The sequence below is a fragment of the Neoarius graeffei genome, chromosome 5 (assembly GCF_027579695.1).
Source record: "Neoarius graeffei isolate fNeoGra1 chromosome 5, fNeoGra1.pri, whole genome shotgun sequence".
Lineage (NCBI taxonomy): Eukaryota > Metazoa > Chordata > Actinopteri > Siluriformes > Ariidae > Neoarius > Neoarius graeffei.
The window spans coordinates 15,719,850-16,000,332 of NC_083573.1; the positions used below are offsets into that span (position 1 = coordinate 15,719,850).

The 280,483-nt window shown below is 44.0% G+C and overlaps 2 protein-coding genes across 6 annotated transcripts; both read left to right on the forward strand.

Moving 5' to 3' along the window:
* The first annotated feature begins 101,310 nt into the window (after window positions 1–101,310).
* On the forward strand, window positions 101,311–241,621 carry znf1035 (zinc finger protein 1035). 5 transcript variants are annotated; one of them, XM_060921277.1, is made up of 5 exons: window positions 101,311–101,388; window positions 105,096–105,169; window positions 193,213–193,292; window positions 232,682–232,746; window positions 232,841–241,621. In XM_060921277.1, exon 5 carries the CDS (start codon window positions 232,940–232,942, stop codon window positions 240,764–240,766), a length of 7,827 nt encoding a protein of 2,608 aa, XP_060777260.1. In that variant the 5' UTR covers window positions 101,311–101,388; window positions 105,096–105,169; window positions 193,213–193,292; window positions 232,682–232,746; window positions 232,841–232,939; the 3' UTR covers window positions 240,767–241,621. The 5 variants fall into 5 exon arrangements, with proteins under 5 accessions (XP_060777260.1, XP_060777259.1, XP_060777256.1 ...); XM_060921276.1 differs by lacking the exon at window positions 101,311–101,388 and adding an exon at window positions 101,508–101,588; XM_060921273.1 differs by lacking the exons at window positions 101,311–101,388; window positions 105,096–105,169 and adding an exon at window positions 191,966–192,319.
* Window positions 105,094–190,752, forward strand: si:dkeyp-84f3.5 (uncharacterized protein LOC334144 homolog). Its single transcript, XM_060921279.1, has 2 exons — window positions 105,094–105,169; window positions 187,073–190,752. The coding sequence occupies exon 2, from the start codon at window positions 187,443–187,445 to the stop codon at window positions 189,252–189,254; it is 1,812 nt and encodes a 603-aa protein (XP_060777262.1). The 5' UTR covers window positions 105,094–105,169; window positions 187,073–187,442; the 3' UTR covers window positions 189,255–190,752.
* Window positions 241,622–280,483: the final 38,862 nt, after the last annotated feature.

The following is a 280,483-nucleotide window of genomic DNA, read 5'->3' on the forward strand; positions in this document are numbered from 1 at the left end:
ATTGTGCAAAAAGGAAGACATATGTTAACTATGTCCAGAAGCACCGTTGGCTTCTCTGGGCTCAGAGGCATCTGCTCTGGACCATCACACAGTGGAAACATGGATTGTGGTCAGACTGTAGGAGGAAGCCAGGAAGAGAAAACGGGAGAGTGACTGAGAAGGAGACAAATCTTGAGAAGGAAGTAAATCTTGAACTGGATTTTACTTGTTGGAGATAGATAAGACCAATAAAAGGCTGCAAGATAGACATCATGCTGGGCTTCTGATAGGTTTTGATTGGCCAGTACTTTAGAAAGTTAAATTGACCAAGTATAATCTCAGAATGTAGTCCTCTGCTGCCTAGGAGATTCTGCCTCACGGCAGTTCAAATGCCAGTTCAAACTGCAAAAAGGAAGCTTTATGTTAACTGTGTCGAGAAGTGCCATCAACTTCTCTGGGCTTGGAGGCATCTGGGATGGACCATCACACAGTGGAAACGTGTATTGTGGTCTGATGAATCATTCCATATTCCAGGTCTTTTTTTGTAAGAAATGGACGCTGTGTGCTCAAGATCAAAGACAAAAAGGACCACCCAGACTATGATCAGCAACAAGTCCAAAAGCCGGGTCTATCATGATATGTGGTTCTGTCAATGCCCTTGGCAAAGGTACTTTACACTTCTGTGATGGCAGCATTAATGTAGAAAAGTACATTGAGATTTTGGAGCAACATATGCTGCCTTCAAGGTAACATCTTTTCCAGGGATAGTTCAACAAGATAATGCAAAACTACATTCTGCACACATTACAAAAGCATGGTTGTGGAAGAAGTGGGTACCTGTCCCCTTTGTCCACAAAAGAAAATGTGTGGTGAATTTTAAAAAGAAAAATGTGACAGTGACAACCTTGTACCATTGCACACCTTAAGACCTGTTTGCAGGAAGAACTGGACAAAATAACACATGAAACACTTCATCAGGTCATGTCTTCAGACCCTAAACAACTTCAGATCCTAAACAAGTGTTGTGAGAAAGAATGGCAACATTACAAAGTGGTAAATGCTTTACCATCCCGACTTTTTTTAATGTATTGCAAGAATAAATATTGAAATAAGTATTTATTTTGGAAAAGCAATACAATTCATGAGGTAAAACATCAAATAATGTACTGTTGTGTTGTTTTGAGTGCAATACAGCTTAAATATTATTTACAAATCATTGTTTTCAGTTTTAATTTCAATTTCTACATACCGTCCCTACTTTCTCTGATTTGGGGTTATATTTAGAACATAGCATCTGTCTGGAAAATTTTCCAAGTTCTTAAGTCAATTATCTGGGCAGCCCATTCACTTTAATTAATAATTTAACAATATGATTTCCACCCTCATTATTCAGCAGCTTAGGAACTAGCACTTGTTGCATTACATCCATTTTTACGCAAGGATCTTGAAGTACAGCAGAAAAGCATGAATCTTAGGTGGGGTAAAAAAGTTTAAAAAAAAAAAAAAAAACATTGCACCTACTCATGAGAGATACAGCAAGTGACTGGACAGGCCAGGAAAAATATTTTTCATTCTCCAACAGTTACTTGGGTGCACAAGTTAATATTACCACAAAATATTAAAATGATGTCATGAAACTGTACTGTGTGCACAGGATGTAATCTATTTGATCAGGCTTTTAATTTGGTATTTTGATTTGTTGAATTAATAAAACAATGCCCAAATCTTTATTTCAATGGAATTTCCAATAAAGAAAACTTAAAATCTTAAATGTTACATTGTATTTGTTAATTAATTATTTATTAATATTCATAATTCTCTCATTTTTGTCACATAAAATTGTTGGCTAACAGCCATGATAATTATGAACATTTAATATCGCTTTAAAATCATGTCAGGTCAGCTCATGTTAGCTAGATGATTAGGATCAGCACTGCATTGAAGTGACTAAAGTGTAGCTAAGGCTAATGCATCCACCCTGCCATGATTTATTCACAGTAATTGCTGTCAGAAAAGATGTGCCATTTGGTATGGTTAAAATGAACAGAATGTTTGTGTGATTTTCATAAAAGAATATTCTTCTTTTAGCATTTTTTAATCAACAGCAAAAAAAAAGTGTATGAGGTAGCAATTGATAATCACTGATAATATTATTTCATAACAGTGCATGTCCAAGCAGTTGTGGCCATCTTTTGTTCAGTTAGTGACACCAGAAGTAAGACAGTATACTATAGAATATAGTACCCAAGAACTGGGATCAGCTGGGATTAGCAATAACTTCATAAAAGCTCACAGTAAATGGTTGAAAATGTAGATGGTGGTTATGTTATATTATGTTAGTTTTGTAAATTTTAACTTTTTAGCAGAATATTAATACAATCCTGAGAACAAAAAAGTTGGGATGCTGTATAAAACATCAAATAAAAACAAAATGCAATGATTTGCAAATTCTTTTTGACCTACAGTGGTGCTTGAAAATTTGTGAACCCTTTAGAATTTTCTATATTTCTGCATAAATATGACCTAAAATGTCATCAGATTTTCACACAAGTCCTAAAAGTAGATAAAGAGAACCCAGTTAAACAAATGAAACAAAAATATGAGACTTGGTAATTTATTTATTGAGGAAAATGATCCAATATTACATATCTGTGAGTGGCAAAAGTATGTGAACCTCTAGGATTAGCAGTTAATTTGAAGGTGAAATTAGAGTCAGGTGTTTTCAGTCAGTGGGACGACAATCAGGTGTGAGTGGGCACCCTGTTTTATTTAAAGAACAGGGATCTATTGAAGTCTGATCTTCACAACAGGTTTGTGGAAGTGTATCATGGCACAAACAAAGGAGATTTCTGAGGACCTCAGAAAAAGTGTTGTTGATGCTCATCAGGCTGGAAAAGGTTACAAAACCATCTCTAAAGAGTTTGGACTCCACCAATCCACAGTCAGACAGACTGTGTACAAATGGAGGAAATTCATGACCATTGTTACCCTCCCCTGGAGTGGTTGACCATCAAAGATCACTCCAAGAGCAAGGTGTGTAATAGTCAGCGAGGTCACAAAGGATCCCAGGGTAACTTCTAAGCAACTGAAGACATCTCTCACATTGGCTAATGTTAATGTTCATGAGTCCACCATCAGGAGAACACTGAACAACAATGGTGTGCATGGCAGGGTTGCAAGGAGAAAGCCACTGCTCTCCAAAAAGAACATTGCTGCTTGTCTGTAGTTTGCTAAAGATCATGTGGACAAGCCAGAAGGCTATAGGAACAATGTTTTGTGAATGGATGAGACCAAAATAGAACATTTTGGTTTAAATGAGAAGCGTTATGTTTGGAGAAAAGAAAATACTGCATTCCAGCATAAGAACCTTATCCCATCTGTGAAACATGGTGGTGGTACTGGTAATATCATGGTTTGGGCCTGTTTTGCTGCATCTGGGCCAGGACGGCTTGCCATCATTGATGGAACAATGAATTCTGAATTATACCAGCGAATTCTAAAGGAAAATGTCAGGATATCTGTCCATGATATCACAGTCTGGTCCAGTCCATCCATGCCTGAGTTTGTGGGAATTCCATGCCGGCTCCAGGCCAGATCTGGACCAGGAATTCAGTCCTGCCCCATCCAAGAAGAAGAAGTTGCCGTGCCCTCTGCCCCGGTGTTTGTGCGCTGCTGCAGGGGAACATAGGCATTGACCAGGAAAAAGATCCTACGTTCTGTCAAGATGTTTAAAGGGCAAGCCAACAAACACCGCTTGGCAGCTCCCATCTATCGGGTGGGGTGGGGTAATGCTCTCCACTCGCCACCTGCCCCTCAAGACAGTCTCCTGCAAATTGGATCCCAGGTTCATAGGACTTTTCCCCATCTCCAAGGTAATTAATCCCTGCTCTGTAAGACTGTCTCTGCCCGTAACCATGTGCCGTATTCACCCAACTTTCCATGTCTCCCAAGTCAAACCCCTTGTCTCCAGTTCCCTGTCCCACCCTCCTCCTCCTCCTCCCAGGTTTATAGATGGTAGTAAGGTCTTCACTGTCAGGAGATTGCTGAAGGTACGATGCCGAAGCAGAGGACTCCAGTACCTGGTTGATTGGGAGGGGTATGGTCCTGAGGAGAGGAGCTGGGTTCCTGCCAGGTTCATCATGGATCCCACCCTCATCACAGACTTCCACCAACAACACCCCAAGGCACTTCCTAAGGCACCTGGAGGCACCCGTTGAAGGGGGGGGGACTGTCACAGTCCAGTCCAGTCCATCCATGCCTGAGTTTGTTGGACTTCCACGCCGGCTCCAGGCCAGATCTGGGACAGGAATTCAGTCCTGCCTTGCTGAAGGCCATTTTCCTGAAGCGGCACTCCCAAACCTGCTACCACTCCTCTCCCATCAGCCAGGGCCTTTTTAAAAACTGTTTGGAGCTACTCCAGTTACCAGACTGTCTCTTGTAGACTTTCCTCACCTTGCTACAGCCCTTTGGCATTGTGTCTTCTTGATTCCCCCTACCTGAATTGTTCCTTGTTTTTTGTGTATGTTAGGGTTTTGCTGGGATTCAAACCCAGGTCACTGGTGTGATAATCCAGCAAACCCCCACTAAGCCACCAGGGGGGTGACTCAAGTGCAGAGGCGTAAGGTGAAAGTAGAGTATCAAAAAACAGTTTATTTACACTATATACAATCCAATGGAAAAAACAAAAAGAAAATCCAGAAGCTCAGAAGATAAACCAAAATAAAAATATCCAAAGGTTAAATGTCCAAAAACAAAAGGAAAGGCAAAATGCTGAAAGCTCAGAAGATCAAAAAGGTACAAAGTCCAAAGAAAGCAAAAAATATCAAAAACACAAGGACACAGGCAAGATACGGGAGACAGAGGAAACTAGCACAAGACAGCATAGCATAAAGACTCCGTGACAAGGGAACAAACAGAAGGGTATTTATACACAAAACAATTAAGGAACAGGGCGGGGCAGGAAACAGGCAATCAAGCCAAACACAAAACACAGTGGCGGCCTCTAGAGGCCAAAACAAACATGACAAGATAAACATAACAGTGGCCTCTAGAGGCCAAAACAGTCCCAGTCCTAACAGGACCCCCCCCTCTAGGAGCATCTCCTGACGTTCCCAGGGCGATCCGGATGGGCCGAATGGAAGTCCCGACAAAGTCCTTTATCTAAAATGTCCCGGGCGGGGACCCAACAGCGTTCCTCAGGGCCATAGCCCTCCCAGTCTACCAGATATTGAAGCCCGCCACGGACCCGGAGGGAGTCAATCAGGCGATGCACAGTGAACACAGTCTGACCCTGGAAGATGCGGGGGGGTGGGGGATTCCTAGGGGCAGGGGCATACGTGGATGTCAGTACGGGCCGCAACAGGGAAACATGGAATGTGGGGTTGATCCTCAGAGTGCGGGGCAACTGGAGCCGGTAGGCGACAGGGTTCACCCTGCGCACCACCTTGAAGGGGCCAATGTAGCGAGGAGCAAGCTTGCGGTTCTCCACCCACAGCGGAAGGTCCTTGGTGGACAGCCAAACCCGCTGCCCAGGGCGGAAAGCATGGGCAGGTCTTCTATGGCGGTTGGCCTGAGTCTGGTTGGTTCTGGAGATCTGGATGAGGGTCTTCCTGACCTTGCTCCAGGTCTTGCGACACCGTCTCACATATTGGTTGACCGAAGGCACGCCCGCGTCCTCCTCCTGGTCCGGGAACAGAGGTGGCTGGAACCCGAATTGGCACTGGAACGGCGACAGCTTGGTAGCCGATGACTGCAGGGTGTTGTGGGCGTACTCTGCCCATGGCAGCCAGGTGCTCCATGAAGTCGGGTTATCCATAGCCAGGCCTCGCAGGGTGGTTTCCAGGTCCTGGTTGAGCCTCTCCGTCTGGCCATTGGACTGTGGGTGGAACCCAGAGGAGAGGCTGGCAGTGGCTCTGATGAGCTTGCAAAACCCGTGCCACACTCGGGAAGAGAACTGGGGCCCCCGGTCTGAGACGATATCCTGAGGGAGACCAAAGACTCGGAAGACATGATTAAACATTAGTTTAGCAGTTTCAAGGGCAGAAGGGAGCTTGCACAGTGGTATAAAGCAGCAGGCCTTGGAGAATCTGTCCACTATGACCAAAATGACAGTGTTACCTTGTGACTCCGGGAGACCCGTGATGAAGTCGACTGCCACGTGGGACCAGGGACGCCGGGGAATGGTCAGAGGATGCAGGAGGCCCTGGGGATGCTGTCGTGGGTTCTTGCTTCTGGTGCACACCTTGCAGGACAGGACAAATGACCTCACTTCCTTCTCCATGCTTGGCCACCAGAAGTGTCTTCTCAGGAAGTCCAGGGTCCTTCGAGCTCCCGGGTGGGTGGTGAGAGGGGACGAGTGACCCCACTGGAGAACCTTGGCCCGGGCTTGATGTGGGACGTACAAGAGGCCCGGTGGCCCCGTCCCAGGACCGGAGTCCTGGCGTTGGGCTCGTCAGACGGTCTCCTCAATACCCCAGCGGACAGGGGCCGCAATCCGGGACACAGGGATAATAGGCCCAACTTCGCTCTCCCTGTTGGTGGGAGCGAACAGCCTGGACAGCGCGTCAGGTTTGGTGTTTTTGGAGCCGGGGCGGTATGATAGGGTAAAGTCGAACCGACTGAAAAACAAGGCCCACCTAGCTTGTCGTGGATTGAGTCTCTTTGCTTGCTGGAGGTACTCCAGGTTCTTGTGGTCCGTCCAGACCAAAAATGGATGTTGCGCTCCCTCCAGCCAGTGCCTCCACTCCTCAAGGGCCAGTTTAACTGCTAGCAGTTCTCGATCCCCCACGTCATACCGGGACTCCGCAGAACCCAGGTGGTGGGAGAAGTATGCGCAGGGGTGCAACCTTCCTTCCGAGCGTTGAGAGAGGACCGCGCCGACGCCGCTGTCCGAGGCGTCCACCTCGACGATGAAGGGTTGCGAAGGGTCCGGGAGGACCAGAATGGGTGCCATGCAGAAGCAGTGCTTGAGGTCTTTGAACGCCTTTTCCACCTGAGGAGACCAGACATACAATCCACCTGTCCCTTTGGTGAGGTCCAATATGGGCGCTGCTACAGAACTGACGTTCCTGATAAACTTGCGGTAGAAGTTAGCAAATCCTAAGAACCGCTGAACCTCTTTGACGGACTTGGGGATGGGCCAGTCCCGGACGGCCAGGGTCTTGGCTGGATCCATCTGGAGTTGGCCCGTCCGTACAATAAAACCCAGAAAGGAGACCTCAGGAACATGAAATTCGCATTTCTGGGCCTTAGCGAACAGATTGTTCTGTAGCAGCCTCTGGAGAACCTGGCGGACATGGTGGCGGTGCTCCTGCACGGTCTTGGAAAAGATTAGGATGTCGTCGAGGTAGACAAAAACGTACTGGGTAATCATGTCCCTCAAGATGTCGTTGATTAGGGCCTGAAAAACAGCTGGTGCATTGGTGAGTCCGAAGGGCATCACCTGGTACTCGTAGTGCCCAGATGGGGTGTTAAAAGCAGTCTTCCACTCGTCTCCCTGTCGGATACGGATGAGGTGGTATGCATTCCGTAAGTCCAATTTGGTGAAGACAGTGGCGCCTTGGAGCAGATCGAACGCTGTGGACATCAGTGGAAGGGGATAGCGGTTGCATACAGTGATCTTGTTCAGACCCCTGTAATCAATACACGGCCGGAGCCCCCCATCCTTCTTGCCAACAAAGAAGAAGCCGGCACCAGCGGGTGAGGTGGATGGTCGAATGAACCCAGAAGCCAAGGCATCCTTGATGTACTCCTCCTTGGCCTTGCGTTCTGGCTGAGAGAGGGAAAACAGTCTGCCATGAGGAGGGGTAGTCCCAGGGAGCAAGTCGATGGCACAGTCGTAGGCACGGTGCGGAGGAAGCACGGCGGCCCTGCTCTTGCTGAAAACTTCCTTGAGATCCCAATACTCTGTGGGAACTTGAGATAACTCGGTGAGATCAGGAGGCTCGGCAGGAGACACGGAGAGCTAGAGAGCAGACAAGAGGCATGGCACACAGGGCCCCATTCCACAACCTGGCTTGTTACCCAGTCTATGCAAGGGTTGTGGCGGGTAAGCCATGGAAGGCCTAGAATCACTGGGAACTCTGGTGAAGGAATCAGGTGCAGGGATATTTCTTCCTTGTGACCTTGAGACTGGAGGAAGACTGGAGAAGTTACTTGGGTGACTCTTCCGTCACCTAAGGCTTGGCCATCCAGGGCAGACACAGACAGTGGGACTTCAAGAGGTGCAGTCGGGACATTGATACTTTGGGCGACGTGAACATCCATAAAGTTTCCAGCCACCCCGGAGTCTAACAAGGCCTGACAAGAGTGGACGGACTCACCCCAGGAGATGGAGACCGGGATGTAGACTCCTTGGCCAGGGAGTTCAGAAGAGAGGGTAGGCCCTTCACAACCCTCCCTCGGCTGGATGGGGTGGTCCTTTTCCCGAGAGCTCGGGACATGATGCTTGGAAATGGCCAGGCTTGCCACAGTAGATGCAGCACTTGTCCTTCCTTCTGCGCTCCCTCTCAGCTGTGGAGAGATGAGTACGGCCAACTCGCATGGGCTCTGGACAGTCACTGGAGGAGGTAGACGGGCTCCAGGTCGAGGCAGTGAGGCCGGGGAAGCTCAGGACTCGGCGGCGCTCTCTAATCCTGTTGTCAAGACGAGTAGAATGTGAGATCAGAGTTTCGAGGTCACTTGGGCATCCGATAGAGGCCAGGCTGTCTTTGATAGGGTCAGACAAACCATGGTGAAAGGCTGAAACCAGGGCTGCTTCGTTCCATCCGCTGACAGCTGCGAGCGTCCGGAACGCGATGGCGTAGTCCGCGACGCTTCCTTCTTCCCGGATGGACATGCGCTTCCTGGCTGCATCTTTACTGGTGTCTGCCTGATCAAAGACATGAAGCATCTCCTCCATAAACAACTTGAAATCAGAGCACTCGGGTCCCTGTCTCTGCCCAAGCTCGTGCCTTACCAGCTAACAAGGTTATCACAAAGGCAATCTTGCGGCGATCCGTAGTGTAGGTGGTAGGCTGAAGCTCAAAGGTGAGTTGGCACTGGGTAAGGAACTCCCGGCACTCACCGTGCTTGCCGTCATACCTCTGTGGTGCAGGAAGGCTGGGTTCGTGAGGTGAAGGAGACAGCATGGCGGGAGGCACTGGAGCAGGTGCAGATGGTGGAGCAGGAGCTGGATCAGGATGAGGAGATGCAGGCAGAGGAGTCAGCTGTGCCAGGGTTTTCCCAATTTGCTGGAGCAGTACCTTGTGGCGAGCAAGGGCCTCACGTTGGCTCATAAGTGTTCATCCATGAGTGTCCATGGTAGCTCCGAAGTGTGTTAAAGAAGCCATAATTCCCTGAAGGTTAGCCGGGTAGACCGTTGAAGATGCCTCTGCTGAGTCAGTCATGACGGAGTCTTTCTGTTAGGGTTTTGCTGGGATTCGAACCTGGGTCGCTGGTGTGATAATCCAGCAAACCCCCACTAGGCCACCAGGGGGATGACTCAAGTGCAGAGGCATGAGGCGAAAGTAGAGTATCAAAAAACAGTTTATTTACACTATATACAATCCAATGGAAAAAACAAAAAGAAAATCCAAAAGCTCAGAAGATAAACCAAAATAAAAATATACAAAGGTTAAATGTCCAAAAACAAAAGGAAAGGCAAAATGCTGAAAGCTCAGAAGATCAAAAAGGTACAAAGTCCAAAGAAAGCAAAAAATATCAAAAACACAAGGACACAGGCAAGATACGGGAGACAGAGGAAACTAGCACAAGACAGCATAACATAAAGACTCCGTGACAAGGGAACAAACAGAGGGGTATTTATACACAAAATAATTAAGGAACAGGGCGGGGCAGGAAACAGGCAATTAAGCCAAACACAAAACACAGTGGCGGCCTCTAGAGGCCAAAACAAACATGACAACATAAACATAACAACGGCCTCTAGAGGCCAAAACAGTCCCAGTCCTAACAGTCTAGTTTTTGCCCCTGTTTTTCCTGCCTGTTCTTTTGGATTGTGTTTTTGCTTCCTCTGCCTGGATTTGCCTTGTCCCTGTGTTCTTCAGTTTTTGTGAAGATTTTTCTGTCCTGTTTTTGTCCCTGATCGTGCCTACCTGCTCCTCTGTGTTTTTGACCTCCTGGCCCGTTCTTTGACCACTGATTTTTTTTCCTGAGCCCTACTGTACCTCTGCCCTCTCTTTCATTAAAGAAGTTTTTCTCTGTACACTGCCTGTTTTGAGTCTGCTCTTGGGTCCTCACTTCACCTCAACTTGCCATTTCTGACACGTGAACTGAATCTCAAGAGAAGGTGGGTCATGCAGCAAGACAACAACCCTAAGCACACAAGTCATTATACCAAAGAATGGTTAAAGAAGAATAAAGTTAATGTTTTGGAATGGCCAAATCAAAGTCCTGACCTTAATCCAGTTGAAATGTTGTGGACAGACCTGAAGCAAGCAGTTCATGTGAGGAAACCCACCAACATCCCAGAGTTGAAGCTGTTCTGTACAGAGGAATGGGCTAAAATTCCTCCAAGCCGGTGTGCAGGACTGATCAACAGTTACCGGAAATGTTTAATTGCAGTTATTGCTGCACAAGGGGGTCACACCAGATACTGAAAGCAAAGGTTCACATACTTTTGCCACTCACAGATCTGTAATATTGGATCATTTTCCTCAATAAATAAATGACCAAGTCTCATTTTTTTGTCTCATTTGTTTAACTGGGTTCTCTTTATCTACTTTGAGGACTTGTGTCTGATGATGTTTTAGGTCATATTTATGCAGAAATATAGAAAATTCTAAAGGGTTCACAAACTTTCAAGCGCCAGTGTATATTCACTCAAATACAATACAAAAGACAAAATATTTAAAGTTCAAACTGATAAACTTTATTGTTTTTTGTAAATTTACACTTATTCTGAATATGTTGCCTGCAACACATTCCAAAAAAGTTGGGACAGGGGCATGTTTGTCATTGAGTTGCATCAGCTTTTCTTTTAACTATACTCAGTCAGCATTTGGCAACTGAGGACATTAACTGTTGAAGTTTTGAACATGAAATTCTTTCCCTTCTTCCTTGATATATGACTTCAGTCGCTCAAATGTCCTGGGTCTCTGTTGTATTGTGCGCTTCATAAGCCACCACACATTTTCAATGGGAGGCCAGTTTGACAGTTTAGCACCCGCACTCTTTTACTACAAAGCCACGCTGTTGTAACACATGCAGAATGTGGCTTGGCATTGTCTTGCTGGAATAAGCAGGGACATTCCTGAAAAAGACATCATCTGGATGGCAGCATATGTTGCTCCAAAGCCTGTATGTACTGTACCTTTCAGCATTAATGGTGCCTTTACAGATGTGTAAGTTACCCATACCATGGGCACTAACACACCCTCATACTATCACAGTTGCTGGCTTTTGAACTTTGTGCTGGTAACAATCTGGATGGTTTCCCTCTATAGCCCAGAGGACACAACAGCCATGATTTTCAAAAACAATTCGAAATGTGGACTTGTTAGACCACAGCATGCTTTTCCACTTTGTGTCAGTCCATTTCAAATGAGCTCAGGCCCAGAGAATTTGGTGGCATTTCTGGATGTTGTTCATATGGCTTTTGCTTTTGCATTTCTGGATGTTGTTGATATATGGCTTTTGCATTGTAGATGCAGCGACCGACAACAGTTTTCTGAAGTGTTCCCAAGGCCATGTAGTAATTTCTTTTATACAATCATGTCGGTTTTTAATGTAGTGCTGCCTGAGGGATCAAAGGTCACAGGCGTTCAATGTTGGTTTTCGGTCTTGCCCCTTATGTGCTGAGATTCCTCTGGATTCTCTGAATGTTTTGATTATGTTATGGATTGTCCATGGGGAAATCCCTAAACTCCTTGCAATTGTACATTGAGAAAACTTGCTCTTAAACTGTTGGACTATTTTCCTACACAGTTCTTCACGAAGTGGTGAACCTCACCCTATCCTTGCTTGTGAACAACTGAGGCTCTGGGTTTTTTTCTGTTTCCGGTTGAGAGTACACCGTGCACATTCTGGCTGCCGCTTCTCACCGGAGCTTTTTTTAAATTTTATTTTATTTTCCTGTTTGTTTTTCTTTTTTGTGTTTGTGTGGTTTGATGTTTATTTTTTGTTTTTGTTTGAGTGTTTTGTCTGCCAGTTGTGGTATAGCTCCAGACCCAGTTTTGGGTGTCGGTTCCCTCCAGGCTTTGGTTTGCTATGGGTGATGCCAGTGCTCCTTGCTATGGACTGCAGTGAGCTTGTTGCTCATTTTGACATCAGGGATGTCCAGCGCTCTGTGCGGTAGTGCTTTTGTGCTTGGCACGATGTTCTGGGCGGTGTTGCTCGGTGGCATCATGGTGGCTGTGCAGGCAGTTTGCATACATGTCAACCTATACGGAATGTCCGTATTTTATACGGATTTGATTCAATAAACGTAGTATACGGGCGTATAAATAAAGTTATATGGATTCTTTAAAAAAAACTTCAATATTTATTTAGAGCTATAATCAATTCCCATGATGATAAACATACTGTACACCACAGACAGCCAGTAAAGAGTCTTATGAAATCGCGCGTTATCTTGTGGTAGCGAGACTTCGTTCCACTTTTGATCATGCGCACACCGCATTGCGAGAATCCCGCCAACCGTGAAGTCATAGACATATAAACATAGATGCCGCCTTCTGTGTAGAATCATACGTCATCCTCGCCACCATATTGGATGGGGCAAAGTGGAGATTCTTCAGCCGTCTCTGGTATACAGTAGCCGAGAATAAAGATGCCTCATTCATGTGCTGCGTTTAACTGTACCAACAGGTTTACCGTCCAAACGAGATCACATGGGATTACCTTTCACAGGTGAGACTGGAAAAATACTTTGTATTCATTCTGAAGGTTTATTGTTATTAATATTGAATAAAAAGTAACTGGGATATATCATTGCTAATTATCATTCAAATTTTAGGTAAATTATTTTAATTTGCATCTTATACGGATTTTATAAGGGAAATACGGATTTTGGAGGTTGGTTATACAGGTTTGATTGACCAAAGGTTGACATGTATGAGTTTGGCGCTCTGCATGGCAGTGCTTCTGTGCTCACTTTGGCCCAGTGTTCCGGGCAGTGTTGCCCGGTGGCGGCGTGGAGGCTTTGCAGGCAGTGTGGGACTTGTTCTCGTGTGATTTTTGATGGGACTGTGGCTGCTACACCACTGGAATGACATCCTGACTTTTATTTGGTGGACTTTCCCCCCCTTTCCTTTTGTAAAGCGACCTTGGGTATGAGAAAGGCACTACATAAATGCAACTTATTATTATTATTATTATTATTATTATTATTATTAATTACCAATTAATCTGTTTACTTTTAGAATGTTCCAAATAGGTGGTTTTTGAGCATTCCACAAATTTCCCTGTCTTTTGTTGCCCCGTCCCAACATTTTTTTGAATGTGTTGCAGGCATCAAATTCAGAATGAATATATATTTACAAAAAACAATAATGTTTATCAGTTTGAATCATCTTTGTATTGTATTCAATTTAATATAAGCCAAAAAGGAGTTCCAAATCATTGCATTATTTTTATTTACATTTTCTACAGCATCCCACCTTTTTTGGAGTTGGGATGAGTTATAAATTATTATTTGGAATACAGTTTTTTAAAATTTCATTAATTTGGTGTTTAATACATGATAATAGCATGTTCCTGTAGACTACTTAATGTAATGAAAGTAAATATTTTCACATCATGTTAATGTGTTGGACATAGTTAGTATGTATAGAATCACACAAGCCTGCTACTTTTAAAAGCTTTTTTATTTATAAAAATACTAAATTTACTTTGGGGTGGCATGGTAGTGTAGTGGTTAGCACTGTTGCCTCACAGCAAGAAGGTTCTGGGTTCGCGCCCAGTGGCTAATGTGGGCCTTTCTGTGTGGAGTTTGCATGTTTTCCCCATGTCTGCGTGAGTTTCCTCTGCATGCTCCGGTTTCCCCCACAGTCCAAAGACATGCAGGTTAGGCTAATTGGTGGCTCTAAATTGACCATAGGTATAAGTGTGAATGGTTGTTTGTCATTATGCATCAGCCCTGCAATGACCTGGCAACTCGTCCAGGGTGTACCCCGCCTCTCGCCCATAGTCAGCTGGGACAGGCTCCAGCTTGCCTGCGACCCTGCACAGGATAAGCGGTTATGGATAATGGATGGAATAAATTTACTTTGAAATGTAATTTAAAATTTAGTTACTACTTATTACAGACTAACTACTTGAGAAGAGCAAATAAAGTCAAGATATTGGAGCAGAGTTGATCTACGAGAAGAAGACAATATAAAGAAGATCTGGCCTGCATTTTGACCAAGGGCACTGAAAAAAATATTGGAGCTGAGCCAGAGCTGGCCCAAAATCAGAATCCAGATGTGGACACCACTGGCCCAAATAATAATAATAATAATAATAATAATAATAATCTGAATTCTTGTATTAGTCTTACCAAAATCAGACAATCTACAGCTAAGCATGTTATTTCAAAACTAAGAGTTTTACTGAATGTTATTTCTAATAACATTGTGTGTCTCTATGTCGAACAAAACTTAATCTTTTGCCTTCATAAAACTAAAACTATCCCACTCCTATTACTGCTTACTGGGTCCAGTGGGACCCCAATTCCAATGCACATCTCTAACCTGAAATCTATATCTTGAAATCAATACAACAATTTTATTTTACTGCATATAAGCTCTCTGGACAAAACAATTGTGTCATTTCTTTCCTGTGATGAAATGGTCTTAGTGACAAGCTACAAAATTGACAGTGTGTGTAGGTGAACTTTGTATGCCTTTTAAGTTCTGGTTATTAGAGCACACTCAGCACAATTCCCATGTTAGAGCTGTGCTTTACCTGACATAAAGCAATACAACATGAAGAGCAAGCAACATGTGTCCACAAATGAAAAACTTTGTTCAGGCCAGCACGATGCAGTGATGTGCTCCATAGTGGCACAAGCGTTCAACCTATCACTTTATCCACAATCTCTGGAAAAGCAGACTTGGTGCCATGATCTCAGCTGAACTGTGCAACATGGAGTCAAAGAAGCTTTTCTCTGCAATCCTCCACTGATGCAGTGGTTGACCTAAACTGAAGTCACTTCAAGGATCAAGAGAAATCAAACAAAATCAAATAAAGCTTTTCTACACACCTTCTTCAGTGTTGGCCTGGTGGTTTAGCTAGAATTAGTACATTGAATAGATCCATTCTTTTCCCCATGTCACATCAATTCAAACAGCTGCTTACACTCTTTGAGTATCCATCCATCCATTATCCATAACCGCTTATCCTGTGCAGGGTCACAGGCAAGCTGGAGCCTCTCCCAGATCACTATGGGTGAGAGGCAGGGTACACCCTGGACAAGTTGCCAAATCATTGTAGGGCTGACACATACAGTGGTGCTTGAAAGTTTGTGAACCCTTTAGAATTTTCTATATTTCTGCATAAATATGACCTAAAACATCATCAGATTTTCACACAAGTCCTAAAAGTAGATAAAAAGAACCCAGTTAAACAAAGAGACCAGTGTCTGGTGTGACCCCCTTGTGCAGCAATAACTGCAACAAAACGTTTCCGGTAACTTTTGATCAGTTTTGCACACCGGCTTGGAGGAATTTTAGCCCATTCCTCTGTACAGAACAGCTTCAACTCTGGGATGTTGGTGGGTTTCCTCACATGAACTGCTCGCTTCAGGTCCTTCCACAACATTTCAACTGGATTAAGGTCAGGACTTTGACTTGGCCATTCCAAAACATTAACTTTATTCTTCTTTAACCATTCTTTGGTAGAACGACTTGTGTGCTTAGGGTTGTTGTCTTGTTGCATGACCCACCTTCTCTTGAGATTCAGTTCATGAACATATGTCCTGAATTCATTGGTATAATTCAGAATTCATTGTTCCATCAATGATGGCAAGCCATCCTGGCGCAGATGCAGCAAAACAGGCTCCAAATCATGATACTACCGCCACCATTTTTCACAGATGGGATAAGGTTCTTATTCTGGAATGCAGTATGTAGCAGACCCTTGGCTTCAATGAATAAGGTGGAGAGATTCAAATGGGTGCTTAAATTTTATTGTCTACCATAGCACCCGTTTGAATCTCTCCGCCTCATTCATTGAAGCCAAGGGTCCGCTACAGTGAAAACTTGTTCCATTATACCAAGGGAACTAATCATTTGTAATGTCGAAGGTGCCATCTGGAGAACCATCTGCCTCTCGAAAAACCACAAATAATCCAAACAAAAGAGACACTCAGCAGCACAGACGCCACGCCAACCCAGAAGCGACAAAGGGCAAGGTGACGGAGATGCACACAGGTGATGATACGCACAGGTGGCACTTACAGGGTTCAATAGTCTCCTCCCTTTTATACCTTGCTACCCTCAACAAAAGACTGGCTACTAGATGGTAGTCCAAGGTCATTTACTGGCTCAACAGACAGAATACAGAGCAAGGCTGAGGTAACAGCCTAAAACAATTTACTGTCATTCACACTCCCACCAATCATGTTATGATAAACTTATTACCACAAGAATCATATATGATTTTTAAATAATCTCATCTCATCTCATTATCTGTAGCCGCTTTATCCTGTTCTACAGGGTCGCAGGCAAGCTGGAGCCTATCCCAGCTGACTACAGGCGAGGTACACCCTGGACAAGTCGCCAGGTCATCACAGGGCTGGCACATAGACACAGACAACCATTCACACTCACATTCACACCTGTGGTCAATTTAGAGTCACCAGTTAACCTAACCTGCATGTCTTTGGACTGTGGGGGAAACCGGAGCACCCGGAGGAAACCCACGCGGACATGGGGAGAACATGCAAACTCCGCACAGAAAGGCCCTCACCGGCCACGGGGCTCGAACCCGGACCTTCTTGCTGTGAGACGGCAGCACTAACCACTACACCACCATGCCACCCTACAGGTTGGCATAATAATAGCAAACACCAAGTCACTCATTCTCTAAAAGGAGCACCAATTTCTGGATAGGTCTTTCAACAATTGACCATTTCCCTGATGATTTTCGATCTCCCACTTGCACTTTGACCTTACGAACTAAGTCATCACTTCCTTGAATGAGTTCAACCACCCATCCCAACTGCCACTGGTTTCTGGGAAGAAAGTCATCCTTGATGATGACATCATCATTAACTTTAAGGTTGCACCAAGGCACATACCACTTCTGCAGTGTAGAAATATTCAAGAGGTATTCCTTCATCCAGTGACTCCAAAACTGTTCAATCAAATATTGCACTCATCGCCACTGTTTTGTTGCATATATGTCTTCCTTTACAAATTTCCCAGGAGGAGGGAGAGCAACTTTGGACTTCATCAGAATGAGATGGTTGGGCGTCAAGGGCTCTAGTGAAGCGGGATCATTGATTCCATCTGTATTTAGCGGGTGGCTGTTAATGATGGCCATAACTTCATTGAACAAAGTTTGCAGTGAAACATCATCAAGTCTACCAGGACAAAGAGAAAGAGTGACATTCAACACATTTCTCACAGTCCGAATTTGGCGTTCCCAAACACCACCGGCATGACTCGCTGCGGGGGCGTTAAAGATGAACTTACATTGTTTATCAGCCAGGTAAACCTCAAGTTGAGTGATGTCACACTGCTTGAGTGCCTCTCTGAGCTCATTCCTAGCTCCCACAAAATTTGTGCCATGATCACAATGGAGTTGAGGTACCGCTCCTCTGAGACTAATGAAACACCTTAAAGCATTGATAAATGTGTCTGTTGACAGACCCTCCAACATTTCAATGTGAACAGCTAGAGAAGAGAGGCAAGTTAGGATCAATCCATACCTCTTATACTCCTTACGTACTCTCTTGATGATGAACGGGCCAAACACATCCATACTACAGTATGTGAATAGTGCTGACACCTCGACTCGTTCCCTTGGTAGCTCAGCCATACATTGCTCCTCTACTGGGCGTCGGAGTTTCCTACACCTCACACAGTTGTGTATCAGCTTGGCAACAGATTTACTCCCACCAATCAGCCAAAACCCATTGGCGCTAAGCTCCATTTGAGCTTGACTTCGACCTTGATGACAAATTCTGTCATGGTAATGGGACAGAATGAGTTTAGTAATGTGAGAGTTTTTTGGAATGATGACTGGGTGTTTTAGTTCTCGACTGAGAGATGATTGTTTTAGCTTCCCACCAATCCGAAGTAGGCCCTAATCCACAATAGGATCAAGGCAAAAAAGAGGACTGGAACTAGGGAGACTACCTCCTCTTTCAAGTATTTTCATCTCTTGGGGAAATGCTTACTGCTGAGCAAGCTTAATGACCACCTCAGCTGCTCTCTCTCGTTCTTCGACAGTCACATGACTACCTTTATGTCCTCACTTGGATGCCAGCCTCATAATTCTCACAACAACCTTGAGGAGCCTTACCCAAGATGAAAATCGACTCAAACTGCTGAGCATGTTGTTGGAGTCACTAGTGGTGGTGGTGGCTACATTCACTTGAACTGCTCTAACTTCAGGGTCACCAACCAGCAGTTCAGTAGAGAAGTTAGGTCTAGGTTTCACTTCTTGCTTCCACAGGAATTTGGGTCCTGACATCCAGCTTGTTGAGGAGATGTCAGAGACATGAAGGCCTCTAGAGGCATGGTCAGCTGGGTTATCTAATGTCTCAACATAATACCACTGACCAGGATCTGTTTTTTCCTTTATCACGTGAAGGCGATTTGCGACAAACACGTGAAACCTTCTTGAGTCATTACGGATGTATGCCAACACAACTTGAGAGTTCGTCCAAAAGAATTCCTCATCAATTTTCATTTCCAGTTCAGTTTTCAACATGGCACTTGCTCTGGCAGAGACTACAGCAACAGAAAGTTCCAATCTTGGAATGCTCATGATTTTTGTAGGCGCTACTCTTGCCTTGGCCATCACAAGGCTACAGTAGATTTCATTTCTGTCATTGATATACCTTACATAGGAACATGCACCATAACCAACATTACTGGCATCCAAGAAGTGGTGCAGTTCCGTCCTCATGATGTTACCAAAGTTGTGTGGGTGATAGCATCTGGGTATCGTGACTTTTCTCAGTTTCTGGAGACCATTTTTCCACTCCTCCCACCGTAAGTATACATCCTCAGGAAAGGGCTCATCCCATCCCTTACCCATGTGACACAATTCCTGTAAAATACACTTTCCACACAAAACAAAAGGGGAGACAAAGCCCAGTGGGTCATACAAGGAGGCGATAACTGAGAGAATACCACAGTGAGTAGCAGGTTGGTCCTTGAAGTTGACATTGAAACTGAAGGTGTCATCTTCTATTGACCACTGAATGCCGAGTACACACCCTACTGATGTCACATCTAGACCAAGATCATGGGATTTAGCAGTTGTCGCCCTCTCTGAGGGATCAACACAGCTGAGAACTTCTTGCCTGTTTGAGTTAAACTTATGCAAATGCAAACCTCCCCTTTTGCACAACCTTTGAGCTTCAACAATCATGCCCTTGGCATCTTTGATTGAAGGAACACTGGTCAGACCATCATCTACATAAAAGTTCTTCTCAGCAAAAGCTGAGGCTGAAAAATGAGCAGATTTATGTTGCTGTGCTAAATACTTAAGGCCAAAGTTGGCACAACCAGGAGATGAGGCAGCACCAAAAAGGTGAACGGCCATCTGATATTCTTGGGGTTCTGCTTTCAAATCTCCATGCTCCCACCAGAGAAACCTCAGATAGTTCCACACTCTGGGTGGAACAAAAAACTGATGAAACATCCTTTCAATATCACATACCACAGCAAGATCTTCTTTTCAGAAGTGACAAAGGAATCCCACCATTGAGTTAATTAAGTCCGGACCAGTCAGGAGAGTGTCATTGAGGGAGACTCCACGAAACTTTGCTGAGCAATCAAAAACCACCCTCAACTTGTCTGTTTTTTGCGGGTGATATACACTGTGATGAGGCATGTACCACACAGTCTCTCCCTCAGCCATTGGGGGGGGGGCTGGCTCCACATCACCTCTGCTGATAATTTCTTCCATAAAGGCCTTATAATGATCATAATACTGCTTATTGGTCTTCAATTTCCTCCTTAAATGTTGCAGGCGAACAATGGCCAGCCTTTTGTTATTTGATAGTGAGGGCAGAGTGCTACTCTTAAAGGGGAGGGGGAGCTCATAATGTCCATCTTCTCTCTGCTTTATATTATCGCTAAGATGTTGGATGAAGTGAACATCGTCTTGTGACACATACTTGTCTTTGTATCCCTTCTCATTAAAATCTGACTCAAGAATTTTAAGATCATCAGCGACTGATGGCATTAGCATTTCCTTCACTGCAACTCTATGTACATAGCTCTGACTTCCCAGTCTGTCGAGATGGGGATTAGATGATCCTGTTATACTCCACCCAAGCTCGGTTCTCTGTGCAAAAGGTTCATTTCCATCACCTCTGATGACCTCCAGAGGTGCTAATGCTAATGGACAATCATATCCGATCAACAATCCCACTTCGCAGTCTTGCAGTGGTGAAAGTTTGTCAGCCAGGTGTCTCACGTGTGGCCACTGCAGCGTTGTCTTGTCAGTTGGAATATGAGATCTGTCCAATGGGATAAAATCCTAAAGTAAGCCTTATATAGCTGAACATGGGTTTCAGAGTGGATTCCTCTAATTTGCAAACCGTGTACAATCTTACTTGCTACGATAGTATTAACAGCTGTCATTGTGCTTAGCTTCAATTGAACAGATGACACGTTCACATTAAGTTCTTTGAGTAAATCTTCCAAAATAAAAGTTGAATCACTCTGGGTATCAAGTAAAGCATAGGTGAGAAGCTCTCTGTATGGCTCTTTCACTGATGACAAAAATACAGGTACAGTATTAGAGGTGGAGGAAGAACTTTGAGTCACGGCGTGGGACAATGCATTGTGGACTTCCTGACTTCTGCCATCTTCTGTGGGAGTAAGATTTTGCTCCAAGGCTGCCATGGATACATTCCCCTTCTCTTCATGCAGGCAGGTTGGATGGCGCCGGCCGCATGTACTACATGTATGTCACCTTTTGCAATCCTTTATGACATGTCCCTTCCACAGGCAGCCAAAACAAAGTTGGTTTTCTTGAATGAATGCCCTTTTGTCTTCAATAGGTCTTTTTGCAAAGGTAGGGCACTTAGCTATGCCATGCATTTCGTCCTCACAGACTGGGCAAGGTGGTTTTGACTTGAAATAGGTTGTTCTATGCATAACAGCAGAGGAGTTATTAGCCTGAGTGCTAGTATTCAAAGTATTTGCTCTTTTAGGTAATCTGTCATCCATGGCTTTGGAGTTCATCAGAAATGGGGAGGCGATGGGATTGCATGCTATCTGGGCTTCCTTTTGCATGAAATCTGTAAAATGTAAAAAGCTTGGATAGTCACCAGATGCATCCAACTCATCAACAACAATCCTGCTCCATTGACGCATGGTCCAGTCTGGTAATTTCTTAAGTACTTTATGATTACGGCACGGTGGTGTAGTGGTTAGCACGGTTGCCTCACAGCAAGAAGGTTCCGGGTTTGAACCCAGCGACCGGCGAGGGCCTTTCTGTGTGGAATTTGCATGTTCTCCCCGTGTCTGCGTGGGTTTCCTCTGGGTGCTCCGGTTTCCCCCACAATCCAAAGACATGCAGTTAGGTGATGTGGGGCGGCCTTGGGCTGAGGTGCCCTTGAGCAAGGTACTGAACCCCTGACTGCTCCCCGGGCGCTCTGGGCTGCCCACTGCTCTGGGTGTGTGCGCGTGTGTTCACTGCTTCAGATGGGTTAAATGCAGAGGATGAATTTCACTGTGCTTGAAGTGTGCATGTGATGAATAAAATAAAGGTTTCTTCGAATAAAATAAAGGTTTCTTCAATGATTTTCTTCACAGTCATTTAAAATGGCTAATCCTTTAACATGGGGCATAGCTTCAGCACAGCCTTTTAAGAAGTCTGTGAATTCTCTAAGGGCTGGACGATCACTTCCACTGATTTTGGGCCATTTCATAAGTTTGTCACGAAAGGCCTTCTGAACGATGAAGGGATTTCCATGTCTTTCCTGCAACAATGTCAAAGCGCTGTAATAGGCATCTTCAGAATTCCTGTAAAAGAATCCATCCACAGCCTTGCATGCTTCTCTTGCAAGATAGTGTTTAAGATAAAGCATCTTTTCACAAACTGGGAGGGGCTTCTGATCAGTAAGGGCTATGAAGGAGATCTTCCAATCAATACATTTTAAAGGGTCACCAGAGAATGTTATCGGTTCAGGGGGAGACAGCCTGCTTACACTTAAAGAGCTTGCAATGGCTTGGGCTAGATTGACTGTGTCTTGACTTATTATTTCAGGAGGTGTCTGAGGTTGGAATGGCACAGCCCGTGGATTTAGTGAATAGCTGGACTCCACCCTTTGGTGCACAGAGAGGATCTCAGCAGACTCACTCTCTTCTCCATGATTCTGCACACTGCCTTCAAGATTTTTATAGGCTCTCACATGGGCTGCTGCTACTTCCACCTTGTTTTCAGCTTCTAGCTGTTTTAACCTCAACTTCTCTTTTTCTCATTTTAAGTGCATTTCAGCCTCCTACTGTTTTATTTCTGCCAACATTTTTGCTTCACTCTGTTTCCATTCATTTTCCATAATTTTACTTGTTGAACTTGAATTTTTTGCATTACCTTTGCCTTTTCCAGTTCTGCAAGTTCTGCTTCGGCCTCGGCTCATTTGCTAGAGACCACGGAGAGAGCGGAGTGGATTGAAGATGTCTCTGTTTTCTGCTTTGTCTTTGCCTTTCCCAGTTTTAGTGAAGGCTCTGCTTTAGCCTCAACTCATTTGGATTGAGGAGAGGAATGGACTGAGGACGCCTCTGAGATTACACACTACGTTTACATGCACATAGAGAGAATCGAATTTCTGCCGTTGCTCGACTGAAATCGAAGTTCAAAATGCCATGTATACACCTTAATTCGGCTGAAATTGAACCGAACTTGATTTCTCGGAATCGAGCTACACGACCTAGTTTATGTGATTTCTGCCAAGCTACTTTGTGCATGTATACCCTATCGAGCTAGTTGTCGAGCTACTTCCGGAAGTGACGAGTGACGAGACCACAAGCGGGAAACACAACAGCCTCGGTCGGCATGACAACAGTAGTAGCGAGCAGCAGAAGAGGTCAGGAGGAACAAACGGAGAAGAGAAAATGGCATTGTAGAGCTCTCTGAAGTGTGGGTGGAGCACAGAGGACGGCAAGACAAAGCTTCTGGTACTAATAGGTTTTTTATTGTCAGACTTTTCAGTTTAACAGCCTACTTTTATTCTTGAGAGAAAACACACACACACGCGCGCGCGCTGTGTTCTAGTCCCGGGATGAGCTCTCCCCTCTACTCTCCCTCTGCCTCCTTAAATAGGGCGCGGTTACTGGGAAGTCACACAAACACAGGTTAATTACCGTCAGGTGTAGTTATTCTGCCACTCACCTTCCCTGGCTCCGCCCTCCTGTCACAGACCGGCGCTTGACCACGCCCCCACTGCTACAGGCAAGCAGAAACGTGCACTTCTGGAGCAATGAGGAGAAAGAGTTCATGCTCATTCAGCTTAAGGAGTTGAATATATTAAAATTCATGGACGGGAGAAAAACGCGCAATGGAGAACACGGAACTGATAACTTTGTTTACACTCTTGAATAGCTCTTCTTCATGACGACAACCGGAAGTGTACCAACACGATGGGGCGTGTTGCGCCACCTGTGGCTCGGGTGCACAATGCACCTCACACAATAGCCCGATTTCAGTTGTGTGCATGTAGGATTGGATTTCTCTGGCACCCTGCTGGGACCTTCAGCTCGATTACCGACAGCAGCTCGATTTGGATGTGCATGTAAACGTAGTCACAGTCTCCGTGTTGGTGTATTTTTGTTTAGTGTCTCCCTCACCCTCTCTTTCTCCAATTCATCATTAAATGCCTCTTCAATAGTTTCTTTTCTTTTACACACGAGGCCACAGATATCAGCTGTGAGGGAGATACAGGCATCCATTTTCTTAGTAATTTCTGGGGTGAAAATGCAATTGTGTCTAATAGGCTCATAGAGTTCACACACTGTATCATGTTTGGTTTTTATATTTTGTTGGATATTGTCAAGATCATCCAGTGCACAAAATGCCTTCAGTTTCATTCTGAAGTCCCTTGTTGTTTGTTTCCAAGAGTTATATGCCTTCCTAAAACTTTTCTCATGTTGTTTAGCCTTCTCTTCCCACAGCTCCCAACCCTTGTCTGTTAAAGTTCTTTCACGGGAGCAGGACCTGGATGATTGACCTTTGATGTTATCCATCCCTTGTGATTTAAATGTCATTTTGAATGCTCGTTTTACTAAAGTATGTGTTCAAAATTCTAGGCCATGGTTCTTTTAGTTCACAAAGTAATCCCTTCACACATTCACAAAATTCTTAACAAAAATGTATCATAAACTGTGACCAAAATGAACACACAATTGCTATAAGCATAAAGACTTATATTGCACTTTACCCTTTCAACCTTTTCATTTAAAAAGACATTGTAAATGTATCATTCAAGGATGGAAAATATGTAGGCTACTATAACCTTTACTGGACATTTAACTCTTAAACCTTTAATAAGTAATTGTAAATTTATTTCTTGACATTCAGCTTAAAGGCAACATGCAGTGTGTTGCTCCCTTTTTTTCCTTCCTCCTGTTTCTTTATTGTTTTCAGTCTAATATCTCTCACTGCATTTTGGCTGTACCTTTAAAGGTTGGGCACTGTTCCTTTACTGATCTTATCCATGTGCCAAGGTTGTAGGCTGCATTGGCTGCTGACGTCAGATGAAAAAGGAGAATGGCTCAGACGTGATGGTCGAGTTTTCACTGTAGCAGACCCTTGGCTTCAATGAATGAGGCGGAGAGATTCAAACGGGTGCTTAAATTTTATTGTCTGCCATAGCACCGTGAAAACTCGACCATCACGTCAAGTTTTCCTTTCTCCAAACATAACGCTTCTCATTTAAACCAAAAAGTTCTATTTTGGTCTCATCCGTCCACAAAACGTTTTTCCAATAGCCTTCTGGCTTGTCCACATGATCTTTAGTAAACTGCAGATGAGCAGCAATGTTCTTTTTGGAGAGCAGTGGCTTTCTCCTTGCAACCCTGCCATGCACACCATTGTTGTTCAGTGCTGTCCTGATGGTGGACTCATGAACATTAATCAATGTGAGAGAGGCCTTCAGTTGCTTAGAAGTTATCCTGTGGTCCTTTGTGACCTCGCTGACTATTACACGCCTTGCTCTTGGAGTGATCTTTGTTGGTTGACCACTCCTGGGGAGGGTAACAATGGTCTTGAATTTATTTCATTTGTATGCAATCTGTCTGACTGTGGATTGGTGGAGTCCAAACTCTTTAGAGATGGTTTTGTAACCTTTTCCAGCCTGATGAGCATCAACAACGCTTTTTCTGAGGTCCTCAGAAATCTCCTTTGTTCGTGCCATGATACACTTCCACAAATGTGTTGTGAAGATCAGACTTTGACAGATCCCTGTTCTTTAAATAAAACAGGGTGCCCACTCACACCTGATTGTCATCCCATTGATTGAAAACACCTGACTCTAATTTCACCTTCAAATTAACTGCTAGTCCTAGAGGTCCACATACTTTTGCCACTCACAGATACACTACCATTCAAAAGTTTGGGGTCACTTTGAAATGTCCTTATTTTTGAAAGAAAAGCACTGTTCTTTTCAATGAAGATCACTTTAAACTAATCAGAAATACACTCTATACATTGCTAATGTGGTAAATGACTATTCTAGCTAAATTCTACTAAATGTCTGGTTTTTGGTGCAATATCTACATAGGTGTATAGAAGCCCATTTCCAGCAACTATCACTCCAGTGTTCTAATGGTACAATGTGTTTGCTCATTGCCTCAGAAGGCTAATGGATGATTAGAAAACCCTTGTACAATCATGTTAGCACAGCTGAAAACAGTTTAGCTCTTTAGAGAAGCTATAAAACTGACCTTCCTTTGAGCAGATTGAGTTTCTGGAGCATCACATTTGTGGGGTCGATTAAATGCTCAAAACGGTCAGAAAAATGTCTTGACTATATTTTCTATTCATTTTACAACTTATGGTGGTAAATAAAAGTGTGACTTTTCATGGAAAACACAAAATTGTCTGGGTGACCCCAAACTTTTGGATGGTAGTGTATGTAATATTGGATCATTTTCCTCAATAAATAAATGACCAAGTATAATATTTTTGTCTCCTGTTTAACTGGGTTCTCTTTATCTACTTTTAGGACTTGTGTGAAAATCTGATGATGTTTTAGGTCATATTTATGCAGAAATATAGAAAATTCTAAAGGGTTCACAAATTTACAAGCACCACTGTAGAGATAAACAACTATTCACACTCACTTTAGAGCCACCAAGTAACCTAACCTGCATGTCTTTGGACTGTGGGGGAAACCGGAGCACCCCCCTGCAGACACAGGGAGAACATGCAAACTCCACACAGAAAGGCCCCCATTAGCCACTGGACTTGAACCCAGAACCTTCTTGCGGTGAGGCAACAGTGCTAACAACTACACCACCATGCCAGCCCTCTTTAGGTACAGTATGTCTACCATTCAAAATCATTCCACTCATCAATTGTCTATCAGCTATTTTCACATTTTATATACTTTCCTTTGCCATATATTTTGATGCATGTACACTCACCAGTCACTTTAATTAGGGCCCGAGCCCTATAGGGCGAAGGCCCTATTGTTCTTGTAAGAGTTCACTATTATTATTCTTCCGTCTTCTTCTTCTTCTTCTTCTTTATTTTTCTCCGCTGTTGGGCCATTTTCGGGGCACTTGCCATGGGCGAAAACGCACGAAATTTGGCGCCAGTTCCGAGAATTGCCACCGCTACTCAGAACCAAAAGCCCAAACTTGGCCGGGGCTCAGGGCCTCTATAGCGCCCCCTAAGTCGTTGTGATTTTGGTCTCCCGCATTAAGGTGCCTGGTTGCCATGTAGTTTGTAGTAGTGGCATGCCATTTGGTACGCATATGTATCTCACTAAGCCGGACAAAAATGTAATGCCAATGCATTAGCCACGCCCAACAGGAAGTGAGGTAATTTCACTTTTGTGCGAAATGCATGGCCACAAAGACGGCGCAACTCCTCCTAGACCGTTCATAGGAATGTCACCAAAATTGATACACATCATCTACAGACATGGCTGACAAAAGTTACTAAATACGTTTCACGTAGCATAAACCCTTCAGAAGTTATACGTCAATCAATTTTCGATGCAAAATTTTACATGCTTAAAAATTCATAACAAATCTTCTAGTTGCTCAAAACTGCTCATACTTCACACGAACATCAGTCATTGGGCTTCTGACATGTTACCCAATTTCTGTGATATTTTGCCACTGGGGGCGCTATTTTTGGGCAAAAAATCCAATCTTTCCTCAAATTTGGTCAAACTTCACGGCCACCCTCTTACTACCTCCCATGTCATGTATACTCCATTTTGGGAATTTTCGTCCATGGGGGGCGCTGTTTTTGGCCGACGCAATTGCTCCAAAACGGGTTTTTGGTAAATTATTCCATAATGCTTTCCCTTCACACCACTACCTTGTGATAGTACGTTGCTGTTGTGGACACTTATTTTTCCAACTCATAATCGCTCATGTACAGCATAGCGCCACCTACTGACATGGGAAAAACCAAAACATTTTTTCTTCAAAAATCAATATCTCATCTTCTATTTACTCAATCTTGATCAAACTTGAGACGCACACTCTTAACAGGTCACCTGACATATCTCCCAAAATTTGTAAACTTTTGCCACTGGGGGCGCTGTTTTCAGGCAACATTTTATATCTCGGTTTCTGATTGGTCAAACTTGATCAAACTTGACACAACAACTCTTCATAGGTCCCTTGACATGTTTACCAAATTTGGTGAACTTTCACCACTGGGGGCGCTCATTGCGCTGTATCAGTTGCAGGAGAGGTGTTTATAATCATGAGGCACCAGGTGTATGTTGTTTTGGTTGCCTTAAACACACATGACTTGTGGGGAATGGGTAGGCAGTCGGGAGCAAGTGTTGTAGCGTTACATACAGACTAATAGATGTCTAACATAAGACAATCCTATGTAGCTATAGCTTGGTGACTGATGAGGTAAATACATTAATTTGGTTGGGAAACCATGGCATAAAATTTTCTGTCCATGACAACATCTCAGTGCACCGTGTACTCTGTGTCCGATTCTGTGCTTTGTCGCCATTGTGGGAGTAATGTCTCTTGCCGAAGAAGCTGTGGAAGGTATTTCGTGGGGACGCATGCCCCCGCCCCCCTTGGCCGCTGGCGCGAGGGCCCGTCGAGGCCGCTTGCGGCTTTAATTGGAACTTGTTCTTGGCTAGCAGGAATGGAATCCAATGTGGTCTTCTGCTGTTGCATGCTGAGATGCTTTACTGCTCACCACAGTTGTAAAGAGTTGCTATGAGTTACAATATCCTTCCTGGCAGCTCAAACCAATCTGGCCATTTTCCTCTGACCTTTCTTATCAACAAGGCATTTCCACCCACAGAACGGTCGCGCAATGTTTTTTTGTTTTTCACACCGTTCTGTGTCAACTTTAGAGACTGTTGTATGTGAAAACCCCAGGAGATCAGCAGTTTCCGAAATACTCAAACCAGTCCATTTGGCACCAACACCCATGCCACAGTGAAAGTTGCAAAGATCACAATTTTTCCCATTCTGATGTTTGAAGTGAACATTAACTGAAGCTCTTGATTTGTATCTGCATGATTTTGTGCACTGTGCTGCTGTCAAGGGATTGGGTGATTAGATAACTGCATAAAACAGTGGGTATCTGGGTGTTCCTAACAAAGTGGCCAGAGAGTGTATATTGATGCATACTTTTCTTAGTATTATTACATTTTATATGTTTTAATTGTGTGTCTTTTTGTCACAAAAGGATTCTATAAACTATCAATGAGTTCACCTAATTTGATTTAAATCAAATATCCTTCAGAAAATAGCCTTTTTTAAAATTATTTCTTATCTTGGTGATGCAGCCATCATCAATCATATGTCATTCTCGTCTGTATTGTCTGTAATATGTATTGTCTCGTCTCGTCTCGTCTTCTTCCGCTTTATCCGGGGCCAGGTCGCGGAGGCAGCAGTCTGAGCATGGAAGCCCAAACTTCCCTGTCCCCAGACACCTCGGCCAGCTCCTCGGGAAGAACACCAAGGTGTTCCCAGGCCAGCCGAGAGACATAGTCCCTCCAGCATTTCCTGGGTCTTCCCCGGGGCCTCCTCCCAGGGGGACATGCCTGGAACACCTCCCCAGGGAGGCGTCCAGGAGGCATCTGAAAAAGATGCCCGAGCCACCTCAGCCGTTTCCTCTCGATGTGGAGGAGCAGTGGCTGTACTCCGAGCTCCTCCCGAGTGACTGTGCTTCTCACCCTATCTCTAAGGGAGCACCCAGCCACCCTGTGAAGGAAACTCATTTCAGCCGCTTGTATCCGCGATCTTGTTCTTTCAGTCATTACCCAAAGCTCATGACCATAGGTGAGAGTCGGAACGTAGATCGACCGGTAAATTGAGAGCTTCGCCTTTTGGCTCAGCTACTTCTTCACCACGACGGACCGGTAAAGCGACCGCATCACTGCGGAGGCTGCACCAATCTGCCTGTCGATTTCACGCTCCATCCTTCCCTCGCTCGTGAACAAGATCCCGAGATACTTAAACTCCTCCACTTGAGGCAGGACTTCTCCACCAACCTGGAGAGGGCAAGCCACCCTTTTCCGGTCGAGAACCATGGCCTCAGACTTGGAGGTGCTGATTCTCATCCCAGCCGCTTCACACTCGACTGCAAACTGCCCCAGTGCATGCTGAAGGTCCTGGTTTGAAGAAGCCAACAGGACAACATCATCCGCAAAAAGCAGAGATGAAATCCTGTGGTTTCCAAACAGGATTCCTTCCGGCCCCTGGCTGCGCCTAGAAATTCTGTCCATAAAAATTATGAACAGAACCGGTGACAAAGGGCAGCCCTGCCAGAGTCCAACATGCACTGGGAACAGGTCTGACTTACTGCCGGCAATGTGAACCAGACTCCTGCTCCATTCGTACAGGGACCGGACAGCCCTTAGCAAAGAGCCCCCAACCCCATACTCCCAAAGCACCCCCCACAGAATACCATGAGGGACATGGTCGAATGTCTTCTCCAGATCCACAAAGCACATGTGGACTGGTTGGGCAAACTCCCATGAACCCTCGAGCACCCTATGAAGGGTATAGAGCTGGTCCAGTGTTCTGCGACCAGGACAAAAACCACATTGTTCCTCCTGGATCTGAGGTTCGACTATTGGTCAAATTCTCCTCTCCAGTACCCTGGAATAAACCTTCCCTGAGAGGCTGAGAAGTGTGATTCCCCTATAATTGAAGCACTCTCTGGTCCCCTTTCTTAAAAAGAGGGACCACCACCCCAGTCTGCCACTCCAGAGGCACTGTCCCCGACCACCACGTGATGTTGCAGAGGTGTGTCAACCAAGACAGCCCCACAACATCCAGAGACTTGAGATACTCAGGGTGGATCTCATCCACCCCCGGTGCCTTGCCACCGAGGAGCTTGCAAACCACCTCCGTGACTTCGGCTTGGGTAATGGACGAGTCCACCTCTGAGTCATCAGCCTCAGTCTCCTCAATGGAAGACATGATGGTGGGATTGAGGAGATCCTCAAAGTATTCCTTCCACCGCCCGACAATGTCCCCAGTCGAGGTCAACAGCTCCCCACCCGCACTGCAAACAGTGTTGACAGAGTACTGCTTCCCCCTCCTGAGGCACCAGATGGTTTGCCAGAATTTCTTCAAGGCCGACCGATAGTCCTCCTCCATGGCCTCCCCGAACTCCTCCCAGTTCTGAGTTTTTGCCTCCACAACTGCCCGAGCTGCGGCACGCCTGGCCTGCCGATACCCATCAGCTGCGTCAGGAGTCCCGGAGGTCAACATGGCCCGATAGGACTCCTTCTTCAGCTTGACGGCATCCCTTACTTCTGGTGTCCACCACCGGGTTCGGGGATTGCCGCCACGACAGGCACCGGAGACCTTGCGGCCACAGCTCTGAACAGCTGCATCCACAATGGAGGTAGAGAACATGGTCCACTCAGACTCAATGTCCCCCACCTCCCTCGGAAGCTGGGAAAAGCTCTCCTGGAGGTGGGAGTTAAGGACCCCCCCGACAGAGTGCTCGGCCAGACGTTCCCAGCAGACCCTCACCATACGTTTGGGTCTGCCAGGTCTGTCTGGCTTCCTCCTCCGCCAGCGGATCCAACTCACCACCAGGTGGTGATCAGTTGACAGCTCAGCCCCTCTCTTCACCCGAGTGTCCAAGACATAGGGCCGGAGATCAGATGAAATGATAACAAAGTCTATCATCAACCTCTGACCTAAGGTGTCCTGGTGCCATGTGCACTTATGGACACCCCTATGCTCGAACATGGTGTTCGTTATGGACAAACCATGACTAGTGCAGAAGTCCAATAACAAAACACCACTCGGGTTCAGATCAGGGAGGCCGTTCCTCCCAACCACGCCCCTCCAGGTGTCACTGTCATCGCCCACGTGAGCATTGAAGTCTCCCAATAGCACAATGGAGTCCCCAGTCTGAGCACCTCTCAGTACCTCTCCCAGGGACTCCAAGAAGGCCGGATACTCTATACTGCTATTCGGCCCATAGGCACAAACAACAGCAAGAGCCTTCTCCCCAATCCGAAGGCGCAGAGAGGCGACCCTCTCATTCACTGGGGTAAACTCCAACACATGGCGGCTGAGCTGGGGAGCTATAAGCAAGCCCACACCAGCCCGCCGCCGCTCACCATGGGCGACTCCAGAGAAGTGGAGAGTCCAGCCCCTTTCAAGGAGCTGAGTTCCAGAGCCCAAGTTGTGTGTGGAGGTGAGCCCGACTATCTCTAGCCGATACCTCTCAACCTCCCGCACAAGCTCAGGCTCTTTCCCCCCCAGCAAAGTGACATTCCATGTCCCAACAGCTAGCCACTGTGTCCGGGGATCAGATCGTCGAGGCCCCTGCCTTCAACTGCCGCCCAATCCACACTGCACCAGCCCCCTATGGCTACCTCTGTGGGTGGTGAACCCACAGGAGGTCAGGCCCAAGTCACCTCTTCGGGCTGAGCCCGGCCGGGCCCCATGGGCAAAGGCCCGGCCACCAAGCTCTCGCATATGAGCCCCAACTCCGGGCCTGGCTACAGGGTGGGGCCCCGGCTGCGCCATACCGGGCGACGTCACGGTCCTCGATTGATTCTCCATAAGGGTTTTGGTGAACTGCTCTTGGTCTGGCCTGTCACCTAGGACCTGTATGCCTTGGGAGACCCTGACAGGGGTGTAATGCCCCCGACAACATAGCTCCTAGGATCATTCAAGCACACAAACCCCTCCACCACAATAAGGTGGCAGTTCTAGGAGGGGGGTGTATTGTAATAATTTCTAATATTTAATGTTACAGCAGACAAACTTTTTTAAGAACTGTCCCAGGGGGAAAAAAATTGTGTCAGCAGTCCTGAACTGAAAAACTGATCATCCCAAATGCTCTATTTCTTTTGTTTACATGGTGTTAAATATATTTGGGCTAATTTTTTGCACTGCTATAAAAACAGCAATCAGCTGCTTGTGGATTATCCTGAATATATATATATATATATATATATATATATATATATATATATATATATATATATATATATATCTCCTGAATATATTGTATGTTTCAGCTTTTATTTAACTGATCACTATCAGTATGTTGATGTAAATGGTGATTTTTCTAGACATACTGAGGTAAAGTTTGGTGTTCCACAAGGTTCTGTCTTAGGCCCACTGCTTTTTTCTTTATATATGTTACCTCTGGGTGATATTATTTATAAGTATGGTATTAGTTTCCACTGTTATGCTGATGACATGCAGTTGTATGTTTCTGCAAAACCAGATGAGAGACACCAGCTTAATAGAATTGAAGAACGTGTAAAGGACATTAGACACTGAATGCTTATTAACTTCCTTCTGCTTAACTCAGACAAGACTGAAGTACTTGTACTAGGACCACATGCAGCGAGAAGTAAGTTTTCTGATTACACAGTAACTCTGGATGGCCTTTCTGTTTCTTCATGTGCAGCAGTAAAAGACCTTGGGGTGATTATTGACCCCAGTCTTTCATTTGAAACTCATATTGATAAAATTACCCAGATAGCTTTCTTTCATCTCAGAAATATTGCTAAGATAAGAAATTTAATGTCCCTACATGACGCAGAAAAACTAGTTCATGCTTTTGTTACCTCCAGGTTGGATTATTGTAATGCCTTACTGTCTGGATGTTCCAGTTGGAGCACAAACAGTTAGTTCAAAATGCAGCAGCAAGAGTCCTTACTAGAAAATGTGACCATATTACCCCTGTCTTATCCACACTGCATTGGCTCCCAATCAAATTTCATATTGTTTATAAAATACTACTACTGAACTTTAAGGGACTGAATGGTCTCACACCACAGTACCTGAGCAAACTTCTGGTCCTTTATGATCAGCCACGCCTACTTAGACCAAAAGATGCAGGCTATCTGCTGGTATCTCATATAATGAAGGCTACATCAGGGGGCAGAGCCTTTTCTTACAAAGCCCCACAGTTATGGAACAGCCTTCCAAGTAGCGTTCGGGAATCAGATACAGTCTCAGCGTTTAAGTCTAGGCTGAAAACATATCTGTTTAGTCAAACCTTTTGTTAATGGTATTTATGAGGGTAAGGAGTAGATCTGGAGGGTCCTCAGACATAGAGTGTTTTGTTAAACTGGGATATATGGATGCTGTCAGTCCCCCACAAGCTTGCTCACTCGAGTTTGTTGACGGTGTAGTGGCTGCTGCTTTATGTCCCGGGGCACCCTCATGCCTGCGTTTACCTTCTGGCTCTCCCCTTTTACTTATGCTGTCATAGTTAGCGTTGTTGGAGTCCCTGCTTGCACTCAGTGCAAAATGTATACTGTTCTTACTCATCAGGTGACATTGGGCATACCTAACAACCTGTGTTTTCTCCCCCCCCCCCATGAGTTACATGTCAATCCTGAGATCGAGATGCTGACCTCCTCTGCTCCTTGGACCTGCCTGATCCATCCTGATGCCCTACGTCTTGTTGGAGTCTCATCACATCGCTCCTGTGGAGGACAGCCCCATATAGACAGTTGAAAGTTGCACTTGGAAGACGCTCTGGACACTTACAGTAATGCTTTTCTGGCTGAGGACTACAGTTGACTTACTAACTTTAGGACTGCAGTTGTCATGAATAGTTTTGCACTCAAGTTTCCATCAATGAAGAGTTATAGCATTAACGAAACTGACTTCATGTTAAAACTGTTAATGTCATAATCACGTTGTCTGTTATCACCCAAATGAGGATGGGTTCCCTTTTGAGTCTGTTTCCTCTTGAGGTTTCTTCCTCATGTCATCTGAGGGAGTTTTTCCTTGCCACTGTTGCCACAGGCTTGCTCATTGGGGATAGATTAGGGGTAAAAATGAGCTCATATTTAAAGTCATTTAAATTCTGTAAAGCTGCTTTGCGACAATGTCTATTGTTAAAAGTGCTATAAAAATAAACTCGACTTGACTTGAATACATACACCCCCTGCAAAAGTATTGGAAGAACAAGGCCAATTCTAATATTTTTGTTATACACTGAAAGCATTTAGGTTTGAGATCAGGGTATAACCTGAGAGGGGAAATGAATTTTAAGAGAGTAAATGTTAGAACAACTATGAAAAGTATGTGCATAACAGTCTGTGGGGTGAAATTGTGGAATGGTCTGGATAATGAACTCAAAAATAGCACCAACATAAAACTGTTTAAAAAATTATATAAAAACATGTTAATAAAAATATATGAGAATGAGGACAGGCAGACTATATAGGTGATGATGAAATTGAGAGTAAGTCTGTGACTGGTCATCTTGTATTTAGTGTATAGTTATAGGTATGTGTATATGTATGTACTGTATATATGTATTGTATGTGTGTCTATATGCATAACATAAGTATCTGTATATATGATTTGATTTGGTCGATATTATACCATGTCGGTATGTTTTGGTATGTTGGTATGTTTTCTTTTTTGTTTATTGCTTTTGTTTTCTTTTGTATATATAGTTTATTGTGGTGGAAAGTGACATTTGATTAGCAGTGGTGTAGAGGGTTAGGATTGGATAAGTTATTACTTCTTCCTAATCCTTTCTGAACATTGTTATGTTATTGCCTTGTGGCTATGCTATTCTGTTTGTTTATGATGATGTTTTGATTATTGTATTTTTTATTTAAATTTTTATTTTTATATATTTCTTCTTTATTGTTCAGAATAAAGTAATCAATCAATCAATCAGATCAAAAAATTAATCTGGCATGATGGCTCAGAATTTCAGCTTTCATTGCCTGATATTTGCATCTAGATATGTTTAACAACTTAGAACATGTGACCCTTTGTTTGAATTCACCCATTTTTCAAATGGTCAAAGAATATTGGAAAATGTGCCCGACAGGTGTTTTTTGTGTCCCAGGTGTGCCCTGTTAGATTCATTGTTTATACAATTAAAAGCTCTGAATGTCTACTCTTGGTTTGAACCTTGGGTTATGCTGGTGAAGACTGCATTTGTTGTTAAAATGGATAAAGCAACATGAAGACCAGAGAGAGAGAGAGAGTACTGTATTTCATATAATTATGACTAAATAAGCACAAGCATTGAACATGAGTGAGTATTACACAGACAGCAGTAAGTATACCATGACATCTGAAAAAGTATTTTCCAAACACCCAACACAATTACAATCTGTGGCAGTGGGGCGTGGTCAAGCGTCGGTCTGTGAAGGGAAGGCGGAGTTAGGGAAGGTAAGTGGCAGAATCACTACACCTGATGGGAATTAACCTGTGTTTGTGTGTCTTCCCCAGTGACCGTGCCCTATAAAGGAGAGGGAGAGCAGAGGAAGGGAGCTCTCCCCCAACCTGGACGCTTGTGTGCATGTGTGCGTGTATGTGAGAGTGAATATAAAAGCTGAAAAGCTAAATAATAGAGTTTTTGAGAACTGAGTTCTGGCCTGCCATGCTTCTGTGCTCCACCCACCTAGAACTCTTGCGACAGTGGTGCCGAAACCCGGGACTCAGAGTACGGAAGAGAACAGCCCCATGGAGTCCTCCCCCTTCAGGGACCTGGTCCATGCCCTCGCCACGGCTCAACAGAGCCAGCACCAGGCGTTGGTCGCCCTCCCGAAGGAGCAAGAACAATGGTTCGAAGCCCTGGTGCTGGCGCAGCAGGAAGATCGCCAGGCGTTCCAGCACCTGCTCGCGTTGGCGGGGTCCGCCATCATCACCAGCATGGACCCTCCCCACCTCACCCTAACAAAGATGGGTCCGCAGGACGACCCCGAAGCCTTCCTCACTCTTTTTGAGCAAGCAGCAGAGGCATGGGGTTGGCCGGTGGAGCAATGAGCGGCGCGCCTTGTAGCAGCCCTCAGAAGAAAAAGCAGATGAAGTCTCGAAACGGGTGCATTCACATTTATTTCGTCGTTCCTTCAGCACCGTGAAACTAAAATTTAATAACAAAATGTACATCTTTCACAAACAAGAAGACTAATCCAGTAATAAAGATAAAAGAGTCCGTGTACAAGCACAATTCCTACACCTTACACCTTCACAATTCACATCACCATAATTACACGTTTACCAATAAGCACAGCCTACATACATTACAAAACATTCATAGTCACATGTCCTCAATAACGACACTCACGGTTCACACATTTCACTAATTATCTTGACAACAACAAAAAAAAACAGACATTGCATACCTCGCTCCACTTTCCAAGGGTGCAAACTAGCAGTCCATTCGGCAATCCATTAACACTCCGTGTTGCCACTTGTAAACACTTCAACTCAGAATTCCAACTTTGTCGAGACATAAAAAAAAAGCTTCTAAAACTTAGACAAAGGTGGATTCACACCGTGTGTGTGCTGCGCTGTGTGCTGTATGTTCAAAGTCAGACCGAAAACGCCAATATACTTTTATAAAATAATAAGTTCAATTTATATAGCGCCTTTCAAGAAACCCAAGGACGCTTTACAATTATAGACAAAGAAAAAAAATAATAACAATAAAAAATAATAAATAAATAAATAAATAAATAAATAATAAAAGTAAAAAGTCCACCAAGTAGGTGTCAAGATGTAATTCCAGTGGTGTAGCAGCCACAGTCCCACCAAAAGGCGCATGAAAATGAGTCCCACATCTCCAGCACCACCGCCGTGACGCCGTCAGCCACATCGCTCGAACACCACGCCATGGATCCATAAAGCGAGCACAGAAGCTCCGCCACGCAGAGCGCTGGTGTGTCCCAAACCGCCTGCACAGCCGCCACGACGCCACCGAGCAACATCGCTCGGAACATCACGCCAAGCGTTAAAGCACAGAGCGCTGGACAACCACGAATGTTAAATGAGCAGCGAGCTCACTGCAGTCCACAGCTGGGAGCGCAGGCATCGCCCACAGCGAACCAAGGCCTAGAGGGAACCAACGCCCAAACTGGGTCCGGAGCTACACCACAACCGGCGGACAAAACACTCAAACAAACACAAACTACACAAACACAGAAAATAAATAAATAAAATGAAAATTGAAAAAGAAAGAAAATAAAAAAAAAATAAAAAAAAAAAGCTCTGATGTCTACCATATTGGAGCTGTTGTCTGCGCATGCACATCATCACCAAGGGATTTCAAAATAAAAGTCGCAGAACATAAGCAGTCACTTACACTCCCACCAAATCATGTTATAATGAATGAAGTGCAAACGAATATGAATCACCCATGATTTCTAGGCATAGAGCACATCTTAAATTCTTACATACAAGAAAAACAAAATAAAATAAAATAAAAATGTATAATGCATGTGATGTGGGTGGAAACTGTTTACTAAGCTTCAAGTAGTAAGACTAATTTTTGGATAGGCCGTTCAACAACTGAGGTTTTGAACTGAGGTCATTTATCCTTAGATTCCTACGGGGTGCATGCCACTTCTGTCTCAAGGAAACATTCTGGAGATATTCTCTCCTCCACCTACTCCAGAACTGCTCAACAAGGTATTGTACCTTGCACCACCTTTTTGCAGCATACAAGTCCTCCCTCACAAACTTTCCAGGTGGTGGCGAGGCAATTTTGGACTTCAGCAAGACAAGGTGATTTGGAGTCAAGGGCTCCAATGAATGGGGGTCGTTAAGTCCCTCAAAACTTAAAGGTCGACTGTTTACAATAGCCATTGCTTCATAGAACAGTGTTCTGAGAGATGAGTCATCTAATCTCCCTGAGCATTGAGCAACAGTAACATTTAACACATTCTGGATTGTACGGATTTGGCGCTCCCAAATGCCCCCTGCATGACTAGCAGAAGGAGCATTGAATATGAATTCGCATTGCTTATCTGCCAGAAAAACTTCCAGTGCCTTTATATCACATTGCTTAAGGGCTTCTTTAAGCTCATTTTTAGCGCCAACAAAATTTGTGCCTTGGTCACAGTGTAGCTGACTGACAGCTCCTCTCAGACTGACAAAACATCTTAGGGCATTGATAAGACAGTCTGTAGACATGTCATCCAACATTTCAATGTGGACTGCACGTGAATACAAACATGTAAGAATGAGCCCATATTGCTTGTACTCTTTTCGACCCCTTTTAACTATAAATGGGCCAAAGCAGTCCATCCCACAAAATGTGAAGGGAGCTGAAACTTGGCAGCGTTCTTTGGGGAGATCGGCCATCTTTTGTTCCTCTACAGGTCGTCTAAGCTTTCGACATTTTACACATTTGTGAACAAAGTTGGCTACAGTCTTACTCCCACCTTGAACCCAAAAGCCATTATTTCGCAGCTCCATCAATGTTTGATTACGCCCCTGGTGGCAGATCTGGGCATGATAATAAGCCATTATCAACTCTGTAATATGGCTGCCCTTTGGAAGAATGATGTGGTGCTTTAGCCCTTGACTCAGTGCTGCCTCTTTCAGTCTCCCACCAACACGAAGTAGACCTGCTTCTAGAAAGGGGTCCAGGCAAAACAGAGAACTTGAACTTGGAAGACTCGTGCCATTGCAGCTCGTTTGGAGGACCTTCATCTCTGATGCGAAGGCTTGTTGTTGGGCCATTTCAATCATGATCTCTGCAGCTCTCTTCCGTTCTTCATCAGACACACAGTCAGCATATGATGGAGTTTCTTTGGATCCCATTCTCTTAATCCTTGCAATCACCTTGATGAGCTTTGTCCAGGAGGAAAACCGATCCAAACGTCTTAAGATATCACTTGTTTTACTAACTTGAGTAGCAAATACCTGGACTGCTCTGACCTCTGGATCTCCGAAAAGCAATTCAATTGAGGCCTTAGGGGGTAGCATCACATCCTTTCCCCACAGGAATTTGGGTCCACATAGCCAGTTAGATGACATGATTTCCTCTGTGCTGACACCCCTTGAGGCAAGGTCGGACAGATTTTGTGTTGTATCAACATAGTGCCATTGATTTGGATCTGTGCTACTCCTTATCAGTTGCATGCGGTTGGCCACAAATACATGAAACTGCCGTGCTTCATTAGAGATATACGCCAACACCACCTGAGAGTCAGTCCAAAAGGATTCTTCATCAATTTTCATTTGCAATTCAGTTCTTAACATGATATTCATTCTAGCAGCAGTAACAGCCGCTGACAACTCCAATCTTGGAATACTTAAAATTTTCACTGGGGCGACTCTTGCCTTTGCCATTACAAGGCTACAATGGATCTCTCCCTTGTTGTCCGTGTATCTTAGGTAGGAACACGCCCCATATCCTGTACTGCTAGCATCCGCAAAGTGGTGCAGCTCAATCCTGACAATTTTCCCAAGGTTGTGCGAGGCATTACATCGGGGTATAGTGATATCCTTCAACTTTCTTAGTCCATTCTTCCACTCCTCCCACCGTGATTGCAAACTTACAGGAATGGGATCATCCCACCCAATGCCTCGGTGACATAACTCCTGCAGGATGCATTTTCCTTTCATGGTAAATGGAGCTACAAACCCAAGTGGGTCGTACAGAGAAGCGACAGTTGACAGGATACCACGGCGAGTTGGAGGGTAGTCTTTGACCTCCATACTGAAAGTGAATGTGTCTGTTTCCATGGACCACTGAATCCCAAGTATATGTCCTTCTGATACAATACCTGGATTAAGACTGAGAGGATCAGTAGTTTCTGCTCTTTCTGATGCAGCTACACAGGTAAGTACTTGTCTTCAGTTTGAATTGAACTTATGCAAACACAAACCTGCACTCCTACAAAGTTGCTGTGCTCCGACAATCAATTCTTTAGCCTCTTCCTCTGTTGGGACACTAATCAACCCGTCATCCACATAGAAATTGTTCTCTATAAAGGCTGATGCTAGAGGATATTCCATCTTATGTTGTTGTGCCAGATACCGGAGTCCATAATTAGCACACCCAGGCGAGGAGGTGGCACCAAAAAGGTGGACTGTCATTCTATATTCCTGAGGTTCTGCATTCAATTGACTTCCCTCCCACCAAAGGAACTTCAAGTAATTACGGCATTCAGGCACAACAGAGAATTGATGAAACATTTTCTCAATGTCGCAAATCACAGCAATAGCCTCTTTTCTAAATCGTAAAAGTACTCCCACCAAAGAGTTGGTCAAATCAGAGCCTGTTAGCAGTGTGTCATTCAAGGATATTCCATTAAATTTAGCAGAGCAATCAAACACAACTCTAAGTTTATCTGGCTTTTTGGGGTGGTATACCCCGTGATGTGGGATATACCACACAGTTTCTTTCTCGGAAGCTGCCGGGGCCAATTCTGCATCACCTCTATCCATTATGTCTTTCATAAAGGCTGTGTACTGATCGTAATACTGCTTGTTTGCCTTCAACCTTTTCTTCAGGTGTTGTAGCCTAATGGTAGTCAGCTTCTTATTATTTGGAAGAATTGGTGCTTCAGTGCCCTTAAAGGGAAGTGGCATCTCATAATGCCCATTGTCCTTCTGCTTAATATTGGCACTCAAGAACTGGATAAACTGAACATCCTCCTGGGACACATTTATCTTCGTAGGTCTTTTCATTAAAGTCAAACTCCAACACCTTTATTACTTCTGGGGCAGAGGGCACTGGGATTTCCCTTACTGAAATTCGATGAACAAAGCTTTGGTTTCCTTGCCTGTCTAAATGGGGATTCACTGACCCAATGATACTCCAACCTAATGCAGTTCTTTGAGCAAAGGGTTCATTTTCACTGCCTGCAATGACCTCAAGGGGGGCTAATGCTGACGGGCAGTCATAACCAATTAGTAGTCCCACTTCACAATCTTGCAAAGTTGACATTTTGCCCTTTAGATGTTTCAAATGTGACCACTGGAGTGCAGTGCTATTAGTGGGAATGTGTGACTTATCAACTGGAATGAAATCCTGAGTATAGGCTTGCTTCACGTTCACATACAATTCAGAATTCAGCCCTCTAACCTGTAGACTACTAACAGCCTTACTTGCTATTACTATATTGGCGGCAGTCATGATGCTCAACTTAAGTTGTACTGGAAGTCCGGGCACACCGAGTTCAGAAGCTAAATCATCTAATATGAAAATAGAGTCACTTTGTGTATCAAGTAATGCATAAGTGAGAACTTCCTTCCCTGGTACTGCTATTGAAGACACAAGAACAGGGACAATGCTAGATGTAGCTAAAGCATGTCGTGTCAAAGCATGTGAATTAACTATATGCATTTCCTCAGTTGTACGTTCCCCCATGGCCCCAGGGTCAGCTGGCGTGATTTCATTTGGAGTTACTATTCCTTCTATGTGCAGACATGTTGGATGACGTCGACCACACGTGTTGCAAGTATGACGCCTTTTACAGTCTTTAGTAATGTGTCCTTTCCTTAAGCAGCCAAAACAAAGGTGATGTTCATAAATGAATGCTCTTTTAGCATCTATAGATTTTACAGCAAAGGTTGGACATCTAACAACACCATGAGCTGCATCTTGGCAACATAAGCAAGGTGGCCATGCTTTTGACTGTTCTGTCTCTATAGAAGAGTCCTTTGCTTCAGTGACTGTGCTTAAGGTTTTAACTCACTGTGAAATCCTCTCATCCATTGTTTTGATATTCAGCAGAAGTGGTGAAGCAATGGGGTTACATGCTATTCGTGCTTCCTTTGCCATAAACTCAGCAAAATGCACAAAGCTTGGATAATTTCCACTTTCATCTAATTTTTCTATGACAATACGACTCCACCTGCGCACTAACCAATCAGGGAGCTTTTTAAGAAGTTTGTGGTTCTCCTCACAGTCATCAAGAATGCTTAGTCCCTTTACATGTGGAATGGCCTCGGCACATCCTCTAAGAAAATCAGCAAACTCTCTAAGAGCAATTGGGTCATTGGCAGCAATCTTTGGCCACTTTACAAGCTTGTCTCTGAAGGCCTTTTGGATATTGAATGGACTCCCATATCTGTCTTGAAGCACTGCTCAAGCACCCTGATAGGCATCCTCTGCGTTTCGGTAGAAGAATCCTTCCACAGCCTTGCGTGCTTCTTCTGCAAGATAACTCTTTAAATAAAGCATTTTTCGGCAACAGGAAGTGGCATCGATTAAGGCATTAAAAGACAATTGCCAATCTATGAATTTCAAGGGATCACCGGTGAATGTCGTAGGTTCTGGAACAGGTAGACGACTTAGAGTAAATGAACTAGCAATTTCTCGTGCTAAATTGACTGATGGATTTGTCAAGGTTTCTTGTAATGCATAATGTGACTGAAAGAGTGTGGCTTGGGCATTTAATGGAAGTTTTGAAGTGTTTTGGTGGTCCTCTGGGGTTTGAAGTTGTTCACTGCCACGAATGAGGCCTTCACTGTCATTGTAGGCTTTAACACTTGCTGCTGCTACCTTTACATCACTGTCAGCTTGTAACTGTTGAAGCTTTATTTTTTCCTTTTGCATTTTTAATTTCATTTCAGCCTCCTTTGCTTTCCATTCCTGCTCCATTTCATCAAGCTTCGATTGTTGAGCATGCAGCTCTTGCATAGCCTTTGCCTGTTCCACCAAAAACGCCAATATACTTTTATAAAATGTCTACCATATTGGAGCTGTTGTCTGCACATGCGCATCATCACCAAGGGATTTCAAAATAAAAGTTGCAGAACATAAGCGGTCACTTACACACCTCCTCCCCCTGCTAACAGGCAAGGTGCAGCTGGCCGCGCTACAGCTCCCCGCCGACAGCCGGCTGGTCGACGCCGACCTCCACAGGGCCGTCCTCCAACGTGTGGGGCGCACACCAGAACAGCAGTGGCAGCGCTTCCACACACTGCGCTTGGAGAAGGTCGGGCGGCCGTTCGCATTTGGCCAGCAGCTCTGGGACACCTACCGGCGGTGGCTGGGGGCCAACAACCATGACACCAAGGGAATCATTGACCTGGTGGTGCTGGAACAATTCATCGCCCGACTTCTGGGAGGAACCGTGGAGTGGATCCAGTGCCATCGCCCGGCGTCACTGGATCGGGCCATCGAGCTGGCGGAGGACCATATGGAGGCTGTTCTGATGGCAGGACAGCATGTCTCCTCTTCTCCCCTATCTTCTCTCTTTCCCTCTCCACCTGTTCCTCGTCCTCGCCCTGTTCCCCCACCATGGAGGCAGGGGCCGGTTCCACCCCAACTGGCCCACCGCACCTGTGGTGCCCTACTGTTTCCTATTTCTGTGTCTGTGTCTTCCCCCCCTCAGGTGAGTGAACTCCGGAACACCGGTACAGAGGGAGAGCCTGGGCTGGTATGCTGGCGCTGCAGGGAGCTGGGGCACCTCCAGCATCAGTGCTTGGCAATGGAGGTGGGTGCGGTGGTCCGGATCCCCGACGCGTCAGAGACTGCCCTCTATTGGGCTGGAGCATATCGCATACCAGTGAGTATCCAAGGGGATACATATCAGGCTTTGGTGGACTCCGGCTATAATCAGACCTCAATCCACCAAAGCCTGGTGCAAGATGAGGCATTGGGGAGAGCACAATTGATGAAGATATTGTGCGTGCACGGGGATGTTCACAACTACCCTTTAGTGTCGGTCCACATTCTATTTAGAGGGGAGAAATTTAGAGTACAGGCAGCGGGTAATCCTCGCCTTACCCACTCGATAATTTTGGGGACTGGTTGGCCGGGATTTGGGGAATTAATGACTCATTTAGTGAAGAGTGGGGCCTGCCATAGTTTAGCGGGGGGGAGATCCCAGTGTGGCATTGGCGGGGGCAGCTGTCACAGAGCCGTCTACATCATCACCGCGTCAGTGTGAGGAGCAGCAGGCTCCTCCTCCCTCTCTCGGGGAATCCCTCGCGGATTTCCCATCAGAGCAGTCGCGAGATGAGACAAGACTCTGCTGCATGCGTTTGACCAAGTAAGAGTAATCGATGGTCAAACGCTCCAGCCAAACGCCACCCATCCTTCCCCTATTTCTCCATTATGAAGGATAGGTTATACCGAGTGATGCAGGACACTCAGACTAAAGAACCGATAACTCAGCTTTTGAGCCCAAAGAGCGGCCAGGAATTTGTATTCCAGGCAGCTCACTTTAATCCCATGGCTGGACACTTGGGGCAGGATAAGACACTAGCCCGAATAATGGCCCAGTTCTATTGGCCAGGGATTCACGGCGATGTCCGCAGGTGGTGTACGACTTCCTGCAAATGCCAGTTAGTAAATCCAGTGGCCATTCCAAAAGTGTCTTTGTGCCCTCTGCCATTTATCGAGACCCCGTTTGAAAGAATTGGGATGGATCTCGTTAGGCCATTAGATCGGTCAACATGAGGATATCACTTTATTTTAGTTCTGGTGGACTATGCAATGTGATATCCGGAAGCAGTGCCTCTTCGCAATAACTCAGCACGCAGTATTGCGGAAGCACTCTTCCGCATCATCTCCTGAGTCGGAATACCCAAAGAGATTCTGACTGATCAAGGCACTGCGTTTATGTCACACACACTGCGCGAACTGTATGGGTTACTGGGAATTAAGCCTATCCGCACCAGCGTTTATCACCCACAAACGGATGGCTTAGTCAAACGGTTCAATTGCACCCTCAAAAACATAATTAAAAAATTTGTCAGCGAGGACACACGCAACTGGGATAAATGGCTCGAGCACCTGTTATTCGCAGTGCGAGAGGTCCCACAAGCCTCCACGGGGTTCTCCCCATTCGAATTATTATATGGGTGTAAGCCGCATGGCATTCTAGAAGTGCTGCGTGAAGGACCTTCAACAAGTAAAAATGAAATTCAGTACGTTATTGACCTGCGCGCCAAACTCCACACCCCCATGCACTTAACCCAGGAGAATTTGCAGCAGGCCCAAGAATGTCAAGTCCGTCTGTACGACGGGGGCATGCACTTTAGGGAGTTCACACCGGGAGATAAAGTACTCGTGTTGTTGCCCACGTCGAGCTCCAAATTAATTGCCAGGTGGCAAGGACCCTTTGAGGTCACACGGCAAGTCGGGGACATCGACTATGAGGTGAGGCAAATGGACAGGGGTGGGGCATTACAGATTTACCACCTCAATCTATTAAAACTTTGGAGCGAGGAGGTCCCTGTGGCATTGGTGTCAGTGGTTCCAGAGAAGGTGGAGCTGGGGCCAGAGGTTCAAAAAGGAAAATTGACATCGCCCACAGCTCCGGTCCCCTGTGGAGCCCACCCCTCCGCAACCCAACTCGCGGAGGTCGCCCAGTTGCAGACAGAATTTTCTGACGTGTTCTCGCCCCTGCCCGGCCGCACCCACCTCATAGAACACCACATTGAGATGCCCCCGGGGGTAGTAGTGCGCAGCCGCCCTTACAGACTGCCCGAACACAAAAAAAGGTGGTTCGGGAAGAACTCGAGGCCATGCTTGAAATGGGCATCGTTGAGGAGTCCACAGTGACTGGAGCAGCCCAGTGGTCTTGGTGCCCAAGGCCGATGGGTCGGTCCGGTTCTGTGTGGACTATAGAAAAGTCAACACAGTGTCTAATTTCGATGCATACCCAATGCCTCGTATTGACAAATTGCTCGATCGACTTGGCACGGCTCATTTTTATTTGACACTGGATTTGACAAAGGGATATTGGCAGATCCCCTTGACTCCACTATCCCAAGAGAAAACTGCCTTTTCCACACCGTTTGGCTTACATCAGTTCATCACACCTCCTTTTGGGCTTTTTGAGGTGCCCAGCGGCTCATGTATAGGGTCCTCCGCCCCCACGCAACCTATGCGGCCGCATACCTGGATGATATTATAATCTATAGTAATGACTGGCCGCAGCATTTGCAACATCTAAGGGCTGTCCTTAGGTCGCTGAGGCAAGCGGGTCTCACAGCCAACCCGAAGAAGTGTGCGATTGGGCGGGTGGAAGTACGGTATCTGGGCTTCCACTTGGGCAATGGGCAGGTGTGTCCCCAAATTAATAAGACAGCAGCGATTGCGGCCTGCCCGAGGCCCAAGACCAAAAAGGGGTGAGAGAGTTCCTGGGGTTGGCTGGCTACTATCGTAGGTTTATACCTAATTATTCGGACGTCACCAGCCCACTGACTGATCTCACTAAAAAGGGGGCACCAGATCCTGTCCAGTGGACGGAGCAATGGCAGCGGGCTTTCTCTGAGGTAAACGCTGCACTGTGTGGGGGGCCACTATTACACTCCCCTGACTTCGCTCTCCCCTTTGTTTTGCAGACAGACATGTCGGACAGGGGGCTGGGGGCTGTTCTGTCCCAGAAGGTGGAGGGGGAGGACCGTCCAGTGCTTTACATCAGCCGGAAGCTGTCGGTGCGCGAGGGCCACTACAGCACAATAGAAAAGGAGTGCTTTGCCATCAAGTGGGTGGTCCTCCCCCTCCGCTACTACCTGCTGGGGCGCCCTTTCACCCTCTGTTCAGACCACGCTCCCCTGCAGTGGCTCCACCACATGAAGGATGCCAATGCGTGGCTCACCCATTGGTATCTGGTCCATAGGCCGGGGGCGCAGATGGTCCTGGCAGACTTCCTCTCCCATCAAGGGGGGGGGGGGAGTGGCAGTGGGGGCATGGTCAAGCATCGGTCTGTGAAGGGAGGGCACAGTTAGGGAAGGTAAGTGGCAGAATCACTACACCTGATGGGAATTAACCTGTGTTTGTGTGTCTTCCCCAGTGACCGTGCCCTATGAAGGAGAGGGAGAGCAGAGGAAGGGAGCTCTCCCCCAAACTCGACGCTTGTGTGCCTGCATGCATGTGTGTGAGAGCGAATATAAAAGCTGAAAAGCTAAATTAAAGAGTTTTTGAGAACTCAGTTCTGGCCTGCCGTGCTTCTGTGTTCCACCCACCTAGAACTCTTGCTACACACTCATAGGATGGAGTAGAGAGAGATAAAGACAAATCAATCAAAGCTGCAAATTGCTTCAAGATGCTGACTGCAAAGTTGAATTCTGGGCAAAATATTCTATGTCTATAGATGTTGAAGTTTCGTGGTGTTGCGATGCTGCACACACACTGTATACCTTATGTGTCACTGTTTTGCCAAGATAAAATGTGTCCCATTTTTTACGATTCCATAGATTGCCAAAGCAAGTGAGCAGCAATATCACATGACCACTATGGGGCGTGTTTGATCTACTTTTAACCAAAACAAGTCGATGTGGGCAAACATGGCAGACTCTGCTCTCCCACCAATTAAAAGCCAGTGGAAAAGGAAAGGAAATCCTGCCTAGTGAGTGTAACTGCAAAATAGAGCAAGATTAGATGAAATCATTTTTCTAGACGGATGAGTAAATCATTCTAGCTAGCGCATAGCTATCTTAGCCTTAGAATGCATGGGCTTGACTTCATGGTAGTAAGTATGGAATTATAGGGGCCTTTTATGTGAAGTCATTGTAACTGCGGGTTTGTTTATCCAGCCAAGCTTTGTGTTGGACAACAACTGACACAAGTGTACGCGAGTGATTGTAAGCCCAATTCAGTTCATCTACAGATAAACTTGTCAAAGTTACATCTAAAAGAAATAATACCAGAGACCTGTAGTGCTTTTGGATGTAATAACAGATGTGGAGATAAGCCTAGTTTAACTTTTCACCGTTTCCCAGCGAACCCAGAAAGACGAGAAAAATGGTGAGCTGCAGTTAAATAGGATGCCAACAAAACATTCCCATGTGTGTGGAGAACATTTTATATCAGATTAGTACTGTATGAAAGCTCTGTGCAACGTTAAAATGTATATCTGGATGTGGGCTTTGGGCACGATATATTTTATTAGCTCTAATGCTTGGCTGGACTAGTGGCATGTTTTTTAAGTACTGATAATGTAGACTAGGCTAAGCACCTTTAAATATGCTAGAACTAGACCCTAGATTTATTATTACTATTAGAAGTCCACATTCATAATAAGGCATTTTTCTTTATTGGAAATTTTTCACAACATTCCGGCATGCATGAAACCTGCCTCAAAATATTGGTAAGCATCTGTACTTTTGTAAGACTTTAGCATTTCTCCAGTGTAATTAGAAGTCTCAAATACTAGATAATTCAGGATGTCATATAGTGTCCCCAAGCCAGTAGCTGGTTTGCCATACACTTTTCAACTGGAATAAATACGTTTGTGGGTAAATTAAGAAGAATCAGCCTTTATTTTTGTCACATGTACACTCAAGCACAGTAAAATTCCTCCTCTGAATTTAACCCAACTGAAGCAGTGAGCACGCACATGCGCATGCAGACGTGCATGCACACGCGCACGCACACAGAGAGAGAGAGAGAGAGAGAGAGAGAGAGTGCACGAGTGCGCAGTGGGCAGAATAAATAATAAATAAATACATTTGTGGGTAGATTATATGGATCTGTGATACCTGCATGTTTCAGCTTTTGGATTAAACATGATCTGTTGGTATACTCTAAATTTTTAATCAGCACAATGTTTTCCACACATTGCCATCTTGGTGTGATGCAGTTCCATAGTAATACTAATTAGTTAAAGCTCTTTGCATTAAAAAAAAAGAAAAAAAACGAAGCTCCTTGCATTTGGCTATTTCCATAGGGCCATACTGTTTACCTGAAGGAGGTAGGAAAATGGTCCCAAAATGGAGAAAAACAACCCTCAGCACATCAAAATGATAGCATCTCGTCCGCATGATATTGTTCTTATGAGACAGGAAAATGCCATGCACAACAAAAAAATAGAAAATTTCAGATGACTTTTCAGTCAGCACTTTTAAATTATTTCAAGTTTATGTACACAACATGTCAGAGACAATTGTACACTGAATTGTACATGAAATTTGTGGTGGGCAATTTTTCACACAATGGACATAGTATACTGCAGCATGGAGCTGTTTTTATAGTTTTAATGTATGAGTGATATGGCTATTCTTACACATTACCACTCTACATACAGTTGCACTCAAAATTATTCAAACAGTTATAAAAGTATTCAAAATTATTTGCACAGGAATCGGCTAAGATTCTAATAGAGAAATGTGAGCAATTACTTGAGCCTCAAAATACTGACTTTTATGGGTTGAAAAAGTCTCATCTCATCTCATTATCTGTAGCCGCTTTATCCTGTTCTACAGGGTCGCAGGCAAGCTGGAGCCTATCCCAGCTGACTACGGGCGAAAGGCGGGGTACACCCTGGACAAGTCGCCAGGTCATCACAGGGCTGACACATAGACACAGACAACCATTCACACTCACATTCACACCTACGGTCAATTTAGGCCAAGTTTACATTAGACCGTATCTGTCTCGTTTTCTTCGCGGATGCACTGTCCGTTTACATTAAACCGCCTGGAAACGCCGGGAAACGGGAATCCGCCAGGGTCCACTTATTCAATCCAGATCGTGTCAGCTCCGGTGCTGTGTAAACATTGAGAATACGCGGATACGCGGATACGCTGTGCTGAGCTCTAGCTGGCGTCGTCATTGGACAACGTCACTGTGACATCCACCTTCCTGATTCGCTGGCATTGGTCATGTGACGCGACTGCTGAAAAACGGTGCGGACTTCCGCCTTGTATCACCTTTCATTAAAGAGTATAAAAGTATGAAAATACTGCAAATACTGATGCAAATACTGCCCATTGTGTAGTTATGATTGTCTTTAGGCTTGCCATCCTTCCACTTGCAAGTGGTAAGTGATATGCGCTGGGATCACACACACAGCGGCTCAGTCCTGAATCACTGCTTGTGCACTACACTCGCGCGCTCTGTGAGCTGCGCAGGGCCGGAGTGCACACCCTCCAGAGGGCACTCGCTGTTCAGGGCGGAATGATTTGGAGCACAGGATGCCTGCGGAGCCGAGCGTATCCGTGTATTGGTGTTGCTGTGTACATGCAAATCGTGTATTGGTGTTGCTGTGTGCACACTAATCATTAATCTGATGATCTGCTGATATGGTCTAATGTAAACCCCACCTTAGAGTCACCAGTTAACCTAACCTGCATGTCTTTGGACTGTAGGGGAAACCGGAGCAAACCCACGCGGACAACATGCAAACTCCACACAGAAAGGCCCTCGCCGGCCACGGGGCTCGAACCCAGGACCTTCTTACTGTGAGGCGACAGCGCTAACCACTACACCACCCCGGAACTCAACATTATGTTCTCAAAGCTATCCCTTTAAACAGGAACTGCATTCCAAAAGCTAATGTTTGTGTTTTATAAATTTATTACACTTTATGGCCTATTTTGAGGTATGCTTTGAATCATTGTACTGTTATAGAAACCATAATTTTCAGTTTTATGGCAGCTTCAGTTTTATGAGTGACTTCATGATATTGCCTCCTGAATTTGGTTATATTTAGTGAACTCCATTCTTCCCTTTAAGCATACAGTGTTTCCTGTGCTGAGAAAAAATCTCAAAACAGAATCGGTCCACCCACATGCTTAACAGATGTCATAGGATTCTTTTCATTAAATGCTGCCCCCCCCCCTTAAAAAAACACCCCTTAAAGAATATAGGCTTACAGGACATCTTCCATACACAATATCTGAGGAAGGCTCACAAAATCACAGACCGCAATTGGACAGCATAAGAACTGTTAACCAGATGCCACAGCATTAAATTCAGAACCAGCAGGCTAAAGACCAGTTTTAACAACCTCAAATAAGAAAACGTTATGATTGTATAGAAAATGCAAATAAAAAAAGAAAGCAGTGATTTCTAAATTTACTTTGACTTGTAGTTCATTGCAGACAGTCTGAACCCAAGATATTTCATGCCTTGTCTGGTGAACTTCATTTCATTTATTAATATACATCCATTCCTGCATTTTAAGCTCGCAACACATTCCAAAAACGAGTTGGAACAGGGCAATTTAGGGCTAGTAATGAGGTAAAACAATTACTGATGTGATTTGAAACAGATGATGTCAACAGGTGACTGTAATCATGATTTGTTAGTTACAAAAGCAGTACCCAGGAAAGGCCTAGTTTTTGAGGAGCAAAGATGGGCCAAAGAGCTCCAGTTTCCTTAACAAATCCATGAGAAAATTACTGAAATGTTTAAAAACAATGTTCCTCAAAGAAAGCTAGGAAGGGATTGGGATATTTTACCTTTTGCTGTGCAGATCATCATCAAATTATTCAAGAAATCTGGAGGAATTTTGGTGCAAAAAGGGCAAGGGTGCAAGCCTAAGCTGAACACCCATGATCTCTGATCCCTCAGACTGCACTGCATTGAGAACTGTCATTCATCTATAGCTGATATAACCACATCGGCTCAGGCTTACTTTGACATACCTTTGTCAAGCATTACAATACAGTTACATCCATAAATACCAGTTCGAACTGCAAAAAGGAAGCCTTATGTTAACTGTGTCCAGAAGTGCCATCGACTTCTCTGGGCTCAGAGGCATCTGGGATGGACCATCACACAGTGGAAATGTGTATTGTGGTCAGACAAAATCACTCCATATTCCAGGTCTTTTTGGTAAGAAATGGATGTCATGTGTTCAGGATCAAAGACAAAAAAGAGCATCCAGACTGTTACCAGCAACAAGTTTAAATGCCAGGGTCTGTCATGGTATGGGGTTGTGTCGGTGCCCTTGGTAAATGTACCTTTCACTTCTGTGATGGCAACATTAATGCAGTAAAGTACAATAAGATTTTGGAGCAACATATGCTGCCTTCAAAATGCCATTTTCCATGGATATTTCAAGAAGACAATGCAAAACTACATTCTGCACACATTACAAAGGCATGGCTATGGAAGAAGAGGGTACTGGTCCCCTCTGTCCTCAATAGAGAATGTGTGGTGATCTTTGAAATGAAAAATATGATAATGATGACCCTGTACCATTACACACCTTAAGACTTATTTGCAGGAAGAATAAGACAAAATATGAGGAGTGACTGATAAGTTTTGAGCCTCACCCAGAAAACAGTGAGATAGGCAAATTAAATTTAGTCTCCGTAATCTGCCAAATAATGTTATTGTGCTTCCCAGGTTTCTTGATCCTAATACTTTCTGTTTCCTTCCTGCGGTCTTTCAAAGTAAACACACTTGACAGGTATCGTGAAAATGTAGAAACTCAAGTATCGGTCCGTGATCAAGTATCTTCAGTTGAAAGGCATGACTCCATCTGAGATCCATGAGGATATGGTGAACACAGTAGGGGAAGATGCTCCTTTATATGCCATGGTCAAATGTTGGGTCAGAGAATTAAAAGCATGACAGGGAGAGCCTCAAAGATGATCCAAGGTCAGGGAGGCCATCAGCCATGACCACACCAGAGAACCTTGACCTTGTCCTTGGGATGGTAACGGAGGATTGGTGACTGTCATATCTTCAAATAGCAGACAGTTTGGGCATGTCCCAGGAGCAAGCCAACAACGTTCTGAGGAACGAGCTTGGCTTGTCAAAGGTATGCGTTTGCTGGGTGCCATGTCTCCTGACACAGGAACAGAAGTGTATATGGTGTACCCTGTACACCAACAATTTGGAACTCTTTGAAGCTGATCTGGAAAATTTCTTGACTCAATTCATTACCATGGACAAGTCCTGGGTTCATCACCACCAGCCTGAGACCAAACAAGCAGTCGAAGCAGTGAAAGCACCCCTCCTCTCCCACCCCAAAGACAGCCAAGGTCACGGTCTTGGCCGGAAAGGTCATGGCATCCATTTTCTGGGATGTATGAGATGTGTTGCTGGTGGATTATATCCATAAGGGTCACACTGTCACTGGACAATACTGCGCCAACCTGCTGACACACCTGCATGAGAACATTGAGAAGAAAAGGCCAGGAATGCTGACCAGAGGGGTCTTGTTCCATCAGGACAATGCTCTGGCCCACACCTCAGTGGTGGAGATGGCAAAAATATGTGAATGTGGCTTCCAACTCGTCCCTCACCTGCCATACTCACCAGATCTCACACCCTATAACTTCCACCTGTTCCCAAACCTGAAAAAGGATCTAGCAGGACAATACTATGCCACCGAGGAGGAAGTCAAGAAGGCCATGGACGCCTACCATGGGGCCCAAAATAAGGACTTCTACTTCAGCAGGATTCAGGCACTCCACTACCAGTGGAGGAAGTGTGTTGACTTGAAGGGAAATTATGTTGAAAAATAAAGCATTAAAAGATTTCTATTGGCCATCATTTCATGGAGGCTCATAACTTATCAGTCACTTCTCATAACACCTGAAATGCTTTATCACTTGGTGTCTTCAGTCCCTAAACATTGTTCAAGTGTTATGAGAAGGAATGGCAACATTATAAAATGGTACATGTTTTACCATCCCAACTTTTTTGAAATGTGTTGTAGGAATCAAAATTGAAATGTGTTTATTTTGGAAAAAAACAATAACATTCATAAGGTAAAACATCAAATAATATGCTGTTGTATTGTTCTAAGTGCAGTGAATACAGGTCAAAGATTACTGAAAAAATATTGTTTTCATTTTTAATTTCAATATACCGTCCCAACTTTTTCTGATTTGGGGTTGTACATTTCACTGGTTTATAGAATTACAAATTAGGGTACATAAAGAAGGAAGATTTTCACAAAGAATATAATAAAGTAGAATAAAATACTTAAAATCTTAACATGCACGGTGGTGTAGTGGTTAGCGCTGTCATCTCACAGCAAGAAGGTCCGGGTTCGAGCCCCGGGGCCGGCGAGGGCCTTTTTGTGTGGAGTTTGCATGTTCTCCCCATGTCCGCATGGGTTTCCTCCGGGTGCTCCAGTTTCCCCCACAGTCCAAAGACATGCAGGTTAGGTTAACTGGTGACTCTAAATTGACCGTAGGTGTGAATGTGAGTGTGAATGGTTGTCTGTGTCTATGTGTCAGCCCTGTGATGACCTGGCGACTTGTCCAGGGTGTACCCCGCCTTTCACCCGTAGTCAGCTGGGATAGGCTCCAGCTTGCCTGCGACCCTGTAGAAGGATAAAGCGGCTAGAGATAATGAGATGAGATGAGATTTTCACAAAGAATATAATAAAGTAGAATAAAATACTTAAAATCTTAACATGCACGGTGGTGTAGTGGTTAGCGCTGTCATCTCACAGCAAGAAGGTCCGGGTTCGAGCCCTGTGGCTGGCGAGGGCCTTTTTGTGCGGAGTTTGCATGTTCTCCCTGTGTCCGCATGGGTTTCCTCCGGGTGCTCCAGTTTCCCCCACAGTCCAAAGACATGCAGGTTAGGTTAACTGGTGACTCTAAATTGACCGTAGGTGTGAATGTGAGTGTGAATGGTTGTCTGTGTCTATGTGTCAGCCCTGTGATGACCTGGCGACTTGTCCAGGGTGTACCCCACCTTTTGCCCGTAGTCAGCTGGGATAGGCTCCAGCTTGCCTACGACCCTGTAGGACAGGATAAAGTGGCTACAGATAATGAGATGACATAATGAGATGAGATCTTAACATTGCTGTTCTCTTTCATTCTTGCTCACCCAACCTGGAATACCTGATGAGCAGATGGCGCCTTTTTTACCTACCTCAAGGGTTCTCCTCGGTCATTGTTACAGCTCAGCAGACATCAGAACAAATAACTGGATGCTGCCTTCATCATAGCCGGGGACTTTAACAAGGCCAACCCTCAAGAGGTGATGCCAAACTGCTACCAACATTTCATGTGCCACTTGATATGGGGAAAAACACTGGCCCACTGCTACATTCGATTCAGGAAGGGTTGCTCCAAGGCCAATTTTCTATCTGTGTTTGGCAAACCCAACCATGCTGCCATCTTCTTCCTGCCAAAATATAAACAAAGAATGTTGCAAGAAACCCCAGTATCATGAGCAATCAGATGCTAGACTGGTCAGTCAGAAGCTGCACTCCAGGATGTGCTGAGTGATGCTGACTGGAACAAATTTAGACTATGGTGTTCAATAAAATCATGCTAAACAGAGCTATAACAATAGAGTTGAGTATCCCATCAGAAAAGCTCAAGCATTCATTGCCTGAGACCATTGATAGAAATGTGTGTTTGGTATGCTGAAAACTGGTACAGGCTGTTCTGATTGCTACTTGTTTTGGTTAGTTAAATCCTTGAGATTCAGCTTCACTCGCACATTCTGCTCTCTGCTTAATGAAGGTTATTTTGACCAGTAATATCTTTCTTCTTTCATAAGATTATGATCCTGATGAGTGATGTAATGGTACATAATGTCTCTCTTCTTTCATAAAGTAGTCTTAGTGATGTAATGCTTCATCATCCATTTACATTACCCTGTCATACATAGATAACTTAGCTTCATCAATTACATCATCATTATCCAATCACATAGTGACACCACACTCTTGAATGTAAATATATGCTCATGTTTGTCCTACAATAAACTGAGAATCATCTCTGAACAGCTGTGTCTGTGTCAGTGACTGTTTGCTCCCGCATCAATCTGTGAAGCAAAATCTTTTGGGTGACAGAGGTCCACATTCCTAGAGCATACTTTGTTAATTCAACCTCCTTCAGTACAGACAGATCAAAACCTATCAACCATAGTGTGAGGAGGACCCTGAGGTGAATGATTGGTAGGAAGGCAGCATGCCCAGATGGTATCCTTGAAAAGGTTCTCAAAAATCAAGCATAGCGTAGTTCTGGCAGGCCACAAAGTCAAGCACAGCCCTCAATCCCAGCTACATTAGCTGACTGCAGCTGATCTCAAGCCAGCCCACATCAGCTGTCAGCTCAGCTGATTCCTTTCTATGCATTCTATTGGCAAATCTGTCATAGAGCACCTTATTTAAGCTGCTTTAACCTGTCTACCTTTGCTGCTTCCTCTGCAAGTCAGTTTGCAAGAGAGCACCATTTCCATTTGCTGGAGTGCTCATTGGCAAATAGGAGTCTTCTGCTCCCAGGATTAATGAATGGCCTGTGCCCAGGCTCCTGGAAATCTTGTTAATAAATAGTATCACAGCTCCAGTCGGAGCTTCCCTCAAGGAACTGTTTGTGTTGTTGTGGAGGGCATCTGCATCAAGCCCCCAGCTGCAGATCTTTTCAGCTCCTCTGCTGCTAGGTATGCCGCCGAAAATGAAAACACTGCTGCACCTCCATGCAGTCCCAGCTCTGGCTGCTCCGCTGCTTAAGAGCATTAGTCTAAACCCAGCAGCCGCACCTGCAGACTCAAATAACTTCTTGTCAGCCTTGTCCAGTGTCACTTGTCACCATGAATTCCAGAATCCAAGCCCAAGCCCTGAGATATTGTGAAGAGGCACTGCTTCCCGGTATTGCGTTGCATAGTCCACCAGAACTAAAATAAAGCAATACCCTCGTGTTGACCGATCTAATGACCCGACGAGATCCATCCCAATTCTTTTGAATGGGGTCTCGATTAATGGTAGAGGGTGCAAAGGCGCTTTTGGAATGGCCGCTGGATTTACTAACTGGCATTCGCGGCACGCCGTACACCACCTACGGACATCGCCGCGAATCCCTGGCCAGTAGCACCGGGACATTAGTCAAGCTAGTGTCTTATCCTGCCCTAAGTGTCCAGCCATGGGATTAAAGTGAGCTGCCTGGAATACCAATTCCAGGCGGCTCTTTGGGATCAAAAGTTGAGTAATCAGCTCCTTAGTCTGAGTGTCCTGCGTCACTCGATATAACCTATCCTTCCTAATAGAGAAATAGGGGAAGGACAGGGTGGTGTTTGGCTGGAGCGTTTGACCATCGATTACTCTCACTTGGTCAAACGCATGCCGTAGAGTCTCGTCTCGCGACTGCTCTAACAGGAAGTCCGCAAGGGATTCCCCAAGAGAGGGAGGAGGAGCCAGCGGCTCCTCACTCTGATGCAGAGATGACATAGACTGCTCTGTGACAGCTGCTCCCGCCAATGCCACACCGGAACCTCCCCCTGCTGAACTACGGCAGGACCCACTCTTCACTATATGAGTCATTAATTCCCGAAATCCCGGCCAATCAGTCCCCAAAATTATCGATTGGGTAAGGCGAGGATTAACCGCCGCCTTTACACTAGATTTCTCCCCTCGAAATAGAATGTGGACCGACACTAAAGGGTAGTTGTGAACATCCCCCTGCACACACAACACCTTCACCAATTGTGCTCCCCCCAATGCCTCGTCTTGCACCAGGCTTTGGTGGATTGAGGTCTGATTATAGCCAGAGTCCACCAAAGCCTGATACGTATCCCCTTGGACACTCACCGGTATGCGATACGCTCCGGCCCGATCGAGGGTGGTTCCTGGTGCATCGGGGATCCAGACCACCGCGCCCACCTCCATTGCCAAGCACTGATGCTGGAGGTGCCCCAGCTCCCCACAGCACCAGCAAACCGGCCCGGGCTCTCTCTCTGCACCGGTGCTCTGGGGCTCACTCACCTGAAGGAGGGGAGAGACAGACATGGAAGCAGGAAACGATAGGGCACCGCGGGTGTGGCAGGCCGGCTGGGGTGGAGCCGGCCCCTACCTCTGCGGTGGGGGAACGGGGTGAGGACTAGGAACAGAAGGGGATGGGAGAGAGAGAGGAGAGGAAGAAACATGCTGTCCTGCCATTGGAACAGCCGCCAAATGGTCCTCTGCCAGCTCGATGGCCTGATCCAGCGATGCCGGGCGATGGCACTGGACCCACTCCGCGGTCCCCTCGGGCAGCCGGGCGATGAACTGCTCCAGTACCATCAGATCAACGATTCCCTCGGCATTGTGGTTGTCAGCCCTCAGCCACTCTTGGCAGGCATCCCGGAGTTGCTGGCCAAATGCGAACGGCCGGCCAACCTCCTCTAGGCATAGAGTGCGGACGCGCTGTCATTGTTGTTCAGGGATGCGCCCCACACGCTGGAGGATGGCCCAGTGCAGGGCTGCGTAGACCAGCCGGCTGTCGGCTGGGAGCTGTAGCGCGGCCAGCTGCACCTCGCCTGTTAACAGGGGAAGGAGGCGTGCCACGCGCTGTTCCACCGGCCAGCCCCAGGCCTCTGCTGCTTGCTCAAAGAGCGCTAGGAAGGCCTCAGGGTCGTCATGCGGGCCCATCTTCGTTAGGGTGAGGTGGGGAGGGCCCGCAGCAGTGGAGGTGGTGGGCCCTGCCGACGCGAGGAGGTGCCGGAACACCTGATGATCTTCCTGTTGCGCCAGCACCAGGGCCTCGAACCTTTGCTCTTGCTCCTTTCAGAGGGCAATCAGCGCCTGGTGCTGGCTCTGTTGGGCCATGGCGAGAGTGTGGATCAGGTCCGCGAAGGGGGAGGACTCCATGGGGCTGTTCTCCTCTGTGCTCCAATTCCCGGGTTTTGGCACCACTGTAGTATGCAAGCGGGTGGGTGGAGCACAGAAGTATGGCAGGCCAGAACTGAGTTCCAAAAAGACTCTGTATTTTCCACTTTTCAGTGTAACGTTATTCTCCCAGCCACACACACACACACACACACACACACACACACACACACACAAGTCACCTGGTTGGGGAGAGAGCCCCCTTCCTCTGCTCTCTCTCTCTCCTTATATAGGGCATGGTCACTGGGGAATACACACAAACACAGATTAACAGACATCAGGTGCAGTGATTCTGCCACTTATCTTCCCTGACTCCACCCTCCAGTCACAGACCGACGCTTGACCACGCCCCCGCTGCCACACCCTACTATCTGAATCATCCAACTTTTTTATTAGTATTGATGGTGTGCTTGCTAAGTCTGCTCCTGCTGTCAGAAATCTTGGCGTCCTATTTGAGCCATCACTCAATTTTGATTTTCATATTGTCACTCATCAAACTTGCATTCTTTTACCTCCATAACATTGCTCATCTTTGTACCCTTCTGACTAGTAATAATGAACAAACTCTGGTTCATGCTTTCATTATGTCTCAGACTACATTTGCATCTTTGAAATAATGATTTCTCTCCTTAGTAATGTACAACTCATCCATAGAGAAAATATCGGCTTCATTTTCTCAAATTGTGATTTCAACGTTAAATCCGGGTTTATGCGCAGTTGCAAACAAAGGGTTAATTGGCAGTGTTGTACCCATTCTGAACAATTCAAACTGGTATTTTTGAATAAAAGACATCTAAAACTATATAATGATATAAGTTTTCCCTTATTTTCCTGACAATTAATCATTTATAATTTAAATATTCAACGAACAACCTGAAAAAAACTCAAAAATATTTGGATTCTAAAGGGGTTAATACACCCATAAATTGATGAAAATCAAATTAAACGCCCAGAAAGGTTGCATTAGCATATCATGGACCTAAATGATGCAGTATATTGATGCCCACACATCAATATGTGCATTCATTGCAGAGGAAATGCCTCTGGTATAGCGATACAGAATTTTGCAGATGGTCCAGCAAATAAGGACCATATGTTGTTACAATATTAATTTTGTACAACCATGTTTTTTATGAAGTAGACACCCATACCCTTCAAATAAAACAGATCCCGCTTTGTTCTACCACCTGGAGGGGTATGCCCTTTATTTTCAGCTCCTCGCCACTGGTCTATCTGTCCTGCCGTCCTCTGTGCTCCACCCACCCATACTGAACTGTTACAGTGCGTTTAGGTACAGACTGCAGATCTGAACACCAGTTCTGGTCTCCTTCTGTGGGTAAATGGAACAGTATCTCATTCTTTTATAATGAAAACCAGGAACCTGCATTAGCAATTAAATTGTTCATAGACACAGCCCCTTCCATTGGTGGTGGTGGCGGGGGGGTTCAATAATCAGTGGTTTGCTGATGCATGGCCAAAAAATTGTCATCCTTGTCAGCTGACACTTCTTCCACTGTTCTACTAGAATCTACCCAATCATGTAGCTCATCTTCTGTGGGGTAAACACTGGTCAAGAAGCAAATCCTGTTTTTGTGACAAGGAGACAGCAGCTGTAAACATCATTAACAAGGGCATTCCTCAGTTCCATTATTAATAGATTTGTGATGTGCCTCACAGGTCCTCTGCATTGGATAATTTCATTGTTTGAACAGCCCATATTCCAGGCTTGGAAAACCTTGGTCGATTCTTGTCCCTCTTTGAATTTCAGGATTTCACCAACTGTGCCCGGACGCACGGTCATTGTGTCTGACCTGCCCTGTTAATTCAAACTGTGTTAAATTAAACAATAAATGTTATTGCATAGTTGCTCAGGCTCTCTGCATAAATTTACTAACCATATTACCCCAACTAGCAATCTGTGAAGCTTCAACTCATCTCACTGTATTTCATTTTGGTTTAACTTCCTTCCTACTAGCTGGCTCTTCCATGAAAGCATGGAAGGCCAGGGAGGTCTGCCTGGCATGGTGGTTTTGGGTTTTTTTTGCTGTGGCTCTTGCTGCTTTAGCCTTTCCATGTAGGCACATGGTAGGGCAGGGAGGTGTGCTCTCCCTGCCCCAAGGCACATACAGTATGCACATGGAAGGGCAGGGAGGTCCCAGAATAGACCCACCCGCCAAATACAACTTGTTGCAAATATTGCAATGTAAAATCCAGCCTTGAATTCTCCCAAGCACAAATTGAATCGCTTCAATGCAAAAATAATTAACTAAAAGGAGCTGTTAAAACCCTCACCACTCAAGTAACGAACCTTGAAAACGAAAACAAAGTAATGAAAGAGACAATTTTGGACATCCAGTGTCATAGTATGCGTGAAAATCTAATCATCTCCAGGACACTAGAGCAAATTCCAGACGATCCAGGATCTGGTGTTAAACAGTTCATGCAATCAACTTTAAAGTTACCATTAGATGATGTCAACAGAATCACATTCCACCGAGTCCACTGCCTCGGCACAACATCCACCAACAATGATAAACCAAGACCAATCATCATGAAATTTGAGCATTACAAGCAGAAAGAATTTATCAAGAGCCAAGGAAAGCTGTTGAAAGGAACTAAGGACAGGATGAATGATCAGTTTCCAAAAGAAATCCAGGAAAGAAGGAAAAAGCTTTTCCCGATAATGAAGCAGTTCCGAGAGCAAGGAAAAGAGCTATACTGATGGTGGACAAGCTCTATGTCGACGGAAATCTCTACCACGACTGAAACATCACCACCTGGCACTAGCCTGAAACAATGCTATAACTTTACATGCTAATATGACATATCTGTAAATAAGCACTCTGCATTACCCTTAATAATTAATGCTACTTCTATTTAGTACTTTACAAACACTATCTCCTTTCTCTCTACATCATTCTATCTCTCACTTTCCGACTTTGCCTATCCTGATTGTGTTTATGGTTTGTCTGTGTCTATTGTTTGTTCATGTATACATGTTAGAGTTAGCATGGGGAGTTTGTGTAAACAGGAGACCTAATAACTATGAGGGGAAACAACCAAATTATAAAAGTAGACCTGCCTTCTAGCGGCACCCTTGTGCATACCTCTATCTCTCATTCTTCCTCTTGGTCAGCTCCAAATATGCCATTCAAGGGCCCATCACATCCCCACTATAAACTCTTACAATTACATTGACCACATATGATCAGCACTGACAAACACTTTAGCATACCTGCCAACCTTGGAAAAAAATTTTGAGTAGCAACTTATCGCGGAGGTGCAGCGCAGCAAGGCGTGAGGTCAGGCACATTTGCTGATCAGTATTGATTGTAATGAGTGAGCATGTGAACAATGTATTACTAAGCACAGAGTTCCCACTCACCACCATATCTAGTTATTCAACATACAAGTAGACTATGAAGAAAACAAGAACTCTTTTAATGAAAAGGCATGAATATATTTCCAATGCTTTCACCAAGACATTTGGCACAAGGCAACTGTGCCCGAAAAAATGTCCTTTATACAGACCTTAAACTTAAAGATAAGGGATAAATGTACTGCCTTTGGCATATTGTGTCTTAAATACATTGGGAATTATAAACAACAAAGAATCCCAAATAGCATGCTATGTCCCTTTTGATATTTAGCATTATATTGTATAGATAACAGAAAAACCAAAGGGCTATAGCCTATGTCTTTTAAAACAGACGCCGGCAGTCTGCAAAATACACACACACACACACACACACACACACACACACTAAATCCTTTTTTCATAAATTTAGTTTTGACTGTAAAAGAGATTCTGTTGCTCCTCGCTACACTTTGAACTAGGCTAAACATCAAACTAGACTACACTAAACATCAAAAGTGAATATTCCAGAGTACCTATATAAATATATTTTTTCAATATTAATATTTAGTAAATGCAAACTGATAACCACACTAACAGAAAAATTTACTGAAAATAAATTATAGGCTACTCTGGCCTATCCAATAACATAGCCTTTATAATATTCATATTCACTGACCTGGCCTAATTTGGAAAAAATAATGGCCTATGTATATAAATGCAAGCATTTCTATGTTAGCAATATTATTACCTGTATTTCCTTGATGGCTAATGTCAAAATCATAATTGCACACTGTGCAAAACGCATGATTAGGCAGTTTAGAGGGGCGGAGACATGGCCATTGATCTTGATACTTCGTTAGGAACTTCTGAGGGGCATAGACTCGCTTCTTTTTAGATTTGCTTCCCTCTCTCTCTCTCTGTCAGTATCCTCATCTGACGTCATGTGTATTATTAACTGCAAGGCACGCACATACACAAACACACATCATCATCCACCACACGCTCTTATGTGAAAACACTCCATGCGCTGCTCATTGAATCTCACATGCACGAGTAGCCTAGTTCAGAAGATTTTAACGGGTCTATCGGTTGACTGGATGGAAACGTCAGTAGGCTACTATATTTTCATTTTAGGCTATGCAATATTTTTTGGATTGAGAAGCCTGGGTCAAATATCAAAACAAGCTGGAACAAATATTTCCTTCAGATAAGGCGGAACACTGTGCTTTGAACTATGACGTTAGGGCAGTTGTCCTTGCTTTATTCACAATACCCTTGCCCTGCCCATTTACCTTCAAAACGGTGTTTAACACCGTCCTCCCTTGAAAAACCAGTCACAGTATGAAGATCAACCGAGAGGGATGAAAATCAATTTCGTTACTTTCGTTTTGACGGCTCCTCGGCTCTCCGCTTAGCCTCATAGCTTAGGCCTATTTGAAGAGTTTAAAACTAGCGCTGTGATTGGTCGAAGTCTTCTTTTCTCTAAAGGTTGCTGGTCAATGCGGTTACAACCATAGACGAGTTGCCTAGTGCGCAAATGTACAGACAGTTGAACCGGAATATTAAAGATCTTTGAACTCAAAGCCATCAATGGCTTTTTGCATATTTTGAAGTGTTAAATCATAGCAGCGTAGTTTGATGTCTAAATGCGTATCTGCTATGCAAAATGTGTAAAGGTTGGCAGGTCTGCTTTAGTATAACAAAGGTAAATTTGTTCCTAATATATATATCAATAGAGGGCGGCACGGTGGTGTAGTGGTTAGCGTTGTCGCCTCACAGCAAGAAGGTTCGGGTTCGAGCCCCATGGCCGGCGAGGGCCTTTCTGTGCGGAGTTTGTATGTTCTCCCCGTGTCTGCGTGGGTTTCCTCCAGGTGCTCCGGTTTCCCCCAAAGTCCAAAGACATGCAGGTTAGGTTAACTGGTGACTCTAAATTGACCATAGGTGTGAATGTGAGTGTGAATGGTTGTCTATGTCTATGTGTCAGCCCTGTGATGACCTGGCAACTTGTCCAGGGTGTACCCCGCTGTGGCAGCGGGGGCGTGGCCAAGCAGCAGTCTGTGAATGGAGGGCGGGGTCGGAAAAGGTAAGTGGCTAGGTCATTACACCTGATGTCAATTTGTGTGTGTGTGTGTGTGTGTGTGTGTGTGTGTGTGTGTGTGTGTGTGTGTTTGTTGCAGGGATGGAGTATGAAGGGAGGGGGAGAGGAGAGAAGAGGCTCTCCCCGACCACAACACTTGTGTGAGTGAGTGAGTGAGTGAGTGAGTGAGTGAGTGAGTGCGTGAGAAAGAAAGAAAGAAAGAAAGAAAGAAAGAAAGAAAGAAAGAAAGAAAGAAAGAAAGAAAGCTGAAAAGCCGAATAAAGTGCGTGTGTGTAAACACAAACTCTCACCTGCCGTGCTTCTGTGCTCCACCCACACCGGGGTTTAGTACAGTGGTGCTGAAACCCAGGACGCACAGAAGGGAACTGCCCCATGGAGTCCTCCCCATTCAAAGAGCTCATCCTTGCCCTCTCTACCGCCCAGCAGAACCAGCATCAAGAGCTGATCACCCTCCGGAAGGAGCAGCAGCAGCGCTTCAAAGTCTTGATGCTGGCCCAGCAGGAAGATTGCCAGGTGTTCCGGCACCGGCTCACGTCAGCAGGGCCACCGGCCGCCGCTGCCGCCACCCTCACGAAGATGGGACCGCAGGACGATCCGGAAGCGTTCCTCGCTCTCTTTGAGCAAACAGCCGAGGCGTGGGGGTGGCCGCTGGAGCAGCGCGTGGCGCGCCTCCTCCAGCTCCTAACTGGCGAGGCGCAGCTCACAGTGCAGCAGCTCCATGCTGACAGCCGGCTGGTCTTTGCAGACCTGAGGAAAGCCATCCTGCAGCGGCTCGGCTGCTCCCCGGAGCAACACCATCAGCGCTTCCCGACGCTGACACTGGAGGAGGTCGGCCGGCCGTTTGCATTCGGCCAGCAACTCAGGGACGCCTGCTGGTGGTGGCTGAGGGCGGAAGACCGCAACGCCGAGGAGATCATCGATCTGGTGGCACTGGAGCAGTTTATCTCTCAACTTCCAGAAGGAACAGCGGAATGGGTCCAGTGTCACCGCCCGGCGTTGCTGGAACGAGCCATCGAGCTGGTGGAGGACCATCTGGAGGCGGCTCTGATGGCAGGCAGACGAGGCACCTCCCCTCGCTTCTCTTCCGCCTCTCTCTCTCCCTCTCTCTCCTGTCTCTTGTCCCCCTCCCCACCCTGTTCCCCTGCCACGACGGCGGCGGCTGGCTCCTCCCCAGCCGGCCCGTCGCACCCGTGGTGTCCTCCTATCTCCCTCTTCTGTGTCTGTGTTGTCTCCCCCTCAGGTGAGTGACACCCATAACACCAGTGCAGAGGGAAAGCCTGGGCCGGTGTGCTGGCGCGGCGGGGAATCGGAGCCTCTCCCGAGTCAGAGTCCCACAAGGGAGGTGGGGGCTGTCATCCGGATCCCCGACGCGCTGGAAACCGCCCCTGATCGGGCTGGAACATATCGCGTACCGGTGAGTATTCAAGGGGATACATATCACGCTTTGGTGGATTCCGGTTGCAATCAGACCTCAATTCACCAATGCCTGGTGCAAGGTGAGGCATTGGGGGGAGCACAAGCGGTGAAAGTGTTGTGTGTGCACTGGGATGTTCACCATTACCCTCTAGTGTCTGTCCATATTCTATTCCGGGGCCAAATGCATAAAATGAAGGCAGTGGTTAATCCTCGTCTTACCCACTCGTTGATCTTGGGTACTGATTGGCTGGGATTTAAAGAATTAATGGAGTATTTAACATGCAGTGGGTCCTGCCCTAGTAGGACACGGGAAAATCCTGGTGTGGCATTGGCTGGAGAAGCTGTCACAGAGCCATCTGCGTCAACACAGCATCAGAGTGAGGAGCACTCCGCTCCTCCTCCCTCTCTCGGGGATTCTCTTGGGGATTTCCCGTTAGAGCAGTCACGAGACGAGACTCTGCGGCATGCGTTTGACCAAGTGAGAGTAATCGATGGTCAAACTCTTCAGCCAAGTGCGGTGCCAACCTTCCCCTATTTTGCCATTATTAAAGATAGATTGTACCAAGTGACGCAGGACACTCAAACCAAGGAACAAGTAACCCAGTTGTTAATCCCAAAGAGCCGTAGGGAACTCGTATTCAATGTGGTTCACTTTAATCCCAAGGCTGGACACCTGGGGCAAGACAAAACACTAGTCCGAATAATGGCCCAGTTCTATTGGCCTGGGATTCACGGGGATGTCCGTCGGTGGTGTGCGGAGTGCCGTGAATGCCAATTAGTAAATCCGGCGGCCATTCCAAAAGCGCCGTTGCGCCCTCTTCCTCTAATCGAGACCCCATTTGAGCGAATTGGGATGGATCTCGTCAGGCCATTAGATCAGTCAGCACGGGGATATCGCTTTATTTTAGTTCTGGTGGACTATGCAATGTGATATCCGGAGGCAGTGCCTCTCCGCAATATCTCAGCATGCAGTATTGCGGAAGCACTCTTCCGCATTATCTCCCGGGTCGGGATTCCGAAAGAAATCCTGACAGACCAAGGCACCTCGTTTATGTCACGCACACTGCGCGAGCTGTATGGGTTACTGGGGATTAAGTCCATCCACACCAGTGTATATCCCCCACAAACGGATGGATTAGTAGAGCGATTCAACCAGACACTCAAAAACATAATCCGGAAATTCGTTCGTGAAGATGCGCGTAATTGGGATAAGTGGCTCAAACCCCTGTTGTTCGCAGTACGAGAGGTCCTGCAAGCCTCCACAGGGTTTTCTCCCTTCGAATTATTATATGGGCGTAAGCCACGTGGCATTCTGGATGTGCTGCGGGAAAATTGGGAGGAGGGACCTTCACCGAGTAAAAATGAAATCCAGTACGTTCTTGACCTGCATGCAAAACTCCACACCCTCATGCAATTAACACAGGAGAATTTACGGCAGGCACAAGAACGTCAAAGCCAGCTGTACGACAGGGGCACGCGCCTTAGAGAATTCACGCCGGGAGAAAAAGTACTCGTATTATTGCCCACGTCGAGTTCTAAATTAGTCGCCAAGTGGCAAGGGCCCTTCGAGGTCACACGGCGAGTCAGGGACGTCGACTATGAGGTAAAGCAAATGGATAGGGGCGGGGCACTGCAAGTATACCACCTCAACCTTTTAAAACGCTGGAATGAGGGGGTCCCCGTGGCATTGGCGTTGGTCGTCCCAGAGAAGGCGGAGCTGGGGCCAGAGGTAAAAAAGATAACATCGCAGACCACTCCGGTCCCTTGTGGAGACCACCTCTTGCCGACCCAACTCACAGAGGTAACCAAGTTGCAGAAGGAATTTTCCGACGTGTTCTCGCCCCTTCCAGGTCGTACCCACCTCATAGAACACCATATTGAAATGCCCCCGAGGGTGGTAGTGTGTAGCTGCCCTTACCACTTGCCCGAACACAAGAAAAAGGTGGTTCGGGATGAACTCTAGGCCATGCTCGAAATGGGCATAATCGAGGAGTCCCACAGTGACTGGAGCAGCCCAGTGGTCCTGGTTCCCAAGACTGATGGGTCGGTCCAGTTCTGTGTGGACTATAGAAAGGTCAACGCGGTGTCTAAATTTGACACGTACCCAATGCCTCGCATTGATGAGTTGCTAGATCGGTTAGGCGCTGCTCACTTTTATTCGACACTGGATCTAACCAAGGGATATTGGCAGATCCCCTTGACTCCTCTATCCCAAGAGAAAATGGCCTTTTCCACACCGTTTGGTTTACACCAATTCGTCACACTCCCCTTTGGGTTGTTTGGGGCACCCGCTACATTCCAGCGGCTTATGGACAGGGTCCTCCGCCCTCATGCTGCCTACGAGGCCGCCTATCTAGACGACATAATAATCTACAGTCATGATTGGCCGTGGCACTTGGAACACCTGAGGGCTGTTCTAAAGTCGCTGAGGTGAGCGGGCCTCACAGCTAACCCGAAAAAGTGTGCGATTGGGCGGGTGGAAGTACGGTATCTGGGGTTCCACTTGGGTCATGGGCAGGTGCGTCCCCAAATTAACAAGCCTGCAGTGATTGCGGCCTGCCCGAGGCCCAAGACCAAAAAGGAGGTGAGGCGGTTCTTGGGGTTGGCTGGCTATTATCGTAGGTTTATACCTAACTATTCAGATGTCACCAGCCCGCTAACCGACCTCAATAAAAAGAGGGCTCCAGATCCAGTCTAGTGGACAGAGCAATGCCAACAGGCCATCTCAGAGGTAAAAGCTGCACTGTGTGGGGGGCCACTTTTACACTCCCCTGACTTCTCTCTCCCCTTTATTTTGCAGACAGATGCATCGGACAGGGGGCTGGGGGCCGTTTTGTCCCAGGAGGCGGAGGGTGAGGAGCGCCCGGTGCTGTACATCAGCCGGAAGCTGTCGATGCGCGAGAGCAAGTACAGCACAATTGAAAAGGAGTGTCTCGCCATCAAGTGGGCGGTCCTCGCCCTCCGATACTACCTGCTGGGGTGCCCTTTCACTCTCTGTTCGGACCACACGCCCCTCCAGTTGCTCCACCACATGAAGGATGCCAATGCGCGGATCACCCGTTGGTATCTCGCGCTCCAGCCATTTAATTTTGAGGTGATCCACAAGCCAGGGGCGCAGATGGTGATGGCAGACTTCCTGTCCCATCGGGGGGGGAGTCCGCTTCAGGCCGGATGGCTCCCCGGCCTGAGTCGGGCGGTGGGGGTATGTGGCAGTGGGGGCGTGGCCAAGCAGCAGTCTGTGAATGGAGGGTGGGGTCAGGGAAGGTAAGTGGCTAGGTCATTACACCTGATGTCAATTTGTGTGTGTGTGTGTGTGTGTGTGTGTGTGTGTGTGTGTGTGTGTGTGTGTGTGTGTGTGTGTTTGTTGCAGGGATGGAGTATAAAGGGAGGGGGAGAGGAGAGAAGAGGCTCTCCCTGACCACAACACTTGTGTGAGTGAGTGAGTGCATAAGAAAGAAAGAAAGAAAGAAAGAAAGAAAGAAAGAAAGAAAGAAAGAAAGAAAGAAAGCTGAAAAGCCGAATAAAGTGCGTGTGTGTAACACAAACTCTTGCCTGCCGTGCTTCTGTGCTCCACCCACACCGGGGTTTAGTACACCTGCCTTTCGCCCGCAGTCAGCTGGGATAGGCTCCAGCTTGCCTGCAACCCTGTAGAACAGGATAAAGCGGCTAGAGATAATGAGATGAGATGAGACAGCTGGCCTAGCAACTGGATATACTGTACAGTATAGTCTAAGTTTCTTCATGATCTTAGATTTCCAACTGCAAATAAAAATAAACCTAAAAACCGATAATATATTTGTCAGTTATATTTCCTACAATTACTTCACAATTGCAACATTGTGAGCAATGCTGTATATATTGGTTATATATTTGGGGTAGTTTACCATAGCATGATATCAGGCAAAAACATTATTTCACGATGAAAATAACATTTTTGTCTATTTTGATAGTTTTTCAGACTTTTGACCTAGACCTGAAAATATTAGAAAAACATGCGATTTGACAGTATGAATAGAAAGACCATACGTAAATATTATATAGTGAATAATACATTTCATTTATGTAGAGGTAATAGTTTAGGCTAAAAGTAGAGATGCTATCGTAAACTACTCCAAATATATACCCATTCTACCTGAATCAACTGTCAGATTTGACCTTTGACCTACTTTCCGGGGTCAGGTAGGCCATTTGCAGTTTTTAATGCACTACTTTTGTCAGCTGTTTACATGCACAGATACTTTGGGGAGTAAACACAATCTTCAGTGCATATTGTAATGGAAATAAATTGCAAACATGCAGTTTCTATAAAATGATACATAACAAGAAAGTTCTCTTTAAAACAAGAATTGTATCATATTTAGTTGTCAATATGTAAGAAGAGAAGTTGTCATCAGGCTTTTAAAAAGTGTAACTGATAAATAGTGCAGTGAAAGTGTAGATTGGATGTGGTGTAAATGTATTGCAAGAAGAGTAACATTACAGAACTGTGTGTCTGTGTAGGGGTAACTGTTTGTGGAGCGATTTGCGGGGTGAATATTGCTTGACACAAGGTGATTCAAATCCTTAGACAGCTTTAGGTGCTTCGTGAATGTCACAAGGTGAATGGTGCTTGGCACAAGGCGATTGTCAGCGTGAGGCAAATGGCACAAGGCTGTTGTCAGTTTATGTTTGAAAGAGATGAAGACTTGACAATTTCAGATTTCTAGTTCTCTTATGTTTTAAGATCGAGGGTCCCAAACTACAGGCCCAAGTGTGCTATGTGGCCCTCTCAGAGTTTTTAACTAGCCCCTGAAATCATGCCAAAAATGCATTGTGATTGAAAAAGAAAACTATCTGGTTCACAAAATAACAGCCTATAGGCTGAGGCTATCTGAAATTTAGTCAGCCATTTATTTGTCCTCTGCTAGCCACCATAGACAGTGTCAAAGCTTATTGTACCTGTGATCTTTTCTTAACAATTACCACCTAAGAGTACATTCTTAAGATAACCAGATTAGTAATCCAGTAATTCCAGCATAAAAATGGCAAAGATGTTAAGAAAAAAAATGGACAAAAATTATTTCTTCATTCAATGAAAAGAAAAGGCAATTTGTCTGATCTGCTGAGAGGCTGTCAGTTTAAGGATACAAAGTCTGCCATAATTATGAATCCAAACATAAATAAAAATACAATTGCATGAAGGGACAGATGCAAGCAGACAAAATATTGAAACTAAATACAGGACTGGAAACAGAAGAATTCATTTTTGTGACAAGCTCAACTGGGGCTACTTGGCCTTGTCCAAAAGAAGATGGGTTACTTGCACAAACACTTCCACATTACAACCAAGACAGTACTTTTGCTTTCAGCTGGTCCATTATAATGGCACTACAGTGGGGCAAAAAAGTATTTAGTCAGCCACCAATTGTGCAAGTTCTCCCACTTAAAAAGATGAGTGAGGCCTGTAATTTTCATCATAGGTACACTTCAACTATGAGAGACAGAATGGGGGAAAGAATCCAGGAAATCACATTGTAGGATTTTTAATGAATTAATTAGTAAATTCCTCGGTAAAATAAGTATTTGGTCACCTACAAACAAGCAAGATTTCTGGCTCTCACAGACCTGTAACAACTTCTTTAAGAGGCTCCTCTGTCCTCCACTCGTTACCTGTATTAATGGCACCTGTTTGAACTCATTATCAGTATAAAAGACACCTGTCCACAACCTCAAACAGTCACACTCCAAACTCCACTATGACCAAGACCAAAGAGCTGTCAAAGGACACCAGAAACAAAATTGTAGACCTGCACCAGGCTGGGAAGACTGAATCTGCAATAGGTAAGCAGCTTGGTGTGAAGAAATCAACTGTGGGAGCAATTGTTAGAAAATGGAAGACATGCAAGACCACTGATAATCTCCCTCGATCTGGGGCTCCATGCAAGATCTCACCCCGTGGGGTCAAAATGATCACAAGAACGGTGAGCAAAAATCCCAGAACCACATGGGGGGACCTAGTGAATGACCTGCAGAGAGCTGGGACCAAAGTAACAAAGGCTACCATCAGTAACACACTACGCCGCCAGGGACTCAAATCCTGCAGTGTCAGACGTGTCCCCCTGCTTAAGCCAGTACATGTCCAGGCCCATCTGAAGTTTGCTAGAGAGCATTTGGATGATCCAGAAGAGGATTGGGAGAATATCATATGGTCAGATGAAACCAAAATAGAACTTTTTGGTAAAAACTCAACTCATCATGTTTGGAGGAGAAAGAATGCTGAGTTGCATCCAAAGAACACCATAACTACTGTGAAGCATGGGGGTGGAAACATCATGCTTTGGGGCTGTTTTTCTGCAAAGGGACCAGGACGACTGATCCGTGTAAAGGAAAGAATGAATGGGGCCATGTATCATGAGATTTTGAGTGAAAACCTCCTTCCATCAGCAAGGGCATTGAAGATGAAACGTGGCTGGGTCTTTCAGAATGACAATGATCCCAAACACACCGCTCAGGCAACAAAGGAGTGGCTTCGTAAGAAGCATTTCAAGGTCCTGGAGTGGCCTAGCCAGTCTCCAGAGCTCAACCCCATAGAAAATCTTTGGAGGGAGTTGAAAGTCTGTGTTGCCCAGTGACAGCCCCAAAACATCACTGCTCTAGAGGAGATCTGCATGGAGGAATGGGCCAAAATACCAGCAACAGTGTGTGAAAACCTTGTGAAGACTTACAGAAAATGTTTGACCTCTGTCATTGCCAACAAAGGGTATATAACAAAGTATTGAGATGAACTTTTGTTATTGACCAAATACTTATTTTCCACCATAATTTGCAAATAAATTCTTTAAAAATCAGACAATGTGATTTTCTGGATTTTTTTTCTCATTTTGTCTCTCATAGTTGAGGTATACCTATGATGTAAATTATAGGCCTCTCTCATCTTTTTAAGTGGGAGAACTTGCACAATTGGTGACTGACTAAATATTTTTTTTTTGCCCCACTGTATTTTACACCCAGTGACTGCAGGAACACCTTTAAAATTAAAGTCAATGACATTCACCATATATGAAAAAAGCCTTTGGTTCTACGTTATTTTTAAAACCCCTAGCATTAAGAGACCATAACATGTAACATAAACACATACCCTGACAACTGACAAAATGCAAATAAGATTAACCACTCTATGAAATTTCAAGGCTATAGTTGGCCTATCTTAGCAGAAGAGCATCAAACCAGAAAGTGATTGAGGGCAGGTAGGCTTTTCATATTCTCTACATACAGTGTGCTTCACATATGATGTTAGGTTGCTATGTTGATAGGTTCATTGACTGCCGGGGTGTCCAGTAGCCAGAGAAGCATGGGCCTAGGTGATGAGTTGACCTTGGAATCGGGGAGACACACGAGTCCAGGAGGCCAGTTCTTAGGTGGACTTGGAGGTTGGGAATGTGCTATTTCCTTGTCTATCTCCCATGTGATGGCAAATACAAAGCAGTCAGGTGACAGGATTGGTGTGGGTTCTGATGTGTGGTTGGATGTGTTTCTGGGACCAGGGCAGTAGGAAATTGTGAATCTAAATCTGGTGAGGAGTGCCCACTTGGCTTGGTGGGGGTTAAGGCATTTGGCTGCCTTCAGATATTCAATGTTCTGATGATCTGTGAGGATGGTAAATGGATGTGTCGTGCCCTCCACTTTTCAAGAGCTAGCTTGATTGCTAGAAGTTCCTGATTGCCAATGTCATAATTCTGCTCAGCTGGGGTAAGTTTCTTTGAGAAAAAAGCCACGGGATGTAGCTTAGGCTTGTCTCTGAAGTATTGAGAGAGCACCCCTCTGACTCCTGTCTCAGAGGCATCTACCTCCACGATGAATGGCTTAGTTGGGTCTGGATGCCTGAGAATGGGTGCTGACCTAAAGGTTACTGTAAGCTACTCAAACACTTCTTTAGCAGTGGGGTTCCACTGGAGATGCCACAGACCCTTTTTCAGCAGGGCAGTGAGAGGTGCAGCGATCATGCTGAAACCATGGATGAAGCGACAACAGAAATTGTTGAACCCCAGGAAGCATTGCAGCTTTTTTACAGTGGTAGGTGCTGGCCAGGAGATGAGTGCAGAGACCTTGCTGTGGTCCATGCTTACTCCCTCTGTGCCGATGATGTAGCCCAGGAACGAGATCTGGGTGAATATGAAACTCACATTTTTCTGCTTTTACATCGAGGGGATTCTCAGGCAGCTGGACCTTACATGTTCATGGTGAGAACCTTTGCCGGGGGAGTAAATCAGAATATAATCTAAGTATGCAATAACATAGCATCCCAGCATCTCTCTGAGAATGTTATTAATTAGACATTGGAAGACACTGGGAGCACAAGAAAGTCCATAAGGCATTACCAAATATTCAAAGTGCCTGGATGTCGTGCTAAAGGTGGTCTTCCACTCATCACCCTCCTGAATTCTGACCAGGTTATAGGCGCTTCAAAGGTCCAACTTGGTAAAGATTCTGGCTGACCTTAATTGTTCCAAGGCCAACAGCACTAGGGGGAGCGGCTAAGGGTATTTGACTGTAATCTGGTTAAGGTCTTGGCAATCAGTGCATGGGTGAAGCCCCCCCCCCCACTTTCTTTTCCATGAAGAAGAAGCTGGCTGAGGCTGGGGACATAGATGGTCTAATGTATCCCTGTTGTATTGTCTCCTGTACATGCGCCTCCATGGCAGCTTGTTCAGTGATGGACAGAGGACATATGCAGCTACGAGGTGGGGTCATACCTGGGAGAAGGTCTATGGCACAGTCATAGGTTCAATGAGGAGGTAGGCCTGCTTCACTGCAGTAGAAACATAGCCCCTCATGACACTGCTGGTCCCTCTCAGAGTGTTGTAAGCGAGCATGGGAGCCCTCCAAAGGAGTCAGGGATGGTGGAGTTGTTGGAAGGGCTAGTGATGGTTGCAACGAGGGTCAGTTATGAAGCAAGTGATCGAGGAGGATGGCCAGGTCAATGAGGGAGTTAACAGTGAGTTGCTTGTCGCGGCATGCCAGTTCAGTGAGAACCTTGGGGTGCAGTCCCTGGTAAAAGGTGGCCTTTAGGGCTGGCTCATTCCAACCACTTCCTGCTGCCAGCGTGCGAAATTCCAGAGTTTATTCAGCCACTTTCCTATCACTGTTATGGGTGACAAGATGTGGTGAGTAGGATCCAAAAGCAGAAACACAAACCAGAAAATCCAATGAATAAAAAAAGAATTAAAGTCCAAGAGAATAAATGAACAAAAATAGCAAAAATGGTCCAGACAAAAAAAACTGTAAACAAAAAACGTAGCACAAAAACATGAAAAAAATGGCAAGCTGAGAGTGCAAAAACTGTGGCAAAGAATAGGCAAAAACAGAGAGCAAAAATCCAGGAAGCAAAATGGCACAGAGACGATGTAAGAAACAGACAAGACATTCTGGCAAAGTCCCCTTCTGAGAACGGCCTATTTATACATAGCAGAGCAGACCAGGAAGTGAATGCCGGCAAGATGGAAGTCCCATCCTGGATCCGGATTGCGCTGAGCTGGGCGATAATAAATCTCCGGAGTGGAAGTCCGGGGTGGATCATGACAATCTCCCTGCCTGATGGTGAGTAGTATCTCCACGACTTCAACACCCCCAGGCTGATGATCAAAGACTTGCTTAAACAGTTCGATAAATTGGTTGTAGGAAGAGGTGTGTTCACCTCCACTCTCCCAAACAGCATTAGCCCACTTCATGGCCTTGCCTGTGAGGAGATTGAGGAATTGAGTGATCATCTGCTCCTCTGTAGCTCCTGTGAGGGTTGTGAAATATAATGAACATTGAAGAAGAAACCCCTGACAAACTGAAACTTCTCTGGAGTACTTCTTGGGTCAAGGAACCATCATGGCACCACTGGCGGAGGATGGGGGCATATCAGGATGGCCTGCAAGACAACAGCTGTTAACTACAACATTTGGGTGTTAAGTTTGCTTAACATTTGCTGGTGATCTCTTAACAATCGCCCCTGAGCATTGAGTGCAGTTTGCTTTGCTTCCTCTGCTGCATCCATTGCAGGTGAAGTATCCTGTCAGGGTGCAGGCACTCATGGATGCAAATGCATTGCAAACTGGTAACCAAATCCAAAATGGCAATCTGAAGACGTAGTCAGGGATGGGCAGGGATCGGTCAATCAACAAACGTGGTGTCAGAGATAAGGCAAGAACTCAATGTCAAAATAAGTAAAGCAGTCAAAGTCACATAAAGTCAGAAGTGGAATGCAAGGCTTGGTATGATCAGGTACACAGACACTGAACAATACTTCGCAGTGAGTGAGTGTGTTTGCTGGGCTTACCTAGAGAGGTGATTGCTGGGGAAATGGAAAACAGGTGCACTTCCTAGAATTTGGGAGTTGAGGGGCACTGTGGTGCTTGGGAACTGTAGTCCGGAGCGGCCGTGTTTGTAGGGTGCTCCAAACTCAGGTTTTCAGTGCTATTACTGACAGGAGCCAAACTTTATAATCAATTGGGCAAATATAAATTCCAAATGTATCACAAGGAGGAAAAAAATGATAGCGGTCTTCAAGAATCAAGTATATTCAAATAATATTATCCCCACATTAAGGTTGAAGTGTTTGTTTCCAAATCCAAAAACTGTGCAACTTCACTGTTCTGTATGCTAAATATATAAAAACATGTCACATAATTTGACTTGATGGTGTTATTACATTCTTTAGTATTCCAGACAGAATAATCAAAAATTCATGATACCTTTTGAGGTTCCATTCAATATTGCTGGGATGGAATACGGCAAGGTCACGCTTTTGCAGTAGGAGCAAACTGTAAGTCTCGTGAGTTTGTATGCCATGCAACATTGTGCTGTCAAGATTGGGATCAGTGTTACTGCTCACTCCTACTGCATGCACATGAGCTTGCTGCAGTCCGTTGGTTCACAACAGGAACAGTCCCAGAACTTTTTGATTGCGCCTCATACTTTAACATTTCACCTGAATAAATAGGTCAAGAAAACAGATTTGTTTAGATTGATATCAACCAATGTTTCTACAGACAGAAGCATGGATGCACCATGGGTTCACCGGTGTCTCCTATAGTGGCCAATCTGTACACAGAGGAAGTGGAAAACAAAGCCTTAAACCACTTTTTCAGGACTTGCTCCCATCCATTGGTTCAGGTATGTGGATGACACCTGGGTAAAAATCAAAACCCATGAAGTGGAAGCCTTCACAGAACACATCAATGCAGTGGATATCAACATCAAGTTCGCTCAGAAGGACATCAGTGGAAACAACCTAGCCTTTTTGGACTGCAGCATGCACATTGAACAAAACAGAAGCCTTAGCATCAAGGTCTACCGGAACCCCCCCCCCACACACACACACACACACACACAGAGACCAGTACCTACTGTTTGACTATCACCACCCACTAGAACATAAATTGGGGGTGATTAGGACCTTACATCACAGGGCTCAGAACATTCCTTCAATGGTAGAGGGAAAAGAGAAGGAGCAAAAACACATCAAGGAAGCACTTCAGAAGTGTGGGTATCCCAACTGGGCTTTAGTCAAGACCAGGAAAAGAAACAGACAGGGAAGAAAACAGCAACAAACACAGGAACATTGCCATTCCCTACATTTCTGGACTATCTGAGAAACTCAGGAGGATCTTCTACAAACACAACATCCCTGTACACTTCCAACCCAGTGACACTCTGAGGCAGAAATTGGTCAACCCTAAGGACAGAATACCCAGACACAAACAGGACAATGTAGTATATGCAATTCAATGCAGTGAGGAATGCACAGACCTGTACATTGGGGGAAACGAAACAACCGCTTCACAAGAGCATGGCTCAACACAGGAGAGCCAGTTCCTCAGGCCACGACTCTGCAGTCAATAAGATAAGATAAGATAAGATAAGATAAGATAAGATAAGATAAGATAAGATAAGATAAGATAAGATAAGATAAGATAAGATAAGATAAGATAAGATAAGATAAGATAAGATAAGATAAGATAGCCTTTTATTATCCCACAAGGGGAAATTTACATTGTTACAGCAGCAAAAGAGCAGCAAAATATAGAAAGAAAAAAGATAAGGCAGTGAAGAAGTTGTGCAAAAAGTACTAAGTATACAAAAAAGATACATATAAAAAGTAATAAACTACAAATTTAAAGATAAAATGAACAAATTTGAATAAATTAACAGGTTTGCAGATATACAGTTAATGTAAGTGTATTACACAGGTGGTAAAAAAACATGTTTGGGCGCTGCGTGAGATGGCTGCCTCTCCAGTAGCTCTGTAGTTTTTAGCTCTTTAAACCTCTTTTTTCCACCTTTTTTTACATTTTTGCTCTTCTTACGAAGACATAGTGTGTTTTACTTATATAACATGGATATATTTAACTTTAACATGCAACCAGGAGCCAGTTTTCTCACTTATTCGAGAGAGGAGCTGCTGGCCCTGAAAACAATGGGACGAGCCGGGATATGACACCCCATCCCAGCCGAGTTGAGGAGGAAACCCAGGGGCTGCAAAGCTGGAGCTAAGCTAAAGGCGAGGCTAGCGGACAACCGGCGGTGCTACAAACCATCCATTCCCTCCGTTATCATGAGGAATGTGAACTCGCTGCTGAATAAAGTCGACGAGCTTTCCACTCTGAACAACCAGCGGATTGACTGGGAGAGCAGCTTATTTATCTTTATGGAGACGTGGCTAACACACCTTGTACCGGATGCTAACATGGACCTGCGGGGATTCACTGCTGTGAGAGCCGACAGAGACACTAACACATGCGGGAAAAGCAAAGGTGGGGGACTCATCATTTATGTTAACAACCACTGGTGTAACCCGGGACATATCTCCATAAAGACAGTTTTATGTTGCCTGGACTTGGAGCTGCTAGTTGTTAGCCTGTGACCATATTATCTGCTGAGGGAGTTCAGTCACTTGATCACCATCTGTGTTTGCATCCCTCCGAAGGCAGATGCAGCCACTGCATGTGAGAGGATTCACTCTGTCACAGCAAGGCTGCAGACACAGCACCCTGAGGCATTTATGATCATCTCTGGGGACTTTAATCATGCTACTTTGGACTCTACTTTGGCTGCTTTTTACCAGGCTGTGGACTGTCCAACCAGGAACAACAGGATAATTGACTTGCTGTATGCTAATGTGAGGGACGCATACAGAATCACACCCCCTCCCCCCACTAGGGAAGTCTGACCACAACTTGGTTCTTCTACAGCCAAAGTACACCCCCCTGGTTCAAAGGCAGCCTGCAACAACTAGCTCCATCAGGAGGTGGTCCCCTGAAATGGAAGATGCCCTCAGAGACTGCTATGACATCACTGACTGGGATGTGCTGCTTAGCCCACACTGTGAGGACATAGAGGGGCTGACACACTGTCTGACAGATTACCTCAACTTCTGTGCAGACATGGTCTCCCCCACTAAGACTGTACAGTGTTACCCTAATAACAAGCCATGGGTAACACATGAAGTCAAAGCTGTCCTCAACAGGAAGAAGGCCGCCTTCAGGAGCAGGGATAGGGAGGTGATGAAAGCAGCACAGCAGGAGGTGAAACACTGTATGAGGGAAGCTAAGGACAGCTACAGGAGAAAGGTGGAGCAGAAGCTGAAGGAGAACAGCATGAGGGAGGTCTGGGAAGGTGTGAAAACCATCACAGGCCACAATACAAAGACCAGAGTCATTGAGGGGACAGTGGAGAGGGCGAACGAGTTGAATGACTTCTTCAATCAGTTCAACCAGCCCACATCCCCCCTACCCTCTCCCTCACTGCAGCCATCTCTCCTTCTTCCCTCAACACACCTCCCCCCAGTCATCACAGCAGCCCTCCTCCCCCACATCAACACAGACTCCTCTATGCATTACTGTAGACCAGGTCAGAGGTCAACTGAGGAAGCTTCACCCCAGGAAAGCAGCAGGCCCGGACAAGGTGTGTCCACGACGACTGAAGACCTGAGCTGCTGAACTGGGTGAACCACTCCAATGCATCTTCAACCTCAGCCTGCAGCTGGGGAGAGTGACAACCCTCTGGAAGACATCATGTATCGTTCCAGTTCCCAAAAAGAATCGGCCCAGCGAGCTGAACAACGTCCGACCGGTGACACTCAATTCACATCTGATGAAGACATTGGAGCAGCTCTTCCTCAGCCTCCTCAGACCCCAGGTACAACATGCCCAGGACTGTCTGCAGTTTGCGTACCGGGCAGGTGTTGGTGTGGAAGACGCCATCCTCAACCTGCTACACCGAGCCCACTCGCATCTGGAAAAGGGAAATGGCACAGTGAGGATCCTCTTCTTGGACTTCTCAAGTGCCTTCAACACCATCCAGCCCCTATTGCTTCAGGACAAACTGAACAGGATGCGAGTAGACCCCTGCCTGGTCACCTGGATCTCCAGCTACCTCACTGACAGGCCACAGTACGTCAAGCTGAAGGACATCACGTCTGACACTGTAATTAGCAGCACTGGAGCACCCCAGGGCACGGTGCTGGCCCCTCTTCTCTTTACCCTGTACACCACAGACTTCTGCTACAACTCGGAGCTGTGTCACATTCAGAAGTTTACTGATGACATAGCCATCATTGGGTGTATCAGTGACGACAGAGAGGAGGAGTATAGGAGCCTGGTGAGGGACTTTGCTGTGTGGTGCAACAGGAACCATCTGCAGCTCAACACCTCGAAGACCAAAGAGCTGGTCATTGACTTTGGGAGGTCCAGACCAAGGTCACGACCAGTTCTGATCGAGGGAGTTGAGGTGGAGGCTGTAAATTCCTACAAGTACCTCGAGCTGTGGCTGGACAGCAAGCTGGACTGGACTTGCAACACCAATCACTTATACAGGAAGGCACAGAGCAGGCTATACTTCCTGAGGAGGCTGCGGTCCTTTAACATCTGCAGGAAACTCCTGTGGATGTTCTATCAGTCTGTGGTTGCCAGTGTCCTGTTTTACACCGTGGTGTGCTGGGGGGGGCAGCACATCCAAGAAGGACACATCCAGGCTGGACAAACTGATCAGGCAGGCCGGCTCTGTGGTCGGCATGAAGTTGGACACTCTGGTGACGGTGGCAGAGAAGAGGTCTATGGACAAACTGTTGAACATCATGGACGATGTCAGTCACCCTCTGCACACCGTCATCAGCAACCAGAGGAGCCTGTTCAGTGACAGAATGCTCCTTCCCAAGTGCAGGATGAACAGACTCAAAAACTCTTTTGTCCCTCATGCCATCAGACTGTACAACTCCTCTCTGGGGGGGAGGAGGGGTAACAGGAGGACAGAGGATGGGAAGGAGCAGTAGCCTAGCCTAACAATAAGCAATACCGGACAATGTGCAATATAATGTGCAATATTAAGTACAATACCTTTCCTGCTCCCCCCCAAACACACACACTTACCCTAACCCCACTTGCCTCTCTTCCCCATATCTTATTCTTTTATATTTGTATATGTAAATACTTAATTTATTTTAATTTAACTAGAAGTTTTCTCTATTTCTTTTCTCTGTTTATGTGTAATGATGCTGCTGGAATCTTAATTTCCCTGAGGCAACCCTCCCAAAGGGATCAATAAAGTTTTATCTAATCTAAATCTATTGAATGTGTAAGTATTGCACAGGTAGTATTACCAGCGGGCGGCACGGTGGTGTAGTGGTTAGCGCTGTCGCCTCACAGCAAGAAGGTCCTGGGTTCGAGCCCCGGGGCCGGCGAGGGCCTTTCTGTGTGGAGTTTGCATGTTCTCCCCGTGTCCACGTGGGTTTCCTCCGGGTGCTCCGGTTTCCCCCACAGTCCAAAGACATGCAGGTTAGGTTAACTGGTGACTCTAAATTGACCGTAGGTGTGAATGTGAGTGTGAATGGTTGTCTGTGTCTATGTGTCAGCCCTGTGATGACCTGGCGACTTGTCCAGGGTGTACCCCGCCTTTCGCCCGTAGTCAGCTGGGATAGGCTCCAGCTTGCCTGCAACCCTGTAGAAGGATAAAGCGGCTAGAGATAATGAGATGAGATGAGTATTACCAGTATTACACAGGTCAAAAATCAAAGTCCTTCCCACATCATGTGGCACTGTTAGGATTTTGCTGGGATTCGAACCTGGTTCGGTAATCCAGCAAACCCCCACTAGGCCACCAGGGGGATGACTCAAGTGCAGAAGCATGAGGCGGAAGTAGAAAAGTATCAAAAAGTTTATTTACAATATGTACAATCCAAGGGGAAAAAAAACTAAAAGAATAATCCAAAGCTCAGAAGATAAACAGAAATAAAATATCCCAAGGTTCAAAGTCCAAAATCCAAATGAGAAAAGAAGAGGCAAAAACTCAAACGCACAGAAGATCCAAAGGTCAAAACAAAATCCACAAAGTCCAAAAGAAAGAAGCAAAAACCAAGAATACAAAGACACAGGCAAGGTACATGGGACAGAGGGAACTAGCACTAACAGCATAGCATAGGAAAAAGACTCCGTGACAAGGGAACAAACAGAGGGGTATTTATACACAAAACAATTAAGGAACAAGGCGGGGCAGGAAACAGGCAATCAAGACAAACACAAAAACACAGTGGCGGCCTCTAGAGGCCAAAACAAACATGACAAGATGGAAATAACAGCGGCTTCTAGAGGCCAAAACAACCCCATTCCCCCACCGCGGAGGCGGGGGCCGGCTCCACCCCAGCCGGCCCGCCGCACCCGCGGTGTCCTACTGTCTCCTACTTCCATGTCTGTGTCTTCCCCCCCTCAGGTGAGTGATATCCGGAACACCGGTGCAGAGACAGAGCCCGGGCCGATGTGCTGGCGCTGCGGGGAGCCGGGGCACCTCCAGCATCAGTGCTCGGCGATGGAGGTGGGCACGGTGGTCCGGATCCCTGACGCGCCAGGAACCGCCCTCAATCGGGCTGGAGCGTATCGCATACCGGTGAGTATCCAAGGGGATACGTATCAGGCTTTGGTGGATTCCGGCTGTAATCAGACCTCAATCCACCAAAGCCTGGTGCAAAACGAGGCATTGGGGGGAGCACAAGTGGTGAAGGTGTTGTGTGTGCACGGGGATGTTCACAACTATCCTTTAGTGTCAGTCCACATTCTGTTTCAAGGGGAGAAATTTAGAGTTCAGGTGGCGGTTAATCCTCACCTTACCCACTCTATAATTTTGGGGACTGATTGGCCGGGATTTCGGGATTTAATGACACACTTAGTGAAGAGTGGGTCCTGCCGTAGTTCAGCGGGGGGAGGTCCCGAGGGGCATTGGCGGGAGCAGCTGTCACAGAGCCATGTACGTCATCCCCGCGTCAGAGTGAGGAGCAGCAGGCTCCTCCTCCCTCTCTCGGGGAATCCCTCGCGGATTTCCCGTTAGAGCAGTCGCGAGACGAATCTCTGCGGCATGCGTTTGACCAAGTGAGAGTAATCGATGGTCAAACGCTCCAGCCAAATGCCACCCCGCCCTTCTCCTATTTCTCCATTATTAAGGATAGATTATACCGAGTGACGCAGGACACTCAAACTAAGGAACAAATAACCCAACTTTTGATCCCAAAGAGCCGCCGGGAATTGGTATTCCAGGCAGCTCACTTTAATCCCATGGCTGGACACTTAGGGCAGGATAAAACACTAGCCCGAATAATGGCCCGGTTCTATTGGCCAGGGATTCGTGGCGATGTCCGTAGGTGGTGTACGGCGTGCCGCGAATGCCAGTTAGTAAATCCAGCGGCCATTCCAAAAGCACCTTTGCCCCCTCTACCATTACTCGAGACCCCGTTCGAAAGAATTGGGATGGATCTCGTCGGGCCATTAGATCGGTCAGCACAAGGGTACCGCTTTATATTAGTTCTGGTGGACTATGCAACGTGATACCTGGAAGCAGTGCCTCTTCGCAATATCTCAGCACGCAGTATTGCGAAGGCGCTGTTCCGTGTTATCTCCCGAGTTGGAATCCCGAAAGAGATTCTGACTGACCAAGGCACCGCGTTTATGTCACGTACACTAAAGGAACTGTATAGGTTGTTGGGTATTAAGCCGATCCGCACCAGCGTTTATCACCCACAAACGGAAGGTTTAGTTGAACGGTTCAATCACACCCTCAAAAATATAATTAAAAAATTCATAAGTGAGGACGCATGTAATTGGGATAAGTGGCTCGAACCCTTGTTGTTTTCAGTGCGAGAGGTCCCACAAGCCTCCATGGGGTTCTCCCCATTTTAATTGTTATATGGACATAAGCCGCGTGGCATTCTAGATGTGTTGCGGGAAAATTGGGAGGAGGGACCTTCACAAAGTAAAAATGAAATCCAGTACGTTATTGACCTGTGTGCAAAACTCCACACACTCGCCCACCTAACCCAGGAGAATTTGTAGCAGGCCCAAGAACGACAAACCCGCCTGTACAACAAGGGTACGCGCCTCAGGGAGTTTGCACCGGGAGATAAAGTACTCGTACTGTTGCCCACATCAAGCTCTAAATTAATTGGCAGGTGGCAAGGACCCTTTGAGGTCACACGGCGAGTCGGGGACGTCGACTATGAGGTGAGGCGAACGGACAGGGGTGGGGCATTACAGGTATACCACCTCAATCTGTTAAAACGATGGAGCGAGGAGGTCCCCGTGGCGCTGGTGTCAGTGGTTCCTGAGAAGGCGGAGCTGGGGCCGGAGGTTCAAAAGGGAAAATTGGCATCACCCACCGCTCCGGTCCCCTGTGGAGCCCACCTCTCACCGACCCAGCTCGCAGAGGTCGCCCGGTTGCAAACAGAATTTTCTGACGTGTTCTCGCCCCTGCCTGGCCGCACCCACTTCATAGAACACCACATTGAGATGCCCCCAGGGGTGGTAGTGCGCAGCCGCCCTTACAGATTGCCCGAACACAAGAAAAAGGTGGTTCGGGAAGAACTCGAGACCATGCTCAAAATGTGCATTGTCGAGGAGTCCCACAGCGACTGGAGCAGCCTGGTGGTCTTGGTACCCAAGGCCAATGGGTCGGTCCGGTTCTGTGTGGACTATAGAAAAGTCAATGCGGTGTCTAAATTCGACGCATACCCAATGCCTCGTATTGATGAGTTGCTCAATCGACTAGACATGGCTAGCTTTTACTCGACACTGGATTTGACAAAGGGTTATTGGCAGATCCCCTTGACTCCATTATCCTGAGAAAAAATGGCCTTTTCCACACCATTCGGCTTACACCAGTTTGTCACACTTCCTTTTGGGCTGTTTGGGGCGCCCACTACGTTTCTGCGGCTGATGGATAGGGTCCTCCACCCCCACGCCACCTATGCTGCCGTACACCTTGATGACATCATTATTTATAGCAATGACTGGCCGCGGCACCTACAACACCTGAGGGCCATCCTTAGGTCGCTGAGGCGGGCGGGTCTCACAGCCAACCCGAAGAAGTGTGCGATTGGGCGGGTGGAAGTACGGTATCTGGGCTCCCACTTGGGCAATGGGCAGGTGCATCCCCAAATTAACAAGACTGCAGCGATTGCGGCCTGCCCAAGGCCCAAGACCAAAAAGGGGGTGAGACAGTTCCTGGAGCTGGCTGGCTATTATTGTAGGTTTATACCTAATTATTCGGACATCACCAGCCCGCTGACTGATCTCACTAAAAAAGGGGCACCAGATCCGATCCAGTCGACGGAGCAATGCCAGCGGGCTTTTTCTGAGGTAAAGGCTGCACTCTGTGGGGGGCCACTGTTACACTCCCTTGGCTTTTCTCTCCCTTTTATATTGCAGACGGATGCGTTGGACAGAGGGCTGGGGGCTGTTTTGTCCCAGGAGGTGGAGGGGGAGGATCGCCCAGTGCTGTACATAAGTCGTAAGCTGTCAGTGCATGAGGGGCGCTACAGCACCATAGAGAAGGAGTGCCTGGCCATCAAGTGGGCGGTCCTCGCCCTCCGTTACTACCTGCTGGGATGCCCTTTCACCCTCTGTTCGGACCACACGCCCCTCCAGTGGCTCCACCGCATGAAGGATGCCAACACGCGGATCACCCGTTGATATCTGGCACTCCAACCCTTTAACTTCAAGGTGGTCCACAGGCCAGGGGCGCAGATGGTCATGGCGGACTTCCTCTCCCGTCAAGGGGGGGGGGAGTCGGCTGCAGGCCGGACGGCTGCCCGGCCTGAGTCGGGCGGTGGGGGTATGTGACAGTGGGGGCGTGGTCAAGCGTCGGTCTGTGACCGGAGGGCGGAGTCAGGGAAGGTAAGTGGCAGAATCACTACACCTGAGGTGAATTAACCTGTTTGTGTGTCTTCCCAGGTGCCGCGCCCTATTAAAGGAAGAGAGCGAGAGCAGAGCGGGCTCTCTCCTGACCAGAACACGTGTGTGTGTGGCGTGTGTGTGTATATATATATATATATATATATATATATATATATATATATATATATATATATGAGTAACGTGTAGAAGCTGAAAAGCTGATAATAAAAGCATTGTTGAGAACTCAGTACTGGCCTGCCGTGCTTCTGTGCTCCACCCACATAGAACACTTGCTACACTCACATACAAGGTTCACCTGCCTTATGTTATCTGGCAGGGCAATAGAACAATATCTCCTACACATGATCATGTGTACTGCTTTTGGTATGTTTTTGCGTGGAAGGTGTAAAAATTGAAGTGTACCTTTTTTATGTGTCAATTATGTGGTGGTGATTACATCTGCGTGATTAACTGTGGTAAGTAGTTAGTAATGATGAAACAAAATGGCAGCCCACTCCCTTCACTCACATGACCCTGGGTGATAATAAGTTGATACCAATGGACATAGCAAGCCCAAAGTTTGTCAACTATGTGACGTCAACTATGTGACATCTAATTTAAGATAGATTTAGCATTGCCAGTGCGACAATTCCACCAACAATGTCTACTGATGAAGCCAAATTCTAGACAACAAGCCATTTGATTTTGACTTTAAAGGAGGGGGTGCACAAAAAGTAACAAGCCTAGTTTAGTGATCATTAGCGTAAATATTTTGACTACATTTAGTCCCAAATTAAGATAAAAAGTTAGTATTTTCTGTCATTTATACAAAATACTTAAGGATTACAGCCACCAGGATTGTATTACAGGAATAGATAGTAGCTGGTCTATCTGTCACATAGTTGACATCTCACAAAATGATGTATGTGATTAGTGTTGTATACTGAAAAATATAAAAGCATTTGAGCAGGGCTCTGCTGTGTACCTTTCACTTGGGATGTGGTACTATAATTTGGCAGTATTTATACTAAAACCCCATGTACTTCATTTTTGGCAAATTGCCCACCCCAAATTTCTCAATATTCAAAGAAATGCTCATTTATGTTTTACACAGTGTCCCAACTTTTTTAGAATTGGGATTGTACCTGAACAATTTCTTACTCTGTACACTCTTGTGAACATAATTATTGTATAGTTCAATAGCAATTAAGAGCATATTTCCTTAGTTTGAGATAATATAAAACTACCATGGATCGATATCAATTAGTTCTTATGTTTGATAATATTCAATCATAACTGTATAGTAATGATGTAAAGTGAAAGTGCTGGTTTATTGCTAAGCACCAGGCACCCAGCAGAGTCACACCATAATAAATGTTGTGTTATTGTTTCTGGCGCATGGCATGTGGTGTCAAAGAAAGGAATAAGTATGTATTTGTAACTGCAATGCGTATCTCATTATTGGTCTCACTGTCACAAGAAAATGCAGCAATTATTGATGTGAAATACACTACACTACACTACACTACACAATTCGATGGTTCATATGCTGTACGGTAATATAATATGGACACAAGTGTTTTACAGGGAAATATGCCATTCATATTTTTTATACTGTGCAAAAGTCTTAGGCACCCTATTTTTTTCATACAAACTTTGTTATAGATTTCTATTTTATGGTTTCTACATTATCAAGTCAGTGCAAGAACATTTTAGTGTTCCAAACATTCGTTTTCCAGCACAAAATTAAACGTTACAGAAAATGTTTGTATCTGAGCAGCATATTACATAAGAGACCACTTTTAAGATTAAAAAAAATGAAGGCAACTGGGTTTTGCTACAAAATTAAGAAGCAAATGTGACAGTCAACGTGTCCAGAAAAACTGTGGCTGAATCTGCAAGATGCTCAGTAAAACCTACAGCTCATTTCCTGTTAAAACTGCACTAATTGCACTGGAGACTACTATTTTTTTTTTAAGCAAAGGGTTTTCTTACACCAAATATTGAATTTTTTTCATTTATTATGGCTTACTGCTGTTTATAGTATTTTTTAAATGTTTAAATCTTTCATTTCATTATTTTTAAGCCATTTCTGGTCGACAGCATTTCTTTACGTGTGCCTAAGACTTTTGCACAGTACTGTGCATCTAGGACATGGAGAACCAAAACCGTTACATAAATCTCTATGTATCACTCGTGAGGAAATCAAATTGTTTTGATAAATTTGGGTACTTTTTGCTTGTGAATGTGTCTATATAATAAAAAGAACATTTCACGCTGGTACGAAGATATGAAGTTTATCTTCTCATGTTGAAAATATTTTCACTTGTTCGCTCACTCATGAACATGTTCACCACTCGAAGATAAACTTCATGTATTTGCGCAACCATGTAATATCCTCTATATATGATTATTCTATTCAGGTTGATTTTGTGCCCTTGCAAATATTTTGTTCATACACTCATCAAGAGCTCCACTTTTAAGCAGTGCATAAATGCATACAAGAGTGTCTCAAACAATTAGAATATCCTGAACAAGTTCAATGTTTTCCATCAGTTATTTAAAGCGAGATGGCTTTTCAATTTCATAAAACTGGTGAAATTTAGTTCCCTCTGAAATTTGGTCATTGCGATATGTTTATTTCTGCAATATCTAAAAAAAAACCAGGCTATTCCATGGCTGGGAAGTTACTTAATTAATAGTAATGTGCATGAAATTGCTTGCTTCACACAGTCAAGCAGACAGAGGAAATCCAGTGTGCGCATGGACAGGTTTACCTTCTTTTTCTTTTGGGTTTTACAGCAGCTGGCGTCCAGTGTTGCATTACTGCCATCTACAAATTTGTCTTGACTGTGCACTGGCTGTTACATCATTCTGTCACTAAATGAACAGCTGATTACACCGAGGTGTTTGCGGACTACCGATATTTATTAGTTTGGTGCTGTGTTTCCTTTCTTTCACAACATAACGTCTTTTCTTCTCACTTTCCGTTACTGTAGTTGGTCTTTCACATTTCATTTGCACACTCACATCCTCCATTTTTCATGGTGGGAAACCCCACCACGTGATGCAGGCAGTAGTATCTTGAATTTGGTCATGGTGAAGCAAGAAAAAATAGCAGAGAATTTAGGGCCACAAAGCCCTAAATTCATTAACTGTTCTATTAAAAAAAAAACTAATTAAATTGGAAGTCTGCGATTTGAATTCAGTAGCTTTCAGTCCACTAAACAAAAATAATTGGGTGTCAGGAAAATTCTTTTTATGACCTAAACTTGAAAAATCTGAAAGGCAGTCTACCTTTAAGAAAGTGAAAATTTAATATATTTTCTACTCATTACATGTAAACTTAAATCTTTCAAGCATTTTTCTATTTTAACTTTGATAATTATGACCTACAGAGCAAAAATAAATCTCTAAATATTTACTTCATTTTGAGTAAAACAGTATAAATACCATGTATCTCTTTGTCTAGTTCAGTACACACAATCACGGGGAAGAATCCTGACTTGTCCATTGTCCAGAAGACGATCATTGACACCCTCCACAAGGAGGGTAAGCCACAGAAGGTCATTGCTGAACAGGCTGGCTGGGAAAGGTACACAAGCAACAGAAATGTCTGCAGACATGAGACGATTGTGAAGAAAAGTTGATTCAGGAACTTGGGATTCTCAGTTCACAAGAATTGAACTGAGGCTTGTGTCAGTGCATCAAGAGCCACCACGCACAGACGTCTTCAGGAAAGGAGCTACAACTATCACATTCCTAATATCAAGCTGCTCCTGAACCAAAGACAACATCAGAAGCATTTTACCTGGGCAAATGAGAGAAAGAACTGGATTGTTAGATGTTTCCAGTATCCTTTTATTTTGTATTGTACTTTCACTTTCGCTTTCCTTTCTCTGCATTTTTATATTTTTCGGAAGAATGCCAAGACCAGAAGCTTTCTTTTTTCTCCTCCTGTGTAAAGACCACAAGCGGAGGCCATCTACATCGGATCTGCTTTAATATCAACAGATCCTCGATTAAGAGGTATGTGAATCTTTTCATCATGGCACACCTTCAGCTTATTCAGTGTGCTGAGTGCAGGATGTTTAGTCATTCTTCCTCCGTCGCTAATGATAGCTTTATTTGTGATAAGTGCAGATTAGTTAGCTCTCTGATGGAGAAGATTGCAGCTTTAGAGGTGCGTATTCATACTCTAGAGAATGAGAACAGTGTAGTTTCTGCAGGCGAAAGTCTGGATGCCCTAGGTGGAATGAGTAATCCCCCAACTCTGGCATTAGAGCCCTCACAACAGGGCAAATGGGTGATGACTCAGAGGCATAAGTGTAGAGCCAAAGCTACCGCTGAGGCTTGCCCACGGGAACACCACTCCTCTCCGCTTCACGTGTCGAACAGGTTTGCTCTCCTTAGTGATGCACCCACTGAGAAACCTGAAAGAGCTCTGGTTATAGGGGACTCTATCATACAGCACATGAAATTAGCTAGGCCTTTAGGGGGCACCAGCAGCTTTAGTCAGGTGTATACTTGGAGCCAGGGCGCTGGACATAGTGGGTAATCTTAGGGTCCTAGGCAAGCACAGGTTCTCAAAGATAGTTATCCATGTAGGAGCTAATGATATATGCCTTTGTCAGTCTGAAATTACTAAGAGTAACTTTGTAGAGGTGTTTAAATTAGTGAAGGCGATGTTCGATGCTGTAGTATGCTCTGACCCCATCCCAATGCAGTGTGGTGATATAGCTTACAGCAGGTTATAGTCGCTGAACTGCTGGTTGTCCAGGTGGTGCTCTGAAAACAGTGTGGGCTTTATAGATAATTGGGCTAATTTTGAGGGCACTGCTGGCCTGTTAGAGTGGGATGGTATCCATCCCACTCGGTGCTGCTCTCATTTCTTGGAGCATAGCTCATAGTCTCAGAACAGGTCTAGTTAACTTCTGACAATCCAGAGCCAAGGCCAGGGAGCAGACGAACAGGCTAAACCAACTGTCTGCTAGTGGCACAGAGTCATCACTCAGGGTCCACTACATCGAGACTGTCTCTGTTCCCCGAGCTAAACAAAAAAGTAGAAATACTCAGAGTTTGTTTCAGTAACTTAATCAATATAAAATTAGATCATACTGACTGTACAGCCACTGCCAGCACCTTTAATCGAAAGGTAGGGCTCTTAAATATTAGATCTCTTATATCTAAAGCGCTAATTATTAATGAACTTATGACTGATCAGGAGTTTAATTTACTGTGTTTAACTGAAACATGGATTAAGCCAAATGAATATATAGCATTAAATTAAGCTAGTCCTCCTGGATACAGTTACATACACCAGTCTCGTCTAACTGGCAGAGGAGGAGGTGTCACGGTTATTTATAAAGATTATCTAGGTGCAACACAAAAACCTGGTTATAAATTTAATACATTTGAAGTTCTTCATACGAATAAAATGTATGTAGCTTTGCAAAATAAGTCTACCCAGTTAATTCCGCTACTTATTATTTATAGGCCCCCAGGGCCATATTCTGAGTTTCTTTCTGAATTTGCAGATTTTATCTCAGACCTGGTTATTTCCTTAGACAAAGCTTTAGTTGTCGGAGATTTTAATATTCACTTCGATAATCCAGAAGACCCTTTGAAAACAGCATTTGGGTCCATTTTAGATTCGGTAGGGGATAATCAGAGTGTCGTAGGACCGACTCATAATGGTGGTCACACTCTCGATCTAATACTAACACTCGGGTTAAACATACAAAATATAGTCACACTTCCACAGTCTGAAGTTATCTCAGATCATTATCTCATCTCATTCAAAATATGTCTGAGTAATAATATATGCACCTCACCATGCTACTGTATTAAACATACAGTACATTCACGTCAACTACTGCACAAAGTTTTATAAATGATCTCTCAGAGTTATCAACTTTGATTGGGTCACTGTCTGCCCCCCCAGAACTTGATCAGACAACTGAATGCTTAGAGTCAACATTCCGCCATACTTTAGATAATGTAGCTCCTCTTAAAAGGAAAATGATCAGAGAGAAAAAATTAGCACCCTGGTATAACGATGACACACACTTTAAAACAGACCACTTGAAAATTAGACCATAAATGGCATCAAACAAAATTGGTAGCATTCAAATTAGTTTTGAAGGAGAGCTTCCTGAAGTATAGAAAAGCTCTTAGTGCTGCTCGAGCAACATATCTCTCTTCCCTAATAGAAGATAACAAAAATAATCTTAGATTCCTATTTAATGCTGTAGCAAAATTAACCAGAAAAAAGACCACTATAGACACATGCACACCTGCAGTATGTAGTAGCAATGACTTCATGAATTTTTTCAATGACAAAATTGAAAATATCTGACAAAAAATTCAAACTACTAATTTAAGGTCAGACAACTTAAGTGACAATTTAAGTAACCCTGTAGTTAATAAATATAATATAACTGTATCAGATCAGCAATTAAAATGTTTTACTCCCCTTAGAGAAATCGAACTACTTTCATTAATCTCCGCATCAAAATCCTCAACTTGTGTACTAGATCCCTTACCTACACGTCTATTCAAACAGATAATAACTGAAGTAACTGAACCACTTCTAAAAATAATAAATTATTCTCTTAGGATTGGCTATGTACCCAAATCCTTTAAACTAGCAGTTATCAAACCCCTGATTAAAAAACCTGGCCTTGATCCCTGTCAGCTGTCCAATTACCAGCCAATATCAAACCTCCCCTTTATTTCCAAGATCCTAGAAAAAGCTGTGGCACAGCAGTTATGCTCATATTTATATAGGAATAACATCCATGAAATGTATGTCAGGATTTAGACCTCATCATAGCACAGAGGCAGCACTGGTGAAAGTAGTAAATGACCTACTATTGGTGTCTGATCAGGGCTGTGTTTTGCTGCTTGTGTTGCTTGACCTTAGTGCAGCATTTGATACCATTGATCATTCCATTCTTTTGGATAGACTAGAAAATGTTGTGGGAGTTAAGGGATTGGCCCTCTCCTGGCTCAGCTCTTATTTAACTGATTGCTATCAGTATGTTGATGTAAATGGTGATTTTTCTAGACATACTGAAGTAAAGTTTGGTGTTCCACAAGGTTCTGTCTTAGGCCTACTGCTTTTTTCTTTATATATGTTACCTCTGGGTAATATTATTCATAAGCATGGTATTAGTTTCCACTGTTATGCTGATGACACACAGTTGTATATTTCTGCAAAACCTGATGAGAGACACCAGCTTAATAGAATTGAAGAATGTGTAAAGGACATTAGACACTGAATGCTTATTAACGTCCTTCTGCTTAACTCTGACAAGACAGAAGTACTTGCACTAAGACCACACACAGTGAGAAATAAGTTTTCTGATTAAACAGTAACTCTGGATGGCCTTTCTGTTTCTTCATGTGCACCAGTAAAAGACCTTAGGGTAATTATTGACCCCAGTCTTTCATTTGAAACTCATATCGATAATATTACCTGGATAGCTTTCTTTCATCTCAGAAACATTACTAAGATAAGAAATTTAATGTCATTATATGACGCAGAAAAACTAGTTCATGCTTTTGTTACCTCCAAGTTAGATTATTATAATGTGTTACTGTCTGGATGTTCCAATAAGTGCATAAACAAGCTCCAGTTAGTTCAAAATGTAGCTGCAAGAGTCCTTACTAGAACTAGAAAATATGACCACATCACCCCTGTCATATCAACACTGCATTGGCTTCCAATCAAATTTCGTATGGTTTATAAAATACTACTATTGACCTTTAAAGCACTCACTGGTCTCGTGCCACAGTACCTGAGTGAACTTCTGGTCCTTTATGACCAGCCACACCTACTTAGATCAAAAGATGCAGGCTATCTGCTGGTACCTTGTATAGTGAAGGCTACATCAGGGGGCAGAGCCTTTACTTACAAAGCCCCACAGTTATAGAACAGCCTTCCAAGTAGCATTTGCGAATCAGATACAGTCTCAGCATTTACGTTGAGGCTGAAAACATATCTGTTTAGTCAAGCCTTTTGTTAATTCTATTAGGTAAAGGAGTAGATCTGGAGGGTCCTCAGACATAGTGCTTTGGTAAACTGGGATGTATGGATGCTGTCAGTCCCCCACTCGCTTGCTCACTCGAGTTTGTTGACGGTGTAGTGGCTGCTGCTTTATGTCCCGGGGCACCCTCATGCCTGTGTTTACCTTCTGGCTCTCCCCTTTTCATTATGCTGTCATAGTTAGTTTTGCCAGAGTCCCTGCTTGCACTCAGTGCAAAATGTATACTATTCCTACTTATCAGGTGACATTGGGCATACCTAACAACCACTGACGTGCGGTCAGGGGCGGCAGGTGAGGCAGGGCCTCACCGGTCATCATCCAGCCATCATGAGATGTAATGAATGTAAATAATGATAACAATAAAGATTTGTCCAATCATCTGTGCAATATATGCCATTTCTGTTTGATTCAAATAATTTCAATCATTTTTGCGATCAAAATCGCCGTATTTGCCTATTTCCTATTCAATTGCAGCGAATATGCAGCGACGTGAGGCAGCACCAAACCGTGCCTCATGTCAGATTGCGCAATCCCTTGTTAATTGGGTTGAGCGCGTGCCTTTTGCTTACTCTGTGTATGCTACCAACGTAATGCTGTATTAAAATGTTTTTTATACATTGTAGACGTGTATAATATGTCCTCACTTTCCTTATAATATGTAATGTTTTCTACATATGTTTATCACTTATTTAGTGTTAACAATTTGACATAAAGCCGCACTGAAAAGACATGAGGTGAGGCAGGCAGTAGCTCTGCTGCAGCGCAGAGGGCGCACGTGAGCTCAGTTATTCTTGTTTGGTGGTTGCTTGTTTGGTGGTCACGTAAAGTTTAATTTGGACTGTTGTTGGCTTGTTCCGATTGACTGCAACAATGGAGGATGTAATAGCTCAACTGAAAGGTTTCTCAAAGTTGGACTTTCAAGGAAAACGGGACGTGATAAAGAATGGACAGCCGACGCCGGAGCTAAAGGAATTACTTCAAAGGACTGGGCAGAAGATAACCCGATCGTTTCAAAGTGAGTGGTACAACCGAAAAGATTGGCTGTGTGGCTGTGCTACAAGAAACCGCCTTTTCTGTTATCCCTGTCTCTTGTTCTCAACCAGTGACAATGTCTGGACTAACATGGGATTTTGTGACTTAAAAAACCTACCAAGAAGCCTCCTGAAACATGAATGCTCAGCTACTCACATTCAAAGCCAAATTGCTTTAAAAACTTTTGGGACTTCTCGAATAGATGTGGCTTTAAATGAACAGCACCGGCTAAACATTAGCATGCACAATGCTAAGGTGAAGGAAAACCGAGAGATCTTAAAATATCTCATTCATGCAACCTGCTTCTTAGCCAAACAGTAAAGGTAAGACCAGTGTTCGAATCCTGTGTGTGTGTGTGTGTGTGTGTGTGTGTGTGAGAGAGAGCATCCGCCATGATGCTGTGCCTTGCGATGGATGTATGTGGCACCGGCCGTGGTGCTGTGTGGCCTGTTCTGTCTGTAGCACCGTGGTCCATGTGTTTGTTCTGTGTATGGTACCCGCTGTCTGGTCCGCCGTGGTGTTTTTTGGAGGTAGGCTACTGAACCGCCATTCATTTTTCATTCTTCCTTGGCCAAATATGTACCTTCAAATGTACCTTATGTAAAGAATGCTGCTGTGAGATATGAAACTAATCGGCATTTGGCAAATATTTTGGTGCATATTTGAAAATCTGATTTTGAAAAAGTCAGTGTCTCACTAGCCACAAACCTCACCGCACGTCACTGCTAACAACCTGTTTTCTCTCTCTTTCTTCCCCACCCCCCTCTCTCTGTCTGCCCCTCTGAGCTACATGGCAATCCTGAGATCGAGATGCTGACAGCTTCTGCTCCTCAGACCTGCCTGATCCATCCTGATGCCCTATGTCTGGTTGGAGTCTCATCACATCGCTCCTGTGGAGGACGGCCCCATACGGACAGTTGAAAGTCACACTTGGAAGATGCTCTGGACACTTACAGTAATGCTTTTTTGGCTGAGGACTACAGTTGACTTGCTAACTTTAGGACTGCAGTTGTCATGAACAGTTTTGCACTCAAGTTTCCATCAATGAAGAGTTTATAACTTCAACAAAACAGACTTCATGTTAAAACTGTTAAAAATGTTATAATCACATTGTCTGTTATCAGTCAAATGAGGATGGGTTCCCTTTTGAGTCTGTTTCCTCTCGAGGTTTCTTCCTCATGTCATCTGAGGGAGTTTTTCCTTGCCACCGTTGCCACAGGCTTGCTCATTGGGGATAGATTACAAATAAAATTAGCTCATGTTTAAAGTCATTAAAATTCTGTAAAGCTGCTTTACAATATCCATTGTTAAACGTGCTATTAAAAAATAAACTTGACTTAACTTGACTGTTACTGAGTGGTCCAAGGTCTGCTTTTCAGATAAAAGTAAGCATTTCATCTCATCTCATTATCTCTAGCCGCTTTATCCTTCTACAGGGTCGCAGGCAAGCTGGAGCCTATCCCAGCTGACTACGGGCGAAAGGCGGGGTACACCCTGGACAAGTCGCCAGGTCATCACAGGGCTGACACATAGACACAGACAACCATTCACACTCACATTCACACCTACGGTCAATTTAGAGTCACCAGTTAACCTAACCTGCATGTCTTTGGACTGTGGGGGAAACCGGAGCACCCAGAGGAAACCCACGCGGACACGGGGAGAACATGCAAACTCCACATAGAAAGGCCCTCGCCGGCCCCGGGGCTCGAACCCAGGACCTTCTTGCTGTGAGGCGACAGCGCTAACCACTACACCACCGTGCCGCCCAGTAAGCATTTCATTTCATTTGTAAATCAAGTTCCTAGAGTTTGGAAGAAGAGTGGAGAGTAGGGTGACCAGATTTCCCTAGTCTGAAACCGGGACACTTTTGCGCGCGACCATGCTCGTGCACGCACACCTTTTTTTTTACGTAAATATGACACTCAGAGAGGTGCTCTTATCATTTTGTTGAAGCTCACATTTATCAACATCTCACATGAAATAAAACAAACAGGCATTTTGTTATCTAGTAGCATGGTGGTATACAGATCAGTTAAATTATGGTCAGACAACAGATTTTGTAATGGCTGAGAATAGGCCAGGCTATGTCCATAGGCCAAATTTAAACTGATTTATTTCACCTGTTTGTGAGAACACCAAGAAGAATGCATATGCACATGTAGGCTATATCTCTAAAATTGTATGCACTATAGCATGAACTTAAAAAGTAGATATGTGACCTCAACATAGCCTAGGTCAGAATCAACCTTACGAACCATTCCCCACAACTGAATGAATAAAGCAAGATGATGTGTACAAAAGTGAACATTTTAATGGAAGGTGCAACAAGCTGTTCAACACAGCAATATGGCCAAACTGTCAGAATGGTATGTTAAACAGAAACAAAAAAGAGACAAGTGATTTGAGAATATACACTCAAACAAAACAGCAATAAAGGAGGAGAGGGGCGACAGCCCGAGGAAAGCCCCCACAGGAGCGCACATCATTTGCAACATAGGCTACCCAACTCAGTACAGGAACAAAGCACAGGAACAAAGCTAAGGCGACTGTCAATCCACCCACCCTAAACAAAATGTATTAGCCTACGTATATTTACAAGAAGAGTGAATCTTTTCCAGTAGGGTTTTATTGGCCGATAGTCGACTGTGAAATTGTGCGCACGTGTCGTCGAAATTCACAAGGGTGATCAGTAAGGCTTTCAGTGTCCGCATGGTCATGCGATTCCTCTCATCGGTCCACGTATTGCTCATGAGAGAAAAAATTCTCTCAACAGGCGCATTGGTGCCAGGGAGGCACATTGCAAATTCGCAAAGCTGCCTAACATTGCGATGAGGAATCTCCCTATTTTTGAAGTGCCCTAACATGTCAACCCAGCACTCATCTGCTGCCTTGCCCGCAGCATTCCACTGATCCACCCTCCCAGTTACAAACGCCCGCTCCGATGAGGTCTCATCAAACAGCTCCATCTCATTGATGTTGCACTCTCGCAATCTTGATGTGACGAACTGGAAGGGCGACTCAACCTCATCCCATTGCGGGACAGTGGAGAGGAGAGTCCAGGAGAAAACTTCTGTCTCCTTCAACGGAGCTCCCCATTCCTCCAAGTATGACATGCAACACTCATAAAAGGAACAGACGGTGTCCCGAAATGCCTCTGCCTTCCGTGGATCATCAAGGGCACTCAGGAGATTCTTGACCTATATTAATAAGAATAATAATAAGAAGAAGAATTAAAAAAAAAACATTTTGGGAGGGTTCAATTGTTTTTATTTCATGATTACAATTAGTTGTAGGATAGCTGTTTTTAGTTCATATTCCATGAGAAAGTGTGGCGAAATAACATAAGCGTATTAAAACGCAATACCTGTGCGTCTGTGCACCTCAAGGTTCTAGGATGTTCAGTAAGTTTTAATCAGAGCTGAGGAGATGTGATGGAGAGACGTGTGGACATAATGTGAGTAGCCTATAATTACTGTGTTTAGTGCTATAACGTTGTTGTTGTTGTTGTTGTTTTCAATAGGGAACCCTCCATGTGCACTGCATTGAAGTTATAGGGGAAAAAAGAGAGATGTCTGGCAAATAGGCTAAATGTCATGTACTATATCAATACATTACCTTAAGACCTGTGAAGACAGCCAACTTCCTTTCCTGCAGTTTCTCTTGCAAGGTGCGCAAGTGAAGAGCTGAATGCGCGGCCATGTTTTTCTGCCTCTCCAGCACCTTCACGGTGTCATTGAACAAGGACAGCTGGTTATGCAGGAACCACATCCAAGCTTCATGCAGCGGATTCTGGAGGAATTGAGCGATTGCGACTGGTGGCCTATCCTGAGAGGCGAAGTAGGATTGCAGCGCAGGGTACAGCTTCAGCACTCTCTCAACAGCCGGACCTAATGACAGCCACTGCGTCTTGCTTGTCCCAAGGATTGTCGCGTACTCGAGCTCGACGAAGTCACAGAACTCTTTCAGCTGCTCAGTTTGAACCGTGAAGATGTGGAAATGTCCGAACACTTTCATAATGAAGCTCTCGATGTCACAGGGAAGGGTGTCTGCAGCACTTTGGAGAGCGTTGTGAACGATGTGCGCAGTGCAGCCCACTCCAACTAAATAATTGGCGGAGACCTCATTTAACTTGAAGAAAACATTGTTCAGGCCAGCCCTAGATCTCCCCCCAAAGTTGGTATTGGTGTTGTCTGCACAGAACCCAACAACTTTGTCAAGCAAGTTAAAAGTTCTGAGGCTGCGGCTGACCTCCTCAACCAAGATGTCAGAAGTCTCGCCTGGAACAGAGGTGAATTCAAGGATTTTCACCTGCACCCCGTCATCCTTGAAATACCGGATCACAACAGGTATCAATTTGACGGCTTTGTGGTTTGACACATCGATGGCCACCGAGACGTGATGTACTGCTCCCAGGTCGGCCTTCAGCAGATCCATTGCATGATGTGAGATTACGTTAGTCACTACTACTTCGCCCTTTGTACGTGCACATGTAAAACGTTCATCATAAAATTTCCGGATCAACCCCGATGTGCAGTCCATAGATCTGAAACTCTGGTTGTGGTGAACGACGTGATAGGCAAAGGTACCTTCTTCTGCTGCCCTTTTCAGTTCAGCACTCCCAACGCTGACTTTGCTAAAGAAATTGGTCACACTGCTAGCCCCTGCCTCAACCCACCGCTTGTGTTTAGCCGTTTTAATGTGATCCTGTATATCGGCGTTACCACTGTGGGCTACAGAGAAGGAACACTTACAGTGTGTGCGGTAGGCTTCATGTGCATTGTTCTGCACCTCTCGGAGGAAGGGGTAGGTGCCCTGTAAATCTTTAGAAAAGGTACATTTTCTTTTTGGAATAATTGCTGTGGCGTTACTGCTGCTGGCTGCTAGACAAAGAACATTCACGCCAGTTAATGTTTATTTTATTGTTGCCTGGCAACACGTTCTGTTGTCTGGAATAATGTGGCTAAATAAACACCCATGCCACAGGGCCAGGGGGCAGTAACCAGGAAAGTTTGCGATTCCTGTCAATTCATCAAAATAGTAAATGCAGACATTCCGCTAATGATTCCCACGCTGCTCAGTCGCAAACGTCGCGAGTGGCGAAAACCGGGACATATCCGTGTCCCAACAGACTTTTGTCGGGACTCGGGACACACAACCCCAAATCGGGACTGTCCCGGTAAAACCGGGACGTCTGGCCACCCTAGTGGAGAGGCACAGAATACAAGGTGTTTGAAGTCCAGCGTGAAGTTTCTGCAGTCTGTGACAATTTGGGGTGCCATGTCATCTGCTGGTATTGGTCCACTGAGTTTTATCAAGTCCAAAGTCAACGCAGCCGTCTACCAGGAGGTTTTAGAGCACTTATACTTCCACCTGCTGACAAGTTTTATGGAGATGCCCATTTCCTTTTCCAGCAGGACTTAGCACCTGCCCACAGTGCCAAAACTACAACCAAATGGTTTGCTGACTATAATTTTACTATGCTTGATTGGACAGCCAACTCGCCTGACCTAAACCCCATGGAGAATCTATGGGGTATTGTCAAGAGGAAGAGGAGAAACACCTGATCCAAAAATACAGATGAGCTGAAGGCCTCTATCAAAGTAACCTGGGCTTCAATAACACCTCAGCAGTGCCACAGGCTGATCGCCTCCATGCCGTGCTGCATTGATGCAGTAACTTGCGGTAAAGGATCCCCAACCAAGTACTGGGTGTATAAATGAACATACTTTTCAGAAGCTGGATAGTTCTGTACTGTAAATCCTTTTTTTGATTTATCTTAGGAAATATTCTTTTTTTTTAAAGATTTTTTTGGGGCTTTTTTCACCTTTATTGGATAGGACAGTGCAGAGACAGGAAATGAGCGGGAGAGAGAGACAGGGAGGGACCGGGAAATGACCCCGGGTCGGAATCGGACCCGGGTCCCCGGACCCATGGCATGGCGCCCCCTCCACCTGAGCCACGACGCCCCCATCTTAGGAAATATTCTAATAATTTGAGATATGGATTTCTGATTTTCATCAGCCATCAACCAAAATCATCAAAATTAAAACAAAAGCGGCTTGAAATATTTAATTTTACGTGTAATGAATACAGAATATAAAGTTTACCCTGTTGAATTAAATTACGAAAAAGAATAGAACTTTTCCACAATATTCTAATTATTTGAGATGCACTAGTATTGTACCGGATACATTAACAGGCTTTGTATGTGAAAGGGATCCTATTTTTCTGTCACTTCGCACGTTTAATGTGCCAAGGTGGGGGAAATGACCACCTTAATGCAAGTGGGGAAATGACCATCTGCAAATGATCACTTACAATACCTAGCAATAGAGCGCCCCTAGTTGCAACGCTTAGATTGCAGCTGGCGCGTGCGTTGCGATTTTGTCGACACACATGACACGTGAAGTTTACTTTGCGTAGCTCGACATGTACGCGTTCGCATCAATACGCAGGTTGTGTTTCGGTCCCAATTTGGAAGACACATTTTTGAGGTATGCACGATAATGCCAACATTGTTTCGACACAGACCAAGTATTCACATGTGTACAGCGCATGCGCACATTTTTGCGCATGCGAGTTTAAGCGTAATGCGTGGACTTCAGAGCGTCAACTTTCTCGTTACACCTTTGGTTGATGGAAGTGCTGGGTTTTAGTAGCTATTACTGCTTCGCTGAATTGCGAGATTTTTGTGGTAAGAGGAACGACGATTATGTTGCTGCACACAAGGACGACACAACGTTGAACTCGTGGAAAATTAAAGCGGTTAGTGCCCGTTTAAAAGCAAAGCACCTCAATCCTGTTAACTATATGCAGAGTCGTTTAGCCAAGACCTTCTGAGTGCTGGCTAATTTGTAGCTAGCATTCTAGTCTAGCTATCCAGCAAAGTAGCTTGCAGAATGGCGCTGTCTGCGAAATAATTTATCGTACGATTTTACAGAATAGTTTAAATGTTTTAGTTGTCTGTATGTTTGTTTCACTGGGTTTAATTTATCGAGTAGAATATGGCTGGCTTAGTTAACGATGGTCGAGTAACGTTCATAGCTATGCAGCTAGCTAACTATTATGAGTAGCATACTGTACCGCGGTAAAGATAGCTTGCGGTTAGTAATTCTTGATTCCGTGGTGTGGTAGTGTACAACACCTGTAAGTAATAGTGCATTTTTATTAGTCCTGATTTGTGAATTCCGATGACGTAGACCTCGTTTACGAACACCGCCCACATTATAGTGGTGGTCTTTATTTTTTGACGTGTATAATGTCAAAAGCTGGTTACTTAGGGAAATAAAACCGACTTCAAGTGGAATAAAGACCAGGCTGATTTGTGAAAAATGTCACAGTCCTGTTTTAGTCGCCAGTCAGGAACAAAAAATATATAGGCGTTTATTTTTTTACTTTGAGTCGCTATTTACAATACAGCTACCACAAATGTCCATGAAAATCCACTTTAAAGTTATACGGCCTTTCGACTAAATAGAATAGGTGAAATTTAGTTCCCTTTGAAATTTGGTCATTGTGATATGTTTATTTCTGCAATGTCTCAAAAAAGAAACCCAAGCCATTCATATTTAATTTGAGGGGATTCCCTCGCAAGAAATTGTTCGCTTCGCGCAAACAGGCAGAGGAAGTCCGTGTGCGCATGCGCAGGTTTACCTGCTTCTTCTTTTGGGTTTTACGGCAGTTGGCGTCCAGTGTTGCGTTACTGCCATCTGAAGGTTTACCTTAACCATGCACTGACAGTTACATCATTCTGTCGCTAAACGAACAGTTGATCACACCGAGGTGCTCGCTGACCGCCGATATTTATTAATTTAGTCCTGCGTTTCATTTCCTTCGCAACATAACGTCTTTTCTTCTCGCTTTGCGTTACTGTCTTTCACATTTCTTTCAGGTCCTCCATTTTTCTCTCCGGTTTCAAATTTGTATCCCACAATGCCTTGCGCGAGCGGGGGAAGCCCACCATGTGATGCATGATGGAGTATCTTGAATTGGGTCATGGTGAAGCAAGGAAAAATATTAGAGAATTCGTTAATTGTTCTATTTTTAAAAAATCTAATACAGTTGGAAGTCTGTGATTTGAATTCAGTAGGTTTGGTTCACTAAGCAAAAATAATTAGGTGTCAGGGAAATTTTTTTATGACCTACACTTGAAAAATCTGAAAGGCAGTCTACTTTTAAGTCTTCCATGCTACAATTTTGTGTTTCATCTAATAATGATATACCATGATGTGACCAAACCCTTCTAAGAGTATGGGTTGTTAGGACTTGAAATATGATATTAGAATTTTTTTTAATTGATCCCAAGCTGGAAAATTAAGTGTATAAAAGTAACATTTTTCACAAATCAGCCTGGTCTTTGTTCCGCTTGAAATCGGTTTTATTTCCCTGAGTGATTAGCTTTTGACATTATACATTTCAGTCTAAAAATATCATGACCATTTAAAAACACACAAGTTGGTGGTGAAAAGGAAAATTTCATTTCTAAATCTTTATCCAAAATCCTCTTTCCACATCCTAATAAATTATGCATGTTTCAACCAAACTAAAGTATTGTGTGAATAAAAACTGGTAATATGAAACGTGTCAAGTGACAGTATATACAGTACCGGTCAAAAGTTTGAACACACCTTCTAATTCAACGGTTTTTGTTTGTATTAATTCATTAAAAGACACATCATGTCTTAAAGTAATAATTGATGTAATTTCTGTTTACTTAATTGAGCGCTTCTTGATGTTATGGATTATTATAGTTGTGGTATAGGGCTAAATATTGTGTTTTTATTCTTTACTGTTTGATTGCAAATGCATTAAGGTGGCAAAAATTGTATTAATTAACTTTTGATGAGGTACACCTGTTAATTGAAAAGCATTCCAAGTGACTACTTCATGAAGCTGGTTAAGGTAATGCCAAGTGTGTAAAACATCAAGGTTTACTTCAAATAAACCTTTAGATTCTTCAAAGCTGGCTACTTTGAAGAATCTAAAATATGAAGCATTTTTTAACACAATTTTGGTATCTTCAGTATTGTTCTACAATGTAGAAAATAGTCAAAATACAGAAAAACCTATGAATGAGTAGGGGTGTACAAACTTTTGACTTGTACTGTAGTTATGTGGAGGTGTGATTTTTAAGATCAGATTGCATATGCTCTTGGCAACAGGTAATCTAATGCAAATTTGTACTGACTGTGTGAATTATGTACAGTGGGTAGGGGTGAGCGATATCTAAAAGTAAACAATCGCCCATCTCTGTCTGTTTGCAGCAGGGTTGTTCAGGTAACCTGTTTCTCATTGATTGTGTTGGCTTCCTACTTTTATCCACTCTAATCCTTGTTCCCTACAAATTTCAAAAACTGCACTTTAAATATGCAAATTATTTATGAGCTTCTTTCTTCTATACATGGCTTAAAAACTACAAAACCCAGAGATTTATCCATATGGAGTGGCATGATCACTCTGTATTGGTGGAATGATCTGGACTAAACAGAAAGCAGAGAAGAAAAAAAATTGACTAGGATGTACAAGTCTGAAGTACTTTGCTTTCATCATATTTTATTCAACAAAGTAAAATCAGAGCAGTTTTAGTTCCATTTTAAAATAAAGTTTGAAATTATGCATCAATGAAATGCCTCATGAATAAGATGCGTTTTCTTTCTAGCAGATGTATTTTACATTCTATTCTGCGATTGCTTCGTGAAGACATTACCTGCTGCCTTATTTTTTTGTAGCCGACAGTAACTTCATAATTTGGAGTATTTTTCCTACATTGTTGCTATTTACATTACATTTTAAGTACTTTTGAAATATTAAATAATTTTCTGCAGCAGTTTACATTTAATTATAACTAGCCTCATCTGTGTTTCTTTTGTTTGAAAAGGAAATTTAATTAGTTTGTAGTGCTTTCTGGGTAAGGCTTTCTTTTGGAGTCTACATTTTTGCGAACTTAATCCCTTGGAGCTCTGATGAAGTTTGCAAGTTTATCTCTATAAAAATGACAAAATGCTCCTCAGTATTTTGAACACACATTTACCTTTCATTGTCAGACTTGAGTTTAACAAAACCTAGTTAAGAGTAGTACAAACTAGTGATCTATGCATTTTATTAAAAGTGCTGTTTCTCAGAAGGTCTATCCCTAGTATCTGCCATTTGAAAAAAAAAATTACTGAAATTTAATACACATTTTCTGTTTGTATTGCTGTAGAAATCTAAGGAGGAATATACTGTACGTGTTGGCATCAGTTCCCTGAAGTGGTGAATGTACATTACAGAATCAGGGTAAGTGATGCATGAATTTCACAAATTATAGGTGTTACTGGAGTGATGTGAATTATTGTAGCTTGATCATTCCTGGATTACTTAAGAAATAAAATTTTTACATTCTATTTGGGCTATTTATAAAGCAGAATAGAAGTTATTTTATGCTTCATGGTTATAAATTCAGTATATTTATAGCCTGTTTATAATTATACTGCTTGTTAGTGATTTACAGTAATCCCTGGTATAGGATTCTTCCTTCTGGCAATACTGGTAGATAAAATGCTGAAAGAGTGCTCGAGAAGGAATGGTTCTCTCTCTCATATGTTGTTGATTGGTCGAGAAATTTGGACTATTTCTCAATAATCATCTTGAGCAGCTCAGCAAAATGGCGGCAAATCACTTTGTTGCCGTGAGTGAGGAAGAATTACAAATTATGAAAGAAAATGCTGTTCCTAAAAGCACTAAAGATGCTACAAAGTTTGGTCTAAAACTATTCAAGGCTAAGGTGGAATTGTGGTTTATTTTATCCATTTCAAAAGAAAATATTTTACGTGAGTTGGCATAGATAAATGGCAAGTCTGCATATGCCTTTATTACATTTACATACTGCTTTTGAAGTTTAAAAGAAATTATTTTTTAATATGATTTTTAATTATTTTTTTTGAATAATCACCTGTGTATTTATACTCAAACAATTACCTGCCTCAGGCTTAGTGAATTCACTTTGCCTTTGGTGAATAACTGTTTAATTAATCACGCACACTAATGTCCCTTGACCCCATACGTCACGATGCATAGCACAATTTGAACATATGCTGCCTTCACATGCTAGTTGGAAGGTCCTACTTCCCACTTGTAAAGTCGGAATTATGAGTATGTCATGTTCAAATGCTTTGTTGTCAGAAATATCCTCTTCACCATATTGAAAGGTCAGAATTATTTCTGAAGTTCCCATTTGAGATTGAGTGGAGGGTGTTCATGTGCAGTTTCCAAGTTGATGTATTTCTCACAATTTCGATAGCACATGAAGGCAGCAATAACACTGCATGGTAGGCTGCACAGGGGTGCAGTAGTTAGCACTGTCTCCTCACAGCAAGAAGGTCCCGGGTTCTAACCTCACGGCTGTTGGGGTGCCTTTCTGTGTGGAGTTTGCATGTTCTCCCCATGTCTTTGTGGGTTTCCCCCACAGTTTAAAGACTGGGGTTGCACAGACCAGTGCATACTTGGTGCTGGTCCCAAACCTGTATAGATTGAGGAGGGTTGTGTCAGGAAGGGCATCCAGTGTAAAACCTATGCCAAGTCAAATATGAGGAACAGATTCGCTGTGGCAACCCCTGACAGGAGCAGCTGGAAGACGAAGAAGAGTGAAGGCAGCAATAATGCTGTGGGAAGTACTTTCTGACTAGCATGTGAAGGCAGCATAAATACAACAGTATTTTCAACTGCAATAATGCTGCCACGATGCAAAGAAAGGAGGAATTAAGATGAAAGGTCTGATGACACGTTTTTGACATCTTTGGCGATGTTTTATAACATAAAAAGTAATTCCCGATCCATATATTAATTCACGAAGGCGCCTATTTTACAAGTTATGATAAAAAAACGTGACTATTTGGGCAAATTTGATGGGGCTGCAGCACCCAGGAGACGAATGAGGAGGAGGGGCTATATGACGTCAGCGAAAGAATCTTCCTCCTCACTTACCAGTTTGTTGTTGTTGCGACAGGTGTTCAGTTTGTCATTATTATTATTATTATTATTATTATTATAATACATATATATATTAGTTATTATGCCTTCGCGTTGTGTTGCCGGCTTTTACTCCAAAACCCACAAGGATGGGGTAAGTTTATTCAAGTTCCCCAGAGATCCTGAGCTGCATGCGAAGTGGGTGAAGCAAGTCAGGCGCACTCGTGACAAGTGGGAGCCCTCACCAACATCGGTCCTGTGCTCTGAACACTTCGATTTGGATTGTTTTGACACCCTTCCCAGCTTAAAAGAATCTCTTGGGTGTGCAGTTCAGCACAAACGTGTGTTACTACCATCAGCAGTGCCTACAGTATTCCGGAGGGGGTCTACTAGTAGCTATACACTGAGGGAAAGCTAACTTAGCCAGACAAGTAGGCTACAGATTGTCATTTGCTTACGCTGATGTAGGTTATCAAATATTTTGCTTCATTCAAGGATAAAACTAAGAAGCCATAAACTAGAAGACGTGCCTGCCAATATTATCCTAAATGTATCATGGATCAGGCATAGTCGTAAGCTTATGTTAGCCGTTTGCATGCTCCATTAGGAACTATGTATTCAGTGTAGCATACGGCTTACATGATATAAGCAGTGTTTACACATGCAAGACAACAATACACAATATTAAAATATTGATTCCGTAAGATTTTGAACAAATACGGATTGACCTACCAATCCTTGTTATCCAACCTTGTGGTGTTCGTCAATGCTGGGCTGTCTGCCTGTCCGCTGTCCATTTCGGAGTCGCTCTCAGATTGGTGCACAGTAACAGGTTCAAACCTGTACGGTTGGATGCACCCGTGTTCGTCATCACTTGGTTCTTCCGATCTATCCCACTCACAACACAATTCTAGACTCCCAGAAGAGGAAGAGCTAGCACTAGAGAGTTCACCGGCGTTTTCATGCGCCATTTCCATTGAGTAGAACAGCCAGTGAACCGCAGCGTGTTCTTCCGCTGACGTCACAGCATGGCCGCGAGCCACGGACCCAGTTTTCTTGCGCTGTGCAATTAAAAGTTGGATATTCGCGTAACAACAGCTTCTTTTCACGTAATTATAACAGAAATCTAACATGTTTGCCATGTTGTATAGTTTAAGAAATTGCATAGAGTCATGTTCGTGTCATCAGACCTTTAAACAGTTACAGGTTTCACAGTAAAATTTCTGATGGTATTATCATTTCAACAATTATCATTAAAACTGCGGTTCTTTACCGCATTTATTATTGGTTTGAAAAGCTCATATATAACTACTGTTTTGCATCAACCAAAGTTAGCAATGATCTTCCAATATCACTATGTAAGTGCCGCGTGCAAAACATTAATCGCTTTTGTATAGTGTTTGCGTGCATGTGATCTATGAGCGGAAAACCATCCTTGCACCTGTTCTGTGCACTTGCTTGGGTTTTCAGCATCTTATTTTTGGCTCCGGTCATTGGTCAGCTCAGATCATCACTACAGTTTTTAAAAACTCAAGGCAGCTGTAGTCCAGCTCAGTTGTGAAAAAGGCTCAGTGTAAAAGGCTTCCAAAATATGGGAGTACTTCAAATTATACCAATACTAGAGCTATGCATGACCTTGCCAGAAAAGGCAAAACCACTGTAAGAGTTGTATATTCATGTTTCTTAAATTACCATTAGTAGTAAGAGCTGTGTGGTTTTTATTTTTATATTTTTATTTTAAAATGAAATCTTTTGTCCTTTTAGCTGCTAAATACATTTCATTATTCAAACCAAAAATCATCTGCTGGCTACCTGAGAATTTCCATTGAATAAATATTTCAGAAAACATTTATGCTAAGCTCTGGGCTTATTCTATGTTGATAATGATAGAAATAATCAAAGTAAATCATTTCCCACAAACTTAAACATTTGTAAAATTTGGCAGTAATGTTTTTTGCCTCTTTGGGTGATAAGTAAGTAAAGGTGTGAACATGGTCCAGTATGTCTTAGAAACACAGTATGATCAGACCACTCAACCGACCTTCAAAGGTGGTTTGGGACTAGGGATACGACGATACCGATTTTTTTCAGACCAAATACAAGTACTTGCCTTTTGGTACTCAGCATTACAGTATAATATGACTGATGCTTGCAAGACAGTTTTAGTTTACAGAGGAAGACTCACTGCTAACAGTAAATATGTGACTCCTAAGCTAGAGTAAAATAGAAAACAAAAAAGCGTCATCGATCCACTGTGTGGTTAAGATAGACATTGGACATATACTGCTGCTCCAAATGTTTGTGGTGAAGCTCAACACAGTTAAATTGTGCAATAAACTTCTGAAACCCCCCCCCCCCCCCACACACACACACACAAAATCATTGATCTTCAGTAAGACTGTGTTTGTGACTTGGATACCACTTGGGGTCCAACATGTTCAGGAATTACAGAAATTGTATATTATCAATAACTGACAACGGTTGATCAAGTAAACCGGGTAAGCGCTTCAGTGATTTTCACTGCCTGAGGGTTATTGCTGGGCATTATTTCTCTGCTGGCATTTGCTGCACTATTGGTTGTTGCAGAGCACTGCTGGTGTACATTATGTTACATTAATGGCATTTAGCAGATACTCTTATCCAGAGTGATGTGCAACATGCCCAGAGCAGCCTGGGGTTAGGTACCTTGCTCAAGAGCACTTCAGCCATTCCTGCTGGTCCAAGGAATTGAACCATCAACCTTCTGGTCCCAAAGTTGCTTCTCTAACCATGAGGCCATGGCTTCCCCAACAGTGTGTAGCCAAGATCCTCCTTCTTCTGTTGTCCTTGTTCTTGCCTTTTCCTTGAAGCTTACATTCTTAACATATTACTATCTCCTTTCATTATTATTTTGTGTGATCTCACTTGCTCACGTGACCCATAATTTAAGTACAAGTAGATGTGGTATCGGTTGCAAGTATCGGGCCCGTTTTTAGCTCATCTGGTAGTAGGCCAGGCATGTGCCATCTGTCATCCGTCCACAGTTTACAAAAATTGCTACTTCTCCTGCAGGATTGATCAGATTTCGATTAAACTCCCATACAATGTTCCCCAGGTGGGTTTGCATGAAAGTTGTCAAGATGGTGGCGCCACCTGTCGTATTTAACATTTTATAGGCGTCTGAAATTTTTGGGTGACTCGTCACTATTCATAAACTGCTGTGACATTTTCCCTGAAACTCACCCAGAAGACTCTAAAGACATATATATATACACACAAACGAGTTGCTTACCAGATGGCACCACCTACCATGGATGAGGCTCCAGAGCAGTCATGCAATTTCACAAAAATCGCTACTCCTCCCCCAGGATTGATTGAAGTTCAAACTCGCACATAACAGTGGCTGGTATGAGCTACAGCCTCATTGAGGCTATTTTTGTGAGTATGAGTACACTGAAAAAAAAAATGCTTTGGGTGAGCTCAATTGAATTGTGGACAGTGGTTCCACACAATAGGTATAAGGGTTTATTTTATTTATTTATTTTTTTTAAATACTGTAAATGATCTTTTTGGCTCAGCATGACCACCTTTTGTTGTAAATACACAACCAACTCAAGGTCATTTAAATAAAATTAGTATTGTACTGTTTAATTGCTTGTGTAGGATTCAATCAACTTAATTGCCTCATGTTCTCTGAACATAATTACAAAATATAATGTACTTAACATGAATCCATGTCATGCTATATATGTACATTTACAAACCCCAATGTTTTACATACTCTCCTTAAATTTCAAATGATTATTCTCTTTAAAAAAAAAAAAAGACAACTGTTATAGAGGCAAAAAAGCTGTATTTGTGTACACCACAAAATCTGAAAACAATAGATACTGTGTATGCAGACAAATTGCAATGAACATGACCACAGAAAGAAAATGGCACTTCTGTTGTAACAAATAGTTCAGTTGGACGTACCGGTACTACCTCTAACAAACCACACATTCAGGGCATTATTACAAAAAGCTAGATGAATTACCCATACGTTTTCCATACTGTCTTTAAATTTCAAGTGTGCTTCTTTTGCTCAAAAAATAATCAATAAAATTAAATCAAGGTTGTATTTGTGCACACCACAAAATCTGAAAACACCTGATTGAGAGGAGAAATTGCAATGAACTTGGCCACAGAAAGAAAATAGCATTTGTGTTTTGTAAGAATTAGAGCGGGTGGGTGGAGCACAGAAGTACGTCAGGCCAGAACTGAGTTCCAAAATCTCTTTATTAGCACTTTTCAGTGACTGTTACTAGGGATGTTGACCGATGGTTGACCGAATCAACGTCTCATCTCATCTCTAGCCGCTTTATCCTGTTCTACAGGGTCGCAGGCAAGCTGGAGCCTATCCCAGCTGACTACGGGCGAAAGGTGGGGTACACCCTGGACAAGTCGCCAGGTCATCACAGGGCTGACACATAGACACAGACAACCATTCACACTCACATTCACACCTACGGTCAATTTAGAGTCACCAGTTAACCTAACCTGCATGTCTTTGGACTGTGGGGGAAACCGGAGCACCTGGAGGAAACCCACGCGGACACGGGGAGAACATGCAAACTCCACACAGAAAGGCCCTCGCCGGCCCCGGGGCTTGAACCCGGACCTTCTTGCTGTGAGGCGACAGCGCTAACCACTACACCACCGTGCCGCCCCTGAATCAACGTCAACCGGTTAATTTTTTTTGGTTGTCGGTTAAAAAAAAATCAATCGTTTTGAAGCTGCCGATTTTGGAGCGGAGAACCTGGAATTCTGTGTTGTAAACGCTTGGGGCATGCCATGCGGTGTAAGGACGACAGCTGACAAATCAGAAACACCCATTCAGTCATATCCTGCCCTCCCACCCCAGTTGAAGGCAGCTGCCACTCAGCGAAAGAAAAGCGTAGACACAGGCTTTTTAGCTTACAAATTACTATTTTTTTACAATTATTATTAGAAGGCACATCGAGTTTAGTCCTGCCTTGGCCAGTGCATTCTGAAAGTATGTTTCGGTCTGTAGCCAACAATGCATGTTATTGCAGATCATATCTCTCCACACAAACTAAAGGTGCAGATGCTGACTTTTTTGGAGGGAAGGGGAGAGAATGAAATGACAGCGGTGTCACTCTGGAGGGGGAGTGACAAACGCAGCTTTTATGCCTGTGAGCCAAGTCGGTGACGGCTTCAGAGCAACTTCAATACCATGCAGTAATGGCGTGTTGATATTGGTAACGGCGTTATAACGATTGTAGCTAATTAATTAGATCACCCGGCGTTATAACAGCCTTTATTTTAACGCCGTTATTCCCATCACTGAATGTTATGTACTTCTAGCACTTGACTAGGGCAGCGACTGGGACTGAATGTGCGGATGCTCGCGGTTAGATTGAGAATAAATTCTAATAATTTCAATTAAACTCATAGGTTAACTGGCTAATGAGGCTCGGTGGTCGGTCAAGATTTTTTTTTTTTCTCGCCATCCCTAATTACACTGTCCCAGCCAGGCGCGCACAAGTCTTCTGGTTGGGGAGAGAGCTCCCTTCCTCTGCTCTCTCTCTCCTTTTATAGGGTGCGGTCACTGGGGAAGACACACAAACACAGGTTAACTCACATCAGGTGTAGTGATTCTGCCACTTCCCTTCCCTGACTCCGCCCTCCGTTCACAGACCGATGCGTGACCACGCCCCCGCTGCCACATACCCCCACCGCCCGATTCAGGCCAGGGAGCCGTCTGGCCTGCAGCCAACTCATCCCCCCCGACGGGAGAGGAAGTCCGCCACGACCATCTGCACCCCCGGCCTGTGGATCACCTTGAACTTAAGCAGCTGGAGTGCCAGATACCAACAGGTGATCCGCGCGTTGGCATCCTTCATGTGGTGGAGCCACTGGAGGGGCGCGTGGTCCGAACAGAGGGTGAAAGGGCGTCCCAGTAGGTAGTAGCAGAGGGCAAGGACCACCCACTTGATGGCAATGCACTCCTTCTCTATGGTGCTGTAGCGGCCCTCACGCACTGACAGCTTTCTGCTGATGTACATCACGGGACTATCCTCCCCCTCCACCTCCTGGGACAGAACAGCCCCCTGTCCGACGCGTCCATCTGCAAAACAAAGGGGAGAGTGAAGTCAGGAGAGTGTAACAGTGGCCCCCCACACAGTGCAGCCTTTACCTCAGAGAAAGTCCACTGGACCGGATCTGGTGCCCCCTTTTTAGTGAGATCAGTCAGCGGGCTGGTGACGTCCGAATAATTAGGTATAAACCTACAATAGTAGCCAGCCAGCCCCAGGAACTCTCACCCCATTTTGGTCTTGGGCCTCGGGTAGGCCACAATAGCTGCTGTCTTATTAATTTGGGGACGCACCTGCCCATTGCCCAAGTGGAAGCCCAGATACTGTACTTCCACCCGCCCAATCGCACACTTCTTCGGGTTGGCTGTGAGACCTGCTCGCCTCAGTGACCTAAGGACGGCCCTTAGATGTTGCAAATGCCGCGGCCAGTCATTACTAAAGATTATAATATCGTCCAGGTATGCGGCCGCATAGGTGGCGTGGGGGCGGAGGACCCTATCCATAAGCCGCTGGAACGTAGCGGGTGCCCCAAACAACCCAAAAGGAAGTGTGACAAGCTGGTGTAAGCCAAACGGTGTGGAAAAGGCCGTTTTCTCTCGGGATAATGGAGTCAAGGGGATCTGCCAATATCCCTTTGTCAAATCCAGTGTCGAATAAAAATGAGCCGTGCCTAGTCGATCAAGCAACTCGTCAATACGAGGCATTGGGTACGCATCGAATTTAGACACCGTGTTGACTTTTCTATAGTCCACACAGAACCGGACTGACCCATCGGCCTTGGGAACCAAGACCACCGGGCTGCTCCAGTCACTGTGGGACTCCTCGACGATGCCCAGGTCGAGCATGGCCTCGAGTTCTTCCTGAACCACCTTTTTCTTGTGTTCGGGCAGCCTGTAAGGGCGGCTGTGCACTACCACCCCCGGGGGCGTCTCAATGTGGTGTTCTATGAGGCGGGTGCAGCCGGGCAGGGGTGAGAACACGTCCGAAAATTCGGCTTGCAACTGGGCAACCTCCGTGAGTTGGGTTGAGGAGAGGTGGTCTCTACAGGGGACCGGAGTGGTAGTCAATGTTCCCTTTTGAACCTCCGGCCCCAGCTCCGCCTTCTCTGGAACCAACGACACCAACGCCACGGGGACCTCCTCGTTCCACAGTTTTAGCAGATTGAGGTGGTAAATCTGTAACGCCCCACCCCTGTCCGTTCGCTTCACCTCATAGTCGACATCCCTGACTCGCCATGTGACCTCAAAGAGTCCTTGCCACTTGGCGATCAATTTGGAGCTCGACATGGGCAACAGCATGAGTACTTTATCTCCCGGTGCAAACTCCCTAAGGCGCGTGCCCCTGTCGTACAGGCGGACGACTTGTTCTTGGGCCTGCCGCAAATTCTCCTGGGTTAGTTGTATGTGTGTGGAGTTTTGCGCGCAGGTCAATAACGTATTGAATTTCGTTTTTGCTTGTTGAAGGTCCTGCCTCCCAATTTTCCCGCAGTACATCTAGAATGCCCCGCGGTTTACGCCCATATAATAATTAGAATGGGGAGAACCCCGTGGAGGCTTGTGGGACCTCTCGCACTGCGAATAACGGGCTTGAGCCACTTATCCCAGTTGCGTGCGTCCTCGCTTACAAATTTTTAAATTATATTTTTGAGGGTGCGATTAAACCGTTTGACTAAGCCGTCCATTTGTGGGTGATAAACGCCGGTGCGGATCGGCTTAATTCCCAGTAACCCATACAGTTCGCGCAGTGTGTGACATAAACATAGTGCCTTGATCAGTCAGAATCTCTTTAGGGATTCCAACTCGGGAGATGACGTGGAAGAGTGCTTCCGCAATATTACATGCTGAGATATTGCGAAGAGGCACTGCTTCCGGATATCGCGTTGCATAGTCCACCAGAACTAAAATAAAGCGATACCTTCGTGTTGACTGGTCTAATGGCCCGACGAGATCCATCCCAATTCTTTTGAACTGGGTCTTGATTAATGGTAGAGGGCGCAAAGGCGCTTTTGGAATGGCCGCTGGATTTACTAACTGGCATTCGCGGCACGCCGTACACCACCTACGGACATCGCCGCGAATCCCTGGCCAATAGAACCGGGCCATTATTCGGGCTAGTGTCTTATCCTGCCCCAAGTGTCCAGCCATGGGATTAAAGTGAGCCGCCTGGAATATAAATTCCCGGTGGCTCTTAGGGATCAAAAGCTGTGTGATCGGCTCCTTAGTCTGAGTGTCCTGCGTCACTCGGTATAATCTATCCTTAATAATGGAAAAATAGGGGAAGGACGGGGTGACGTTTGGCTGGAGCGTTTGACCGTCGATTACTCTCACTTGGTCAAACGCATGCCGCAGAGTCTCGTCTCACGACTGCTCTAATGGGAAATCCACAAGGGATTCCCCGAGAGAGGGAGGAGGAGCCTGCTGCTCTTCACTCTGACGTGGTGATGACGTAGACGGCTCTGTGACAGCTGCTCCCGCCAATGCCACACCGGGACCTCCCCCTGCTGAACTATGGCAGGCCCCACTCTTCAGTAGTCATTAATTCCCGAAATCCCGGCCAATCAGTCCTCAAAATTATCGAGTGGGTAAGGCGAGGATTTACCGCCGCCTTTACGCTAAATTTCTCCCCTTGAAATAGAATGTGGACCGACTCTAAAGGGTAGTTGTGAATATCCCCATGCACACACAACACTTTCACCAATTGTGCTCTCCCCAGTGCCTCGTCTTGCACCAGGCTTTGGTGGATTGAGGTCTGATTACAGCCGGAGTCCACCAAAGCCTGATATGTATCCCCTTGGATACTCACCGGTATGCGATACGCTCCAGCCCGATTGAGGGCAGTCCCTAGCGCGTCGGGGATCCGGACCACCGCGCTCACCTCCATTGCTGAGCACTGATGCTGGAGGTGTCCTGGCCTCGCAGCGCCAGCAAACCGGCCTGGGCTCTCTCTCTGCACCGGCGTTCTGGAGCTCACTCACCTGGGGGGGCGGGGGGGAAGACAGACACGGAAGTGGGAAATGGGAGGGCACTGCGGGTGCGGCGGGCCAGCTGGGGTGGAGCCGGCCCCCGTCTCCGCGGTGGGGGAACGGGGCGAGGAACAGAAAGGGGGGTGAGAGAGGAGAGGAGGAGACATGCTGTCCTGTCATCGGAACAGCCACCAAATGGTCCTCCGCCAGCTTGATGGCCTGATCCAGTGAGGCCGGGCGATGGCACTGGACCTATTCCACGGTTCCTTCGGGAAGTTGAGCGATGAACTGTTCCAGTGCCACCAGATCGACGATTCCCTCGGCGTCGCGGTTGTCAGCCACTGCCGACAGGCGTCCCGGAGTTGCTGGCCAAATGTGAACGGCCGGCCGACCTCCTCTAGGCACAGAGCACGGAAGCGCTGTCCTTGTTGTTCTGGGGTGCGCCCCACACCCTGGAGGACGGCCCGGTGGAGGTCTGCATAGACCAGCCGGTTGTCGGCAGGGAGCTGTAGCGTGGCCAGCTGCGCCTCGCCTGTTAGCAGGGGGAGGAGGCGTGCCGCGCGCTGTTCCACCGGCCAGCCCCAGGTCTCTGCTGCTTGCTCGAAGAGCGCGAGGAAGGTCTCGGGGTCGTCGTGCGGGCCCATCTTCGTTAGGGTGAGGTGGAGGACCCCCCGCAGCGGTGGAGGTGGTGGACCCCGCCGACGCGAGGAGGTGCCAGAACGCCTGACGATTATTCTGCTGCGCCAGCACTAGGGATGTTAACCGATGACCGTTTGACCGATGGTTGACGGAATCAACGTCAGCCGGTTAAATTTTTTTTTTGGTTGTCGGTTAAAGGCGTCACGCAGTGGCAATAAAAGTTGCATTATTCTGCACCAGAATGCTTTCGAGATTCGAAATAAATTGACCGTCGATTTTTCAAAAGCTTCCCACGGTTGTAATCGGTCCTTATTTGATCATGCCCATCACTTGAAATTTTCCGCGTTCGCAGCGCCCCCTCTCGGTCAATGGAACAGCTGTGTGACGTCATACCAGTAACCACTCGGTGCAGTTGCAATGACGGACACACCAGAAAATAGGAGCGATGCTGAGGAAATTAGCTTTGATTTTACCGATACAGAAGAAGAAAATGGCCCACAAGTAGAGATTTTGACAGCTGAATGTCCTGGTGGTATCCAGCCTTACAGATTTGAACCTGAGTGCTCATCTTCAGAAGAAAATGAGGACAGTTCTGACGACAGAAACGAAGATGAGAATGAAGACCGGCGACTTGAAGACTAGTTTTAGTTGGTTTCTCTGACTAAATCACTACTTGTGTGTATTTTTAAAGACCATTTTCACTTGAATTAGAATGCTGTGTGATTAATCTATGATTATGTGTAATACTGATAGCTGTAGGGGGTGAAAGTGTAGCTAGAAAGATTGAATTCTAGCAACTTGACAGCTTGCGATCTTGCGAAATGCAGTGGGCCTTCTGATACAGTAGACCCCTTGATATTCCAGTTTTCATCATTTTCCTTTTATTGCGGTTGATTTTAACTTGATATTCAGTATGTTATAGGCTGGGAGTATTGAGCTTTGTATTGTATTGTTTAGTAAACGTACAATCGTCAGTAATAAGTGATAATTATTAGTTAAAGGCAGCTCTGTGGCATAAATCTTTCAATTAATCTTCTGTCATCCATTTGCTAAAATTATGTGCCACATATGTTATCAAGACAACATTTCATGTGACAAAGAAAGATATGACAAATACATAAATGTATGAAAATCATTTTGTACAATTAATGATTGATACATAGAAACACTTAAAACGTGTGTGGCAGCGGGGGCGTGGTCAAGCGCCGGTCTGTGACAGGAGGGCGGAGCCAGGGAAGGCGAGTGGCAGAAATCACTACACCTGACGGTAATTAACCTGTGTTTTGTGTGTTTTCCCAGTAACCGCGCCCTATTTAAGGAGGCAGAGCTCATCCTGGGACAAGAACAGTGTGTGTGTGTTTCGCTATCAGATTAAAACTGGCGGTTATACTGAAAAGTCTGGCAATAAAAAGCCTATTTGTATCTGAAGCGTTGTCCTGCCGTCCTCTGTGCTCCACCCACACTTCAGAGAGCTCTACAGTGGTGCCAAAACCCGGGACAAGGTGGAGCACCAACCTCGCAGCCCCATGGAATCCTCCCCGTTCGCGGACCTGGTCCACGCCCTCGCCACGGCTCAGCAAAGCCAGCACCAGGCGCTCGTCATGCTCCGAAAGGAACAAGAGCGGCGCTTCGAAGCCCTGGTGCTGGCCCAGCAGGAAGATCGCGAGGCGCTCCGGCATCTCCTCGCGTCGGCGGGGTCCACCAGCGCCCCGGCCGCGGGCCCGTCTCCCCTCACCGTGACCAAGATGGGCCCGCAGGACGACCCCGAGGCGTTTCTCACATCGTTCGAGCAGGTCGCCGAAGCCTCGGGGTGGCCGATGGAGCAGCGCGCGGCGCGCCTCCTCCCCCTCCTGACGGGAGAGGCGCAGCTGGCCGCGCTATAACTCCCCGCCATCCGCCGCGGAGGACGGCCCGGTGAAGGTCCGCGTAGGCCAGCCGGCGGTTGGCGGGGAGTTATAGCGCGGCCAGCTGCGCCTCTCCCGTCAGGAGGGGGAGGAGGCGCGCCGTGCGCTGCTCCATCAGCCACCCCGAGGCTTCGGCGACCTGCTCGAACAATGTGAGAAACGCCTCGGGGTCGTCCTGCGGGCCCATCTTGGTCACGGTGAGGGGCGACGCGGCCGGGGCGCTGGTGGACCCCGCCGACGCGAGGAGATGCCGGAGCGCCTCGCGATCTTCCTGCTGGGCCAGCACCAGGGCTTCGAAGCGCCGCTCTTGCTCCTTTCGGAGCGTGACGAGCGCCTGGTGCTGGCTTTGCTGAGCCGTGGCGAGGGCGTGGACCAGGTCCGCGAACGGGGAGGATTCCATGGGGCTGCGAGGTTGGTGCTCCACCTTGTCCCGGGTTTTGGCACCACTGTAGAGCTCTCTGAAGTGTGGGTGGAGCACAGAGGACGGCAGGACAACGCTTCAGATACAAATAGGCTTTTTATTGCCAGACTTTTCAGTATAACCGCCAGTTTTAATCTGATAGCGAAACACACACACTGTGTTCTTGTCCCAGGATGAGCTCTTCTCTGCTCTGCCTCCTTAAATAGGGCGCGGTTACTGGGAAAACACACAAAACACAGGTTAATTACCGTCAGGTGTAGTGATTTCTGCCACTCGCCTTCCCTGGCTCCGCCCTCCTGTCACAGACTGGCGCTTGACCACGCCCCCGCTGCCACAATGTGTTTTTAAAAAAAATAATTTTTTTCTATCAATACCTAGCCATGACCTTGAAATCAGATCCATTGATAACAAAAGTCACAAATAGTGTTCAGTGTTCGTTGTTACAGCCAAACACAACACACCGATTAGGCATTTTGTATCACAGAATATTAATACATTTCATAGTGTTTTGAGTGTTCAAAACTATCCACAAACTGAATAAATCCACAAAATCCGCAATGTAAACAACTCTGGTAAACGCATGCTATAGAGAAAACATGGGGACAGGCCAGCATCACCCAAGGGAGGTTACTGGTATGACGTCACACACAAGTTGACCTAGTTAACGGCTGGCTGCCTAAATTTGGCTGTGCGCGTCAACTTTAAATGCTTGTAGCGGGCGCATCGTGACACTGAGATCGCGGGAAACAGAGGGGCTTGAATAACCCACCAAACCCGACATTTTGACACATGATATAGCCTGATTGCTGAAATTACCGCACGACGCCTTTAAAAAAAAAATCAATCGTTTTGAAGCTGCCGATTTTGGAGTGGAGAACCTGGAATTCTGTGTTGTAAACGCTTGGGGCATGCCATGCGGTGTAAGGACGACAGCTGACAAATCAGAAACACCCATTCAGTCATGTCCCGCCCTCCCGCCCCAGTTGAAGACAGCTGACAAATCACTGAAAGAAAAGTGTAGACACAGGCTTTTTAGCTTACAAATTACTATTGTTTTTTTTTTTTTAATATTAGAAGGCACATCGAGTTTAGTCCTGCCTTGGCCAGTGCATTCTGAAAGTATGTTTTGGTCTGTAGCCAACAATGCATGTTATTGCAGATCATATCTCTCCACGCAAACTAAAGGCGCAGATGCTGACTTTTGGAGGGAAGGGGAGAGAATGAAATGACAGCGGTGTCACTCTGGAGGGGGAGTGACAAACGCAGCTTTTATGCCTGTGAGCCAAGTCGGTGACGGCTTCAGAGCAACTTCAATACCATGCAGTAATGGTGTGTTGATATTGGTAACGGCGTTATAACGATTGTAGCTAATTAATTAGATCACCCGACATTATAACAGCCTTTATTTTAACACCGTTATTCCCATCACTGAATGTTGTGTACTTCTAGCACTTGACTTTATTTTCAACGCCATCATGGCCAACTGAAACTGTCTCTAAGCTGGAGCCATTTGTCCTCTGCTCCAATACAAACCCCTCGACATCAGTGCCGCGTTTGACTAAATGTTTCGCGCTGTAGAAAAGGTAATGTGAGTGGAGGGCAGCGACTGGGACTGAATGTGCGGATGCTCGCGGTTTGATTTAGAATAGATTCTAATAATTCCAATTCTAGAATTTTAAACTCGTATAGGTTAACTGGCTAATGAGGCTCAGTGGTCGGTCAAGATGTTTTTTTAGTTTTCGCCATCCCTAGCCAGCACCAGGGCCTTGAACCTTTGCTCCTGCTCCTTCCGGAGGGCGACCAGCGCCTGGTGCTGGCTCTGTTGGGCTGTGGTGAGGGCATGGATCAGGTCCTTGAAGGGGGAGGACTCCATGGGGCTGTTCTCCTCTGTGCTCCGAATTCCCGGGTTTTGGCACCACTGTAAGAATAAGAGCGGGTGGGTGGAGCACAGAAGTACGGCAGGCCAGAACTGAGTTCCAAAATCTCTCTATTAGCACTTTTCAGTGACTGTTACTAGGGATGTTTGGATGATTGGCTCCCGATTTTTCGGGAGCTTGGAAGAGCTGTAGATAGCTTGCCTTGCCAGACTAAGCTCGCAACAGGCCCTCGTGTTGCGTCACACTTAGGATGGGCGGGCCCAGGCTATGGGGAGAGAGCTCCCTTACTCTGCTCGCTCTCTCCTTTTATAGGGCGCGGTCACTGGGGAAGACACACAAACACAGGTTAACTCACATCAGGTGTAGTGATTCTGCCACTTACCTTCCCTGACTCCGCCCTCCGTTCACAGACCGACACTTGACCACACCCCCGCTGCCAGAGTGTTGTACCAAACAGTTCAGTTAAGCATACTACCTGTAACAAACCATGCATTCAGGGCATTATTACGAAAAGCTAGATGAATTACCCATATGTCTACTCTCCTTAAATTTCAAATGTTTTTGCTTTGCTTCAAAAAAAAAAGTGGATGACTGTTAGAGGCAGAGAAGTTTAATTTCTGCGCACCACAAAATCTAAAAACACCAGATTGCAATGAAATGATGAACTGCAATGAACATGACCACAGGACGAAAATGGTATGTGTTGTACAAAATGTTAGGGTTTTGCTGGGATTCGAACCTGGTTCGTTGGTGTGATAATCCAGCAAACCCCCACTAGGCCACCAGGGGGATGACTCAAATGCAGAGGCGTGAGGCGGAAGTAGAAAAAGAATCAAAAGGTTTATTTAAACTATATACACTATATACAGGGCAAAACAAAAGACAAAAAAAAAACCAAAGAGTATAATCCAAAAGAAAAGCAAAGTGCAAAAATACAAAAAGCTAAGAAGATCAAAAAACACAGTACAAAGGAAACTGGAGATGAACATAACAGCACAAAGACTCCGTGACAAGAGGACTGAACTCAGGGGTATAAATAGACAAACTAATTAAGGACACAGGTGAAGATAATTAGGCAATTAACACAAACACAAAACACAGGAACAGTGGCGGCCTCTAGAGGCCAAAATAAACACGACATGAAAAGGAAATAACAGCGGCCTCTAGAGGCCAAAACAGTCCTAGTCCTAACAGGACCCCCCCCCTCTAGGAGCGTCTCCTGACGTTCCCAGGGCGATCCGGATGGGCCGAATGGAAGTCCCGACATAGTTCTTTATCAAGGACATCCCGAGCAGGAACCCAGCAGCGCTCCTCAGGACCATAGCCCTCCCAGTCCACCAGATATTGCAACCCGCCACGGACCCGGCGGGAGTCAAGCAGGCGATTCACAGTGAACACAGTCTGCCCCTGGAAGATGCGGGGGGGTGGGGGGTTCCTAGGGGCAGGGGCATACGTAGACGTCAGTACGGGCCGTAACAGGGAAACATGGAAAGTGGGGTTGATCCTCAGAGTCCGGGGCAACTGGAGCCGGTAGGAGACAGGGTTCACCCTGCGCACCACCTTGAAGGGGCCAATGTAGCGAGGAGCAAGCTTGCGGTTCTCCACCCGCAGTGGAAGGTCCTTAGTGGACAGCCAAACACGCTGCCCAGGGCGGAAAGCGTGTGCAGGTCTTCTGTGGCGGTTGGCCTGAGTCTGGTTGGTTCTGGAGGTCTGTATGAGGGTCTTCCTGACCTTGCTCCAGGTCTTGCGACACCGTCTCACATATTGGTTGACCGAGGGCACCCCCGCGTCCTCCTCCTGGTCCGGGAACAGAGGTGGCTGGAACCCGAATTGGCACTGGAATGGCGACAGCTTGGTGGCCGATGACTGCAGGGTGTTGTGGGCGTACTCCGCCCATGGCAGCCAGGTGCTCCACGATGTCGGGTTATCCATAGCCAGGCCTCGCAGGGTGGTTTCCAGGTCCTGGTTGAGCCTCTCCGTCTGACCATTGGACTGTGGGTGAAACCCAGAGGAGAGGCTGGCAGTGGCTCCGATGACCTTGCAGAACCCGTGCCACACTCGGGAGGAGAACTGGGGCCCTCGGTCTGAGACGATGTCCTGTGGAAGACCAAAGACTCGGAAGACATGATTAAACAAAAGTTTCGCAGTTTCAAGAGCAGAGGGGAGTTTGCACAGTGGTATGAAGCGGCAGGCCTTGGAGAATCTGTCAACTAAGACCAAAATGACAGTGTTACCTTGTGACTCAGGGAGACCCGTGATAAAGTCGACTGCCACGTGGGACCAGGGACGCCGGGGAATGGTCAGAGGATGCAGGAGACCCTGGGGACGCTGTCGTGGGTTCTTGGTTCTGGTGCAAACCTCACAGGACAGGACAAATGACCTTACTTCCTTCTCCATGTTAGGCCACCAGAAGCGTCTTTTCAGGAAGTCCAGGGTCCTCCGAGCTCCCGGGTGGGCGGTGAGAGGGGAAGAGTGACCCCACTGGAGAACCTTGGCCCGGGCTTGATGTGGGACATACAAGAGGCCTGGTGGCCCCGTCCCAGGACCGGGGTCCTGGCGTTGGGCTCGTCGGACAGCCTCCTCAATACCCCAGCGGACAGGGGCCACAATCCGGGACACAGGGATAATAGGCCCGACTTCATTCTCCCTGTTAGTGGCAGAGAACAGTCTGGACAGTGCGTCAGGTTTGGTGTTCTTGGAGCCGGGGCGGTATGAGAGGGTGAAGTCAAACCGACTGAAAAACAGGGCCCACCTAGCCTGTCGAGGGTTCAGTCTCTTGGCTTGCTGGAGGTACTCCAGGTTCTTGTGGTCAGTCCAAACCAGGAATGGATGTTGTGCTCCCTCCAGCCAGTGCCTCCACTTCTCAAGGGCCAGTTTGACCGCTAGCAGTTCTCGATCCCCCACATCGTACCGGGACTCAGCAGGACTCAGGCGGTGGGAGAAGTAAGCGCAGGGGTGCAGCTTTCCTTCCGAACGTTGAGAGAGCACCGCGCCGACACCACTGTCCGAGGCGTCCACCTCCACGATGAATGGTTGGGAGGTGTCCGGGAGAACCAGAATGGGTGCCGTGCAGAAGCGGTCCTTGAGGTCTTTGAACGCCTTTTCTGCCTGAGGAGACCAGCCATAAGATCCACCTGTCCCTTTGGTGAGGTCAGACATGGGTGCTGCCACAGAACTGAAGTTCCTGATGAACTTGCGGTAGAAGTTAGCGAATCCTAAGAACCGCTGAACCTCCTTAACGGACTTGGGAGTAGGCCAATCCCGGACGGCCAGGGTCTTGGCAGGGTCCATTTGGAGTTGGCCTGTCCGTACAATAAATCCCAGAAAGGAGACCTCGGGAACATGAAATTCGCATTTCTGGGCCTTGGCGAACAGATTGTTCTGTAGCAGCCTCTGGAGAACCTGGCGGACATGGTGGCGGTGCTCCTGCACGGTCTTGGAAAAGATAAGGATGTCGTCGAGGTAGACAAAAACGTATAGGTTAATCATGTCCCTTAAGACGTCGTTGATTAGGGCCTGAAAAACAGCTGGTGCGTTGGTGAGTCCGAAGGGCATCACCTGGTATTCGTAGTGCCCAGACGGGGTGTTAAAGGCAGTCTTCCACTCGTCTCCCTGTCGGATACGGATGAGGTGGTATGCGTTCCGTAGGTCCAACTTGGTGAAGACGGTGGCGCCTTGGAGCAGGTCGAAAGCTGTGGACATCAGCGGAAGGGGATATCGGTTGCGCACAGTGATCTTATTCAGGCCCCTGTAATCAATACATGGTCGGAGCCCCCCATCCTTCTTGCCGACAAAGAAGAAGCCGGCTCCAGCAGGTGAAGTGGAGGGTCGAATAAACCCAGAGACCAGGGCATCTTTGAGGTATTCCTCCATGGCCTTGCGTTCTGGCTGAGAGAGGGAAAACAGTCTGCCACGAGGAGGGGTAGTCCCAGGGAGCAAGTCGATGGCACAGTCGTAGGCCCGGTGCGGAGGAAGAACGGCGGCCCTGCTCTTGCTGAATACCTCCTTGAGATCCCAGTACTCTGTGGGAACTTGAGATAACTCGGTGAGATCAGGGGGCTCGGCAGGAGACACAGGAGAGCTAGAGAGCAGACAAGAGGCATGGCATGCAGGGCCCCATTCCACAACCTGGCTTGTTACCCAGTCTATGCGAGGGTTGTGGCGAGTAAGCCAAGGAAGGCCTAGAATAACTGGGAACTCAGGTGAAGGAATCAGGTGCAGGGATATTTCTTCCTTGTGACCTTGAGACTGGAGGAAAACTGGAGAAGTAACTTGGGTGACTCTTCCATCACCTAACGCTTGGCCATCGAGGGCAGACACAGACAGTGGGACTTCAAGAGGTGCAGTCGGAATATTGATGCTTTGGGCGAAGTGAATATCCATAAAGTTCCCAGCCGCCCCTGAGTCTATCAAAGCTTGACAAGAGTGGACAGACTCACCCCAGGAGATGGAGACCGGGATGTAGATTCCTTGGCCAGGGAGTCCGGGAGAGAGGGTAGGCCCCGTCACAACCCTCCCTCGGCTGGACGGGGCGGTCCTTTTCCCAAGAGTTCGGGACATGATGCTCGGAAGTGACCAGGCTTGCCACAGTAGATGCAGCACTTGTCCCTCCTTCTGCGCTCCCTCTCAGATGCGGAGAGGCGAGTACGACCCACTTGCATGGGTTCTGGACAGTCACTGAAGGAGGTAGACGGTCTCCAGGTAGAGGTAGGGAGGCTGGAGGGGCTCAAGGCTTGGTGGCGTTCTCTCATCCTGTTGTCCAGACGAATAGCATGTGAGATGAGGGTTTCGAGGTCACTTGGGCATCCAATAGAGGCCAGACCGTCCTTGATGGGGTCAGACAGACCATGGTGGAAGGCTGACACCAGGGCAGTCTCGTTCCATCCACTTACTGCTGCGAGTGTTCGGAACGAGATGGCGTAATCTGCGACGCTTCCTCCTTGCCGGATGGACATGAGCTTTCGGGCTGCGTCGGTACTGATGTCTGCCTGATCGAAGACCCGAAGCATCTCTTCAGAAAACAGCTGGAAATCAAAGCACTCAGGTCCCTGTCTTTGCCAGATAGCAGTAGCCCAGGCTCGTGCCTTACCAGCTAATAAGGTGATCACAAAGGCAATCTTGCGGCGATCCGTATTGTAGGTGGTAGGCTGAAGCTCAAAGGTGAGTTGACACTGGGTGAGGAACTCTCGGCACTCACTGTGCTTGCCGTCATACCTCTGTGGTGCAGGAAGGCTGGGTTCGCGAGGTGAAGAAGGCAGCATTGCAGGAGGCACTGGAGCAGGAGTGGGAGCTGGATCAGGAGCAGGAACTGGATCAGGAGCAGGAGATGCAGGCAGAGATGTCAGCTGTGCCAGGGTTTTCCCAATTTGCTGAAGCAGTTCCTCGTGGCGAGCGAGGGCCTCACGTTGGCTGGTGAGCGTACGTCCATGAGCGTCCATGGTTGCTCCGAAGCGTGTCAAAGCTGCCATAATTCCCTGAAGGTTGGCCGGGTAGACAGTTGAAGCAGCCTCTGCTGAGTCGGTCATGACGGAGTCTTTCTGTTAGGGTTTTGCTGGGATTCGAACCTGGTTCGTTGGTGTGATAATCCAGCAAACCCCCACTAGGCCACCAGGGGGATGACTCAAATGCAGAGGCGTGAGGCGGAAGTAGAAAAAGAATCAAAAGGTTTATTTAAACTATATACACTATATACAGGGCAAAACAAAAGACAAAAAAAAAACCAAAGAGTATAATCCAAAAGAAAAGCAAAGTGCAAAAATACAAAAGCTAAGAAGATCAAAAAACACAGTACAAAGGAAACTGGAGATGAACATAACAGCACAAAGACTCCGTGACAAGAGGACTGAACTCAGGGGTATAAATAGACAAACTAATTAAGGACACAGGTGAAGATAATTAGGCAATTAACACAAACACAAAACACAGGAACAGTGGCGGCCTCTAGAGGCCAAAATAAACACGACATGAAAAGGAAATAACAGCGGCCTCTAGAGGCCAAAACAGTCCTAGTCCTAACACAAAATAGTTCAATTAAATGCTACCTCTAACAAACCACACATTCAAGGCCTTATTACCAAAAATGGATCAGTTACCCATATCTGTTGTGTTCCAAATAAGGCAAATAGGAACTCAAGCTGTATGTATCAATTTACAACACATTAGTTACCTTTTTGTTTCATAAAGTGTGGTGCACTTCACTTGAAATAAAAAAAAAAAAAGTTTAACTAAAAAGCTTAATCTTCAGTGCTTTCTGAGATAACGGATTTGCATCAAGTTCAAACAGCTTTTGGAGTACTTCAAAGGTGTCTGTCTGAGCTCGGAGGGGTAGGTCAGGTTTAGCGCATAAATTTGCCTAAACAACATTGCTGCAGCAAACGGTACATTACTGAAGTTCTCAAGAACAATAGTACCTTCCACTACTACACCAATATCTGCTCCCTCAGCTCTGACAACGTAAGTTCCCAGGACAGTCTCCTCTATTGCTTGCTCTGTGGTCTGCACATCTACATCCTGGAGGGCACATACACATCACAGTTCTAAATTTCACGGTCAATTCTCCACTTAACAATTATTCTCATTAATTTGAAGGACCTAATTAAACCTCGTATGTACTGACCAAATACTCCCGAATAAGATTGCCTGGATCTTCATTGATTTAGACACTCGCAGCTTTGAGGATGCATTCCCTCTTGGCACTGATATCATCACTCTCAGGAAAGGCTGGAACACAGAGAAAAAGAAAGGGTATGAGGAAGATGGTTTACAGACAATGAATTCTACACCTTTTGTTTCAACTCCAGAAGTTTATTCTGATAGTAACAATGACCCAAAGTGAACTACAGTTCTGCAGTGTCCAAACTGAGTTGTAGGTGACAGATGCTTTGACAAAAACTACACATGAAAAGTTTGTACACCACCACAAAAGATCTCAACCTCTGACACAATCTTACCCCAAAACCATTTTGTAGCACACTTATCTTCTACACTCCTTTTCAACCCACATGTTTGCTCATCCCATTGTTCCTTCCACCTTGCTTCTGCTCACTTCATTCTTTTGTTTTACAATCCATCCCTCAGTTTTCTAATTTCCTAACATGGTATTTTCAACACCTATATTTAAAACCATGAAATTGGAATACTGCCATTAGAGTGAGGAGAGGATCATTTCTGTTCATACTTGTTCCATGGGCCTCAAGAGGCCGCTTATACTTCGACCTTGGGGGGGGGGCCCCCCTCATCCAGCAAACACTTTGTCAAGTTTGGTAGTATGTGAATCCAACTTGGAGGAAAACTTTGAGACCAGAGGAACAGTTGTGATCCATTCAAATTCAGCTCTGACCTGTAAAGGAATTCAGAACAACCCAATGCGTCATTTACAAGTTTTGCATACAGTGTACGTTTTCAGAGTTTGTCTGAATTTTGTCCTTGGTCTATTCATAACATTTGCTTTCACTTATTTCATATGGGCTAAAAAGAGCTGGCCATCTGGTTTTAAAGTCAGCAAGAGGTGACTGCTGTGGCAGCTCATGCCTTCTCAATGCAAAGGTCTTTTTCCTTTAGCATTTTAATAGTTTGATCATTGTTTATCTTCTTGATCTCAGAGAGAGGTGAAACCCTCATATTTTCGAGGCTGTCATATGTTTCACCTCTCAGATAGGATGGACAGTAATTGACCTCTGTTTTGCATACTTTCTTGACACCATGCGCTGGACTATGTTTGCTCTCTGGTTTGTGCTTCAGGGAATTCAAAGTGACTGCTGGACAACCAAGACTCCTCAATTTTGTTCTGTAATCGCCAAGTTTATATTTTAAAATTGTCTTCCATCCACAGTATCCTGAGACTGAGCCCTGCTCTTTTAAGCATGGGTGCTTCTTAATAAAGTGCTTCAGCCACCTCAGTGAATTCACCATCAGAAAGGCACACCTTGTAGTTTACAATTTCCTCTGCAAGTCCATCCAAAATCAACCATTTGAGCTTGTGATCAGGACTGAGGAGAGTGCCATTTGCTTGGAAGGCAGCATTGGCTTGTTGGAGCTTGAGCTCTGCATCATATGTAAACTTAGGAACTGTAAAAGCAGTAGGCCAGGCTGTAGTCTTGAAACAGGTTGACTCTAAGGCCCTGTCCACACGGCAACAGATTCAGGTGAATCTGATAAAATTGTTTATCGTTTTGGCCTGGCGTCCACACGGCACCGGCGTTTTGGGTGCCCCAAAACAAAATCTTTTGAGAACGGGTTCCAGAGTGGAAAGATCTGGCAACAGCGCCGTTGCGAAGTCGTCTGGATGAGTAGAACGGATTTGTTTACGATGACATCACAACCACATGTGCTTCACGCCGGGTAGAAGTGTAATGAACTCGATGCAAGTTGTCAACAAATCCTATAACTTGGTTCATGAAACGCGCTTACAAAATATTTTCACTGTGAATATTTATTGTGTAATGGTTCAAAGTGAGAGAGAGAGAATAGCCCTTAGGGCAGAGTCAATCCCGCCAGCAAAAATAGGGAAAAAAAAAAAAGGAGCGATCTCACCTCTTCAGATGTTGGTTTAAGTCCTACAATACATTCCTCAAAAAGGGCGTAGAAGAATAAATTAATCCATCAACGTGTAGCATTCAATTTATTCCGGACCATTAAAGACGCTGCCTTCCGCGTAGAATCATACGTCATCCTCGCCGCCATATTGGATGGGGCAAAGCGGAGAATAAAGATGCCTCATTCATGTGCTGCGTTTAACTGTACCAACAGGTTTGCCGTCCAAACGAGATCACATGGGATTACCTTTCATAGGTGAGACTGGAAAAATACTTTTCATTGTATTTGGTCATAACGTAATTTTATGAACAGATTTTTCTGACTGTGGCTAATATGAAGTCTCGCGCATAATAGTTTTATGCGCATGCGTCCTTACTTCTATTATTCTGGTGTCTCTGATGGGACCATCTTACAGCGCACCTAGAGGTGTGGCATGTGTATTGCATCGTTTTCAGCAAGCGTTGCGTTGCCATATGTACCTGATATTTTACTGATCCGTTGCCCATGTGGACGCGATATATATATATATATATATATATATATATATATATATATATATATTTTTTTTTTTTTTTTTAAATCTCGTTGTCGTGTGGATGTAGCCTAAGACACCAGTGGAGTTCTCAGAGGATGATCTTGGAGTAGTACTTCTGAGATCAAACAGACCTGACCTAGCCTCATTTGACTGCATGTCAGAAGTTTTTCCCAAACAGAATCTGCAGAAATATCCCCCACAGAAATTCTCAACAAAGCCAGCAATGGCATGAGCATCCAAGTTGTCAGCGACCACAGCCTGAACTGTGCCCTTCAGAGACTGCCCTAATTGAGGAATGAAAACGCCATTTCTCTCCATAGTTGGTAGGTCTTATAAGAGAGGTTCTAGGACTTCATCATACCCAAAGACCTTCACATCACTGTGTAGCAGAGTTCTAGGTGGGTGGAGCACAGAAGCACGGCAGGCCAGAACGGAGTTCGCAAAACTCCTTTTAATTTAGCTTTTCAGCTTTTATATTAACTCTCTCTCTCACTCTCTCTCTCACACACACACACACACACACACGTGTGTGCGCGTGCACACAAGCGTCCAGGTTGGGGGAGAGCTCCCTTCCTCTGCTCTCTCGATCTCCTCTTATAGGGCGCGGTCACTGGGGAAGACACACAAACGCAGGTTAATTCCCGTCAGGTGCAGTGATTCTGCCACTTACCTTCCCTGACTCCGCCCTCCATTCACAGACTGACGCTTGACCACACCCCCACTGCCACACACTGCTTTTACACAACACAGCCAGGTAGATTGAGGACAATGATGACTGAGAGCCTGGAGGCAAACTGCTCAATGTCCAGTACGCAGCTTGTACTACTTGCGAGATGTGCCAAGAGGGTTACAAACCTCAAAGTCCTCAATATACAAGGTTAAAGAAATTTAATTCCTCTCTTGACAGGAGACTATTGTCTTTGAAATGACGACCATCCTGGTAAGATCTGTACATGTTATTCTTGCCACTCACTGCAATTTGAGTCTGTGCTCTGTGATTCTCGGCTACTTTGTCAGCAAACTCCTGTCTAGAAAATAACTGCTAGATAATAAATGGATTTCAATATAGTCATACTGAAAAGTTTTTCCTCCTTTTAAATTCAGGATATATTCAGTAGGTTCCACAAATTGAATTGATCCTTATAGTACTGTTTTTGCTTGTACACAGTACTTAGGGGTCCACCTTTTCTTATGGCTGTGTGAAGTGGGTTGGATGCACCCACAACAGTAGCCATTTCCTCAACAACTGCATCCTCAACAGTAAGATCATATTTAGGCTACATCCACACGACAACAGCAACGAGATTTTTTTTTTAAATATCGCGTCCACATGGGCAACGGATCAGTAAAATTTCAGGTACATATGGCAACGCAGCGCTTGCTGAAAACGATGCAATACACATGCCACGCCTCTACATGCGCTGTAAGACGGTCCCATCGGAGACACCAGAACAATAGAAGAAGTAGACGCATGCGCATAAACCCCTTCTTCTGTAGCATTAGCCACATAAAGTTTTGATTATTAATCAGTAGCGTAAAACAAAAGACGCGGAAAGAGGAATGAATGGGGGTAGATGGAAGCCGGTATGCCAACATTCTGATATCCTCCAGAATTCTTTAATGGTCCGGAATAAATTGAATGCTACACGTTGATGGATTACTTTGTTCTTCTACGCCCTTTTTGAGGAATGTATTGTCGGACTTAAACCAACATCTAAAGAGGTGAAATCGCTCCTTTTTTTTTTCCTATTTTTGCTGGCGGGATTGTTTTTGGAAAGCGCATGGGCGGTGTGCGGTTTGGTACTGCTTCCGCAGTGTTTGGACTAAAGACTCTGCCCTAAGGGCTATTCTCTCTCTCTCTCTCTCTCTCTCTCTCTCTCACTTTGCACCATTACACAATAAATATTCACAGTGAAAATATTTTGTAAGCGCGTTTCATGAACCAAGTTATAGGATTTGTTGACAACTCGCATCGAGTTCGTTACACTTCTACCCGGCGTGAAGCACTGACAGTCATGTGGTTGTGACGTCATCGTAAACAAATCTATTCTACTCATCCAGACGACTTCGCAACGGGGCCGTTGCCAGATTTTTCCACTCTGGAACCCGTTCTCAAAAGATTTCGTTTTGGGGCACCCAAAACGCCGGTGCTGTGTGGACGCCAGGCGGAAACGATAAACAATTTTATCAGATTCACCTGAATCCGTTGCCGTGTGGACAGGGCCTTAGTGAGCACGTTTCGCAAACTGCTTACGGAAAGAGGTGCTGATGCAGAGCTTAACGGGTAGTGCAATTCCTCTAGAAGTTCATCAGTTGCTGGAGTGGAACATGAATAAAATGCTCCATTTTCAATACCATTGAGGGAAAATTCTGCACAATAATACTGGCCAATTAATTTCCCTTGTCACTCTCTACATGTGCATCATGACCCTCAGCAACTAGGCCTACATCCTGAGCCCCTTCAATGTTACTAAACTGACCCTCTTCACCAAAAGTTCCTGAGATGGTAACTACTCCTGATTTAAAGTCACTTAGTGAGTGTGGGTTGTGGTTTTTTTTCTATTTTTGTGTGATTTTAAACGTTCCATACACATTTGTCTGAAAATCACAGAGAACATGCAAGAAACCATTTCATAGCAGAGCTCCCAGCGGAGCACCGTATCTAAGAAAAAATGGTAAACCCATCAAGTCTTTTTTTTTTTTTTTTTTTTTTTTTTTTTTTGTGGTGTGTACATGTACCACCACAGGAAGCCCAGTTTTGCTTTCGAAAAGTTTGCGAACGAAAAGGATCGAGAATAGTCGTTCTGTGTTGGTCCAAGTTAAGACCAGGGAATTCAAAGCTAGCAAATCATTGCAAAGTGTTTCCAAAAAACAACCAACTTTGTCAGCGTTTGTAAATTTCGAACGGCCAGGAGCAAGTGGCCGGTTAGTTGACTCGATGGGTTTACCATTTTTTCTTAGGTATGGTGCTCTGCTCGCACGGGCCGAAATAAATAACTTCCAGTTTAAAAGTATATGGACTTGTACATCTGGAAATGATGGCAGAGGAGAACAAAGGAAAAAGAAAATGAATTTTAACAGAAGAAGAAAACCTTAGAAGACGGGAAAGTGAAAAAGACTATCGACCAATCACAAAGCGAGAAAATTATTTTGACAACTACCTGGTAGATGATTCTATGAGAGCTGTTAAGTGTGATGTCACTTGTAAGGAAAATTGACTTCTGGGTCCAAAATCAAAAGCTATTATATGAAGCTATTATACTTGGTTCTTTTGTACCACCAGTCATACACACTGCCTAGTGGTCAGTGTTAGTAATTACCAGTCATACACACAGCTTAGTGGCCAGTGTTAGTAATTACCAGTCATACACACAGCCTAGTGGCCAGTGTTTGGTAATTACTAAGACTGGCCACGAGGCTGTGTGTATGACTGGTAATTACTGTCATACACACAGCCTCGTGGGCAGTGTTAGTAATTACCAGTTATACACACCGCCTAGTGGCCAGTGCTAGCCAGTAAAGAAATAAAACAAAAGAGACTGGCTATGATATAAGAAAATTCTACAACACAGAAACAGATGGGAGCTCCGCTTTTAGGCAGTGCCTAAATCTATGTTACCTCTTCAGGTGTGTAATTGATATGAATAATTTCTCTCTGAAGCAATATCACTGTATGCACACACATGACATGAGAAAGTGGTCAATGGCACATGTTCTGAACTAGTATGTGGCATGTGCCCTACTTCACCACTACAAACCTGACAAGAGAAGGCTGCCCACCAAAACTCACAGACTGGGCAAGGAGGGCATTAATCAGAGATGCAACAAAGATAACACTGAAGGAGCTGCAAAGATCCACAATGGATATAGAAGTACATGTCCATAGGACCACTTTAAGCTGTACAGCCCACAGAGTGGGGCTTGATGGAAGAGTGGCCAGAAAAAAGCTATTGCTGAAGAAAACATGTTTGCTCAACAGCATGTGGCAGACTCCCCAAACACATGGAAGAACATTCTCTGGTCAAATGATACAAAAGTTTAACTTTTTGGCCATCCTGGGAAATGACTTGTGGCGCAAACCCAACACCTTGAGAACACTATATTCTTACAATGAAGCATGGTGGTGGCAGCATCATGCTGTGGGGATGTTTCTCATCTGCAGGGACAGGAAAGCTGGTCAGGACTGAAGGAAAGATGGATTGCACTAAGTACAGGGCAATTCTGGAGGAAAACCTGTTCGAGTCAGCCAGAGGTTTGAGACTGGGACGAAGGTTCACGTTCCAGCAGGACAATGACCCTAAACAGACTGCTAAAGCTACTCTGAAGTAGGGATGTTAACCGATGACCGTTTGACCGGTGGTTGACCGAATCAACGTTAACCGGTTAATTTTTTTTTTTTTTTGGTTGTCGGTTAAAAAAAATCAATCGTTTTGAAGCTGCTGATTTTGGAGCGGAGAACCTGGAATTCTGTGTTGTAAACGCTTGGGGCATGCCATGCGGTGTAAGGACGACAGCTGACAAATCAGAAACACCCATTCAGTCATGTCCCGCCCTCCCGCCCCAGTTGAAGACCGCTGCCACTCAGCGAAAGAAAAAAGTGTAGACACAGGTTTTTTAGCTTACAAATTACTATTGTTTTTTTAATTATTATTAGAAGGCACATCGAGTTTAGTCCTGCCTTGGCCAGTGCATTCTGAAAGTATGTTTCGGTCTGTAGCCAACAATGCATGTTATTGCAGATCATATCTCTCCACACAAACTAAAGGCGCAGATGCCGACCCCTCCTCCCCCTTATAAAACCTGAGAAAATCAGCCTTTATAATGGGTGTCTGTTGCGTTACACACCAGTGGAGAGTGTAGAGAGCTTGGAAAAATAGCTCAAACTTTCTCATTTAAACTGTGTTCAGCCCCAATTTTCACTCCACACACACACACACACACACACACACACACACACACACACACACTTTTCTCAAAAGTAGTAGCCACACTTGTCCTGATTCACACAATGTGTCTACCTACACGATAGGACAGTTTTTGAATGAGAAGCCTGAAAGTGAGGAGAGGACAGCCGCGCAGCCCCATAGACTGCCATTATAAACTTGGCAGAAAAGTCACTCGTTTTTAACTTGCTCTAGTGACCTCATTTTTTACACTACAGACAAAAAAATTACATCAGTTTGTTCAGGAGATCCTTGTGGCACTCACTGTGAAAGAATCTTGTGAATATCTCCTTCCGTTTCCGTGTAAATCCCCATTGTTTGGAGGGGGCGCACTGAGAAAATCCTGCGCTCTGTGTGACACTCTGCTCGCTCGCTCTGACACACACAGAAGGGACGGGCTGCTCGAGGGCTTCAGTCTGATTGACGTGTCAGTATCCAATCATTTTGAGGTGGTACCTCGATATGATTGGATGGCGTTTTTCCTTTATTTTACACTGTAGACTGGATTAAAATATTTCGTTTTGGGGTCAAACCTTCTATTGTACTGCTTGCAACATGGGTGTGAGGAGCTTTTCAAGCAATATGGTAAAAAATACTCCTGAAAAAAATCTCATACCCCACCTTTTAAGTTAATGGATATTAATGATGTTATAAAAGCAGAGTAGAAAGCAACTGCTTTTTGTAGCATGGAGACCATGAGATTCTAATCCCAATGATGTGGGATTAGCCAACTGTGGGCAGAAGTCCAAAAGAGCAAAATTGGCTTTGTCATGTAGGGATTCCCCCATCAATCAATCACAAGGCTCTTTTATACAGCCTGTTCAAGGTGGGAGGAGTCTTGCCCCCCCCCATATAGACTGTCCGAATGTGTAACAGGGTTGATGGTGGTGTTCCTCTGAGACGGAATCAATGTCTGTGTAAAAGGGTGTAGCAAAGCGAGAGAACGGTCACCTTATCCTGCCTTGAACCCAGGTCTACAGGGTGCCGAATCTGCACCCTGACCACACCACCAAAGAGCCAGGCTCGTTGGTATGGCAGTCAGAGCACATACTCAACTGTAGTGACAGGCACTCCATCACACTGCCCTCCCCTTCAGGAGGCGCACCCGTGCACTTCACACGCACAGGTGTCCCTCACGCATCCCCTAGCCATACTTTTCCCATACCAGGGTGCTCCACACACTCGTGCTTCACCCATCTCTGGGGTCTCTCTCACAGGGGCCACCTATTCTGGGGGTCGATGGTGTTGTTCTTCTGAGATGGAATCAACATCTGTGTAAAAGGGTGTAGCAAAGCGAGAGAACGGTCACCCTATCCTGCCTTGAACCCAGGTCTACAGGGTGCCAAACCTGCACCCTGACCACAACACCAAAGAGCCAGGTTCGTTGGTATGGCAGTCAGAGCGCATACCCAACTGTAGTGATGGGCACTCCATCACAAAGGGACAGCCGGCATGGTGGGACAGGGGTGTGAGGTTTTTGACATCGACATTCTTCTTTCTCAGTCTACAGCAGTGTTTCTCAACCACTGGGCTTGAAATTTTTTCAAGTTTGAAGCCAAATACTGAATAGTTCAGGATGTCGTAGTGTCCCAAACCCAGTAGCTGGTTTGCTATACACTTCAATTGGAATAAATACATTTGTGGGTAAATTTTAAGAACAAGAAGCCTTTATTTTGTCACATTTAACCCGCGCGCGCGCACAGAGGGAAAGAGAAAGGGAGAGCGCAGCAGGCTGAATAAATAAATACATTTGTGGGTAAGTTATATGGATCTGTGATGCCTGCTGGAAGAGAAAAGCAGGGAGGATTGAGAATCGAGCAGCCGTGGTTTGTTTACACCCAATACTAAAAATTGTAGTGCCTTAACAACCTTTTCAAAGACACGTACAAAAAGTCCAGAAACTCCCATTTACCCAGGCAAAAAGGGTACAGGATTTATCTTGTAGTGTCCTGATCCCCCAAATCTTTAAACCAGCCACATATAAAAAGTTGTACATCTCCATGCTTTTCCAGGTTTTCATCTGTTTTTTGTCCTTGTAGAACAATGTATGCAGCACCAGGTAGTTTGAGAGGTCGGGGAACTCAACAGATGGATAATTTTCCAACTCATAATGAATGCATGGATAACTTTTTTTTTTTTTTTAATTTGAACACAAGTTTATCAGCAGAGCTGGTGGGGTCGTGTACAGGTAGAAATAATTACAAATATAAAAGACTAATAAAAAAAACCAATCTTTAAATAAAAAAACCCACCTTAAATCTGTTTTGTTAATTATCTTCACATTAAGTTAATAGTATGCATAACTATTGTCTTTGTATTTAGTTCTGGCTACAGTAGGATCAAAATTTATTCTAGTAATGTCACATTTTAGCTAGTAAATTTTTCTTTCATGGGAAAATCCTTCTTTAACAACGTTTAAGGATCTGTTCCATTGAGTGGTTTCTATATCCACTTCTTTTGACTGTACTTCTTGGTTTTAATAACTTGCTTGTTTTGCTGTACACAAACATGCCATTAAGTTCTTGTGCTAATCAACCAGACTCCACTTTTGGATCATTAATCCCTTTTGACTGAGAATGCCCTGGTTTTATGTTGGCTTCTGGTACATTCATACAGTTTTAAATACAATACCTACAATTAAAAATAGGCTTGTTTTTAGTGCATTTATTTAATTCCTGGGCTCCCATCAGTAACAGAGAGTTATGTTACATCCCATTAATACATGTTACAATAGGTTGTTAGATTCTAATAGATGAGCCACAATAATTGGGGATCTTTTATAATGGGCCCCAATTCATTACAAGTATGAATAGGTGGGCCTCAAAGCAGAAAAGGTTGAGAACTCCTGGTCTGCAGTGTCAAGTCTGCATGATTTTCTGCCTCAAATCGCTTCCTACTACTTTTCACTTTCTCCTCCAAAATATTTGATTGCATGAACATGTTGCTTGCACAAGTCTCTCCCACTCCCCTCTTCCTTGTTAACCTTTCACTATAGCGACTTTTACTCGGGCAGCAAGAACAAGTTACACACTTCGTATTTACACCCTCACTCTCCATGAGTGGCAAACTGGAGGTTAGAAAAGTAAACACGTGTGCATGTGCAAATCAGTGATCACAGGCTTGTTTTTAACTTGCTTTATTGTCCTCTTGCTGCTCTTTTCTGTTTAAATGCTCGGTGATTTCAGCAGGAAACTGGCTCATTGCGGTCTGATTTCTCCAAATCTCAACTGGATGAGAGCAAATAACTTCTTTAGTCCAGTTATCACTGCGATTTGGCTTGGGAATCACTTGATTCCATCGTTTAAAAGGGGAGAAGTTTGACAAGGAAAAGCACTCAAGAAGAACTGACCACTGAATTTTGCTGCAAAGCAGTCTTGTCCAGATTATAAATGACCTGGATGAATGCTACTGTGCACATGTAAACCCTCTTACTTGCCACTGATTGTGTTTAGACGGTGAGTGGGAACAAGTTGCGCCCAGAACAAGATGGTCCAGAATAAATTGCACCACCTCATAAAGTGGAGCAAGTTGCACCCGCCGGTGTCAAATTGTTCCGGATCAAATAGTGTTTTAGATGGGCAGTTGCGCCAGGGCAACTTGTTCTGGTGCAAGTGCCTGTGTAAAAGCAGTTTATGATTTTCTCTCTCTCTCTGCTCTCCACATTGCATGCCTCAGTGTCACCAAGTTCTGGTTTTGGAATACATTTGTCTGTTGACGGTAACGTTGTAGCTTTTTATGTAAAATGGCACCATGGATGTACATTCATCTGGGTACATTTGTTGCCTTTTGTCTTCCCATTGTGCAAACAAGTTGGCTGCATTGGCAGTGGATCTGCATGCCAGGGTTAGAAACCATGGGGGAGAATCATGCCTCAGGTGGGGGTAGAGTAAGGTTTTGTATGTGCTTAATACTTGTGTAAACATTTATCTAGTGTATACAGTGGGGTAAATGAGTACTTGACATGTCAACTATTAAATATATTTCCAGTGCAGTTAGTCACATGAAATATTGACCAGACATATGTTATTTACCAGCTGGGAGGTCCGTATCGTGAAATACCGTGACCAAGGTCTTGAAAGTACTGACCGAGGCCCTCTGGGCTGAGGTCAGTATTCAAGGCCGAGGTCATGGTATTTCACCATATGGACCGACCTTAAGCTGGTAAATAATGTATGTATTTTTTTTCTTTACCAAATTCTAAACAGAAAATGAGAGCGCCCGAAAGGGAAAACCGAGCCGAGCTGCCATTTTGAATCCTCATTCACGGCTGTAATGCAAATTGCTTGCTCCTTGGTATACAAGCGCACTTCCATGGCAGGAAAAAAAAACTACATTTTGCCGCCTATGTAGTCCCCTATTTATACAAAATTGAGTCATTCAGGATTCAGCCATGTTTTTGCTTGGCGTTGGCAAGTTACAGGTTTTTAGCTTTCTCCTGAAATGTTTTCTTTTATTTCTTCTTCCTCAGGGTGGTAAAACTCGCGTTTGCTGTGAACACTGTCATTATCGCTATCCATGATGTAAAATTTAATGCTATTCTCCTGAGAAATGCGAAAAAAAATGTTGACAAAAATTGCTACTGTGGTGTTTGTTGTGAATGAGCGAGTCACCAGAGGTCCGTAACTGGGGTCCGTGGATATGGACCTGCTCGCCAGCCAATCAGAGTGCAGGATTTGATGGAAACTGGACCGCGAAAAAAAAATGGTATTATTGCAATAAAGCTACACAGAAAAAGAAACACTCCACTATATAAAGGTTACTTGCAGCAAAATAGAATGATGCAGGGGGAGAAAGGTATTTAACACCAGTAAGAAACCTAGCTGATTGCACTAATTTGTTCTCCTACCAGAGGTAATTAAAATCAGGTGTGTTAATGCATAGTGGTAGGTTAGTATTTCCACTCTTTGAAAAAGTGGAGCCCACATCTATGTGAATACAAGAAAACAAATTATTTGGCACCAAACTGTAATGCAAGAAACCTCTCATGATGGGTAGAGGCAAAGCACTCTCCCAAGACCTTCACTGCAAAATTATTGAGCAGTAAAGCAATGGCACTGGGTACTGACAGATTTTTCAACTCCTAAAACATTCCTATGGACCCTTTTCACGTGACGTCACGACAAACGCGGCCGCCATTTTGGACATGTACTACCAGTAGTTTACCACAGCCAACATTGAGGAACGGCAGCAAAGAAAGTGTTTATTTTCAGCAAGACTTCCATCATGCCACTATATTGTTGTGCACCTGGATGTAGTAACCATCAACAAACAAGGCAAGGGTTATCATTTTATCGGATCCCGACGGAGAAGATGGATAGCGGCCATTAACAGATTGGCAGCCCTCGGCATACCAGCGCTTGTGTAGTGACCACTTTGTTGGAGGTAAGACGAATAAAATTAGCCAGAAAAGGCATTACATTGCTGTTAACATTCTGTGGCGGCGAGTGTGTAACCAAATAGGCTAAAATAACCCATTGTAACCTCTTTGTTCTTCTGTAGTAGCTATTAGCTAACGACATTAGCTAGCGTTGTGTTCCTTTGCTGTTGGTAGACTGTAGGACAGATCAGAGGCAGTGTTCTACAAACAGCGCTTAATTTGAGGGGGAGCAAGCCGGAGCGCGCTCCGGAACCTCAGGCGTTGGCTCCGGCAGCTATTTACACTGGATCCAGTGATCCGACACCTCTCTTGACTATGTAACAAAAAAAAAAAAAAGATTGTCTTTAGGCTTGCCATCCTTCCATTTGCGAGTGGTAAGTGATCTGCGCTGGGATCACACACACAGCGGCTCAGTCCCGAATCGTGGCTCGTGCACTTCACTCGCGCGCTGTGTGAGCTGTTCAGGGCCGGAGTGCGCACCCTCCAGAGGGCACTCGCTGTTCAGGGCGGAGTGATTTGGAGCGCAGGATGCCTGCGGAGCCGAGCGCATCCGTGTATTGGTGTTGCTGTGTGCAGACGAATCGTGTATTGGTGTTGCTGTGTGCACACTAATCGCTTTTAAAAACGTTAATCTGATGATCCGCTGATACGGTCTAATGTAAACATGGGCTAAGTGTTCAAAACAAGAGGAACATGTATTTGTCTCTTAAATCCAGGCCGTTCCCTGTAATCTCTAACAACGGTTGGAGAAAGTAATGGCAAATAGTGAGTGCACAAACCATAGAAGGTAAACTGTACACAGCACCAGGGCAGTGTGATGGTATGTCTACTTTTAGATTGTGTTAGCTTATCAATGAACACACTCGTCACTCGACGAGTTTCACGTCTTTACGACGGATACTTAAATGTGTATTAGGTATTATTGTTGCAGTCTAAGCAGTCATTGTAGCAGCTAGATGAGCGAGAACCGAAAGGGTCTGTGCCATAAACCGTTATTTCTGTACGGCATTGCTAATGTGTCGTTACTGTTGTTATTTCTCCCTCTGCTCGCCCTGTAAATGCCCTACGTCGCTGGATAGCGAAGGTGTTTTCTGCATCTCGCTCCTTTTTCTTGTATGTTCTCCATTTGTCGCCTTCCTCGCATTCAAACCATTTCGAGCCGAAGTCTGCGACATGTCCAAAATGGTGGTCGCGTTTACGAAGGTCACGTGACTGAAAAGGGTCTATAGAGATCTTGCATGTGACGTCACAGCCGATCCAGATTGTAACCGACGCCATCTTGTCGGTCAAACGCCATATTTCCGCCTTCTACTTCTGGTTCTACTTCTGCTTCTACTTCTACCTTTTCTTCTGGAAAACCCTACTATATACAATTCTACTACAACGGCTGCGGCTACAAGCTCTCCCTACCTGTGCACGTTTTTTGTGTGTATTTTTGCGTGGTGTTCGTCTGTACCAGACTTCAATATCCACTACAACCGTATGGACTTACTGGACATTGGTTTCCAGCAGAAAATGACGGTTTGTAGCGATTTCCATCGCATGCACAACATTCTGGACGAGATGGCGAGACCAGCTGGGTCTCCGTGGATTATCATCGGGTCTGGCAGGCGAAGGAGGCGGCGTCGGGAGAGGAAGCAAAAGCGAGGCTGCAGAGCCGGCCTGTTGACTAAGCTCAGAAAACAGCCACTCAAATCTCCATTGCCAAGCCTCCATCTCTCCAACGCCAGATCCATGGTAAACAAGACGGACGATTTGGAATTACAGCTGGAATTACCTTATTCTATTCTATAATCGGCTGGTCAGTGCTATACTAGATACTACTGATATACCTAGTATCAGTACTAGTAATACTTAAGTGACTTACCCGTCCAATGAGGATTGTTGTTTTCTTGTTTACAAGATGCCACATCTGAGGGCGGCTGACAAATCCTGAATTTCTGTAAAGATAACTGTCCAGAGATTTATAAGCACGCAGTGCTTCACCACTGAACAGCGAGGGAAAGTTAATGAGGTAATTATACACGTCTGGGTATTCCACCTCTGGCAGTTCAATATCCACTGACACGGTCATGAAAACTATGTCCGGTAATCGATAAGGGTCACTAATCTATCTGTAGGTCGTTTATTTTAGACATATATCTAGTTATCTGTTCATTAGAAAAATGAGCCGTGTAGTCCGTCGGTTGAAATTTATCCATTTTGTACACGAGTGCAGCAGTATTCAGTGGTGTTTTTTACCGATAAGATGGTGGCTGTGTACTTTCCGGTCACGTGACTGCAAGATCTCTATAAGCACAGTCATCAAAATTCTCTGCAAGTGGAAGGATCATCACTCAACCATCAACTGACAACACACAGGAGCTCATCAGAAGAGTAGCCCAAGAGCTAAGAACCACTTGAAAGAGCTCTAGAAAGTGCTGGAAGCAGTGGGTCCACTTGTCACAGAGGAAACAATAAGCAATACGCTCCACATCCGTGGACTCCATTCTTGAAGGGTATGTTAAAGCTTGCTACAGAATATTTGGAGAAGCCTGTCGATTGCTGAGAGAATATAGTGTGCTCAGACGAGACAAAAAAAAATTACTTTTCAAAGTGGCATGTTTGGCTCTGCATATGACTCTAAAATATCATACAGTAAAGTTCAGAGGTGGAAGCATAATGATGTGGGGATGGTTCTTTTCTTATGGTACCAGTGGAATTATTCAAAAGGGGAAAATGAATGGAGTTGTTATACGGTGGAAAATTCTTGAAGAATCTGTTGTCACCCACTAGGATGATGAGATGTGGGTGGACTTTCCAGCAGGACAACGATGCAAAACATACTGGAAAGGAGACTCTCAATCAGTCTCATAGGAAGAAAACAAAGGTGTTGAAATGGCCAAGTCAATCATCACAATTGAACACAATAGAAAATTTGTAAAATTAACTGATCATGTTTCACTATTTATTTAAAGACTGTAAAGGAATGAGCCAAAATCCTACCTGAAAACTCAGAAATTAGTTTCTTCATACAGTAAGCATCTTGAAATAGACATGGCATATGTTTAGAAAATCAGCAATTTAACCACCATAACCCTTTGAAAAACTCTCTAAATATCAGCTAAAACTATCAAAGTTCTTAAATAATATTTAGGATGGCTATTGTTTTGCTGTTTTGTGGATTTTAGCATACATTTCTGTAGCTTGTGGCAATAATATAGAATTGTACATGATCAAAGTTGATTTTAGCTTGGGTTTTACATTATAAGAAAGAAAGACTGACTGTGACATATTAGGTTGGTTACAAATTGGTTCAACTTATTCACATCTGTAAAATACAGGCCTAGGTGATATCTCTGGGAGTGGTTTTGATGTATTACATGTTGCTTTATTTTTGCATGGTGAGGTTGACATTTACATGGAATTGCCCAGCTGTCATTGCAAACAATGGCTTCTCCTCCAAGTACTAAATTTCAGTTATCAGGTTCAATACTTTTTTCCTTTGTCTTTCCACTTTATTACAGATAACTTTTTTTATGCATTGGAATATTAAAATTTGTGTACATGCATGAAAATCCCTCACCTTTTGGCGAAATTCGCCGTTTTGAAACCAAAATGGGTGACCTACGTGAATTGTGTAGATCCGATGAGAAAAAAAATTTGGGGGGGAGGCGGTGTTGATATTGACCCAAAGGGCAAGGAGGTCGCTTCGCATCCATAGACAGTTCGTGCCGGTTTGCGCCTCCTCCTCCTGCTTTGATATTGACGCGATAGCAACGAGTACATCTCGCTGCGAAGGGCAAGCAGCATCATTTCGCGCCTCTTCTCCTGCTGGCCAGAGCGTGCACACATCAGTCAGAGTGCAGACCAGACCACCAGAAGCTGGAAGCTGGATTGAGTCATCGGACTGAATTTCCTACTTTTTTCAAACTTTCCTGATTGCTATCAAAACAAACAAAACTTCCGGCTTGATTACGTCAGCATTCGAAAGAGGGTGCGCGAGTCTTTTGACAATCCCTGTGTCCGAAATTGCTCGCTACTCACTATATAGACCCCTTTGCAGAAAACGTCATTCATACTTAAGCGGAAATTGCCCGCGCAGCCTGGACTCAAAGACTCAGCGATTGCCTAGTTGTTGTGTTGTCAGGTGTCAGAATCGTAGCAGTGATGGGGTTAAAATGTACAGAATTCCAGCAGGATCTCACCCATTCCAAAAAAATCGCCGACGTCTATGGCTACAAGCCATCAAACGTGTAGACTGGGATGAAAGCACTATCAAAAATGCGCGGGTTTGCAGCGCCCACTTCATCACAGGTAAGATCAGGCTATTTATTAAATCTTTCTTTTTTATTCTTTCTAGTCTTCGTTTATTGATGTAGCAAAATACTTCGGTAACATTTGTCTGATTTAGCTGGGTCATAGTTACACAATGTAATGAATATTGTTAGCATGTTAACTTAGCTTTGCATGCAATTTTGTTTGTAGGAGAGGTCTCGCTTGACTCAAGCAGTCCAGATTTTGTGCCATCATTATTTGTGTATGCCGAAAATCACAATTTTAAAGCAAGGATGGAAAGGTAAAATTGTGTGCCCTCACTCTAAATGCCAACTTACGTTGACTGCTCTAACCTAGCTCCTGCCCCGTTCAGTTTCATTTCTGGTCTCTGCCTCTCGCTTTTTACGCAGCTCTGATTTCTCTTAGCTGCACTCTTTACACTATCATATTCCTTTCATGCCATTACCTCCTGCAAATTGTTGTTTAGTGTTGGTATTTGCTGTTGTAGCTAAAGCTAAAGGTACGAGTATATATCTGGCCATTGTATACCAGGGAACTTACTAACATCGTCTGTCCACTCTTTAAATACGGATCCGGTAGGCAATGTCCACTTGTTAGAGTTAATTTATTTATGTAGCATTCTCAATCTTGTAACGACAATTGTTTTGCATAATCTGACAGCTCATAATGCCGGTCTACGGGCAGCGCCATTGTTTCTGAGTCCAGGCTGCGCGCGCATCCTGGCAACGGTCGGTTTGTTTACAAACATGCGAAGGGGTCTATAGAGATCTTGCATGTGACGTCACAGCCGATCCAGATTGTGACAGACGCTATCGTGTCGGTCAAACGCCATATTCCGCCTTCTACTTCTGCTTCTACTTCTACCTTTTCTTCTGGAAAACCCTACTATATACAATTCTACTACAACGGCTGTGGCTACAAGCTCTCCCTACCTGTGCATGGTTTTTATGTTTTTTGTGTGTATTTTTGCGTATTGTTCGTCTGTACCGGACTTCAATATCCACTACAACCGTATGGACTTACTGGACATTGGTTTCCAGCAGAAAACGACGGTTTGTAGCGATTTCCATCGCATGCACAACATTCCGGACGAGAAAAAAAAAAACATTCCGGACGAGACCAGATTGCGAGACCAGCATGGTCTCCGTGGATTGTTATCGGAAGCAAAGGGAAGGAGGCGGCGCCGGGAGCCGAAGCAAAAGCGAGGCTACAGGCAGAGCCGGCCTGTTGACTCAGCTCAGAAAACAGCTACTCAAACCTCCACTTCCAAGCCTCTACCTCTCCAACGCCAGATCCATGTAAACAACACGGACGATTTGGAATTACCTTATTCCATAATCGGCTGGTCAGTGCTATACTCAATACTTCAGTAACTTACCCATCCAGTGAGGATCATTTTCTTGTTTACAAGATGCCACATCTGAGTCACTGACAAATCCTGAATTTCTGTAAAGATAACTGTCCAGAGATTTATAAGCACGCAGTGCTTCACCACTGAACAGCGAGAGAAAGTTGATGAGGTAATCATACACGTCCGGGTATTCCGCTGGCAGTTCAAAATCCGGTCGTGAAAACTCCGTCCGGAAAGCCATAAGGGTCACAAATCTGTAGATTGTTTATTTTGGACATATATCTAGTTATCTGTTCATTAGAAAAATGAGCCGTGTAGTCTGTCGGTTGAAATTGATCCATTCTGTACACGAGTGCAGCAGTATTCAGCGGTGTTTTTGACCAACACGATGGCGGTTGTGTACTTTCCGGTCACGTGACTGCAAGATCTCTATAGGGCACTGTATAGTGGAGACGCCATTTTGTAGTGCTGTCCGTGCTGAAAGAAATCAAATTAAAAGTCTCAAATTTGATTTAATAAAAGACAGCAGCAAAGAAGAAAGTATTCAGCCTTGATTTAAAAAGAACTGAAAGCTGCAGGTACTTCCATATCTTGGCAGGCTGAGTGGTATGCTGGGGCACCTCTTGCCAGCAGACCAGGATATCCAGAGGGAACTTGTGCGGTTCAGTGTTGACCTGACCATCCCCAGCTTCAAGGAGGGAGAGAGCATCATGGAGTGGTGGAGTCATGTCAACAAACCAGACAAGTACCCCTTCCTGGGTGCACTGGTTAAGTGTTGCCTCTCCATCTTTCATGGACCTAGAGTCGAGTCCTCATTTAGTCTGATGAATGATGTAATTGGTCAAAGGAGTGGCAACATGAATGTGGAAACATTTAATGCAATACAGACGGTCAAGTACATGCTGATGTCCAGGGGGAAGACAGCTATGCAGCTCTTTAGAAGGGAGGACGTGAAGTTTGGGGAAGTGGACAGAACATTGTGCAAGAACATTAACTCTGCAGCAGCCACATACAAACACCAGCAGAGGGTGAACAAGGAGGAAAAGCAGCAGCAGCAGAGCAAGTATGGCTCTCAAGCAACTTGCAGTGCTCAGCAGGCCAAGAAACAGACTGCTGAAGGAGAGAAGCGGGCAAGGCTGAAACATGTGGCAACTCGGCGAAAGCAGGCCATGGAGACACTGGTGATCCAGGCAAATAAAAGGAAAAAATGATCACTATTCCTTGTGTTCTCCACTTTCTTCGTTCTATTATTCACATTTTTTCCAGGCCATAATTTCACTATAACTACATGTATTTGAATTTGTATTTGTACTGTATGTCCTTGTGCAAATGTCAATACAGTATACTTAGTAAGGAGGCTATAATATTTATTCTGGGGGAGGACCCCCCCCAAACAAAACAAAACAACACCAGAGGCCACGTTACCACTCGCGCACCCTTCTCACCTTTTTCACCCCGACCCGTTTTCATGCCTGTGTGTAGCTTTGTGTTAATACCAATGTCTGCTCAAGATTTCCTGTGAATAGCTGCACTTGAAATATGTTTAATAGAAAAATAGGTGTGTGGAATACTAATTTCCCCATTGTCTGGTTGGACAGTACAAATTGTATTGAAATTTTGGAAGCTTGAATGTAGGGTTTCATTTGACACCTTGTGAATGCAAAGTGTACCCAGTACGTACGTACGTGTGTGTGTGTGTGTGTGTATATATATATATATATATATATATATATATATATATATATATATATATATTAGTAATGCTCACTGACTATGACACGGGAGATCGGGGTTCGAATCCCGGTCGGGGCAAAACATCATCCAGTAAGGGTCCTTAGGCAAGACCCCTCATGATATATCAGCCTACCTCAGGAATGAGTGAAGACATAACTGATAGTCATACCGGGTCAACAAGGTCTGCGTCAGTTGCTAGGGAACCAGGGCAAACTGATGAGAAATGGGCTACTGGAACAAGACAGAACAAGGACAGAAAATACGGATTTGCTGGAATGCTACTATACAAGCAATCCCAGAGAGAGGGGATACATGCAGCGAATGTGGGACCATTGGATACTTCGAAACTCACAATCAAGGCTAACAAAGAAACAGCTATTAGCCCAGTGTTCCAACATCCATAATCGAAATCGACTATCACAACTAGAGATTAATGAAATACAACAACGATGCTACGGCAAGGGGGAGCCAGGAAGACAGGTCAGCGGAGAGATGTCATCAATCTCTGGTTGTGGGGATGATGGGTACCAAGCCCCAACAGCTAACAGCCTCAATACAAGAGCTGCTGACCTGAGAAGGAAGATCGTGACCCAACTGGAAACCTGGAGCCCCCGACGAATACCAGGTACCTTCAGAAGATCTACTAGTAGATGTGAATGCTGCTCTGAAGACAATCTCCACAAGAACCATCACTGAGACCAACAAGCTGATACACAGTACAGCAACAGTAATCATGGAGATGCTTGGACACAAGGTGGGCTCGGGACATAAACAGTATCCACCATGGAAGAGATGATTAGAGGCCAAGATAAAGGCAGCACGGAGAGAAGTTAGCCAGCTAGCTGAACTACAGAAAGGGAACATGGTGAATAAAGGGGCACCCAGGAAGTACAACTCACTCTCCATACCAGAGGCACTCGAAACTGCCAAACAGCGACTAACAGCTCTGGCCACCCGGTTGAAGAGATACACCAAGGAGGGAGAGGCCAGGAGAATAAACAAGCTGTTCTCCACTGAACCAGCCAAGGTGTACTCTCAGTGGCAGGGGAACAACAACCGGTCAGACCCACCAAGAGCTGAGGTGGAAAAATACTGGAAAGACATATGGGAAAGAAAGGCATCACACAACACTGATGCCCAATGGTTAGTGGACCTAAGAGCTGACCACAGCAACCTCCCAGAACAAGAACCAGTAACCATCTCAATGGCAGACGTCCAAGAAAGAGTGTCAAAGATGAAGAGCTGGACAGCACCAGGCCCCGATATGATCCTAGCAGCACAGATGAACCAGCTGCTGAGGGATGGGACCCACCCAGAATGGCTAACCCAAGGCAGGACAGTCCTAATCATGAAGGACCCCCAGAAGGGACCCATCCCATCCAATTACCTGTCTCTGCACAACATGGAAGGCCCTGTCAGGCATTATTGCGGCAAAAATGGGTAAGCATGTGGCTCAATACATGAGCGAGGCACAGAAAGGAATTGGCAGTAACACCAGAGGAGCCAAGCACCAGCTACTGGTCGATAGAACAGTCGCCCGAGACTGTAAGAAGAGACAGACCAACCTGTGCACTGCCTGGATTAACTACAAGAAAGCCTATGACTCATACCAGATCCTACCAGAGGGCAACATAGGTGATATCCAAGACAGCTACAAGTACCTTGGCATCCCACAGGCTAATGGAAACCATGAAGAGGCCACAAGGAAGTCAACCACAGCCAAATACCTCCAGAGAGTAAGGCAGGTCCTGAAAAGTCAGCTGAATGGTAAGAACAAGGTCCGAGCCATCAACATGTATGCACTACCAGTCATCAGATACCCCGCTGGTATCATAAACTGGCCAAAGGAGGAGATAGAAGCCACGGATATCAAGACTAGAAGGCTCCTCACCATGCATGGAGGGTTCCACCCCAAGTCCAGCACCCTGAGACTATACACTAAGCGGAAAGAGGGAGGCCGAGGGCTAGTGAGCATCAAGACCGCAGTCCAGGATGAAACATCGAAAATCCGAGAATACATCAGAAAGATGGCCCCAAAGGATGAACTGCTAAGTGAATGTCTCAGGCAGCAGAACCCTGATGAGAGTGCAGAGGAGGAGGAGGAACAGACAACCTGGAGGGACAAACCCCGACATGGCATGTACCACTGTCAGATAGAGGAAGTGGCTGATATCAAGAAATCCTACCAGTGGCTGGATAATGCAGGACTGACAGACAGCACAGAGGCACTAATCATGGCAGCACAAGAACAGGCCATAAACACAAGAGCCATAGAGGCCAGGATCTACCAGAGTAGATCAGACCCAAGATGCAGACTGTGCAAAGAAGCCCCTGAAACAGTCCTGCACATAGTAGCTGGGTGTAAGATGCTAGCTGGATCACCGTACATGGAGAGCCACAACCAAGTGGCTGGGATAGTATACAGGAACATCTGCAACCAGTATGGAATAGAAGTACCCAAGTCCCAATGGGCCATACCACAGAAGGTGGCTGAGAACAACAGGGCCAAGGTTCTGTGGGACTTCAGCTTCCAGACTGACAAACAGATCCTGGCTAACCAACCGGACATAGTGGTGGTGGACAAAGAGCAGAAGAGGGTGGTGGTGATAGATGTGGCGATCCCAGCTGACGCCAACATCAGGAAGAAGGAACATGAGAAACTTGAGAAGTATCAAGGGTTGAAAGAGCAGCTGGAACGGATGTGGAAGGTCAAGGGTTGCGTGGTCCCCGTGGTGGTGGGGGCACTTGGGGCAGTAACCCCCAAATTGCAGAGCGCAGTCCTAGGAACATCGAAGATACTGCGCAGAACCCTCAAACTCCCAGGCCTCTTGTAGAGGATATATATATATATATATATATATATATATATATATATATATATTAGTTCTGTCAAAAATGTCGCATTATTAACGTGTTAACTTGACTCAATTTTAACGGCGATAATTTTTTTATCGCGAGATTAACGCTCTGTGACATGATGTAGGTTTTTCATAAGCTTTTGAAACTGCCAGGAACTTGGAACAGAGACTTTGCTTAGAAAAACGATAGCAGCTAGACTGTAATGCCACGCCCCGCACAGCCAGAGTCCTCTGCCCTCCTCCCCCCCAAAGAACCAGCGCGGGCAGGGCACACTAGTAGAGATGGGATTTATGGCTCTTTGATGGGATCCGCATCTTTGTGATCTGTTCTTTGAAAAGAGCTGTTCAAAAGACTGGCTCATTTGGCTCTTTTTAAATATTTATTCAGTTTTAAGAAGACAGCGTCTAAAGAAGCCAGATCCCTCTGAACTGTAAACTCAATGCTATCCCAGAAATCCTTCCTGTAATATGCAAATTTGGCTGCCTCTGATTGGACAGCATGACGCATCAACAGGCAGAAAGTGTAAAAGTACAAAATGTGTTAAGTGAGCTGAAACAGTAAAGATCAGATTCAATGCAATATTTATCAACAAACAACTTAAAGTTAATATAATAGTGTACTTTATATTATAATCAAGCATGTCAAGCCTACGGTCACTGTGTAACCTGTCTCTCTGATTAGAGTTGTAGACTAACTCAAGCAGTAGATCACTTCACTCATGGTTCTTTTGCTAGCCCCGGTGCTAGGCTTAGGTTTCACTTTGCAGTGGCTGTGTCAAGACATGTTATGCTTTGCAATACAAAGCAAGCCCATTCACTTTTTTATGCTAATAAGAGAATTACAATAGTTTTTCATGTGACAAAAATGTGCGATTAAATTGTGATTAATCGCGAGTTAACTATGACAGTCGCGACATTAATCGCGATTAAATATTTTAATCGCTTGACAGCACTAATATATATATATATATATATATATATATATATATATATATATATATATATATATATGCCCAAGTTTTCCCCTTAAACTGCTCAGGATGTTACAGCTAAGCTGAGCTCAAAAATGTAAAATATTGCGGTGTGAGTTGTGTGGTCAGAGGAGACTGTGCCTCTCCAACATTTTTAATGAGGATTTTTTGAGTGTGTGTTAGTTATCCAGTCTGACCTGAAAGTATTGGAATGGCAAGGCTAGTTCTTTTGGTTTTGCTATGCACAGAATACGTTTGCATTTGAGATAAAAAATGAATGAGACAATAGAATAAGATTTTATTTCCTGATTTTAATGTGTTCTCAACTTTAAAACATGGCACCTTTGATGGAAGACCACCCAGTTTTGACGTGGGCAAAAGAAGGGACAGTGGGACAGTCTTAAAGTGCATATCACGGATAAATTCATGAGCAAGATCAATGTAATTCTCCTATTTTTTATATTAAACTTTGGTCAAATATCACATTTTGCGCAATTTTTTTTTTTACTTTGTGCAATACCAGAAAAGTTCAGTTGAAATCAAGCCATTTGAGGCGAATTGGTCTGTCTCTGAAAAAACTTGACATTTGGATTTCCCGGCGAACATTGATTTTCCTGACATCGCGTGCGGGACGCCTCCTTCTGAATCCTACGTCAGCGCTGGTTTGTTTATGAGAAAATGACCTGGTGGTTTTCTGCAAATTTCTTTATCACATTAATTATTAAAATGGTTAACAGATGTATCGTAGGAGGGTGTAGCAACACCAATCTTGATGGGATTAGTGCTCATCGTTTCCCAAAAGACCGGACAATGAGAGAGAAATAGGAGCGCTTGGTCTACACAGGCTGTGCACTGAAACTGTGCAAGCTTCACAGCCTGCTGGCGCTTTCGCAGGTAACGTCACAAATCTGGCTCCAGACTCCCTTGGGATTTTTCCAGATGCATTTTATTTTATTTTTTTTCTGCTGTAGACAGATGGCCTTATGCAAAATTATCCTTCTGGATGAGTGTGTAAAGGGACATATTTCATATCAAAAACAACAGAAAAAAACAAATTGGTCCAGAATATGCACTTTAAAGTGTTGTCACAGTCCTTTTAAATGAACCAAACTTGGTCCTCTTAAAGGAACAGTCCACCGTACTTCCATAATGAAATATGTTCTTCTCTGAATTGAGACGAGCTGATCCGTACCTCTCCGAGCTTTGCGCGACCTCCCAGTCAGTCAGACGCGCTGTCACTCCTGTTAGCAATGTAGCTAGGCTCAGCATGGCCAATGGTATTTTTTGGGGCTGTAGTAAGATGCAACCAAACTCTTCCACATTTTTCCTGTTTACATAGGTTTATATGACCAGTGACATGAACCAAAGTTCAGTTACACAAATTGAAACGTGGCGATTTTCTATGCTATGGAAAGTCCGCACTATAATGACAGGCGTACTAACACCTCCTGCGCACTTCGGCAGCGCATTGATACCTGCGAGTAATGCAGTAATTAGTCATGTAGTGAAGGACATACCAGTAGAACACTGAATATGCACTACACGATAATTATTAGCAATGGGAAACTGCATTGCGAGCCCGCGATGTGCAAATGTGAATTCCGCTAGTTGTTGAACGTCCTGTAATGATAACATGGACGCGGTCTTTCCGAGTCAAACAATCGCAAATCGTGTTGGAATTTCATCATAATATGAATGAATAAACATCGTTTTTCATGCAAGTTGACATATTTGGGTAGTTGCCCGATCGGCCAAGCATTTGTGAGAGTCTGGTTGTCCGAATCTGTTGAATGGTTGCCCCGGGCAATCGGGCTGCTGTTAATGTCGAGCCCTGCAATGTAATTCTTAGTTCGCCATCCACCATGAATGCCAAATTGCAACACTAAATAGGTGGAAGAAATGTATGTATGTATGTATGTACAAAATAAAAGGTAATGTAGTGCAAAAGAGGCAGTATAATACAAAAATAAGGCAATGATAGAACGTAGTAGCGAAAAAGGGCAGTAGTGTGCAAACAAATGTAAACAGTTTACAGGAAGGTAGTCCATGGTTATAGACTCCTGTCAGCTGTTCAGGAGTCTGATGGCAGTGGGAAAGAAAGAGTTCTTTAATCTGACAGTCCTGCATTTCACACTTCTGTACCTCTGGCCTGAGAGTAGAAATGTGAACAGTCCATGCTGGGGGTGGGTGGGGTCTTTGAGGATGGAGGCAGCTCTCCTGTGGACTCTGCGGTGCTAGATGCTCTGCAGAGAGGGCAGTGGAGTTCTGGTGATTCTCTCAGCAGTCTTCACCACTCTCTGCAGGCGTTTGTGGTCCATAGCCATAGTGCTACCGTACCACACAGTGATGCAGTTGGTCAGGATGCTCTCAATCGCGCAGCTGTAGAAGTTGCTGAGGATCTTGGGTGACATACCAAACTTCCTCAGCCTCCTCAGAAGGTACAGCTGTTGAGCCTTCCTAACCAGCTGTGTGGTGTTAAGTGTCCATGTGAGGTCCTCACTGATGTGAACACCCAGGTATTTGAAGCTGCTCACCCTCTCCACCTCAAGCTCCCAGATGAACAGTGGCCGATGAGGCATCATCTCCTTCATGTTGTCCGTGTTGAGGGTGAGGTGGTTGTCCTCACACCATGACACCAGACTGGCCACCTCCCTCCTGTAGGCAGTTTCATCTCCGCCAGTGATGTGTCCTATCATTGCAGTGTCGTTTGCAAACTTCAGGATGATGTCCTTGTGGGAGGTGACACAGTTGTGGGTGAACAGGGTGTAGAGGATGGGACTGAGGACACATCCCTGTGGGGTGCCAATGTTTGTGATAATGCTGGCTGAAGTCCTATTACCAATCCTGACAGTCTGGGGCCTGCCAGTCACAGAGGGTGGGGTGCAAACCAAGTGTGGACAGTTTATGGGTGATTTTTGTGGGGGATGACCGTGTTGAAGGCAGAGCTGTAGTCAACAAAGAGTATTCTGAGGTAGGAGTCTTTGTTTTCCAGGTGGGAGAGGGTATAATGGAGGGCAGCAGTGATGGCATCTGAGATGGACCTGTTGGGCCCGTAGGCATACTGCAGGGGGTCCGGTATACTGCTCTGAATGTGGGCCAGTACCACACTCTCAAAGCACTTTGAGATGATGGGAATGAGTACTATTGGTCTGTAATCATTCAGGCAGGTGGGTGAGCTCTTCTTGGGAAGAGGCATGATGGTTGTGGTCTTGAAGCAGGAGGGAACAGTGCTGTGGCTGAGGGAAAGGTTGAAGATAGCAGTGAAAACATCAACCAGCTCATTAGCACATACTCTGAGGGCCTGCCCAGGGATGTTGTCTGGTCCTGCTGCCTTTCTGGAGTTGATCTTCCTCAGAGCTTTGTGTACCTGGCCTGATGAGACTGTTGGTGGGGGGAGGGGGGTTGGGAGGTCTGTTGGTCCAGGGTGTGTGCGCGCGCCTCCTCTCTGTGCTGTAGCTGGAGGTCTCAAAGCGGGTGTAGAAAAAGTGTTGAGGTCATCCAGCAGGCTGTCTGTGGAGCTGCTAGTGGTCCTGTAGTCTGTGATATGCTGCGGGCCTTGCCACATCTGCCCGGGGTTTGGCAGGCCCCAGACATTTTTGAGTTACACTGGGAACTCATGGGGGGGGTTTAGCACTATTTGATTTACACAGCATGCCTACCACTTTAAAGGTGCAAAATGGTTTTTATTGTGACTAACAATAATTGAGATGAAAAAACAGAAATCTGGAGTGTGCATAGGTATTCACCCCCTTTCAGATGAAACCTCTAAATAAGAGTTGGTCCAACCATAAGTCACTTCATAAGTCACACAATCTGTTACATGATGTCTGTATAAATTAACCTGTTCTGGAAGGACCCTGACTCTGCAACACTACTAAGCAAGCAATATGAGAACCAAGGAGCACTCCAAACAGGTCAGAGACAAAGTTGTTGAGAAGTATGGATCAGGGTTGGGTTATAAAAAAAAAAAATCCCAAACTTTGAATATCCCAGGGAACACCATTAAATCCATTATAGCAAAATGGAAAGAACATGGCACCACTATAAACCTGACAAGAGAAGGCCGCCCACCAAAACTCTCAGACCGGGCAAGGAGGGCATTAATCAGAGATGCAACAAGGACAACACTGAAGGAGCTGCAATGATCCACAGCGGAGATGGGAGTATCTGTCCATAGGACCACTTTAAGCCATATACTCCACAGAGTGGGGCTTTATGAAAGAGTGGCCAGAAAAAAACAAAAAAACATTGTTTAAGAAAACACATTTGGAGTTTGCCCAACAGCATGTGGCAAACTCCCCAAACATATGGAAGAAGATTCTCTGGTCAAATGAGACAAAAGTTGATCTTTTTGGCCATCATGGGAAATACCATGTGTGGTACAAACCCAACACCCTGAGAACACCATTCCTACGGTGAAGCAGGATGATGGCATCATCATGTTGTGGGGATGTTTTTCATCTGCAAGGACAGGAAACCTGGTCAGGACTGAAGGAAAGATGGATGGCACTAAATACAGGGCAATTCTGGAGGAAAACCTGTTTGAGACTGGGACAAAGGTTCACGTCCCAGCAGGACAATGACCCTAAACGTATTACTAAAGCTACACTAGAGTGGTTTAAAGGGAAACATTTAAATGTCTTAGAATGGCCTTATCAAAGCCCAGACCTCAATCCAATTGAGAATCTGTGGCATAACTTGGATTGCTGTACACCAACACAATTCATCTAACTTGAAGGAGTTGGAGCATTTTTGCCTCGAGGAATGGGCAAAAATCCCAGTGGCTAGATGTGCTAAGCTAATAGAGATGTGCAGCTGCAAGTCTCTTAGGGTAATTTGCAGCAGATGATTGCTCTACAAAGTATTGACTTAGGGGGGTTGAATACTTATGCACACTCCAGATTTCTGGGGTCTTTTTTTTTTTCCTTTTCTTCCATCTTAACCCTCTGGGGTCGAGAGCTTCGCTGGCGAAACTCAATAGGTTTAGAATGAGTAGGTCATATATTTAGATAAATATCTTTGCAAGTTCATAATACAAGCATGATAAACATATCGAAAAACTTCATACTTTCCTGTGTGCCCACTGCCAAATAATATTAGTTTTTAAAATTACCTAAATTAGATGAAACAACTTGTCAGCTTACTCAGTCACACCGGAGTCAGGGTGCTGAGCGCCCACTTACGCATTCATAAGACTATTCACATGGTAACGGCATGATCACTTTCACTCTTTTTTTTGTTTTGATTGGTTTCTCTTTCGCAGTGGGAACACCCACCATAAACAGGATAAAATCTGTCAGACATAGTTTAGACTATTTGGAGGTAAAACTTGTTACGAGATGGCATGTGGATTTTATACGCTTTGGATAATTCAGGATAGTGATTCAGTTCAAACTTGAACTGTGACACTGATGAGTGGTGCGCCATTTTATTTATTTTAAACTTCAACTCGATCCAGGCTAGGGATGTTAACCGATGACCGGTTGACCGGTGGTTGACCAAATCAACGTCAACCGGTTAATTTTTTTTTTTGGTTGTCAGTTAAAAAAAAAATCAATTGTTTTGAAGCTGCCAATTTTGGAGCGGAGAACCTGGAATTCTGTGTTATAAACGCTTGGGGCATGCCATGCGGTGTCAGGACGACAGCTGACAAATCAGAAACACCCATTCAGTCATGTCCCGCCCCAGTTGAACACAGCTGCCACTCGGCAAAAGAAAAGTGTAGACACAGGCTTTTTAGCTTACAAATTACTATTCTGTTTTTTTTAATTATTATTAGAAGGCACATCGAGTTTAGTCCTGCCTTGGCCAGTGCATTCTGAAAGTATGTTTCGGTCTGTAGCCAACAATGCTTGTTATTGCAGATCACATCTCTCCACACAAACTAAAGGCGCAGATGCTGACTTTTTCATGGCTGAATCGTGCAAATCCGATTTTTTTTTTTTTTAGGGGGGCGTTGGAGTGTCTGAATAATTTCATCAGAGTAAATTCTGTATTAAAATTACTAAATGAGCAAATGCCGTTACAGTCCATGAAACAGGAAGTATGAGAAAACAGTAAATCAGAAAGCTGTGCACAAGTGTCAGGGAATGATCTGAGCAACTTGTCAAGTTCTGTCGTGAATCTCATCAGGGTAGGGATTGACTTGATGTTTACTGGCACTACATTGTAAAGAGCTGGTACAACTGATGAAAAAGAGTTAAATATCGTTATGTTGACCCTGCTGTACCATGAGTTGCCAAGAGGTCTGATGCATGTCTTTTTCTTCTTCTAGCAGATTCATTGAACTCAATGTTGATACAATTGAGTACAAAGTTGTTCTGGATCTTCCAGCTCAAGATACTAGCATATCGCTCATGGTGCCTTTTTTTTAAGGAATAGAGGTTGAGAGCCTTGAGTCTGTTCCAGTAAGTAATAGTCCGTTAATTTTTTGTTGTGAAGGATCTTTGTATGCTCTCAATCTTTATCACATTGAAGATGCGGCGACCAGAGTTGACAGCAATACTCTACAATAGACCTTATGAGAGCAGTACTCTAGAATGACCTTGCATGAGAGCATCATTGTGTCCTTGTCCTGACATGAGAAGGTTCCCAAGAGCCAACTGGCTTTTTTTTTTTTTTTTTTTTTTTTGCTGCTGCTGCTGGCTTCAGTTATACCTTAATATTGATGTGAGCTCTCCAGCTGAGACTTGGATCGACGTAGAATCCCAAGTTCTTTAACACCCTCCTTACCTGACAGTACCTCTTCAGCTGGTAAAATGTGAGAGAGTTTAAGATCTTCATTCTTGCCATGTTGGAGTTGGAACTTGGATGGATTTAGCTCCATGTTGTCATCTTGGGATCACTTCACAATGGCTCCAGTATCTTCCTGGAGAAGGATGTGGTCAAAAAAAGCTTCAAATGAGCTTGTGGAGTTTGGAATCCTCAGCAAAGACTTTGATGCTGTGTTTGACCATGTTAAAAATGTTGCTAGTGTACAGCACACTCAACTCCACAATTATTGGCACCCTTCGTAAAGATTAGCTTAGAAAAAAAAATCCACTTTTTGGTGCAGCTTCATTGCACACTGGGGGGAGGGGGGAAGAGAAAAATCTAACCATTTAATTGAAAATTTTCTCCAGATTAAAACAAATCCCTCATCAAGAAATAATTATTTTCAGCAAAAACATGTGCCTCTATTATTGGCATCCCTGCATTTAATCCAGCCTCCCTTTGCCAGTAAAACAGCATCGAGTCTTCTCCTAGAACATTTTATAAGGTTGCAGAATATAGAGCAGGGCATCTGAGACCATTCCTCTTTACACAATCTCTCTCCAGATCATCCAGGGTCCGAGGCCCTCTCTTGTGCACTCTCCTCTTCAGCTCAGCCCACAGGTTTTCAGTGAAGTTCCAGCCAGGGGACTGAGATGGCCATGGCAGAAGCTTGCTTTTGTGCCTAGTTAACCATTTTTTGTGTTGATTTGGATGAATCCTTGTCCTGCTGGAAGATCTAGTGACGACCCAGTTTTAGTTTCCTGGCAGAGGCAGCCTGATTTTGATTTAAAATGTCCTGGTATTTCATGGAGTCCATGATGCCATGTACCCAAGCAAGGTTTCCAGGGTCTTTGGAGGAAAAGCAACCCCAAAATGTTACAGAACTTACGCCATATCTTACCGTTGGGATTGGGTTCTTTTCATTATAGCCATCCTTATTTTTATGCCAAACCCACTTTGTGTTTATTGCTAAAAAGCTCAATTTTTGTTACATCAGACTATAGTACACACAGGTTTCAAAGTTGTAGCATTTCGCAAACTTCAGGTGCTTGCATTTGTGTTTAACTGACAGAAAAGGCTTTTGTCTGGCATACCTTCCAAATAATTTGTTGGCATGGAGGTGGAGCCTGATGGTGGTTTTGTAAATGTGGAAACCCCAAGATTTTACCTGTAATTCACCAACAGTGATCCTTGGATTCTTTTTTGCCTCTCTTATAGGGATGTTAACCGATGACCGTTTGACCGGTGGTTGACCGAATCAACGTCAACCGGTTAATTTTTTTTTTTTGGTTGCCGGTGAAAAAAAAAAAAAATCAATCGTTTTGAAGCTGCCGATTTTGGAGCGGAGAACCTGGAATTCTGTGTTGTAAACGCTTGGGGCACGCCATGCGGTGTAAGGACGACAGCTGACAAATCAGAAACACCCATTCAGTCATGTCCCGCTCCAGTTGAACACAGCTGCCACTTGGCGAAAGAAAAAAGTGTGGACACAGGCTTTTAAGCTTACAAATTACTATTCTGTTTTTTTTTTTTTTTTAAATTATTATTAGAAGGCACATCGAGTTTAGTCCTGCCTTGGCCAGTGCATTCTGAAAGTATGTTTCGGTCTGTAGCCAACAATGCATGTTATTGCAGATCATATCTCTCCACACAAACTTTTTCACGGCTTTTTCATGGACTGTAACGGCATTTGCTTATGTAGTAATTTTAATACAGAATTTACTCTGATGAAATTATTCAGACACTCCAACGCCCCCCCCCCCCCCCCCCAAAAAAAAATCGGATCTGCACGAGCCGTGAAAAAGGTGCGCAGTTTGCATCCCTGTTTAAACTCATAGGTTAACCGGCTAATGAGGCTCAGTGGTCGGTCAAGATTTTTTTTAGTTTTCGCCATCCCTACTCTCTTACCCTCCTCCTAACTGTATATGGGGGCAAAATAAACTTGGATCCACTTCTAGATACGTTTGTAACAGTTCTATTACCCTATCAGGAGAAATGAGCATTTTCTTGTGAGTTGTCTTTGTTTAAAAAAAAAAAAAACTCCTTTCTTATGAAGGTCAACACACTTCTCCCTCATTTGGTTTTTGTGTTCTCTTATTTTTCCCATGTTGATGGATGACTAAGGGAACTTGGCCTCTTTCACCTCATATTTGTACCGCAGTTAATCAGGAAATCATGGATTACAGCTTGAAAGTTTCTACACATGCCAATCAACTTAAAAATGTACAATTTAAATGGGACACCTGCTTCAGTTACATTGTGTTGACAATTTCCAGGAGTGCCGATAATAGTGGCACGTTTTTTGTTTAATAATTTTCTTGATGGATCTTTTTCTTTGAATAAAGGTTTTTCAATTAAATATTGGATCCCCCCCCCCCCCCCCCCCCCCAGCGTAAAATGAAAGTACTTCACCAAAAGGTCAATAACGACTGTCCAGCCCCTCTGCTCATTCTTAGAAGCCACACAGGAAGAAGTGGAGCGCATCATCACAAAAATGAAGCCATCCACCTGTGCTCTGGACCCCTTCCCCTCAGCTCTGCTGAAGGCCAACATCTTTGCCGTGTCCCCTCTCATCACTAACATCATAAACCACTCCCTCCTGGATGGCCATGTCCCTTCTGCACTAAAAACTGCTGTCATCAGACCCCTGTTGAAAAAACCCACCCTCGATCCAGATGTCCTCTCCCACTACCGGCCGATCTCCAATCTTCCATTCCTGTCAAAAGTGCTGGAAAAAACAGTTGCAGCTCAACTCCATAATCACCTCAATCACAATAACCTGTTCGAGAAGTTTCAGTCTGGCTTCCGCCCTGGCCATAGCACAGAGACAGATCTGGTCAGGGTCACAAATGACCTCCTGATGACGGCAGACGCTGGCTCCACCTCCCTACTCATCCTCCTGGACCTGACAGCTGCTTTTGACACTGTCGACCACAACATCCTCCTTCACCGCCTGCAACACATCATTGGACTCTCGGACACTGTACACAACTGGTTCACCTCCTACCTGACAGACAGAACTGAACACGTAGCACTGGGCAGGGCAAAATCATACTCGCACACAGTCACTTGTGGTGTCCCCCAGGGTTCGGTGTTGGGCCCCACACTCTTCACCATCTACATGCTCCCCCTTGGACATATCATCACCAGATATGGTATCTCCTTCCATTGCTACGCCGACGACACCCAGCTCTACCTCAGGACAACCCCCACCTCATCTGTTCCCCAGCCAACATCCACCCTGGCCACCTGTCTGGAGGAGATTGAGGCGTGGATGAGACACAACTTTCTACAACTAAACAGCTCCAAAACAGAAGCAATACTGGTTGGCACTCCTCATCAGCTTCGCTCTTCCACTATCACCAGCATCTCCTTCTCTGGCCAAAACATCCCCCTATCCACAGCTGTCACTAACCTGGGTGTTAAAATGGACTCACACCTCACCTTTGACACCCACATCAAACATCTCTGTAAGACAGCCTTCTATCATCTCAGAAACATAGCCAAACTCCGTCCTTTACTCAGCCTGGGAGATGCAGAGAAGCTTGTCCACGCCTTTGTCTCCTCCAGACTAGACTACTGTAATGCACTCCTCATCGGGATACCTGGCAAGAACATCCAGAGGCTTCAATACATCCAGAACTCTGCTGCCAGGATCCTGATGAGGGTGCGCAAACATGAACACATTACCCCCATTCTAAAAAACCTTCACTGGCTCCCGGTCCATTTCAGAATCCAGTACAAGGTCTCACTTCTCACCCACCAGTGCATAAATGGAAATGCCCCCCACTACCTACAAGAACTCCTCACCCCCCAGGTCAACACACGCTCCCTCCGGTCCACAAACACAAATACCCTCCACGTACCCAGAACCAAACTTCACAGCATGGGTGACAGGGCCTTTTCCTGTGCTGCTCCAAGGCTGTGGAACGCCCTCACTGACCATCTGAGGGCCCCACAGCCTACAGAAACTTTTAAAAGACACTTAAAAACACATCTTTTTAAATTGGCCTACTGTTAATCTTGTTCCTTCTTTTCATTTTTATTTTATTGCCTCTGCTTCTTTTCATTTTTATTTTATTGCCTCTGCTTTTTTTTAGTGCAACACTTTTTTATTGCAACTCTTTTTTTAACTTCCCTTTTTATCTATTTTTTGTAGCACTTTGAGATTTTAACAATAGAAAGTGCATTTATAAATAAAATTTATTATTATTATTATTATTATTATTATTATTATTATTTAGCCCTTTTTTTTTGGGGGGGGGGGGTAACTCTTCTTTACAAGGGGTGCCAATAATCGGAGTTTATGCTCTAAATCAAGTGGCAACTTTGAGCTGGGTCATTCTCATGAAACCATTAAAATACCATGGCATTCATGATTTTGAATATAAAACATGTACTTTAGTAATATAACAATATATTAAAAGGTGTGTTCTCTACCTAGAACAAAGTCATTTTAACATAGGCCTGAATTATTTTTGTATTTTTGCATTGTCGGCTGAAATTCTCATTACTGCAACACGTCCAGCTCTGTCTGAATGCATGTTATGTTGTAATTTTAACATTGTAAAATTAAAGTATTACTGTAAAAATAATTGGATGTTCTGCTAAGTGTTTACAAATGACCAACATAACTAAATTCATGATAATAGTGGAAAAACGAAGTGTCCATGACTGACGCGCTCATCCAATATTTTTGAAAGTTTGTTTACACATACAGAGAGAACTTGAAATAAATTTTGATTTTCAAACACTACATCTGCCAGTATCTTCAAGATGTTTGCCAGGTAAGTGGCTATCTTTGTTTCTCAAGTTAAACGTTTCAGACTGCATATATAACTGTACTGGTTATCATATTAATAATTTTCCACATTTAGAACAAGAATGGAATTAAAATTTATGAAAATATACTTCATTAGTGTCTATGTACACTGTATAAAAATCTGCTCAGTCATCATGGCTTTCCTGTTGTTCTCAAAACATGCTAAGGCTCCTCATCCTCCAACACTGTTCTCACTTAACAGCCGGTTGTGGTAGAGAGAACTTCTGTTTTGATAATGGTCTGTCACAGAACTGTGCTTGCGCGCACACACACACACACACACACACACACACACACACAGATTAAAGCATATACGCAGAACCATGGCCTCACTTTTTGTTTATAAATGCCTTGAGACCTCAAGAATGGCACAGGAATAATTTTAAGCATTAACAAATCTAATATAGTAATTTTAACGATTAAAGTTATTCATAGAGGTAGCGGTCTGAGTGAATGACCTTGAAGTCCGTGACGTCACAGCAGGAAGTCTATTGGTCTCCTCGCCATTTCTGCTATACTAAAACACAGAGCTGACTGCAACTCTGATCCTCCATTTTGAGCTAATTTATCGCCATGTCACGTAGATGTGTTGCTGGCGGGTGCAGCAACATGACAGAAGGTGGATTTTTGTTGCATTCATGGCCTAAGAATGTTCAAATTGCAAAGATTTGAACGCGTTTTGCGAGTTGTTCACGGGCACATTGGGCACCTACAAAGTGGTCTCTCCTCTACTCTGCACATTTTACTGAAGACTCGTACGAGACCTCTCTGATCTGTTGAGGAGCATTGGCTGTAAGCCCGTATTGAAAGAGGGTGCAGTAACGACAATTAAAGGAAAAGAAAACTATAAGAAAAGGAAAGTAAGTTCAGTTGCACCAGTTCTCCTGGAGTGTGAGCTGAGGGTTGTTGCTAAAACCTGGGACAGAATGGGATACATTATCGCTCGGGCAGTGACCTCCCCGCGGTTGTTGCTAAAACTGGTGATGTCCCATCCCGCGTTTTAGTAATTGTCTGAGCAATTAATGGCGGAGTACTCAGGATGGAGAAAATGGAGAATGAGTGGACTAGCCATCCGATTTCTCCGCAGGATATGCTTGCCTCAGCAACAATATCTCGCCCTTATGTGGAAGAAGCAAATGAACAGAGAACTTGAATGAACAATTGAAAGTCAGATTGTTTCAAAACAAGCTGCCACAAGATCGGCCTTCGAGAAGCAAAAACGCAGACGGGTAAGCTGCGACTCTCATTTGGATACAAAACAACACTCGTTTACCTGCATTTAGAGTAATACATGTAACGTGTATAAGTTACTGGTATAAGATTTATTTAATTTGCTTCAGAATGTGATTGTCTCAGTTCATCGGATTTTATTTCATTAGTCTTTTACGTTTTATCAGTGAAAATGCATGTATGTTGCACAAGTTATAACACCTATGCTGTTTTAATGAGAGTCAACCCACAATCAATGAAGTCAAATCAGTCTTAGTTGAGCAAGTCAGTAACAGTATTTCTTACTTTCACCATGAATTTTATTTATATGATTTTGGTCTATAGACCCTTTTCAGTCACGTGACCTTCGTAACAGCGACCGCCATTTTGGACATGTAGTGGACTTCGGCTCGAATCGGTTTGAATGCGAGGAAGGCAGCAAGCATAAAAGAAAAAGGAGCGAGATGCAGAAAACTGTATTTACTAGTTTACTGTAATTATGATCTGGCAGCTATTTACACCAGATCCAGTGTAAATAGCTGCCGGAGCCAACGTCCGAGCTAGCGAGCCAGCGCTGGCTCGCTAGCTCGGACGTTGGCTCCGGCAGCTATTTACACTGGATCTGGTGTAAATAGCTGCCAGATCATAATTACAGTAAACTAGAATGGAATGTTAACAGCAATGTAATGCCTTTTCTGGCTAATTTTATTCGTCTTACCTCCAACAAAGTGGTCACTACGTAAGTGCTGGTATGCCGCTATCCATCTTCTCCATCGGTCAGCATCTACCGGGATCCGATAAAACGATAACCCTTGCCTTGTTTGTTGATGGTTACTACATCCAGGTACACAACAATATAGTGGCATGATGGAAGTCTTGCTGAAAATAAACACTTTCTTTGCTGCCGTTCCTCAATGTTGGCTGTGGTAAACTACTGGTAGTACATGTCCAAAATGGCGGCCGCGTTTGTCGTGACGACACGTGAAAAGGGTCCATAGCTGTCAAAGGCCTTGGCCTTAAAACCAGTTACCGCTATGACGTCACACACTCAGGGATGGCTGGCTTAGCGGGGCAGCTCGAATACCAACTTTACAGTCAATTAACTCTCAAAAAATATATATATTTTTAAATTCCCATTTATGCAGCATACAAGAGTCAAGGATGGAGATACTATCCACTCAAATTTATTTAAAAATAAAAGTTCTGCATATCTCCTTCAATGAGGAAGAAAGGACTAGAAAGACTTGTTTAAGCAACATGTTTATGTGATCAGACATTGTAGGAGAAAATGAAGTAGGAAGTGATTTGAGGCAGAAAGGCATGTGGACCTTAGACCATTTGGACATTTTATCACGAGAGGGGAATGAAGGTGCAAGATTCCCACCTTGAACAAGCTGTGTAAAAGGGGCTTAAGACAGTGGGGGTAAGGGAACTGTTACAGTACCAAGAGACCCTAAAGTTTCAGAGCCAGGAGTGACTGTCAAGACTGGCAGGAAGTGGAAAGCAGAGATTTGTGTGGCACAGGCATAGTCAAGACTGCATCATAGGGACCATGTGGGAACAGTGAGCAGAGGAAGAGCTGGGTTGGGAACCACCCAAACCCCATGCTATGACTAGGTTCATGGGAAGGAACATTGGTAGCTTGTCCAGGGTGATGTCAAAGCTGAGAGTAAGGGGGAGAAGCACAGCAGAGTAGTAAGGATGAGGCAGTAAGGTGCATTGAGTAGATGGGAGCAAGTTGAGAAGAGAACAATCTTATGGACTGACATTTTGGCAGGCAGAACCACACTGCATCAAGTTCTTGATCCAGTTAGTTTGATGTCCTTCCATGCCCTTTCAACCTGTATTACTTGGGCTTGACAAACACCAGTATTCCCACTTTGCCATGGGAGGTGGAAGCTCAGGTACATAGTGAGCAGTTGGTGGAAAGGCAATATTGCTGGCAGCACAACCAGATGTTGAAGACCATCTCAGACACCATATGTAGTGCCATCAGGACCAAATGAAACTTTAGCTCCATTATGCCTGCAGTCTCCTGTTAGACCTGGAGAAAAGCCAGAGAGAACACGATCATGACTCTTCAGTGCAGCCTGGGATTGGCAGCTGTTGGTGGACTTGAAGAGGCATCTTGTGTTCCCCCAACACATTACAATGACCCCACTCTGACCAGACATGGTCCTGGTATCTGAAACCATGAAGATCATGGTTATGTTGGAACTAATGGTGCCTTGGGAAGTTTGAGTGAAGGAGGCCTTTGAATGGAAGAGGGAAAAATATGAAAGCTGGAGGGCAAGGTGTTTGCCTATAGAAGCTTTGCAGAGCGTATGCTGCACTTGACATTACTGGTGAAAGAAGGATGCTGCTCGGGCACAAACTGAGGCCTCATCAGTCTCAACTTGGTCGCCTTGCTGAGACTGTCTGATGTTTCAGAGGCCTCAAACACCTAATAATGCAGGGGGTACGTCACTGATGTGCCCTAGTTTCCTATCAGTAGATGTATCTTTACAACAATTGTCCTGTTTGTGTGCACGCACGGTCTGTTTTTAGCCTATATAAGTCATGTACTTTTGAAGCCCTGCAAAATGAAATTGATTGAACTTGGACCCATGATTGTGACAATATTATCATGTTTTCTATGTTAATTTTTTTTTTAGTCTTGTTATACATACCTGTCGTTACTGAAATCAAGCACATTTAAGAAACTGATGCATCATTAGCACAACAGAGGTTCTTTTAATGTTAATTTAATGAATGGAAAAATTTGTATGCTTTCAAATGTGTGCAGAATCTATACACTTTGTTCTTTCAGGTTGGACATCATTTACAAAATATATCCGGTTTCAATGAAATATCAAACATATTAGGCTGTAGATCTCAGAAGCTGGTGTGGTAATGAGAGAAATTGGTCAAAATAAAAATGTAAATTAAAAATAAAATGTATTAAACACCCCCACCCCGAGTTTCAAGTAACTGTGCATGACAAATCAATTTTTAAAAATATGAAAATGTATTAGCTTTCTTAATGGTCTTGAAGTTTTTAGTATCTTGTGGTAATATGATCTTTAAGGACATGTTTTGGAAAATGTGTTTTAATAGATGTTCAATTGTCAGTAATTTTTTAGTTAATCACAACTACTTCAAACCTTGTTCTTGATGACTGACTAAAAAGAACTTGTTGAATCAAGTGTGCTGTTTTTTTTTTTCATTTCATGTTTGAAATCTTTGAAAGCAAGATTTTGTAAGAATTACCCAGCTAGCTGCTTGCCAAAATGATATTGAGCTGAGTTTATATTACTTTTTGGCTTTGTCGATCATTGTCATCCTTAATTATCTCTACCACTACAGTTCCAATTCCTCTTTTTTTAATTCTTCTCTCTCTACCAGACAGGCAAGTTTTCTGTAATTTTGAATCAAGTGACTATTCAAAGTAAACATGCAAATCCTACATGCTCACAAAATGGAGCTCCATTTGGGGGGGGGGTGTCCTGGTATAGCATTGTACATTACCCATTGAAGGTTTTTGGGGAGTTCTTTACTTTGAGATTTGACATTTTCATGGACTTGGTGTCAGGGCTTCAGGGGGCAGCCTCAAAACTCTGGGCCACCATCAATGGCGTGCCTTGCCTGTTCTTTATGTACAACCCCAATTCCAAAAAAGTTGCGATGCTGTGTAAACTCAAAATAGAATGAAAATTTGCAAATAATGGAAACCATATATTTCATTGAAAATAGCACAAAGACAACATAAATGTTGAAACTGAGAAATTTTATTGCTTTTTGAAAAAATGTTCATTTTGAATTTGATGTCAGCAACACATTTCAAAAATGTTGGGATGGGCATGTTTACCACCGTGTTGCATAACCTCTATTTTTAACAACACTGTAAACATTTGGGAACTGAGGAGACCAGTTGCTGTACTTTTGAAAGAGAAATGTCCCATTCTTGCCTGATACAGAACTTCAGTTGCTCAACAGTTTGGGGTCTCCTTTGTTGTATTTTGTGCTTCATAATGCACCAAATGTTTTAAATGGTAGACAGGTCTGGACTGCAGGCAGGCCAGTTTAGCACCCAGACTCTTTACTACAGAGCCATGCAGTTTTAATATGTGCAGAAAGTCAAGTCAACTTTATTGTCAAATATGCTATACATGCTCGACATACAGCACAGATGAAATTTCAGTCCTCTCTGACCCACGGTGCAAACAGGCAATGCAATAAATAAAAATAGAATAATTGAAAACAACAATATAACCAGTATAAACACTCTAGATAAGAACTAGACATAGACTAAACACTCAGACAAACACTACAGTGGGGCAAAAAAGTATTTAGTCAGTCACCAATTGTGCAAGTTCTCCCACTTAAAAAGATGAGAGAGGCCTGTAATTTTCATCATAGGTATACCTCAATTATGAGAGACAAAATGAGAAAAAAAAATCCAGAAAATCACATCGTCTGATTTTTAAATAATTTATTTGCAAATTATGGTGGAAAATAAGTATTTGGTCAATAACAAAAGTTCATCTCAATACTTTATATACCCTTTGTTGGCAGTGACAGAGGTCAAACATTTTCTGTAAGTCTTCACAAGGTTTTCACACACTGTTGCTGGTATTTTGGCCCATTCCTCCATGCAGATCTCTAGAGCAGTGATGTTTTGGGGCTGTCGCTGGGCAACACGGACTTTCAACTCCCTCCAAAGATTTTCTATGGGGTTGAGATCTGGAGACTGGCTAGGCCACTCCAGAACCTTGAAATGCTTCTTACGAAGCCATTCCTTCGTTGCCTGGACGGTGTGTTTGGGATCATTGTCATGCTGAAAGACCCAGCCACGTTTCATCTTCAATGCCCTTGCTGATGGAATGAGGTTTTCACTCAAAATCTCACGATACATGGCCCCATTCATTCTTTCCTTTACACGGATCAGTCGTCCTGGTCCCTTTGCAGAAAAACAGCCCCAAAGCATGATGTTTCCACCCCCATGCTTCACAGTAGGTATGGTGTTCTTTGGATGCAACTCAGCATTCTTTCTCCTCCAAACATGACAAGTTGAGTTTTTACCAAAAAGTTCTATTTTGGTTTCATCTGACCATATGACATTCTCCCAATCCTCTTCTGGATCATCCAAATGCTCTCTAGCAAACTTCAGACAGGCCTGGACATGTACTGGTTTAAGCAGGGGGACACGTTTGGCACTGCAGGATTTGAGTCCTTGGCGGCGTAGTGTGTTACTGATGGTAGCCTTTGTTACTTTGGTCCCAGCTCTCTGCAGGTCATTCACTAGGTCCCCCTGTGTGGTTCTGGGATTTTTGCTCACTGTTCTTGTGATCATTTTGACCCCACGGGGTGAGATCTTGCGTGGAGCCCCAGATCGAGGGAGATTATCAGTGGTCTTGTATGTCTTCCATTTTCTAATAATTGCTCCCACAGTTGATTTCTTCACACCAAGCTGCTTACCTATTGCAGATTCAGTCTTCCCAGCCTGGTGCAGGTCTACAATTTTGTTTCTGGTGTCCTTTGACAGCTCTTTGGTCTTGGCCATAGTGGAGTTTGGAGTGTGACTGTTTGAGGTTGTGGACAGGTGTCTTTTATACTGATAACGAGTTCAAACAGGTGCCATTAATACAGGTAACGAGTGGAGGACAGAGGAGCCTCTTAAAGAAGTTGCAGGTCTGTGAGAGCCAGAAATCTTGCTTGTTTGTAGGTGACCAAATACTTATTTTACCAAGGAATTTACCAGTTAATTCATTAAAAATCCTACAATGTGATTTCCTGGATTCTTTCCCCCCATTCTGTCTCTCATAGTTGAAGTGTACCTATGATGAAAATTACAGGCCCCTCTCATCTTTTTAAGTGGGAGAACTTGCACAATTGGTGGCTGACTAAATACTTTTTTTGCCCCACTGTATAAACGGTATAAATAAACAGTATAAACACTAGATAAAACAAGACATAGACTAAACACTCAGACAATATAAACAGTATAAACACTCTAGATATGAACTAGACGTAGACTAAACACTAATATATATATATATATATATATATATATATATATATATATATATATATATATATGCACACACAAATTGGTTCAAATAACCAAACGGTCAAGGGCACTTGAGGTATAGCAGGTAAACATGAAATAAGCAGTATAAACAAACTAGCAGCTGTTAAGATGAGGTAGTGCAGAATAGTGCAAATGAGCGAGGTAAAGTGAGATGTGCGGTCCCTGAGTTCAGTGTGTTAATGAACGATGAGATGTGTGTGTGTGTGTGTTGGGGGAGGGGAACTGTGAGGATGACATGTCAGATGCTGAAGGGGGGGCAGGGGGCAGAGGGGGGAGGATGGGCAGAACAGGGAGGGAGTTGAGCCTCCTGACTGCCTGGTGAAAGAAACTGTTCTTGAGCCTGCTGGTTTTGGTCCGGAGACTCCGCAGTCTCCTCCCCGACGGCAGCAGGCTGAAGAGGCTGTGAGATGGGTGGGTGGGGTCACCTGCAATCCTGATGGCTTTGCGGGTGAGGCGGGAGTTATAAATATCCATTAGAGAAGGGAGAGACACCAATGATCCTCTCAGCTGCTCTCACGATGCACTGCAGAGACTTGCAGCAGGACATGGTGCAGGCGCCGTACCACACGGTGATGCGGCTGGTCAGAATGTTCTTGATGGTGCCTCTGTAGAAAGTGTGCATGATGGGGGCTGGGGCTCTTGCTCTCCTCAGTTTGCGGAGGAAGTACAGACGCTGTTGGGCTTTTTTGCCAGTGATGCAGTGTTGTTGCTCCAGGACAGGTCTTCAGAGATGTGCACACCTAGAAACTTGGTGCTGCTCACCCTCTCCACTGCAGCACCGTCGATAGATAGTGGAGCATGCTGGGTGTGCTCTCTCCTGAAGTCCACAACAATCTCCTTTGTCTTCTCCACATTCAGACAGAGATTGTTGTCCTTGCACCACATGGCCAAGTGGCTCACCTCACTCCTGTAGATTGTCTCATCGCCATTGTTGATGAGACCCATCACAGTTGTGTCATCCGCAAACTTAACGAAGAGATTTAAGCTGGATGTTGGTGTGCAGTCGTGGGTCAGTAGAGTGAAGAGGAGGGGGCTTAGCACACATCCTTGGGGGGGCCCCCGTGTTCAGTGTGATGGTGCTGGAGGAGTTGCTGCCGACCCGTACAGTCTGTGGTCTCCCCGTCAGGAAGTCCAGCAGCCAGTTGCACAGGGAGGTGTTGAGTCCCAGCTGGTCCAGTTTATGAATGAGCTGCTGAGTGGTTTGTCATTGTCTTGCTGAAAGAAGGAAGGCCTTCCCTGAAAATGATTTTGTCTAGAAGGCAGCCTATTGCTCTGAAATATGTATATACACACAAATTGAGCAGGACACGGTGCAGGCGCCGTACCACACGGTGATGCGGCTGGTCAGAATGTTCTTGATGGTGCCTCTGTAGAAATTGTGCATGATGGGGGCTGGGGCTCCCATCATGCACAATTCATCATTCAGCATTAATGATGCCTTCCCAGATATACAAGCCACCCATGTCATGTGCACTAATGCACCCTCATACCATCACTGATGCTGGCTTTTGAGCTGTGCACTGATGAGCCGGATGGTCCCTCTCCTCTTTAGCCTGGAGGACGTGGTGTCCATGATTTCTAAAAAGAATTTCTACTTTTGATTCATCAGACCTTGGGACAATTCCCCACTTCACCTCAGTCCATCGTCAAAGAGTTCGGGCCCAGAGAAGGTGGCGGTGTTTCTGGATCTTGTTTATATCTGGTTTTAACTTGCATTTGTGGATGTAATAATGAACTGTTTTCACAGACTATGGTTGCTGAAGTGTTCCTGAGCCCATACAGTGATTTCCACTACAGACACGTGTCTGCTTTTAATGCAGTGTTGCTTGAGGGCTCGAAGATCGCAGGCACCCAATGTCAGTTTTCAGCCTTGTCTCTTGCATACAGAGATTTCTCCAGATTCTCTGAATATTTTAATGAAATGTACCATCGATGATGTGATCCCCAAATTCTTTACAATTTTACACTGAGGAACATTACTCTTAAATTGTTGCACTGTTTGCCCACACAGTCTTTCACAGAGTGGTGAACCCCTCCCCATCTTTACTTCTGAGAGACTCAGCCTCTCTGGGATGCTCTTTTTATACCCAATCATGTTACTGACCTGTTGCCAATTAACAAAATTAGGGTTTTTTTAAGCATTACATAACTTTTTCAGTCTTTTATTGGCCCTGTCCCAACTTTTCTGAAATGTGTTGCTGACATCAAATTCAAAATGAGCTTTTTTTTTTTGAAAAACAAAATCTCAGTTTCAACATTTGATCTGTTGTCTTTTTGTAATATTTTTAATGAAATATAGGGTTTCCATGATTTGCAAAATCATCACATTCTGTTTTTATTTTTTTGAATTGGGGTTCTATGTTCTGGGGCTTTTTTCCAGCAGCAGGCACTGGGAAGAAAGATGAATCAATCAAACTATTGAGGTATTTCACTCACGTGACCAAGTCATGTGATGATGCCATTTTGGACGGCACGGCTCGAATCAGTTTGAATGCGAGGAAGGCGGCAAACGAAAAACATAAAAGAAAAAGGAGCGAGATGCAGAAAACACCTTCACTATCCAGCGACGTAGGGCATTTACAGGGCGAGCAGAGGGAGAGGTATTTGCAAAAATTGAGGTTAGCAGGCTTAGAGAACGACATTTACCTGCTTCCACCAGGATTGTTCACTGACGTACGGAAGTACACGAAGCCCTCGTCTTTACCTGACTTCGGCCCACATGATCTGTATACCTATGTCGTTAAAAACCCATCGCCATACACAGGTATTGATCTGAAAGCGTATAAGAGTTTGGATGCCTACAAATATTTTGTGTCAGGCTGGGTAACATGCCTACATCTCGTCCCTGGTCATCCCTGGAGCCGGTGGTCGCCATCTGATTACAGCTAAGGTTTGTTCACATTTTCATTTACTTTCGGTCCTCAGGATAAACAAAATGTTATTAAATGTCATTGAAATAACTTCTTAGTCTGTTGAGACATGGCCCGTTATAAATTTGCTGTTACCAGGCAATGACCAAGAACTGTATTATTAGGGTCGGTGTCTGTGTTGTAGCAGTGTATTAGCAACTAGCTGTTAGCACTAGCTAATGTCAACAACATCGTAGCTAGTATGTTACTGTAGCAATATTTACGTTCAGTCATTTGGATGACTGTTAAAACCTTTTAGTCTCAAGTTTTTCCTTTACTGGATTTACTAGTTTACTGAGCTAGCGCGCTCGGCCAAGCCGGGAGCCATCGCGCGCTCGCCGGCCAAGCCGGGAGCCATCGCGCGCTCGCCGGCCAAGCCGGGAGCCAGCGCGCACTAGCTCAGTAAACTAGTAAATCCAGTAAAGGAAAAACTTGAGACTGAAAGGTTTTAACAGTCATCCAAATGACTGAACGTAAATATTGCTACAGTAACATACCAGCTACTTTTGTTGACATTAGCTAGCTTGCCGTCCAAAATGGTGGACACCGGGGCGTCACGTGACCCTGTGACGTCAGGTGAAATACCTCAATAGAGACATTCTTGAGGAAGACCTGCTCATGAAAAGTTCACTTTCACATTTGACTCAAAACACACAACCAAAACAATGCAGGGGGTAATTTTTTTTTTTGGAGTACAGCAAAAGCTTGGAATTAAACCCTTGAACGTCCCTAGAAAGGCTTGAAAATACAGTGCAACCCTGCTATAATGGACTCCTTGGGGGACAACTAAATAGTTTGTTGTACTGAAAAGTTCATAATACTGAAATGGACCCACTTGTCACAACACTCACTCTTGTGTAAAACAAGACCAACTGTGTTTGATTTGTATTTATGCTCAATTCACTTACATATTTACAAAGTAAAGGAAATAAGTCACACTCGCTGTTTGCTTGCTGAATCATCGTTTTCAGCTCATCATGTTGATTGCAGTCTGAATGAATGAAGTCTTTGAACTCTTTTAAGAAAAAGTTGAAATTGAATTCTTCAGGATGCCATGTTCATTAGACAAATCCATTGCTTTCTCACCACGCATTAGACAGTCCAGGACATGAAGTTTGTCTTTGACGGTGTCATGTCTGCACATACAGCGGCATGCCTCGAACTGCTACTCACATGCAGCACCCTTAGGACAAATTACCATGCACCTGTTCTGAATTAGAGTGCAATCACAGCACATGCTTATAAGGAGTTTCACTAGACATAGAGTTTCCAAAGTATACATGCTGTACCTTGTCTCTCATGTTGGCAAGTATTTTGTAGCACTGTGTTGATGTTTTGGATTTTGCCCTCTGTATCTGCCTTTGATATCCTGTCTATGCCTCGCTTGACCATTTACCTTTTTTTTATGCCTCCGTCACCGTAAGATGCAGGAGGCATTATGTTTTCGGGTTGTCCGTCCGTCCGTCCAGAAACCTTGTGAACACAATATCTCAAAGGCTAATGAAAGGAATTTCACCAAACTTTCACCATTTGTGCACTTTGGGACAAACATGAACTGATTAGATTTTGAGATCAAAAGGTCAAGGTCACTGTGAGGTCAAATGTCTGTCCGAAAACCTTGTGAACACAATATCTCCAAGGCAAATGAAAGGAATTTCACCGAACTTTCACCATTTGTGCATTTGGGGACAAACATGAACTGATTTAGATTGAGGTTAAAAGGTCACAGGTCCATCCCCAAATCACAACTTAAGGCGTGTAGTCCAACAGGCGGAGGCATCCCCATCGACGCCGTTGGTGTCGAGTTCTATCTAGTTTGACCACTGCTTTGGGTTTGTTTGTCAGCGGATTTTTAAATAAAACTCTTACACCTAGCTATCACCTACATTTTCTGACAAACGGAGAGTATCTTGCATTTATGAGTAGCCATGACTACAATACTTAAAGTAAATACTCAATTAAAACTGCTTTTAGCTTGTAAAATAAGCCCTTTTCATGGATTTTATGCCTCCGCGACCTTAAGGTGCAGGAGGCATTATGTTTTCGGGTTGTCCGTCTGTCTGTGCGTGTGTCTGTCCCGAAACCTTGTGAACACGATAGCTCAAAGGCTAATGAAAGGAATTTCACCAAACTTTCACCATTTGTGCGCTTTGGGACAAACATGAACTGATTTTAGATTTTGAGGTTAAAAGGTCACAGGTCAAGATTACTGTGAGGTCAAATGTCCATCCCCAAACTTTGTGAACACCATATCTCAAAGACTAATGAACGGAATTTCACCAAACTTTCACCATTTGTGCACTTTGGGACAAAGATGAAATGATTTAGATTTTGAGATCAAAAGGTCTACGGTCAAGTAGACCACTGTGAGGTCAAATGTCTGTCCGAAAACCTTGTGAACACAATATCTCCAAGGCAAATGAAAGGAATTTCGCCAAACTTTCACCATTTGTGCGCTTTGGGACAAACATGAACTGATTTAGATTTTGAGGTTCAAAGGTCACAGGTTAAGATTACCGTGAGGTCAAATGTCCATCCCCAAATCACAACTTAAGGTGTGTAGTCTACCAGGTGGAGGCATCCCCATCGACGCCGTTGGCGTCGAGTTCTATCTAGTTCTGGATAATTGTTAGTGATTGACACTTAAACTAGGCTACTTAAGCCTAGTTTTATGGTGGTAACACACTGTTAACTTGACTGTGGACTTGATTACTTATTGTTTGTCTCTGGTGGGAAGAAAAACATGGCTTAGTGATATTTTTTAAGACTCTGACTCTGTTATTCAAGGCGGGGGACATAAACTTGGGACATTTTTACAAACTTTCGCATATAGGGTTTATTCTAGCAGGGTTGCAGTGTAGTCGTATCATGGCACCATGCTTGTAGTACTCGAGTCCAACTCGTGCCCTAATTTTAAGGACTCATGACTCGACTTGAGCACTGATGACTTGGACTCATGCATTAACTGCATTCAGGCTCGTAAATTGAAGACGCGGACTCCTGATTTTTTTTTTCCTTTAATTTTTGCAACATGCCGCCATAATTTGGCATAAGATATACATAACCTTTTGTACCAACTTCGTGCAAGTGTGTCACACCTGCATGCCTTGGCGCATGCATCAGATCGACTCTCGGGAACGCATTAGACAGCGTGCACACGCCAAGCGGACTCTTGCGCACGTGCCGTGAACTACTCCCACCTGCACAGTATTAAGGTGCAATCAGCGCGCCTATGTAAAAACTGTGAAAACGCACGTAATTTGCGAAGTACTGAGTTGCATTGCTGACACGTTACTGAGCCCCATTTTCTTGTTTGGTTTCCTGATCCCTGGTTTTCCTATTTCTCATCTTTGATTCTGCCTTGCTTGACCTCTGTTGCCTGTTTTACGATATTGCCTGCCATTCTGGATTGTTTACCTGTCTTCATTTGTATTAATAAACACACCTTCTGCACTTACATCCATCTCCCAACCACCTCTGACACAATTCTTGGCAGTCCCTGACAAAGAGAATGCACATTCATCTGTTCATATGTCATGTTCAGGAACAAACTGTTAATGGTGCTAAAATAGCCACCATCAAACGGTGTAGCTGGAGTCTTTCTCTTGGACTTGATTCAGATCAATAGTGGACTCGACTCGGACCTGAACACTGGGGACTCAAGTCTGGACTCTGACTCAAGTTTTAATGACTCAACTACAATACTGCATGGCATATACTGTCCATACTGATGGAGCTTAACAGGTTCTACAGAGAGGAATGGGAGAAGATCCCTGAATCCAGTTGTCAACTTTGTATTATACCAAAGAAGGCTTAATCACCGCCAAGGGTACAACCCCGTTTCCAAAGAAGTTGGGACACTGTGTAAAATGTAAATAAAAACAATGTGATTTGCAATCAGGGAAAGACTGTTTCATTGAAAATGCTACAAAGACAACAGAAATGTGTTGTCATAATTTTTTTGAAATGTACGTGCTCCTTTTGAATTTAATGTCAGCAGCATGTTTGAAAAAGGTTGGGATGGGGGCAACAAAAGACTGGAAAAGTTGTGTAATGTTGTACATCAACAAAGTACTGAGTTAAGGGTGGGAATACTAATCCAAATATGATGTTTCAGCTTTTTTAAAAGAAACGTACAAGATGTGAACGTTTCAAAAGCCTGGAACTTGCCATTTGAAGCTTTTTAAAGAGAGGATGGTGACAGTGTCAAGAAGTACCAAAAGATCAGATTTTAAGAACTGCACTTTAGTTGATTCTTGGGGTTGCTGAGTTTCGGTATGAGCTATTAGACACACCAAGTCCATAAAACAAGCTGTTTGGAAGAGTTGTATAGAAGGAGCTATTTTTGAAAGCAAACCACAAAATTCAGGTATTTGGCCAGGCACACCATTAGTGTTAATAAAGCGAGTTATTATAGTTTATTATCATTATGTTGTGGCTGTTTTGTGCTGAGTGGTCCATAGTCTGCAGTGCCCATCTCACATTCCACATTTGAGCCTATTTGGAAACCTATGGTATGAATTGAAGATGCCATCCCCATGCTCAAATCTAAAAATATCCTCAGGTTTCAGTCATTAGTTTACTCTTGAAGTTGGCATATTTGGGACTAGATTTCTAGCTTCAGCACAAACATGAATGTAACTCGGGGTTGAAAGAAGGCTAAAATTACACATCTTGCTTCAAAAGAAGATAAAAGGTACTTTGATAATGTCAAAAAAAGACTGGGATTCTTGTACATGCCCCCAAAACTGCAGATTCCACTGAAAATTACAAACTTTTCAAATTTGTATTCCCCCCCCCACCTCTCTCTCTATTCTAGATAATGCTTCAAAACATTGACTTGTACATTTACTTCATATTGCTGACCCCTACAGAAAGGGACATATAACTGAGGGCAGGATACACCAGAGCAGTTGAAGGTTCAGTCTTGCTCAAAAACCCAACAGTGGTAGCTTAATGGTACAAGAATTTGAACTCTTAATCTTCTGATCAGGAGCCCAAAGCCTTAACCACTGAGCCACCACCCTTCCCCAGGACATCCTGCCCCGAACAAGCAGTCTTTGTCCACGTTATTAGTTTTATTGGTAGTTAACTGGTGGGCAGTTAGGTTCACTGGCCAGAGTAAGAACATAGTCCCTACTTTGTGCTGATTATTTACAAAACAATTTTTCATTTGGCATGTTTAAATATAATGCACTTTAGTGGTGTGACTTATCAGCTGAGGTACAGTCTGACTGAGGGTAGTAATTAATATACTCATTCTTTTTCCTTTAGACTGTGCTGCATTTAATGAATGGCCAGCTAGTTCTTGCATCAAGTTACCAACCACATTTTAGTCTAGTCAGTTTGGTTGGGCAAGCACACTGGACTTCCCTCTTGCCCAGTGGGTTTGTTAATGAATAATGAATTTTCCACTCCTGCTCCAACATTATTGGCCTTCCTGTTTTCCTTTCCCAGAGTTCCAGAGGAAAAGGTTAATAGGTACCACCCATTTGGGGCTATCTGGGGCCATTGATGGTTCAGGCTCTGGGTGACAGATAACGTTGAGAGTTCAAGTCCTGACACTGCCAAGCTGACACTGTTAAGCAAGACTTAAATCTGTCTGCTCCAGGGCTGCTGTTATCATGGCTGAACATTGTTCTTTGACCCCATGTTCTTAACAAACTGGGATATGCAAAGAAAAGAATTTTCCTGAATTGTAATTTTACACACAATATGACCAAAAGTTTTTGTACGCCCAACACCCAGACCCATATGTAAGCCTTCCCTAAATAGTTGCCAAAATGCTGGAAGCACAATTGTCTAGGATGTCTTTGCATGCTGTAGCTTTAAAGTTTCCCTTAACTGGAACTCAAGGGCCTAAACCAGTTCCAGCATGAGAAAGTGAGTGTTTATGACGATGTGCTTTGTTAAGGTTAGAGTCAAAAGAACTCAAGTGGCCTTAACCATAACCCCACTGAAAATCTTTGCATTGGATGAACTGGCTGCATGCCAGGCCTCCTCAACCAACCTCACTAATATGCTTGGGGATTTGCCCATTCAGCCACGTAGCCATGTTCCAAAATCAAGTGGAATCCCTTCTTATGAGTGGAGACCATATAGTGTAACTGACAAAGCAGTTCTTATTGTCTTCTGTACCCAACTGACTAAGTATTTATTGTTGACATTTTATTTTCTTTGTTGGAGCCTCCTTGTTTTCATAATACCGTGCCTTCAAAAGCCCACCTTCTGCAGCAGAAAGAACTAGGTAGGTGTAGAGGTCACAATATGCATGAACATGAATTCTTGTAATCTTTTCATCAGTGACCTCAGAGCATACAGAGACGTTCCCTCCTGTGAGCCTCCCCCCAAAATGTTGATTTTCTGAAGATAAAATGCATCTGATTAGTCAAAAAATGTGGTTTAAAGTGTACCAGTACTGGTAACGCTTACATTATTTGTACTTTATGTATTACTTGTAGACAAAAGACACACACATTGTCAACAAACCACCGTAAAAGCACTTTTGTTGACAACTTTATTCCGTGAATTACCTGCAGGGGCAAAACCAATGGGGAGCAGCCATTGCCAGCTGGAAGTGATGTACAGTCATTGATTCCGAGTTATTGCGTGTGAGTAAGCAAGCAGTATTCTGTGGGTTGAGGTGAAAGGAGCAAACTATGGCTAGCAACTTTGATGAAATGGTTGTTAATGGTTATATATTCGAGGCTTGTGAGGACAGTGAGTCATCAGTCTGGTGATTTGGAGGGGGAAGCTACCGCAAGCAATGTGCATGATGGTAGAGCCAAAATGGCTACCACTCCATGGTGTCAATGTGGGCAGTGCTCAGTCATGAGAACTGACATGGAATCCTACTGTTGTCAAGAACATGAACTCATTGCAGACTGCTTTGATGGCTGCATCACGTCCACCCCGAATCTGCACAAGTACAGCCCCGATTCCAAAAAAGTTGGGACAAAGTACAAATTGTAAATAAAAATGGAATGTCATGATGTGGAAGTTTCACAATTCCATATTTTATTCAGAATAGAACATAGGTGACATATCAAATGTTTAAACTGAGAAAATACATCATTTAAAGAGAAAAATTAGGTGATTTTAAATTTAATGACAACAACACATCTCAAAGTTGGGACAAGGCCATGTTTACCACTGTGAGACATCCCCTTTTCTCTTTACAACAGTCTGTAAACGTCTGGGGACTGAGGAGACAAGTTGCTCAAGTTTAGGGATAGGAATGTTAACCCATTCTTGTCTAATGTAGGATTCTACTTGCTCAACTGTCTTAGGTCTTTTTTGTCGTATCTTCTGTTTTATGATGCACCAAATGTTTTCTATGGGTGAAAGATCTGGACTGCAGGCTGGCCAGTTCAGTACCCGGACCCTTCTTCTACGCAGCCATGATGCTGTAATTGATGCAGTATGTGGTTTGGCATTGTCATGTTGGAAAATGCAAGGTCTTCCCTGAAAGAGACATGGTCTGGATGGGAGCATACTGTATGTTGCTCTAGAACCTGGATATACCTTTCAGCATTGATGGTGTCTTTCCAGATGTGTAAGCTGCCCATGCCACACGCACTAATGCAACCCCATACCATCAGAGATGCAAGCTTCTGAACTGAGCGCTGATAACAACTTGGGTCGTCCTCCTCCTCTTTAGTCCGAATGATACAGCGTCCCTGATTTCCATAAAGAACTTCAAATTTTGATTCGTCTGACCACAGAACAGTTTTCCACTTTGCCACAGTCCATTTTAAATGAGCCTTGGCCCAGAGAAGACGTCTGCGCTTCTGGATCGTGTTTAGATACAGCTGCTTCTTTGAACTATAGAGTTTAAGCTGGCAACGGCGGATGGCACGGTGAATTGTGTTCACAGATAATGTTCTCTGGAAATATTCCTGAGCCCATTTTGTGATTTCCAGTACAGAAGCATGCCTGTATGTGATGCAGTGCCGTCTAAGGGCCCGAAGATCACAGGCACCCAGTATGGTTTTCCGGCCTTGACCCTTACGCACAGAGATTCTTCCAGATTCTCTGAATCTTTTGATGATGATATGCACTGTAGATGATATGTTCAAACTCTTCGCAATTTTACACTGTCAAACTCCTTTCTGATATTGCTCCACTATTTGTCGGCGCAGAATTAGGGGGATTGGTGATCCTCTTCCCATCTTTACTTCTGAGAGCCACTGCCACACCAAGATCCTCTTTTTATACCCAGTCATGTTAATGACCTATTGCCAGTTGACCTAATGAGTTGCAATTTGGTCCTCCAGCTGTTCCTTTTTTGTACCTTTAACTTTTCCAGCCTCTTATTGCCCCTGTCCCAACTTTTTTGAGATGTGTTGCTGTCATGAAATTTCAAATGAGCCAATATTTGGCCTGAAATTTCAAAATGTCTCACTTTCGACATTTGACATGTTGTCTATGTTCTATTGTGAATACAATATCAGTTTTTGAGATTTGTAAATTATTGCACTGTTTTTATTTACAATTTGTACTTTGTCCCAACTTTTTTGGAATCGGGGTTGTATGTCCTTCACAAACCGTCCCTGGAAATGGCCTTCATTGACTGCATGATCCACAGGTACCTCCGGGGACCAGCACCTGAAGGGGAGCTGAAGAACAGGCAAGTTCCCAATCAAGTAACTTCAGAACACATTGAATAAATATAGAACTAATACTTGTAATAGATCTTTATTTTATGGCACACATTATTTCATGCCATTATGTGCAAGTAGATTTGCAATCGGACAAAACGACTGTGCATCACTACCAGTGCTGGAACAGCCTGTGAAGGAGGCAATATGTCGCTGACCATGCCCGATTGACGGAGCAGTGACTTAAAATGCGCGCGTACTTGACAAAAGCTTATAATGAATGTTACATGACGGAACCACTGGTATCATACGTGAGCTTCTGAAATGGCTAGTAATTAAAATTCACTACAGGTACCTTTTTAATATTTTGTGTGGTCTAATCTGGATTCTTTGAGAGTTTAGATACTGGTTGTTTTGATTTTTGGCATTTTGAACAATCCTTTGGTAAGCATGGCACAGAGATGTTTAATCATTACTTGCACATTACTGTCTTGGGAGGCTTGCCATTATAGTAGCAGTGTGAAAAACAAAATCCCTCACTGTGAACTCTACATAAGTTTGTGTAGCATCCTTATTTGTTTAAATTGTTACAGTTCAGTAAATGTATGAACGACTTGGATTATTGGCCGGGATAAACGTGGGTACAGGCATAATGTCAGGCCCCCTTCACACCTGGTGTTAACATGTGTCCTGGGTGAAGTGGATAGCTCCATGTACAGATGTGAATGGGATCAAATGTGTCCCAAGTGCACACTGGGATCTGATCCCACGTTTGAGGTTGGTCCGGGCCATGTACCGCCATGTTCTTTTTGCAGTGTGTACGCAAATGTGTACCGCCTACTCAACTGACATCCACTATGTATGCAAAAGGACGTACTCATTCCCACGTTTTTTTTTATGCCTCCGCCACCTCAAGGTGCAGGAGGCATTATGTTTTCGGGTTGTCCCTCTGTCCGTCCGTCCATCCATCCCGAAACCTTGTGAACACAATATCTCAAAGGCTAATGGAAGGAATTTCACCAGACTTTCACCATTTGTGCGCTTTGGGACAAACATGAACTGATTTGATTTTGAGGTTAAAAGGTCTGTTAAGGTCACTGTGAGGTCAAATGTCTGTCCGAAAACCTTGTGAACACTATCTCCAAGGCAAATGAAAGGAATTTCACCAAACTTTCACCATTTGTGCATTTGGGGACAAGCATGAACTGATGATTAGATTTTGAGGTTAAAAGGTCACAGGTCAAGATTACTGTGAGGTCGAATGTCCATCCCCAAACCTTGTGAATGCGATATCTCAAAGACTAATGAAAGGAATTTCACCAAACTTTCACCATTTGTGCACTTTGGGACAAGGATGAAATGATTAGATTTTGAGATCAAGAGGTCTAAGGTCACTGTGAGGTCAAATGTCTGTCCGAAAACCTTGTGAACACAATATCTCCAAGGCAAATGAAAGGAATTTCGCCAAACTTTCACCATTTGTGCGCTTTGGGACAAGGATGAAATGATTAGATTTTGAGGTTAAAAGCTCACAGGTCAAGATTACTGTGAGGTCAAATGTCCATCCCCAAATCACAACTTAAGGCGTGTAGTCTACCAGGCAGAGGCATCCTCATCGACACCGTTGGCATCGAGTTCTATCTAGTTTGGAATGTATTGCAGGCCTGAAATGCAGGAATGGATGTATATCAACAAATGAAAGGAAGTTAACCAGAGAAAACATGAAATATCTTAGGATCATATTGTCTGCAATGAAATACAAGTAAAAGTAAATTTAGAAAATCACTTCTCTCCCTCCCCATTTTCCATATCGTCCCAACTTTCTCTAATTTGGTACTGGTATGATATTTTGCATAATACAACTTTAATTATCTTGGCAACATATTATAGGTCACACAATATTAGGCTATTTGATGAGTATTCAATGAATTTGCTTTTATTTCATTACTAAATTGTAACAACATAAATGGGGGGGGGAATAAATTAGGGCAACATTGCTGTTCATTATGCTCTGACAAGTCAAGACAAAAAATAGCTGGCTCTGTTCAGGCAGACAACCTAGCTTATTTTTCAAGGGACTTTTTATAGCCAGGAGAAATAATATACTTCAGTAAAATCCATTACTGTATGTTAGCTTCATGTTCCAGACTATGGTTGCCAAGCAAGGGAATCCAACTCACTCGCTTAGCCACTTGCATGGCTTTCATAATTCTCCTGGATTCTTACAGGTATGAGTCAGGACAAATGAAGTAATATCTTTATAGGAAAATGGTGGTCATCACCACAGTGTACAAAATGGCCTCTTCAGTCGATAACTAGCAAAAACAGTAATAGAGTTGTGACTTACTCCACCTTTTTTTCTCTCCGTGCTTCCACGGAAGGCGGTCGCATTCTGCTCTCCCTCTCCCTCCTTTTTTTTCCCTGCTTGTGCTTTGTGTCTTGTCTCATCTGCTGTACTTTTTGAAGAGACTCTTCCTGCATTACTTTCTAAACTAAAAAGCATGGAATTGATAAACTGGTCTCCTAACGAAATTGACACAGTTTTGGGTTTGGGGGAACCCATTTGTCCTGCCGGAACGGTTGCGGCTGGTTACACGATGGACGCGTGGGAGCGGTGGCGGGTTGTGTGCCTGGCGATTCTTTCTGTGGAGGACATTGAAGATATCTACCTATTCGGAACCATGATTACAGGGCTTTTGCTGATTGGATTAGGCATTGCCCTGGTATATCGAGGAAATCAGACAACAGTGACAGCTGTTCAAAGTCCCACAAAGCTGCCCGATATTGGAGTGGTGGGCAAAGCTGTTGGCACTTGGACTGTGGACATTCAGAACTTTAACCACAAAATGGTTATCTTGGAGCAGCTTTCAGCTTTGCAAGGAATATGTTTTTCGGAGATCAATTTGAATAGAATGGACAGATATGGACGAGCGGTGTGGACATGCAAAGACTGCGTCTGGAAAGACCAAACAATTCCTATCTTATCAACATTCGGCGCCCTGAGACAGAACCGGCCTTGTTTTAGGCCGTTGCTGAGAAAACATTTCCCCCTGAAGGTCAATGCCGGGAGACACTCTCATTCCTCGAATTCCTCTCTAACTCTCCGCGATCGCCATTTTTACCCCCAGTGTGACAAGCGGGTGCGTGACCAGCGCCTTCATGGCTGCAGGAGCGGACGGCTGCTTGCTTGCACTGGATTACCTCCCCCCCACCCCTCCCCCCCCTTACCCCTGATTCCCCCCCTCAAGTCCCGTGTTTAAAGTGTACCTGTGTTGTAGTTGTGCTTATGCAAAGGTTTTTTTTAAATGTCCCCACACTGTACTCCTGACAGGAGCATAGTGGGGGGGGGTGTTCTTTTTTTTTTTTTCTTATCTCTCCTCATGTTGTGTTTCCTTTTTATCTTTATCCCTGTCTTCCTGTCCTGTCTACCCTATGTCAATTGTATGTTGTATATGTACGGACAGGTTGACGGCTAATTTCACTGGTACATGTGACTAGTGACAATAAAGGGCATCATCATCACCTAACTTGCACACAGCAACAACACCAGTCATATACGAAAAAAAAAAAATCAGGCAGTACCCCTTCTGTAATGGCCCTCCTCTTAAAGCTGTGGGGCACATTTTACAAGCATCATGAAACAATGTCTTTCAGCTGCTCCCATTAGGGGTCACCATGATGCGCATATTTGATATGGCATAGGTTTTTTACACCAGATGCCCTTACTGACGCAAACCTCCCTAATCTATCTGGGCTTGGGACCGGCACCAAGTATACACTGGCTTGTGCAACCCCAGTGGCTGGGTACTTTTACCTAATCTGCATGTCTTTTGAACTATGGGAGAGAACTGGAGCACCCAGAGGAAACCCACACAGACATGGGAAGAACATGCAAACTCCACACAGGTAGGCCCCCACTGGCCATGAGATTTGAACCCAAAACCTTAATGCTGTAAGGTGACAGCGCTACCCACTGCACCACCGTGTCACCTACAGTTTCAATTTTTGTCAACACTGTAGTCATAATTTTCTCACAGTATAAAAGTATCATGAAAACTGACTAAAACGATAAATTAGACTAAAATTAAAACAGTTCAACTGACAATCTTGTCTGAAACAAAACGGACTAAAGTGTGAATTTTCAGCAAGAGACAATTTAAAATTGTCAATTAACTGCTATTATGAATTTATTTATTTGGCCATTGATATTTGTATCTGCTGGACAACTACACAATACTGGCTAAAAGGCATGGGATGTGTATTGCTTCCTCCACATTTGGTCTTTGCAACTGAAAATGATGTGCATGTTTATTTGCATTTCGAGCAGGGAAGCATGGTCTGATCACAAATGGTCACTCGACGTGTGTGAAGACATAATAAATGCCGGGTGTGAATGGTCCTCAAGCCCCTTTCTTTTTCATCTGGAATGTACTGAACAGTTTTCATGGCATAGGAGTACATATCCATCACCACACCTGCATCCTGTGGGGGCATAACTGTTGGAATTAGTGGGCTGTGGTGGTATTTGAGTGTAGTCTGTACAGGAGTGGCCATCGCTACAGTGCCTTTGGTAGTTGAAAATATCAGTATCTTACAACCCACTTATTAAGATCTGAATAATCTGTGTTTCCCTAGCCAAGCTGCTGCACAGATACTCAAGTTGGCGGTATACTTTCAACAAAAAAGATGCTTAAACCATTTTGTACTTTGTGATACAAGTCTCATTTTGGTTAAGGCATGGCACGGCCCTAATTTACAAAGGGAGGTCCATGCAGATATTGCTTGACGGGCATCTAATCAGGATTTGTAATGAATTTGTTTTCAATTCAAGTCTAATTGCCCAACAATGGTAGACATCCCTATTGTCCAACATCAGGTAAGTATATTAAACAGAGTAGAGGCTCATGTTATTTACGCCCTGTTAGTACAAATGTACTTCAGAAGAAATGTTGGAAAAGTGGTTTATATTTAATATGGGAACCTTTGTACTTTAGGTCCTGAATTACATAATGTACTGGGTTGCTTTTGTAGCTATTCTGCATTTTTTTTTTTTCTTTTTGGATTCATGAAATTAATAATCAACTTGCATTCAATCATGAATGAATTAATTACAAGTTGTCTTTTTCTTGTAACTGCAATAAACATTCTTTCCACCATGTTGTTTTCAATTAGAATCTAGAGGTCATGATCATGCAGTGGCTGTAGACAATATAGTTATATGCATAGTGTGTGCCTGGTTTTCCACACAGTGAAGTAAGCCTTTGAATGATGTAATTAAATAAAGGGGACAAATAGATATTACTGAAATTCATTTTCAGTTGACATGTCTTTAAGGGAAGTCTATGTCCCTTGAATTAACATATTGCACATTCATACCTGACTCATGTTCTCCCGTTCTCTTTTTTAGATGCTAATATCCTGATTCAAGACCACAAGCCAGAGAAAGAAAGGAATACATTTGTGCTTGTTATCCAGTATTTCTGGATCCCAGATTTCAGTCTTTTCCATCTGCACTTTGGGGACCATGGACTTGATGAATCAATAACTTACTTAATTGAAGTGACAATGGGAAGAATTGCTGGAACTTTGTAATATGTGAGCATGTAAGAGATCCTGTAAATATTGTATTTAGTTTAGCTGTTCATAGGATTTGTATATCTACAGTTACCAATTTATCCTTCAGAAACACTTGAGTGTCATTCATTCCACATTTTTTCTTTGTTTTTGTTGAATTGTTCTCTACATCAGACTTTTAAGCAAGTCTTGGTTGAACAAACATGGCAGACCATTCCCTTGATTTTTCAACTGGAAATGATTTCATCTGTACAGAGTGTGGTGAAGGGTTTGGCCAGTACCCGAAATTGATCAATCACATGGCTAATCATGGACCCATAGGCCCATTTTCTTCTATTTCTGAAACTGCAGCTAATGGTTGTGACAAACCTATTGAATTTGCACTTCATGAAAATGGAACACTCACAGTGGTAGACAGATCTGCTTTATCAAACTTTTCGTTCTTATTTGGAAAACCCATGTCAAAGTTATTGTCAAACCCAGCACATTATCAGGATTCCTTGCCTTCAAGCAAAATGGCAGAAAGAGATCATACCCAATGTAGATGTGAGAGATGTGGTCAAGTGTTTAGGAACCAGAGAAGTTTACAACAGCATCAGCGCTATCGTCCCCTTGAGCAAGGGTTTAAATGTACCTTATGTTGCAAGGTTTTTTATGATCGAGAGAGCCTTCGTGGGCACCTTCAGAATCATGCTCATGAGCGTTTTTACAGTTGTGGACATTGTGGAAAACGATTCTTGAGACAAGAGACCTTGTTGTTGCATCAGAAAGAATGGCATGGGTCTCTTGGATCCAAGAGTTCAAGTAAATTTGATGAGGACCGTGAAAATGGTATAGATAAATCATATCCTTGCAAGATTTGCGGCTTGCGTTTCTTTTGGTTATCAGACCTGCAGAGCCATCTGCTTAATCATTCTCATGTCAGCAAAGCAACTGATGATCCTACACAAAAAGAGAACATGCAGGAACAGGATGAGAGTAGCCCTAATAAAAATGCCTCTCCTGATAATTCTACTGACCGATCATATCGTTGTGGCTTGTGTGGAGGACACTTCAATTGCTTGTCAGATTTGAAAGAGCATCATCTTTCAGATCATCCAGATGAGGACTCCTCTGAACCAGTACCTGAGATTAAACGACAGTCTGTTAATTATTATGGTATAATGCGTCAAATGGTTTCAAAACACCAAACTCAACGAATGGATCTATTGAGGCCACGAATGAGAGGTAGACCAAGAGGAGGTGCTTCCAGAGGTAATCCACACTCGAAGGTATTCCCTTGCAAACAATGTCATCGTGTTTTTGTACACTCCAGTAGCCTTTCCCGTCATATGCGATACCATAAAGGTACTCTTCATACATGCCTTTATTGTGGTAGACACTTTCCACAAAGATGTGACGTTACAAGGCATGTTGCCATGTACCATAGTTCAGACATAAAGCTTAAGCCAGATGGGGAAAAATTAGACCATGAAGATCAAACTGCTATACATGAGTCACCAAAAATGCAGACAAGCAATGAGAGTGATCATGAAGGTCAGGACAATAAAGACCAGCAGTCACCAAAACCACCAGACAAAGAGGACTTACCAGATACACAAGAAACTTCTCAACTCAAGCCACGGATGACCTACAAATGCAAAGACTGTGGTAGAGTCTTTAGGCTACTGAGTGTATTTCAGCGACATGGGCGCTACCACAGAATTAACCCTTCTCGGGCATTGCTAAGCTGTCCTCATTGTCCATGTCGCTTCACCTTTCGTTCTGCTCTAGAGCGCCATCTAGAGAACCATGATAAAGAAGGGTCTGAGAAGCATGGTCAGGAAGCATCTCCAACTGCAGAGGCCAATATGGAATATGTAGAAAATGAAGATGATTTGAGTGTTGAAAGGAGTGAGTCAGAAGCTGATTCAAAAGAGAGTACATCAACAGATGTATTGTATGAATGCACTGAATGTACGGAGACCTTCACAGAACTGCAGCTGTTCCTCAAACATCAAAGTGCTCACAGTTGAAAGATATTTGAAGAGATGATATAATATACCTTGAACTGTTGATATAACTGTTTGGAAGAAATGCCACATCTGCAATGTGCTATACACCAAATCAAGTACATACTGATTATCAAGGTTTTCCTGAATTAATTTCTTGTTTTAAAATTATGCCATTGTGAGAGAATTGGGGTCAGATCATGGTGGAATCAAAGAGAATTCTTAATTGGTACTTTGAAATTTGTTTCCTACAGTGCTAAGTCTAAGCCACCAGGTGTCTACCCATCTTTATTTATTTTTTCCTCTGTTACTCCCCAATCTTGAAATATTCAATTTGTCCTCTATAGAATCTCAGAATTACAGAATCTGCCTTGGCATTGTATACTCATTTGATGTTACATGTCTACAAAGCTGCCGGTTTCTGATGTCCAAGCCCAAGACAATCCAACTTATTTTGTGTACGTCCCCCCCCCCCTTACTCCAGTTATGTTATCTACTCTTCTTAGAGACAGCATAGAACATGAGTAGAAAGGTTTAGTTCCCTTACCTATTTGCCTTTAGTAGGCCCTGATTAAATTATTGGATGGTATTTTTGCCATGTATAAAACTTATAAAAATTTATAGTTTGCAGTTTAAACCATATTTTATATATACACATTAGTACTATCATGCTACATAGCCTCCATTGCAACAATTGACTACAGATAACACTGAAAACTGCTAAATTTATTGCTGGCACCTAAAATGTACCCTTACAAACAGCCTGGTCTTTTTAGTCCTGCCTGGTTCAGGCATTATTGTCAGAAGTCCAGGATGAAGTTGTTGCGTTGGTTGCAACAAGTTTTGTTGGAACCCAGGGTGCAGTGGTAATTAAGTTCACTGATGCAGTGCTTATTTGTTTTGAGGGGTTCTTTAGGACTACTGGGCTGACAACTAGATAGCTGAAGAGAGAGAATGCTTGTCTATGAAATGTGCCCTGAGTCGCTTGCCAAGGTAAAGTGTGTGTGTGTGTGTTTTTTTAAACTTCAAAAGATTAACTTCAAATCACTGCATTTGTGGTTAGGAGACCAGGTCAGTTCTGACTTTTCTTCTGACTTTATCCTGTCCTGCTGTAAAGACTATATATGCAAATCGGGCCTCAAAGAACTAGACAGGCTTCAAGCTCATTCTGGGACAGTGGGTTTTGGTCCATGAGACACCTTTGCACCACTACAAAAACAGCAACTTTCCAGTTTCCAAATAACCATCATATGGGAATATAACTGTTATAGCTGTTGTGTCCAAAGCCACATATTCAGTGAAAACCAGGGTCTAATATGACGTATAGGTGATCATTTTCATCAGTTCAACACTTCAGTATTAACGTCTGACTTTTTATGAAGTCCTTCACTGTTCTGGCAGATTGTGGAAACTGTTACCAAATGGCCACCTTCTTTGTTTCTGTGGGTGATTTTTAAATAATGGCTGAAACAAAACTGCAGCTCTCTTGTGTACTTGTATTAATAAAATTTGTTGTCTGAAATCATGTGCAATCTATTTGTTTCCTGGTGCAGGGTGTTTGTAGGGTGAGGTGACAAATTTAAAAAAATTAATGTTCCATATACCAGAATGAACATAAAAACAAAGTGCATCATCACATTTAGGTCCCAGATATGAGACAAGGTGTTTTGTCAAGGACTACAGATTCCTTAAATTAGGTAGAGTGGTGCAAAAATACTGGCCACTCGGTAACCATTACTAAAAGTGTACTCGGGTAAGGGATGCAGACATTTGAGCTGACTTGACCCTAACATTCATGCAGGTCCACAGTCATACACAAATCAGTCGTTTGTTGCAGCAGGCTGTTTTACAATTTGTGTACATGGGGCTCCTGATCTTTCAGCTGCAATTTCATAACAACCCTACTCTACTCACCCATAGGTCAGCTCACCACTACTTTGAATTTGGTTTGACAGTGCATTGTGACCTAATTCATCAAATCATACCAATTTGCCAGATACGGATCTGGGTATATTACCAGAGGTTGTTCACTACATTCCTATATATCTAGAAACCCCTTGCTTTGCACAGCTTCTCTACTGGCAACGCACCTGACCCAGCTCATTGAAGACTTAGTAGTTAGTTGAACTGTTGGTTTTGGTGTGCCAGCTGTAGAAAAACTCAGTGTGCAAATACAAGGGTCCACAAGACTGTAGCCTTGCCTATTACCATCGTTTATCAAGCTCTGGTGTTCATCATATGAATCTAACCTTGCCTATCTAGAGGGTCAAATTGTGTTCTTGTTACTTGTCTGAAGAGGGGAAAGGTTTAAGTTGGCAGGGTGTCTTATCACTCCTGAAGCAATTTAGGATTATCAAGTAGTCAGGGGAAGAATAGGACCATAAAACCTTGTACACAGCATTTCAGTACATGAGCATATCTTGGTACAATTGATTTAACCTGCCACTTTTGAATACTTTAAGCCTGGCCAATTTGGATGCAATACACAAAGGTATAAATGTGGCTCCTTGTTAAGACGAACATCAGGGAACCACAGATTAATATTGCCACATTCTACTAGGTGGCATGTTCAAGCTTGAGTCACCAAGTGCATGAACCATCAGAACAAGTCGTATGAACATTGTCAGGACTAGGAGGCAGCACCCTGGACTAGGTAAGCCAGACAAAGAAGTGCTCATCAGCAAATGGTGGTCGGTGCCGTCGTCGGTCACGTGGCCAGGTCTGGAAACAACCATGCAGCCATTTTACACAACCCGAGCTGAAAGAACATGCGCAAAGGCAGCACAGATTGCGCATAATGGACACTGAAATGGAGGCCCCGTAGAACCGAAGGCGGGACCTACGCTCTTTTTACTTTAATGTGATTGGTTTAGGTGGTGGTGTCGCCAAAGATCCCGGGCTTCTGTACATTGTTTGGGGATGTGTTGTGTGGAAGAAACTAAGGGTAAATGATTACCGATTCTATAATTTTAATATTATACTCAATTCCTTAACTGTAAGGGCTTCGGTAGGTACGCAGTACTCTTCGTTGGCTTGCAGGTTGCCTTGATACGACGGGAGCAAGGAAACCACCTTTCCTTGGGACGACGGTAAGTCGCTCGGTATGAGACGTGCGGACATTGTGTGCTCTTGCGGGAACCTTTTTACTGCATGATAAATCAAGCAGATTCGGCGCTAAGCATGGAGATGACTAACATTTGTGCCGGTAGTAGAGGAGATTAACTTTATTTGCCGTTCTGTTTAGTTAGTAAAAGGTTTTGGTTAAGGCCACGTTCATTTTTGGTTTGCAGGGGCTCCGTTTTAGCCCAAGCCCATGTCCATTTTGTCTTGTGACTGATATCATAGCTAACTCTGAAGCTAATTTTTTAGCTACCAAGTTGTCATACTAGGGGAACTAGCTAGTTTCTTGATGTGGTTAGTAATGTTGAAGTTTGTAAAGAACGAATTTGATATCCTGGTGACTGTATAGCTGCTAAACACTGTATCTGAACCAGACCAGCTAGTCAGCTTTGGCTGGCAGGGAGCTTTACCTCAGTAATAGCTAACTATTTAGCTAGCATGGAAGTACACGGGCTCGCTACTTCCGTCGTAGTTGTTTTGTAGATATACTAGCGGGCTAGTATAGAAGCAAAAGCTCCTCAACATTTATTTGATTGCTTAGGTTATTAAGCTTCGGATTGGTTAATTTCCTAAACTAACTACCAATTTCCTAAGCTAATAATAGATGGCTGTGTAGTTGATGGAAGTACCATGGACTTTGTAAATTCAGTAACAAGAAGTGTGTCTTTTAAGTTTACGTGAATTTGCTCCACAGTCCCCCTGGATGATGCTCTTTTGAGGCTTTGTTAATTCCTCCAGCTTCATCTCGAATATAATACCATTTTGTAAGGTATTACATCGCCTGTGTTTTGTTTGGATTTATTTTACTTTATAATAATCAACAGTCTCCTTTAAAAATCGAGTAATATATTTTTATTTTTAGAGAGAACCACGAAACTCCATCACAACTATCACGATGACTCCGTTGAAGTGGATGTTGAAGCTCTACATATACACAGCGTGGTATGTTTTGAGTAGTTTAATTCTGCCTTTCTCCTCATGCATCTAAGTACATTGATCCAAATAAGTGTCTTGATTTCAGGTCACAGTAAAATGTTTTGATGAGTGATGTATTTCACAGAAAACCTTATTCACTTGAGGCTCAAGCTATATCTCGTTACACACACGTATGTATCTGTATATTGGAGAGAGTGGGCTATTACACAGTGGCACAAAGATATGAAGTTTATCTTCGTGATGAAAATATTTAATGAGTGAGCGCAGTGAACAAGTGAAATTTTTTTAACATAAGATAAACTTCATATCTTTGTGCCACTGTGTAATATAGACACATTCACAAAAAAGCAAGTTAATCAAAACAATTTTAATTTTGACAGCATGCATCAAGTTAGTGGCAAAACATGGGGAGTGATGTCATCAGTGAAATAGTTCCTGATATGTACCTCAGATCAGCGATGTAGTTTGTAAGGAAAAATACGAGGTTTAACATGAGAAGATAAACTTCATAGCTTCAAGCCAGCATGTACGCAAATTTATCAAAACAGTTAATTGATATCCTCACAGGTGAGGATATTGGAAACTTTATGAGAAACTTCCATGATATGAACTTGTGGTCACCACCATGTTTAAAAAAAATATATATAAAAAAGTGTGTTGAACTAACTTTTATGCAAATATTTTCTGAAAATATCATCTTGCCACTATTCATGTTCTCAGTTTGTCAGGGTGGCTGTTACGTGAATTTAAAGTGCAAGGTTTTTTATTGCTGTGTTTTTATTTTATTATACTTAGCTATTTAATTATAATTGCCAATCTTCCTTGGTTTGGTATATTTTTACGTGCAACTGTATATTCTAGGAACTAAAATTGGAAAGATGGTCAGTATATCCATCATTCTATTTCAGCATTAAAAAAAAAGCTAATGTGCATTCAAATGCTAGTACCTCTTTTGTGAGACATACTTAACATGAGACAATCTAAATAAATTAAATCTTACACAATTCTTTAAAATATTAAATATTGCGCCAAATGACTATATATAAATCAGTTTTGATTTGACAGTTGACACAGGCTGGGGACAGGATAAAATACTTTGTAGACACAAGCTTTCTTTTACCTTTTGTCGTCTTAAATAAAATTTGAATGCATTAGTAGGTTGAAAAAATGTTTTTCTTGCGCTTTTTAAAAAAATAATAAATGTATGTACTCAGAACAAGGAGGCAGTACTCTTGATCTTTGGTGTATTAAGAAATCAGTTATATTAAAGTGCATCTCCTGGACCAATTTCGTGGGTGGTTTTATTTTTTTTATATATATAATATAAAATGAAAGTATGTCCCTTTACACACTCATCCAGAAGGGTAATTTTGCACAACGCCATCTGTCTACAGCAGAAAAAAATAAAATAAAATGCATCTGGAAAAATCCCAAGGGAGTCTGGAGCCAGATTCGTGACGTCACGTGCAGATCCGCCAGCAGGCTAAGAGAACTTGCATGGATTCAGCACACAGTCTGTAGACCAAGTTTAGCAGCTAGCGATTTTGCATTGAAATATGGAATTGTCACCTGAGCTTCTAAACCCATGGATTCATGCATCAGTGCTCATCTATCTATTGTTACATAAATCTTGCTTTTTCTAATTACTATTATGTATTTATATATTTCTTCATTTAGAAGAGTACTGGCTACTGTCGGAGAAAGATTTCATAAGCTACGTGCATGGAATTGGCTAAGCAGGGTTGTATATACATTTAATGTTTTTGACAGGCCTCAAGACTTCAAGCCCTGACACGCATATCCCTTGATACATGTGAAGTGTATTATCGCCCAGCGCTTTCGTCGTGTTTACATTTGTCAATAAATAACATTATCCGTGTACCACACAAACACAGGAACATCTGATTTAGAGTATAGTCTCTCTCATTTCTTACCCTGGCAACAGTCAACTTGTGAATCGCTGATTTTCTTGGTCTTTCTCGGCTCTGCTTTGGTCCTTGGCTTCCGGGTGCCTCGCACGAAGCGCTCCCATTTCTCTCTCATTGTCTGGTCTTCTAGAAAATGATGAGTACTAATCCCATCAAGATTGGTGTTGCTACACCCTCCTACGATACATCCATTAACCATTTTAATAATTACATGATAACATTGAAGAAATTTGCAGAAAACGACCAGGTTGTTTTCTCATAAACAAACCAGTGCTGACATAGGATTCAGAAGGAGGTGTCCTGCACGTGACGTCATGAAAATCAATGTTTGCCAGGAAATTCTAATGCCAAGTTTTTTCAGAGGTGGGCACATTTGCCTCAAATGGCTTGATTTCAACTGAATTTTTCTGGTATTGCGCAAGGTAAAAAAGAATTGCACAAAATGTAACCGATATTTGACAAGTTTAATATAAAATAGAATTACATTGATCTTGCTCCTGAATTTACCCATGATATGGACTTAAAAACCACTCACAGGTGACAGAATTAATATTTCGTTACAATGACACCTGTCAAGGGGTGGAATATACAGTCAGGTCCCGGAGTGTTTGGACAGTGAAAATTTTCATAATTTTGCCTCTGTATACCATAATGGATTTGAAATGAAGCAGTCATAGATGTTTGAAGTGTAGATGTTCAGATTTAATTCAAGGGGTTTAACAAAAATACTGCATCAACAGTCTAGGAATTACAGCCCATTGAGGGGACTGCAGCTGCCTTCAGCTTCTGCTTGTAGGACTTTCTGTTTTCACCTTTGTCTTCAGTAAGAGAGAAACTTGCTCAGTTGGAATGACTGGCTCAGCCACTTGAGGGCATCCCATTTCTTTTCCTTAAGAAGCTCTTGGGTTGCCGTTGTGGTATGTTTTGGGTCATTATCCATATGTATTGTGAAGTATTCTATCAGCATTTGACTGAATCTGAGTAGAAAGTATAGCTCTATACTCTTCAGAATTCATCCTGCTACTTGTATCACCAGTCTAATCAATAAACACCAGTGACCCAGTTCCATTCACAGCCATACATGCCCATGTCCACCGTCTTTGACAGATGTGGTATGCTTTGGATCAGGAGCCCTTTATAAAATTATACATTTAAAAGCTACCCTGAACGTGTGTGCTCAGATGAGATGAAAAACACTCAATGTTGTCAGCAGCTCTGAGCTTTTGAGGGAGAACATTCGGCCACACCAGGGAAAGCTCTGTCATCCGTAGATCGGAGTGTTTTGGGGACAGTGAGTGCCATAGTCAGAAGAGCAGAGAGATCATGTTGGGCAGTATGGATGGATGAGTTCAGATAAATAACCAAGGGCAGAACCATGTAGGGCTTTGAAAGTGAGCAGAAAGACTTGAAAATCAGTTTTCTGCTGCACAGGGAGCCATTGAAGGTCTTGAAGCACTGGGGTGATGGTGGAATGGGGTGGATGTGAGCAAATGGGTTCTCATCAACTCTGCAACGTGAGTTCTGCACATGTTGTACTTGGCTGAGTAGATGAGAAGAGACCACTGAAAAGGGCATTACAATGGTCCAACCAAGAGGAATTGAGCACATGTATTACTCATTTAGTATCAGAAAAGGAGAGTCGTGGGTGGAACCTGGCAGTATTTCTAAGGTGGAAAAAGCATAGTTGTGGGGTGGTTTGTTTGTTTTTTTAATTTGTATGATGCTCTGATGAGAGGGTAGAGTATAGAACACTCAAGTTTTTGATATGAGAGGAGGTTGTGACCTTTGTCATCAATGGTAAGGCAAAAGTTAAGGTTGTTGATGTGTGAATTTGATCTGATGAGGACAACCTCCATTTTGTCAGAGTTAAGTTTTAAAAAGCTGCTGTGTATCCAGGTTTTGATGTCCAGAATGTAGTTATTGTGGGCAGCATGGTGGTGTAGTGGTTAGCACGGTTGCCTCACAGCAAGAAGGTTCTGGGTTCGAACCCAGCGGCTGGCGAGGGCTTTTCTGTGTGAAGTTTGCATGTTCTCCCTGTGTCTGCGTGGGTTTCCTCCGGGTGCTCCAGTTTCCCCCACAGTCCAAAGACATGCGGTTAGGTTAATATGGGACGGCCTTGGGCTGAGGTGCCCTTGAGCGAGGCTTCTAACTGCTCCCCGGGTGCTGTTAGCATGGCTGCCCACTGCTCTGGGTTGTATGTGTGTTTTCATTGCTCGTGTGTGTGTGTTCACTGCTTCAGATGGGTTAAATGCAGAATGTGTGATGAATAAAGTTGTGCTTTCTTTCTTTCTTCTTATTGAGTGTTAGTGCAGAGGTGGTGTTTTGGTATGGAATGGGTGTAAAGCTGAGTGTCCTCAGCATGCAAATGATAACAGACCATGTGAACAGAGATGGCAAAGGTGAGCATATAAGTATAGAGTAAGAGAGGACCAAGGACTGACCCTTGAGGTCCTCCACAGTGTTTAGTAGATGGGTGAAACTGGATGCTATTTTCAGTGGTGGACTGTTGTCAGTTGGTGAGAGACCAATTAAAACAGGAACGAGTGAAGCCAAATTGCCAGGGAAAGCTTTCCAGTTGTTGCAGTAAGAGTGTGGTTGACTGTATTGAAGGTTGTGCTGAAATCCAGCAAGATTTAAATGCTTAGATTGCCAGAATCAGCAACAACAGAGGTCACTGGTTACTCTGACCAAGGCTGTGTTGCTTCCTGAAACCAGATTGGGATGGGTCAAGAAAGTATGTTGGAGGCAAGATGGTTGTGTAGGGTCAGCATTGTCACCTCACAGCAAGAAGGTTCTGGGTTCAAGCCCAGCGGCCAATGAGGGCTTTTCTGTGTGGAGTTTACATGTTCGCCCCATGTCTGCATGGGTTTCCTCCGGGTGCTCCAGTTTCCCTCATAGTTCAGACATGTGGTTATGTGGGGTGGCCTTGAGCAAGGCATCTAAACCTCAGCTGTTCTCTGGGCACTGTAGCATGGCTGCCCACTGTTCTGGGTATGTTTGTTGCTTGCATGTGTGTGTGTTCACTGCTTCAGATGGATTAAATGCAGAGAGGAATTTCATTGTACTTAAAGGAGATACGCAGAACCTCTATTTTTAAATAAATTTCTGAGTGGATAGTATCTCCATCCTTGAGTCTTGTATGCTGCACAAATGGGAATTAAAAAAAATGAGTTAAAATCGACCGCCAGGTTGGCATTTGAGCTGCCCCGCTGGGCCAGCCATCCCTGAGTGCGTGACGTCACAGCGGTAACCGGTTTTAAGACAGAGGCCTTTGACAGCTATAGACCAGTCATATAAATACATTTATGGTGAAAATAAGAAATACCGTTACTGACTTGCTCAACTCTGACTGATTTGACTTCATTAATTGTGGGTTGACTCATTAAAATGGGTTAGGTGTTATAACTTATGCAACATACATGTACATGCATGCGTTTTCACTGATAAAATGTAAAAGGCTTTGTCTGTGTGAAAGTTGTTCTGTTCTGAGTGAACACAACATGCTCGAGCAGTTTTGGAAAGCTCGGTTATGGGCCTGCAGTATGAGTAGAACTCGCGATCTACTGGCCGAAAGGTGGACATGCTAACCACTAGGCCAGCTCGGGGTGGCTGTAGGTTACTAGTTGGTCTATTTTGTTTCACTGATGACCCTAATGTTGGATTGTATGAACCAGGTAGTGGGTTGACCTTAAATATCTTGTATTCAGATAATTCTGAGAGTGATGATGTGTTTTTGGGGAAGGGGGAAGAGGGACTGTGCATTTTCCTTATTTCTTATGATTATAAGAACTTTCTGGGGATTTACTGCCCCATATTTGTTTGGAGTGTGGAGTATGAATTTTCTAGGTGGCCACATTCTTAGGCTTTGCACATTTGTGTGCATGCACCAGCTCGTGTGCAGCCTGCAATGAATGCTCCTGATCCCGTTTCTCTTTTTTTTTTTTTTTTTCTACTTGTCTCATCTTTGTGTTTCCCCCTGTTACCATAACACTGTAATCAAGCCACTATGAGGGTTGCAAGAGCTTTGGTGTTTTTGCTCGCTGTCGCAAAACTTTTTTTTTTTTTCAGCACAGCCACGCAACAGCTCCACGCCGCCCGCATTGTTTACACCAGGGATTAACTGATTTGAATTAAAGCCGGCCGCTCTAATGACAAGACCGGAAGAGATCCCTGTGGAAATTTGGCGTAAAACACGCAGAGGAAATAAGAAGCTACAGAGGAAGAGGTTAGCTTTGAGACAACTGAAGCTTATTGAAAAATCTTATAAGCCGTGTCTCCCCTCTGCCATCATGAGGAATGTGAGGTCCCTTGGGAATAAAATGGATGAGCTGGCGGCACTGGCCCAGAGTCAGACGGAGTATCGGGAGTCCAGTTTAATTTGCTTCGTGGAGACATGGCTTCACCGGGATATTCCTGAAGACAACACTACAGTCAAGGGCTTTCACACAGTGCGTGCGGACAGACACTGCGCCAGGAGTGGTAAGCGCAAAGGGGGAGGGCTTACCATTCTTGTGAACAACCGGTGGTGTAACCCAGTTCACATCACCGTGAAGGAGCACATCTGCAGCCTGGATGTTGAACTGTGTGCTGTCAGACTTCATCCATATTATCTGCCCAGGGAGTTTTCTAATGTTATCATGGTGGCTGTTTGTGTCCCCCGCAAACCCGAACACTGCTTGTGACACTCTTCACTCTGCAATAGCCTGGCTACAGACTCAACACCTGAGTGCATTCATGGCAATCTCAAGTGACTTTAATCATGTTAATTTGGGCAAAACACTTTCCACTTTCACCCAATTTGTGAGTTGTCTTATCAGAGAGGGAAGAACAATAGACCTGCTGTATGCTAATGTTAAAGAGGCTTACGGCTCAGGTCAGACCACAACCTGATTTACCTCTCCCCTTGCTATGTGCCTCTGGTGAAGAGACTGCCCACCACATCAAAGATAGTGAGGAGATGGACAGATGAGGCCAACGAGACACTGCAGGGATGCTTCAAGGTGACAGACTGGCAGACACTGTGTGAGCCCCACGGAGACGACATTGATGAGCTCGCAGAGTGCATCACGGGATACATCAACTTCTGTGTGGACACCATTGTCCCAGCTAGGACTGTCAGCTGTTACCCCAACAACAAGCCGTGGGTAACAAAGGACATCAAAGCTCTCTCTTAAATGTGCAGAAGAGGGCTTTCAGAGCTGGCAACAAGGAGGAGGTGCGAGGAGTACAGCGTGAACTGAGAACAACGATCAGTGAGGCCAAAGATAAGTACAGGAGGAAATTGGAGTGGAAACTCCAGAACATCATGATGATCCCCTTTCTGAAGACTTGGCTCCTTGGGGTGCGCCCATGTCAATGAGGTGCATAAAGTTCTCTGTCCATTTGTCACCTGATCTGCTGGGCACCCATGCCCAACAGTCTTTCGAACCTTGTCCATTTTGAGGACCGCTCATCAAACAATATCTGCTTTCTGATGTCTGCATTGTCCATCCTGCAGATGTGTGCCAGGTATTTCAGTTGATGAGCAATACAGACAGACTTGATTGATTTAGTCCCAGTTATATGGTGCAAATCTGCATTTGAATATTTGAACCTCCACTCCTGTCTCCCATCATCGCTCATCATCACTGAGAGAGATGTGGAGTGGAATGAAGAACATCACTGGTTACAAGCCAACCAACAGTGAAGGAGTGGATGACAGTGTGGAAAGGGCGAATGAGCTGAATCTCTACTTTAACAGATTCAATGGTGTGAACCCCCACCACCACTCTTCTGCAAGATGGTTACAACCACACACTTTACATTCTTAGCCCCTCCCCTGCCTCTTCTTGCCCAACCTCATCCCCATTTCATGACTTCGCTTGCACCTCCTCAACAGACCCCCTGGCTGATCATCAGCAAGGAGCAAGTGAAAAGACAGCTGAAGAGACTCCATGCAGGAAAATCAGCAGGCCCAGATGGTGTTAACCCCATGGCCCTGAAGACCTGTGCCCTCCAGCTAAGTGGAGTACTTCAGCATGTTTTCAACATGAACCTGGGTCTTCAGAGGGTCCCCGTGCTGTGGAAGACGTCATGCCTCGTCCCTCTACTGAAGAAGCCACGTTCCAGCGAACTCAAAGACTACAGGCCCATGGCATTGACATCACACATTATGAAGACCCTTGAGAGACTCATCCTGGAGCAGATCCGGCCTGTGGTCCAACCACTTCTTGATCCCCTTCAGTTCGCCTACCAACCCCGTCTTGGAGTAGAGGATGCAATCATCTACCTGCTCTACAAAGTCTACGGCCACCTGGACAAGCCAGCCAGCCCTGTGAGGATCATGTTTTTTGATTTCTCCAGTGCTTTTGACACCATCTGGCTGGCTCTGCTGGGTGAGAAGTTGACAGCGATGCAGGTGGATGCCCCACTGGTGTCCTGGATTGTAGATTATTTGACTGGCAGACCATAGTACGTGCGCTTGCAGTGTTGTCTTGGACAGAGTGACCAGCAACACCGGGGCTCCACAAGAGACTGTCCTTTCTCCTTTTCTTTTCACACTCTATACCACTGATTTCAACTACTGCATGGAGACCTGCCACCTCCAGAAATTTTCTGATGACTTTGCAGTGGTTGGATGTATTATTGGTGGTGATGAGAGTACAGGATGGTGGTGGACAACTTTGTCACGTGGAGCCGGAAGAACCACCTACAGCTCAATGTGATGAAGACGAAGGAACTGGTGGTCGATCTGAAGAGAATCAGGGCTCCAGTGAACCCTGTTAACATCCAAGGGGTCAGTGTGGACATGGTGGAGGAATACAAGTACCTGGGGTTGTACTTGGAAAATAAACTGGACTGGTCCAAAAACGTGGACACTGTATACAAAAAGGGCCAGAGCCGTCTCCTATTTTCTGAGATGGCTGAGGTTCTTCAACATCTGCCGAACGATGCTGCAGATGTTCTATGAGTCTATGGTGGCCAGTGCCATCCTGTACGCTGTCGTCTGCTGGGGCAGCAGCTTGAAGGTGAAGGACATTAACAGACTCAATAAGATCATCAAGAAGGCTGGCCATGATGTAGGTGTGGAACTGGACTCTCTGACAGTGGTGTTGGAGAAGAGGACACTGTCAACAATATTAGACTGTCCTTCCCACTCTCTACATGAGGAGCTGATCAGCCACAGGAGCACATTTAGTAAACGGCTGATTCTTCCATGCTGCACAACTGAGACACACAAGAAATCATTCCTACCTGTACAGCTTGACAGCAACAATGCCACTGTGTAACTGTGGTACACTGTCTTACCATGTATCCTTAACTCGGGTGCAATATATGTGTATATAGGGATCATTGTATATAAAGACATTTCATTTTGCTTTTACTTAAGTTATTGAACTTTTTATTTAAATTTTTTCTCTTTAAAAGACTTTATCTTCTATTTTTAGACGTTTACTACTTTGATTCAGGAGCTTGGTTGCAAATTTGAATTTCCCGCCGGGGATTAATAAAGTGATTTTCTGATTTTAAAGCTGCAAGTCTACACTTGGGTCACATCTTGATGGCTTCATTTCAGATCCACTTGGGTGTTGTACAGAGCTAATATTATGAATTTTCGTGATCCAAATACTCATGGACCTGATGTTACGAAGCATCAAGTGAAATGAAGTTCATGTGCTTGACTCATTCATAGCTTTAAGGACTGTTTTTGGACTAGTGTTGTATACTGTAGACCAGCCCTCTGTGGCACAACTTCAGCCATCATGGTAGATCACGAGCAGATTGGTCTGCTAGGGCTCAGGCCCTAGCAGATGCCAAAGAGCTCCTCATTGACTCTGAACATCACTCCCTACTACTGAAGTATCCTGCAGAGGCTGCTCATGAAAGGTATGGGTTTGTAGTGGGACATTTGACAGCTGGAAACATTCAGTAAGTACTGATGACCCAGAGATGTTGGAGAAGTCCGAAGTCCAGGCTTCAGTTCTGTCTTCAGCCCCTGAGCTTTTTGTGTTAAGTCTTGTCAACCTCAGATACCAACAAAATTGACACACTGGCCTAAGGGGAGATAGATGGATATAATCTCCTCTCTTAGACAGATGTGATTTGAGAAGGTCAGTCCTATGGTTCAGAACAAGAAGTTTTGTACCTTTTTTTTTTTTTTTTTGGTTATAAATTTGAAGGTACTGAACTGCTTCCTAAAAACCCTCCATCTTCACGTAATAAAACCACCAGATGTAATCCATACAACTACATGGAGTCAGTGAACCCATGTGTTTTCATATTTCATTGCACGTTCCAGATACTCACTGGCACACAGCACAGATGCTTTTTGAGGTTTGTCCACCAAAGATGGGCTTTCCTGTTCTTCCTTTCGGCCTCTCCAGGGTCACAGGTGTACTCCTAAGATGTATTCATGCAGTCTTGTCACTTCTGAAGGCCACAACTGGCTAAACAGTGTAGGAATTAGTGTTTTGTTTTTTTTTTTTTAAATAAATGTATACCTGGGCCCCTATTAGGGACCAAAATTAATTGGACAGTTGGGTGCTTAGTTAGTCCATGCCAAGGCCTGTGGTGTTCCCTGATTTATTTCATTTGTAAGTGTGCAGGTAAATGGGATAGAGTTGATCTCGTGATATTTTGTATTTGAAAATTTGGCTCTGGATTGGGGGAGGGCCATGGAACTGTAGAGATCTGGAGCACCTGATTTGCTTCTGATCTTGGAACCAATTGGTCCCATAGTGTCGGTCCATGCATGTGACCCTCTGTGAGTTGGATGGCTTCGGTCAACAAGTCGAGTTCTAGCTGATGGATGAACTGCTTGGGGGGACAAACCACATAAACAGAAAATCGGCAGTTTTCCAGTAGCTTAGTTCAGCTCTGTTGTCATAGGTGCAGAAAATGGGCTGTTTTCCAGTGGCTTATTTCCAAATACCAGAGTCTGGAGCCTCTTACTCTATGACGGTTTCTTTAAATGCCGCATTGCGGACGTTGTGCTCTTGTCAAGCGCTAACTCCATTTTTACAGAGACTACAGACAACTATATCTTCTTTTGGTATGAGCATAAAGAGTTCTTAAATTGGAGCAATCCTCACTAGGGCTGCAGCTGTTGGTTATTTTAGTAATCGGGTATTCTTCTAATTTTATCAAGTAATCTGAAGGTAACATACTGTTGCCTGCTCAAACACTGTAGCTCCTTCAGATGGCTCAAGGGCCTGACTGAGCTCCTCAATAGTGATTGGTCATGAGTTTAAAATATTTGAATAGGCATTAAGAGGTTTTGGGGGGGGGGTTTGTTTGTTTTTTTAAACCAGTAATTTATCCAACTATTGTCTTGGCTTAAATATTTTTCCTTTGTTTTTTACTGGCACCAATGCACCAGTAACATGTTGCTACTGGCAGAAGGTGGTGGTAATGTACCTAAAAGCTTTTTGCCAGTTGTATGTAGTGCTGTGAGAGGTGCTGCTGTACAAACAAGAAGCATACAAAACCAAAGACCACTACAGTTCTCAAAGTCGTGTGGAACTCAAAAAAAAAAAAAGTGTAGTGTGAACTCTGCCAGGTAAAGCTAGTATTTAATCGGGGGTTCAGTCTTCAAAGAATGGTGGAATTTTTCACTTAGAAGTATATCAAATTGTATTTTTACTTGAAATAGCCTGAGGTTTGTGCTCATGGCTTAATGGTTGGAGAGAAGCCGCTTTGGGACCAAAAGGTCACTGGTTCAGTTCCCTAGACCAGCAGGAATGGCTGGTCTAGGGAGCTGAACCACTCTGTTGCCACACACCCCCACCAACTGACTCAGGCTGGGGAGCTGTTTGGCCTGCAACTGACTTGGCATTTCTTGACAGGAAAGTGTGCCACTACCATCTGCACCCCTGGCCTGTGGACCAACTTGAAAGGTTGGAGGGCCAGATACCAACAGGTGAGCCATGCATTGGCATCCTTCATGCAGTGGAGCCACTAGAGTGGGGCATGATCCAAAGAAAGGGTGAAATGATATTCCAGCAGGTAATATTGGAGGGTGAGGACTGCCCACTTGAGGGAGTGTCTGGTCATCAGTGGTGCTGCACTTGGTCTCCTGCACCGTGAGCGTGCGACTTGTGTACAGTACCGGGTATGCTTCCTCTCCACCATCTGGAACAGCACAGCCCTCTGTCCAATGTATCTGTATGCAAAAATAAAAGGGAGAGGGAAGTCGGGGAGTGTGAAGGTGGTCTCCTGCACAGTGCACCTGATTGAATGCCGCTCCATCCACTGGACTGGATCTGGTACCCCCTTTTTAGTGAGCTCAGTCAGCGGGCTGGTGACATCCAAATAATTAGGGGTATTATGATAGCCAGCCAGCCCGCCCCAGGAACAGTCATCTCCTTTTTGGTCTTGGGCAGGTCGCAGTGGCAGATTCCCTTGATTCCTCCATGCTGAGAGAGAACCCTGTTCAGCTTACACCTGAATGTGCGAACGAAGACCTGATTCTTAAACCATAGGGTTTTGACAGTTTGGGGATGCACCTGCCCATGACCTAAGTGAACGCCCAGATACCGTACTTCGACCTGCCTAATCGCACACAACTAAAGGTTAGCCGTGAGTCCCGCACGTCTCGCCAACTCTAGGATGGTCCTGAGGTGTGTTGGGTGCCATGGCATCAGTCATTGCTATATATAGATGACATAATGCTTGGCCCTCACATGAAACCCCACTCCAAATTTTCCTAAGTTGAATTGGTTGCCATGGACATGCAGGAAAAATAAAAATTGCAGAAATGTCAAAAGGTACAACTTTTCTAGTCCCTTAACTGTGAGGTTTCATGAAAACATTTAATAGTTTGAGTTATGTTCTGGAAACTTGAAATTATACACCGATGGATGGACAGCGATAGCTATATCCCTCTGCGTTGTATGCCGGGGGATGATATCTGTATAGGCAGCAGTATGCGGATGGAGGATTTTGTTCAGGAGTTGCTGGAACGTTGCTGGGGCCCCGGGTAACCTGAGCAGGGGGGTGATTAACAGGTGTAAGCTGAACAGGGTAGAAAGATGTTTTCTCTCAGCATGGAGGAATCAAGGGGATCTGCTAACATGCCTTTGTCAAATCCAGTATTGAGTAAAAATAAGCAGCCCTAAACTGATTGAGCAGCTTGGTGTGAGGCATCGGGTACGCATCGATTTTGGACTGCATATTGACCATTTGAGTAGTCCTCACAGAATCAGACTGACCAACTGGGTTGCTCCAGCAACTGTACGGCTCCTTGACTATTCCCATTTTGAGCATGGCCTTGTTCATCTTGAGCCACAATTTTCTTGCACTCAAGTGGTACAGGCAGCTTTGTTCCACTACCCCTGGGCAAGTTTTGATGTGTGTTCTATGAGGTGAGTGTGGCCCGGAAGGAGCAAGAACATGTTGGGGAAAAATTCCATTTGCAGTTTGGCAGCCTCTGTGAGTTGGGCCAGCGAGAGGTGGTCTCTACAAGGAACCAGGGTGGGTTGAGCGATTAACATTTTTGTTTTTACTTTTGGCCCCAGCTCAGCTCTCTCCAGAGCTCTCTCGTTGGGGGAGGCCCTTTTGTTCCATAGTTTCAGCAGGTTGAGGTGGCATAACCTGCCGTGTCTTGCCCCATCCTTTCACTTCACCTCAACATCGACGTTCCCAATTCACTGTGACTTCAAAGGGCCCTTGCCACTTGGCAAGTAATTTAGAGCTCGACATGGGTAATATGAGCACTTTGTCTCGGAGTGAACTCTTGGAGGCACACACCCCTGTTGTACAGCCGTGCTTGCCATTCTTGTGCCTGCTGCAAATTCTTCTGGGTTAGGTGACAGCATGTGGAGTTTTGTGCGCAGATCAAGAACCTTTTAATTTCACCTTTACTGTTAGTAGGTTCTTCCAAATTTTTGTGCATCGTGTCTGGCCCATATAATTCTTCAAATGGGGACAAATCTCTAGAGGCTTGTGAAACCTCTCGTATTATAAACAGGAGTTCGAGCCATTTATCCCAGTTATGTGTCTTTGCTCACAAACTTGCAAGTCTAGGGTTTTAGGGGTTTAGTTAAACTGTTCAACCAGGCTGTCTGTCTGTGGGTGGATTTAATCTCCAATAACTTGGAGTTCATGAAGGGTGCATCAAATGTAGTGCCCTGATCAGTCAGGATTTCTTTCAGAATCCCAATGTGGGGGAGAATTTTAAATGGTGCTTCTGCAACACTGCATGCGGATATGTTCTGCAGTGGCACTGCTTCTGTGTGTCGTCATGATGTATTGGGCCATCAGGACTAGTGTGTCCTTGTGCAGACTGGTCTAATGGCCTGAGCTCCATCCCAGCCCTTTCAAAGGGGGTTTCCATAAGAGGATGCCTTTGGCATGGTAGGTGTCATTTGTGGCATGCTGCACACAATCTGCGGACATCCCCATGGGTCCCTGGCCGATAGAGACAGGCTAATGAGTTGTTGGGGTGTTTGTTTGTCCCCCCCCCGCCCTTGGTGTTTGGCTGTGTGGAATGAGTTCCCTACAGCTCTGTTAATCCCAGTTAAGTCCCCCTTTTTAAAAAAAAAAAATCAGTTTGTGTTCTGCATCACTTGGTATAACCTATCTTTTAACTACTGCAAAGTACAGGTAAGGGAGTGTAATGTTTTTGGCTGGAGGGTTTAATCATCGACTACTTTTCACCTGGTCAAAAGCACTATGCAAAGTCTAGTCTTGTGCTTGCTTCAAAGGGAAATCCTCGAGGGAATCAGGCCTTTCAATTACATAATTTGGGCTATACCCTGTATTTCTGAATTTGGGCTTTTTTCGTCATGATACAGGGTAATTTGGGCTTTTCTGCACACACAGTGCTGTTTTCCCAGTGCTCTGTGTTTAAACCTGCTGCTGCTTTTTTTTTTTTTTTTTAGCTACAAAGTTATGAATAAATAAATGTATGCATATTGGACGGCACGGTGGTGTAGTGGTTAGCGCTGTCGCCTCATAGCAAGAAGGTCCGGGTTCGAGCCCCGTGGCCGACGAGGGCCTTTCTGTGTGGAGTTTGCATGTTCTCCCCGTGTCAGCGTGGGTTTCCTCTGGGTGCTCCGGTTTCCCCCCACAGTCCAAAGACATGCAGGTTAGGTTAACTGGTGACTCTAAATTGACCATAGGTGTGAATGGTTGTTGGTGTCTGTCAGCCCTGTGATGACCTGGCGACTTGTCCAGGGTGTACCCCGCCTGTAGTCAGCTGGGATAGGCTCCAGCTTGCCTGCGACCCTGTAGAACAGGATAAAGCGGCTAGAGATATGTATGGATATTATTTTTACCTTTTTATTGCAAAATGTCTACAGCATTAATTCCTCTTGTGTGTGACAAATAATTAGAATATAGTTAGTATTTAAAAGATGTGTTGGGGCCTGAGGAGGAAAGGAGTCCGTGAATGAAAAAGCAAGTTATGCACTATTGCCTTCAAAGAGACATACCTGTAGCAGACCGGTGACACAAAAGGTTTTTCAGTCACATCACAAGAATTGGCAGTGCAATTCACAGTATGTAGTCAAGTAAAATATTTTAGGTTAAATGAAAAGTTTTAGACACTGGCTTATCAACAAGAGGACCAAGCTCTAAGTCACTGATTCCACCCACACTTGCACAACTGTGTATTCAAGATGCAAGTTGTATCTTAAATACACACAGTTGTCCTGAATAGCTTTTTTTTTTTGGTCTTTTACCTGGTTTTTTTTTTTTTTTTAAATCCTATGAAATTGGGCATCAGAGAGAGATTGCAGTTGAGGTCAGATAATGTGGGATATAGGGCTATTTTTAGGTTTTTAAATGATAGAGGAATTATTAGGAGAATTTAGCACAATAGGGTAGTAAACATTTTGGTTCACACTCCAGTCCAGAAGGTGGCGGTAATGCACCTAAAAGCTGTTTGCCAACCACCATAAAAGAGAGAAGCTGTACCTAATGTGGAAATCCTGCTTTGGTTATTGGTACGCGAGTCTTGCTCCTCCATGGAGTGAGACTCGAGTACCATGGCGTGCCGATCACCGTTGGAGAATTCGTGCTGTGCGTGAGGCTTACAGCTAGCTCGACAAACCCAGAAAACAACATGGGAATGGTGTGTATTTCGCGTCAATTACAAGAAATACATGCTAATTTTGGTGTTTTTAAAGAATAAAGTCAAGACATTGAGTTTTATGTAGCCAAGTTTATTTAATCAACATTTGTTTGTTTTTTAAACTTTTGGTAGCGTATTTTGGGCACTTGACCTTAATTTGGGCTTTTTTTTTAATCTGGGCGCCTGCGGTGTTATCCGTCGCAGGTTTCATGTAATTGAAAGGCCTGGGAATTCCCTCAAAAGAGGGGAGGGCAGGGGCACTCCCTCCTTTTGTTACTATGATGTGGCATTGACATGGATGGCTCTGAGACAGCTTCCCCAGCCAGTGCTACACCAAGATTCCCCCATAATGTAACCCACTGTTGTGTGTTCCATTAAAGCCAGGCCAGTCGGTTCCCAGAATTACTGGGTGGCTGAGGCACCGGTTAACTGCTGCCTCTACATGATTGTTTATCATCCAAAAGTGGCTGTGAACTGGCACCAGTGGGTATTCGTGAACATTCCTGTGTTCACAAAGAACCCTCACTAAACATGCTGTATCCAGTGTTTCACTTTGAATCATACTTTGGTGGATGGAGGTTTGATTGTAGTCAGTCCCGCAAAGTGTGCCGTGTATCCCCTTGGATCCTCACCAGTATGTGATTTTTCGCTCTGGCCCAATCAAGGACAGTCACTGGTACATTAGGGATCTGGACCACTGTCTCCATCGTGTGGCACTGATCCTGAAAGTGTCCCCACAGCGCCAGCACTCTTGCACTGGTAGCTTGGGGATTACTCACTTGGGAAGATCCAAACACAAGGGGGAGGGGACACTATGGGCTTGGTAAGCAAGCTGCGGGGACTACTGTGGGGGTGGGGGAGAAGATCGAGAGCATGCCAGGAAGTCCGCCTGCTGCTGGAACCGCTTCAAAATGGTCCTCTGCCAACACGTTTGCTCAATCCAGCAACATGGGCTGATGGCACTGTCCCTGTGCCACCGTCCCTCCTGCCAGTCAAGCCATTAACTGTTCTAGTGCCACCATGTTGATTCCCTCGGCATCAGTCTTCTGCCTTTGGCCACCGCCGGAAGGTACAGCTGTTGGTTGAATTTGAACAGCTGGCCAATCTCTTCTAGGGTTAGCATGTAGAAGTGTTGCCGGTGTTGCGCAGGAGTGCAGCCAACAGGTTGCAAGATGGCTTGCTTTAGATTGGCAGATTTCAGCCTGTTGTCGGTGGGGAGTCGCTGAGCAGTGAGCTGCTCTAACATGGTCAGGAGCAGCAGTAAGCCTGCCCCTTGCCCCCGCCTCCTTGGCTTGCTCAAAGAGCACCAGAAACGCCTCCGGGTCATTGTGTGGGGCCATTTTTGTCAGGGTGGTGATGGGGAAGCCTGCAGCTGGAGTGTACATTGATGTGAGCAGGTTCTGGAACACTGGTCATTCCTCCTGCTGGGCCTGCAGAAAAGATTCAAAGCGTTGCTCTTGTTTTTGACGAAGGGTGAGGTAGCACTTGGTGCTCGTTTTGCTGGTGGCAGTGAGGGCATGGACAAGATCCTTCAAGGGCAAGGACTTTTGGTGTTTCCAGGTTTTGGCACCAGTGTAACAGTTTCTGGAGTGGGGTGGAACACTGAAGCCTTGGACCAGGTGTGCGTGTGTGTGTGTGTGTGTGTTAATTGCAAGGTAATTTTTATTTTGGCTTTTTCACTTTCAGTACTTTTTACACACGGCATGCGGGGAAGCTCTTCACTTCTCTGCTTCCTCTCTCCATTTTAGCTCTCAGCTGTCCCTATAAAAAAAAAAACACATGCACCATAGTTTGGACAAGTGTGATGGTTTTGCCATTCACTTCCCATGTCCTCGTGCTCCATTCACAAACTGGCGCTTGACCATGCACCAGGCAGTTTGTGGAGTTTTTTAAAAACTGTTTCCAGATCAATTCTCTGTACATCAAGTATTATGTAGGTCTTTATTTTGTCCTCGTGTTAATCCAATTTGTGGTGATAAATGCAGTTTTGAAGTTTTTACTCGTGGATTCCTTCAGTGGATTCAGTATCTAAATACATTGACATGGAAATTTTATTTTCTGGTGAGTTAAATTATTTCCATAGGAGACTTGGAAAGCTTTGCCTTTGGCCATAATGTTTAGTCTGTTGTGTCTGTGTACCAAAATGGGATGTGTTTTTATAGAATAAGGGAAATCTTGCTTTTGGTGGCAATACAAAACAATTTATTGGTTTTGCTCACAATGTATCATATATTAAAAAAAAAACGAGGGTAATATACAATAGTTTTCTTACATTATCTTTATGGTTTCTAAAGATCTGTACAAATTTGTGCACTAATCCTTCAAAAGTTGAAGATTTTCTGATAGGAATCATGGCTTTTGTTAGTGTTGCTAATAGAGAGGTCCCGTTTCTCCGCTGTCCATACGGACTTGAAGATAACGCTTTCATCTGACTAAATCTAAGCTCAGGAGTATGTTTACCTGAGCTACACTTCCAGTATCTATCAACAACTTGACACTGCATCGTGGATGCCATATTGGTGGTGGTTGTGCAATAAAGCTTGATGTGTTCTTGAATTTTTAAGCACTTAAAGCTTATGGTAGCTAGTTAGAAGGCTGCACTTGTGTGTATTATAATTAGGGCTTGTACTATTGATCATGTGTGAATGCTGTACAAGTACCCTTTAAAGTCAAACAAAACCCAAAAATAAGTGTTTTTTGCTAATCATGGTTTTTTGCTAATCTGCCCTGATGTGCTCCCTGCAGATTTAAATTAAAAAGAAAACTGAAGTTATCCATTGATAAAAATAGTCTTACGTGGCTGTAGCCATTTGCACTGGAACCAGATACACTACCATTCAAAAGTTTGGGGTCACCCAGACAATTTTGTGTTTTCCATGAAAAGTCACACTTTTATTTACCACCATAAGTTGTAAAATGAATAGAAAATATAGTCAAGACATTTTTCTGGCCATTTTGAGCATTTAATCGACCCCACAAATGTGATGCTCCAGAAACTCAATCTGCTCAAAGGAAGGTCAGTTTTATAGCTTCTCTAAAGAGCTGAACTGTTTTCAACTGTGCTAACATGATTGTACAAGGGTTTTCTAATCATCCATTAGCCTTCTGAGGCAATGAGCAAACACATTGTACCATTAGAACACTGGAATGATAGTTGCTGGAAATGGGCCTCTAGACACCTATGTAGATATTACATCAAAAACCAGACATTTGCAGCTAGAATAGTCATTTACCACATTAGCAATGTATAGAGAGTGTTTCTGATTAGTTTAAAGTGATCTTCATTGAAAAGAATAGTGCTTTTCTTTCAAAAATAAGGACATTTCAAAGTGGCCCCAAACTTTTGAACGGTAGTGTATGTGCTTGTGATGTAACCAGCACACCTAGTACACCATTTACCTTTGTAACACAGCTGTCAAATGTTTCTAATTCTTTAAAAAAAAAAATCCCCAGGTGCCACTGCTCATGTGCATGCTCTTCTGTTCTTTGTGTTCACTGCTCCAGGTGGGTTAAAGGTATGACACAAACTTCTAATTCTAAAAAAATCTATTCAAATTTTCTGTAACCATGTGATTTCAGTTCATTCCCGTAACCGCATTGCAGTCGTAGGGAGGCATGAGAGATGCTGACATAGCTGTCTATGTCATGGCAGATGTTGTCATTGCTGTCTTTCTCCACTTTGGCCTGTCCTTGACTTCACACAGCAGGCTGTTCGTGCCTTGACATTGTCTGTCTGTCCACCGTTTCTGTGGTCGGCCTTGTCGTCTTCCTCCTTTGACTGTTCCCTGGAGGATTGTTTTGGGCAAGGAGTCATGTCTTGCAATGTTCCCAAACCACTGAAGCTTTTGTCTTTTCACCATTGAGAGCAGGGGTTCTTGTGGTCCTGCTAAGGTGGTGACTTGTCCTTTGACATACTCATTGGTCTTATGTTCCATCCACAAGATGCCAAGGAGCCTGCGGTAGCTCTTCATTTCGAATGCTTGTATGTGCTTCTCCACCTCTGCTGTCAGAGTCCAGCTTTTGCATCCATACAGGAAGATGGACAGGACTAGATACTTGTAGAGCTTGAGTTTGGTCTTGAAGTTTAGTTCTTTACTTTTTCCATATTTTTCTGAGGCTTGATGTGACGATTGCGATCCTGATTATCTCTGCAGTGCATCTGTCATCTTTGGTTAAAGTGGAACCGAGGTACTTGAATGCCTCAACAACTTCTAGCTGTTTTACCATTCATTGTAATGCTGGTACTGCTGTTGTTGCTGCTGTTCACCATTACCTTGCTTTTGTCTGAGCTCACCTCCATGCCATATGCTCCTGCTCTGTCTACCAGTTTGTCTGTTAGCAGCTGGAGTTCTTGGTTGTTGCCTCCCATCAAGTCGACGTCTGCAAAACGGAGGTTGCAGAGTGGACGGGCACTGATGGAGATGGATGTATGGTGCCCCTCAAGTGCCTCTCAAGGTATAGATTGAAGAGCACCGGAGACAGCAAGCAGCCTTGTCTGACACACAATCTGCAAATCAACAGATTTCACTTGGCTAGATAATACATGTGTAGTATTGAGAGAGATGCTAGTAAACGATGGTAGTTGTCATAGTAATGCGATTTTTGCTGTCTATAAAAGCGTGTCACACAATTTTTTTTGGGGGGGGGGAAGGAGCATTTATAAGCAGTAAAAGGCTACCAAAGTCAGGGGGTGTTCACTGCTTCAGTGGCGTGGCTTATTTTTGTAGCAAAATGCTTCACACTTGGGTATCTTCAGGATTGGTTAAAACAATTTTTAGAAGTGATTTTATATCCATTAAATTTCAACCTTGGAAAGACATGGCATGTAAGTGACTTCACAATCTTGGATTCTCGCGTAATTTGGACTTGGAGTGCAATATTTAAACTTGGAGAGGGTAAGATGGCAGCACCCAGGGACATTGTTTTTTTTTTCTTTTAAGATCTGTACACCATATCTACCCATCAATTTTCTTCTGCTTGTATGAAGTTGGATTGCAGTGGCAGCGGGCTAAGTAGGGTATTCCAGGCATCATCCTCCTCAGCAGCACTTTCCAGTTTCTCCTAGTGGATCCCAAGGTGCTCCCAGGCGAGATGAGATGTATAATCTCTCCAGCATGTTCTGGGTCTACCCCAAGGTGTTCTCCTAGTTGCATGTGCCTGGAAAACCTCCAAAGGAAGGTGCCCAGGAGGCATCCTAATCAGATGCCTGAATCACCTCAGCTGATACCTTTCAACATGAAGGGACAGCAGCTCTACTCTGAGATCCTTCTAGATGTCTGAGCCTCTCATCCCATCTCTAAGGGTGAACCCAGCCACCCAACAAAGAAGGCTCGTTTTGGCTGCCTGCATCCGTGATCTCATCCTTTCAGTCACTACCCAAAGCTCATGACCATAGGTGAGGGTTGGAACATTTATTGACTGGTAAATTGAAATCTTTGCTTTCTGGCTCAGCTTCCTCTTCACCACAACAGACCGGTACAACGCCTGCATTACTGCTGATGCTGTCCCAATCCGCCTGTCCATTGCGCACTCCATTTTTACCATCACTCGTGAACAAGACCCTGAGATACTTGAACTCCTTCACTTGGGGCAGCAACTCACTCCCAATGTGGAGGGAGCACTCCACAATTTTTTCCAGCAGAGAACCATGGTCTTAGACTTTAGAGGTGTTGACTCTCATCCCAGCTGCTTCATTTTCAGCTGCAGACTGTCCCAGTGCTAGCTGAAAAGTTACGTTCTGAAGAAGCCAGTAGAACCACATCTGCAAAGAGCAGAGGTGCAATTCTGAGGTTCCCAAACCAGGCACCCTCCTAACCCCAGCTGTGTCTTGAGATATCATCCATGAATATCGCAAACAGGATCAGCGACAAGGGGCAGTCTTGGCAGAGTACAACACCCAACGTGAACATGTTTGACTTTGTGCTGAGAATTTTGGACACAGCTCACACTTTGGTTTTACAAGGACCGGATGGCTCCTAGCAGTGGCCTCTATACCCCATGCTCTTGCAGTGCCCCCCCAGGAGACACAATCGTAAGTCTTTTTCCAATTCTACAAAACGCATGTAGACTGGCTGGTCATACTCCAGCTTCTCAGGGTGAAGCTCATCCACCCCTGGTGCCTTGCCACCGAGGAGCTTCTTGACTGCCTCAGTGGCCTCTACCAGAGATATGGGTGAAGCCCCCCCTCCTCCTCCTCTAAAAGTCCTCAGACTCCACCTCCTTCATGGAGGATGGGTTCAGGAGTTTCTCAAAGTGCTCCTTTCCCATCAGTTCAGGTCAGCAGTTCTCCTCCTCAGCTGCACCTAGTTTGAGGCAAGCCCTGCTTCCCTTTCCTGAGTTGCTGAATGGTTTGCCAGAGCTTCCTTCAAGCCAACCAAAAGTCCTTCTCTATGGCCTCTCCGAGCTCCTCCCACACCCAGGTTTTTTGCTTTAGCAACTGCCAAAGCTGCAGCTCTTCTGGCCTCCTGGTACCTGCCTGCTGCCTCAAGGGATCCCTGGGCCAACCAACCCCGAAAGGCCTTTTTCTTCAGTTTGATGGCTTCCTTGGCAGGTTCTTGAGTTACCGCCACAACTCGTACCAGCCATTTCTATAATGGAGGCTTTGAACATGGTCCATTCAGATTCCATGTCCCCAACCTACTCCGGGATGCACGAAAAGCTCTTCTGGAGGTGGGAATTGAAGACCTCACAAACGGGGGACTCTGCCAGACATTCCCAGTTCACTCTCATTGCACACTTGAGTTTGCCAGGTCTGTCTGGCAGCCTCCCCTGCTATCTGATCCAACTCACCACCAGGTGGTGATCAGTTGACAACTCCACTCCTCTCTTCACCCGAGTGTCCAAGACACATAGCCACAGATCTGATGATGTGACCACAAAGTAGATGATGAGTCTGACCTAAAGTGCTCTGATGCCAGGTACACTTAGGAGCTACTTTATACTCAAACATGGTGTTTGTTATGGCCAATCCACAATGAGCACAGCAGTCTAACAACAAAACACTGCTTGGGTTTTGATCAGGCAGGCCATCCCACCCAGTCTGTCTCTCTCTCTCACACACACACACACACACACACACACACACACACACACACACACACTCACTCACTCTCCCTTCCAGGTTTCTTCATCATTGCCTACATGAGCATTGAAGTCCCCAGTTGGTACCCCCCCCCCCCCCCCCTCCAAGACATAACCCAGTGACTCCAAGAAGGCTGAATACTCTGCACTGCTGTTTGGGGCGTAAGCACAAAAAGCACAGTTTTCCTGTCAGCAACTTGCAGTTGCATAGAGGTGACCGTCTCGTTCTCAGGGGAGAACTCCAACACAGCTGTATACAGGTACAAATATGAGCAAGTGAACACTCAAACATGTCTTGTTTGGATATTATGTCAATATAAAGGACTTTATTTTTTGTGCTTTTGTTTTGCTTTTAAGCAGGTGGACCAAAGATACAATTGTAGTCAGATGATATGTATGGACATGTCATGGCAATATTGGGCTTTCGGTTTTTTGTCCTGTTTTTTTCTCTAGCAGAGTGTTTGTATGACCTGTAGCTTTAATGGGAGAAAAAGAGAACTTAGGACTGCTTAAAAATTCAGGTTTATGCCAGGAAACACGAAGTTGATTGAACTCTACTAATTCTGTCAAGAAGAGTTGTCAAATATCCATCTAAAATTCTGCCAGGAGCTTATTGATGGCTACAAAAAGTGTCTGGTCAAAGTGAAACTTGCTAAGGGACATTTTAACCAAATAGGTGAGCTGTATGTATATTTTTGACTTTATAATTCTTAACCTGATGCTGACTTCAGAAAATCCACAATAAATTAAAACTTGTGCACCAATTTTTCCCCCTCCTTCTCTCTTACTCCTCCCTTCCTTTTGAGTTTTGGCTACAAAATCCAGAGGCAAATAGTACAGCAAGTTGTTTTAGTTTGTTCTGGTTTTGTCTTGATCTTTACAATATCTTGAACACTTGAGTCAGCAGGACTGATTTTATGAGCATAATCTTGAAAGTTTGTGGTGTTCTGGTTTAGGTCATACTATCTGTGCTTGCATCAGTTCAATATTGTTTAGTGCGTGTAATGATGCATCATGGCATGCAGTGTAAAAATGTGAGATTAACATGGTGAAATTCAGCATTCTCTTAATTATGTATGTAATTCAGTTGCACTGCTTGAGTACCAGAGGTTCCAATCTGTGCATCTGAGTTAAAGGGCATATCCTGGACCAATTTTGGGGGGGTTTATATGAAAGTATGTCCCTTTACACACTTATCCAGAAGGGTAATTTTGCACAAGGCCATCTGTCTACAGCAGAAAAAAACAAAACGCGTCTGGAAAAATCCCAGGGGAGTCTGGAGCCAGATTCATGACGTCGCGTGCGGATCCGCCAGCAGGCTGAGTATGCATTGAATCCATGCAAGGTCTGTGTAGACCAAGTTTAGCAGCCAGCGATTTTTGCATTGAAATACGGAATTGTTGCCTGAGCTTCTAAACCCATGGATTCATGTATCAGTGCTCATCTGTCTATCGTTACATAAATCATATTTTTTCTAATCACTTTGTATTTATATATTTGTTCATTTGGAAGAGGACTGGCTACTGTAAGAGAGATTTTATAAGCTATACCCATGGAATCGGCTAAGCAGGGTTATATATACATTTAATGTTTGACAGGCCCCAAGATCTCAAGCCCTGACGTGCATATCCCTTGATGCATGTGAAGGAAAATATAACCTTGGGTGCTGTGGAAGACGGCTACCTCTCCAGTAGCTCTCTAGTTTTAGCTCTTTAAACATCATTTTTTTTTTCCCCTCCTTTCCACCTTTTTATTTCTTATGAAAACTTTTTTTTTTCTTCATATCCCATGGATATTTTTAACTTTTAACATGCAACCAGGAGCCAGTTTTCTCACTTTATTCAAGAGGGGAGCTGCTGGCCCTGAAAACAATGGGACGAACCGGGATATGACACCCCATCCCGGCCGAGCTGAGGAGGAAACCCAGGGGCTGCAAAGCCGGGGCTAAACTAAAGGCTAGGTTAGCAGTGCTACAAACCATCTATTTCCTCCGTTATCATGGGGAATTTGAACTTGCTGCCGAATAAGGTTGACAAGCTATCCGCATTGAACAACCAGCGGATTTACCGGGAGAGCAGCTTATTTATTTTTTTACAGAGACATGGCTAATTCACCTTGTACTGGATGGTAACATGGACTGCTAGCATCACCATCTGTGTTTACATCCCTCCTTGGGCAAACGCAGCCACTGCATGTGAGGGGATTCACTCTGTCACAGCAAGGCTACTTGGATACTTTGGCTGCTTTTTACCAGGCTATGGACTGTATCTTTTTTTTAATTTCCCTGAGGGAACCCTCCCAAAGGGATCGATAAAGTTCTATCTAATGTGAGTGTGTTATCGCCCAGCGCTTTCGTGGTGTTTACTTCTGTGTGTCAATAAATAACATTATCCGTGTACCACAAACACAGGAACACCTAATTTAGAGTATAGTCTCTTATTTCTTACCCTTGCAACAGTCAACTTGTGAATAGCCGATTTTGTTGGTCCTCAGCTTTGTTGGTCATCGGCTGTTTCCGGGTGCCTCGCACAAAGTGCTCCCATTTCTCTCTCATTGTCTGGTCTTTTGGAAAACGATGAGTACTAATCCAATCATGATTGGTGGTGTTACACCCTCCGACGATACATCTGTTAACCATTTTAATAATTACGTGATAACGAAGAAATTTGGAGAAAACCACCAGGTCGTTTAGTCTTAAATAAACCAGCGCTGACGTAGGATTCAGAGGGAGGCATCCCGCACGTGACGTCACAAATCGTTTGCCGGGAAATTCAAATGCCAAGTTTTTTCCGAGGTGGACTAATTCACCTCAAATGGCTTGATTTCAACTGAATATTTCTGGTATTGTGCAAGGTAAAGCAATTGTGCAAAATGTGACAGATATTTGACCAAAGTTTAATATAAAATAGGAGAATTAGGATATAGGATTTTGAAATAGGATCTTGCTCCTGAATTTACCCACGATATGCCCTTTAATATGCAGAGCTTGCTGGTTATGTAATGTTCTTTTGTGGAGACCCTGGGTGGGTTTTTTTGTTTTTCCATAAATGCAATTATTTTAAATGAAGGTCAGTAGCTGAAAAACAGTGGAGATATCCGGCTCATTGGGATGCTGATCCTGCAAGAAGGGCAGCGTGTTGGGAGAAGTAGTGAGAGGCATGGCATAAACTGTATAACTAACATGCATATAAACTGAATCAATATTCTGACAATATTCAGAATTTGATACATGTAAACATTCAAATTTGGCCTTAGTCAGAATTTTGCATTTTCTGATTAAGACATGGAAAATGCCAATGTAATTTGGGTTTTAGGACCATTCTTTTGGCATGTATACAGTGCATTTTTGGAATGAGTCTCAGTTGGGGGTTTTATAGCATTTTGTGACATGTCTTGCTTGTTTTAGTCAGGTCTGTGCGTTGTACACAAACCAGGTAGACAATCGGAGTATGCATGGCTGCATTTAAACTGGAATATTAATGGAATCTTTTTCATTAGCCATATATAAACAGCTTAGTAGGAATATTGTCTCTTGGAATAAGAGCAAAAACTGAATATTTTGTGCAGGTAAATATTGTAAACTTATTTTCACATTTAAAATGGTGCTTCTGGAAGTCTTTTAAAGTATACCATACATCTAAACTGGTTAGAGTTTTGCATGACCGCTCTTAAAACTGTCAGTGACCTGTGTGGTAGATTTAACAAATTACTATCCTTAATGATCATTCTGAACTTATCAGATGTATATCGGGAGAGGAATCACTTCTTAAAATTATTTTTTAAAAACATTGTGTTTAAAAAAAAAAAAAAAACACAGTCCACATGTGCTTTGTGGATCTGGAGAAGGCATTCGACCGTGTCCCCCGTGGTATTCTGTGGGGGGTGCTTTGGGAGTATGGGGTTGGGGGCTCTTTGCTAAGGGCTGTCCGGTCCCTGTACGAACGGAGCAGGAGTCTGGTTCGCATTGCCGGCAGTAAGTCAGACCTGTTCCCAGTGCATGTTGGACTCCGGCAGGGCTGCCCTTTGTCACCGGTTCTGTTCATAATTTTTATGGACAGAATTTCTAGGCGCAGCCAGGGTCCGGAAGGAATCCTGTTTGGGAACCACAGGATTTCATCTCTGCTTTTTGCAGATGTTGTCGTCCTGTTGGCTTCTTCAAACCAGGACCTTCAGCATGCACTGGGGCGGTTTGCAGTCGAGTGTGAAGCGGCTGGGATGAGAATCAGCACCTCCAAGTCCGAGGCCATGGTTCTCGACCGGAAAAGGGTGGCTTGCCCTCTCCAGGTTGGTGGAGAAGTCCTGCCTCAAGTGGAGGAGTTTAAGTATCTCGGGATCTTGATCACGAGTGAGGGAAGGATGGAGCGTGAGATCGACAGGCGGATCGGTGCAGCCTCCGCAGTGATGCGGTCGCTTTACCGGTCCGTCGTGGTGAAGGAGCTGAGCCAAAAGGCGAAGCTCTCAATTTACCGGTCAATCTCACCTATGGTCATGAGCTTTGGGTAATGACCGAAAGAACAAGATTGCGGATACAAGCGGCCGAAATGAGTTTCCTTTGCAGGGTGGCTGGGTGCTCCCTTAGAGAGAGGGTGAGAAGCACAGTCACTTGGGAGGAGTAGAGACGCTGCTCCTCCACATCGAGAGGAATCAGCTGAGGTGGCTCGGGCATCTTTTTTCGGATGCCTCCTGGACGCCTCCCTGGGGAGGTGTTCCAGGCATGTCCCCCCGGGAGGAGGCCCCGGGGAAGACCCAGGACACGCTGGAGGGACTATGTCTCTCGGCTGGCCTGGGAACGCCTCGGTGTTCTTCCTGAGGAGCTGGCCGAGGTGTCTGGGGAAAGGGAAGTTTGGGCTTCCATGCTTAGACTGCTGCCTCCGCGACCCGGTCCCGGATAAGCGGAAGAAGACAAGACGAGAGACGAGACGAGAAAAACATTGTGTGTGTATATCGACTCGAGCCTTAAAATTATTTTACTTGAAGTGCAGGATTTAATCAAATGACTGTCATGACATTTGTTCATAACACAGTTGACAAACTGAGTCAAGAAAACATCCTTTCCCTAAAAAAAGAAGCTGCTAATGTGTAAGCTTTGCAAATTGCAGATATGGTATATTGAAGGAATATGCTAATTTAAACCACTGATAGTTCTTTCTCAATCGAACACTGTTTTCGTTAATGTGATGTACCTCAAATTTATAGAATCACTCAGCTGTTGTGCTGGAATGATTGGCCAAATAGCTGACAACATAAACGGAGAGCTTTCATGCTGCAGACAGTCTTAATCATTATGCATGTTATTGTTACTGTTGCCATGACATTGAGTGCTTGAGTCCAGTCAGCACATAATGTGCTGTAATAATGTGCCTTTTTTTTTTTTTGAGCCTATTTAACTGGACATTGAGCCATCCCCTACCAGATTTTTGATATCTGGATTTTTATTTTATGACATCTTTACTGAATAAAGATCAGTCTTATTGATTGCCATTATCAAAGGCAAACTCTGTTGAAAGATGGGGCTGGCAGTCGCAGTGCCGAAGCAGCAACACTGGCAGTGTGGACAAATGTGTGCATGCCAGCCACAGCAGTTCAGCTACGTAATACTAACGCACGTAATGCATCTGGTGTGGCACAAGTTTCATTCTGTGCAGTTTGGCAACTAATTGGTAATGGAGCACACACTGTGACGGCACAGTCTCATCTGTACTCATGCTGCTTCCTATGCGTTGTCTTTGAAAATTGCCATTGAATATATACAGTGAGATCTAGAAGTGTTTGGACAGTGACTTATTTTGCGCGTGTGGTTTTTGCCTCTGTACACCATCAAAGATGGCTTTGAAATTAAGCAAGTAAGATGTGATTTTGAAGTGTAGGATTTCTGCATGTCATTTCACAAATATTGCATAAACTTTTTAAGAATTATCATTTTTCCCCGTTTTCACTAGGCTTGTCACAGTATATTGTGCGACAGTAGTTTTTCTGAGCTGCGGTTGTGTTAAGACAGCAGAAGGTGCAGTAATGTACATTATAGGCATTTAACAGACATTCTTATCCAGAGTGATGTACAAATGCAAAAGTCAGCTACAAGAAGTGCTGAACAACTTTTAGACAAAGTTCTAGTGCCAAATAGATATGTGACTGAATAACCCCTAGTCTGAAATAACAAACGGCCAAATAAAAACCCCAATGGCTAACACCATCGTGACCAGGCTAGACAGTACACAGCCTGGGTTGGTCAAGATAGCAAAGCTGACTGTGATAAAACAGTGGACAGGGAAGTGGGGGAGAGGTGCAGCCTCAAGAGGTGGGTCTTCAGTCTGCGCTTCAAAGTGGTCAGGGAGTTGGAAGCTCTGACCTCAATGGGAAGGTCATTCCACCAATGGGAAGCCAGGACAGGCAGCAGTTTTGAGTGGACTGGATGGGAGTGGAGAGGTGGAGGGGCCAGGCGACCAGTAGCAGCAGTGTGTCGGGCTCTGGCAGGCATGTAGGGTCTGATCAGTCTCTGGAGGTATGCTGGACCTGACCCCTTGACTGTGTCTGATAAGCTAGCACCAGTGTCTTAAATTTGTGAGCTAGGACAGGCAGCCAGTGGAGGGTGGTGAGCAGAGGGGTAGCATGGGAGGAACAAGGGAGGTTGTGAACCAGGCAGGCTTTTAGTGGTCTGGTGGCAGATGGTAGGTGGTCAGTGAGGAGAGTTGCAGTCGTCCAAGCGGGAGAGGATCAGCCCTTGGACCAGAAGCTGAGTAGAGTAGGTTGTGAGGAAAGGATGGATCCTTTAGATGTTGTGGAGGAGTCTGCATGTCTGGGTCACTGCAGCGATCTTCATCAAAGAGGGGAGTCTGTTGTCAAACACCACTCCTAGGTTCTTCATGTTGGATGACGGTGATGTCCCCCAGGAAGTTGACAATGTCCAGGGGTGAAGAGCGTGGAGCACGAATGTAGATCATCTCTGTTTTGCCTGGGTTGAGCTTCAGGTGATGGTTTCCATCCAGCTCTGGATGGCAAGCAGAGATGCAGGTAGAGATCTGTTTTTTAAAAGGAGGAAAAGGAACAACTGCATGTCATCAGCATACCAGTGGTAGGATAGACCATGAGTGGAGACTATTGAGCTGGGGAAGTGAGCATAGTGGGAGAAGTGGACCAAGGACCGAACCTTGAGGGACAACAGTGGGCCCGTACAATGCTGATACTGTACAGGCCCAGGTAACCTGGTAGAAGTGACCTGGAGATGTAGGACTTGAACCAATCCAGGGCTGTTCTGCAGATCCCCAATGTTGATGGGGATGACAAGAATGGGGTGGTGATCTGCGTCAAATCCAGCAGTGTTCTAAGAGCATCAGGACCAAGGAGGAGGTGGCAGCAGATGTGTGTTGTATGATGTGCCTCGCTGACAGAAGCATGGTCTTGGTTGAGTGTCTGGCTTGGAAGCCAGACTGGCGAGGATCCAGGAGGTTGTTTGGGGGGGGAGAAGGTGAGGTGGTTCGCAAAAGTATGTTCAAGTGTCTTTGATAGGAAGGGGGAGAAGAAAACCCAAGCAATAGTTCTGGATGACGGGGGGGATCTCGGGTGGGTTTATTCAGCAGAAGGGTGGTATGGGCCCATTTTTAAGCTGGAGGGAAAGTATCTGGAGGATAAGGAGTTGAGGTGATAAATGGGGGGGATGTCAGGAGTGATGCGGAAATGGGGACAAGAGCATGGGGGGGGGGTCAGAGAGCAGGAGCTAGGATGTGGGAAAGGGGAGGCGGGGGTGGTGAAGGATTTACAGATGCCCGTAATCTTTTCCTCAAAGAAGACCACAAAGTCCTCTGCAGTGATTGAGGACTTGGGTGCAGCAGGTAGAGAGCTGAGGAGAGGAAAAAAAGTTGCTGAGGGTTAGAGATGTTATGAATTTTGGACTGATGAGTGAAGCTATGAATTCTGTTTGGAGGGACTGGTGGTGAGAGAGGTCAGCTGGGGCCCTAGATTTTCTCCACTTCCTTTCTACTGCTCACAGGCTGCTTCTGCTGGAGTGAAGGGTTGCAGGTATCTCGGAACTAGGAGGAGAAAATCTTACTCACTTGGAAACAAGTGATAAGAACAGAAAAGATGCAGTAGATTCAGTGGGACGATTGGAGAAGGATCCAAAGGGGGGAATGGAAACAGTGACTGAGGAGGCAAGGGGGAGGGAGCAGAGGTTACGCTGGATTGTAACAGTGGGGTAAGACGAGGGTGGTGAGGAAGAAGGAAGGAAAATGGTGGTCAGACAAATGGAAAGGGGTAACTGTGGGATCTGAGGTGGAGCAGTTTCTGAGGACTAGAAGGTGGCCAGCTTTGTGTTGGAGGTGAGTGCAGCAGGGAGAGATCAAAAGAGAGTAGTGGAAGGAAGACCGTAGACTGGGAGGCTTCTAGGTGAAGGTTGACGTCTCCCAGGAGCACCAGTGGGGGTGCCATCTTGTGGGAAGGAGCTGAGTAGGATGTCCAGTTTGTCACAAACATCCTGGAGGGACAGCAATGATGCAGGTTAACAGGAGAAGTGATTGAAAGGGTGAAATTCAAAGGAGGAGATGAAGAGGTGAAAATGTCCATGACCTGAGGGGATCAAACTAGTAGCGCTACCATGACCAAACAGTCGGGTGTGAGAGAAGTAGATGGAGAGGGCTATAGATGTGTTGTCGGGTGAAATCCAGGTCTTGATCAGTGGAAGGACAGGAGAGAGGCGTAGGCAGAGATGAATTCGGTCTTGTGTGTGGCAGACTGGCAGTTCAATGATCCAGAAGGTGTCTGTGGCAGTAGATGAGGTTGGAGAGGCATTGTCCTCGTGGGGGGGGGGCATGACGATGGAAGCACCTTCTGTGGGTGAGGCACAAACAGGGATTGGGTAGACATGTATAATGAACATATTATGGCAGTGGTCGAAGAGGACAGATTTCAGGAAGAAGTGCTTGAAACCACACTAAAAGCCCTGCTAATTAGCAAATCAAAAAAGCAGTTGATCACTTGCACAATGAGACAATTGAAACAGGCAGAAACTATTTAGTTAAACAAATGGACAGATTGTCTAGTAGCTACCCAGATGTAAGCACTAAGATAACAGCACAACATGCACCTGCGACACGCTCATCTTTAACTCTTTACCCCTTAATGACTACATATGATGACCCTGTGGATATCCCATAAGCGTGCAAACGGCGCGCTTTTCGGCGCATTCCGCTTTTTCCCCGGCATTTTGGGCAACTTGTGTAATTCGTGCAGATCCGAAGAGGTTTTTTTGGGGGGGGGTTGCTCTCCGGTAATCCACTCTGGTAGTAATGATAGACCAGAGTACTGTGCAGACCATGCAACGTTTGGTTCCCCCTGGTGGATATATGGAACCATTTACAGCAGAGATGGTAAGATTGACAGTGTAGCTGCTGGCTGCTATTATAATATTCAACAGCGTTCTGTTGCAAACTGCTAGCTGCTACACTGTCAGTGGATGGAACCAATGGCTGGGCAGTCTGGTTGCTAAGGAACGTGACTCCTGGGCTTTTCCTCAGATAGGTGTGTTCATTTATCAACTTGCTGAATTTCATCTACTAGTGTGTGTTTCTTTGGAGCCTCGGTGACTGGGAGTAAACGATCAGCGTTGAAGTGGAAGTCATTTACTCGTCTACAATCAAAGCGTAAGTGTTAAAATAATTGTGCATATTTATTTATTTATTTTTTAACTTTGTCTCTTGTAACCTAGCCGCCTTCATCTAACTATATTAGCCATGACCTATCCTTGGGGTAAAAAACGCCTGAAAAACGTTATTTGAGGAGTTGCATGATGACTGTATATGTTCTCAACGTAGTGTCTACATGGGTTAATGACTATTGTTTTTTTGTTCCTAGATAATATTTAAGTGCCGTAATACCGTTCTATACGTGCAAGAATTGGTCTTATTAAAGCTTGTGGCTGTCTGGCTTAGTTAAAATGCTAACCGTTAGCACCCGATTAGCTGCTATTTTAGAACATCGAGTGATCAAATGGTAATGTGTAACCCATGTGTGTGTTATGAGTTCGTGGTGCATACATACATTCGTGGTAGCCACAACATTAGTCACTTAGGCTGTCTAAATTAAACAAAAACATTGGTGAATTTCGTCTCCTTTCAAAGTCAATGAGAGCGAAGCGAAATTTTTGTGTCGGGATGGACCGTAATGAAGTCTTTATTTAAACATAACGTTCCTTGATAAGTGTCATTCCGTTTCATGTGTTTGCCAGGTGGGCCGTGAGTGCGGCCTAATGTTAAACTAATTAAGATTTGGCCACCGACTTGGCTATATTTACAGTGTCAGTGTTGGGTAATTTGGCTTCAGTTACAATCCTGCACCCACTGTGTTGCTATGTTGACAACTAGCTTACTTCTAAACTATTAAAAAGCTTGACATGATTCACCACTTCACTAAATGGTCAAAAGAGGGTCCCAGCATTCAAAATGAGACATTTGGGAGGGCTGACGGTATATAAATTGCTGATTCGATAGGTGGGAGTCAGACCAGTCGAGAAGTAAAGTTGCCACAGAATTGTTCAGAAGGGAAGATGTCAAGATGGGCCCAGTAGATAAGAGAATGTGTAGGAGTATGAGGGCTGCAGGAAGGAAGGACAAGGAAGAGAGAGAGGGGAAGATGTTGGCAAAACGGAGGAGGCTGAGTGATTTTGGTTGCAGCACATCTTGCGAAAGTGCCCAGGCATCTAAAGCAACAGCTCAAGCTGACGAAAAACAAAGATTGAGACATGCAGCCAAGCAAAAGAATGCTGCCAGACGCAAGGCACTACACAAACTTGAAGTGGCAAAGAAAAGGAAGAAAAAGGAGTAAAGATGGACTGACTTTGGGATTGGGAACTGAATTAATAAAAGTAATTAATAAATGTTCTGTTTTGTTGAAACTCTTGTCTGACTGATATTTTGTGGGGGGGTCCGCGTCGCCACGCTACCTCACTCTTTTTTTTTTGACCATGGTTGTGTTTGCATCCCTGCCATAATGACATGACGCCTTGTCTAAAACCTTGTCAAAACCTTGTCTTTAGACTTTTTTTTTTCTTTGTAAATATGTCCTAAGGGTGAACAGTATATACATATACAAGGGTGGCTGTAGCAACTGCTTTAAGAGGCAGAGTTAACATCGGAACCCCACAGGGATGCGTCCTGAGTCCTCTGCTGTACTCACTGTCCACACACAACTGCGAGCCCAAGCATGGCTCCAACACCATAGTGAAATTTGCAGTAGACCCTGTCGTAGTTGGCTTGATCTCCGATGAGGATGAGTCTGCTTACTTTTGATGAGGTGGAAACACTGTCCTGGAGGTGTTGACATCTCCAAAACCAAAGAAATGACTGTGGATTTCAGATGGAAGAGACCAGAAAAATTACACCCTGCTCAGGAACCTTAAGACCCCAGTGGACAGAGTCAGCAGCTATAGGTATCTTGGAGTACATATCCCTGAGGACCTAACCTGGACTTATCACAACTCCACCCTGATGCTGAAGGCGAGACAACGCCTATACTACCTCAAGTATACTGAGGAAATTTAAGATCTTTCCCACTGTTCTGAGAGCTTTCTATAATGTCACCATTGAGTCACTACTTGCAAGCTGCTTCACCACTTGGTTTGGCAACTGCAGCTCACAAGACCATAAAGCACTTCAAAGAGTGGTATGATGTGCTGCATACATCACAAAAACTCCACTACCATGTCTGTCTGACATCTATACACACGGTTGCAAGTCCAGGGCGAAGTGTATAATCACGGACACCTTCCGCCTGCACAGTAAACTTTTTCCAGTGGCTACATTTAGGCAAATGTCTCCATAGCCATATGGCCAGGACTGAGAAGCTGAGTTATTTCCCACAGGCCATCAGGATAGTGACTGAGGCTTGAGCACCATCGGTCACTTGTGATTTGAATTTATTTATTGAGGTAAAATAACATGCAAATCAGCTATACTGTATACATACACACCACAACTGAAACTAAATCAAGGATTATGCAAAGTGTAAAATACACTTACAGTGGGGCAAAAAAGTATTTTAGTCAGTCAACAATTGTGCAAGTTCTCCCACTTAAGATGAGAGGCCTGTAATTTTCATCATAGGTATACCTCAACTATGAGGGACAAAATGAGAAAAAAAAATCCAGAAAATCACATTGTCTGACTTTTAAATAATTTATTTGCAAATTATGGTGGAAAATAAGTATTTGGTCAATAACAAAAGTTCATCTCAATACTTTGTTATATACTCTTTGTTGGCAATGACAGAGGTCAAACGTTTTCTGCAAGTCTTCACAAGGATTTCACGCACTTACTGGTATTTTGGCCCATTCCTCCATGCAGATCATCTCTAGAGCAGTAATGTTTTGGGGCTGTCGCTGGGCAGTACGGACTTTCAACTCCCTCCAAAGATTTTCTATGGGGTTGAGATCTGGAGACTGGCTAGGCCACTCCAGGACCTTGAAATGCTTCTTACGAAGCCACTCCTTTGTTGCCCAGGCAGTGTGTTTGGGATCATTGTCATGCTGCAAGACCCAGCCAGGTTTCATCTTCAATGCCCTTGCTGATGGAAGGAGGTTTTCACTCAAAATCTCACGATACATAGCCCCATTCATTCTTTGCTTTACACGGATCAGTCGTCCTGGTCCCTTTGCAGAAAAACAGCCCCAAAGCATGATGTTTCCACCCCCATGCTTCACAGTAGGTATGGTGTTCTTTGGATGCAACTCAGCATTCTTTCTCCTCCAAACACAAGTTGAGTTTTTACCAAAAAGTTCTATTTTGGTTTCATCTGACCATATGACATTCTCCCAATCCTCTTCTGGATCATCCAAATGCTGTCTAGCAAACTTCAGATGGGCCTGGACATGTACTGGCTTAAGCAGGGGGACACGTCTGGCACTGCAGGATTTGAGTCCCTGGCGGCGTAGTGTGTTACTGATGGTAGCCTTTGTTACTTTGGTCCCAGCTCTCTGCAGGTCATTCACTAGGTCCCCCTGTGTGGTTCTGGGATTTTTGCTCACTGTTCTTGTGATCATTTTGACCCCACGGGGTGAGATCTTGCATGGAGCCCCAGATCGAGGGAGATTATCAGTGGTCTTGTATGTCTTCCATTTTCTAATAATTGCTCCCACAGTTGATTTCTTCACACCAAGCTGTGTACCTATTGCAGATTCAGTCTTCCCAGCCTGGTGCAGGTCTACAATTTTGTTTCTGGTGTCCTTTGACAGCTCTTTGGTCTTGGCCATAGTGGAGTTTGGAGTGTGACTGTTTGAGGTTGTGGACAGGTGTCCTTTATACTGATAACGAGTTCAAGCAGGTGCCATTAATACAGGTAACGAGTGGAGGACAGAGGAGCCTCTTAAAGAAGTTGTTACAGGTCTGTGAGAGCCAGAAATCTTGCTTGTTTGTAGGTGACCAAATGCTTATTTTACCAAGGAATTTACCAATTAATTCATTAAAAATCCTACAATGTGATTTCCTGGTTTCTTTCCCCCATTCTGTGTCTCATAGTTGAAGTGTACCTATGATGAAAATTGCAGGCGCCTCATCTTTTTAAGTGGGAGAACTTGCACAATTAGTGGCTGACTAAATACTTTTTTGCCCCACTGTATTTCCATTGTGGTCTCGCAAAGTTTCAAGATGGGCAGGAACAAGATGAAAAACAGACTAGAAATACAAACCATGGAAATCTCTCATAAGCATATGACTAGGACATCAACAGAAACATTAAGAATTGTAGCATAAGACAATTACAGGTTGTTTTTAAAGTCCCTTTAAGTCCTTTTAAAACACCTGAAAGCTCTGAATTGACTGTATTCCACCGTTTCACAGCATTGAACAGGAAGGATTTTTGACCATGACTATTGAACTTGGGGATCATTAAAACTGTATTGGCTGAAACAAGTATTGTAAGATTATACGTCAGCCATTCGAGCAATATCGGATGTAAGATAAGGTGCAGAGAGATATATATATATATAAATATATATATATATATATATATATATATATATATATATATATATATATATATATATATAAATAAAAATGGTTCACACCAATGTGCCAGACAGTCTTCGACAGGGAGCCAACCCACTTTTTTTGAAATCGGAAATGTACTGTGGGAGTGACCTGGGAGAGACCCAATACAAAACAGATCAGCTTGTTTTGGCATACCTGAAGCTTGTCTTTAGTTCTTTTCTGTAAGGGATAATGCCATGAGGAACAGGCATAGTCAAAGTAATTTTGCACCAGAACTGAAACTAGAGTACGTTGAGTTGGAGTCAGGCATTTGGATTGTCGGTACAGAAATTTCAGAGTCTCATTAGATTTCTGTATCACTCTTTTGCCCATGCTTTCACCGCTTAGTGTTTGGTCAAGCTCAGCCCCCAAGTCTGACGCTTTCTTTGGCTCCAACTAGCTTGTCATCACAGGGTATATTCATCTGGGACTTCCTAATATTCTTTCTACTTTGAAGTAGAAACATGTGTGCTTTACAATCTACAACTAACAATACTAGCTTACCCATGTTTGTGTATGTATCCAACTTAGGTTTTGTTTGGGTTTTTTTTTTTTAGTGGTTTATGCACAGTACTGCACGGAGTTTTGTTTTGTGCTACACATTTCACTGCCATTGTTTTTATACAGTTGTGCACATGACAAGGTAATCTAACGAGCAACAGAGAAACTACTTATTCTAATCATGAAAACAATAGGCAAAACACAATTGGTTGGTGTTAGAAGTGTTCCATAGGTCATGTAACCAATAACTAATGCACTCAACAATGTACAGTCATGGGATAGTGTGTGGATTCACGTTAGGTAGAAGTAGCACAACCCTAGTGCCATGAAAAAAAACACTGATCTAAATTGGGAAAGAGCTGCTATGATTGTACAAATGGATTTAACAAGAAATTGGAGCTTTTTTTTTTTTTTTTTTTTTTTTTTTTATAGGCTGTTGAAAAGCTAAAGGAAAAGCAAATGGAGATGGTACAAGTGTTCATAAAAATTTAAAAGGCCTATTTACAAGTTTTCTTCCTTTTTTTTTTTTTTTTTTTTTTTTTTTAATAAAATGAATATTTTAGTTAATAGGGTATATTTTACTCCAGACTCAAAAGTAATCAGACCATTGACTGACTGAGCAGTTTCATGAACAGTTATGGCTTGTTTCCTCAATATTTCATGATTTGATTTAATTAACAGATCTGGAGTTGTGCTTCACAGTATAGATGGATAATGACCCAAGTCATCCCACAAATGTAACCCAGCCATGTAAAAATGGCTGTATTTCCTAAATTGCTCATGCAGTATTTAAATTACTTGAAGCTGAATGTCTCCACTTCAGTCACATCTTGACTTCATCTCCAATCCATCATGGTGGTGTACAGAGGCAAAATTGCAAAAATTGTTACTGTCCAAATACTTATGGCCCCGACTTGTGGACCAGTCTGCTAAAGAACAGCAGTTTCCAGTGTGATAAGTCAAATTTGGTTTACTATTTTTGTGCTGGCCCTTTGCATTAGCTACCCCAACAAGTATATTTCAGACCTGTAGGAAACCCTGGAAGGCTGATCTCTGGATTGAAAGTCAGCATGCATTGTGGTTATGTGCCCAGTTAATGGTTAGAGTTCTTCTGTTGCTTACAAACACCAAAGCCTGTAGAACTTGGGCATTTTAGCAGATGATGTTGCTCTTTTTCTGCTACGGAGCTCATTGCTTCAGTTGATTTGTCCCCTAGGTCGGACACTGTTTATTCAATCGTAAATTTGGGAGAATTTCTAAAAGTATTTTTAAAATATGGTGAACTTGTATGTTTAGTAGTTTACAATATGGAACCTCTGTTCATAGCAATTTGTTTTATACAAAATATTCATGAATAGCTTATTCAGAATTTTTTCAGTTGTTAAACTTCTTGATTCATATTGCTCAAAGTATTGAGATTTAAATCAGTCATGAAGGCAGTACCATGAAGTTAATCAAATTGTGACCAGTTTGCTGTTTCACTTCTACTGTTGTAGATCATCTTTGCACTGGGAGCATTGTAAATAATGCAGGTCCCATGCTGGTCTGTATAACCTAAAAATCATCTTCAGTCGAACTGGAATGAAAATCCTTAAGTTTTCTCCCTTTTCACCTTTGGGGTAGCTAGATTTTAAAATGTTTTAACTTTTACTTCTGGCTGAGGTATGTGCAAAAGAGAGCTGTATTTCATTTCCAAAAATCTTGTCATTTTCAGAACATCAATTAGAAAATATACACTGACCACTACGTTATCCAAGTATCCTGTTTGTCTTTTTTTTAATTATTATATTCAGATGGGTTTATTTATTTTCTTTTTCTTAGTGGAGAATTGCAACCCTTCCACTGATGTGCTCTGGATGAAGTTCAGTGACTACTGTGCTCATTTGGTACTATTGCTTACTTACTTACTTTATTTATTTATTTATTTATTTAACAAAACAGTGAGACACAGTTTAATAATGTATGTAAATCGTTTTGCAGAGTACTTCCTGACTGAAGATGCAACACAATGGCTCATGGACAGAATTTGAAGACTGTCTGATTGGAGGGTGTTGAGCAAGTCAAAGGAGCAATTTGGACATGGATCAGTTTACTAAAGACGATGACCTTTCAAGTATGATGGATTCTGTAGAAATTCCCACATCAGAATTGAACTGTGTGAATTTGGTGGCAAATTCTATGCGAGACGCAAATCCTGAAACAAGGCATGATGGAGAAAATGGTGTTTTTTCTGTGAGAGATCAGTCAAGGTACATTACGCCAGAACAAATGGCTCTTTCAAAAAATTATCCTGCACCTGATAAACCTTTGTATGGGACAGCACTAGAGTCTGCATCATTGACTGTGACTAATCTGGAGGATTACTCGGATGTTAGCAGCTGTTCTGAAGCAGATTTCGGACACATTTTGAACAGCTTGGAAAAAAACCCTGACCAGTCTTCTGAGTGTCAGGATACAGGGAGCTCTAGGGATAAAAACGAATTGGAAAAAGATTTTTGTCAAGCTGGAAGACATGATGCGTGGGCAGCAAGTGACACAGTCACAGGAAAACAAGATGTCTGTAGAGCCTCTCCTGAGACAGAGGGTGAAGTACCAAGTGGCAGTTTTGATATTGTGATGGATTGTGATAGTCAGGGAGAAAGGTTCTTAGATCTTGAATATCAGTGCTCACATCCAAGTACCACAGAAGATGAAAATGGAAGTGCTTTGAAAACTGAGGAACAGATGAAAGGAAGACTTCTTATCCAGAACACAGACTGTGGTGTTACTGAAAGGAGCCAGATTTGCAAAGACGCAACTACTCCGATAAGTCCTGTTTGTGCCTCGGATTTAAATGTCACAAAGCAGAATATAGAAAATGAGAAGAATGCTATTTGTACTGGAAGCATACATGTACAAAATGATTACCAATTAAAAGGGATCAGTAACATTTGTGAGATCAAAAATAATACTCCAGAATGTGAATTAAAGCATAATGTTAACACTGCTCATGATAATGAGCCAGAGTATGACCAGACAAAGAGCAGTCAAGAGGTTGAACGCAGCAGTTTTGAATTTTTACAGTCATGTCTTGGTTTGAGCAGTTTGGACCATACAAAATTGGATCAAAATGCTGCAGATATTTCGTTGCCGGAGAGTATGACTCGGCTCTCCCAGAATTGTGAGGTTAATCATCCACAATCCCCGGTTCTTGTAAGATCTGCACTTGAATCTGTACCCAGAGGTCAGATAAAAGTGACAGCAGAAGATTGCCTGCAGGAACCCCCTATACCAGGTACTGACCGTAGTACTTTTGTGTCTCTGGAACCGGGACAGGAAAATGACGCTATGGAAGACCAGAGCATTGGGAGCTTAGCAAGAACTGAAATTACATATGACACTGGAATTAAAAACATGGCTTCCTTATTGTCATCCAAGAAGTTGATGAGAAAACTCCAGCCTGTAGTCCTTATGAAGAGAACCAAGTGTATTGCTAAAGATGGAAACATGTACGTTTGTTCTGTGTGCCAGAAGAACACGCAGAATTTAGATGAACTTATTGAACACCACCATTGCAAACATTCAAAGCATACATTTCAGTATTGCCTTACCTGTGGTGCCTATTTTTCTAATGGAGCAATGGCAGCACAACATTTGTGTGAGCAAATCGGGCCAAAAGATGTGCAGCAGTCTGATACAATACTGTCAACTACTAAGCAACTGACTGACAAGTTTAAGGTAACATACCTATGTATGTACTGCCAAAAACCATTTGTTAAAATGTCTTACCATCAAGACCATGAGCAAAGACACAGAACTGTGACACAGCATAGGTGTAATTGTTGTGGCTTATACTTTCCTCATGCAAAAAAACTTAACGCTCACAAACGAAAAGTCAGATGCAATCCTTTGATACTGGACCCCAGTGAACCAAGGAAAAAATGTTCAGAAATGGACCAAAAAAATCCAGCTAAACCAGCCTTTACAGTTGGAGTTGATGGTTGCCAGCTTGGGCTTCATGATTGTTTTGTAAAACTTGTAGACATAAACAAGAAACAGTGGTCTCCACAAAAAATTAATTGCCCTGTTTGTGGGAAAAGTTTCAAACTTAGAGCACAACTGAAAGGACACCTTAGATGGCACACAGGTACAAAGCCTTTTAAATGCAGCAAGTGTCAGAAGGTTTTTAAATATTCCTGGAATCTTGACAAACACAGAAAGGAGCCGTGTTCTGGAAACGTCACAAAGCAACACATTTCTAAACCATCTATTACAGGTAGAATTTTTGGTAGATTTGTATGCCCCACCTGTCCACAGATTTTTAGGTACTCCTACAACCGAACTCGACACATGCGACAGCGATGTTTGAAAGAATATATGCAAATGGCGAAAGGAAAAGTGGGAAACAGATATAAATGTCCCTTATGCACTGAAACATTTTCCCTGGCTTCTAATCGGAATAGACATATTAAAAAAACTTGCTTTCAGCAATATAAATTACTGAGGAACGCGGACAAAAAGAAACTGGCCGAGGAAAATGCCGAAGAAGAAAACTATGAAAAGCAAGTGCTGCCCACAGAGAATTTGGCATGCTATAAATGCAAGGTATGTGCAGCTTCATTTGCGCATAAATCTGGAGTCTATAGACACATGAAAAAGCACTCATTGCTTCAGCATTCTATAGTACCAGTGGACAAAAATGACAGCCTCCCTGATGTGAAAGGCTCGGACTCCAATAACGAGAGACCTCAAAGTCAAGAGTGTTCAAGCCAAATGCCTTCTGATGCGGTCACTAGTCAATCTTTCCTTTGCAATTTCTGTGATAAATGCTTCAATTCAAGTGACTCCTTGAAGACTCATTTGCAGCTACATGGGGGAAAGAAACCCTTCCACTGCTTGGACTGTGGTAAAAACTTTGGAAGGCGTGGACACTTAATAACTCACAAAAATGTTCACAAGCGAAGGATACAGTGTTCTGTCTGTAAGAAAATTGTGCCCACTATTGGAGATTTGTTGAAACATAGACAATCCCACATAAAAAAGGGCATGCTTCAGTGCCCTGATTGTCCAATGCAATTCAAGTTTCCTGTATTCTTGCTCCGACATGTTGCAAGTCATGCAAAGAAAGAAGCCATACTGAAGTCATCTCTGCCTGCTGAAACGTTCTCCAAAAACTCTGCAGATGAAAAAGTAAAAGAATTCAAAGAATCCTTTTGTTGTGAAGTATGCCAAAAAGAATTTGTTGATTCCAAAACACTGAGTGAGCACTGTTTAACTCACATTCCAAAACCTTCTGTTTCCAAATGTCCATTTTGTAAGAATAACTTCACAAGCCGAACTGCACTGATTCGGCATATCCGTCTGCACACTGGTGAAAAACCTTTTCCCTGCAAGACCTGTGGAATACATTTTCACCGGAAGGAACCCCTCAGATTTCATGAAGAGAAATGCAAGGGATTGCCAGAAAAAAACCTCTCTCAATCAACCGCAGCACAAACGCATGAGAAATGTGAAATAAAAGCAGCATCTAAGTCAGAAAAAGTTCAAAAAAAATTTGCATGTTCATACTGCCCACACATATTTAACATGTCAGGTAATTTGAAAATGCATGAAAGAGCTCACTTGGCTAACAGCCTTGTGCCATGTTTAAAGTGTGGGAAATATTACAAAAAGAACAAGATCTGTGGACATCGTAAACGCTGCAGCATCAAAGAATCCACTGCTGGAGAGACGCTCAAAAGTGAAAAATCTGGAAATGCACAAAGAAGTGAATGCAAAAGTACCAATTTAGTTGTTGGAAACAGAACGTGCAGAGTATCAAAAGAAATGGGGACACGTATCAAGGCCAATTTTAAGTTGCAATGCCCGCATTGCCCTAAAGGTTTCCAGTACAAATCTTACTTACTAAGACATCTTAATTCTCATTTGGGAAAAAAAGAGTTGGCATTTAAGAATGTTGGTCAGAAATCTGACAATCAGAGCATCTGTCAACAGCACGAGGCCTTATGTGATGGTGTGTTGAAGCAGTCTGAAGCAAAGCAACTGAATGAATCTGAAGAAACCAAGATCATGCCAGATTGTGCTGCCAGTTTAAAAGAATGCACAGTAATCATAGGAGAAAATGGTGAGCAGTTGAAGTGCAATTTTTGCACAAAAACCTTTACAAAACCTAGATATCTCAGAAGGCACATTCTTACTCACACAGAAGTCAAGCCATATCGTTGTAAAACATGTGAAAATTGTTTTTCTCGATACGATCATCTGAAACATCATCAGACACGATGTAGAGGCAAAAAGCAACAACTTGAGGTGCATCTCGAACAGGTTGCTTTTGACCATGTTGGCTCTCAAGCAAAGCAACAGCCACATTGTGAGGTGTTTGAATGCAGTAGTTGTTCAAAGACCTTTTCTACACACAGCAACTTAACAAGGCACACTTCCATGCTACATTCTACTTTCAAACCATTTTCCTGTAAAAACTGTGGTACTGGGTTTACCTCTAAGGACAGTCTGAGGAGACACGGCATCAGGGTGAACTGCAGGATGACCTCAGCAGAGTGCTTGGAACCAGAGCAATTACCAACCAAGTTGAATACTACTTCAGTGCAGTCTTGCAGAGAAACCTCTAAACTCATGCAACGTATAGAGGGGCACTACTCCAATAAATGGAAGTACCAGTGTGAGTATTGTCCTCGCCGCTTTAAAACCTTAACACAATTAAAATTGCATACTCGTCTTCATACAGGGGAAAAGCCATTTGGATGTGCAAGTTGTGATGAGCGTTTCATCAGAAAAGACTATTTAAAACGGCACTTGTCTAAATGCAATGGGAAAAGAGAAGGTCCTGAAGTGCTGTGTGAGAGATGTGGTGGTTTGTTTACTCAGGAGGCTCTTGAAATGCATCTAAACAAATGTATCATCAGCTTAAAGTCCACTGACTGCCCTGTAAGTGTAAACAGTATTTCCAGCCCTTCAAAGGTCAAGGTGTTTTCGTGTGTCAACTGTAATGACCATTTTTTGTTGTTCTCCCAGCTTCAGCAGCATATTTTAACACAACACAGCTCTGATGGTCTACAGCAGTCAGATGTCCTTGAGTATGAGCAGTTATCTAGTAATTTGCACATTAAGGAGGAACCAATAGATGACGATACTGAGAACTTGCAAAGCAGCCATCAAATATATGCCAGCAATGTGCATGATAATACTGATGGTGAAAGGGAGAAACCATTTGAGTGTGAGCAGTGCAACATGAGGTTTATAACTAATGGTGGACTAGGTATGCATATGCGTACCCATACAACAATATACCCTCTTTCTTGTCAAAAATGTAACAAGGGCTTTTGGAGCAATAATGTACAACAGAAGCACATGAGAAAGTGTAAGGGTTTGGAAACTACAAAAAAAGAAAACACACAAGATGCAGTTTCATCAGAATTGGAGGGTACACTCAATGATAAAGTCCTAGTCTTTAATAAAGGCTCCAACACAACAGGAACTGGTGTACTCCAGACACAGTTTTCATGTAAAGACCAGGATAAAGGAAATGCTGACAAAGGAGATGCAGTTGTTCACAAATATCAGTGCTCCGAATGCGAGCAAAGTTTTACAGATGGGCTTGTGCTCATAAGTCATCTTGAGGCTCATGGCCGTGAAGACCAAGAGCGTAGGTTAGGCAAAAGCCACCGCTGTCAGATTTGTGGCAAGACCTTTGATCAAGCAGGCATGCTGCAAAGACATGTGAAGCTCCAGCATCAAGAAACGGTTAAGAATACCTGCCCTGAATGCTTTAGAAGCTTTCGCTATCCCTCTGACTTGGACATACACAGATCTTGTCATGACCCTAATCGGCCATTTGTTTGTAGCACATGCAAGTTGAGGTTTTGGACTTCTAAATCCTTGAGTACTCACCAAAGGCATTCTCACTCTAATGACCCACTCAAAACAATCGAGCCTGCTCTGAAAACTGATGAGATGTCTCCTACAGTATTTACTTGCCATCCCTGTAATAAAATTTACACCATCAGAAGGTCGTATATGAAACACTGCAGGATTAAACATAAAGGGCGTTCAAAAAGCATTGATGACCTTAAAAGTGCTACCACCGAACATCAGTTGAGCAACCATGAATCGGATGGAAGTGATGCAGATGAAAAAGATGTTAGTAGTGATGACACTGACTCTGCTCCTTATTTTCCCTGTCATGTCTGTGGTAAAACATTCCTGACCTCAGAAAGTCTTGAGGATCATCAGAGATGCCATCTTGGTGAAAAGCCCTATGAATGTGAAGAATGTGGCAAATGCTTTGTTCAGCTTGTAAATTTGCAGCAGCATCAGCGCAGTCACAAATCTGAATTTCAGTGTCAAATGTGTGGTAAAGGTTTTGTTTCACTCTTTGCATTGCGCAAACATAAGCACACTCATGTTAGAAAACATCCCCATCGATGCACAAAATGTCCTTTAAGTTTCACACGATCTTCACAACTGACAGAACATATGATCACTCATCGTGATGAAAATTTTCCCTGTGATCTTTGCCACAAAAACTTTTCCTGCAAATCAAGCCGAGCAGAGCACCGGAAAATCCACACGGAGACCGAAGAGGAGCTCCCTCCTTTAATTCCACCAGCAAAGCAGACTTCATCTCCACCAGTGTCTGTCAGCCACTCGTTAAGTTCTGTTCAGCAATACAGATATCGCTGTGAAATTTGCCAGGTGCGATTTCAAGATCCTGAGCAGCTCTCAGAGCATGGCTGTAATCCAGCAAAAGAGCGCCCATATTCGTGTAAAGATTGTAACAAACATTTCTTGCATGGTTCTCACCTTAAAAAACATCAGCTTACTCATCAGTTATCTGGAACACGGTCCTTTCAGTGTAATAGTTGTCACATGAGCTTTAGCCACCGCCATCACTTCCTGACCCATTTGCAAACACATGGTGGTGAAGAATCTTCTAAATCTCAAGTCGACGATGAAGTTAAGATATCAAATGCTGATGATTCAAATCAGGACAAAATCTACAGATGCCCAATTTGTCCCGAGAGTTTCTCTCAAGTGTTGGAACTGGCAAATCACCTTTCTGTTCATGCAAACATGTGCAATGTTTGTAACAAGACATTCTCAACTAAACAACAACTTGAGAAACATGAACAGTGCCATTTGTCTGCAGCTACACAGTATGAGTGTACAGAATGTGGAAAGAGCTTCCTTGGAAGCGATGCCTTTCGCCAACATTATTGTGTTCACCAAAAACATTTGTCAACCACTGATAAGAGATCTTTAGAAAATTCTTCTGAAGTACTCACTAAAAATAATGAGGAGGAGGAGGAGGTTGATGTTGGAGAAGACTTTTATAATTGTCCTACCTGTAACAAACGATTTGCTTCCAACATCAGTTTACAGGAGCACCAAAAGTTGCATGAATTTGACCGTCCTTTCAAGTGTCTGGTTTGTGGAAAAGGCTTTGCCAAAAAGAAGTATCTTACACAGCATCAGCAAATACACAGTGAGCGGCCCTATCAATGTGATTTGTGCTCCAATTCCTTCAAAACAGAACAGTCACTTTTGTCCCACCATAAATCCCATGATGCACAGCGTAAATATCACTGCTCAGTTTGTGAGAAATCATATAGATCACCATATGATCTTTCAAGGCATGAACAGAAACATCCTGAATTGCAAGCCTTTAGTGAAATAAGTGGTGACCACAGATGTGATATGTGCTATAAATCTTTCAGCCTGCTTTCTCAGCTGCAACAACACCAGGAAACTCACGTTGGACAAGTTGTCTATGAGTGCACGGAGTGTGATAAAGCATTTGCTTTTCTTCATCTTTTAGAAGAACATCAGCAAACTCATGGGACTTCAACAGATTCTTTCCAGTCCCAGTCACCATCTGACATTCTCTTTCAAAGCCCAGTTATTGAGTAGAGTGTACTGTAGAGTATTTCCTGCAATGCAGGTGATTCTTAGTCATTCAGTTTTCTGAACACATTTAAACTGTATAGTTTCTTGACTCGTTGTGGGTTCATGCTTTTCCATGTTAAGTCATATGCTTGTTTTACTAGGTTTCTCATTTCAGTACTCCATGTACATAAGCAGATTGTTTTTACTACTGCAGTTCAGAGAATTACTTACTGAATTTCTAGTGTTTATAGAAACCTCCAAATAAATGTAAATTATTGCTGTAAAATTAAGAAACTGATTGGGAAAATTTGCATGCTAAGAATAACTGATGGGAATTGCTGTATACATATTACATCACTACCAAATATTATCAATGGGGTTTATAAAACAGATTTAACTATCCATCCATAAACTGTTACTTTTTTGTATTTATTCAAAACGGTCTTTTATTATTAGATAGGTTTTCAGTTAACTTTTTTTTAATTTGCAGACCTGAGTTGTTTAATTCATTTTATAGTACTTGTGTCATGTCCTGATGACTGGTTTTACACATCTAATACCCATGGTTAAAAAAAAAACAAATTGACATTAAATTGATAGGATTGTTAGAATTGTGTATATGCCTTTGTATGTTCAGATGTGATTCTTAGTCTTGACTTTTTTTTTAGGAATATTTTAGTTTTGTTGGTTAATGATTGATTACTTTCATTTGCTTAATGGGTGATTAAGCGCGCCTACTAAGCACTTCATGTTACTCAACATGGTAAGTGACATTTGTTTGTATATATCTCAATGTATTCATATGTAACTTTTTTAACATTTTTAAGACAGTTATGGTGTTCGATTTTCAGACATTGACAATAAAGTCATTTGAATATAGCGGTCATTGGTGGTCTATCTGTCACATTCAATGACTGAAATGTTTGATTTTGAAAGTTGTGGATTGCTTTTAAAAAAAAAAAAGTCAGGGTATAATTCTTCTAATAGGATCAAAGTACCCTTCCAAATCCTAACATTTTTATACACTTTTTTTTTTTTTAAACAAAAGTAAAATGCCAAACCACTTTGGAAGAGGATGATATTGCCAGTAACAGTAGACTAAAACTTGACCAGGGAGGTGAAGCTAATGAAACTTTTATTGATATCAATAAGCATCTACCTAAAAGGAAAAAAGGACAATGTGTGGTAGTAAAAAGCTGTCTGAGTAACTCCTGCCGCTGTGTTGACACTAGCTGACAAGTTGCTCATTTTGCCTGTAGTGTCTCTTGTGGGCATGGAGTGACCACTACTGTTGTCACTTGTGGGAGTGTAGTATCCCTCCAGAGTTTAGTTCCAATGAGAAAGGGTAGTAACTAAAATGTATAGCTCACAATGCACAATTTCCTTTGGCATATGATTTTAATTATTTGAATGTCTTTTAAAATGAACTATTTTAGTAAAGTGAAAAAAGTATACAAATTGGTTGGTTGCTGTCCACTGTGCTTGGCTTCATATTGGCTTTGTTAGCATGTGCCAACTAGCTGCATACACTCACCAGAGGCACTACCATATACTGTCAAATTAATGGTGTATGTATGTGTCTTGCAGTGACAGCTGGGGGTTTATATGGAGAGAGGAAACCGAGAGGGAGAGAACTTCCCTGCATGCGTGTGAGAATGGTTTAAGTTTCAAGCTGAAAAGCTAAAATAAAAGAGACCCCAAAGTAAGTAACTGCCTGTTTCAGTGTTCCACCTCTCTTGACTATCATAGTGACCTGGAGAGTGGGGAGCACCCCTGCCCTCTGTCACTCAGGGATTCCCAAGAGGATTTCCCCCTCGAGCAAGGGCAGGATGAGACTCTGCGGCACGCTTTTGACCAAGTGAAAGTAGTCAACGGTCAAACACTCTCTAGCCCAACGTTGCACTTGTCTGCCTGTACTTTTCAATAATTAAGGATGGGGTGTATCTAGTGATGCAGAACACTCGCACTGGTGAAAAAGTGACAGTTGGTCAAGGAAGAGCCACAGGGAACTTGTATTCCATGCAGCTCATTATAATTCTGTGGCAGGACACCCAGGGCAAGATAAAACACTGACTTGTCTCCTGGCCCATTTCTATTGGCCAGGGATTTGTGGGGGATGTCCACAGGTGGTGTGACATGTTGCAAATGCCAGCTGGTGAATCTAGTGGCCCGCCCCAAAAGTGCCATTGTGTCCTCTACCCCTAATTGAGACCCCTTTCAGATGAATTGGGATGGATCTCGTTGAGACATTAGATTGGTCTGCACAAGGGTATCACTTTATTTTAGTCATAGTGGATTATGCAATGAGACCCGGAAGCAGTACCGCTGTCGCATTTCTACATGTAATGTCACAGAGGCACTGTTTAAAATCATCTCCCGAGTTGAGATTCTGAAAGAAATCCTGACTAACCAGGACATTACGATTGTCACTCACCCTTTGCAAACGCTACAAGTTACTGGGGGTTAAATCAATCTGCACAAGTGTTTATCATGCACAGGCAGATGGCTTGGTCAACCAATTTAACTGAACCCTTAAAAACCAATTCAAAACTTTTGAGTGAAGGCGCACGTAACTGGGATGAATGGCTCAAGCTCCTGTTATTTGCAATACAAGAGGTTCTGCAAGCCCATTTGAATTACTGTATGGGTATAAGCCATGTGGTGTCCTAGACATCATACGAATTGGGAAGCGGGACCTTCTAATAGTAAAAACAAAATTAATTAAAGCTGCTAGCGGCCTTGACGGGCCCTCGCACGTGTGATTCCGCAACCCAGGACATCCCGCCACCCAATAATGCAGTCACGTGTCATATATTCATCAAATGTTCAAAGGTGATGTGCATGTTGCAAATGCCATGACTGCTTGACGGATGAGAGATACAAAGACTGTGTTTTTTTCTGTGGTGTGAAAATGTACATTTATATATGTACAAAACTATACATGTCTCCTCCTTATCTTTCTCACGCTGTAATCTTAAGTCATCTTAGCTTTCCTGTGTGTACACACATGCAGAGTTTTCATATGTCTGCAACAAAATGCACAGTGATGGCAGGCCACTAATGTATAGAGTTAGGTACTGCCTAAAAGCGGAGCTCCCATCTGTTTCTGGGTTGTAGAATTTTCTTATCCTAGCCAGTCTCTTTTTGTTTTATTTCTTTACTGGCTAGCACTGGCCACTAGGCAGTGTGTATGACTGGTAATTACTAGCACTGGCCACTAGGTGGTTTATGACTGGTAATTACTAACTCTGGCCACTAGGCGGTGTGTATGGTACACGTACACGGACAAACCACAAAAAATCGACTCGATGGGTTTACCATTTTTTCTTAGGTATGGTGCTCTGCTGGAGCTCCTCTATTTTGTGTGTGTGTGTGTGTGTCTGTCAGAGAGAGAAAGTGTGTGAAAGAGAGTGCGCTCATAGATGTTGCGTGTGCATGGGAGTGCATACATGAGTGTATGTATGCATAAATATGCATATGAGTGTGCGCAGAATTGTATACATCATCAGACTCATGATATCCAATATTTTGTCAAGTTTCAGATCAATCCATCAATGAATTGAACATTTTTCCCCATTTCCTGCTTGGCCAGATGGTGGTGCTGTGCTAGGCATCTGATTGCACATGTGAATATCATCACAATCATAATACACAATGTTTTGTAAAGTGTCAGATCAATCAGTTAAGGCATTGCCAATGTCTGGCACATTTCCTGCTTGGCCAGGTGGTGGTGCTATAACAGGCAGGCCCATTGGGCGTCAGGTTATCATAATATCTATGGAAGTAAGAAGTGTCCGACCATACAGTCAATGCACTGTGGCTTTCTGACACGTTTCCTGTTTGTGGCAAGATATTAAAATCATAAGGCCATTTCAACATATTACAAGATATCAAAAATCCCTTCACAATTTAATATCAGCGACATCTTGGCATCACGTATAACAAATTTCACATGAATCTCATGAACCGTCAAGGAGGAGCATGTTAAAATTCATCATGTGTCAAAACACACACATTCAAAACCCTATTCTTTCCTTGGCCAGTTGATGGCGTTATACCAAACAGGCCCATAACAGCTAAAGAGAATCAGAATCATATTACAAGATATCAAGTTCAACATTCAGCAATATCTTGGCATATATGTTATAATATTTCAACATATTACAACATATCAAAAATCCCTTAGCAATTCAACTTCAGCAATATCTTGGCATCATGTCTGCCAAGTTTGACATGAATTTGATGAACCGTCTAGGAGGAGTACGTTAAAAATGACCATGTGTAATTTCACTCCAAATGGCCTTATGACATCATTCCAAAGTTCTACCCATTCATTTCAATGGGAAATGGAAAAGGGTTGCTATGAAGTCCCTGGGCCAAAAGTCTGTGGCTGAGTAGCGGTGACAATGACTGATGTGTATACCAGATTTCATGAGTTTTCATGCATGGGAAATGCCTCAAATAAGGCCAAACACGGCGGCAGAATAATAATCCTTTGAAAAACAATAGGGTCTTCGCACCGAACGGTGCTCGGGCCCTAAATACATTCTCAAACTGCATGCAAAACTCCACACACTCCCTCACCTAACCTTGAAGAATTTGTGGTAGGTGCAGGAACGTCAGTCCCGGCTGTACAGGTGCGTGCCTGCAGAAATTTGCACCAGGAGATAAAGGACTCGTGCTATTACCCACGTCAAGCTCTAAATTGCTTTCCAAGTGGCAAGTACTCTTTGAGCTCACAAGGCAAACTGGGACATCGACTATGAGGTGAAGTGAACAGATGGGACAGGGTGCTGCAGATATACCACCTCAACCTGCTTAAATTAAGGAATGAGGTGATCCCCATGGCATTGGTGATGGTATTTCCGGAAAGGGAGGAGCTGGGGTCAGAGGTAAAAACAAATGTAGCTGGTCAACCCTCCCCAGTCTGCTGTGGAGCCCACCTCTCACCATCCCAGGTCACAGTGGATGCCAAGTTGTAAGCAGGTTTTTCCAACATGTTCTCACCCCTTCCCGGTCACATCCACCTCATAGAACACCACACTGAGACACCCCCAGGGGTGGTGGTGCGTAGCTGCCCATACTGCTTACCTGAACACAAGAAAACTGTAGTTCAGGCTATGCTCAAAAGGGAATAGTTGAGTCGCACAGTGACTGGAGTAACTTGGTAGTCTTGGGGACCAAGACCAATGGGTCGGTCTAGTTCTGTGTGGACTACAGAAGTCAACAGTGTCTAAAGTCAACACATACCCAATGCCTTGCATTAACTTGATTGGTGTGGTGCAGCTCCATTAATTTGACACTGGCTTTATAACAAAGGGATATTGGCAGATCCCCTTGACTCCCCTATCCTGTGAAAAAACTGCCTTTTCCACTCCATTCGGTTTATACCAATTTGTCACCCTTCCACTTCGGTTATTTGGGGCCCCAGTGGTGATTGTCTCATTTGACAAAATCCTTCATCCACATGCTGCCTATGCCACTGCCTACCTCAATTAAATCATTTACATATAGTAAGAATTGCTGAAGCATGCAAAACATCTTAGGGTTGTTCTGGAGTCATTGAGGTAAGCATGGCTCACAGTCAACCCAAAGCGTGCAGTTGGGTGGGTGGAGGTATGGTATGCGGGATTCCACTTGAATCATGGGCAGGTGCATCCTCGAGTTGACAAGACTGCAGCTATTGTGATCTATCTGAGGTCCAAGACCAATAAGGGGGTGAGACAGTTCCTGGGGCTGGCTGGCCATTTATTGGAGGTTTGTGCTAAACTATTTGGGTGTCACCAGCATGCACTGATCTCACTAAAAAGAGGTCATCAGATCCAGTCCAGTGGATGGAGCTGTGCCAGTGGCCTTTCACCTAGGTAAAGGCTGCACTGGGTGGAGGGCCACTATTACATTTCCCTGACTTCTCTCTCCCCCTTATTTTGAAGACTGACACATTGGACAGAGGGCTAGGGGCTGTTTTGTCCCAGATGGAGGAGGGAGAGGAGCATCTAGTGCTGTAAATTAGCCGCAAACTCTCAATACGAGGGACTAAGTACAGCACCATTGAGAGAGGAGTGTCTGGCCAACAAGTGGGTGGTCCTCATTCTCTGGTAATACCTTCTGGGCCATTCCATCACCCCTGTTTGGACTATGCTCTGCTCCAGTGGCTCCACCACATGAAGGATGCCAACACACGGATCACTCATTGGTATCTAGCTCTACAGCCCTTTAAGGTTGAGGTGGTCTACAGGCCAGGGGTGCAGATGATGGTGGCACTGGGGGATCAGCTGCAGGCCAGACAGGGTTAGGGTTAGCCTGCACCTGTTACTTTCTGCACACATTCAGTACACCTTTGCACAATGGTGACGTCCAGGTGCTTTGTTTGTAATCTAATGGTAACGGCATGTATGTCGCATGCTGCTTCTGGAAGTGTTGTTGGACATTTTAAGATCTTCCTTGTCTGTTGCAAGACAAATATTTACACTGACTTGTGGGGGTTTTGTTTTGTGTTTTCAAAAAGTAAAATGGAATTACTCTTTTTAAATTGTGCCTGAAGACATTTTTCTAGTAATTCAGAATAGGCAGTAAATGTATGGTTCTGTAGAGGATGGTATTTCGAAACATGTGCTCACCTTTTCCTGTTCAGCACTTCCTTAAGGAAAAGGTTTATTTCTAATTGTTGCTTAAATAAAAGAACCATAAGGATGATTCTAGGGTTTAAATCTCTTAAACTCAAGTCAATCCTCCTTTGTGCAGCATGTCGAGCGCTCGGAGAATGAGAAAACGAGATGCACAACAGTTGTCTGCTTTTACTCCGTCTAAAGTTTAATAATTATTGAGCAATACATCTATGAAGATAATCACAAAGAACAGAAAAAGGATGGGGGGAGAGGAGCAGCTAAAGGTCAGTTAGACCAAGACATTGTTCCTTCTTAATACCGGACATTTCACTAGCACAATAAAGAGCAAAGAAAATCTATAAAGAGATCATGAGTTGTTTGCATAAATATTAAAAAGGGAGGGGGAGAGCATGCAAGTATATACAAGTCAAAATATTATGTATAAATAAAATATATGTTCTAGTCTCAAAATTACAGAGCAATCCATAGGAAATCATCTTGTTTGTTTTTAAGTAGAGTAACCGACAAATAACTTCAACCCCTAATCAGAAAAAGTTGGGACGGTATGGAAATTGTCGTTTTCTAAATTTACTTTGACTTGTATTTCATTGCAGACTGTATGAACCAAAGATGTTTCATGTTTTGTCTGGTCAACTATATTTCATTTGTTCATATACATCCACTCCTGTATTTCAGGCCTACAGCACATTCCAAAAAAAGTTTGGTCAGGGACAAGTTGGAGCTCGTAATAAGGTGATTTGAAACAGGTAATGTCAACAGATGATATGATTTGCGACAAAATCAGTATCCAAGAAAAGTCTAATCTTTGAGGAGCAGAACAAATACTATAAATCTCGTGGATGGCGCAAACTTTCTAATAGCGACTGCAAGCTACAGTTTGCTAAAGTTAATATTTAACGACTGTATATTTGATATTCAATAATGGGAGATACGAAGCAGTTGAGAAAGGAACACGAAGAGTTGAAAATTCAGCTTAAAAATCTTACAAAGGAGCATGAGGCTCTGTGCTCCAAGATGGCAGACAAACTAGACAGAAGTCATTTGCTGACTAGCAATGACGTTCAAGTTCTCAACAATACTTGTGATGGATTAATAGTTTGGAGAAAGGAAATAAATGCAGCAATGGACAATTTTAGCACCAAGTTGGGTTTATTGGCCGATAAAGTGGAGTCTATGTCTAAGGAGATTGACGATGAAACCGTGTACTGCCATCAGTATAATTTGAAGATCACCAGTGTCCCGCAGAAAAGTGAGAAGGAGACAGCAGATGAGATGGTGAAAATGTGCCTTAAACTGTTTGCCAAGGTTGAGGTAGATGTGAAAGAGTTTGACAGACATGGCTCACAGTGAGTCGCCACAAAATCAACATGGCTGCCAAAGGCAGCACCGAAATAGACTCATCATCTGCAAGTTTGTAAGACGAGTGGTTCGAGAGGGGGTTCTGGCAGCCAGGAAAAATACTAATCGCCTAAGGCCTGAAGATTTTGGGCTGGACCCCGACAAGGAGCTCGGGCAAATTATGATTCTAAGCCACCTGCCGCCCAAACTTCAAGAACTCTTGCGCTTAGCCAAGACCTTTTCAAACTGACTACGGGTACAAGTACTGTTGGACCAAGAGTTCAGCTATCTTGGTCCGCAAGACTGACAACTCCCGAATTCACAGACTAGAAGCTGTATGCGACCTGGATGAGCTGAGGTTAAGTGAATACGCTGCGGCTAGCAATGTATAAGACACATGGCATAACAGCTAAGTACTGTATGGTATTTAGGTTTTAGTTTGAGTAGCATTGTTAAGAAAGGTGCACTTAACTTTTTACTAACACAAATTTTCAATGAACTTTAAAAGCAATACGTTTGTCTATAAAGCTGCAAATGATTACACGTAGAAATAAATCATATGAAAAGGAAATGAAGTGCACCTTATGTGAGCTCCCCTACTTTAATTACCGGGGAGATTTTGTCTCTTCATGGTAGATTTAATAATAGCCTGTCTTGTGCAAAGAAATCAAAACGAAATCTCGAAAAATTGCCCAGTCTTTATGACCTTGATTTATTTAGCCTCAATGCTGACCATAACGTAAACAACCCTGAATCCTCAGCATATATACGTAGCAAATATTATTCCCCTCATAGTTTTGAACAAATGAAAAATAGTTTAACGAAAGATGATCTAGAACATAGTTTCTCAGTCTTTCATAATAATGTAAGTAGTATCAGATCAAACTTGGATTATTTCAAAAGCCATCTTCTAGACGGACTCGATTTTCTTTTTGATATCGGCGAAACGGAGACTAAAATTAACATGTTAAATTGTGATGTAGGTTTACCTAAATTACCATGCTATAATTTCGAATATGTTCCAACGCCTCTGTCTGTCGGGGGTGTTGGAATGTTTATTAATGAATCTCTAAATTATATTGTCTTGGTAAAATCCTTCAACACCGCATTCCAAGTTCTTTGGATCGAAATGTGCATCCCAGGAAAGAAAAACATTTTCTGTGGCATTATTTACTGCAAACACAATTCACCAGAAGAATTTCAAGTATATTTTGAAGACAATTGAAAACTTCATTTCCTCGGGGAAAATTGTCTCTCTTGGGAGATACCAATGTAGATATTTTGAAAAGCGCATGCTGTCATTTATGCTCGTAATTTTTTTTCTCTTAAGCTGTTCTCATTCCCACTATTGATAAGCCTATGCGTGTCCATAAAAACTCCATCACTCATTGATGATATTTTCGTAAATATTCCAGAACAGGTCACCGATAGTGGAAATATAATTTCAGATGTAAGCTATCATTTTTCTCAGTTTTGTCTCACATCAGCCAAGAGAAAATCAGTTTAAGAAAAGAGAACTGTGCGTGATTTTTCAAATTTCTCAGCAGACAGCTTTATAAATGACGTTTCTCAAGTACACTGGGATGCTCTTCAAAAATGGTAATAATGTGGACAGAATATTTTCCTCTTTTTTTATAAAAAAAACAACTTAAATTTGTTAATATGCATGCACCATTAAAGACTGTCAAAGAGAAAATTAAAACCAATTAGCTAAACCCTGGATCACTAAAGGTATAAGAACTTCAATAAAGATAAATTGCATGCCTGTGGAAATACTAGCAGGTATAAACATTATCGAAATAAATAAAATTAATGCACTAATTCGATTAAGTAAAAAGGAATACTATTTTATGTATTTTGAGAATAACACTGCTAATATGAAAACTTGGGAGGGAATTAATACTTTATTGCAGCGAAAAACAAAAGCTTCAAAGCACCTTAGTTCCCTTAAAGATCCTAATAAAGTTTTATAAAGGACCCTTTATGTATTTAACATTTTTAAATAACCATTTCGCATCTGTGGGTCGTCGTCTAGCTGAAAAGCTCCCCTCGACACATCAAAATTTACGAATTTTCTCTCTAAATCACCCCAGTCATCCTTGTTTTGGCCAGTAACAGCTGATGAGGTACGACTGGAAATTATCTCTATTCCCGATAACAAAGTCTACGGCCTCTATTCATGCCCAATACAGCTACTAAAATGCACGAGTAATATTATTAGTCAGTCTTTAGCTTCACTTTTAAACTTGTTTGTCGACCAGGGAGTCTAGCCAGCTAAACTAAAACTGTCAAAAATAGTCCCAGTTTTTAAATCTGATGATGAGTATGACCCAGACAATTATAGGCCCATATCTCTCTTATTGAACTTCAACAGAATTTTTGAAAAGTTGATGTATGCCTGTATGGCTTCCTTTATTGAGGAAAGAGGACTGCTATATAGAGCTCAATATGGTTTTCGTAAATCTCACTCTACCCAGCATGCAATATTGGATATAATTAATTCAATACAAGCAAATATGGATAAGCGCCGGTTTTCTTGTGGTATATTTCTTGACTTGGAAAAAAAAGCCTTTGATACTGTTGACCATGACATCTTATTAGACAAGTTAAAATTCTATGGCTTTCGGGGAATAATCAATAATTGATTTTCCTCATATCTGACCAATTGTAAACAAACCACAGAAGAGTCTTATATCTGAGCAGTCTATCACTTGCAGAGTGCCTTAGGGGTCAATTCTTGGACCCCTTCTGTTCTTGATATATATGAACGATATGCAGTACTGCTCCAATAAGTTGAGCTTTTTTTTTTTTTTGCTGATACGAATATCCATTATGCTGATAAGAATATAGAAACCGTTGTAAATAGCGAACTCTCCAAGGTCTTTAGCTGGCTCACAGCAAACAGATTAACCTTAAATATTAAGAAATCAAATTGTCATCTTTTGCCATATCAAAAGAAATTACCGTTCCAACCTAAAATACCAATATATGATGATGAAAAAGGCAAACCTGCCAACTTTGAGTGCAAAGATTTGTTAAATATCTTGGAATCTTAATTGATGATAATCTTACCTTTAAATACCATATTGACCATATAACCATTAAGATAAGTAAAACTGTAGGAATGATTGCTAAACTCAGGCACTTTGTACTTAAGACATTGTCAAATTTATCAGTCTCTGATCTTTCCATACATATGCTGTTACAGTGTGGGGCCTTGCCAGTAAATGTTACTTAAGATTTTGACTGTACAAAAATATGCCCTGCGCTTTGTCTTTTGCAAAAAGAAATGAGCACACGGTGCCACTTTTTGTTGATGCTGATATTTTGCCTGTAAAATGCCTATATTTCGAATCCATATGTTGTCTAATGCATGACATTCGAAACAGGATTGCCCCAATCAACATATTAAATTTTTTCACTGATACCAGCAGCATCCACTCATACAGTACTCGGTCTTCAACTTCCAAGAACTTTTACATAAAAAATCTAGACTAGAAATGCAACATAATGCATTTTCTATAGTAGGAGCAAGGGTGTGGAATGACCCATCAGTGTTTTATTAAGAGAGCTTCCAAAAAAACAATTCGAAGCAAGACTGCATACTGCCCTGATCGCTAATCATCTTAAATACAACCCCGATTCCAAAAAAAGTTGGGACAAAGTACAAAATGTAAATAAAAACAGAATGCAATGATGTGGAAGTTTCAAAATTCCATATTTTATTCAGAATAGAACATAGATGACATATCAAATGTTTAAACTGAGAAAATGTATCATTTAAAGAGAAAAATTAGGTGATTTTTTTTAAATTTCATGACAACACCACATCTCAAAGTTGGGACAAGGCCATGTTTACCACTGTGAGACATCCCCTTTTCTCTTTACAACAGTCTGTAAACATCTGGAGACTGAAGAGACAAGTTGCTCAAGTTTAGGGATAGGAATGTTAACCCATTTTTGTCTAATGTAGGATTCTAGTTGCTCAACTGTTTTAGGTCTTTTTTTGTCGTATCTTCTGTTTTATGATGCACCAAATGTTTTATATGGGTGAAAGATCTGGACTGCAGGCTGGCCAGTTCAGTACCCGGACCCTCCTTCTACGCAGCCATGATGCTGTAATTGATGCAGTATGTGGTTTGGCATTGTCATATTGGAAAATGCAAGGTCTTCTGAAAGAGATGTCATCTGGATGGGAGCATATGTTTTCTCTAGAACCTGGATATACCTTTCAGCACTGATGGTGTCTTTCCAGATGTGTAAGCTGCCTATGCCACATGCAGTAATGCAATCCCATACCATCAGAGATGCAGGCTTCTGAACTGAGTGCTGATAACAACTTGGGTCGTCCTTCTCTTCTTTAGTCTGAATGACACGGTGTCCTTGATTTCCATAAAGAACTTCAAATTTTGATTTGTCTGACCACAGAACAGTTTTCCACTTTGCCACAGTCCATTTTAAATGAGCCTTGGCCCAGAGAAGACGTCTGCGTTTGTGGATCATGTTTAGATATGGCTTCTTCTTTGAACTATAGAGTTTTAGCTGGCAACGGCAGATGGCACAGTGAATTGTGTTCACAGATAATGTTCTTTGGAAATGTTCCTGAGCCCGTTTTGTGATTTCCAATACAGAAGCATGCCTGTATGTGATGCGGTGCTGTCTAAGGGCCTGAAGATCACGGGCACCCAGTATGGTTTTCTGGCCTTGACCCTTACGCACAGAGATTCTTCTAGATTCTCTGAATCTTTTGATGATGTTATGCACTGTAGATGATGTGTTCAAACTCTTTGCAACTTTACACTGTCGAACTCCTTTCTGATATTGCTCCACTATTTGTCAGCGCAGAATTAGGGGGATTGGTGATCATCTTCCCATCTTTACTAACGAGAGCCGCTGCCACTCCAAGATGCTCTTTTTATACCCAGTCATGTTAATGCCCTATTGCCAATTGACCTAATGAGTTGCAATTTGGTCCTCCAGCTGTTTCTTTTTTGTACCTTTAACTTTTCCAGCCTCTTATTGCCCCTGTCCCAACTTTTTTGAGATGTGTTGCTGTCATGAAATTTCAAATGAGCCAGTATTTGGCATGAAACTTCAAGATGTCTCACTTTCGACATTTTGATATGTTGTCTATGTTCTATTGTGAAATACAATATCAGTTTTTGAGATTTGTAAGTTATTGCATTCCGTTTTTATTTACAATTTGTACTTTGTCCCAACTTTTTTGGAATCGGGGTTGTATGACAATTACATGGATATTTCTCAAATCATTGCAGCTCTAAAGAATCACAGATTTTGATTTTTTTTTTCTCTTTCCACCTTGATAAATGGTGCCTTTATAGTTGTTTATCTTTTCTATGAATCAATTACTTTTCCTTCCTGTCCAACTGTAACAACTTCAATTTCTTTCCAAGCTATTATTATTATTATTATTATTATTTACATTTCTTTTTTTCCTTTCATGATTTGATTTACTTAATATTTAATATGACTGATCCGCCTTGATTAGCATGCCTACTTGGGGATCAGTCTAATATTGTGTAAAAAAAAAAAAAGTAACAATCTGTAATAAGTCTGAAAGTCTGATCATAATCTTCAGATGGGGTTGAATAGCATAAAAGCATGGGTGTCAGCAGGGAGAGGCTTGAGGATACTGTAGCTTACCCCTGAGATAGCCATAGGACCCCCTTAGCAACCCAAAGAAATTTGGAACTTTTTATGGTTTATTTAAAATTTTTAATGTGTGACTAATTTATAATTTGAAAAGTAAATACATTAATAAAACAGACATTAGTTTAAAAATAAACCGACAACACAGAGATTGATTGATTGCAATGGGTGCAGCCCAAACTGAACTTTTGACCTTCTGCATTCTTTTTAGCCAGAGCGGTTGTTTTGTTTTTATCATAACAGATCATTTTTATTTTATTTTTTTAACATATGTCCAAGTGTGGAGAATCAATCAACAGACACGTTTTTTTTTTTTATGAAACTATTAAATGCATTTTTTTTCTCTGTTGCCAATTATGAATTTAATGTATTTAGTGGTGAAGGCACAACTTCTGACTCCTTATTACAGTTGTCTCTTTGCAATGCCCATTCATATAACGTTAAGTCTGTGGAATTACTGTTTGTTCATTAGTTGAGGTGCTGTTAACTGAGAGCATGATTTTGTGATCTCAAAACCTGAGGTTGAGATGTGAACAAACCTGTGTGTCAGTTGCTTGCTGCTTATGTGCAAACCCTGGCCATGGCTTAATTGTGAGATTTTATATTCAGAGGGGTGTTTATGTAGCCTGGTTTGTGAACTTTATATTCCATGAACTGAACATCTCGCCTTGTTTTTAACACAGAATGACATTGTTGCCAAGTGGGTACTGCATGTGTGTACGTGTTGGGGTCTTGCAATAAGGGTGCTCAGAGAGCTCAGACCCCTGCCGAGGCCAAATACCGCAACATTAGTGAAAATGAAACCAACTTGACTGATTTGGATCTGGAACAAAGTCAGATTGGAGTGAGTTTGTGTGTCCATGTGCATGTAGCCATGTGCGTGGGTGGTGGAGTGGTGATCACTGTCGCCTCACAGCAAGAAGCTTCCAGGTTCGAACCTCAAGGCCGACAGGGGCCTTTCTGTGTGGAGTTTGCATGTTCTCCCCATGTCTGCGTGGGTTTCCTCTGGGTGCTCCAGTTTCCCCCACAGTTCAAAGACATGCAGATTCAGTACAATGGGGCCACTGTAATTGGCGCAAGCTATAGTGGTTTCCCAGCCATTTTTTAAAATATATCTTGCTATGGCAAAGCTCATAAATCCTGTAGCCCTGCTCAAAAGATATGGAGAGGCTGAATTTAAACATCAGATCTCTACCCAGCTGATTAAATGGAGAGGATGGAATTACAACAAAACAACGTACCAGAAAAATTCTAGGATACTAGGATTGTGATTAGACACAATGGATAGGTTTTAGAACATTGAACAGGAACCCTATCAACTCCCACAGAGAATATGGTCACAGCTGAAATGGGCCCCAAATACATTTTATCACTAAGTGATGAAAATGTAGTTTCTGTATCTGCAAGAAATGAATGGCTGCTTATTGATTAGAAGTTCAACAAGAGGAAGTTCAGTGTGGGAGGAAGTTAAAATGGTGCAAAGAAATGAGTCGTTTGGGGTTCCACTCTGCAGGCAGCCCTATTGATTAGAAGTGGAGTTTTGCAACTGCCAATGGATGGGGAATTTGTGTCTTAGTGTCAACAGTACCAGGAGCTGAAGCATGAGCAGGTGGAGCAGAAAGTTGGCCAGACTTCTTTTTCTAAATCAACGGTCGTCTTTCTACACTCCCTAGCCCAATGCCCAGGCTTATGACAATGATATACTCCAGATTTCTTAGGTGTTTTTCTTCTTACTTTATGCAACAATAGCATGAACCTGTTTTGGGCATACATCAGGAGATTTAGTCACCAACATGCCAGCAAATTCCAATTTCATGCATTCAAGGAGCAAATGCTTGAGGAGTCATCTGCATTTATATTAGGTGTGGTTAGCCTAAGGTCCTGTGCCTATTCAGAGGTCATGTTGTTCAGCTAGGTGGATACATACAAAATTTCAGCATCACCATCTGCTCCTCGACCAGTGTGTTCAGTCCATGCTGTATGAAAATGTTTAACAGAGGCAGAGCATGGTTCATGAGGGCCCTGTTTACAGTTAGAGGCATGTGACACATCTTGCTAGTTTATATTGTATTGCAACAAGAAAGCACTGAGTTGGCAGTAAAATTAGTTAAGACTGTTGGGGACAACCCATAAATAATTGGGCTGCTGTTGTGCATTACTAGAAGGGGCTATGTCATGAGCAGAATCAAGAGCAACAAAGGCACAAATCAATTCTTCCTCTGCAAACTGCTTTTTAAGGCACCACAGTAAAATGGTTCTGAAATCAGGACCTGTTACTTGGGCATAACAACTGGTCCTCTTTAAAACATCTACAAAAGCATTATTTCTAGGATCAGGAAAACTATTACAGATTTCTTTAATTTCAGAGTGTTTAGGCAGGTCAACCAGGACCAGTGTTTGTCCCAGCACCACAAAAGGGAAAGTAACATTGACCTCAGGATTAGGCTGACTAAAACACAGTGTGGCAGCAAGGGCATAATCAAGTATTGGCTGTGAATGGTGAGCAATCAGGTGGAACCAGCAGGTAACGTGATGAGTTACACTTGTCTAATTACTGGCTGTCTATTAACATCTCTGTGTCTTTCAGATGGCTATTAACCAAAGAGAGAGCGGTCGCCCTACACTTGTGCGAGCACGCACATGTCAAAATTGCTGAAAAGTGCAAACTTAAACTCCACTGGTGTTGTGAAGCCTGCCTCCAGGTTCCTCATTGACCCCACTCCTAAAATTGTCACATTGGTGCTGAAAGCTGTGAGTGAGGAACAAATGCTGTCATGGAGTCTTCACCAATCAATGAGCTCATTCATGCCCTTGCCACTACCCAACAGAACCAGCACCAGGTGCTGGTCACCATGCACCACGAGCAGGAGCGGGGCTTCAAGGCCTTGCTGCAGGCACAGCAGGAGGACCGCCAGGTGATTCTGCATCTCATCCTGCCAGCAGGTGCCCCAGCCACAGAATGTGTGGGCTACCCCCCCTGCAGCACCCTAACTAAGATGGGGCCAACTCCCCTGAAACCCACTCCCTGAACCCATGTCCCTCCCTTTGTCTCCTCAACCCCTTCTCCATCTGTGTCTGTGCTGCTGTTAACCCTTCTCTCTCTCCACAGGTAGCCCCATCTGTACCCCCCAAAATTGGGGGAAAGCCCAGGCAGGTTTGTCAGCATGGCAGAAAGGCTAGGATTTCTCGGGATCAGCATTTCAGCAAAGAGGAGGTGTTTTTGATTTGCATTCCTGATGCACTACAGGCTTCCCCGATTAAGCAGGAATGTACCACATTTCTGTAAGTATTCAAGGGGCTACACATCAGGCCTTGGTGGATTCTGGTTGTAATTAGAAATCCATGCATCAAAACCTGATTCAAGGGGGCGGGCACAGGTGAAGGTGAGGTGTGTGCGCACAGGGATGTTCACAAATGTCCACTTATGCCTGTCACTCTTCATTTCTGGGGAGGAAAGTATGGTGTGGTGGCGTTAGTTAGCCCGAGTTTCACCCATCCATTAATCCTAAGGACAGATTGGCCGGGGTTTAGAAAATTAATAAAACAGCTAGTCGTGGATAGGCCCTGCAATAGCACAACGTGAGGAATTCTGCAGCAGTGTTGGCTGGAGAGGCAGTCCCAGGACCATCTGCATCAGCTCTGCATCATTGACACAAAGAGTGAGGAGGCCCCACCCATCCCCTCTCTCGAATTCTCTCACCAGTTTCCCTCTGGAGCAGACGTGAGACGAGACTGAAACAAGTTTTTGACCAAGTGAGCGTAATCAATGGTTAAAATCTCCAGCCTAACATTGCACTTTCCTGCCTGTATTTTACAGTGATTAAGGATCGATTAAATCAAGTGACGCAGGACACTCGGACTAAAGGAGAGATGACACAGTTGTTGGTCCTAAAGAACCATAGGGAACTTTTTATTCTGTGCGGTTCATCATAATCCTATCGCTGGGAATTTAGGTTAGGATAAGACACCTAAATCATTTCACGGACCACTTCTATTGTCCAGGAACTGATGCCAAGTAGTGTGCGGCTTGTCACAAATGCCAGCAGGTAAATCTAGTGGCCATTCCAAAAGCACCATTGTGCCCATTATCATTAATCAAGATCCCCTACGTGAGAGTTGGCATGGATCTTTTCGGGCCATTGGATTGATCTGCACGAGGGTATCGCTTTATGTTGGTCATAATGGATTATGCAATACCTGGAAACAGTGCCTCTTTGCCATGTCTCTGCATGTACTGTTGCAAAGGCACTCTTCTGCCTTATCTCCTGAGATGGGATTCTGTAAGAAATTCTGACTGAACAAGGCACTACTTTCATGTCCCCTGCTCTACGTGAACTGTACAAAGTAAGGATTAAATTGATACATAGTGTTTTACCATCCGCAAATGGACAGGCTGGTTAAATTATTTAATCAAAAACTGAAAAGCATGCTTCATAAATTTGTTCACAGGGACGTTAGAAACTGGAGTAAGTGGCTAGACCCTCTGTTTGCAGTGCAGGAGGTCCCACAAGCCTCCACCGGGTTTCCCCCATTTGAATTCCTATATGGGTGCAAACCTCATGGCGTCTTGGACGTCATTAGAAAAAACTGGGAGAAGGGACCTTATCAAAACAAAAATTAAATTCAGAACATTCTTCATCTGAGAGCAAAACTTCACACACTGAGTCACATAACACAGGAGACTTTGATACAGGTGCAAGAACATCAATCCCGCCTGTACAAGAGAGGGATACGGCTAAGAGAATTTACTCTGGGAGATAAAGTGATCATTTTACTGCCCACATCAAGTTCAAAATTACCTGCCAAGTGACAAGGTCCCTTTTAAGTTCACACAGTAAATTGGGGAAGTTGACAGATCAAGTGCACGGATGGGGTGATGCGGGACAAATTTACCACCTCAATCTCCTGAAACCATGGAGAGAGGAGGTTCCTGTGGTTGTGGCGATTTTGTAGTTCCTGAGAGGGTGGAGTAGGGAATGGAAGGAAGTCCAAAAAGTGTGGCCCAATTCACCCGTCCCCTGTGAAGATCACCTCTCACCATCCCAGAGAACACAGGTTATCAGGTTGCAGGAGGACTTTTGCAATGTGTTTTCGCCCCTTCCCAGTCACACTAACCTCATAGAGTACTACATAGAGACTCCCCCAGGGGTAGTGGTGTGCAACCACTTGTGCCGGCTCCCCAAACACAAGGAAAATGTAATTTGGGATGAACTAAAAGCAATGCTTGACACTGGGGTAATTGAGGAATTGCAGAGCGAATGGAGCAGCCCAGTGGTCTTGGTTCCAAAAGACTGATGGGTCAGTCTGGTTCTGTGTAGACTATAGAAAAGTCAATGCGTTGTCTAAATTTGATGCAGATCCGATGCCTCGCATCGATGAACTGCTCGATTGGTAGGCACGGCTCGCTTTTATTCAACACTGGCTCTAACAAAGGGATGTTGGCAGATCCCCTTTACTCTATTATCCCATAATAAAACATTTTCCACTCTGTTGGGTTACATCAATTTGTCACCCTTCCATTTGGGTTGTTTGGGGCCCCAGTGACATTTCAGTGTCTGATGGACAGAGTCCTCTGCCCCCACAGTGCGTATGCTGCTGCCTATTTAGACATTATTTATAGTAATGAATGGCAGGGGCATTTATAACATCTAATCCACAACATCTCAGGGTTGTCCTGCTATCACTGAGGTGCACCAGACTCATGGCAAACCTAAAGAAATGTGCAATTGGGTGGGTGGATGTACAGTATCCGGAATTTCACTTGGGTTATGGGCAGGTGCATCCCCCAAATTGATAAGACTGCAGCAATTGTGGCCTGCTTGAGACCTAAGATCAAAAAGGGGGTGAGGCAGTTCCTGGGGCTGGCTGGCTATTATCAGCAGTTCATGCCTAATTTTTCAGATGTCTCCAGCCTACTTGACTGACTTCAATGGGGGGGCACTAGATCCAGTCCAATGGAAGCCCTGCAAAAACAAGCTTTTGCACAGGTTAAAGCAGTTTGGGGGGGGGGCATTTTTGCATTCTCCTGACTTTTCTCTCCTTTTTGTTTTGCAGACCAACGTGTCAGACAAAGGGTTGGGGGCAGTTTTTTTTTTTTTTTTTCCCCCCAGGTGGTTCAAGGGGAGGAGCTTTCAGTGCTGTACATCAGCCATAAGCTCTTGATGCAAGAGAGTAAGTACAGCACCATCCTCACACTCTAGTACTATCTGCTTGGATGCCCTTTCATACTCTGTTCCAACCATGCCCTGCTCCACTGGCCCAATTGCATGAAGGATGCTGATGCACAGATCACTTGTTGGTATCTAGTTCTTCAGCCCTTCAAGTTTGAGGTGGTCCACTGGCTGGGGACACGGATGGTAGTGGCGGATTACCTCTTCTGCATGGTGTAGGTGCATTTGGTAATTGAGTGATCAATCTCATTAAATCTGAAGGTTAATAATTAAATCGAATCAGTCTCATTGAATCATACCATTGAATCAGTCTTATTTGAATCATACAATTGAATCATTCTCATTTAATCGTTTTCATTGAATCAGTCTCATCATTAAATCACTCATGGAATTAGTCTCATTGGATCAGTCTCATTTAATTAATACCATTAATTTTGGTGCTTAATAATAAATTACCAAACAGCTAAATTATGGTATATTCCAAATTATTATGATCACTTACTGTATTACATAACTCATATGCACCTTTGAATTCTTTGAGATTGGGGACTTCAGAGATATTGGAACACAAACACACAGTTTCAATAATAAATGAATTTATTATAAGAAAGATAAAATGAATAATGGCAGTTGAAATATATACATATGATATATATACTTGATGAGGTGTGTGTGTGTTTGGTGAGGACAAAAGATTAGCTTTGTGTGCTAATTAAGATGTTTGTGTGTGGGGGGGGCCTGGTGACCACGTGTTTCTAAGTAACACGAGAGTTAGCTTTGGTTGCTAATTGAGATGTGTTGACCATGTGTGGAGACACAGATTAGCCTTGTGTCGCTAGCTAAGACAAAGGAATGCTAGCTAAGGTGTGTGTGTGTGTGTGTGTGGCCTAAGCAAAAGTTAGCATGGATTGCTAGCTAAGATGTGTTTGTGGTAAACAAAGGTTAGCCTAGCTTGCTAACGAGACAAAAGAATTAGCCGTGTGGCTAGCTAAGGCCCAAGGATCCTACCTCGTGGAGTTAAGACAAAAGAATGTTATCTAAGGTGTGGGAGAGGGTGACCACGTGGTAAGGCCTTACAGTCCCTTGAGACAATGCAGTTAGCTCTGGATGCTAATGGGGCAAAAGAATTAGCCATAGGCTAATTTCACTAGCTTATAACAGTACTAAATCCACTGAAATCTTGATGCGGTCAAGCTATGTGTAATTAATGAAATTAAAGTGTTAGAGAGCATGCAACCTATCTATTAAACAAAACTGAGAGATCATAGAACAATTATGGAACACAAAAATCAGTGTGCACACTTAAACAGTTCCTGAGTTTAAATTCACACTACTTCAATAAAATCAAATTCTTAAAACTAGGTTTTACGCCCAAATGCCAATCTGCTCCAGTACCTTGTTTATAGCAAGATTATGGAGATATGTTCCGAGGCTTTTGGAGTTTCCGTTGTGAAGCACGTGAGTTGCTTCTGTAGAAAGCGCAGAGAATTTCTTGGTCCGATGGTCGCTCGTGATGAAAAGAGTCTCTCTGATCAGAATAATGTGCACAGCGCTTTAATTAGGAGGAATTTCAGTTGCTCCTAACTTTTAAGTTAACTGCCTGGCGGCAGTTTGGTACGTACTTAATAGGTAAACAAACCAGCTGTAGCTCTATCTGAGTTTAAAAATCGCTCAATTCTGGATTTTTTTTACCATGGCCAAAGGTAAACAAAAAATCGCGCTGAATCGTTCTGATTCTTGCAAGAAAGAAAAGAAAGACATCTTATTTTGGGTGCTTGGCGGAGCAAGCGATCCTCCTTGTGTCCAGGCAGCTGGTCCGGACGGAAAGAGGAAGTATGGCGGATTTCCGGGTCCCTTATGCCTTCCTGTAGGATGTGACGTAGGTGATCCCGCCCACGCGTGACGTAGGTCAACGCGGAAGTTGGCTGATGGGAAATGTAGTTTTTAAAGGGACTGTACCTACAATGGGAAGGAGTGAGCTGCAGACCAGATGGCTCCTCTGGCCTTAGTTGGGAAACTGGGCGTATGTGGCAGCAAGGGCATGGTCAAGCTTTGGCTGTGAACCACAAGGAGTCCGGTGGAACCAGTAGGTAACTGGAGGAGTTACACTTGTCTAAATACTGGCTGTTTATTAATGTCTGTGTGTCTTTCAGATGGTTAGTAACCAGAGAGCGCTGTGTCACCCAATGTGTGTGTGTGTGTGTGTATGCATTGAAATTGCTGAAAAGTGCAAACTTTTATTTAAAAAAAAAAAGGTACCCTATGGGTACATGTGGCAACTGCTTGTAAATAATTTTTTTCTGATACCATGTCCATACAGTAAATTCTTCAGGCTATTTCCCTCATGGTGTGGGGTTGTCAGTGCTAATCCATGCCCTCTAATACCTTCTGTCAGTTGCCATTTCCTCCATCACTCCAGCAGCTTTTATATCTTCCTTGACAGTCTTGTAGATGTTGTTTTGGTCTACCTCTTCCTTTCCTTCCAATGGACAGCTCTCTCTTTTTCCAACATACCCAGGGTCACTCCTTAACACGTCCATACATTCTTAGCCTTGTTTCCACGAGTTTTCCACTCAAAGGCCCCACTCCTAACTTTTTTGTCTTACCACTTCATTCCATACCTTGTCCAGTTTAGTCAGATCAAGAGAGAATCGCAACATCTTCATCTCTGCCACATCCATTTGCTTCTCTTGTGCCTTGGTGACTGCCACTGCTTCCATTCCATATAGCATTGCTGGCCTAATGACAATTTGTAGAGTTTCCCTTTGACTTTTAAGACTACCTTTTTGCCACACATGATGCCATCACTTTTTTCTAGCTGTTCCAACCAGCCTGGATCCTTTTGACCACTTCTCATTTGCTTCCTCCATCATCTTGTACAGTTGATCCCAGGTAGTTAAACGCCATTACTTTTGGTTCCTCTTCTCCAAGTAGTGTAATTGTACCATTCTTCTGATGACTGTTGCTTATTTGGAGATATTCAGTTTTTGTCCTGCTGACCTTCATGCCTCTCATTTCCAAGGCTCTCATCCACTCCAAGATTTTCTTTCAATTCATCCCTTGACTGTCTACATAGGACATCATCTGCATACATCATATCCCAAGGTGAATTCTTTATTTCATTTGTCAAACAGATCGTGATCACAAATAGCAGTGGGCTGAGCGTTGATCCCTGGTGTACTCCCACCTGTACCTCAAAGGGGTCACTTAATCCACCTGAGCACCTAACCTGTGTAAGGCAGCCTTGGTACATGTCCTGGACAATGTGGGCATAATTTTCTGAGATTCCTTTCAGTCTGAGATAGTTCCACAGCTCTTCCCTTGGTACCCTGTCAAATGCTTTTTCCAAGTCGATAAAGGCACAGTGCAAACACTGTTGACCTTCCCTGTATTTCTCAATCAGAAGACGGAGTGCATAGATAGCATCTGTTGTGCTCCTGCCAGGCATAAAGCCAGACTATTGGTCACTGATATGGTTATCATTGTTCTAAGGCGATTTGTCTATAATATGCTCCCACATAAGTGTGTGATGTGAGCTTGATGCCTCTGTAGTTACCACACATTTGGATGTCCCCTTTGTTCTTGAATATAGGGGTCAGTGTACTACTTCGCCATTCATCTGGCATTTTTCCAGTAGTTATGACCTTGTTGAAAATTTCTGTGAACAGTTCAATGCCACAATCTCCCAAACATTTCCAAGCTTCAACTGGTATATCATCTGGTCCAGGAGCCTTGCCATTTTTCATATTCTTAAGGGCTTTCTTCACTTCCCTCTTTGAGACTGCTATTGTTTGTCTCTGCAATTTCGTCAACCACTCTTCTAATTCTGTTATCTACATTCATGAGTTCGTCAAAGTATTCTTTCCATCTTTCCTTGATCTTTTCATTATCAGTGAGTATCTTACCATTTTTTTCCTTGATCAGTTTAGCCTGAAAGATATCTGCCGAGTTTGTTTGTAGATCTAGCTATTCTAATAGCCATTTTCCCCTCTCTCTTGTGTGTCCAAACTGTCAAAAAGTGATTTGTATGCTGCTGCTTTAGCTCTTGCAACTTCCCTTTTTGCCACCTTGTTTGCTTCTTTTGAATGCCTTCTTTGTTTCTTCAGATGGCTTTGCATCCCTTTCTTTCTTTCTACCCTTCTTTGTCTTCAATGCTTCTTGAACTTCTGTGTTCCACCATTTTTCTTTCTCTTCTTTTCCAGATGTTTGCTCAAGTACCTGTCTTGCAGTGTTTGATGGCCTCACTGATTCTATCCCATTCTCTATTGGTTCCATCAAAAATCTGTGTCACGTTCTATACAAAGCTTTCCCTGTATTCATTTTTTAGCTGCCACCATTTGGTTTTCTTTGTAGCAGTGTGTTTTGGGATGTCTTTTGGCATTTTAGTGTTGTCTTGCACATGACTGGCCTGTGTCGCCACACTTTCTTCTGGTAATACTTTGCAGTCTGTTATAAGTTTACGCAGTGTTTTTCTGCACAGGATATAGTCAACTTGGGTACCGCTTTGTCCACTGGAGTAAGTGATCTTTTGTGAGTCACTCCTATTAAAGAAGGTATTCATGATGGGATAACCCTCCTGCCATGGCAAAATTTATGATCGCTTCACCTTCAACATTTCTTTGACCAAAACCATGTCTCCCCATACATTCTATTGCGCCAGTGTTGTCCAAACCCACATGACTGTTTAAGTTACCACTTATCCACAGACGCTCACTTTCATGGATATTCGACAACATGAGCCTCATATCTTCCCAAAATTGCCCTTTCTCTTTGTTGCTGCATCTGACTTGTGGGGCATAGGCACTTGCAAGGTTTAATACTTCCCCTTTTATTTCAGTTTTCAACCAGATGAGATGATCTGATTCCTGGATGAATTGCGGGACGTTGTTTTTAAGTACAAGGTCAAGTATTATCCCCACACCATTTCTGGTTGAGTTTGTTCCATTGTCTGTACAGTAAATATAACATTTACTCTGTGGCAGTAGCCACAAAAATGAAGCATAATCCAAAAATGAACAATTTAAAAATCACAGATGTAAAATATACCAAATGTCAAGCAAAGGACTGGAAACCAGAGGTTTAAGCTGTGATACATGAAAGGTGGGGTGAACACGTCGCATGGTGAGTGGTAATGCCAGTCTAACGGAACATGGTTTGATTACCTTCTTGATGAGGAAGGATCCAAGGAACCTGGGTGCCAGCTTGCGAGAGATGGCTCTAAGTGGCAGGTGGTGTGTGGAGAGCGTAACTCATTGACCCACTCAGTAGGTGGGTGCCTTTGAGCGATGTTCGTCAGCCTGCTTCTTGGATGCGAGTGCGGAGTGAATGAGTCTTCTCCGGGCCAATGCCCACATTCTCCTGCAGTGGTGTATAAAGGCCTGGGCTGATGTTATGGCGATCTCCTCCTGGCTGGGGAACAGTGGTGGTTGGTACCCTAGTGGGCATTAGAATGGAGAGAGACCTGTGGCAGAGGAAGGGGAGAGTGTTGTGCATATTTGATCCAAGGTAGGTACTTGCTCCAAGAACTGGCATCCCTGGATGCCATGCACCTGAGTGCAACCTCCAAAGCCTGGTTAGCCTGTTCTGCCTGGCTGTTGGTCTGTGGGTGGAAGCCTGAGGAGAGACTACAGGTGGCCCCGATGAGTTTGCAAAAGGCTCTCCAGAACTGTGCAGTGAACTGAGGACCCCGGTCTGAAACTATGTCGGTAGACAGACCATGTAGGCAGAAAACATAGTGAATGAATAGTTCTGCGGTCTCTTTGGCTGAGGGGAGCTTGGGCAGAGGAATGAAATGGATGGTCTTAGAAAACGGTCAATGACAGTGAGGATGCATATATTGCCCCCTGATTTGGGGAGTCCTGTGATGAAGTCCAGGGCAATGTGAGACCAAGGTCAATGCGGAGTAGGAAGGGGTCTTAATAAGCTGGCAGGGGGTCGATTGGCTGTCTTGTTCTGGGGAGCATGTGTCGCAGGCTGCCACGAACTCCTGGACATCCTCCTTGATGGATGGCCACCAAAAGCGCTGCTATTGTTAAGAGTGGCGAGATGTGGTGAGTTAGGATCCAATAGCAGAACACAAACCAGAAAATCCATGAATAAACATGAAAAAACATGGAAAAATAGTTCTGACAAAAACTAGAGACAAAAAATGTAGTGCAAAAAACATGAAAAACTGACAAAACGTGGGCGCAAAAAACTGTGGCTAAGACTAGGCAAAACGGAGAGCAAAAATCCAGGAAGCAAAAAAATGGCACAGAGACGAAGTGAGAAACGGACAAGACATTCTGGCAAAGACCCCTTCTGAGAACGGCCTATTTATACACAGCAGAGCAGACCAGGAAGTGAATGCCGGCAAGATGGAAGTCCCATCCCGGATCCAGATTGTGCTGAACTGGGAGATAGTAAATCTCCAGAGTGGAAGTCCGGGGTGGATCAGGACAGATGCAGTGCATCCAGAAGCTGTGTTCATTGTGGCCAGTGACTTTAACCACTGCAACCTCAGGAATGTCCTCCCCCCAGTACCATCAACATGTGCACTTCCCAACAAGAGAGAATAACACTCTTGAGCAGGTGTACAGCAACGTGAAGGATCCCTAGAAGGCTGCTCCCTGGCCACACTTTGGACAGTCAGACCACATCTCAGTGTTCCTCTATCCATCCTACAGACAGCTCCTCAAGCATGACTCCCCCCCCCCCCCACCCACCCAAGTAAGTAAAACTGTTAGTGTGGACTGAGGAATCAGATTTGGTGCTTCAGGACTGCTTTGATAGCACAGACTGGGATGTGTTTTAAAACTGCTGCTATGAGGGAGGACACTACTGTGGACTTGGAGGAGTATGCTGCAGCTGTAACTGGCTAGATCAGCACATGCACTGAACATTATTCCAACAAAATGCTGTAGGACCTACCCCAATAACAAACCTTGGATCAACAGGGAAGTGCAGTCCATGCTATGTGCTTGCACCACTGCGTTTACCTCAGGTGATGCTGAAGAATATACAAAGGCCAGATACAACCTGTGCAGCTCCATCACACGGGCCAAGAATCACTATAGGCTGAAGCTGGAGGGACATTACACCACTGCAGTTTCCTGGGTTTTTTTTTTTTAAACTGTTTTTCCCCCCTTCTGGATCTGTTTGCTTGCATGCGTGCTTTCAATAAAACTCTTCCTGCATTTACATCCATCTACCACCCTTACATGACAGGAACTGTCAATTGTCCAACAAGTAAGTGGACAAGTAAAACTGTTTTTAGCTAGTTTTATACAAAACCTGTTGTGAATATTTACCATTGCAGGGGTGCCAAACAACCCGAGAGGAAAGGTGATAAATCGGTGTAAACTGAGCAGAGTGGAAAAAGCAGTTTTTTCCTGGGATAACGGGGTCAAGGGAATCTGCCAAGATCCCTTTGTTAAATCCAGTGTTGAGTAAAAGTGGGCCATGCCTAACCAATTGAGCAGTTCATCAATGCAAGGCATTGGCTATGCATCAAATTTAGACACTGTTGACTTTTTCTATAGTCTACATAGAACCAGACTGTTGACTGCTCTAGTCACTGTGTGACTCCTCAGTTACCCCCATCATCAGCATAGCCTGGAGTTCATCCCAAACCACATTTTTCTTGTGTTCAGGAAGCCAATATGGGTGGCTGTGCACCACCACCCCTGAGGGAGTCTCAATGTGGTGTTCTATGAGGTCAGTGTGACCAGGGAGGGGCAAGAACACATTGGAGAACTCCTTCTGCAACCTAGCAACCTGTGCTTTCTGGAACAGTGAGAGGTGGTCTCCACAGGGGTAAATTGGGCCACAATTTCAGACTTGCCTCCAGTCCCAGCTCCACCCTCTCCAGAACTACCATCATCAGAGCCACAGGAACCTCCTCTGTCCATAGTTTTAGGAGATTGAGGTGGTAAATTTGACTTGTCGCCCCTATCTGGATGCTTGACCTCTTAGTCGACCGCCCCAGTTCACCATGTGACCTCAAAGGGTCCTTTCCACTTGGTGAGCAATTTTGAACTTGAGGTGGGCAGAAAAATGGGAACTTTATCTCCAGGTGCAAATTCCCTTAGCCGTGCCCTTCTGTTGTACAGGCGAGAGTTACGTTCTTGGGCCTGTAGCAAATTCTCCTGGGTTATGTGACTCAGTGCATAGAGTTTTGCTCTCAGGTCAAGAATGTATTGAATTTCATTTTTATTTTGAGAAGGTCCCTCTTCCCAATTTTCTTTAATGATGTCCAAGACACCATGGGGCTTGCACCCATACAACAATTCAAACAAGGAAAACCCAGTGGAGACTTGTGGGACCTCATGTACTGCAAACAACAGAGGGTCGAGCCACCTGTCTCAATTTTTAGCATCCCCATGAATGAACTTATGAATCATGTTCTTAAGTGTTTGGTTAAATCATTCAATCAGCCCATCTGTTTGCAGATGATAAATACTATCAATTTAATCCCCAATAATTTTGTATAATTTGCACAGTGTGCATGATAAAGTAGTGCCTTGATCAGTCAGGATTTCTTTCAGAATCCCGACTTGGGAGAAAATGTAGAAGAGTGCCTCCACAGCACTGTGTGCCCCAAATGCCCAGCCATAGGATTATGAGCAGCATGGAATCAAAGTTCCCTATGGCTCTTTGGGACCAACAACTGTGTCCATCTTTTCTTTCATTTGAGTGTCCTGCACCACTTTATACAACCTATCCTTAATAATAGAAAAGTATGGGAAGGAAAGCACAACATTAGGCTGGAGGATTTGACCATCAATTATTTTCACTTGGTCAAAGACATGTCTGAGACTTGTCATGCACCTGCTCCAATGGGAAATCCCCTAAGGGGTTCCCCAGAGAGAGAGGAGAGCTCTCCTCACGCTATCATAATATGGAGCTGACACAGACGTGTCTGAGACCGCCTCCCCAGCCAATGTTGCGGTGGGATTCCCCCATGATGTGCTACTGCAGGACCCACCCACTACTATCTGTTTCATTAAGATTTTAAACTCTGGCCAATCAGTTCCCAAGATCAGTGGATGGGTGAGGCTTGGACTAACCACCACCTCTACATTCTGCTTTTCTCACCGGGAACAAATAGTGATGGGCATTAGTGGATATTTGTGTACATCACCGTGCACACACTTAACCTTCACCAAACATGCATTCCCCAGTGTCCTGCACTGAATCAGGCTTTGATGGATGGAGGTCTGATTACAACCCGATTCCACCAGTGCCTGATGTGTATCCCCTTGAACACACCAGTATGCAGTACATTCCAGCTTGATCAGGGGTGGCTTCTGGCATGTTGGGAACCTGGACCACTGCCCCACCTCTATCACCTGGCACTGGTCCTGGAAATGCCCAGGCTCCCCGCAGCGCCAGCACACCAGTCCAGGCCTCGCCTCTGCACTGCTGGGGCGAGGAGCACTCACCTGCAGGGAAGACACACACACATGGAGAAGAGAAGGAAGGGAAACCACAGGCTTGTGGAGCTGGCTGCAGGGGACTCGGGCCCCTGCTTCTGTGGTGCAGGGAGGGGACGGGAGGGAAGGGAGGAACAAGAGGAAGGGGATACAGAAGGCGAGAGGGAGAGAAAGAAGTTGGATGTCCGCCTGCCACTGGAACCGCTGCCAGATGGTCCTTCGCCAACTCAATGGCCCGATCCAGCAACGCCAGGCGGTGGCACTGGACCCATTCCACTGTCCCCCTCGGCAGCCGAGCGGTGAATTGATCCAGCACCACCGCATCGATGATTCCCTTGACATTGCGGTCCTCTGCTCTTAGCCACCGCTGGCAGGCATCCTGCAGCTGCTGGCCATAAGCAAAGAGCTGGCCGACAACCTCCAGCATCTGGTCACAGAAGTGCTGCCGATGTTGCTCCAGGGAACGGCTGACTCGCTGGAGGATTGCGCACTTCAAATCGGTGTACACCAGCCGATTCTCTGCTGGTAATTGTTGATCTGCGAGCTGTGCTTCGCCAGTCAGGAGCGGTAACAGGTGGGCCACTTGCTGCTTATTTGGTCACAGGTCCATAAATGCTTCCAGGTTGTTGTGCGGCCCCATTTTCATGAGGGTGACGTGTGGGAGTCCCGCAGACTCCAAGGCTGGTGCACCTGTGGGGTTGATGAGCGACAGGAGCACCTGGCAGTCATCCTATTGGGTCCACAGCAGAGCCTCGAAATGCTGCTCCTGCTCTGTCCTCATTGTGACCAGCACCTGGTGCTGGTTCTGCTGGGCAGCGGCAAGGGCATGAATCAGCTCACTGAATGGGGAGGACTCCATGGCAATGGCTGTTTTCCAGCATCCCAGCTTTTGGCACCAGTGTAACGTTTCCCTGATTACAGTGGACACTGAATCACAGGCAGACATGATCATGTTCACACTCGGTTTTATTTGAAAACCACAAATCAAACAAAAACATGTTTTTCAGCTGGCTTAACTAAATTATTGGGAAGTAATGCACCAGTGTGACTTCAGCCTGGGGAAGAGAACCTCACTTTCTGCTGCTCTCCCCTTTTATATGCTCCTTCTCACTGCAGACACACACACACACACACACACACACACACAGACAGCACATTAATTTACAACAGGTGCTTCCACTTTGCCACTCACCTTCCCTGACCTTGTTCTCCATTCACAAACCAGTGCTTGACCATGCCCCCACTGCCACAGTCTACCATTTAAATTATGGGTCCAAATAAGGAAATTGTCAGTTATGTTACCTGTTGACTGTTACCCAGTAGTATACAAGATCAATCATCACTATCAGATTATCAGTCTGCATGTCACAACACATTCACATGGGCACACTTTAACTTTCTCCCTCATCAACCCTTTTTTTTTTAAATCCAATTGTTTTAAATAGATGTCAGCAGCTGAGAAACAGTGGTGGTACAAGGCTTGTGAGGATGTTGATTGTTCAAGAAGGGCAGCATATTTGGAGAAGCAGAGAGAGCCATGACAAACTGTGTGACTGTCATTGTCAACTATGTTATACCTCTGTGGCAGCAGGGGTTTGGTCAAGTGCTGGTTTGTGAATGGAGGGCAAGGCCAGGAAAGGTGAGTGGCAAAATGATTAACGTGGTAACCGCGTGATAACCACGCCTGTGGTTAATTGATGCTGTGTGTATTTTGCAGTGATAGCTGAGGGCTGATAAGGAGGGAGAGAGCGGAGAGGTGGCATTTGTCTCCCGACCGGAGCATTCATGTGTGTGTGCATGTGTGAACTGCCACACACAATAGACAGAGCTTGAAAGCTGTGTATAAAAATATAAAACAAGCAAATTTACCGCCACTACTTGCTTGCTTGTGCGTCAGTGTTCCACCCACTCTCAGGGACATTTACAATCGCTCATTTTTTCACATTTAAAAAAAAAAAAAAAGGGTTTTCTGATATCTTTTAATGTATACTGTGCATATACACAGGTTGGAGTTTTGCATACAACTATCAAAATGACCTGTATGATAATTTTATAATTAAAAATATTCTTGTCCTTAATGACAATGCTGAACATATCGCATGTATATCTGGAAAAAAAACAGTTCTTAAATTGTATTTTACTTGAAGCACAGAATTTAAGTGAATGACTGTTTGTCCATAGTTGACACACTGAATAGTAAAATCATTTCCATTCAAAAATTGTCAATGTTTAATCTTTACAACTAGCAGATATGGTACACTAAAGGAATAGAGCAACTTGAGCCACTCGTCTATTGATAAACATTGTTTTTGTACTTTTATGTACCCTAAACTATAGAATGACTCATGTAATGACCAGTATTGTGTGTACACTCTTGCACTGTGTCACTGCCTTGCATTACCATGAATATTGTCTACAGTGCCTTGAAAAAGTATTCATACCCCTTGAATTTTTTCATATTTTTCCACCTTACAACCACGAACTTAAGTTTTTTATTGAGATTGTATGTGATAGACCAACACAGAGTAGCACACAATTGTGAAGTGAAACGAAAATGATAAATGGTCTTCAAAATTTTAAACAAAAATCTGAAAAATGTGGTGTGCATTAGTATTCAGCCCCCTGTGCTCTGATACCTCTAAATACAATCCAGTGCAATCAATTGCCTTCAGAAGTCATCTAATTAGTTAATAGAGTCCTACTGTGTGTAATTTACTCTCAGCATAAATACACTTGTTCTGTGAAGGCCTCAGTGGTTTGTTAGAGAACGCTGAAGAACAAACAGCATCATGAAGACCAAAGAACTCACCAGACAGGTCAGGGATAAAGTTCTGGAGAAGTTTAAAGCAGGGTTAGGTTATAAAAAAATATCCCAAGCTCTGAACATCTCAAGAAGCACTGTTCAATCCATCATGCAAAAATGGAAAAAGTATGGTACAACTGCAAACCTACCAAGACATGGCTGTCCACCTAAACTGACAGAGCGAGCAAGGAGAGCACTGGTCAGAGAAGCAGCCAAGAGGCCCATGATCACTCTGGAGGAGCAGCAGAAATCCACAGCTTAGGTGGGAGAATCTGTGCACAGGACAACTATAAGTTGTACACTCCACAAATCTGGCCTTTTTGGAAGAAAGAGTGGCAAGAAGAAAGCCATTGTTGAAAGACAGGCATAAGAAGTCCTGTTTGCAGTTTGCCAGAAGCCATGTAGGGGACACAGCAAACATGTGGAAGAAGGTGCTTTGGTCAGATGAGACCAAAATTGAACATTTTGGCCTAAATGCAAAGTGCCATGTGTGGTGGAAAACTAACACTGCTCATCACCCTGCACACACCATCCCCACTGTGAAACATGGTGGTGGCAGCATCATGCTATGGGGATGCTTTTCTTCAGCAGGGACAGGGACGCTGGTCAGAGTTGATGGGAAGATGGATGGAGCTAAATACAGGGCAATCCTGGAAGAAAACTTGTTGGAGGCTGCAAAATACTTGAGTCTGGGAAGGAGATTCACCTTCCAGCAAGACAATGACTTTAAATGTACAGCCAGAGCTACAAGGGAATGGTTTAGATCAAAGAATATTCATGTGTTAGAATGGCCCAGTCCAAGTCCAGACCTAAATCCCATTGAGCATCTGTGGCAAGACTTGAAAATTGCTGTTCACAGACGCTGTCCATCCAATCTGGCTGAGCTTGAGCTATTTTGCAAAGAAGAATGGTCAAAAATTTCAGTGTCTAGATGTGCAAAGCTGGTAGAGACATACCACAAAAGACTTGCAGCTGTAATTGCAGCAAAAGGTGGTTCTACAAAGTATTGACGCAGGGGGGCTGAATACTAATGCACATCACATTTTTCAGACTTTTATTTGTTTAAAATTTTGAAGACCATTTATCATTTTCATTTCACTTCACAATTATGTGCTACTCTGTATTGGTCTATCACATAAAATCTCAATAAAAAAACTTAAGTTCGTGGTTGTAAGGTGGAAAAATGTGAAAAAGTTCAAGGGGTATGAATACTTTTTCAAGGCACTGTATATACTGCTCTGTATCTATCTTTGTACTGCTGTGTTTTTAATGTTTGTTGCACCTCAGAGAACAGGGAGACTGTGTTTTTGTTATTCTGTACTGGGCTAATGACAAATTTTAATTGAATTATGTGAATGGTTATGCAAAATCCATTCCCTTGTGAAAAAGGTCGACTTGAATAGTGAATATTCCTAATTATATACTGTCCTTAAGGTGTTACTTTAGCCACACTTTTTCAATGCCATTTTTTTACCCTATTACTACTAATTTGTAGGTGGAATAATATTCACATAATGTTTTCTATATACTAAATATATTACTCATATCTTATTTTGTTTATGTACACTCTGTGCCACTATTAAGGATCCATAAGCTTGTACACTCGAAGTACAGGTGGCCAAATATGTGGGCTGATATTCATATATCTGGCCTGTACCAGAGTTTTTGTCCATGCCCATGTTCTTGCCCACTCCTGAGCCTGGTCCATGTCTGTGACCATGCCTATGCCCCTGCCTATTCTGAAGACCAATGTGGAGGTCTTCAGTGTCCTGTCCATGCCAATCCCCATGCCAGGGACCAAAGAGGGGGTTTCCGGCAGCGTGCCAATGAATGATAAAGCCAGGGACTGATGGGTTGGTCCCTAGTGTTATGACCCTTGCCCATGCTCATACCCATGCCTGAGTCTCTTAACAAGTCCATACTCATGCTTGAGACCAATGGGGCCATATTCAACATCGTGTTCATGCCTCCTGCCTACGTCCAAGTCCATGCCAAAGTCCAGCAGTACAGGATCCAATATCATGGATACTGTCACATGGATAGCTCACATGTTAAGATGATAGCATGGATTGCTGCCTCGGTGGGTTAGTGCACATTGTTTTGTCTTGTCTTATGAACATCAGGGTAACAACTCCAATGGATTTATTACCAACTTTTCTGCTGTTATCCATGTAAGTATTGGACATTCTGGTCAAAGGTGCGCTCACCTTGTCACTCAGTGAGACACCAGAGGAGAGGGAAATGTTTTATGCTTCATGGAGACATGGCTATGTGGATTCATACTGGACTCTGCACTGCAGCTGATTGTCTTACAACTTTTCAGAGTGGACCATAATGCAGATCTTGCTGGCAAAATGAAGGGTGGCAATCTGTTTTTACGTAAACAGTGGCTGGTGCAGTGATGTCGGTGATCCTGCAGCACTCTTCTCCCAACCTGGAACCATTATTCATTCATTGTAAACCCTTCTACTTCCCCCGTGAGTTTGCTTCATTCATCCTGGTCGGTGTTTACATTCCACCACAGGCCAACGTGCAGGAGACACAATGCATGCTGGCCAACCAGATATTGGGTGTGGACTGAAGTGCTTCATTCACTTTGTTGTGAGAGTATCATCGACTGCAATCTTCCACCTCTTCAGGACATGTACAAATCCAGGACCATGAGGAGGGCAGAAAGGATTGTGACTGACCTTGCCCATCCTGGAAACAAACTTTCTTTCCTGATGCTCCCCTCTGGTAGGAGGTTGTGGTCCATTAGGGCCAAAACCTCACACAATAACGCTAGCAATATCTATTGATATTGCTATTTTTGTCTCTTTATGAAATTATTTTATGTTTATGTACCAGCCACCAAAGCAAATTCCTTGTACTTGGCAATAAACACTATTCTGATGTCCACTGGCCCAGGTCTGCCAGTGAGGCACAGTCATGAGCCCTCTCTTGCTTTGGGGGCATTACAACACTTCCAGGTTTCACAGTGCTTTATCTTCCCAGGTATGGCCAGCAAAAAACTCCAGTTCCCACTAGCCACTGCAAATCCTTATTCTCTCTCAAGGTTATTCTCCTGTTAATTTTGCACACCATGCCAGTGACTATAAATGAACTGTCCATACTCGCATGGTTTGTAAGGCAATAGGCTGAATATTTGGTGGTCTCACGATGCCAAACTGGTTTGTTTATTTCATTCAGTAGTGTCATAGCTAAGCCTACTCCTAGTTGTCATTGTGATTCTGGTTTAGACTCTAGTTCTGTCTTCTGGATTCTGATGTCTGGTTTGTCCCGTTTGTGGGTTGCCTGATCCCTGCTGACACACACTCTAACGTTACTGTGTATAGGGCACACAAGCCTAAATTGTGGTCAAAGATTAATAGGAAATCAGTCTGGGATATGTTTTTACTGTGGGGAAGTGTACTTTTTGGAATGCAGGAAATATGCAGAAAAAAGAGGATCTAGCCAAAGTGGCAAAGCGTGGGTTTGTTAAATTGTCTGATGACTGAGATACTAGCCTGCTGACAGAGATGGCACCTGGGACACTATCCATGACTTAAAGCTATCCATATTTCTCAGAATGAATGGTCTTGGAAATACAATTTGTCTTTATATTCCCAAAAGTATTCAGACCTCATTTCTCCAGATGTCAGCAATGTACTAAGATTGCAAGCTGCCAATAAATTGAAGAGAAGGCGCGCACACACACCTGCCCACTCTAGGCTGTTTACCTTATGTGTTCTTGAAATGTGATGGAATCTTCCCTAGCCTCTTAAAGGAAATGACTTGGAAAGACCCATCCTACCAAGGAAATATCCTTGACAGTGAAATATCCTGGCCATGACATGGGGGGTGGGGGCCTCCTTTGATATATTCTTCCATAGCTTGGGCTTCTTTGGTAGATGGGGGTAAGTCTGGCTGCAAAGGGACATGGCTGTCATGAACAGCTTGATCTCACAATCATATGGGTGATGCCAGGGAAGCCCACTGGCTTTGGCTTTGCTGAACACCTTGCTGAAATGTTGGTACATGGGAGGAATTTCTGCATGAACTTGTGTTTATGGGCTTTCACTCCAAGAGGACTGGGCAGAAGAGTAACCAGGGGGTGTTCATGTTCTCCTGTCCCAGCACAGCTCAAGACTACCAGCTCCTAAAGAAAGAAATTCTGGTGTGGTGTGATCTATCTATCCATCAGGTGGCAGCAGCCTTTCATGGCTGGAATTATGACCCTAGTTTCACCCCCAGGAGCTGTCAAAACTCCCTGCTCCCCACCACCAGGCAATTGCTCCAGGTACTCAGCTTCAGCTCAGTGACTCTGGCTATTCAGGTAATGGAGCAGGTGGTCATGACCAGTTCCTTTGAGACCTTCCCCTAGAAGAGACTTGTGCCATGGGCATGACCCATCAACTTGAGTAAAATTGGTCATGGCTCTGGAATGTGCTCTCATAATGCTTGAGATCTGCTGATCTACCCCCAGCAGGAACCGCCTGGGAGCTAAGTGACCATCTCCACTACCGGCCTGAGTTGATACCTGACAAGGATTTCCACAACCCTGTTCTCACAGTCCCACTCTCCTTGATGGGTCGTTCTGGGAGCAGTGTCCCCCTTGCCCAGCCCTTGGCCTTACCAATGCTTGTGACCCTGTGTGGTACCGTAATTTGTGTGCACATGGATGCATGAGAGGTGGCCACTGCCACAGTGTGGGTTGGAGATCACTGAGAGAACTGTTATTGGGGATAAAGCCTGGCCTTAGTGTCCCTCTGTTCATCAGGAAGGAATGGCCTGGATTTCCATCAGAGCCACTGTCTTCTCACAGGGAGGACCGATGCCCCAGGCTAGTCAGAAGACAACAGCTCTGCCCAGCAACAAGGACCTTCCTCATTGAGGGATCCAACACTGTAACTGGTGGAGAGTCCCCCTGTGCCACTAAGCCGATCTCTCTTGTATTTCATCAGGTCACCCGAGAGGGGAACTTTGGCCAGAAGCAGGGCAACCAGCTAAAGCATTGCTGGGGACAGGTGTGACTGGTGTGGCAACCAGCAAGCTGAGCACCCCTTATCCCTGGCGCACTTGTTTATCCTAGGGGGTCTTCTGTGCTACCACATTGAGGGCCAGGGGCAACCTTGCGACCTGCTGGTGGTTCCCTGACCCAGAGTTGACATTGTAATGCACCTTGCTCACTGACATCCTCTCGGAGGCTACCTGGGAGCCCATAACACACTTGCTACAGTGAGTGACAACTTGAACTGGCCAGGAATGGAAGCCAAGGTGAAGAACTTGTGACAGCAGACCATAATTTATATGCTTGTTTCTGTGAGGAGGATCAATCCAGGTTATACCTACAACCCCGATTCCAAAAAAGTTGGGACAAAGTACAAATTGTAAATAAAAATGGAATGCAATGATGTGGAAGTTTCAAAATTCCATATTTTCTTCAGAATAGAACATAGATGAAACATCAAATGTTTAAACTGAGAAAATGTATCATTTAAAGAGAAAAATTAGGTGATTATTTTTTTTTTAAATTTCATGACAACACATCTCAAAAGTTGGGACAAGGCCATGTTTACCACTGTGAGACATGCCCTTTTCTCTTTACAACAGTCTGTAAACGTCTGGGGACTGAGGAGACAAGTTGCTCAAGTTTAGGGATAGGAATGTTAACCCATTCTTGTCTAATGTAGGATTCTAGTTGCTCAACTGTCTTGGGTCTTTTTTTTTTTTTTTTTTGTCGTATCTTCAGTTTTATGATGCGCCAAATGTTTTCAGTGGGTGAAAGATCTGGACTGCAGGCTGGCCAGTTCAGTACCCGGACCCTTCGTCTACGCAGCCATGATGCTGTAATTGATGCAGTATGTGGTTTGGCATTGTCATGTTGGAAAATGCAAGGTCTTCCCTGAAAGAGACATGGTCTGGATGGGAGCATACTGTATGTTGCTCTAGAACCTGGATATACCTTTCAGCATTGATGGTGTCTTTCCAGATGTGTAAGCTGCCCATGCCACATGCACTAATGCAACCCCATACCATCAGAGATGCAGGCTTCTGAACTGAGCACTGATAACAACTCAGGTCATCCTTCTCCTCTTTAGTCCGAATGACACGGTGTCCCTGATTTCCAAAAAAAACTTCAAATTTTGATTTGTCTGACCACAGAACAGTTTTCCACTTTGCCACAGTCCATTTTAAATGAGCCTTGGCCCAGAGAAGACGCCTGCGCTTGTGGATCATGTTTAGATACGGCTTCTTCTTTGAACTATAGAGTTTTAGCTGGCAACGGTGGATGGCACAGTGAATTATGTTCATAGATAATGTTCTCTGGAAATATTCCTGAGGCCATTTTGTGATTTCCAGTACAGAAGCATGCCTGTATGTGATGCAGTACCGTCTAAGGGCCCGAAGATCACAGGCACCCAGTATGGTTTTCCAGCCTTGACCCTTAAGCACAGAGATTCTTCCAGAGTCTCTGAATCTTTTGATTATATTATGCACTGTAGATATGTTCAAACTCTTTGCAATTTTACACTGTCGAACTCCTTTCTGATATTGCTCCACTATTTGTTGGCGCAGAATTAGGGGGATTGGTGATCCTCTTCCCATCTTTACTTCTGAGAGCCGCTGCCACTCCAAGATGCTCTTTTTATACCCAGTCATGTTAATGACCTATTGCCAATTGACCTAATGAGTTGCAATTTGGTCCTCCAGCTGTTCCTTTTTTGTACCTTTAACTTTTCCAGCCTCTTATTGCCCCTGTCCCAACTTTTTTGAGATGTGTTGCTGTCATGAAATTTCAAATGAGCCAGTATTTGGCATGAAATCTTAAAATGTCTCACTTTCGACATTTGATATGTTGTCATGTTCTATTGTGAATACAATATCAGTTTTTGAGATTTGTAAATTATTGCATTGCTTTTATTTACAATTTATACTTTGTCCCAACTTTTTTGGAATCGTGGTTGTAGTTCCCTGATGCAGGGTCCACAGGGACCATCTATATTATGTCCCACTCAAACCTTGATCTGCTCAAACCTTTTCACCTTTTTTCCAAATGGTACTTGCTATTATGTTCTTTACAGTTTCTGCTTTTACAATTTTTACTGGCCACAGGGCTTTCCACATGCTCCAATGGGCCTTAGCCTCTGACAGCCTTATCCAATTAACCTCCCTCTTAGGCCCTGTCCACACGGCAACGGACTCGGGTGAATCCGATACAATTGTTTATCGTTTCGGCCTGGCGTCCACACGGCACCGGCGTTTTGGGTCCCCCAAAATGCAATCTTTTGAGAACGGGTTCAAGAGTGGAAAGATCTGGCAACGTTGCCGTTGCAAAGTTGTCTGGATGAGTAGAACGGATTTGTTTACGATGACGTCACAACCACATGACTGTCAGTGCTTGACACCGGGTAGAAGTGTAACGAACTCGATGCAAGTTGTCAACAAATCATATAACTTGGTTCATGAAACGCGCTTACAAAATATTTTCACTGTGAATATTTATTGTGTAATGGTGCAAAGTGAGAGAGAGAGAGAGAGACTCTGCCCTTACGGCAGAGTCAATCCTGCCAGCAAAAATAGGGAAAAAAAGGAGCGATCTCACCTCTTCAGATGTTGGTTTAAGTCCTACAATACATTCCTCAAAAAGGGCGTAGAACAACAAATTAATCCATCAACGTGTAGCATTCAATTTATTCCGGACCATTAAAGACGCCGCCTTCCGCGTAGAATAAGGT

Coding starts and splice junctions, on each gene's coding strand:
- si:dkeyp-84f3.5 (XM_060921279.1), top strand. CDS start 187,443: ATGGCAGACCATTCCCTTGATTTTTCAACTGGAAATGATTTCATCTGT.
- znf1035 (XM_060921277.1), top strand. CDS start 232,940: ATGGATCAGTTTACTAAAGACGATGACCTTTCAAGTATGATGGATTCT.